Here is a 263,719-nt window from a genome sequence, read left to right on the forward strand (position 1 = left end):
CTTTGCTTGGGAACAGTGGGGCCTCCCTTGATCTGGGAGGAATCTGGAGCTTCTGACGCTGGTAGCTCCCTCATTTCCTGGCGCTGCAGAGTCGGCCCCCGCCCTCCCCTCCGCCCCCGTGCTGTGTTCTGGAGCTCTGTAGATGCGTTTGCTTCCCCAGCCACACCATGAGCTTCTGGAGGGTGGGGACTTTGGCCTCCTGAGTTCTAATCCCCCAGGCCTGCTATCGTTGGAATGTTTCCCCAAAAAAGCACAAGTTGGAAACTGAATTTCCAGTGGAACAGTGTTGGGTCGTGGGGCCTGATGAGAGGTGGTTAGGCCGTGAGGGCTCTGCCCTCATGAAAAAAAATTAGCTGGGCGTGGTGGCGGGTGCCTGTAATCCCAGTTACTCTGGAGGCTGAGGCAGGAGAATCGCTTGAAACCGGGAGGTGGAGGTTGCAGTGAGCCAAGATCGCGCCACTGCACTCCAGCCTGGGCAACAAGAGTGAAACTCCATCTCGAAAAAAATTAAAAAATTAAATAAAATAAATTTATTTCTGTTCTTTATTAATTACCCATCTCAGGTATTCTGTTACAGCAACACACCATTGACTCAGACAGAAAATTGGTATGGAGAACTGGGGCTGCTGCTGTCACAAACACCTGAATATGTGGAAGGGCTTTGGAACTGGGTGATGGGTTAAGCCTGGAAGAATTCGGAGGAGCAGGCTAGAAACCGCCAACATTGCCATAAAGGGAGCATTCGGAGGATTCTGGTGAGGGCTCAGAAGAGAACAGCTACAGGGAGAGTGGAAAACTTCTTAGAGATTGCTTAAGTGATAATGACCAGAATGCTGGCGGGAATGTGGACAGTAGAGTCTTCTGACAGGTCTCAGATGAAAATGAGAAACAAGGTATTAGATATTAGAGGAGGGGTCATCCTTGTTATTATATAAAGTGGCAACAAACTTGGCCCTATTGTGTCTATGCCTGATGATTTTATGAAAGGCAGAATTATTTTTCCTTTTTTTTTTTTTTGAGATAGGGTCTTGCTCCATTGCCCAGGCTGGAGTGCAGTGGTGTGATCATGGCTCACTGCATTCTCGACCTCCCTGGTTCAGGTGATCCTCCCACCTCAGCCTCCCGAGTAGCTGGGACTACAGGTACGCACCACCATGCCCAGCTAATTTTTGTATCGCTTTAGAGACTGGGGTCTCCCTATGTTGCCCAGGCTGGTCTCAAACGCCTGGGCTCAAACAATCCTCCCACCTAAGCCTCCCAAAGTGCTGTGATTATAAGAATGAGTCACCAAGCCCACCCGGAAGGCAGAATTGAAGAGCCTTGAACTGAAATCTCTAAGCAGCAAAGCATTGAAAGAGACATTTGGCTTCTTTTAACTGTGGACAGCAAAATTAGAGAAAAGAGAAAGGATTTTTTTTTTTTTTTTTTTTTGAGACAGAGTTTCGCTTTTGTTGCTCAGGCTGGAGTGCGATGGCGAGATCTCAGCTCATGGCAACCTCTGCCTCCCGGGTTCAAGCAATTCCCAGCCTCAGCCTCCCGAGTAGCTGGGATTACAGGCATGTGCCACCACGCCCGGCTAATTTTGTATTTTTAGTAGAGATGGGGTTTCTCCACGTTGGTCAGGCTGGTCTTGAACTCCTGACCTCAGGTGATCCGCCTGCCTCGGCCTCCCAAAGTGCTGTGATTACAGGCGTGAGCCACTGCACCCAGCCCGATTTTTTTTTTTTTTTTTTTGACAGGGTTTTGCTCTTGTCGCCCATGTTGGAGTGCAGTGGCATGATCTTGGCACACTGCAACCTCTGCCTCTTGAGTTCAAGCGATTCTCCTGCCTCAGCCTCCTGAGTAGCTGGGATTACAGGCATGTGCCACCACGCCAGGCTAATTTTTTGTATTTTTAGTATAGATGGTGTTTCTCCATGTTGGTCAGGCTGGTCTCGAACTCCCGACCTCAGGTGATCCACCTGCATCGGCCTCCCAAAGTGCTGGGATTACAGGCGTGAGCCACCCTGCCCAGCTGAAAAATGATTTAAAGATGAAATTATAATGAACAGGGAAGCCAAATGGGGAGCTTTGGAAAATTTGCAGCCTGGCCATATAAATTATGCATGAAAGGCATGTTTAGGAGAGCAAATCAAGGCTGTGGCCAAGCCGCCATTTTCGGGTTTTTTTTTTTTTTTTTGAGATGGGGTCTCACTCTGTCGCCCAGGCTGGAGTACAGTGGCATATTCTCGGGCCCTGCAACCTCCACCTCTTGGGTTCAAGCAATTCTCCTGCCTCAGCCTCCCGAGTAGCTGGGACTATAGGACCATGCCACCATGCCTGGCTAACTTTTTGTATTTTTAGTAGAGATGGGGTTTCACTATGTTAGCCAGGATGGTCTCCATCTCTTGACCTCGTGATCTGGTTGTCTCGGCCTCCCAGGCTGGCCCGGGTGCCGCTCGACTCACTGCTCTGGAAAGTACAACCTGTAAACCTTAGTGGCAACCATGTGCTGCTAATTCTGCAGGTGCAGATTGCAAGAGCAGCGGGGCCATGGCCTCCTCCACCAAGATTTCAAAGGATGTTACCTACAGCCTCGGGGCCCAGGCAGAGACTTTTTGTTGAGGTGGAGCCACTGCAGAGAACCCCTACCAGGGCAGTGCCTTGTGGAGATGGAGGACAGTGAGGCTGTCCCCAAGACAAGAACTGTAGGCTGGGCCCGGTGGCTCATGCCTGTAATCCCAACACTTTGGGCAGAAGAGGCAGGCCGATGGTGTGAGCTCACGAGTTTGAGACCAGCCTGGGCAGCATGGCAAAAGCTAGTCTCTACAAAAAAAATACAAAAAATTAGCTGGGCATGGTGGCAGGCACCTGTAATCCCAACTACTGAGGAGGCTGAGGTGGGAGAGGATTCCTTGAGCCTGGGAGGCAGAGGCTGCAGTGAGCCGTGCTCATGCCATTGCACTCTAGCCTAGGCAACGGGAGTGAAACCCTGCCTCAAAAAAAAAAAAAAAAAAGATTTAACGTTGTCTGCCTACTCAGCTTTGGATTTACTTAGGACCAGTTACTTCTTCTTTCTTTCCTGTTTTGCCCTTTTGGAATGGGAATGTCTAGCCTATGCCTGTATTTTGGAAGTAGATAACTTCTTTGATTTCACAGGCTTGTGGCTGGAGAGAATTGACCTCAGGATGAACGGTGCCTGCGTCTCACCCATCTCTGATTTAGGTGAGACTCTGAAGTCTCAACTTTTGAATTGGTGCTGGAGCAAGCTATGACTTTGGGGCTATTGGGATGGAATGTATTTTGAATGTGAGAAAGACATGAATTTGGAGCATGAATTCCAGGGATGAAATGCTAGGGTTTGAATACATTCCCCAAAACACATGTGTAGAAACTTGATCCCCAGTGCAGCAGTGTTAGGACATGGGGCCTAATGGGAAGTGTTCAGATCAACAGGCCTTTGCTCTCGGGAATAGTTTAATGCCATTTTTGAGTGAGTGGGTTTTTTATTGTGGGAGAGGGTTCATGATATAAGGGCGCGTTCAGTCCCCTTCTTTCTCTCTCTTTTTCTCTTCTTTGCACCTTTCATGAAGTGCAAAGTCTTACCAGATGCAGGCCCCTCTATTTTGGACTTTCAGCCTCCAGAGCAGTGAGAAATAAATTTCTGTTCTTTGTAAGTTACCCATATCAGGTATTCAGTTACATCAGCATATAACACACTAGTTCCCGTGGGGTGTTGCAAAAGTCACTTCTGGCTGGGTGTGGTGGCTTGTGCCTGTGATAGCATTTTGGGAGGCCAAGGCTGGGAGGATCACTTGAGTCCGAGAGTTTGAGACCATCCTGGGTAACATAGTGAGACAAGATCTTTACTAAAAATCAAAAAATTAGCTGGGAGTGATGATGTGCACCTGTAGTCTCAGCTACTCGGGAAGCTGAGGAGGGAGGATTGCTTGAGCCTGGGAGGTCGAGGTTGCCAGGAGCCATGATCACGCCACTGCACTCCAGCCTGGATGACAAAATGAGACCCCTTCTCAAAAATAAAAATAAAAAATAAAATGAAAAAGTTACTTCCTCTCTCGGGACCTCAGTCTCCACGTCTGTCAGATGGGAGCAATGTCTCCTGCCCTGGATGCCTCCTGAGGTTGTTCTGAGGGTCGAATAAGGCTGGCCCCAAAGGAACCATGACCAGCAGAGAGCTGACCTTGGAGGATAATGGCTGACACCACTGGAATTTCGTTTTGGGGCACTGATCCTGTGCTAGGCACCATCAGAAGTGACCAAGAGCAGAAAGCCCAGGCCATGCTGAGAGGGGGATGCAGCGGGGTGACATAAAATCCTGTTGCTGCGTCCCCAGCACCTGGGACAAAATGAGACTTGGGGGTATTGGAGATGACTCGAGGAACCTAGATGAACCTCAGGTGTCTGGGAGCTCCCAGACTGTCAGGAAGAATGACATTAACACCAAACTCTGCCCTGAGTTACCACTTTGTCCTCTAGGGACTGGGCACTGAAGCTTCCTGCAGCAGACAAAATTTGGGTCTGGATCTGAGCCAAAAGCCCCCTCATTTATAAATGGGGAAACATGACTTCACACTGATCCAAAAATAAAAAATAAAAAATAAAAATAAAAACAGGCTGGGCGCAGTGGCTCGTGCCTATAATCCCAGCACTTTGGGAGGCTGAGGCGGGTGGATCACCTGAGGTTGGGAGTTTGAGACCAGCCTAACCAACACGGAGAAACCCTGTCTCTACTAAAAATACAAAATCAGCCAGGCATGGTGGCGCATGCCTGTAATCCCAGCTACTCGGAGGCTGAGGCAGGAAAATCGCTTGAACCTGGGAGGCGGAGGTTGTGGTGAGCCGGGATTGCGTCATTGCACTCCAGCCTGGGCAACAAGAGTGAAACTCTTGTCTCAAAAAAAAAAAAAAAGGAAACTGAGGCCCTGAGAGGTCCAGGGGCTCTCAGGCAGCCAGAGGCAGCACCTGACCTGGCCTAGGCCCCCTTCCCCGGGAGCACAGATGCCAGGATGTGTGGATTGGCGCCCTTCTTGGGCTGCTGGGCCCCGTGGTCTGCTAATTAGTCACATCATTTTTGGCATCACACACAGCCTCGGGAACTGGAGAATGTCATTGTCAAAGTATTTTTGAATATTTGCCTTCTCAGCAAGAAGATGAGAAAGCTGTGAGGACACTCAGTCTTCCACGGGGTGGATACTAACAAAAATCACAAGCAGCTTGAGCTGGAAGGACCTGGGAGCCGGGAGAGATGCCGGAGGAGTCCCGCGCGCTGCCTGTCACAGCTGTGTGACTGCGAGACAGGGCTCTGGCCCCCTGGGCCTCAGTGTCCTCCCCTGGAAAATGGCTCATTCATTTCTCAGGTGTGCATGAAGTTGCTATGTGCCACGCACTGCTGTAGGCTCTGGGGAGCAAAACAGACAAAAATCTCTGCTCTCACAGGCTGCCATCCCCAGGGGGCCCATACCATAGAAATCAAATCAGATACACCAGGGGTGACACATAGAAGGGAGAGCCCAGGGGTGGGGCTGTCAGGGATGGCCTTGCTGAGAAGGTGACATGCGAGTGAGAATTTGAAGGGGGCAGGAGGGAGCCCAAGGGGTGTCAGGGGAAGAGCCATCCAGCACAGGGAGTGGCAGGCACAAAGGCCCTGCACTCGGGCAGGACTGGGTTGTTCCAGGAGCATCAGGGAGGCCAGGCGGGCTAGAGCAGGTGGTGACTCAGGGAGGCAACATGACAAGACTGGGTCACAAAAGGCCGCTGGAGGCCTGCTTGCTGCTTGTGGAGGGCCTTGTAAACTGCCGGAAAGCCTTTCTTTTCTTTCTATTTTTGTTGCTGTTGTTGTTGACAGGGTCTCCCTCTGTCTCCCAGGCTGGAGTGCAGTGGCTGGAGCTCGCTGTTACTTCAAACTCCTGGACTCAAGTGTGTGCCACCACGCTCTGCACCCAGGCTGGAGTGCAATGGCGCCACCTCTGCTCACTGCAACCTCTGCCTCCTGGGTTCAAGCGATTCTCCTGCCTCAGCCTCCTGAGTAGCTGGGATTAAAGCTGCCTGCCACCTGCACGGGTAATTTTTTTTGTATTTTTAGTAAAGGCAGGATTGCGCTATGTTGGCCAGGCTCATCTTGAGCCCCTGACCTCAGGTGATCCGCCCGCCTCCCAAAGTGCTGGGATTACAGGCGTGAGCTGCACCTGGCCTTAATTTTTAAATTTAATTTAAAATTTTTGTTGTTGTTGTTGTTGCAGAAATGGAGTCTCCCTATGTTGTCCAGACAGGTCTTGAACTCATAGCCTCAAGTGATTTGTCCGCCTCAGCCTCCCAAAGTACTGGACTTACAGGTGTGAGCCATGACACCCAGCCAAACCTATGGTTTTTTTTTGGTGGTGTTGTTTTTTTTTTTTTTTTTTTTTTTTTTTTGAGATGGAGTCTTGCTCTGTCGCCTGGACTGGAATTCAGTGGCGCAATATCTCGGCTCACTGCAACCTCCGCCTTTCAGGATCAAGCGATTCTCCTGTCTCTGCCTCCCGAGTAGCTGGGATTACAGGCGCATGCTGCCATGCCTGGCTAATTTTTTGTATCTTAGTAGAGACGGGGTTTTACCGTTGTTGCCCAGGCTGGTCTTCAACTCCTGAGCTCAGGCAATCCACCCGCCTCAGCCTCCCAAAGTGAGCCACTGCGCCCGACCAAGCCTATGTTTTTGTTCTGGGTGACGGTCTAGAGCAGGACCAGACGTGATATGGTTTCTGTATTAGCCGTATTCTTCTGTGCCCCATGCTTCAAAGATAGAAGCGAGGAGGCCAGGTGAGATGTGACTAGGCCTGCCCCATGGTGGGGACAGTGGGGGAACGAGAGAGGACTGGACTCCAGATGTGTCTGGAGGCAGAGTTGACATTGGGTGTGGAATTGTAAAAAATAATTTGTTGGCCGGGTGCAGTGGCTCACGCCTGTAATCCCACCACTTTGGGAGGCTGAGGCGGATGGATCACGGGGTCAGGAGATCGAGACCATCCTGGCTAACATGGTGAAACCCTGTCTCTACTAAAAATACAAAAAACAAGATTAGCCGGGTGTGGTGGCAGGCGCCTGTAGTCCCAGCTACTAGGGAGGCTGAGGCAGGAGAAATGCGTGAACCTGGGAGGCAGAGCTTGCAGTGAGCCGAGATTGCACCACTGCACTCCAGCCTGGGCGACAGAGCGAGACTCCATCTCAACAACAACAACAAAAATAACAATAATAATAATAATACATTTTTCTTTTTTTCTGTCCTCCCTGCCTCATCCCTGTAATTTATTTTATTTTACTTTATTATTTTTTTTTGAGACAGAGTTTCACTCTTGTTGCCCAGGCTGGAGTGCAATGGCATGATCTCGGCTCACCGCAACCTCTGCCTCCGGGGTTCAAGCAATTCTCTTGCCTCAGCCTCCCGAGTAGTTGGGATTACAGGCATGCGCCACCACGCCCGGCTAATTTTGTATTTTTAGTAGAGACAGGGTTTCTCCATGTTGAGGCTGGTCTCGAACTCCTGACCTCAGGTGATCCGCCCGCCTCGGCCTCCCAAAGTGCTGGGATTACGGGCGTGAGCCACTGTGCCCAGCCTATAATTTTTTTTTTTTTTTTAAGAGACAGGGTTGTCAGGCGCGGTGGCTCACGCCTGCAATCCCAGCACTTTGGGAGGCTGAGGCGGGTGGATCACGAGGTCAGGAGTTCAAGACCAGCCTGGTCAAGATGGTGAAACCCCAACTCTACTAAAAATACAATAATTAGTATTGTATTTTTACATACATTTTAGGGGTGAGGTGGCAGACCCCTGTAATCCCAACTACTCGGGAGGCTGAGGCAGGAGAATTGCTTGAACCCAGGGGGCGGAGGTTGCAGTGAGCCGAGATTGCACCACTGCACTCCAGCCTGGGTGACAGTGAGACTCCGTCTCAAAAAAAAAAAAAGAAAAAAGAGAGACAGGGTCTTGCTGTATTGCCCAGGCTGGAGTGCAGTGGCTATTCACAGGCACAATTCCGCTACTGATCAGCCTGGGAGTTTTGACCTGCTCCATTTCCGACCTGGGCTGGTTCACCCCTCCTTAAGCAACGTGGTGGTCCCCTGCTCCTGGGAAGTCACCATATTAATGCCAAAGTTAGTGCGGACACCCTCTCGGCATAGCGCACTACAGCCCAGAACTCCTGGGCTCAAGCGATCCTCTTGCCTCAGCCTCCCAAAGCTGCGTGAGCCATCATGCCTGGCCATTTAAATCATTTTCAAATGTACAATTCAGGGACATACAGTACATTCACGATGTTGCACAACCATCTCCACAGTGAAGTTCCAGCAGGAAACCCATGTCCATGAAGCAGGCACTCCCTTCTCCCCTCCGTGTGCTAGGCCAGTGCAGGGAGAGACATGATATGGGGCTGCCAGCAAGGCAGATGCTAGGGGAAGTTGAAGGAGATGGCTGGAGGAGAAGAGGGTCTTCGGCTATCCCCTGCGTCACTCCCTGGAGCTCCAAGATGTGTGCGCAGCAGAGGAGACTCTGAGACACATTCTCCTCTGGACCAGGCACTGCTGAACACTGGAGCAGTGCAAGCAGGACGGCAACACCAAGAGGTCCTGGGCGGGGTGGGGGTCTGGGGAGGGAGAGAGATACAAGAACCAAGAGTCCCAGGGCTGCAGCTGAGACAGGGCTGGTAATGAGGCACAGCCCCGGAAGGGGCAGGGGTGGGGACCTTCCATGGATGGGATGGTCAGAAGGCTCCTGGAGGAGGTGACATGTAGGTGGGGTAAGGCAGAGGAAGCCTGGGAAGATTGGGGGAAAGGTGTTCCCGGCCTAGAAACAGCCGAACGCCAGCAGGCCTCTCCGTGTCACACCCCTGCCTGCTAGGGCCATCCATCTCTCTGTCTGTCTGTTCCAGGGAGAGTTCCCCGGTTTGTCTTTTACTGAAAGATCCTGGAGGAGGGGAGGGCTAATTGTCGCTCTTATGCAAAGGCCCTGAGGCAGGTGCAGGGTGTGAAGGGGAGGGGAGACATGAGGCCAGGAGTCGAAGTGGAGGCTGGAGGCAGGGCCATGCCTCATGTGCCTGGGGCCAGCTGTGGAGTGTTTGGAATTTCATTCTTGGCCCACAGGAAATCCCAGTAGGGACCGGGGGGTGGGGGTAGGGGGTGGCGGGGGTTGTAAGCCAGGAAGGAAGTGACCCAGCCCTTGTTTCAAAGATGATCTCTGGCTGTCATGTGATTAGGGGATGACAGTTGGAAGGGTGTCGTGGTATCTAAGCTGGTAGAGGAAAGAGTACGGCCCAGGTATCCCACCTCCCAGGGCACCCTCGTGTCACTCTCGACTGGCCCAGTACTTGCAGTGTCCTGGGGAAAAGCCCCATGTGTCTCTCATCTGTGAACGAGAGGTGAATGGAGGCCCATCTAGCTGGGCCAGGCCTGACCATCCGCAGGACTGAATGCCAGCAAGCCTTTCCACGTCCCACCCCTGCCCACTAGGGCCATCCGTCTCTGTCTGTCTGTCCCAGGGAGAGTTCCCTGGTTTGTCTTTTACTGAAAGATCCTGGGGGAGGGGAGGGCTAGTTGTCACTCTTGTGGACAAGGGGTAGGTCCTCAGCCAGGAAACCTTTCTTTTTTTTTTTTGAGATGGAGTCTTGCTCTGTCCGCCAGGCTGGAGTACAGTGGCACGATCTAGGCTCATTGCAACCTCCCCCTCTCGGGTTCAAGCGATTCTCCTGCCTCAGCCTCCTGAGTAGCTGGGAAGACAGGCGCCCACCATCACGCCTGGCTAACTTTTGTATTTTTAGTAGAGATGGGGCTTTACCATGTTGGCCAGGCTGATCCCGAACTCCTGACCTCAAGTGATCCGCCCGACTCGGCCTCCCAAAATGCTAGGATTACAGGTGTGAGCCACTGTGCCCAGCCCAGGAAACCACTCTTGGAAGGCAGTTTCTAGACAGAGAAAAGAACACCCTTTTCTCTGAGGGTCTAAATGTTGGTGTAGCCGGTGTCTGTCTGCTGCGAGGCAGCTGGGAAGCCAGTGCTCTGCTCATTATCTATATCCCTGCCAATATATCTCCACTCTTACTGGGGTCTGGTTTAAATGTCCCAGCCTGACCCCAAGACAAAGTCAGCAGTGGTGACTGAAGCAGCCCTTGCTGCGTGGCAGGCTCTGTGCTGAGCACGGGATTCCAGACACACAAGAGTGAGACCCTATCTTGCAGAGCTTACAATTCGGGGTGGGGGCAGGGGGGAGGGAAACACAAGTAGTCCTAAGCATGGCTCATGACAGCTGTCATCAGTGCCAGGAGTGGGGACACCAGGGCCTGGGACAGGGGGCTGAGGCGGTCAGGAGGTTCAGAAGGGCTCCTGGAGGAGGGGGCCTGCAAGCTGAGCTGTGAAGGCCAAGGGGCATGATCTGGGTCGCGTGGCCTGGTGGGAGCCTCACCCCTGGGCAATCCTGGGAAGAGAGGTCCCAAAAGTGGGGAATCTTGAGGCCAGCTTAGGCAGGAGGCCCTCTCCTCTCCTGGGCAGAGACCTGCTTCAGCCTAGGTCTGAGCTCTGCCCGAGCTGGTCTTCCCACATGCCTGCGGCCCCTTGAAGGAGGCCTCACACTGGTCCCAGGCCTGCTGCTGCCGTCCGCCCATGCCTCACGGGAAGCTTCTTAGACAGAGTGAAAAGCATTCCTAAGGGAATGTAAAGAAAGGGTGGGGCGGCTGGGCAGGAAAGGGCCTGGCCCACACTTCCCCTCGATAATCTTATCGCGATGACAAGCTCCCAGCCTGGCCTCCATTTGTTCATCTGGACCGGGAGGGTGCCCTGGCTGCAAGGCTGGAGTTAGGATTGACATAATCGTAAAGTGTGGACGTGACCCACCAGGAGCATGGGGATGAGGACTCCTCGGGGTGGCCTTATGGGAACGGGGTGGGGCACCCACACTGGCCTTGGCACCCTAGCAAAGGTGTGGGTGTGGGTGTGGAAAGCCAGGCCTGAAGTCTCAAGGCCTGGCAGGGAGGCCATCTCCTCCAACACCCTGGCAAATGAAGGATGCAAAGGAAACGAAATCTACAGAAACGCGGAGACCCTGAATGATGTGTTCTTCTGTGTCTTCTTCCTCCTCATTCTTTCTGTTATCTAATTATCTCTATTTTCCAAACAGCTTCCTTGAGATATAATTCATAGTACATGCCATACAATTCACCCATTGGAAGTGTCCGATACAGCAGTTTTAGTATATCCAGAGTCATGCAACCATCACCACAATCAATGTTAGAACATCTCGCCGGGTGAAGTGGCTCACGGTTGTAATCCCATCGCTTTGGGAAGCTGAGGGAGGTGAATCACGAGGTCAAGAGATCGAGACCATCCTGACCAACATGGTGAAACCCTGTCTCTACAAAAAATTAGCTGGGCATGGTGGTGCGCACCTGTGTTCCCAGCTACTTGAGAGACTGAGGCAGGAGGATCGCCTGAACCCAGGAAGTGGAGGTTGCAGTGAGTCGAGATCGCACTCTGAGATCGCGCCACTGTACCCCAGCCTGGCGACAGAGTGAGACTCCGTCTCATACAAACAAAAAAACAAAAACCAACAACAAAAAGAACATCTCATTACCTCAGAAAGAAACCCTGTACCCATTTGCAGTCACTCCACATTCCTCTCTCCCTCAGCAACCAACAATCTGCTTTCTGCCTGTTGTGGACATTTCATAGAAATGGAATCATACACTATGTGGTCTTTTGTGACTAGCTTCTTCATTTAACCTGTTCAGGATTCATCCATGTTGTAGCATCCTTTTTATGGCTGACCCATATTCCAGTGTGGATAGACCACACTTTGTTTAAACATTCATCAGATGAGGGACATTAAGTATGAATAATACTGCTATGAACATTTGCCCACAAGTTTTTGTGTGGACATATGTTTTCAGTTGTTTTGGGTATATATCTCTGAGTGGGATTTCTGGGTCAAATGGCAACTCTATGTTTAACTTCCTGAGAAACTGCCAGACTATTTTCCAAAGCAGCTGCACCATTTTACATTCCCACCAGCAGTGGCTTCCAGCACTTGTTACTGTATCTTTTTGATGAGTGCTATCCTGGTGGGCAAGAAGTGGCATCTCTTTGTGGTTTTTTCATTTCCCTGACGGCTAACATTGAGCATCTTTGCATGAGTTTCTTGGCTTTTTTTTTTTTTTTTTTTGAGACAGGAGTCTCGCTCTGTTGTCCAGGCTGCAATGGGGGCGATATTGGCTCACTGCAACCTCTGCCTCCCAGGTTCAAGTGATGCTCCTGCCTCAGCCTCCAGGTAGCTGGGATTACAGGCACCCACGACCGCGCCTGGCTAATCTTTTTTTTTTTTTTTTTTTTTGAGACGGAGTCTCACTCTGTTGCCAGGCTAGAGTGCCGTGGCGTGATCTCCGCTCACTGCAACTTCCGACTACCTGGTTCAAGAGATTATCCTGCCTCAGCCACCCCATAGCTGGGATTACAGGAATGCACCACCATACCCAGCTAATGTTTGTATTTTTAGTAGAGATGGGGTTCACCATGTTGGCCAGGATGGCCTTGATCTTCTGACCTCGTGATCTGCCCGCTTTGGCCTCCCAAAGTGCTGGGATTACAGGTGTAAGCCACCGCATCCAGCCACAGCTAATCTTTTTTTTGTTTGTTTTTTTGAGACGGAGTTTTTGCTCTTGTCGCCCAGGCTGGAGTGAAATGGCGTAATCTCTGCTCACTGCAACCTCCGCCTCCTGTATTCATGTGATTCTCCTGCCTCAGCCTCCCGAGTAGCTGGGATTACAGGCGCCCGCCACCATCTGCAGCAAAATTTATATCTGTAGGAGAGACGGGGTTTCTCCATGTTGGTCAGGCTGGTCTCGAACTCCTGACCTCAGGTGATCCGCCTGCCTTGGCCTCCCAAAGTGCTGGGATTACAGGCGTGAGCCACCACGCCCAGCTATTTTTTTTGTATTTTTAATAGAGAAGGGGTTTCACCATGTTGGTCAGGCTGGTCTTGAACTGCTGACATCAGGTGATCCATCCTCCTCGGCCTCCCAAAGTGTTGGGATTACAGGCATGAGCCACTGCGCCCAGCCTTTTTTGTATTTTCAGTAGAGACGGGGTTTCATCATGTTAGCCAGGCTCATCTCCAACTCCTGACCTCAAGTGATCCCCCTCGCCTCAGCCTCCCAAAGTGCTGAAATTACAGGTGTGAGCCACCATGCCTGATCCTTCTTGGCCATTTGTATCTTTTCTTTGAAGAAATGTCTATTCAGACATTTTACCCCTTTAAAAATCAGGTTATTTATCTTTTTATTATTACTTCGAGATGGAGTCTCACTCTGTTGGCCAGGCTGGGGTGCATAGGTGCCATCAGAGCTCACTGCAGTTTCCAATGCTTGGCCTCAAGTGATCCTCCCACCTTAGCCTCCCAAAGTGCTGGGATTACAGGTTTGAGTCACCACATCCAACCTCCTGTTTTTTTTTTTTTTTGAGATGGAGTCTTGCTCTTGCTCCAGGCTGGAGTGCAATGGCACGACCTTGGCTCACTGCAACCTCCGCCTTCTGGGTTCAAGTTATTCTCCTGCCTCAGCCTCCCGAGTAGCTGGGATTACAGGTGCTTGCCACCACACCCAGCTAATTTTTTTGTACTTTTAGTAGAGACAGAGTTTCACCATGTTGGCCAGGATGGTCTCAATCTCTCGACCTCATGATCTGCCTGCCTTTGCCTCCCAAAGTGCTGGGATTACAGGCGTGAGCCACCACACTGGCCAGGTTTAATGTCTCTTATCAGACATATGATTTTCAAATATCCTGTCTCATTATGTGGATTGTCTTTGCAATTTTTAAATGGCATAATTTGCAGGACAAGTTTTAATTTTTTGTACTTAGTAGAGACGGGGTTTCACCATGTTGGTTAGGCTGGTCTCGAACTCCCGACCTCAGGTGATCCATCCGCTTCAGCCTCTCAAAGTGCTGGGATTACAGGCGTGAGCCACCATGCTCACCCAGACAAGTTTTAATTTTTATGAATTCCAATTTTTCTCTTGTTCCTTATCCTTTTGGCATCGTAATCAAGAAGACTTTGCCTACCTCATGGTCACAGAGATTTAGGTTTTCATCTGACAGTTTTATAGTTTTACAATTAGGTCTATGATTTACTTGCTTAGTTATTAACATATTAAGTAACAAGTTCTAGCGGTGGGTCTAATAACTTCTGTGATTTTGGAGATGAGTATACATGCTATTTTGAGGCTGGGCGCGGAGGCTCATGCCTGTAATCCCAGCCCTTTGGGAGGCCAAGGTGGGCGGATCACGACGTCAGGAGTTCGACACCAGTCTGGCCAACATGGTGAAACCCCATCTCTACGAAAAATACAAAAATTAGCTGGGCGTGGTGGTGCGTGCCTGTAATCCCAGCTACTCAGAGCCTGAGGGAGGAAAATAGTTGGAACCCGTGAGGTTGCACTGAGCTGAGATCATGCCACTGCACTCCAGCCTGGGCGACAGAACAAGACTCTGTCTCAAAAAATAAAATAAAATAAAAATAAAATAAATAAATAAATGCTATTTTGAGATATTTCCAGTGACTGCAATGTGTTGAGATGGAATATCACCTACATTCATAAGTGAAGAAAATGCTGGATTTTGGTTAAAGGTTGATTTTTTTTGAGACAGGGGTCTTGCTGGAGGCCTAAAGTACCTGGGATTATAAGTGAGTGCCGCCGCACCTGGTGTTAAAGGTTAATTTAAATAAAGATGGATTTACCAGCTCTGGTTCATGGTCTCCAGAATTCTATCCATGGATTCCAGGTTCAGAACTCTTAGGATGGCTAAAATTCCAGCCTGAAGTCTCAGTTTTCCAATAGTCCTTTGGGGGCTTGAAACCTCCCAGGAATGGCTTTAGGGTGTTTTCCTGACACTTCCCAGCCCTGGCCCATACCCTGCCCTCTGCCTGGCTCCATTCTTGGGAAAGGAATTCCTTGCCAAACAGAATTTTCTAACAAGCCCAAATCTAGTAATAATAATAATTAGCAGCAGGAAGAACTATAAACACTGGGGTAGGAAAGCCTGTACCTGTCTCTCCTTTTCCTGATCCCTTCCCTTCATTCCTGAACTGAAGGAGACGGAGCCCCTTTGGGCTTTGATGACTCCATCACTGGGGTATGTTCATTTGATGGTTGATTTTGCTGTACCAGGTACTTCCTTTCCCATTTTCTAATCATTTTATAACACATGCTGACTCTTTTCCCTTCCCTTCTCCTTTTCTGGGAAAATACAATGAATACAAAATTATAAACACTGTATGTTTAGCATCAGACCAAGCATTTTGCAGACACCCTTGCCCCTGGCCGTCCCAGAATCCCTGGGGCAACTCTGGCCTTGGTTAAGAGGCTCCATAGCTCCTGGCTTAGCTGTTCCCCGGCTCCTCCCCTCATATCATGCCTGATCCTAGGAAGATATTTCACTTCTGGGTGCCTCAGCTTTCTCATCTATAAGGGTGGGGGATGAGATGGTCATGGTCATAGTTTTTGTTTTTTTTTAGGGTGGGGGGACGAGATGGTCATAGGGTCATAGTTTTTGTTTTTGTTTTTGTTTTATACAGACGGGATCTCGCTATGTCACCGGGAGCCACGGCTCAAGCCTGTAATCCCAGCACTTTGGGAGTCTGAGGCGGGCGGATCACGAGGCCAGGAGTTCAAGACCAGCCTGGCCAATACGGTGAAACCCCGTCTCTACTAAAAATACAAAAATTAGCCGGGTGTAGTGGCGGGTGCCTGTAATCCTAGCTACTCGGGAGGCTGAGGCAGAGATTGCAGTGAGCCGAGATCGTGCCACTGGACTCCAGCCTGGGCGACAGAGTGAGACTCTGGCTAAAAAAAAATTAATGAAAGGAAAAAGGCAAGGAGGAATCCCAACGATGACAGGTTGAAAGCTGCAGAGGAGACTGATGGGGAGTGACCTGTGAGGTAGCAGGACCAGGTGAACTGGAATCCCCAGGTCCAGACAAGTGAGGGTTTCCAGGAGGAGGAGTGGTCGACTCAGCTGCTGCTGAGAAGCTCAGCGAGACCAAGAAGTGACCCCCGGATTGGGCAGCGGAGAGGTTGTAGGTTACCTTAGCAGCAGTTAAGGGGTGGGGACACAGCCCTGCTGGGTGGGGTGATGAGAGGCTGGGACGGGAAGGGGTGGAGGAGGTGAGTGTAAGGAAGTCTACAGAAATGTCTTAGGGGAGGGAGAAATGGCCAGAGGCAGGAGAGGGTTTGGGGGCAGGAGTCGGTCCAGAGTGAGGCTGATGGCACAGAAAAGCCTCGAGGGGAGGGCAGCGGGAGGGGGTCCTAGGCCTGAGGAGGACGTGAGTACCCGACAGGGAAGTTTGTCTGTTTGGGTACTGGGAGAGAAGAAAGATCCTGAAGGCTTTCGTTTTTCTCTGAAGAATGAGGTAAGGCCACGGGCTAGGAGCCCAGGCAGAAGGGGCTGTGGGAGGTGTAAGGAGAGGGGAGCAGGCATGAGGTCTCACTTTCAGAGTGGGAGTCTCACCGAAAAACATGATAGGGCTGCCGGCTTTGTGGATGCGTTAGAAGTGTGGGATCACAAATTCCCAATCCCAGGGCTGTGTGTGGAGCCCTCTCCCCAAGCGATGGGAAGGCGAGTGTCCTTAACGTTGGGGTTCCCTATGCTGGAAGGATGGACTCTATTACAGTCCATCGGGCCAGGAGGTAGGTACTGTTTTCTGTATTTTACGGTTGGTAAATCTGAGAGCTTCAGGCCAATACAGTATCCGTGTAGCATTAGGGTCAGACAAAATAGAACAGGGCCCGGCACATATTAAGTGTTAATATTCGTTGGAAAAAAAAAAAAAAAAAAAAAGAATGCTTGTGAAGTCCACTGCTGCGCCCCTACTGGTAGCCCGGCCTGGCCTCAGCCTTGGGGGCTGGTGGGTGGAGAGGGCGGCCTTGTGTGCTCTGCTATCCCTATTGCCTTAATGACCCAGTATCACCTTTGTGCCCTTGTAGGTTGATCCTTCTAGTCTCGTGGCAGAACTTTGTAGACACCAAGCGAGCGGGGCAGCGTGTTCTGGACCTCATTCCTCACACAGGGCTCACCTCCGGATGAGTCAGAGGCCTTAGCCAGTGGCCCAGCCCCGGAATGCCACCCCGGTTCTGTACCCTGCCCAGGCCAGCTGACAGGGTGTATCGGGGCACACACCTGCAGCATCCAGGGCACTCCAAGGAGAGGGACGTACTTTTGAGGAGAGTCTAAGAGCTGCGACCCTGAACTTGGTGGGGGAAGGGCTTCTATACCAGGAGGGCTCCCAGCCCTGTTTCTTAAAGGCCATTTAGGCAGAAGTGAACGTGGTCTCTTCAATAAAGTTAATAATGGTTCATGCTGCAGAAAATGTTCAAGACAAAACCCTGCTTATTTACTCAGGCTTTAAAACCATAAAACTCCCAAATTCTCCCTGTAGCTATTTATATCCAGAGCTAGTCCCCAAATTAAGCTCAGGTTTGAAGTAACTTAAAAGAAAAATAGCCATCCCAGCTTTAAAAAGATTTTCCGTATAGACCTTCACTGGTCTAATTACGAAGGGCGCGTAGTTTCAGGGTTGGCTGGGGGTAGGGCACCGGGACCTCCAAGGCAGTTACACTCCTCAGCCTCCTAACAGCTGTACGGCTGCCCGGTGGTCCCTCTCCAAGGCAGCGGCTCTCAGGCTAGCCTCAGCCGACCCCACCCGCCCGCACCCCGTGTTCTCCCTCGTGGGGGTGCCGGGGGGAGTAGGGAGGCGGGGCGGGCGGCAGAGCCGGAAAAGTGGCTGCCCTCGCCCCGAAGGAAGTTGACCCTCCTCCCGTGCCGAGAGCTTGGGATGAAAATAGCTTCTTCCTCTTTACCCTTCCTGGACCCCCGCCCCAGGACGACTGGGCCCCTTCATTCATCTTTCAGCGGCCACCCAGGCGGCTTGGGCGTCCCCACGCCGGGACTCTGTGCCCCGGGGGCCCACGGGGACCCTCCCTTGGGCCTCTGAAGCCGCGGGGCACCCCGCACCCAAGCCACCCCGGGGGCCCCGGCCTCCCCCACCCAATTAGCGGGCAGCACCGCAGACCCGAGCCCCCACGCGGCTCGCGCCAGGGGAGGCGGCCGCCTGGGAAGCCCGTCCCCCGCGCCGCGGCCCCCGCCCCCGCCAGCCCCGCGTCCCCTGGGAAAGGCGGGGGCGCAGCGAGTTTCCCCCAATTAGTTTCCTCTTTGTATGGAGTCTTAGCGCGCCCGTACTCCTCCGCGCAGCGGAAAGTAGTCCCGGCCGGGCGCTCCGCGGCTTCCCAGCGCCAGACACACTTTACTTTGAGAAGTCGACGGGACTCTCAGCGGGGTCCTTCGGAGGGGGGCCAGAGGCCGCGGGAGGCGTGCGCGGGCAGCAGGGGCAGGGGCCGCGGCCAAGGGTAGGGGGCGGGGAGGGCCGCGAACTCCTCGCCGCTGCCTGGAGAGATGGATCATGGGGCGTAGGGAGACGGCAAACCTCAAACCACGTACGGCGGGCGATACGCGTCAACCGAACCTCGCCAACGGAAGCCCGGAGCCGCCCCTCCCCGCTCCCCCGCCCCGCCGCCCCGGACGGACGGGCGCGCGGAGCCAACCCCGTTGCCGCTGGCTGTCCAAATCCCACCAGAGCCAATGGGAGCGCGAGGGGGGCGGAGCCATCTCGCGTCTGTTGGGCTGCGCGCCCCCCTCCCCCGGCGCCCCTGCAGGCCCCGCCCCTGCCTCCTCCCCTCTCCGCTCGCTGCTCCCGGAGTAGTTGGTGCCAGTGAAGTGAGGGCGGCGATGAGAGCGAAAGTTGCGCTCGGCTCGTCGCTGGGGGCTTGAAGCGGCTCCGCGCTCTGCCCGTTTGGGCCTCCCCCGACTCGGACTCGCGCCCGTGGGCTCCCGCCGCGCCCGCCCGGCCCCGCGCCGGCCCCGCGCCCCCTCCCCCGTCTCGGCGCCCCCTCCTCAGGAGCCGCGGGTCCCCGCCACTTTCGCACGGCCCCGGCCCCCGCCGATGCCGGCCATGGTGGAGAAGGGCCCCGAGGTCTCAGGGAAGCGGAGAGGGAGGAACAACGCGGCCGCCTCCGCCTCCGCCGCCGCCGCCGCCTCGGCCGCCTGCGCCTCGCCAGCCGCCGCTGCCGCCTCGGGCGCCGCCGCCTCCTCAGCCTCGGCCGCCGCCGCCTCAGCCGCCGCCGCCCCCAATAATGGCCAGAATAAAAGTTTGGCGGCGGCGGCGCCCAATGGCAACAGCAGCAGCAACTCCTGGGAGGAAGGCAGCTCGGGCTCGTCCAGCGACGAGGAGCACGGTAGGTGGCAGCCGCCCCCGCGGCCCCGGGCCCCGCGCCCCGCGCCGCGCTGACCGCCGTGTTCTGCTTCCCCCGCAGGTGGCGGTGGCATGAGGGTCGGACCCCAGTACCAGGCGGTGGTGCCCGACTTCGACCCCGGTGAGTAGCGGCCCCGGCCGGCCGGCGGCGGGGATGAGCAGGAGCCCCGGGTCCCCGGCGAGCCCGAGGGGGCGGGAGCCCGCCGACAACTTTCTTTTTGTGTGTGCGTTCGCCCTGCCGTCCGTGGGGAGAACAGCAGGGCGAGGACGAGGAGGCGCACACGCACACGAGTGTTCTGCAAACGTGCCTCTGCACCCGGGGGAGGCCAGGTCGCCCCCAGCAGGGCCGGCGCCGCTGCCCCCTTGCGCCTCCGAGGACTGCGGGTGGCGTCGGAGGTGGCCACACCTGGCCTGGGGGCGCTGGGGGTCCCTGCGTCCAGGTGAGCTGCGCCTCGGCCAGGGGGAAGGGTGGCAGTGCCGGAGAGTTAGCGTCCTGCGAGCGCCCCGGACTTAGGAGGTCCCCAGAGACCCCTTTCTCGGAACCCTTCCCAAAGGCTGCTCCCCACGCCTTTGCTCCTTCTCTCAGCCTCTGGGCTCTTGCTGGCTCCTGACTCCCCTCCCATCCAGAAGGCGAGTAGAAGAACGACCCCCCAAAACCAGTCAATAAAAGAAGTGTGTTTTCCAGAGGGCGCCTGCCTGGGGAAGAGAGTCTCGCGTGTGGCAGTTTGATTTTAGGACCTATTTGTAAATGTGTGTATTTCCTTTTTTTTGGAGGAAGAGATTGTGAAATTGAGAAGCATCAGAAGCTTTAGCCTAACAAATGCTTTTCACCTACAAGAAAGCCCTACACCCTACAATGGAACACTTAGTTCCCTGGCTGCTATTCTGTGTAGAAGCAAATTTAAAGTGGTACAAGAAAAAAAATCCAATCAGACAAAGGAATTCGTCAGATTTTAATGCATGAGATTCTAGCCAGTGTCTGTATGAGACTGTCTTTAAAGGTTGTTGGTATGGAAGATGTTTGAAAGAACGTAGGATTTATTTCAGAAATAAAATTCAAAAGAGCATCTTGTAAAGCTGGAGTTAACAATCGTCCCTGGTTGGAGGGCTTTAGAGCTGGGGTTCTCTATGTGGGTTATACCACTAGTTTATTTGAAAAGATAAACGCATACATGTTTTTTCCTTGGAAACAAGACTGCAGAAAATTGCAATGATCTAGTCCTTGAAAAAGGCGATTGCTCTCAAGCTGTTATTAAGGTACTAAACTGCACTTTGAAGTGAAAATACATAGAGGTCCTAGGTGAGCTCTTGGACACTCTGGAAATAAATGACTTCCTAAATTGGCCTTCTAAGTTTTGATTTGTTGACGTAAATCTGTTAAATTTATTTGTCTAATACTCGCGTTTGTGTTTCTTTTAAGTCCATGTTAGTGTTTTTGATAGTTTCCTCTTCTCCCCAATTCTTTTTTTTTTTTTTTTTTTTTTTGGTAGTCACTTCTCGTTTATGAGTGACAGGATAGAAGTAGGTGGCCAGGCTATTTCTCTTGTATGCTTGGCTCCTCCGTTCCTTGGTTGGCCACCAGGGGAAGCATACTGTTTTTTGGTTACAGTTGACCCTGTCTTCATTTTGTAGGTCAAGTCTATCTTTGCTTTAAAACACAGAACATAAAGCCTGTCACCAAATTTTCCTAATGTATTATTTTTAAAAATCGACTTCCACAAATCTTTGGGTAAGTTGGTAGGCTTTTTGATACATTTTTGTTAACATAAATTTTGAAAACTTTATGTAGATGTGTTGGATGTGACTAAGGAAAAGGGCATATTTGTCAACAACAGGAATTAGATTTCTGACATTCATCGAAATATTGACATCAGCTCTGCATTGTTAGTAATGAGTTTGACTTCTTTGGAGTTATACTTTTCTTTGAAACAGCAAATATAATATTTTGAACTGTCTTTGGGCTTTTTGTTGGAATAGATATGAGCATAAACTTGCTAGCGACCAGCTATTCTAAAATGGAAAACATTTATCAGATTGCAGTAGCTCACACCTGTAGTCACAACACTTGGGGAGGCCAAAGCTGGAGGATCTCTGGAGCTCAGGAGTTGGAGACCAGCCTGGGCAATGTAGTCAGACTCTGTCTCAACAAAAAATAAAAAAATTAGCTGGGCATGGTGGCGTGTGCCTGTAGTTTCAGCTACGTGGGGGTCTGAGGCTGGAGGATCTCTGGGAAGTCAAGGCTGCAGTGAGCAGTGATCTGGCCATTGCACTCCAGCCTGGGTGACAGAGTGAGACCCTGTCTCAGAAATAAAAAGGAAAACATCTAACTGTTTTGCTGCATAGTCTTGCTGCCAATTGGTTGAGTATTGATATTAAAATTTCCAAATTTCTTTTCTTTTTTTTTTTTTTTTTTTGAGACGGAGTCTTGCTCTGTGCCTCAGGCTGGAGTGCAGTGGTGTGATCTCAGCTCACTGCAAGCTCCGCCTCCCGGGTTCACGCCATTCTCCTGCCTCAGCCTCCAGAGTAGCAAGGACTACAGGCGCCCACCAACACTCCTGGCTAATTTTTTGTATTTTTAGTGGAGACGGGGTTTCACCGTGTTAGCCAGGATGGTCTTGATCTCCTGACCTCGTGATCCGCCCGTCTCGGCCTCTCATAGTACTGGGATTACAGGCATGTGCCACCGCGCCCGGCCCCAAATTTCTTCATTTTGTGTTTGTTTTAATCTGGAAAGGAATCTAACTGGTGTAAAGTAATTTCAAACCTTGTTTTGCCAACCTAAGCAGGGGGACACAGTTTTCTAGATATGGCAGAAAATTGAGACTTTACTATTTCGTAGTGGTTTTTTATGTGTCTTTTCATTTAACTCAAAAGCTTAAGGGGAAGGAAGACTTCCATTTTGGAATAGAAATGATACAACATTTTTTTTTTTTTTTTTTGATACGGAGTTTCACTCTTGTTGCCCACGCTGGAGTGCAATGGCGTGATCGGGGCTCACCGCAACCTCTGCCTCCTGGGTTCAAGCAATTCTCCTGCCTCACCCTCCTAAGTAGCTGGGATTACAGGCATGCGCCACCATGCCTGGCTAATTTTTTGTATTTATAGTAGAGACAGGGTTTCTCCATGTTGATCAGGTTGGTCTGGAACTCCTGAACGCAGGTGATCCACCCACTTCAGCCTTCCAAATTACTGGGATTACAGGGGTGAGCCACCGTGCCCAGCCAACATGTTTGTTTTATGGCAAAATTCTTTCTTAGCTGTTTAAGACTTAAGACAGGTTCTTTCCATGACTGCAATTTAAGAGTAGTGAATTGAGTAATAAATTAAGAATTGAGAGTTTGATCCTTACTAGTTTTTATTTCCTCCTCATACTTGTTTTTTTTCTTTTTTCTTTTATTTTTTGAGACCAAGTCTCACTCTGTCGCCCAGGCTGGAGTGCAGTGGCACGATCTTGGCTCACTGCAACCTCCACCTCCGAGGTTCAAGTGATTCTCCTGCCTCAGCCTCCAGAGTAGCTGGGATTACAGGTGCCCACCACCACGCCCAGCTAATTTTTGTGTTTTTATTAGAGATGCGGTTTCACCATGTTGGCTAGGCTGGTCTCGAACTCTTTGCTTCAGGTGATCTCCCCGCCTTGTCCTTCCAAAGTGCTGGGATTACAGGCGTGAACCACTGTGACCGCCCCTCCCCCCGCCTTTTTTTTTTTTTTTTTTGAGACGGAGTCTTGATCTGTTGCCCAGGCTGGAGTGCAATGGCACAATCTTGACTCACTGCAACCTCCATCTCCCAGGTTCAAGCGATTCTTCTGCCTCTGCCTCCCAAGTAGCTGGAACTACAGGTGCGTGCCAACATGCCTGGCTAATTTTTGTGTTTTTAGTAGAGACGGGGTTTCACCATATTGGCCAGGCTGGTCTTGAACTCCTGACCTCAGGTGATCTGCCCCCCTCAGCCTCCCAAAGTGCTGGGATTACAGGCGTGAGCCACCATGCCCTGTCCCTACCTCAGTTTTGAGTGTGTCTTTGTTCTTCTCTTTTACTAGAATTTGAACAGAGAGGTGGACGTGAAACTTAACAGGCAGCTTTTTTTCTTTTCTTTTTTTATTATAGTAAAATAAGTAACTATGGTAGAGATGCATGAATGGAGGAATTTGACTTTGATTTTTTTTTTTTGAGACAGAGTCTCGCTCTTTCACCCAGGCTGGAGTGCAGTGGCATGATCTCAGCTCACTGCAACCTCCACCTCCTGGGTTCAAGCGATCCTCCTGCTGCAGCCTCCCGAGTAGCTGGGATTACAGACGCATACCACCACGCCCGGCTAGTTTTTGTAGTTTTAGTAGAGATGAGGTTTCACCTTGTTGGCCAAGCTGGTCTCGAACTCCTGACCTCAGGTGATCCACCCACCTTGGCCTCCCAAAGTGCTGGGATTTCAGGCGTGAGCCACTGCCCCCGACCTTTTTTTTTTTTTTTTTTTTTTTGAATTGGAGTCTTTCTATGTTGCCCAGGCTGGAGTGCAGTGGCACAGTCAGCTCACACAGCCTCTGCCTCCCGGGTTCAAGCAGTTCTCCTGCCTCAGCCTCCTCAGTAGCTGGGATTACAGGCGTGTGCCTCTATGTCTGGCTAATTTTGGTATTTTTGCAATTTTTTTGTTTTTTTTTGGAGATGGAGTTTTTTTCTCTTGTTGCTCAGGCTGGGGTGCAGTGGCATGATCTCGATCTCGGCTCACTCCAACCTCCACCTCTCAGGCTCAAGCGATTCTCCTGCCTCAGCCTCCCGAGTAGCCGGGATTACAGGCATGGGCCACCACACCCGGCTAATTTTGTATTTTTAGTAGGGATGGGGTTTCTCCATGTTGGTCAGGCTAGTCGTGAACTCCCAACCTCAGGTGATTTGCCTGCCTTGGCCTCCCAAAGTGCTGGGATTACAGGCGTGAGCCACTGCGCAGCCCTAATTTTGGTATTTTTGGTAGAGATGGGTTTCACCATGTTGGCCAGGCTGGTCTCGAACTCCTGACCTCAGGTGATCCACTCACCTCGGCCTCCCAAAGTGTTGGGATTACAGGTGTGAGTCACTGTGCCTGGCCTGATTTTTTTGTCAGATTTTACTTATTTGCGGTATGCCAGTTTGACCCTATTTAGGTTTGAAAGCAAATGGTTGGAGCTAAGACTATCTGATATTTCCTATACAGTTCAAAGGAAGATTTAATTCTGTCATGCCTTACAAAGAGTGAATGAGGTGGATAGAGCACGTTAGTCTTAAAATCCTGATTCAGTTCTTTTTTTTTTTTTTTTTGAGACGGCGTCTTGCTCTGTTGTCCAGGCTGGAGTGCAGTGGCGTAATCCGGGCTCACTGCAAGCTCCGTGTCCTGGGTTCATGCCGTTCTCCTGCCTCAGCCTCCCGAGTAGCTGGGACTACAGGCGCCTGCCACCAAGCCCGGCTAATTTTTTTGTATTTTAAGTAGAGACGGGGTTCCACCATGTTAGCCAGGATGGTCTCAATCTCCTGACCTCATGATCCGCCCGCCTTGGCCTCCCAGAGTGCTGGGATTACAGGCGTGAGCCACCACGCCTGGCCCTGATTCAGTTCTTATAAAATAATTAATACCTAGATTAGATCGGTGTAGTGTGGCATTGCTTGGTAGTTAGAATACCATCTGTGTTTACACTGAAATAAAAAGTTTTACCAACTTTTAAAGAGTTAAAAAAAAAAAAGAATTAAAAACCTAAGTGCAGCCCTACACTTTTAACTTAGGCTTTGTTCTTACATGTGTTGTCCAGACTGCCTTTCCATGCTGTCTGCCGCAGATTACGCTGAGTTGTCATTGGTTTCTTTTAATATTCAGTAGTTACAGAATAATAGGGTAAGAGGGAGGATGCTTATCTATCCTACCTCTGGTTGGTTCTTTCCTACATAAGCAAAGCATCACTTATTTTGAAATGAATAATGTTTTTCTTTCCTTTTTTTTTCTTTTTTTTTTTTGAGATAGTGTCACACTCTGTCACCAGTATAGTGGTGTGATCATGGCGGCAGTGAACTTGAACCTCCTGGGCGCACACTATCCTCCCATCCATACTTTACCTCGAAAGTAGCTGGGACTACAGATGTCCACCACCATGCCTGACTAGTTTTTTTGTATTTTTTGTAGAGACAGAGTTTTGCCACGTAGTCCAGGCTGGTCTCGAACTCCTTGGCTCAAGCCATCTGCCTGCCTTGGCCTCCCAAAGTGCTGGGCTTACAGGTGTGAGCCACCGTGTTCAGCCATTATTATTACTATTTTTTAATTTTAATTTTTAATTTGTATTCTCTTTATACACGTCCTTGGTGCTTCAGAGGCGTACATTGTTAAATGATGAATATTTTTGAGATAGTGGCCCTTTAAAAAAGCAACCTTTATTTTGAATGTTTAATCCAATGTATTTAATCAGATCTGAAAATTTGTGGTTGTCATTGGCTTAACTGTCACTTCAGAGTTGACTTCTTTCACAAAACTGTGTTATGTTTTCATGTGGAATAGGTAATTTTACTGAACAGGGTGTCTTGATATGCCTTTCATTTGTTTTCACTGGTGATTCTATGTTCTGCTTTTTTTATGCTTTAGATCATTGTAAAAAAAATAGGTATATTAAAATTATGGTGAATGCTTTGTGGTTTTTTTTTTTTTTTTTTTGAAACAAGGTCTTGCTCTGTCACACAGGCTAGAGTGCAGTGGCCTGATGTTGGCTCACTTCAACCTCTGCCTTCCAGACTCAAGTGATCCTCCCCGCTCAGCCTCATCAGTGGCTGGGAATACATGTGCACATCACCACGCTTGAGCCCAGGCTGGTCTCCAACTCTTGTGCTCAAGCAGTCTTCCTGCCTTGGCCTCCCAATGTGCTGGGATCACAGGCATGTGCCTGGCAATGCTTTGTGATTTATTTGTTTATTTATTATTATTATTTTTTTGAGACGGAGTCTGGCTCTGTCACCCAGGCTGGAGTGCTGGAGTGCAGTGGCGCGATCTCAGCTCACTACAAGCTCCGCCTCCCGGGTTCACGCCACTCTCCTGCCTCAGCCTCTCGGAGTAGCTGGGATTACAGGCGCCCGCCACCACGCCCGGCTAATTTTTTATATTTTTAGTAGAGATAGGGTTTCACCGTGGTCTCGATCTCCTGACCTCGTGATCCGCCCACCTCGGCCTCCCAAAGTGCTGGGATTACAAGCGTGAGCCACCGCGCCCAGCCAGTGATTTATTTATTTATTTTAGTTTTATTTTTATTGTATTTTGAGACAGAGTTTTGCTCTTGTCACCCAGGCTGGAGAGCAATGGTGTGACCTTGGCTCACTGCGACCTCTGTCTTCCAGGTTCAAGTGCTTCTCCTGCCTCAGCCTCCCGAGTAGCTAGGACTACAGGTGTGTGCTACCATGCCCAGCTAATTTTTTTTTTTTTTTTTTGAAGACGGAGTCTCACTCTGTTCCCCAGGCTGGAGTGCAGTGGCGCGATCTCAGCTCACTGCAAGCTCCGCCTCCTGGGTTCACGCCATTCTCCTGCCTCAGCCTCCCGAGTAGCTGGGACTACAGGTGCCCGCCAACACGCCCAGCTAATTTTTTGTATTTTTAGTAGAGATGGGGTTTCACCATGTTAGCCAGGATGGTCTCGATCTCCTGACCTCATGATCTGCCCGTCTTGGCCTCCCAAAGTGCTGGGATTATAGGCGTGAGCCACCGCGCCTGGCCGCTAATTTTTGTATTCTTAGTAGAGATGGTATTTCGCTGGATGGGCATGGTGGCTCACACCTGTAATCCCAGCACTTTGGGAGGCCGAGGCAGGCGGATCACTTGAGGTCGGGAGTTCAAGACCAACCTGGCCAACATGATGAAACCCCTCTCTACTAAAAACACAAAAATTAGCTGGGCGTGGTGGTGCATGCCTGTAATCCCAGCTACTCAGAAGGCTGAGGCAGGAGAATTGCTTGAACCCAGGCTGCAAAGGTTGCAGTGAGCGTAGATGGCACCACTGCACTCCAGCCTAGGTGACAAAGTGAGACTCTGTCTCAAAAAAAAAAAAAAAAAGAGAGACGGGGTTTCGCTATGGTGGCCAGGCTGGTTTTGAACTCTTGACCTCAGGTGATTGACCCGCCTTGGCCTCCCAAAGTGCTGGGATTACAGGCTTGAGCCACCGCACCCGGCCAAACACTGATTTAATACTAGGCAATATTTGCTTCAGGTACAGCTAAAGCCTCATTCCCGCCTTCTTTCTTCATTAATTCACAGTTGGTTTATATTATTTCTGTGATAGTTTGCATCTTCTGAGAAGCAGATGACAAGACAGAATTAGATGTGCAAGAGGTTCATTAGGGTATGCTTGTGAAGGATAAAGAGAGGAAAGAGGTGTAGGTGGCAAGAGCCTTTACACTGGAAGCATGTGTGACACCTGTGAAAGAAGAGAGGGAAGGAATGATGATTAATGATTGATAGAGGAACCTCAAACTGCAGTGCAGCTTGCAGTTCAGAGAAAATCTCAGCCAGAGTAGATTGTTAGAAGAGTCTGTTGGGCAGGAATGGTCCTTCTTTGTGAACGTCTGCTGTGTTCAGTCATTGGCCGGGAGCAGCCTAGAGTAGCCTAGTCTTGGTATGGGTGCTGTAGTAGATTCCTGGCAGCTGGGGCTGTCAGTTAACTACACTCCTTGCAACATTTTCTTTCTTGAAAGGAAATCTGAGTGGCACACTCAAGGCTGTCAGAATTCCCATACGTGTTTTTGTACTTAAGTACATGTGTGTAATTCCAGCACTTTGGGAGGGTGAGGCGGGTGGATCACCTGAGGTCAGGAGTTCGAGACCAGCCTGGCCAACATGGCGAAACCCCGTCTCTACTAAAATTATAAAAATTAGCTGGGTGTGGTCGCGGGTACTTGTAATCCCAGCTACTTGGGAGGCTGAGGCGGGAGAATTGCTTGAGCCCGGGAGGCGGAGATTGCAGTGAGCCGAGTTCATGCCGCTGCACTCCAGACTGGAAGACAGAGCTAGACTCTGTCTCAAAAAAAAAAAAAAAAGTGATAATATGTTTTCTTGTTATTGTTAGTGTTTTTGTAAATGGAATAATCTATGCTATTCATGTACTTTTATGCTTTCCAAACAAGTACATTTCCACTAGCAAGGTAAACAACTTTGTTTTCACCTTGTCTTCGTCATGGTGTTAGTTAGGTTATTAATTTTTTTTTAAATGCTATCCTTTAATGGCTTATATTAGCATTTTTTTTCTTTTCTTTTCTTTTTTTTTTTTTTGGAGATGGAGTTTCGCTCTTGTTTTGTTCCCCAGGCTAGAAATGCAGTCACGCAGTCTCCTCTCACTGTAACCTCCGCCTCCCCGGTTCAAGTGATTGTCCTGCCTCAGCCTCCCGTGTAGCTAGGATTACAGGCATGTGCTACCATGCCTGGCTAATTTTCAAAAATATTTTTAGTAGAGAAGGGGTTTCACCATGCTGGCCAGGCTGGTTTTGAACTCCTGACCTCAAGTGATCTTCCGCATCGGCCTCCCAAAGTCCTAGGATTACAGACGTGATCCGCTGTGCCTGGCCTCTTCTTTCTTTTTTTGTAGACTTGATATCGTTCTGCCTCTTAGGCTGGAGTGCAATGGCATGATCACAGCACACTACAGCCTCAGCCTCCAGGGCTCAAGTGATCCTCCTGTCTCAGTTTCCTGAGAAGCTGGGACTACAGGCATGAGCCAGTATGCCTGACTGATTTTTAAACTTTTTGTAGAGATGGGGTTTTGCCAAGTTGCCCAGACTGGTCTCCAACTCCTGGGCTCAACCAGTCCTTCTGCTGTGTCCTCCCAAAGTGTTGAGATTACAGGCATGAGTCACTGTGCCTGTAATTAAGTTTTCCAATTATTGATGAGGTTAAGTGTCTTATGTTTTTAATTTTTAATTTTTTTAAGACCTTTTTTTCCCCCTTTTTTGAGATGAGTTCTCACTCTTGTCGCCCAGGCTGGAGTGCAGTGGCGTGATCATAGCGTACTGTAGCCTTGAACTTCTAGGACTCAAGTGATCTTCATACCTCAGTTTCTGGAGTAGTTTGGACTACAGTTGTTCACCACCACACCCAGCAAAGAATGTGACAAAAAGTACTAAGTGTGTTTTAGCTAAGTATTGATAAGAAAAGAGTGTCTTTTTATTTATTTTTTATTTGTTTATATGTACTTTTTGAGACAGGGTCTGGCTCTGTCATCCAGGCTGGAGTGCAGTTGTGTAATTTTGGCTCCCTGCATCCTCAGCCTCTCAGGCTCAAGTAATCTTCCCACCTTGGCCTCCGGAGTAGCTGGGTTTATAGGCTCCTGCCACTATGCCCAGCTAATATTTGTATTTTTTGTAGAGATGGGGTTTCAGGTTTTGTTGGTCTTAACCCTGGCCCAGGAGTGTCTGTAAATTTTTTTTTTCTTTTTTTTTGCCACTCAGTTTCCTCCTGTGAATGTATCTTTCTTTTGCTATTTTTCTTTTTTTCCCCCTTAGACAGGGTCTTGCTCTGTTGCCCAGGCTGGAGTGCGGTGGCTTAATCTCAGCTCACTGCAACCTTCATCTGCTGGGCACACGTGATCCTCCCACCTCAGCTTCCGAGGTAGCTGGGACTACAGGAGTGTGCCACCACGCCTGGCTAATTTTTGTGTTTTTTTGTAGAGACAGGGTTTCACCATGTTTCCTAGGCTGTTTTTCTGTTTTTCTATAGGGTGTTGGTTTTTATAGGGTTTGGTTTTTTGTATGGATTTGTGTGAGTTCTTTTTATTTATATATTTGGATATTCTTTGTTAGAATTGCACATATGTTTTTTGTTTTTTCTTTAATATTATGTGTGTTGCGGGGAGGAGGATTGAGTTTATTTGACTAGGAAGGGATCAAAATACATTCCTGACTGGAGACTGTACTCAGAGATTGGTCTTGGTGTATACCCCTGATTTCTAAGATGAATGTTACTGAGAATTGACAATTTTTTTTGTTGTTGTTGTGTTTCCACTAAGTTATTCATCTCATTTTGGCCTGCTATTAGCTAGTTGACCCAAATCACAGTGCTGGATGACTTGAAAAGCTCTGATTTAATTTTTGCCTAGTATGTAGTTATAGTAGCATATAGGTTAAAGGTTAAAGTTACAGCTTTGATCCTATAATGGTCAGTTAGTTTCCCACGCAAGGTTAAAATGCTGTAGACTAGAACTAACAGCTGTCTTAGGGATTTGCCACTCCTTATAAGGCAATGGGTAGTGTGTGGATAGGGAGGTACAACTTGTCATCACTAACAAAACCCTCGAAAGAATGATCTATCCAGGTTGCTTACTCTGTGCCAGGCTAGTTTTAACACACATCAAATCATTTGACCCTCACAACAGTCATATGATGTAAAGTTACTATCTCCATTTTCCAGATGAGGAAACAGAGGCATTGAGAGGCTTAGTCTTATGGTTGAACCTAATAACTTGCCGTGGTAATCCAGTCCGAGAGGCCCTCAGCTGTAAGAGGCACCATTATTTTATGTTTCAGTAAGAAAGGAAAGGATCAACAAGATAGACTGTTAATTTTAAGTATTATAAGAATTCTGATTTATAAGTATAATCAGAATTCAGTTTAGTGTATTTTAGAGAGGGTCAGCCAGAATCCTCTTTAAGAGAAAACACTTAGGCCGGGTGCAGTGGCTCACTCCTGTAATCCCAGCACTTTGGGAGGCTGAGGCAGGTGGATCTCCCGAGGTCAGGAATTCAAGATCAGCCTGGCCAAAATGGTGAAACCCTGTCTCTACTAAAAATACAAAAAATTAGCCAGGCTATAATCCCAGCATTTTGGGAGACTGAGGCGCGAGAATTGCCTGAACCTGGGAGGTGGAGGCTACAGTGAGCCGAGATCGTGCCACTGCACTCCAGCGGGGTGACAGAGCAATATTCCATCTCAAAAAAAAAAAAAAAAAAAAAAAAGGAAAAGAAAAAACACTTAGGAGCAAGGCTTTATTGGATCCATTGATTAGTTGTTTCCATGTGGCCCCAGGTGTTGGGGAATTTTATGTTTCGGGTTGCCAGAGCCAACTTGTAGTCCAGTTACATTCCTCTTCTTCCTGGCAGTGAGAACACAGGTGAAATGGGAGGTGGTTAGCTTGGTTGCCTGGGGACACATTGGACTGAGTTGCTTTATTCCTGCATGTATGTTGAAATAATCATCTTCACAACTTAGAATATAGTTGGAGTTTTTTTTAGAAGAGCCATTTCTTTTGATGGTGTGACTGAAGCCTATACATACAGTCATGTATTGCAAAACAAATGTCATTTTGGTCAAGGACAGTGGTCCCATAAGATTATAATGGAACTAAAAAATTCCTGTCACCTAGTAACTTCACCTTGTCTATAGTGCAACAGCGTGTAGCATTACTTAGGTGTTTGTGTGGTGTTGGTGTAAACAAACCTACTGCACTGCCAGTCTTACAAAATCTAGCACATGGAGTTATGTATAGCACATAGTACTTGGTAATGACAATAACTGTATTACTGGTTTGTGGATTTACTATACTATACTTTCTATGGTTATTTTAGAGTGTATTCCTACTTAGAAAAATTATCAGTTTGCTGTAAAACAGCCTCAGGCAGGTCCTTCAGGAGGTATTCCAGAAGGAAGGCATTGTTACTCTAGAATATGACACCTCCATGGGTCTTATTGCCTCTGAAGACCTTCCAGTGGGACAAGGAAGGTGTGGAGTTGGAAGATGGTGATATTGATGATCCTGACTGTAGGCTAGGCCAATGTGTGTGTCTTTGTGGTTTTTTTTTTGTTTTTGTTTTTGAAATGGAGTCTCGCTCTGTTGCACAGGATGGAGTCCAGTGGCATGATCTCTGCTCACTGCAACCTCTGCTTTCCTGCTTCCAGTGATTCTCCTGCCTCAGCCTCGTGAATAGCTGGGATTACAGGTGCGCGCCACCATGCCTGGCTAATTTTTGTATTTTTAGTAGAAATAGGGTTTCATCATATTGGGCAGGCTGGCCTTGAACTCCTGACCTCAAGTGATCTGCCTGCTTCGGCCTCCGAAAGTGCTGGCATTACAGGCATGAGCCACCGTGCCCGGCCTAATTTTTGTATTTTTAGTAGAGACGGGGTTTTGCCATGTTGGCCAGGCTGGTCTTGAACTCCTGACCTCAGGTGATTTGCCTGTCTTGGCCTCCCACAGTGCTGGGATTACAGGTGTGAGCCACTGCACCTGACTGTATTTACACCCATACTCTCCCTGAAGGTTGTAGTTCCTGCCCTGCTTTACTTTTACTGGCATAGAAGCTGCTGGGCTTGGTGTTCTGCTTTCAAACTTAGCGTGGATATAGGGAGTTCAGCGGGGAGGAAGAGAAGAGTAGGTGCTTAACTAGTTTTGATCTTACTCAGTACCAGAGAGTGTTCTGGGAGCTAGTGGTGTCATGTATGTCTGATTTCTTTGAGGGTGGTAGCATAGTTTTTTGAACCACCAAATCAGGTTTTAAGTTTTTTTTTTTTTTTTTTGGAGGGGAGACAGGGTCTCACCCTGTCCCCCAGGCTGGTGCAGTGGCGGGAACATGGCCCACTGCATGCAGCCTTGACTTCTTGGGCACCAGTGATCCTCCTGCCTCAGCCTCCCAGGTAGCTGGGATTACAGGTGTGAGGCACTGCACCTGGCTGTTAAGTATTATCTAGTATAAACTCGTCAGAGCTAAATAGGGGCTGAATTTTCTAAGAATATGTGCTTGGTTTGGGTCTTTTCTTGAATAGGCTTTTGTTTTTGTTTTTTTGATTTTTTTGGGTTTTGTGTGTTTTTTTTTTTTTTTTTTTTTGAGGCAAAGTCTCACTCTGTCGCCCAGGCTGGAGCGCAGTGGTGTGATCTTAGCTCACTGCAGCCTCTGCCTCCCGGGTTCAAGCGGTTCTCCTTCCTCAGCCTCCCAAGTAGCTGGGATTATAGGCATGCTCCACCACGCCTGGCTGATTTTGTATTTTTAGTAGAGACGGGGTTTTTCCATGTTGGTCAGGCTGGTCTCGAACTTCTAACCTTAGGTGATCCGCCTGCCTTGGCCTCCCAAAGTGCTGGGATTATAGGCGTGAGCCACCGCGCCCGGCTGAGTAGGCATTTTTTAATGGACATTTGATAAGGACCAAGTGCAACTGTATATCAAATGGAAATCTAGGGAAAAATTGTCTTTTAAATTGCAGTTAAAAGCTGATTATCCCTATTGTCTCTTGCTTTCCTTATAATGAATTTGTATAAATTAGAGATGCACATCTTGCATAGATGTGTTTTCTTTTTTTTATATAAAGTGGTGCAAGTCACATCACAAAATTGACTATTTTTTGGCCAGGTGTGGTGACTCATGCGTGTAATCCCAGTGCTTTGGGAAACTGAGGCAAGTGGGTCACCTGAGGTCGGGAGTTTGAGACCAGCCAGGCTAATATGGCGAAAACCTGTCTCTACTAAAAATAGAAAAAAGCTAGCCAGGCGTGGTTGCTCATGCCTGTAATCCCAGCACTTTGAGAGGCTGAGGTGGGCAGATCACGAGGTCAGGAGTTTGAGACCAGCCTGGCCAACGTGGTAAAACCATATTGGTAAAACCATATCTACTAAAAGTATAAAAATTAGCCGGGTGTGGTGGCACCTGCCTTTAATCCCAGCTACTCGGGAGGCTGAGGCAGGAGAATCGCTTGAACCCGGGAGGTGGAGGCTGCAGTGAGCCGAGATCATGCCACTGCACACTAGCCTGGGCAACAGAGCGAGACTCTGTCTCAACAAAAACCACAAAGTACAAAAAATTAGCCAGGTGTGGCGGTGCACGCCTCTAATCCCAGCTACTTGGGAGGCTGAGGCAGGAGAATTGGTTGAACCGGGGAGGCGGAGGTTGACATCAGCCGAGATCGCGCTACTGCACTCAAGCCCGAGCAAAACAGAGAGACTCCATCTCAAAAAAAAAACAACAACAAAATTAACCGTTTTACAATGAACAATTCAGTGGCATTCAGTGAACTCGCATTGTTGTGGAGCCACTACCCTTGTCTAGTTCCGAAACATTTTCATCACCCTAAAAAGAAAATCTCACGTGCGTTAGAATGAAGAATGAGTTACTTCTTATTCTCCATTCTCAGTACCAGGCAACCACTAACCTGCTTTTTGTTTCTGGATAACTTATTCTGGAACTTTCACATAAGTGGGTATGTGACCTTCATGTCTGGCTTCTATCACTTAGTGTAATGTTTTCAAGGTTCATTCATGTTGGAGCTTGAGTCAGTATTGGTACTTTCTGTGCTTCATTGCTTTTGTTTTGTTTTGTTGTTTTTTTTGTTTTGCCTTGTTTTTGTTTTTTGAGATGGAGTCTTGCTCTGTCGCCCAGGCTGAAGGGCAGTGGCGTGATCTCAACTCATTGCAACCTCTGCCTCCCTCGTTCAAGCGATTCTCCTGCCTCAGCCTCCCAAGTAGCTGGGATTATAGGTGCGCACCACCATGCCTGGCTGATTTTTGTATTTTTAGTAGAAATGGGGTTTCACCATTTTGGCCAGGCTGGTCTTGAGCTCCCGACCTCAGGTGATACACCTGTCTCGGCCTCCCAAAGTGCTGGTATTACAGGTGCCTGGCCTAATTTTTAAATTTTTTTTTTGTGGAGAGACGGGGTTTGTTTATGTTGGCCAGGCTGGTCTCTAACTCCTAACCTCAAGCACTCTTCCTGCCTCAGCCTCCCAAAATGCTGAGCTTATAGGCGTGAGCCACTACACCTGGCTCATTCATTTGTTGATGGACATTTAGCTTGTTGTTACCTTTTGATTATTGTGAACCGTGCTGTTATGTACATTCATGTACAGGTATTTATCTGTTTTCATCCTTTTAGGGGTATATATCTATTAGTGGAATTGCTGGGTTATGGAGTAATTCTGTGCTTCACTTTTTTTTTTTTTTTTTTTAATTTTTATTTTGAGACAGGCTCTTGCTCTGTTGCCCAGGCTGGGGTGACAGTGGTATGATCTCAGCTCACTGCAACCTCTGCCTCCCGGGTTCAAGCGATTCTCCTGCCTCAGCCTCCTGAGTAGCTGGGGTTACATGTGCATGCCACCACACCTGGCTAATTTTTGTATTTTTAGTAGAGATGGAGAAACATGTTGGCCAGGCTCGTCTTGAACTCCCGACCTCAGGTGATCCGCCTGCCTCGGCCTCTCAAAGTGCTGGGATTACAGATGTGAGCCACTGTGCCTGGTCTGTGCTTAACTTTTTGAGGAACCATTAAATTGTCTTTCACAGTAGCTTAACCATTTTATACTCCATGATTAACATATGAGGGTTTCAATATTCTACTTTTTATTTTCTGTTTTTTGAGATGGAGTCTCACTCTGTTGTCCAGGCTGGAGTGCATTGGTGCGATCTCGGCTCACTGCAGTTTCCGCCTTCCAGGTTCAAGTGATTCTCCTGCCTCAGCTTCCTGAGAAGATGGGATTGTAAGCATGTACCACCAAGCGTGGCTAATTTTTTTTTTGTATTTTTTAGTAGAGACAGGGTTTCACCGTGTTGGCCAGGCTGATCAGGCTGGTCCTGACCTCAGGTGATCTGCCCGTCTCGGCCTCCCAAAGTGCTGGGATTACAGGCGTGAAAATGCTACTGACGACAGTGCAGAGAGTCCTGAGATGCTTAGAGTAGTGGAGTTACTCGATCCTTCCCTGTGGTGGAGGGTTGGGAGTTGAAGAAACCAGGAAGTCCTATATGAAATGGTCCTTTAAGGCCGGGTGCAGTGGCTCACCCCTGTAATCCCAGCACTTTGGGAGGCCGAGGCAGGCAGATCACAAGGTCAAGAGATTGAGCCCACCCTGGACAACATGACAACATGGTGAAACCCTGTCTCTACTAAACATACAAAAATTAGCTGGGAGTAGTTCCAGCTACTCGGGAGGCTGAGGCAGGAGAATCACTTGAACCCTGGAGGTGGAGGTTGCGGTGAGCCAAGATTGCGCCATTGCGCTCCAGCCTGGGCAACAAGAGTGAAACTCCATCTCAAAAAAAAAAAAAAGAGAAATCGTCCTTTAAGTCAAGCCTTAAAACATAGGAATTACCTAGTTAATTTGAATATTAATATTATATGATATATAAGCTGTACATGTTATAAAAATTATTTTGAAAATTCTAATATTTAACATTTTAGTTTAGATTTTCCTTGTAGTTATCTAGAGCTGTGCTGTCCAATAGTGTAGCCACTAGCTACATATAACTATTGAAATTTAAATTAATTAAAATTAAATAAAATTAAAAATTCAGTCCTTCTGTTACACTAGGCACATTTTAGATATTCAGCCATCATATATAGCTAGTAGGTGCCATATTGGACAGCTCAGAATAGAGTATTTTTATCCTCCCAGCAAGTTCAGTTGGGTGGCAATGATCTAGACATTTTGATGAAATGAAATCTTCATTATTATTGCTATTATTATTATTATTTTTGTGTGTGTGTGACAGAGTCTCGCTCTGTCCCCCAGGCTGGAGTGCAGTGGCGCCATCTCAGCTCACTGCAAGCTCCCACCACCCGCGTTCACACCATTCTCCTGCCTTAGCCTCCTGAGTAGCTGGGACTGTAGGCGCCCACCACCATGCCCGGCTAATTTTTTAGTAGAGACGAGGTTTCACCGTATTAGCCAGGATGGTCTCAATCTCCTGACCTCATGATCCACCCGCCTCAGCCTCCCAAAGTGCAGGGATTACAGGCGTGAGCCACCGTGCCCAGCCCAAAAGCTTCATTATTATTAATTTTTATAATTCAGACGTTTTGCCTCTTTTATCAAGTGCATGAAATTTGAGATGGGTACAGCTGAGAAATGTATGATGGCTGTGTGCTGAATTCCTCTAGGGGTGTATTTGTTTAAATATTGCCAATAAGGTGTTCAAAATAAGGTTATTTGAAAGAGCAAGTTGAAATGGAAAGCTTAAGAGAGCTTAGTTTTTTGTTTGTTTGTTTGTTTTTTTGAGATGGAGTTTCGCTCTTGTTGCCCAGACTGGAGTGGAATGGTGTGATCTTGGCTCACTGCAGCCTCTGCCCCCACACCATTCAGGCAATTCTCCTGTCTCAGCCTCCTGAGTAGCTGTGATTACAGGTGCTCACCACCATGCCTGGCTAATTTTTTGTATTGTTAGTAGAGATAGGGTTTCACCATGTTGGCCAGGCTGGTCTCTCCTGACCTCTGGTGATCCGCCCACTTTGGCCTCCCAAAGTGTAGGGATTACAGGCATGAGCCACCATGCCCGGCCTCAGCCTATAGTTCTTTTAATGCCCTTGTCTACTAATTCTATCATCTGTGTCATTTCTGGGTCAGTTTCAGTTGCTTGATTCTTTTTTTCTTCCTCTTTTTGGGTTGTCTTTTCCACCTACTTTGCTTATGTGTTGATTTTTGGATGCCAGACATCATGAATTTTACTTTGTTGGAGGCTGGATATTTTTGTATTTCTATAAATATTCTTGAGTTTTGTTCTGGGATGTGGTTAAAATACTTAAAAATAGTTTGATGAAGTCTTGCTTTTAAGCTCTGTTAGGTGAGATCAAAACCATTTTAGTGTAGGGCTAAGTATTTCCCACTATTGAGTCAAAATCCTTTTGGGGATTCTGTGTGATAGCCCATGGACTATGTGGTTTTCCACTCTGGCTGTGAGGAACCGGCACTCTTCCTGTTCCCATGTGAGCCTCGTGGATTGTTCCATTTGATTCTTTTGGGTATTTTATATTTTTAGAGAAGGTGTCTTGCTCTGTCACTCAGGCTGGAGTGCAGTTTTGTGATCATAGCTCCTTGCAGCCTCAAACTCCTGGGCTCAAGCTATGCACCCCATATAGCTGGGGCTATACCATGCCTGGTTATTTTTATTGTTTTAGAGATAGGATCTCACTGTGTTGCCCAGGCTGGGCTTGAAGACTCCAGGGTTCAAGCGATCATCCCTCCTCAGCCTCCCCAGTAGCTGGGATTACAGGGTTTTGCCATCACATCTGGCTAAGGGGGTGTGGAACCAGGGACAAAGACCAAATACATATTTCATAATATACTACACAAGGTAAATCTGGTTCATGTCACTCTGCCTTGACTGGAAGCATAAGTATAGATTTTGCCATGTTGCCCAGGCTGGTCTTGAGCTCCTAGCCTCAAGCGGTCCCCTCTTCCCAAACCTTGGCCTCCCAAAGGTGCTAGGATTGCAGGCATGAGCCACTGCACTTCCTGAGTAGCTGGGATTACAGGTGCGCGCCACCACGCCCGGCTAATTTGTTTTGGATTTTTAGTAGAGACGGGGTTTTGGGCCAGGCTGATCTTGAACTCCTGCTCTTAAGCGATCTGCCCGCCTCAGCCTCCCAAAGTGCTGGGATTACAGGTGTGAGCCACCGCGCCCGGTCTGATTTTTGTATTTTTTGTAGGGATGGGGGTTTCCCCATGTTACCCAGGCTGCTCTTGAACTCCTGGCTTCAAGCAATCCACCTGCTTCGGCCTCCCAAAGTGGTGGGATTTCAGGAGTAAGCCACTGCACCCAGCCTTGTTCATTTCAATATTCCTGATGAAGTACTCCATCTGATCTCATTTGCTCTTAGAAATCTGCTTGCTGGTTACCCTGTGCAGTGGCTCACACTTGTAATCCCAGCACTTTGGGAGACTGAGGTAGGAGGATTGCTTAATGCCAGGAGCTAGAGATCAGCTTGGGTAACATAGCAAGACCTTGTCTCTACGTGCACCTGTAGTCCTGGCTACTTGGGAGGTTGAGATGGGAGGATTGCTTGAACCCATGAGTTTGAGGCTGCTATGAGGTATGATCACACCACTGCATTTTAGCCTGAGAGACAGGAGACAGTATCTCTTAGCAAAAAAAAAAAAAAAGAAAAAGAAAACAAATCTGACTACAGTATTGATGATTCTAGTCCAGAATTTTCCAAAGGAGTATAGGTGGTTTTTTTGGTTGTTGTTGTTGTTTGTTTTGTTTTTTGAGATGGTGCGAGTCTCGCTTTTTTTGTTTTGTTTTGTTTTTTTGAGATGGAGTCTTGCTCTGTCGCCCAGGCTGGAATGCAGTGGCACAATCTCGGCTCACTGCAACCTTCGCCTCCCGGGTTCAAGCAGTTCTTGTGCCTCAGCCTCCCGAGTAGCTGGGACTACAGGCGTGCGCCACCACGCCTGGCTAAGTTTTGTATTTTTGGTAGAGTTGGGGTTTCACCATGTTGGCCTGGCTGGTATCAAACTCGTGACCTCAGGTGGTCCGCCATTCTCAGCCTCCCAAAGTTTTGGAATTACAGGTGTGAGCCATCGCACCTGGCCTTTTTTTTTCTTTTTTAAACATACTTATTTATCCTTTTTTTTTTTTTTAAAGAGGTGGAGTATAACTATGTTGCCCAGGCTGATCTGGAACTCCTGGCCTCAAGCAGTCCTCCTACCTTGGCCTCACAAAGTGCAGGGATTACAGGAGTGAACCACCACGCCTGGCTGAGATAGGTTGTTTTTTGAATTAACTATTCTTTTTTTTTTTTTTTTTTTTTTTTTTGAGACAGAGTTTCGCTGTTGTTGCCCAGGCTGGAGTACAGTGGTGCAATGATCTAGGCTCACTGCAACCTCTGCCTCCCAGGTTTAAGGGATTCTCCTGCCTCAGCTTCCCAAGCAGCTGGGATTACAGGCATGTGCCACTACACCCGGCTGATTTTGTATTTTTGGTAGAGACGGGGTTTCTCCATGTTGGTCAGGCTGGTCTTGAATTCCCAACCTCAGGTGATCTACCGTCCTTGGCCTCCCAATGTGCTGGGATTATAGGCGTGAGCCACTGCACCCAGCCATGTTATTAAGATTTTTAAACATCTGGCTCTTTTTTTTTTTTTTTTTTTTGAGACGGAGTCTCGCTTTGTCACCTAGGCTGGAGTCCAGTGGCGCCATCTCGGCTCACTGCAAGCTCCGCTTCCTGGATTCACTCCATTCTCCTGCCTCAGCCCCCCGAGTAGCTGGGACTACTGGCACCCGCCACCATGCCCGGCTAATTTTTTGCATTTTTAGTAGAGACGGGGTTTCACCACGTTAGCCAGCATGGTCTCGATCTCTTGACCTCTTGATCCGCCCGCCTCGGCCTCCCAAAGTGCTGGGATTACAAGCGTGAGCCACTGCACCCAGCCCTTCTGGCTCTTTTTGAGTGTCAGATATTGATAACTCCCAGACTGAATTAAGATTTTATATGTCAGATGATTAACTATCATTTTGAGTTGTTGCTTAGTTCTCTGCTTGCTTGGCAACAGGTCAGTTTCCATGGTATTGCCATTTTTGTACCGCATTCTTAGTGGAGCTGAGAGGTTGGGGGTGAGGCTACAGGGCCTAACTCTATAAACTAGAATAGCTAAACTTTTATCCAGTTTGGTGTATAAAATTTTTTGATATACAGCTCAGGAAAAGCATATAAAAAACAAAAATAAAAATAATTTCTGAATAATTTTTTTTTTTTTTTTTTTGAGACGGAGTCTCGCTCTGTCGCCCAGGCTGGAGTGCAGTGGCGTGATCTCGGCTCACTGCAAGCTCCACCTCCCGGGTTCATACCATTCTCCTGCCTCAGCCTCCCGAGTAGCTGGGAGTACAGGCACGTGCCACCATGCCCAGCTAATTTTTTGTATTTTTAGTAGAGACGGGGTTTCACCATGTTGGCCAGGATGGTCTCGATCTCTTGACCTCGTGATGTGCCCGCCTTGGCCTCCCAAAGTGCTGGGATTACAGGCGTGAGCCATAGTGCCCGGTCCCCCCGCCCCCACCTTTTTTTGAGACAGAGTCTTATTCTCACCCAGCCTGGAGTGCAGTGTTAAAGATCCTGGCTCACTGCAACCTCTTCCTCCTGGGCTCAAGTGATTCTTCTGCTTCAGCCTCCCAAGTAGCTGGAACTACAGGCGTATGTCATCATGCCTGGCTAAATTTTTTTTTTTTTAATATTTTTTAGTAGAGACGGGGTTTCACCATGTTGTCCCAGCTGGTCTCGAACCCCTGGGCTCAAGCAATCCACCCATCTTGGCCTCCTGCAGTGCTGGGGTTATAGGCATGAGCCACCCTGGCCTGCATAATTCTTTTTTTTTTTTTTTGAGATGGAGTTTCGCTCTTGTCGCTCAGGCTGGAGTGCAATGGTGCGATCTTGGCTCACCGCAACCTCCACCTCCTGGATTCAAGCGATTCTCCTGCCTCAGCCTCCCAAGTAGCTGGGATTACAGGTGTGTGCCACCATGCCTGGCTAATTTTGTATTTTTAGTAGAGACAGGGTTTCTCCATGTTGGTCAGGCTGGTCTCCAACTCCCGACCTCAGATTATCTGCCCAATCTTGGCCTCCCAAAGTGCTGGTATTACAGGTGTGAGCCACCACGCCTGGCCATTAATTCTTTTTTAAGAAAGAGTTTCATTGCTATTAAACAAGTTTGAAAATCACAGTTTCTGCTTGAGTAGAAAAAACAAACTTGGGTTTCTACCACTACACTTTCACAACATGCTTTTGACTCCAGATTTGAGGGGGGATTTCTCCCCAACAGGAGGTAGGCCATCAGTTCTGCAGTGGGCAGCAGCTGGGCATCCTCTAATTGAATTCAGTTCTGACACTGTCTACACTACCCGCTTAGAGATGGATGGTGACACATCACACAGGTTGAGGACTCAGTCCTATCTTTGATAGTGAACGTAAACCTCCGTTTATTTTCTCTGTGGTTCTGACCAGCCAGCTGCAAATTTTAAGAGTTCCTGCAGGTACCTCCTTGAGTTCAATTACTTTGCTAGAGTAACTTACAGAACTCAGGGAAATGTGTTTATCCATTTATTACAAAAGATACATGTGTATATGTGTGTGTGTGTATATATGTGTGTGTGTATATATATATATTTAAATTTTATTTGAGTTAGGGTCTTTCCCCAGTTGCCAAGGCTGGAGTGCAGTGGTGCGATCACAGCTCACTGCAGCTTCAACTTCTTGGACTCAGGCTATCCTCCCATCTCAGCCTCCTGAGTAGGTGAAACTATACACACACAGCACCATGCCCAGCTAATTAAATTTTTTTTTGGTAGAGATGGGGTCTTGCTGTATTGCCCAGGCTGGTCTTGAACTCCTGGGCTCAAGCAGTCCTCTGGCCTTGGATTCCCAAAGTGCTGCAATTACAGGTGTGAGTCATCATGTTTGGCCTACAAAGGATGTTTGGAAGGATGCAAATAAACAGTCAGGTGAAGAGATACATGTAGGGCCAGGATTGAAATGGTCCCTAGCACTGGCACTTCTGTCTTCTTGGAGTTGGGATGGGCCACCCTCCCCTCACATGGCTGTGTTTCTCTTTACTCCTGCAAGCCCGCATGTGTTTGGCTCCCTGCAAGCCGTGTTCAGCTCCCTGCAAGCTCTCTGAACCCAATCCTTTTAGGTTTTTATGAAGGCCTCATTACATAGGGATGACTGATTAAATCTTTTGGCCATTGGTGATGAATTAAAAGTTCAGTCCCTCTCCCCTCCTTGGAGGTTGAGGTGGGAGTTGAAACCATTTCTCATCCTGAAGCTAACAAACGGTTGCCAGCTATTGGTCAACTCATTGGCATACAAAAAGACACATCACTTTGAAGATACCGAGGATTTTAGGAGTTGAAGGGCCAGGAAACAGGAAGGCCAAATATATATTTCACAATATCACAATATGTTATTAAGAGCAAATAGTGATAGAAAAGTGAAAGTGATGATAGCGGAAATGTAAAGTGTAGGTTCTATAAACAGTGCAGATGAGAACAAAGCTAACAGTTATCAGGCAGTCTAAATGCATGCAGTTTTTTACCTTAGACACATTCGTTCGTTGACTGTTTAATTGTAAAGAAAAATCAATTTAAGAACATGTATGAAATTGCATTTATACTCTGGAAAAATGAGATGAGATGTAAGTAGGTATTTTGTACTTTTTAGCGTTTCAAGAGCATAATTCCCCTTATGGTATGTCTGTTGCCTTGCTTTCACACATTCCACTTGTGTACATGTTTTTGGGAACTCATTATGTAAGAAAGTAATGGATTCCTTACACTTCTGTTAGGTAAAACCATAGTAATTGGCTGGGCATGGTGGCACGGGGTGGGAGGATCACTTGAGGACAAGAGTTTGAGCTTGCAGTACACTGATCTTTGCTGTGAATAGTCACTGCACTCCAGCCGGGGCAACGAAGACACTGTCTCTTTTTTTTCTTTCTTTCTTTTTTTGATGGAGTCTTGCTTTGTCGCCCAGGCTGGAGTGCAGTGGCGCAGACTTGGCTCACTGCAACCTCTACTTCCCAGGTTCAAGGGATTCTCCTGCCTCAGCCTCCCAAGTAGCTGGGACTACAGGTGCCTGCCACCACACCTGGCTAATTTTTGTATTTTTAGTAGAGACGGGGTTTCACCATATTGGCCAGACTGGTCTTGAACTCCTGACCTTGTGATCCGCCTGCCTCGGCTTCCCACAGTCCTGGGATTACAGGCGTGAGCCACCGTGCCCGGCCCAAGACTATCTCAAATAAAAAAGAACACAGTAATTTTTCTCTTTTATGGGATACTACACTTATATAAGTTTCTTTTTTTTTTTTGTGAGACAGAGTCTCGCTTTTCCCCTGTTGCCCAGGCTGGAGTGGAGTGGCATGATCTCAGTCACTGCAACCTCCGCTTCCTGGGTTCAAGTGATTCCCGTGCCTCAGCCTCCTGAGTAGCTGGGATTACAGGCGTGCCCCACCACGCCTGGCTAATTTTTGTATTTTTAGTAGAGATGGGGTCTCACCATGTTTTCCCAGGCTGTTCTCAAACTCCTGAGCTCAGGTGATCCCCCCTGCCTCGGCCTCCCAAAGTGTTGGGATTACAGTCCTGAGCCACTGTGCCTGTCTGGGATGTTTGCCATATTTGTTTCATCAGTATATATTTCTTTGCTTGGGTTGAGTACAGGGACTGATGCCTGTAATCCCAGCACTTAGGGAGGCCGAGGTGGGAGGATTACTGGAACCCAGGAAGTTGAGGCTGCAGACCAACCTAGGCAACAGAGTGAGACCATGTCTTCAGGGGGAAAAAAAAGCGCTGGGCATGGGCATATACCTATAGTCTCAGCTACTCTGGAGGATGAGGTGAGAGGATCGCTTGAGCCCAGGAATTTGAGGCTGCCATGAGCCGTGATCATGCCCATGCGAATGTACTCCAGCCTGGGCAAGAAAGTGGACCCTGTCTCAAAACTAAACTAAACAAATTTCTCTGGCTGAAGTTTAGTAAATTGCTTTTAAGTGACGTTTGTACATTTTAGAAAATAACTGTATATTAGACATCATTTATTGGGTACTTACCATTTTCCATGGTCATAAAATACCTAGTTTAGTGTGATAAATGCCAGGTGATAGAGGTATGCCTGGGGCATAAACCTAGGGGCTTGGTGGGATGGGGTGAGATGGTTGAAATTGTGTGTAGAAGGAAAGGCTTTCCAGAGTTTACTCTTAGGGTGGGTCTTGAAGGGCAAGTGAAGGAAAGACATTTCAGACTGAGGGAAGACACGTTTAGATGGAGTCCTGTGGATGGAGAGTGCTGGACTTGTTTGCGAAGTCAGGAGTAGTTTGATATGATCAGATGCTTAGGGAGGTGATTGGTAAAGTGGTGGAAGGTGAGATTGTGGAACAGGTAGGCATGGACCCTATCACAAGCGTCCTGGCTTGTGTATCTAGCTAAAGGATCTGTCTGTCTGTCTGTCTTTATATTTTTTGAGACGGAGTTTCGCTCTTGTTGCCCAGGCTGGAGTGCAATGATGCAATCTTGGTTCATTGCAACCTCCACCTCCCAGGTTCAAGTGATTCTCCTGCCTTAGCCTTCTAAGTAGCTGGGATTGCAGGCGTGCACCACACGCCCAGCTAACTTTTTATTTTTAGTAGAGTTGGGGTTTCACCATGTTGGTTAGGCTGGTCTTGAACTCCTAACCTCACGTGATTCACCTGCCTCAGCCTCCCAAAATGCTGAGATTACAGATGTGAGCCACCCCACCTGGCCCATGCCTCTATCTATCTATCTATCTATCTATCTATCTATCTATCTATCTATCTATCTATCTATCTCTATCCATCTATCTAATCTATCTAATCTTTTTTTTTTTTTTTGGAGTCAGGGTCTTGCTCTGTTGCCCAGGCTGGACTGTAGTGGCGTGATCTTGCCTCACTGCAGCCTCTGCCTCCCGGGTTCAAGCGATCTTCCTGCCTCAGCCTCCCTGGTAGCTGGGACTACAGATGTGCGCCACCATGCCTGGCAAGTTTTTATATTTTTGGTAGAGATGGGGTTTCACTAAGTTGGCCAGGCTGATCTCAAACTCCTGACCTCAGGTGATCTGCCCACCTCAGCCTCCCAAAGTGCTGGGATTACATGTGTGAGCCACTGTGCCTGGCCTGTTAAGTATTACCATAAACTCTTCTCCTGTCTGTCTTGTAAGTTATGTACACCTCATCTATGTTCTTGATGTAGCTTGTTACTTAGTCTGTTATAGTAATAATCTCTTTAATTATTAGCTTTTATGTCTTCTCCATTGTCCACTGACAGCCATAACTGCCTATATCTTTTTGTATACCTGTCTACAGACCAGCCATCCTAGGTTGAAGAATAGAATTACTTCTCATTGCTTCCACAGCTCCTGTCTTCCTTTAAATCATCATGTATAACACAAATTATACAGTAGCTTTCTTGTAAATCTCCTGCTTCTGTATTTTATATCTGTTAGGCTGGGTGCAGTGACTCACTTCTGTAATCCCAGCACTTTGGGAGGCCAAGGTGGGAGGATTGCTTAAGGCCAGGAGTTTGAGACCAGCCTGGGCAAAATAGGGAGACACCCTGTCACCACACACTTATACACCCCCCCCCCCCCCACACCCACCATAAAAAAAATTAGTCGCGGCGGGGCGCGGTGGCTCACGCCTGTAATCCCAGCACTTTGGGAGGCCAAGGCAGGCGGATCACATGAGGTCGGGAGTTCGATACCAGCCTGACCAACATGGAGAAACCCCATCTCTACTAAAAATACAAAACTATCTGGGCATGGTTGCACATGCCTGTAATCCCAGCTACCCTGGAGTCTGAGGCAGGAGAATCACTTGAACCCGGGAGGCAGAGGTTGTGGTGAGCCGAGATCGTGCCGTTGTACTTCAGCATCAACAAGAGCGAAACCGTCTCACAAAAAAAATTAGTCGGGCACAATGGTATGCATCTGTGGTCACAGCTATTTGGGAGACTGAGCTAGGAAGATTGCTTGAGCTCAGGAATTCAAGGCTCAGTGAGCTCTGATTGTGGTACTGGACTCCATCCCGGGCCGCAGAGACTCTGTTTCTAATAAATAAATAAAATGTAAATTAGCTGTTCCTCTGTGGCTTACAACCTTCCAGTGGCTCCCATTTCACTTAGAGTAAAAGTGAAAGCCCTCACAGTGGTCCCCTCCTTTTTTGCTGCTCCATTACTCTTTCTTTATCTCCTTCACTTCATTCAGATCATTGCTCAATAAGGCCTCTCCTAACCTACCTATCTGCAAGTATCTCTAGAATATGACTTAAAAACAATCTAAACACAGATGTCACAACTAAAAAAAATTAATACTTAGTCCTTAGTGTCATTAAATTTCTGGTCACCTATTGTTAAATAGTTGCTTTGTTTGAAGGTCACTGCAACCTGCGTTTCCTGAGCCCAAGCTATCCTCCTGTTTCAGCCTCCCGAGTAGCAGAGACTACAGGTGTGCACCACCACGCCCAGCTAGTTTTTTAGAATTTTTTGTAGAGACAGGATCTAACTGCGTTGCCTAGGCTGGTCTCGAACTCCTGGCCTCAAGTGATCCTCTCACCTTGGCCTCCCAGTATGCTGGGATTACAGGCACAAGCCACTACATCTAGACACGGATTTCTGATTTAAATAATTCTTTGTAAGAACACTTCTTAGGAGGCATTTGAATGGATAACTGTCTTAACTGTCTTGCACACCAGTCTTTTTTTTTTTTTTTTTTTTTTTTTTTGAGAAAAGGTCTTGCCCTGTCATCCAAGCTGGAGTGCACTGGTGCAATCACAGCTTACTGCAGCCTTGAACTCCTGGGCTCAAATGATCCTCCCACCTTGGCCTCCAAAGTGTTTGGATTACAGGCATGAGCCACTGAGCCCAGCCTCAGGTTGTCTTTCTCCTGCTTTACTATTTCATTTTTTTCACATTGCTTTTCGTCTTCTAGCGTACTGTAAATTTACATATATTTTAATGTCTGTACTAGAATATAAGCTCAACAAGGGTAGGGCTCTTTGTGTGTAGACATTGCTCAGTACATAGTTGGCACGAAATAAAATCACTTAAATGAATGAATGAGTGAAATACAAAGGCGGAATTTGACTGTAAAACAGTCTTGTTGGAGAAGGTATATGGGGAATAGGGGAAAGAGAGGGCCTCTTTTCGCCCTCCTACATTGATACAGATAGATCTCAGTTGGTCTCTGATCTTGTTTGTAGGGATTTTGTTGGATGAATGCAAGGTGGGATGGTCTTCAGATTGTACCAACTTAGCTGGCATTGCTAACCAACTGTTGGAATCTCTGAAAATAAAAGATCTTGAAATTCCTCCCCCTCTCCCCTCAAAGAGAAATACGAAGGCAGACAACTGGGTAAATTGTCCCACCCCTAACTGCCATCCACAGAAAAGTAACATTTTGTTTTATTTGATTAACTGTGCTTGACAACATTAGAAACAGTGGAAAATCATCTGGGACTTGGGCAGGTAGAAACTCCAGAGGTAGGACTGGAGGAGGGGCTGTGTAACCTCTCTTTCTTACTCTTAAGAATAACCTTTTTATCTACCCGAGATTTATTGGCTCCTTAAAATCATAACTAAAACCTGTAGCCTCTTTCAGCAGAAAGCAGTGCTTAGAGTAAGACTTCTACTACACTGCCAGCCCGAAGGCTTGAACAGAAGGCAAGTGGAAGCCCTAAAACTTTGGCTGTTCCTGGCACGATTCCAGTCCCACTCTCCCTACCCTCACCCACAGCTTCCCCATCACTGTCTGCCTGGGAACCGTGAGCATTGTTCTCATCTTGTGCTTCTTTCTGAGTTATCAGGCAGCCGGAAGGCCAGATTCCCTTGTCTTCCCTCTTTTCATGGACTCTGCATTTTCTTTTCTGATCCCATTTTTCACCTTGATCTTCTTGGAACTTTTCCCTGAGCCCTTTTAAACTCACGGTATATCAGCAAAATTCCCCTAATCTTCAGTTTCTTCTGTGATTTCCGCCCCCCGCCCCACACATTCTTATTCTGACTGAAAATAGGCCATCTCCTGATGACACTGCCTCCCTGCAGCCCTCTGAAAGAGTACTTGCCTGCCCCTCCATCCCTTTTGTGTTACTAGGCCTCACAGTAGCATGTCCTCTTGTTCTTTGTTGCCATTTCTTTACTTTTCTTCTCGCCTCCCTAAAAACACCTCTGAATGTGATGTCATGAGTTTGTACTATGCGCTCCTGATTTTTGCTGCTTAATCCAGTGTGCTGTGGAGGATTGAACCTCTTATGATGGAGTTCCCCTCTTTAACTCTAGTAATGCTTCTTGCCTTGAAGTCTGCTTTGTCTAATATCAGTATAGCTATGCCAGTTTTCTTTTAGTTCATGTTTGAATGGCATCTTTTTCTGTCTTTTTTATTTTCAACCTTTCTTTATTCTTGATGTCTTGGTTATGTCTGAACAGGTTTTCATCCACATCTTAAAAGCACGTCTTTGCTTTTAACTTGCATTTAGTTTCATTCACAGTTTCATTTAATGTATTTATTGATATATGTGTATTTAGATCTAACTCAGAGATTTCTATTTGACCCACCTGTTCTGTGTGGGTTTGTTTTGTTAGTCCTTTTGATCTTCCTTTGCATTGATTTAGTATTTATTGTTATTCTGCCCTCTTCCTTACCTTGGTAATTGTGTGCTATTTGGAAAAAATACTATTCTCTGAGTAGTTATCCTAGAGATAACAATTTACTTTATTTATTTATTTATTTATTTATTTATTTTGAGACGGAGTCTCGCTCTGTCGCCCAGGCTGGAGTGCAATGGCGCGATCTTGGCTCACTGCAAGCTCCGCCTCCCGGGTTCACGCCATTCTCCTGCCTCAGCCTCCCGAGTAGCTGGGATTATAGGCGCCCACCACCACGCCTGGCTAATTTTTTGTATTTTTAGTAGAGACAGGGTTTTACCATGTTGGCCAGGCTGGTCTTGAACTCCTGACCTCAGGTGATCTGCCCGCCTCAGCCTCCCAAAGTGCTGAGATTACAGGCGTGAGCCACAGCTCCCGGCCAACTTCCTTAATTTATTAATCTCATGTTGACTTGGCTTCTCAAGAAGGCTTAAGAATCCTAAAGGGAAGCTGGGTGCGGTGGCTCACGCCTGTAATCCCAGCAGTTTGGGAGGCCGAGGCAGGCGGATCATGAAGTCAGGAGATCGAGACCATCCTGGGCCACATGGTGAAACCCCTGTCTTTACTAGTTGTCAGGGATTACAAATGTGTGCCATGAAACCCAGCTAATTGTCATATTTTTAGTAGAGATGGGGGTTTTACCATGTTGGCCAGGCTGGTCTTGAACTCCTGACCTCAAGTGATCTGCCTGCCTTGGCTGCCCAAAATGCTGGGATTATAGGCGTGAGCCACCGTGCCAGGCGTCTTCTGGCTTTTTATTCATGTTTTGTTTCCACTTGAGTCTGGTTATTTTTGATTACATGCCATATATCCAACAGCAGACCACAGGCTCAAGAAACCTTAAAAATCCTAAAGGGAATAAACGTAAAAAAAAAATTCACACCTAGGGCTTCACAATAAAATATAATAGCTAAAACCCAAAGAGAGAATAATCAAAACAACGTGGGAAAAAAAAATTTTTTTTTTTTTGCACCTCTCGAGTAGCTGGGATTACAGGCTTGCACTACCATGCCCAGCTAATTTCTGTATTTTAAGTAGAGATGGGGTTTCGCCATGTTGATCAGACTGGTCTTGAACTCCTGACTGCAAGTGGTCCACCTGCCTCCACCTCCCAACCCTGTCTTTTTTTTTTTTTTTTTTTTTTTTGAGGTGGAATCTCGCTCTGTCGCCCAGGCTGGAGTGCAGTGGTGCAATCTCGGCTCACTGCAGGCTCCGCCTCCCGGGTTCATGCCATTCTCCTGCTTCAGCCTCCCGTGTAGCTGGGACTACGGGCACCTGCCACCACGCCCAGCTAATTTTTTTTGCATTTTTAGTAGAGACGGGGTTTCACCACGTTAGCCAGGATGGTCTCGATCTCCTGACCTTATGATCCGACCGTCTTGGCCTCTCAAAGTGCTGGGATTACAGGCGTGAGCCACCGCGCCTGGCCTAATCCTGTCGCTTAAAAAATAAAATAAGGCTGAGCTGGGCACGGTGACTCACACCTGTAATCCCAGCACTTCGGGAGGCTGAGGCGGGTGGATCATGAGGTGAGGAGATCGAGACCATCCTGGCTAACACGGTGAAGCCCCATCTCTACTAAAAAAAATACAAAAAATTAGCTGGGCATGGTGGCGGGCACCTGTAGTCCCAGCTACTTGGGAAGCTGAGGCAGGAGAATGACATGAACCTGGGAGGCGGAGCTTGCAGTGAGCTGAAATTGCGCCACTGCACTCCAGCCTGGGCGACAGAGGGAGACTCCGTCTCAAATAAATAAATAAATAATAAAATAAGGCTGTGCATGGTGGCTCACAGCTGTAATCCCAGCACCGTGGGAGGCCGAAGTGGGCGGATCACCTGACGTCAGGAGTTCAAGACCAGCCTGGCCAACATGGTGAAACCCTGCCTCTACAAAAAATATACAAAAATTAGCTGGGCGTGGTGCCACCCACCTGTAATCCCAGCTACTTGGGAGGATTAGGCAGAGAATCTCTTGAACCCAGGAGGCAGAGGTTACAGTGAGCCAAGATCATGCCAACTGCACTCCAGCCTGGGCATCAGTCTAAAATAAATAAATAAAATTCACACCTAGGACATCACAATAAAATAGATCGCTTGAGCCCAGGAGTTCGAGACCAGCCTGGGCAACCTGGTGAAACACTCTCTCTACAAAAAGTACAAAAATTAGCCAGGTGTGATGGTGCGTACCTGTAGTCACAGCTACTTTGGAGACTGAGGTAGGAGGAACACTTGAGCCTAGGAGTTCGAGGTTCCAGTGAGCTGAGATCTTACCCCTACACTCCAGCCTAGGTGATAGGACGAGACCCTGTCTCCTCCTCAGAAAAAAAAAAAAAGCATTACTTAATCTCTTAGCCTCTTAATGGCCCCCTCTGGAACAGGCAAATAAGGGGGAAACTGGGGGGGAAAGCCCAATACCTACACTTCCCTTTTGTTTTTTCTGGGAGTCTTCCCCTTTTTCCCCAGCTGGAATGCAGTGGCACAATCATGGCTCAACTGCAGCCTTAATCCCCTGCACTCAAGTAATCCTTAGCCTCCCAAGTAGCTGGGACTACAGGTGCATGCTACCATACACCTGGCTAATTAAAAAGAAAAATTATTTTTGTAGAGATAAGGTGTTACTGTGTTGCCCAGGCTGGTCTGGAACTCTTGACCTCAAGGGATCCTCTTGCCTGGGCCTCCCAAAGTGTTGGGATTACGGGTGTGAACCACTGTGCCTGGCCTGAAGTTCCCTTTCTGAAGGCAACAGTCTCTCTTCCATTCCAGGTCTATCTTGTTACTTTTTTTTTTTTTTTTTTTTTTTGAGGCGGAGTTTCACTCGTTCCCAGGATGGAGTGCAATGGCACGATCTTGGCTCACCGCAACCTCCATCTCCTGGATTCAAGCGATTCTCCTGCCTCAGCCTCCCGAGTAGCTGGGATTACAGGCATGCGCTACTATGCCCGGCTAATTTTGTATTTTCAGTAGAGACAGGGTTTCTCCATGTTGGTCAGGCTCGTCTTGAACTCCTGACCTCAGGTAATCTACCCGCCTCGGCCTCCCAAAGTGCTGGGATTACAGGCATGAGCAACCGTGCCTGGCTTTTTTTTTTTTTTTTTTTAATAGAGACAGTGTCTCACTATGTTGGCCAGGTTGGTCTTGAACTCCTGGCTTCAAGCAATCCTCTTGCCTCAGCCCCTCAAAGTGCTAGATTACAGGCATGAGCCACTGTGCCCAGTCATTACTTTTCTGATTCCTTCAAACAGATGTTAATATGTTGTTCGCTTTTTCTAGTTGTTCTGTAGTGGGAGAGGTCTGAATGACTTGGTTTCCTAGAAGTGAAGTAGGTAGTTTCTACCTTTCTGTTACGTAGTCTAGTATAATTTCTGTGTCTTTTCTTATTTCAGTATGCCTAATGATATTCTTCCCAGAGCCGCTGTGAATGACTGCATAGGTTGAACACAACAACACAGTGACCCTAATCCTTCCAATACCTTGGCTTCTTAGTTCCTTGACCTCTATTCCTGGGATCCTGTTCTCTGCCCTACCTCAGCCACCCATTCCTTTGAGTTACTGTTACCTGAAATTCATTCCCCTGTCATCTCTGTTTCAGACTTAGCACTCTACATCCTCCTGATCTTTCCAGCTGATGCCCTTCCAGCATCCCTGTGATCTTTGACTCCATCATGACTTCAGTTTATTAATTATACCACCTTTTCCCTTGATGTTTCTTACGCTTTTGTTCAGCTTAAATTCCAGTCATTAGAACACAACCTCTCCTCCTATTCCTTTGTCTTCTTGTTTCATTAGTTCTTTTGGCTATGCCACAACCTGTGTTTTACTCTCATTCCCCGGAAAATAGAGCATACAACAAAGCTTTTACTGTGCTAATACTTTACTTGAAGTTAGAATGAAGGGGAAAATAGAAAATGAGACAGGGAAGGAAGGAAAGCAAATACAGAGTGCTACGTTATCCAGCAGGCTACAGCATCATAAGAACCTTAGCTGGCTGCTCAGTCATGTTGGAAATCTCTGGAGAATCATGGCACCTCTTAGAATACTTCTGGGGACAGGTTTGAGGGAGGATGGCTGAGAGATTTATTTGTTGGTTCCCTCTCATATCCTGTCTCTTACTGGTCAGAGTTGCCTGAAGGATCTTAATTATTCTATACTTTTGGGTTTGTTACTTGGCTTCTCTATGCAGCTTCTGGAAAAGCAGCTGATCTGGGGTAACGGGTCTTCTGCCACAGCAGGCACAGTGAAGACCACCAAAGCCTACCTGTTACCACTGGGGAGGTAGAGACCACTAGTGGTAGGCTGAGTTCATATGATCCTCCCAGATTGCAGGATTTTGCTTGTGCTGCTGAGCCTGCTTCAGCTGGGAAGTAGAACAGCAGGCAGGACCGAGTGGATTTCGGAAAGTGTGTGTGAGCTGCATTTGTTATACCTTGTGTAATCCAACTTTTTGCCTATTCTTTGCTTGCTTTCCCATAGTTCAATGTGGCTGGAGAAACCATACTGATCACTCTGACTTCACAGTCATGATTACCAAGACCAAGAAGGCTTTTATTATAGGTTATAGTCTGTTTTCCTATTCCAATTACTCTCCTAGATAGTTTAAATGTCTTACTTTAATCCTCTAATTCTCCCTGCCTTATCCTCCCTTTATTTCATTGGGGAAAAAACCTGAATCAATTAGAAGAAAACTACCCACTCCCCTTACCAGATGTGCTACCTGTCTACATCTGTGCCTGATACTCTGCCTTCTGTAACTGCTAGCTAAGGCCAAACCCTGTGCATGTATACTAGGCTCCATGCTTTTCTACCTGTTTAAGGATAATCACTCCAGTAGTTCATCCTTTATTTGCATCATCAAATTTTTCATCTCTGTTGTATCATTCTTATCAGCGTATTAAACGGGCTATTACTTCTTGTTTAAAAACTTTTTTGCTGGGTGTGGTGGCTCACGCCCGTAATCCCAACACTTTGGGAGGCCAAGGCTGGCGGATCACCTGAGGTCAGGAGATTGAGACCAGCCTGGCCAACGTGGGGAAACCCCATCTCTACTAAAAATACAAAAATTAGCTGGGCGTGGTGGCGGGTGCCTGCAATCCCAGTTACTCAGGAGACTGAGGCAGGAGAATCGCTTGAACCCGGGAGGCAGAGGTTGCAGTGAGCTGAGATTGTGCCCGTGCACTCCAGCCTGGGCGACAGAGTGAGACTCTGTCTAAAAAAAAAAACACACACACACCAAAAAAACAAACTTATTTTGGTTATTCTGATTCTGTATATTCTTTCTTTTACACATTTCATTCAGGCTTTTGCCCCCACTGCTCCTCTAGAGTTGCTCTTGAGGTCATCAATTGCTCCATGTTGCTAAATCCAGCAATCTGTTTGCAGTCTTCACCTTATTTGAAATATCTAACCCAAGAGACATATGTGTCTGTGTGTGCGTGTATATATATATGTATATAATATGTATGAAGGGTTTATATATGCATAAATTTAAAAGGTGTGTGTGTGTGTGTGTGTGTGTGTGTGTGTGTGTGTGTGTGTGCGTAAAATTGACCGACATGACTGTGAAGGCCAGGAAGTCCCAAGATCTGCAGCTGGCAATCTGGAAACCCGAGATAGCTGACAGGGTAAGTTCCAGTTCAAGTCCGAAGGCACGAGAGCCAGGTGAGCCAATGTCTCAGCTCAAGCAGTGAGACCCAGAGGAGTTCCCTCTTAAACTCAGGCTTTTTGTTCTCTTCAGGCTTTCTGTGGGTTGTATGAGTCCCACCCACGTTAAGGAGGGCAGTCTGCTTTACTCAGTCCACGGATTCAAATGTTCATTTTATCTGAAAGCACTGTCACAGATAGACCCAGAATAATGTTTGACCAAACATCTGGGCACTCTATGCTGTAGTCCAGTTGATGCATAAAATTAACTATTACAGAACCTTTTCTTCACTTGACATTTAGAACAGGATGCCAATATAGTCCCTATAAGAGCTAGTCCCTGGCTTCAGCTCCACTACCCGCTCCCCCGCTTTTCTCTCTCTCTCTCTCTTTTCTTTTTTTGTTTTTTTTGGAGACTGAGTCTTGCTCTGTTGCCCAATGACTCACTGCAACTCCAAAAAAAAAAAAAAAAAAAAAAAAGCCTTACTAATAAAACTCTTAGCCTCTTAGTGGACCCCTCTGGAATGGGCCAATAAAGGGGGAAAGCCCAATACCTGAACTTCTCAATGGAAATCCTGGGTTCAAACAATTCTTGTGCTTCAGCCTCCCGAGAGGTGGGATTACAGGCACCCACCGCCATGCCCGGCCAATTTTTGTATTTTTAGTAGAGACGGTGTTCCACCAAGTTGGCCAGGCTAGTCTCGAACTCCTGACCTCAAGTGATCCACCCACCTCGGCCTCCCAAAGTGCTGGGATTACAGGCGTGAGGCACCACGCTCGGCCTCCCCTTTTCTCTACTGCAGTCAGAGGTGCCAACTTGCTCTTTTTTTTTTTTTTCTTTTTTGAGACAGGGTCTCGCTCTGTCACCCAGGCTGGAGTGCAGTGGCATGATCTCTGCTCACTGCAAACTCCACCTCCTGGGCCCAAGCGATCCTCCCACCTCAGCCCCTCCCCAAGTAGCTGGGACTACAGGCGTGCGCCACCACATGCCTGGCTCATTTTTGTATTCAACACGCTGTTTCCTGACCGTAGCTGTATAGGCTTCTGTGTTGGGGGCTTTGCACTCATTCATCTGCCTGAAGTGCCTCCTTGCTGCTGGGCACCTCCTCCCCATCCACATAGCCCACGGCCTTATTCTTGCCACGTGTACTGAAATGTGACATTCTCATGAGGGTTTTCCTCATCAGTCTGTCTCAGTTTTCAGCTGCATCCCCGGCACTTCCTGTTCCCCTTCCTTGTTTTTCTTTTTTCTCATTTACTCTTATCGTCATCTAACACACTTCCTTATTTATCTTGTTTATTGTCTGATTCCTTCAACTAGAAGGTAAACTGTGAGGTGAGAGGAGAGCTTTTTAAAATCTTGTTGCCTTAACACCCTCCCCCCGCCCCCCCACTGCTTGTACAATAGTGCCTGGTGCAAATTTGCCTCTCAGTAACAAGTTTTCTGTTTATTTAAAAATACGGACAGAATTTCGAAGCTTTGTGATAGAGATTAAAAAAATGGATAGGAGCTTTTCCCAGGAGGTATACAAAGTATAGGTGTCTGGCCTGGAACTCTCCACAAAGAATACCTTTATTGCTCTACAAATGCTATTTGTAGTCTAAACATGGATGAGCTGATATAATTCTGAAGGCACCTTGTAGCCTTCTCTCCTTCCTTCTAGTTCCACATGTGTGTGCGAGTCTGCATATGTGAGTGTAAGGGCAGCACTGTGTTAAAGAGATTTACAAACATCTTTTTAATCCTCATAACAATCCTACACCACACATGTCATCATCCCCTTTGTACAGACCATAAAACTGATATTTAGAGAGCTTAAACGACTTGCTTGAGGCCTCAAGTGGTAAGTGGCAGAACTCAGCTTGAAGTGACTTGACTATTATTACATTATATGTGACCTCCTAGATAAAGAGATGCCTCCTTATTTTGTGTCAGGCAGAAGTGGGGAGTCTTGGGCAGATTACTTAACCACTGCTATAGTTTGAATGTGGTTTGTCCTTAGCAAACCTCATGTTGAAATTTGATCTCCAGTGTTGGAGGTGGGCCCTAATGGAAGGTGTTTGTGCCATGGGGCTGGAACCCTCATAAATAGATTAATGCCCTCCTGGGTGAGGGGTGAGTGAGTTCTTGCTCCTTTAGTTCCTACAAGAGCTGGTTGTTAAAAAGAGCTGGCGCCTCTCTCTTGCTGCTTCTCTGGCCATGTGACCTCTTCACATGTTGGCTCCCCTTCACCTTCCGCCATGTGTGGAACCAGCCTGAGGCTTTCACCAGATGCCCCATCTTCCAGCCGGCAGAATCATGAGCCGAGTGAATTTCTTTTCTTTATCAGTTACCCAGTGTCATGTATTCCTTTATAGGAACACTAAAGGGACTAAGACAACCCCTTTAGGTCCTAATCATATACATACTTATAGATTCAAAGTATCTGCTTCGCATGTACTCCATTCAAAGCAACTGTTCAAAGGTAAGAATCCTATCAGGGATCAGTGCAGAAATACGACACATTACACATTTCTCAGCTTTCACCTTCCCAGAGCTTCCTCGGATTGGTCCTCCTGTTAGTTTCCTGGATCTGAGGTAATACCTCATCCAGAAGATAAGAAGGGTAGTGGTGACTGTCACCACGAAGGAGCTTTCCTTTTCTGGTTCAAGTTATTTCCCAGCTCCACTCACCTCCGTCCGGACTGTTTCATGAAGAATTCCAGAAGTCCCCTTCTCCCTCAAAGGAAAGTGCACCAAACCACTCAGATTTAATGCCTTAAAACAACTGCTGGTATTTGAGGATTTGTTCAGGTGGGCAGTTGTGGTTCTGGGCTAATGGGGGCCGGTGTCATCTGCTTGCTCCACTGTGATCTGGAACAGCTGGGCCTTTTTTCTTGGTTACTGTGTAGTCTCACGACCTCTCCTTTTCCAGTGAGGTCTGCAGTAGGACCTGATGGCTTATGCAGTGGTTCAGGGCAAACATTCCCAGAGGAAGGAAACAGAAACTGCCAGTTCTTTTTGAAGTGTAGGCCCAGAACTGGTATATCATCACTTCTATCACATTTCCCCGATGACTTTGTGTCTCTGACCATCCCAAACTCACTGTGAGAAGTGACTGCATGGGGTGTGGGAGTAGGTCCATTGGGAGTGGACTAGTCCAGACCTTTTTTTTTTTTTGAGACGGAGTCTTGCTGTGTCTCCTGGGCTGGAGTGCAGTGGCGCAATCTCGGCTCACGGCAAGCCTCGCCTCCCAGGTTCACGCCGTTCTCCTGCCTCAGCCTCCCGAGTAGCTGGGACTACAGGCACCCGCCACCATGCCCAGCTAATTTTTTTTTTTTTTTTTTAAGTAGAGACAGGGTTTCACCGTGTTAGCCAGGATGGTCTCGATCTCCTGACCTCATGATCCGCCTGCCTTGGCCTCCCAAAGTGCTGGGATTACAGGCATGAGCCATCGCGCCTGGCCCAGTCCAGACTATTTTTGAGAATAAAAAGGGGCCTGTTAAAAATTATGTCAGGTTGACAGACATAAACTGGAACTGTCCTCACCTAGTCTGAACATGTGGTTATCATTATCATCTCTACAACTTGGAGAAAACAACACATAGGTGTGACCTTGAATCTTGAATCTGTTTTCCTGCAATTCTCCTAATGTGAAAATGTGACTGCATTGAGTATGCTTGTGATGTTTTAAATTGAATATAGCTTCTAAGCAGAACCGATCAACTCTTCTGTTCTTTTCTTTACTTTTCTTTCTTTTTTTTCTTTTCTTTTTTTGAGACAGGGTCTCACTCTGTCGCCCAGGTTGGAGTGCGGTGGCGCGATCTCGTCTCACTGCAACCTCCGCCTCCAGGGTTCAAGCGATTCTCCTGCCTCAGCCTCCCAAGTAGCTGGGACTGCAGACTACAAGCGTGAGCCACCACGCCCAGCTAATTTTTTTGTATTTTTAGTAGAGACGGGGTTTCACCATGTTGGCCAGGCTGGTCTTGAACTCCTGACCTCAAGTAGTCTGCACGCCTTGGCCTCCCAAAGTGCTGGGTTTACAGGCGTGAGCCACCGCGCCGAGCCACCATCAGATTTTCTTGGTGGGCACTGAATGATGACAGAAAGAGTTTAATTTAACACTGGAGGGAAAAATTGGCTTTGAATTTCCTGAGAAATAATTTCGTTTGTTGGTTTTTTTTTTTTTTTTTGAGATGGAGTCTCGCTCTGTCGCCCAGGCTGGAGTGCAGTGGCATGATCTCGGCTCACTGCAAGCTGTGCATCCTGGGTTCACGCCATTCTCCTGCCTCAGCCTCTCCAAGTAGCTGGGACTACAGGCGCCCACCACCACGCCCGGCTCATTTTTTGTATTTTTAGTAGAGACGGGGTTTCAACGTGTTCTCGATGTCCTGACCTCGTGATCTGCCTGTCTCGGCCTCCCAAAGTGCTGGGATTACAAGCGTGAACCACCGCGCCCGGCCAGTTTGTTGGTTTCTAATAGAGAGCTTTCCTGAAGGATTTTTCGTTCTTTTTTCTTTTTTCCCCCCTGCAAGGGGAATTTTTCAAGACTGATTTTGACTGCATGCTATCCTTTCCTTTCCTTTCCTTTCCTTTCCTTTCCTTTCCTTTCCTTTCCTTTCCTTTCCTTTTCCTTTTTCTTTTCCTTTCCTTTCCTTTCCTTTCCTTTCTTCTCCCCTCCCCTCCCCTCACCTCCCCTCTCCTCTCTCCTCTCTCCTCTCTCCTCTCTCCTCTCCTCTTTCTTTTCTTTTCTTTTTTTTGAGACAGGATCTCACTCTGTTACCTAGACTGAGTGCAGTGAAGTGATTATAGCTCCCTGCAGCCTCAAACTCCTGGGCTCAAGCAGTTCTCCCACTTCAGCCTCCTGAGTAGCTGAGACTATTTGTGCCACTACATCTGGCTAATTTTAAAATTTTTTTTACAGATGGGGGTCTCACTGTGTTGCCCAGGCTGATCTTAGATTCCTGGACACAAGCCATCCTCCTGCCTCAGCATCCCAAAAGTGCTGGGATTACAGGCATAAGCCACTGTGCCTGGCCAGCTGTTTTCAACCTATATGCTGACCTGGATCTAATCCTCTCATAAGATAAAATTTCACTCTGTTGATTAATCAGATCATTTTAAAGGTCTCATCTAGCTCTAAGAGACTCTAATAATCCAATAGAAAGTGGTTACAAACACCGAAAGTACAACTGGGAAGATATAATAAAGGCTTTCACAGTTCATATGTGATCTGGGGTCAGATGGGATTCAGGAAACTCCATACTTTGTGTTTTTCTAATATTAAAAAATTTTTATATAGAGATGGGGTCTTGCCGTATTATATTGCCCAGGATACTCTTGAACTCCCAGGCTCAACTGATTGTCCCTCCTTGGCCTCTTAAAGTGCTAGGATTACAGGCTTGAGCCACCATGCTTGGCTACCCCATAATTTGAAGGAGAGTTAGTTGCAATTAAAAATAGAGGTTTTTTTTTCTTTTCTCTTTGAGACGGAGTTTTGCTCTGTCGCCCAGGCTAGACTACAATGGCATGATCTCAGCTTACAGCAACTTCTGCCTCCCGCATTGAAGCGATTCTCCTGTCTCAGCCTTCTTAGTAGCTGGAATTACAGGCGTTCGCCAACACGCCCGCTAACTTTGTATTTTTAGTAGAGACAGGGTTTCACCATGTTGGCCAGGCTGGTCTCGAACTCCTGACCTCAGGTGATCCACCCGCCTCAGCCTCCCCAAGTGCTGGGATTACAGGCATGAGCCACCGTACCCAGCCCTGGAGTTTGTTCTTAACAGAATATCAAATCTTGAGAAGCTGACTATAAAAGAAAATTCTAAAATTAAAAATTCTATTCTCTGTATAATACATAGAAGGTAGATTTTTGAGGTATGACATTTAAGATGTGAGGTGCCTCTAAAATGTACACATACATGCTTGTGTACTCCACGTAATTGTGCCTCAGGGAGGTAGGGTGAGGCTTTTTGTCTTTCCTGAAGCATGTTACTCTTGTTCAGTGCTTGGAAAAAGGATGTGGTTAGATGGAGTACTGGCTTGATACAATTCTCTGTCTTGCCCAGGGTTGAGGGTGGTGTCAATGAAAATTCTCAATTTGAATGCCATGTAATAGGCTCCTTATTAATCCTGACTACAGTATAAACAACAGGCTGGGCTTCATGGCTCACACCTGTAATCCCAGTGCTTTGGTTGGCCGAGGCAGGAGGGTCACTGGAGGCCAGGATTTCAAGGCTTCAGTGAGCTTTATGATTATGCCACTGCACTCCATCCTGGGTGACAGAGCAAAACCCTGTCTCAAAAACCAACCAACCAACCAACCCGCAAAACCAAAACAGATCTCTCCAAGCTTCGGCAGATTTGAGTAATTATGTGATCTCTTCTTGACTGAACAAGTCACTTGTCAGATGAATATCTGGTTCCCACTATCTAGGGACAGAAGGTTCCCACTAACATTGATTTCAGGTAATGCATAACAAATAAATACTAAGTTTTTTGACATCTTTCCACAACATGTTTATATTACATATGTGTGTGTGTGTGTGTGTATATATATATACACATACGTATATATATGTGTATATATATATATTTTTTGGGACAGAGTCTTGCTCTGTTGCTCAGGCTGGAGTGCAGTGGCGCGATCTCGACTCACGACAACCTCTACCTCCCAGGTTCAAGTGATTCTCCTGCCTCAGCCTCCTGAGTAGCTGGAATTAACAGGTACGTGCCACCATGCCTGGCTAATTTTTGTTTTTTTTGTTTTTTTTTTTTAAGTGCAGAAGGGGTTTCACCACGTTGGTCAGGCTGGTCTCAAACTCCTGACCTCAGGTGATCTGCCCACCTCGGCCTCCCAAAGTGATAGGATTACAGGTGTGAGCCACCGTGCCTGGCCTTTTTTTTAAGAGATGGAGTCTGGCTGTGTTGGCCTGGTTGGTCTTGAACTCCTGGCCTCAAGCAGTCCTCCTGCCTTGGCTTCCTAAAGTGCTAGGATTACAGGCATGAGCCATTGCACCCAGTCCAATGTTTCCTAGTTTTTCTTATGCAAACTTTTAAATTCTTCTCAGTATATATGTCTAAAATCTTCTGTTACAAAAAAATACTGAAGCTGCTGCGCACGGCGGCTCATGCCTATAATCCCAGCACTTTGGGCGGCCCAGGCGGGTGGATCACTTGAGGTCAGGAGTTTGAGACCAGCCTGGCCACCATGGTGAAAACCCATCTCTACTAAAAATACAAAAAGTAGCCGGGTGTCATGGCAGGTGCCTGTATTCCCAGTTACTCGGGAGGCTGAGGTGGGAGAACTGCTTGAACCCAGGAGGCGGAGGTTGCAGTGAGCTGAGATTGCTCCACTGCACTCCAGTCTGGGTGACAGAGTGAGACTTTGTCTCAAAAAAGAAATGGAAGCAATGTATATTTATTAAAATATGTATATACATATACAGAAATGAGCTAAAGGTAGCTATATTATTATTAAAATTGTATGCAATAATGATTGCATAGCATGTTGGTATGAATATGACCATAATTTGATGCAAGTTGACACATTTTTTTTCTAATATTCTGTATTACAACTAATCTGCATGGATTGTTTTTCTACATGTAATCTCTGCTTACTTGGTTTAACTTTTTGGTCGAGTCCTGGAAGTGGAATTGGTGAATAAAAATTTAGATATAAACTCCCAAATTGAGCCAGGTGTGGTGTCATGCACCTGTAGTCCTAGCTGCTAAGGTGGGAAGATCACTTATGCCCAGCAATTGCAGTGGGCTATGATTGAGCCATTGCACTCCAGCCTTGGTAACACAGTGAGAAACCCTCCCTCCCTCCCTCCCTTCTGACAGAGAGTCTCACTCTGTCGCCCAGGCTGGAGTGTAGTGTCGCCACTGCAACCTCCGCCTCCCAGGTTCACGCCATTCTCCCACCTCAGCCTCCTGAGTAGTTGGGACTACAGGCACCCGCCACCACGCCCGGCTAATTTTTTGTTTTTGTATTTTTAGTAGAGATGGGGTTTCACCGTGTTAGCCAGGATGGTCTCGATCTCCTGACCTCGTGATCTGCCCGCCTTGGCCTCCCAAAGTGCTGTGATTATAGGCGTGAGCAACCACACCCGGCAGTGAGAAACTGTTTCTAAAAAAAAATTTTTTTAACGTAGAAATCTTTTCCTTTTTTTGAGATGGAGTTTTGCTCTTGTCACCCAGGCCGGAGTGCAGTGGCGTGATCTTGGCGCACTGCAACCTCTGCCTCCTGGGTTCAAGTGATTCTCCTGCCTCAGCCTCCCGAATAGCTGGGATTACAGGTGCCCGCCACCACACCCCGCTAACTTTTTGTTTACTAGAGATAGGGTTTCACTATGTTGGCCAGGCTGGTCTTGAACTTCTGACCTCAGGCTATTTCTTCCCCCAGGGCCTCCCAAAGTGCTGAGAATACAGGTGTGAGCCACTGCGCCTGGCCATAGAAATCTTTTCATATGTTTGTAGATCATTCTTCTTTGAGTATTCTCTATTTTTTACCTTCACCCGTTTTACTGAGTTTCTTATTGATTTATAAGAATTTTTTGTGCTGAGTGCAGTGGCTCACACCTGTAATCCCAGCACTTTGTGGGGCCGAGGCAGGCGGATCACCTGAGGTCAGGAGTTCGAGACCAGCCTGGCCAACATGGTGAAACCCCGTCTCTACTACAAATACAAAAATTAGCTGAGCATGGTGGTGCACGCGTGTAATCCCAGCTATTTGGAAGACTGAGGCATGTGGATCACTTGAACCCGGGAGGTGGAGGTTGCAGTGAGCTGAGATCGCACCATTGCACTCCAGCCTGGGTGACAAGAGTGAAACTCTGTCTCAAAAAAACAAAACAAAACAAAACAAAAAAAACTCTTTGCATATTGAAAGAACTTACTAGCAAGCTTTTTGACATAGACTTTGTAAATTTTTTCTTTTGATGATTATATATATGGTTAGTTTGGCTGTGTACAAGTTTTTTTTTTTTTTCTTTTTTTTTTTTTGAGACGGAGTCTTACTCTGTCGCCCAGGCTGGAGTGCAGTGGCACAGTCTCGGCTCACGGCAACCTCCGCCTCCTGTGTTCAAGCGATTCTCCTGCCTCAGCCTCCCGAGTAGTTGGGATTACAGGCGCCCGCCACCGTGCCCAGCTAATTTTTGTATTTTTAGTAGAGACGGGGTTTACTATGTTGGTGAGGCTGGTCTCGAACCTCCTGACCTCAGTTGATCTACCTGCCTTGGCCTCCCAAAGTGCTGGGATTACAGACGTGAGCCACTGCACCTGGCCGCATATATATATATTTTATTTTTTTATTTAAAAAATGTTTCTGAGACAGTATCTCAGTATGTTGCTGAGGCTGGAGTTCAGTGGTGTGATCATGGCCCACCGCAGCCTTGACCTCCTGGGCTTAAGTGATCCTCCCATCTCAGCCTCCCAAGTAGCTAGGACCACATGCACCGTCGTGCTTGGCTAATGTTTAGTATTTTTTGTAGAGTCGAGATTTTTGCCATGTTGCCCAGGTAGTCTCGAACTTAGGAGTTCAAACGATTTGTCTGCCTTGGCCTCTTCAAGTGCTGAGATTACAGGCGTGAGTCACCTCACATGGCTGCAAAGCGATTTTTTTTGAGACACATTTACTTCTTTCGGTGATGTCAGTAATTTTACAATTAAAGAAAAAGTTATCTGAACAAAGGGAGAGTGCCCTTAAATTGCTAAGAGGGAGCATTGCTTTGTTTTTTTCTAGTTTCGTTGTGTCTTACAGTGTTCAAACACTGTACTGGAAGTAAATAATTAAGTTTAAAATAATTTTCTTCTCCAGTGTTTGATTATCCATTTCTTTTTGTTCCAATTTCTGTATCTGAAAAACAATATTGGCTTCAAAAACCAACAAAAAAAAATTTAACTTCCCCCAGATTGCAGATTTACCATGTAAATGTGTTTCCACCCTGTTTTCAAGCTAATGTGACAAATTTGCTACATTATAAAGAACAGAAACCTGTGTACAGATTTTGGGGATAGCACACATAAAATAGTCCAAGGACATTATCAACTCAGGTGCAGAAGTTCTTGCTGAAGTTTTATTAACAATTGTGTTTAAAAACACCAGATGGGAGCAGATGTAAAGAGGGAGATTCTAATGGAAGGTTAGTTGGGATTTGTAGGGAAGAGAGAGAAGGATTTTAATTGAAAAGATACTAGACCGTATTCTTACCTTTATAGCGTTGTCTTCTTTTCTTTCTTTTCTTTTTTTTGAGTCATATTTTCGTTCTTGTCACCCAGGCTAGAGTGCAGTGGTGCGATCTCGGCTCACTGCAACCTCAGCCTCCTGAGTAGCTGGAATTACAGGCCCCTGCCACCATGCCCAGCTCATTTTTGTATTTTCGGTAGAGATGGGGTTTTGCCATGTTGGCCAGGCTGGTCTCGAACTCCTGACTTCAAGTGAGCTGCTGGCCTTGGTCTTCTCAAAGGTTGGGATTACAGGTGTGAGCCACCTCGCCTGGCCTATAGTAGTGTTTTTTTTTCTTTTCTTTCTTTTTTTTTCTTGAGACGGAGTCTTGCTCTGTTGTCCAGGCTGGAGTGCAGTGGCGCAATCTTGGCTTACTGCAACCTCCACCTCCCTGGTTCAAGCAATTCTCCTGTCTCAGTGAATAGCTGAGATTACAGGTGCGAACCACCACGTCCGGGTAATGTTTGTATTTTTAGTAGAGACGGGGTTTCGCCATGCTGGCCAGGCTGATCTCTAACTCCTGACGTCAGGTGCTCCGCCTGCCTCAGCCTCTGAAAGTGCTGGGATTGCAGGCGTGAACCACTGTGCCCAGCCTAGTAGTATTTTCTATCCAAGTTTTGGATGTAATTCTCTTGGGATTTTTTTCCTGATTTGTACAGCTGCCACTGTACTGTTCATGACTGTATCCATGGGAACATAAGTAGGATGACATAAGTTTATAACTTGTTGCTAGGCAGATCTAGCTTGTAATGTATTAATATTAAGATTTTCCCATTAAAAAGCATTTGGATGGTTTTCTTTTGTGTGGTGAAGGTAACTAAACAGCGTAATTTGGAATTAAAACTGTGAAGTTGTATAAATTCCTTCTAGGAGAACCAACTACTCTTTGTTTTCTTTCTTTCTTTTTTTTTTTTGAGACAAGATCTCTTTTTGTCACCCAGGCTGGACTACAGTGACATGATCAGGTTTCACTGCAGCCTGGACCTCCTGGACACAAATGATCCTCCTACCTCAGCCTTCTCCTCCCCTTTACCAGCTCCTCCCCTTCCCTTCCCCAGCTCTCCCCTCCAGTAGCTGGGAATACAGGTATGCATCAGCATGTCTGGCTAATTAATTTATTTTTTAATTTTTATTTATTTATTTATTTATTTATTTATTTATTTATTTATTTATTTATTGAGATGGAGTCTCGCTCTGTTGTCCAGGCTGGAGTGCAATGGCGTGATCTTGGCTCTTTGTATCTTCCTCCTCCCGGGTTCAAGAGATTCTCCTGCCTCAGCCTCCCTAGTAGCTGGGATTACAGGCACCTGCCATTATGCCTGGCTGATTTTTGTAGTTTTGTGGAGATGCAGTTTCACCATGTTGGCCAGGCTGGTCTTGAACTCCCAGCCTCAGATGATCTGCCCGCCTCAGCCTCCCAAAGTGCTGGGGTTACAGGTGTGAGCCACTGTGCTCAGCCTATTCATTCATTCAATCATTCATTCATTCATTCATTCATTCATTCATGAGACGGAGTCTCGCTCTGTCGCCAGGCTGGAGTGCAATGGTGTGACCTCGGCTCACTGCAACCTCCGCCTCCTGGGTTCAAGTGATTCTCTGCCTCAGCCTCACGAGCAGCTGGGATTACAGGCATCTGCCACCACACCCGGCTAATTTTGTGTTTTTAGTAGAGATGGCGTTTCACCATGTTAGTCAGGCTGGTCTTGAATTCCCAACCTCAGGTGATCCGCCTGCCTCAGCCTCCCAGAGTGCTGGGATGACAGGCGTGAGCCGCCACACCCAGCCATATATATATGTATTTTTTATTTGAGTTTGCGTTTTGCCGTGTTGCCCAGGCTGGTCTTGAACTCCGGAATTTCAGATCGCCCACCTCGGCCTCCTAAAGTGCTGGGAGCCGCTGTGCCCAGCCTAGTCATGTTTTTAATTAATTGAATGTCTGAAATGGAAGATAATGAGTTAAAGTAATTGTGTCTTACGCCTGTCCTCTTCAGCTAAAACAGTCAGTGTTTAGATATGTATGAACGAGATGTGAACACTTGATCCATCCTAAAGTACATATCAGATTTCAAGATGATGACAGGTATCTTGGGTAGTTCTTCCGACTCTCAAAGACTTGGTGGACTAACCAAGAAAACCTCATGGAGATCGAGACACCTGTCTTGTATTTTGGTTGCAATTTTTAAAAACTAATTTTTAAAAAATGTAATATTAGTGTAAAATAACTAAATTTCAAAAAAGTTTAGAATGAGATGTAATTGAGGTCACATAGCTCTTTTCTGCAGAGGCTATCACACTTAACACCTTATCTGATTGTAATTTAAAGAATTTTTTGAGGCTGGACACGTTGGCTCACGCCTGTAATTCCAGCATTTTGGGAGACTGAGGTAGGAGGGACACTTGAGCCCAGCCTGGGCAACATAGTGAAACCCCGTCTTACAGAAAATTAAAAAATTAGCTGGCTGTCGTAGTGTGCACCTCTGGTTCCAGGTACTTTGGAGTCTGAAGTGGGAGGATCACTTGAGCCAGGGAGGTTGAGGCTGCAGTGAGCTGCCATTGCACTCCAGCCTGGGTGACAGAGCGAGATCCCTGTCTCAGAAGAAAAACAGAAAAGAGGCTGGGTGTGGTGGCTCACGCCTGTAATCCCAGCACTCTGGGAGGCTGAGGCAGGTGGATCACGAGGTCAGGAGATCGAGACCGTCCTGGCCAACATGTTGAAACCCCATCTCTACTAAAAATACAAAAAAATTTAGCTGGGCTTAGTGGCGCGTGCCTGTTGTCCCAGCTACTTGGAAGGCTGAGGCAAGAGAATTGCTTGAACCCGGAAGGTGGAGGTTGCAGTGACCCGAAATTGCACCACCGCACTCCAGCCTTGCGGCAGAGTGAGACTCGGCCTTAACAAAAAAGAAAACCAGAAAATAATTATGTAAGCAGTTATTCAAGAATAAATAATATTTATGCAGCTGGGCACAGTGGTTCACACCTGTAGTCCTAGCACTTTTGGAGGCTGAGGCGGGTGGATCACTTGAGCCCAGGAGTTCGGGACCAACCTGGGCAACATGGCAAAACCCCGTCTCTACAGAAAATACAAAAATTAGCCGGTTATGGTGGTGTTCTCCTTTAGTCCCAGCTATTCAGGAAGCTGAGGTGGGCGGATCATTTGTGCCCAGGAGGTTGAGGCTGCAGTGAGCCAAGATGTCGCCACTGCACTCCAGTCCCAACAACAGAGTGAGACCCTGTCTCAATAAAAAAATAATAATAATATTTATGCAGTTTTTTTGTGCCAGCCACTATGATAGGTGCTTTGTAGGACAATTTGGGGAAGTAATTGCTGTTAACTCCATTTTACTCATATAAGGAAAGTGACGCTTGCGCAAGGTTTCATATTTCTTGCCCACTAACATGTATGCTTTAAGAAAGCAGGGGCTATGTGTTACTTCTGTCTAGCCCCCTATCTAGCCCCCTCCTGTATCTAGCATAGTTTCTTTGGGGTTTGGGTAGTGTGTCAAATACAGTGGAAAGGCTGGTTTTACAAAGATGATTGTTGTATCTTCATTTATTACCTTTGAACTTGTAGCTTCGTAGGGAAATCATGGGAATTTGAGCAGCACTGAATCTGCATGTATTAAAAAAACTTGCATCATTTCTGGATTTCATGTGGTGAATATTTGATAGTACCTCTCTCGTGATTTGGTAAGGTCCATTATTTGGGGACAAGGGTGGTCAACATAGGGATTGATAGAGTTGTGACTCCATTCTGTTGTGGCATGTTTAGTTTTTACCTCTTTCCCTTTACTCCTCGTGCCCCAGCTGCGTCTGTGTCCATTGTGCTTTCAGTTTCTTACTCTAATTGAAAGAATACATAGGTAAAGAAGGAATCTGATAGAAGGAATAAACTTCTTTGTTTGATGGTATTAACAAGTGTCTGATCTTGATTAGTGTAAGTTGTATTCAGTGCCTCATGTTTCTTACCTTTGAATTGTAGAAAATAAAATTTTAGATCTGGTTAAGATTCTTGAGATTATTTGGCAGGAGGAAATTGAAGCGCAGTTCAGTTCCGTAGAATGTTGTTGAATGCATTTCTTCATTTGTTAAGAGTGATAATATTTGTCTCATAGGGTTGATACAAGGAGGAAGAGATACTCTTTATAAAAAAGTCTTAGGCTGATTTGGTGATAATACTAATAGTTAAACTTGTTCAGAAGTTAATCTGGGCTGGGCATGGTGGCTCACACCTGTAATTTCAGCACTTTGGGAGGCAGAGGTGGGAAGGATCGCTTGAGCCCAGAAATTCCAGACCAGCCTGGGCAACAAAGTGAGACCTCGTCTCTATAAAAAGTATAAAAATAAGCCGGGTGTGGTGGCACATGCCTATGATCCCAGGTACTTGGGATGCTGAGATGGAAGGATCACATGAGCCCAGGAAGTCGAGGCTGCAGTGAGCTATGATCATTGCCACTGCATTCCAGCCTAGGTGACAGAGTGAGACCCTGTCTATTAAAAAAAGTTAGTCTGTGTTAGCATAGTATCGGCAGAAAAGTATTCTGACACAGTATAGGAGGGATCAGGGTATGGGGGAATGGAGTCAGGAAGGCCATTTTAAAGATTTTACAGTGTCCTAAACTTGATAGTGAAGGCTAAGCATTAGAAATGGAAGAGATTGGCTGGGCGCAGTGGCTCACACCTGTAATCCCTGCACTTTGGGAGGCTGAGGCGGGCGGATCACGAGGTCAGGAGATCAAGACCATCCTGGCTAACACGGTGAAACCCTGTCTCTACTAAAAACACAAAAAATTAGCCGGGCATGGTGGCGGGTACCTGTAGTCCCAGCTACTTGGCAGGCTGAGGCAGGAGAATGGCGTGAACCCGGGAGGCGGAGCTTGCACAGTGAGCCCAGATCATGCCACTGCACTCCAGCCTGGGCGACAGAGCGAGACTCCGTCTCAAAAAAAAAGAGGAATGGAAGAGATTAGAAAAGATGTGAACAAACCTTATAGAGCTTCCAGGAAAGGAAGAAAGGTAAAAACATTGAGATTTGGAATGTTGAGTAATGGGATAGTATAAACAGTATAGCAGTATAGAGATGTCACTAATGTTTTAGAAACTGAAATAATAGATTAATGCATGGTAATTACCTTGCCAGAACTGAAAAGCGGTGGTAGTGATGCTGGAGGAAGCAGATTGCTGCTGCAGAACTGCAGCAAGGCCTAGGAGGTGGAGGCACCAGGTATCTTCAGAGGCCCGGGTGTGGTGTGGTTGGCCCTAAGCTGATGGGCTGACTGAAAGTCTCCAGGAATTCTTCCTGTCTCTAGATTATGCTTCATTCCAGCAGTCCGGGAACTAGACTTTCCCTAGCCTAGCACAAGACAAGTTTACTTTTGGTAGAGTTTGAACCAGAGCTGTACCCTAGACTTGAAATGGGGAGGACGGGTGGAAACTATCTGGATGTGGTGGGGGAGACGTATTTATGAAGTGAAAGTTTGTATATTGAATGGTCATTCCAGAATTCTTATAGTCTGGCTTATACTCTCCAGCAAATTAGAAGGTTCTTCTTTGGGAGAAAACTGGCCCAGATGCTAACAATTGAATGTTACCCTGTATTCCAGTTATTACCGCATAACAACTGTTGCTGTTACTATTGTCTTTAAACAACAACAATCGTTTTATTATCTCACACTTTCTGGTGATGAGGATTTAGGAAGACATCAGTTGGGCAGCTCTGGCTTGGGTTTCTCTGACTTAAGTTGTGGTCACATGGTGGCTGGAGCTGAACAGTAGGGTGCTGAAGTGGCCTTGGCTGGCCAGACAGCTTTCTTCCTGGTGTCTCAGCGTGGGCTGATTTGTGCTCCTCACAGCATTATGGCCTCTGACTGCTTACAAGAAAGTGCAGGCTTCCAAAGCAAGTATCGCAAGAAAACTGACTATTAACTGATTCACTTTTCATGACCCAGCCTCGGAAGTCACATAGGATGCTTTCCGATGTAGTCACAAGTCTAGTCAGCTTCAAGGGCAGGGAACATAGATTCCATCTCTTGATAGGAGTACAGAAGTGGAATTGCAGTTAGAGTGTAAGGGGTCCCTGTGGGATGACATGAGAAACATTCTGTGACCACCTTTGGAAAACACAATCTACCACATTTTCTCATTTGGTCACAATAATTCACATTCCTCCTTCTTGTCACTTGTGCTCACACCCTCTCCCATCACATTGCTCCCCCTTCCTGCTATGGCATTAACTTCAAGTTCAGCATCTTGTCACCTGAATCAAGCCCAGTTGTGGCCACCCAAAGCTCCTCAGGTGTGGTTCTAGAGCTGAACTCATGTGACGTCAAGAGAAGGAATCTGTTGCTTCCTCTGACTTAAAACGGCAGGACAAGCTTAGGATAATTGCTGTAGACACATCTGCCCAGAAAAGAGGAAACAGGAGGCACAGTAGTTTCTCATCCATTGCCATTCTGAAATTCAGCAGGGCACATGTTACCAATTCCTTGATTTGGTCTCAGTTCTGGTGCCTGGGAATGATTGTTTCAGGCTCTGGTTTCTGCTGAGAATTTTGTTTTGTCTTCTGAGTTACCCTTTTCCCTAAGAAATGGCTGATTTTTATAGCTGAGTAGTTTTCTTAGCCTTTGTGCTTTCGGTAGTTTTGGAGGAACAAAAAAACCTTCCCCTCATTTTGTACTGTTTTTGCCTCTTTCAGTCCAAACTGGTATAATTCCTTTGAAAATTTTGTGGGCTCTCTCTGTGTCAATTTGTAACCTACTACATTAGACAAGAACCACACTTAGCTTGTTTGTGGTAGGTCCTTCATTTCCTTGGGCTCCTTGTGTGTTACCAGCCTTAGTATTCTTAGAAGCCCTGTTGTTTGATGGAGAGGATCTTAATATCCTTAGAAGGCTCTTGGTCTGTTGGAAAGGACAGTGCAGAACCTTCTTAGATCTTTTTGAGGTGTTAAGAAAGTATTACAGTCACAGTCTGGATTTGTTCTTTACCACTGAGAATTTTGAGAATTGTTTCTTTTTTTTAAAATTCTGCCTGGAAATCTCCTTAGGTAGATCATGGAGTTTATTAGGTGCATTTCCTGTTTTCCACATTTCTAAAGGCCACATTTTCCACTACTTAGACAACAGGGGACCCTTTTCCTGTAATGTACAATAGTAGTTTTCTTAGTTTCTATTAAGCTTTTCCTGATAGTTTCCTTGTTGAGGCCGTTCAGGCTTTTGCTGATAGCCTCTTAAAGGCCTTGCAATTTCCACCTGCCACCCAGCCCCAAAGCCGGTAGCACAGTTCTGGGTTTTTGTTGCAGCATCTCACTTCCAGGTGCCAAAATCTGTTCCTTAGTCTTGCTGCCTGAAAAATGACCCCCAAAATTTAGTGACTTAAAATAATTCCGTGATTTCTGTAGGTCATTAATTTAGGAAGAGCTTGATTGGGCAGTTGTGGCTCAGGTTCTTGCTTTGGCTGCAGTCAGATGGTAGAGCTGAAGAGTAGTGCACAGGCAAGGCAGTGTGCACAGCTGGAGAGGGCCAAGCTGAGCCGCCTCCACAAGGTCTCTGTGTGAATTTGTTTGTGCTGCTTCTTCAGGGCACTCAGACTGCCCATATAGCTTTGTGTCCAAATGTATGTCCTGTGGGAGGATGAGCAGAATCTGTATTACCTTTTATGATGACTTAGTCTTGGAAGTTGCATCACATCATTTCTGCTCTAGTCAACAACTTGCCTGGGGTTCTAGGGGAGGAACACAGACCTCATATCTTAGTGTCAGTTGGCCACACTGTAAGAAGGTGATATGGGGTGGGAGATAACGTGATCAGCTCTAGAAAAATGTAATCCACCATAGCTCTTAGTGAAACAGTTAGGTCCCTGTCTGATCACCTTGCAGGGGAGTCTTGCCATTAATAAGCACCAGCTGTGTACGTGAAATTAAAACTTACTTTTTAGTACTTCCTTCTTAACTGTGACTTAACAGTCAAGGATTATCAGGCACATGAAGAAAAAGCCATAACAGTCTAACACAGACAGATAAAAAGAAACCAAGTGAAGAAATAGGAAATACAGGTTGCATAAGAAAAGCTCAAATTTGAAAAACAAAAAAGCTTGAAGAGCTAAGAGAAAATGCATGGCATAAAAGCAACAAGGTATAAAGTAGGGGTCCATTCAGAGAACAAGAAATAGGATTGCAGGACAAATTTTCAATAGGAAACCAAGGAAATCTTCCAGAAAGTAGTAGGCAAAGACAGACAAAAAGAGAAAGACAATGCCTGATTGGCTTCTTGACTGAAAAATATTTAGGTGGGAAGAGGAAGTGTGGAAATGTGAATAAGGACTGTATACTAATGATAATGAATTAATATTAATTTTTGCTTAAGTGTGATAATAGCACTGTGGTTATAGAGGAGAATGTCCTTAGTCTTAGAAGATGCATACTAAAGGAACTGTCATGATATTTGCATTTTTCAGATGGTTGTGTGCACACACGTGCGCTCACACACAGTGGGAGAGGGAGGGAGAAGGGAGAGCGGTTATGTACAAGAGAGACAACTAAAGCAATTATGATATAATGTTAGTAATTGATGATGATACAAAAACAAAACAGAAGGGAATACTTTAGAGTTAATGGATTGGTTCAGGAGCTCCAACATCTGAACTGTTAGATGTTCTAGAGAGAGAAAAGATAATTGAGAGGAAACAGTATTAAATCAACATATTAAAAATGTTCAGAACTGAAAATCACAAATCTCCACATTGAGCAGACCCACTGAGTGCCCAGCGCAGGGAATAAAAGAAAAAATAGATTGGTACATCCCACTGAGATTTCAGAACACTGAGAATAGAGAAGATCCCAAAATCCTCCAGTGGAAACAAGTCAAGTTATAGCAGTGGACTGAGAATCTGTATGACACTAGAATCTAGGTGACAGTGGAACAGTGTCCTCAGAATTCTAGGAGCATACCCATCTAGGATTTTTTTTTTCTTTTTTGAGATGGAGTCTCGCTCTTTCGCCGGGCTGGAATGCGGTGGTGTGATCTTGGCTCACTGCAACCTCTGCCTCCTGGGTTCAACCAGTTCTCCTGCCTCAGCCTCCCAAGTAGCTGGGGTTACAGGCGTGGACCACCATGCTTGGCTAATTTTTTGTATTTTTAGTAGAGACAGGGTTTCCCCACCATGCTGGCCAGGCTGGTCTTGAACTCCTGACCTCATGATCTGGCCACCCCAGCCTCCCAAAGTGCTGGGATTACAGGCGTGAGCCACTGCACCCGGCCCAATTTAGGATTCTGTGCCAAACTGTAGTATGAACATAAAGACATCTTTATTTTTATTTATTTATTTTATTTATTTTTGAGACGAAGTCTCCATCTGTCGCCCTGGCTGGGGCCCAGTGGCAAGATCTCCACTCACTGCAGCCTCCACCTCCCGGATTCAGGGAGTTATCCTGCCTCAGCCTCCTAAGTAGTTGGGACTACAGACGCGTGCTACCACACCTGGTTAATTTTTGTATTTTTAGTAGAGACGGGGTTTTGCCATGTTGACCAGGCTGATCTCAAACTTCTGACCTCAAGTGAGCCGCCTACCTTGTGCTCCCAAAGTGCTGAGATCACAGGCATGTGCCACCATGCTTGGCCTATTATTTTTAATTTGATGGTCATATTATTCCAGATTTGGCCAATGGGAGTTCCTTCAAGCTGACTCCTGTGTCCTTTTGACAAATATCTATAATCCTTTATTTATTTTTATTTTTTTGAGACAGAGTCCTGTTCTGTCACCCAAGCTGGAATGTAGTGGCGTGATCTCGCCTCACTGCAACCCCCGCCTCCCGGGTTCAGACAATTCTCCTGCCTCAGCCTCTGGAGTAGCTGAGATCACAGGCATGCGCCACCACACCTGGCTAATTTTTGTATTTTTAGTAGAGACGGGGTTTCACCATGTCGGCGAGGCTGGTCTTGAACTCTTGATCTCAGGTGATCTGCCTGCCTTGGCCTCCCGAAGTGCTGGGATTACAGGCATGAGCCATTGCACCCAGCCCTCTATAATCCTTTAAATGCTTGTTTATGGTATCTTAGAATATTTCAAATTTATCTTGTATGTTCTCTGCCTCGTCCTGGAGTCAACTGTTTGTCTAAGGAGGAGACATTCTCTTGAAGTGGAGAATAGTATTATAGAAACCAATATCTTGTCACTAGCTGTATTTATTGCTGCCAGGATATCGTTGTTTTCAGCCCTCTTAGTGGGCAGAACAAGTAGATCTATGTGTATTTATTTATTAGACATATTTATTGTCTATATCTCTGCCTACACATATATATATCCATGAATTTTACCACAAATGCCACCATTTTGATCCAGCATCATAGGATTCATTTTAGCCCTTTTCCTTTCCTTATTTGTAGCTCTCGTCTCTGACAGTGAGAATCTTGGTTCTCATCCTTAATATAGTTACTCATTTGCTTAATCTCCCTGAAAGCTTGGCCCAGACATGGAATCCAGCAAAGGATAAGGTAAAGGGAATTCTTAAAGAGAAATCTTGGGATAATAGCTGTGTAGGCATTCACCAGTTAGTCCAGATTGGTGAGTGAAGACAGGGCTCCAAAGGGGTGTTGTCAAGAAATAAACAACCAATAGATAGCCTGATGTGTTGAGACTTACACGTGTAGTAGAAGTTTGGAGGTGAATTAGTGATACATATACAGAAAACCAAACAAGCAAAAAAAAACAAAAAACAAAAAAAATAGAATTATTAATTCCAGGTAAAAAATCACACATAATCACACCACTGAACTCTGGCCTGGGTGACAGAGTGAGACCCTGTCTCTTAACAAACATAAATTAAAAATCAGGTAAAACAAATTGTACAAGAATGGACTTACAACAACAGAATGCAACATGATTCAGCTATGAATAGTATTTACTAGTCATAAACTACGAGAGTGCCATAACACTGAACTTAGGGAGCAATTTAGGGAATAAACTGAGAAAAAGTACACAGGGGCCTTAGGACCTAAGCAGCTAGTGTGATATCACTTGTGGATGTTTAGTGTACATTTTGGGTACCAGCCCCTTTTGAACACTCTGTCTTTGAGGGGAAATTGTCCACTCCACAGTAGAAGCTATTAATATGTTTTCCCATCTTCTCTTGTAGTTTGTCATAGATGTGTGACTTTTATTCCATGCACCAGGGCAAGACTAGGATTAGGAAGCAAGTGATGTGAAGTAGACAAGCATGGCTGCCAGGTTTCAGAGGCAGCGTTTTGTAGCGGTGGTGTCCACTATGCACTGTCAAGTGTCCTTGTGTTTAACACCTGCAGCAGTTAAGACCTTCACTGAAGCAGTTCTGGTGTTGTCCTAGTTGCATGGCTTGTAAATCTGGTTTGATGACCTTCCTGTAGAGTCATTTAGTTGCTTATATTAGCTAGAATGGGCTTTGTTTACTGTAAAAAAATGTGGTTGACGAAATTGGCATTAGGAATGATCCTCAAGAAAATGAATTGGTTATCTAACTTGGTTGTGTATGAAGGCAGTGAAGAAAGGTGAGAGCTTAAAGAATCATAGTGGCCATGGGCCGGGCGCGGTGGCTCACACCTGTAATCCCAGCACTTTGGGAGGCCGAGATGGGCGGATCACGAGGTCAGATGAGACCATCCTGTCTAACACGGTGAAACCCCGTCTCTACTAAAAATACAAAAAGTTAGCCAGGTGAGGTGGCGGGCGCCTGTAGTCCCAGCTACTCAGGAGGCTGAGGCAGGAGAATGGTGTGAACCTGGGAGGTGCAGCTTGCAGGGAGCTGAGATCGCACCACTGCACTCCAGCCTGGGCGACAGAGCGAGACTCCACCGCAAAAAAAAAAAAAAAAAAAAAAAAAAAAAAAAAAAAAGAATCGTAGTGGCCATGGGCATGGTGGCTGGTGCCCATAATCCTGGCACTTTGGGAGGCTGAGGTGGGAGAATCACTTGAGGTCAGGAATTAGAGGCCTGCAGTGAGTGCCACTGCACTTCAGCCTGAGGGACAGAGCACAGAGCAAGATCCTGCCTCAATAAATGGATGGATGGGTGGGTGGATGGGTGGATGAATGGGTGGGTGGGTGGATGGATGGATGGATGGATGGATGGAGGAATCATAGTGATCAGCAGTGCTTAATGACTGAGATTAGTCTATTCTGAAGTATGTTAAAGCTTGAAGGATCAGAGGAAGAGAGTAGGAAAAAAGCACACACATTCTACAAACCTCGCCACATCCACTCAGTTAAGAGACAGAACAGGATTCCCTTGGATGTTGGGAAAGGGAAGTCAGACGTGAAAGTTGTAGACAGGATTAAGCCACTTAATTTTTCTGTTAAATGGACTCTAGAGAGTAAGTTCATGCTTCTCATTTTACTGATGGAGAAGCAGTACCATATACTTGGTGAAATTTCTGTGTCTGCAAAACATTGGTTATTCTGCAATTGTTATATATAAAGGGATAAACATTTAAGTTATTGGTCTCTTCTCATTGGTATTGTGGGTGTTCTTTACCAACTGAGTTAGGAACTGACTTGAGATATTTTAAACTTACAGGACTTGATTTAGAGCCCTTACTCTTAGATGTTAAATATTTGGTTTGCTCTTTATTGAATAACTTAATTATCTTATTACTAATAATTCCTGTATTAGACAATGAGACTTAGACTCATAATAGAATACAGGTATCTTAATGAGAACGTTCTCATTTAAAACACTAACTCCTAATTCACTAGCAGCTAATGAAACTATCATTGTTGCACAGTACATTGTTGACTAGTTAGAAGAATTTGACAGTATGTTTGGTGCTGAGACCAGCTCGGTCGGGGAGACCCTAACCCAGCGGCGCTAGAGGAATTAAAGACACACACACACAAATACAGAGGTGTGAAGTGGGAAATCAGGGGTCTCACAGCCTTCAGAGCTGAGTATTGCTATTAATAAAGGGTGTAGAATTTGAAAATAGGCCATGCGTGGTGGCCCACGCCTGTAATCCCAGCACTTGAGGAGGCTGAGGAGGGCAGATCACGAGGTCAGGAGGTTGAGATGAGCCCGACCAACACAGTGAAACCCCGTCTCTACGAAAAGTACAAAAATTAGCTGGGCGTGGTGGCGGGTGCCTGTAATCCCAGCTGCTCAGGAGGCTGAGGCAGGAGAATTGCTTGAACCCGGAAGGCAGAGGTTGCAGTGAGCCGAGATTGCGCCACTGCACTCTAGCCTGGGCAACAGAGTGAGACTCCATCTCAAAAAAAAAAAGAAAAAGAAAAAAGAATTTGAAAATAGCTTAAGAGACTAGAGAAGAAGTGAACTGATTTATTTTATTTTTATGTATCTTATTTTTTGGCTTGTTGACCAGAAGTGAATTGATATGAATAAGCACACTTGCAAAATAAATGGGTTATTTATTTATTTATAGAGACGGGGTCTTGCTTTGTTTCCCAGGCTAGAGTACAGTGGCACCATCATAGCTCACTACTGCTGCTGGCAACTTCTGGGCTCAACGGGTCCTCCTGTCTTGACCTCCCAAAGTGCTGGGATTATAGGCATGAGGCATCATGCCTGGCCCCCTAATTATTTAGATAGCCCTGTAGACCTGATTTCTTGTGGCTGAAGGTCTCTCAAGTTGATTCTCAGTAGGCTTCATAAATAAAAGGGAACTTACACTGGAGGATCTTTATGCTGAATTGGCTTAGAATAAGTAGAAATTGCTAGGAATGTTTATTTTTGTTTATTTAATTTGCTAAATCTGCTTTAGATATGAGCCTTGTAACTGGGTTTCTTAAAAGTGTCCTTATGATTGAATCTATTCGTGGTGTTTGGATTGATTATTTTAAGTTCCTACTATGTACCAGAACGTTTGCTACTTGTTTTAACTTGCTGTTTAATCTCTTTGAAGAAGGAACTGTTTCCTCCATTTTTATAGAAGAGAAAATTGAAACTTAAAGAGATTAGAGAACTCTCCTTCAGTCTAGGCAGAGCTGGGATTCCATTTCAGGACTGTTATGCTACACCAAATAAGTGCTTGCTGCGTTAAAGAATGACTTAACAGTGAACACCTTAAGTCTTCATTGCCCAGTTACGTGAATGGAAGAAAGGCTGAGCAGTGAATTACAAACACTCTCTTCTCTAGTCTTCTGGCAGTGTTCCTTTACCTAATTCTGTGTCCTCAAACGCCCTGTTTTCTTTAGGTGATTATATTATTTGTTTCTTTTAAGCTTGCCTGTCTGCTTGTTCTTCCGAACAGTTCCCTTCAAATGTTACACCATCCACCGACATCTGTATTTCAGTATTTTATTGTGTCCTTTCATTGAGACTCTAATTTGGGTGAAAATTCTCCAAACTACATTTCTTTCTAGCATATTCTATTTTTGTCACCTAGAATCAGCCTCCCAGCTGACTTTTTCCCATAGATACGTAACAACCACCTGCTTTGACATTTTCTATCTTCCACTTAACAAAAATATTACTGTTGATAAATAATGAATACTTAGCATGTATAACTGTGCAAATAAAATGGGAGGAATGTGTATCTGGAAGATTTGAGGGGAGTGTGGATAAAAAACTGTTTGAAAATACCAGCTGTTGAATTTTATAGTGTTACTCTTTTTATTTTTTAGTTTTATTATTACTATTTTTTGAGATGGAGTTTCGCTCTGTCGCCAGGCTGGGGTGCAGTGACGTGATCTGGGCTCACTGCAACCTCTGTCTCCTGGGTTCAGGCGATTCTCCTGCCTCAGCCTCCCGAGTAGCTGGAACTACAGGCGCGCGCCAGCTAATTTTTGTATTTTTAGTAGAGACAGGGTTTCACCATGTTGGCAAGGATTATCTCAATCTCTTGACCTCATCATCTGCCTACCTCGGCCTCCCAAAGTGCTGGGATTACAGGCGTGAGCTACTGCACCCAGCCTATTATTATTTTTTAATTGAGACTTGTCTTACTTTCACCCAGGCTGGAGTGTAGTGGTGCAATCTTGCCTCACTGGAGCCTCCGCCTCCTGGGCTCAATCGATCCTCCCACCTCAGCCTCCTGAGTAGCTGGGACCACAGGCACTCGCCACCGTGCCCAGCTAATTTTTTCTATTTTTGGTAGAGACAGGGTTTTGCCACGTTGTCCAGGCTGGCCTCGGCTTCCCAAAGTGTTGGGATTACAGGCATGAGCCACCACGTGCAGCCTATAGTGTTATTCTTTAGTAGTTCCTAAAAGGCTTGTGTTAGATGTTTATAGCTGATAGTTGTGGTTTGAATCTGTGTCCCCAGCCAAATCTTGTGTCAAATTGTAATCCCCAGTGTTGGAGGTGGGGGCCCATGATTGGATCATGGGGGTGGATATCCCCCTTGGTGCTATTTTCATGAGAGTGAGCTCTCGGGAGATCGGGTCGTCTAAAAGTGTGTAGCACCTCCCTCTTGTCTCTCTTGCTCCTCCTCTGGCCATGTTATGTGTGCTTGCTTTCCCTTTGCCTTCCACCATGATTATAAGTTTACTGGGGCCTCCCTAGAAGCTGAGCAGATGCCAGCATCATGCTTCCTGTACAGCCTGCAGAACCTTGAGCTAATGAAACCTCTTCTCTTTATAAATTACCTAGTCTCATCTCAGGTATTTCCTTCTTTCTTTCTTTCTTTCTTTCTTTTTTTTTTGAGATGGAGTCTGGCTCTGTCGCCCAGGCCGGAGTGCAATGGCGCAATCTCCACTCACTGCAAGCTCCGCCTCCCGGGTTCACGCCATTCTCCTGCCTCAGCCTCCCGAGTAGCTGGGACTACAGGTGCCTGCCACCACGCCTGGCTAATTTTTTGTATTTTTAGTAGAGACAGGGTTTCACCGTGTTAGCCAGGATGGTCTCGAACTCCTGACCTCAGGTGATCTGCCCGCCTCAGCCTCCCAAAGTGTCGGGATTACAGGTGTGAGCCATTGCGCCTAGCCAGGTATTTTTTTATAGCAGTGTGAGAACAGACTAATACAATAGCCATCATGTAAAATACAGTTTCCATTTTGAGCCAGGCACTTGGGTAAAGATGAAGAGTAGGTAAAAGACAAGATGTAATTCTAATTTGAGCTTGTCATTTAGTATTTGAGTAATGCCGCATGATGGCCGTGGGTTTCCGATGACACACACCTTTTCGTGATGTGGGTGGCCTAGGGAGTAGTGTGTTTGTTGGAACCACAGTTCTCTGCAGAGGGTATATGATGAAGTCTGATCTTTGTAATTTAGAATTAATGAGGCCAGGCGCACTAGCTGACACCTGTAATACCAGCACTTTGAGAGGCGAAGATGGGGAGGATCACTTGAGCCTGAGTTTGAGACCAGCCTGGGCAAGATAGTGAGAACCTGTCTCTACAAGAAAATAAAGAAAAAAATTTTTAAAAAAAGAAAAAAAATAGAATTGGTATCTTGGCCACACCTCTTTCCCTGTGGTTGAGTTTTTGTTGTTTTTTTTTTTCCTGTTCTTTTCCTTTTTTTTTGAGACAAGATCTCTTCGTCACCTAGGCTGGAGTGCAGTGACATGATCAAGGCTTGCTGCAGTGTCAATCTCCTGGGCTTAAAGGATCCTCCTGTCTCAGTCTCCCAAGTAGCTGGGACTGGAGGTAGGTGACACTATGCCTGGCTCACTTTAAAAACATTTTTTGTAGAGATAAGGTCTTGCCATGTTGCCCAGGGTGGTCTCAAACTCCTGGCCTCAAGCCATCCTCCCTCCTCAGCCTCCCAAAGTGCTGGGATCTCTGGCATTCGCCACCGTGGCCAACTTTTTTTTTTTTTTTTTAAGCTAAATTTTGTTAAATATTTGGATAGGCAATACAGGCATATGGTACAAAATTAAAAGATGCAAAAGGGTTATGCACAAGAGAAGTACATTTCTTAGGCATTCCTGGCCTTCCATTTTCCCTTCCTGGAGGCAAACAGTTTTCTCATTTATTTTCTACAAGGATTCTGTTTAAATACTGGAGAATATCTGACCTGTTGTACTTTACTTTAGAATGGCAGGAAGCTGAATGACTCATGGGCATTTTTCCCTTTGTGAAGCCCATTGACATTCCTTCCTCTCAATACCTTAACTATGGCATGTTTTATAATTTGCTTTTGTTTTTGCTTTATCACAATATTTTCCTATGTTTTTTATAGTCTTAATTTTTTAAGCACTGCTTTAGGTATCTATTAATAGTTCAGAAAGTTGCGAAGATTACAAGCTCATGTTTGTGAAAGTGTCTGGCACATAATAGGTGATCAATAAATATTTCCTTCTAGCTTGTCTGTCCCCTATCTCCCACTGGTTGTATGTATGGAACAAAAAAATGAAGGAGAAGGCTGAGCATAGTGGCTCATACCTGTAATCCTAGCACTTTGGGAGGCTGAGGCGAGCGAATTGCCTGAGGTCAGGAGTTAAAAGACCAGCCTGGCCAACATGGTGAAACCCCGTCTCTACTAAAAATACAAAAATCAGCCGGGCGTGGTCACAGGCGTCTGTAATCCCAGCTACTCAGGAGGCTGAGGCAAGAGAATTCCTCGAACCTGGGAGGTGGAGGTCGCGGTCAGTCGAGATCGCGCCACTGCACTCCAGCCTGGGCAACAGAGTGAGACTTTGTCACACACACACACACACACACACACACACACACACACACACACACACACACACACGTGAAATAAACCGATGAACCAACTAATGCAGTGGATCCCAAAATTAAGATTAAGCTTGTATAAGTTGTAATGTTTCTTGATGTACCCATTTATTTGAGTGGAAACAGATTCTTTTCATTCTTTGAAATCACTTTGCTGAGATTTTTTTTTTTTTTTTTTTGGAGACAGAGTCTCGCTGTGTCGCCCAGACTGGAGTGCAGTGGTGTGATCTAGGCTCACTGCAACCTCCATCTCCCGGGTTCAAGCGATTCTCCTGCCTCAGCCTCCTGAGTAGCTAGGATTATAGGCATGTGCCACCACACTCAGCTAATTTTTGTATTTCAGTAGACGTAGGGTTTCACCATGTAGGCCAGGCTGGTCTCAAACTCCTGACCTCAAGCGATCCGCCTGCTCAGCCTCCCTAAGTATTGGGATTATAGGTGTGAGCCACGGTGTCCCACCAAGCTGAGACATTTTTAAGAAAGTTTCTGTTTTTTTGTTTATTTGTTTGTTTTGAGATGGAGTCTCACTCTGTCACCCAGGCTGGAGTGCAGTGGTGCCATCACTGCAACTTCTGCCTCCTGGGTTCAAGCAATTCTCCTGTTCCAGCCTCCTAAGTAACTGGGACTGCAGGCTTGCCACCATATACCTGGCTGATTTTTTGTATTTTTAGTAGAGATGGGGTTTTACCATGTTGGCCAGGCTGGTCTTGAACTTCTGACCTCAAGTGATCTACCCACCTCAGCCTCCCAAAGTGCTGGGATTACTCCCACAGCGCCTGCTCAGAAAAGTTTTCTTTTTTTTTCTTTTTTTTTTTGAGACCAGGTCTCACTCTGTCGCCCAGGGTGGAGTGCAGTGGCGCAATCTCAGCTCACTGCAACCTCCGCCTTCCAGGTTCAGGTGATTCTCTTGCCTCAGCCTCCCAAGCAGGTGGGATTTCAGGCACACACCATCATGCATGGCTAATTTTTGTATTTTTAGTAGAGAGGGGTTTCACCATGTTGGCCAGGATGGTCGCGAACTCCTGACCTCATGTGATCCACCCGCATCAGCCTCCCAAAGTGCTGGGATTATAAGCGTGAATCACCGCACCTGGCCAGAAACATCTTCTAAAGCCTAATCTTTTTTTTTTTCCTTATATAATTTAGGTTGACTATGTAAACCCAAAACACATACAGGGTAGAAACTCGTGAAAAATATTTTTGAGGATATCTTTGCAAAGTGTTGTGCCTCACAGTGCTGGATATGGATGTGTGCTTAGTGTCAGTGCATAGATTTAGGATTTCCCACCTGTATGTATGCTTTTGGTGAGTCCTTTTAGGCGATATGTCCTCATGTTCAAGGAGTAATGGCATACTGGTTCATTTAAAACCATGTTTTAATCCTAATTTAAGACCGATTTACTTCTTCTTGGAGCTAATTTCTTAACTTTTCTAATGATGTTTTTGTTGCTTAAGTTAAGACTAATATAACACAGAAGTCTTACTCATCCTTTTTGATATTAGAGATTTTGGTTTATTAATCTAGTGGAATTTTAAATATCATTTTACATGTTTACTCTCAAGATCTGATGATTGACTGACTGGATGCAGTGGATCACACCTGTAATCTCAGCACTTTGGGAGGCCAAGGTGGGCAGATCACTTGAGGTCAGGAGTTCGAGACCAGCCTGGCTAACATGGTGAAACCCTGTCTGTAGTAAAAATACAAAAATTAGCCGGACTTGGTGGTGCGTGCCTGTAGTCCCAGCTACTGGGGAGACAGAGGTGAGAGAATCACTTGAACCCCAGAGGCGGAGGTTGCAGTGAGCTTAGATCACTCCATTGCACTCCAGCCTGGGCGACAGAGTGAGACTCCATCTCCAAAAAAAAAAAAAAAAAAGAAGATTGAATTAAGGGCAAACTCGGAACAGGCCAGTTTCCCATTATATTGCCTCTCTGAAACAAGTGAAAGAGTTTTCTTCTTTATGAGGGGTGTTCTTTTTAATTTAATTTAATTTATTTTTATTTATTTATTTTGAGACGGAGTCTTGCTGTGTTGCCCAGGCTGGAGTGCAGTGGCATGATCTCGGCTCACTGTAACCTCTGCCTCCCAGGTTCAGGTGATTCTCCTGCCTCAGCCTCCCAAGTAGTTGGGATTACAGATGCCCACCACCACACCCAGCTAATTTTTGTATTTTTAGTGGAGACGGGGTTTCACCATATTGGTGAGGCTGGTCTCGACCTCCGAACCTCAGATGATCTACCCACCTCGGCTTCCCAAAGTGTTGGGGTTACAGGTGTGAGCCACTGTGCTGGGCCTTCTTTTTAAAAAAGGTTTTTCTCGCCAGGTGCGGTGGCTTTAATCCATATGTGTGAGACCAGGCACAGTGGCTCATGCCTGTAATCCCAGCACTTTGGGAGGCAGATCACCTGGGGCATGAGAAGTGCTTGAACTAGGGAGGTAAGAAGTTGCAGTGAGCCAAGATCACACCATTGCACTCCAGGCTGGGTGAGAGTGAGACTCTGAAAAAAATAATAAAAATGGTTTTCTTACTTTTATGACTTGAATTATGGAAAGTTTTTAGAATGTGACTCTTTTCTCAGGAACAGGATGGCTACCTACCTACCCCTCATCCTTTTCCTGTATGCTATGGATTATCAGACCCCTCACTTGGGTTCCTCTTACATCACCAAGGTGTGCTTGTCAATACCCAGAAACCAATACTGATACATTACTAAGTTCCACATTTTATTTAGATTCCACTAGTTTTCCCATTAATGTCCATTTCTGTTCTAGAATCCAATCCAGGGTACTGTATGCATTGCATTTAATTATGATGTCTCCCCAGTTTGCTGTTTTTCACATGACTAGACTAGGGTTATGAATTTGGGGAATTCATGTGATTGGAGTGGTGGGAGGTGTAGTGCATGCTACTCCATGATTTATTGCTGGTACTGTTAATCGTGGCCAGGGTTGTTTCTCTACTGTATACACTCACCACCTTCCATACTTATTTTTTTGGAAACAAGTTAGTAAGTCCAACCTACACTCAAGTCGGGGAGATTTAAGCTCCATCTCCTAGAGGGGAGTGGGGAATATTTACATAAATTATTTGAAATTCTCCCACGAGGAAGCTGCTTTTTCTAGGAAAGGTCTTTGCCCGTTATTCTACCGACTTACTGGACTTTTTATTTGACTTTTTAAAAAGAAGCTCTTCAGATAAAATCTCCATAAATACTTGGATAAATTACTGCAATTTTATATTTGCATATGAACAAGTGGAGTTTTGTTGATGCAGGGTTGCATTGGCCTTCACTATCAAAACAAATGTCTCGTCTGATCAGCATTTATAAATAGTGAGGTACTAGAATCATTAAGGCTCATAAAGTCTTCCGTGTTTATTTTGGCTATTCTGGTGGTGGGTAACAATATTAACAACAATAAAAATTCATCTTATTTTACTGGAGATTCCTGCAAAGTGGCAGAATACCAGGACAAGGAACCAATTCTGGCACACATATGTGTCAAACAAGAAAGCTCTGGGAATGTAATAATGTAATAAAGTGTGGTTGAGAGAGCTCTGGGCTGGAATAGGCATGGGGTCCTTGACACTATCACCTCTGCCAAGACACTTCATGTGTATGGTTTCCCCACCTTTTAAGTAAACTCTATTTATGAAGTTCTTTGTAGCTTTAATAGTTTCTACAGTTGCTTGAATTTGGGGTGACTTCTTGCAAGGGTAATGTGAAGTAGTGTCACATGGACAGTAACGGAGAGGTATCTGCTGCTGCCATTTATATAATAAATTTGAATTTGGAGGCAGAGAAAGGAGGCAGAAAGTTTGGTAAGGACGTTATTGCAACCTGAATAAGCCACTTAGAGCCTAGATCAGTGTTTGGGAATGTGGGAGAAGACAGCCATAGTCAAGAAGCGTGAAGTAGTTAATGTTGAGTTATTTTTAGGTGGTTTTTCTGTTCTACTCCAGACACTGACTTTCATAATAAGATAAATAATCTGGTGAGTCGCATGCTCATGGTGTGCTGAGGCATTTAGCCAAGCACCTTATGCATGTATTATCTCATTTAATTCTGTCACTATGAGGTAGAGATTATCTTTAACCACTGGTTCCAAATGAGAAAGCCCTGTTTGAAATAATTTTTCCAGTGTATTTAAATTTTGTAGGTACACACCTAGAATTTCAAACTGATGGTCTGAGTTCTGAGCCCATCTGTTTAATTCATCCTAGTGGGTTATCTTGTGGATATGCTGATTTTAGTAAAACAACTTTAAGAATGTGATATACATTATGAGTGATACTTGTGGTTTGAATGGATTTTTTAAAACAACATGAAAATTTGAAAATATTTTGCATAGATTTGCTTTTGGGTAAAACTTTTTTTTTTTTCATATCTTCTGTAATTAACTTCTTTCCCCCCTTTTTTGAGATGGGGTCTCATTCTGTCACCCAGGCTGGAGTGCAGCTTGATGTATGATCATGGCTTACTGTAGCCTTGGACTCGTGGGCTCCAGCAATCCTCCCACCTTAGCCTCCCAAGTAGCTGGAAGTACAGGAGTGCAACACCATGCCCTGTAGAGACGGAGTCTTGCTGTGTTGCCCAGGCTGATCTCTAACTCCTGGCTTCAAGTGGTTCTCCCTACTTGGCCTCCCACAGTTTGATTACAGATGTGAACCACTGTGCCCAGCCAAAATTAACTTTTTAATCTATTCTAAATCAAGAAGAAAATAGATGTGTCTTTTCTGGGACTAGTAATGAGAAATTGACAGCATCTGGTTTTTGGCTGTTGTTAAAGTGTGATTATTACTATACTGGTATGCTGATAAAGAGATTGCATGGTAATTTTCATCCTTTCATCTAAAAACATAATATTATAAGGATAGATATTTCCTTAGTAAGGGGTGACTTGTGTAGATTACTGTCTCATAAATTGGTTCAGATTAGTTTTTAAAAAGGGCAAAATTGTATATTAGTGATATTGCTCAGCTCTTTTTCAAAGGGATAAAGCACTGTAAAGAGAATGTGGGGGTAGAAGTCTAATAAAATCCTCACAAATCTGGATCAGTAACAGAAAAGTCAGTTATAGGCCAGGTGCCATGGCTCATGCTTGTAATCCCAGCACTGTGGGAAGCCGAGGCAGGTGGATTGCTTGAGCCCAGGAATTCGAGACCAGCCTGGGCAGCATGGTGAAACCCTGTCTGTACTAAAAATACAAAAAATTAGCTGGGCGTGATGGCGGGTACCTGTAGTCCTAGCTACTTGGGAGTCCAAAGTGGGAGGATTGCCTCAACCCAGGAGGCGCAGGTTGCAGTGAGTCGAGATTGTGCGCTGCACTCCAGCCTGGGCAACAGGGTGAGAACTCATCTCAAAAAAGAAAGAAAGAAAAGTCACTTATAATTATGTGGGCTTTAAAAAACCTGACTGATAGTGCTCTGTTTTTAGTTTCACCAAAAGATAGGTAGTAATTCCATCCTCTTTCATGAAACTACAGTATGTCTATTCTCAGCGTTTCAAAACCTTGTAAGACTCAGAGGGAAGAAATAGTTTCTCATTAAGAAAAATTTAGTCAACAGTATAATTATTAAGTGCTTCAGGAAAAGCAATGGAGGAAAGTATTTCCTAGAGTATTAGGTCTCTCATTAGAGGTGAGCAGAGGGAGTTCCTTCAGCGCAGGACGGGCGTTTCTGCAGGTGAAGTGGGATGAGACAACCGGCTATAGCAAGATGTTAGCATATGTAGTTTATGGAAACATAATTTGAATTGGACATGAGTTTTTGTTTGTTTTTGAGGCAGAGTCTTGCTCTGTTGCCCAGGCTCTATTGCAATGGCACGATCATGGCTCACTGCAGCCTTGAACTCCTGGACTCAAGGAGTTCACCCACCTCAGCAACCCAAGTAGCTGGAACTACAGGTGTGAGCCACAATGCCTTGCTAATTTTTTTTTTTTTTTATTTTTTGTAGTGACAGGGTCTCACTTTGTTGCCCAGGCTGGTCTCAAATTCCTGACCTCAAGCAATCCTCCAGCCTTGGCCTCTCAAAGTGCTGGGATTATAGGCATGAGCACTGTGCCCTGCCTGTGAGTTGTTATAGACTGGGTGATTTTGTAGTAGGCAGCAGTTTGTTGTCATTTGCATGTTGTACTTCATGTATGGTTTTCCCAAGTCATTAAATGTACATACTTCTGCAACTTTTTATTTTTTATTTTTTCTGGTGAAAAGATATACATATATTTAGAATTAGCCAGCTGGACTCAGTTTAGATGACCCCAGTTTTGTTGGCAACATCCAAAGCATCATAATCGGGAGCTAGTTGAACGTATGCCTCCTTCTCTCCATCAGGCCGAATCAGGGTGTTGACCGGGCCACATCAATGTCATAGAGCTTCTTCATAGCCTGTTTGATCTGGTGCCTGTTGGCTTTAACATCTACAATGAACACAAGTGTCTTGTTGTCCTCTCTCTTCATGGCAGACTCAGTGGTCAGCGGCAACTTGATGATAATATGGTGGTCAAGCTTGTTTCTCCTGGGGGCGCTCTTCTGAGGATATTTGGGCTGCCCCTGGAGTCGCAGTGTTTTGGGCCACTGGAAGGTGGGTGATGTGTGGATCTTTTTTTTTTCCGGCTGTGGACGCCTTTCAACACTGCTTTCTTGGCCTTCACAGCCTTTGCTTTGGCTTCGGCTTGAGGAGGTGCAGGAGCTTCCTTCTTTGCTTTCGGTGCCATCTTGTGAAAAGGGCTCTGCAGCTTTTAATGTGTACAGTTTCCATGATATGATTGTACCAGATTATAAGATTATGTTGGACATTTGAGTTCTTTCCAATTTATTGCTGTTTTCAGCAGCACTTGACGAATAACTTTGTAGATAAGTTTTTGCAAAGCTTTATGAATATTTTCTTTTGGGATAAATTGCTAGAGGCTCGGGTAAACATTGCCAAACTACCCTTCAGAAAGCCTGAACTTATTTACAGTACACTTATGGTATGGTTTGGCTCTGTGTCCCCACGCAAATCTCATCTTGTAGCTCCTATAACTCCCACATATTGTAGGAGGGACCTGGTGGTAGATAATTGAATCATGAGGCCAGATGTTTCCTGTGCTTTTCTCTTGCTAGCAAATGAGTCTCATGAGATATCTAATAGTTTTAAAAAGGGGAGTTTCCCTGCACAAGTGCTCCTCTCTGCCTGCTGCCATCCACGTAAGACTGAGTTGCTCCTCCTTGCCGTCCGCCATGACTGTGAGGCTTCCCCAGCCGCATGGAACTGTTAAATCCAGTTAAACCTCTTTGTTTTGTAAATTGCCCAGTCTCTGGTATGTCTTTATCAGCATTGTGAAAACAGACTAATGCAACTTCTCTCAACATTTCTACTGGACAGGTTTTCTGTGTTCCCTTCTAACATCCTGTTTTGCCAAACTTTTGCAAAGAATTTCGTATTGTCTTTTTTCCTAATTCAACCTTTTATAAGGAACTCTTACAACATTGGTGTAAAGGTATGTCCTTAGCTGGTGGTACAGTAGTTAGAAGTTTTCTCTGGGTCATGGTGATATTGGGAGTAATTGTGTTATAGGATAATCTGGGCTCTCTGTATTTCATAAGATTGTGGTGCCTCACCATCAGTCAGACTATAGCTTCAGGGCTTTTTTTTCTCTTGGATTGCTTGGTGGTGAAATATCAATACAGCCTTGCCCATTCTGATTAGTGTGTTACATTACTGATAGGGCAGTGTTAAGAGAAATAGGAGAAACCTGAGCCTAAAACATTTCACTGTGAAATTAATTGGTCTCTGAAGTGTTTTGTCTTTGTTTAGGTTTGAGGATTGTATGTGGCGAAATTACATTGGTGGTAAATGATAAGCTTGTTATATTGATAACATGGAAGAAAAGTGTTTCTGGTTTCTCTTAGAGAAAATCGATTCCCAGTCCAAGGCACCTGTGAGTCCAAGAGAATGAGAGAAGATAAGATGTTATTAGTTAGAAACTGACGATACAATTCCAGTTTCTAGTGCAGAGTTGACTTCAGTAGCATTTGATTAGCATCTAACTTCCTTCTTGGGGGAATCAGAAAAGGGACATAGATTAGGCATTAGCTGAACTCAGATTACTGGAAAGTGATTGAGTCAGTTCTATTTTTTATTTTTATTTTTTGAGACAGTCTCACTCCGTCACCCAGGCTGGAGTGCAGTGGTGCAGTCTTGGCTCATGTCAACCTCCACCTCCTGGGTTCAAGTGATTCTCATCCCTCAGCCTCTCTCGTAGCTGGGATTGCAGGTGTGAGCCACCACGCCCAGCTGGGTTTGGTTTTTTTTGCATTTTTAGTAGAGCCGGGTTTTCACCATGTTGGCCAGGCTGTTCTTGAACTCTTGACCTCAAATGGTCTACCCGCCTGAGCCTCCCAAAGTGCTGAGATTACAGGTATGAGCCACCATGCCTGGCTTTGAGCCAGTTCTAAGGGAAATTATTCATTTATTTTTGTCAGCTTGTAATATTGCAAATCATAGTATTTTTGAAATAACCTTCCCATGGGAATAGAGTTTATGCCCTTAAAGGGTAGAGTGCTGTTATAAAGAGAGATACAAGAAGAGAGGGAGTGGGTGGCATTCCAGAGATCAGGTCTACATGAGTTGCTGCCCAGCCTTCTTGGTTCTCAAACTTGTCAGTCTGGATTGCTGTGTTTAAGGAAAGGGAATAGAACAATATACTCCCTTTCTAAAATTTTTCATTAATTGGCTACCTAACCTATGTTATGCATATTAATTTACTTAACATTTATGAAGTACTTATAATATGCTAGACACTGAAGATACTACGGTCTGAAAGATGGCAAATAATAGAGGAGAAAGAAAATCATAATTGCTATTATTTATGAAGTATTAAGTACAGGCAGTTCTTAAGCATTCGACTTAGTATTTTTCAACTTTAAGATGGTACAAAAGTGATACACACTCAGTAGAAACTGTATTTTGAATTTTGATCTTTTCCTCGGCTAGCAATATGTGGTGTAATACCCTTACATGAGATATTCAACCCTTTTTTTTTTTTTTTTTTTTGGAGACAGAGTTTTGCTCTTGTTGCCCGGGCTGGAATGCAGTGGCGCAATCTCACTGCAACCTCTGCCTCCCGGGTTCAAGCGATTCTCCTGCCTCAGCCTCCCGAGTAGCTGGGATTACAGGCATGCACCACCATGCCTGACTAATTCTGTGTTTTTAGTAGAGATAGAGTTTCTCCATGTTGGTCAGGCTGGTCTCAAACTCCTGACCTCTGGTGATCCACCCACCTCGGCCTCCCAAAGTACTGGGATTACAGGTATGAGCCACCACACCTGGCCTCAACACTTTTTTTTTTTTTTTTTTTAAATAAAATAGGCTTTGTTAGATGGCCTTGCCCAACTACAGGCTAATGTAAGTGTTCTGAGCATGTTTAAGGTAGGCTAGGCTATGATGCCCATTAGGTTAGGTGTAGTAAGTGCATTTTTGGATTACAGTATTTTCAATTTGTGATGCATTTATCAGGACTAACACTGTTGTAAGCTGAGGAGTATCTGTATGTACCAGGTACTTAATATTAAGGTGGCCTTTCTAATTCTCATAGAAACCCATGCAAGGTAGGCATTATCCTGTCCATTTTTCTTTAGGGTTAGTGAAGCTAAGTAGCTTGTTCATCATCACTCAATAACAAAGTGGTTAAAATGGGATACAAGTCCACCATGGGATTGAGTCCCAGATGTGAGTTCAGATGCTGACCAGTGTTAGGATCTAAGTGCAAGTCACTTAACTCCTCTTTTCAGATGTGGACTACAACAGTTCTTATCTCATAGGGCTTTTTTGGTGTGTGTTATGTGACAGATACGTGAAGTGGTCAGCCCAGTTACTGGCACATAGTAATAGTTAATAATTATGTTAGATCATACTGGCTCAAAAGCCATTAATAGTAGTTACTGCTGGTAGTTGAGTCTTACAAAGCAATTGTTTTCTCCACATGTCTTTATGCAAATCATTAATGACAAGAGCCTAAACTGTGATAGAGGAGGTGTCCCCAGTGTTATGAGAGTATTGAAGAGGAATGGACTGCTAACCTGGACTAGGAGAGTAAGCAGACTTACAAAGATGGTGATCCTTGAGGGGTCTTGAAGCATTATTAGGAGTTAGCTGGTGGGAAAAGATAAAGAGAAGGAAGTGGGTTAGAGGAAAGTCATGGCAAAGCAAAAAGGCCCAGAAATGTAATGACTGTGTGAGGGATAGAGTCCTGAGGGTGAGACATAGGTTAGAAAGATAAGCAGGCCAGATTATGAAGGGTCTTGCATGCCATGGGTTTTTTCCCTAAAGACAACGGGGGAAGCAGCAGAAGGATTTTTTATTTTGGAATAATTTTAGATTTACAGGAAAGTTGTAAAGATAGTACAAAGAGTTTCCATATACCCTACACCCAGTTTCCCCATTATTAACATCTTACTTTAGTATGGTACATTTGTTACAATTAGTGATTGATTGATTTGTAATTATTACCTGAAGTTCATAATTTATTCTTATGTTCTTAGTTTTTACCTAATACCCCTTTTCTGTTCCAGAATCCCATCGAAGATACCACATTACATTTAGTTGCCTTGTTGCTTTAGGTTCCTCTTGGCTGTGACAGTTTCTCAAGATTTTTCTTGTTTTTGATGATGTTTTAGTTTTAAGAAGTACTAATCAGAAATTTTGCAGGATGTTTCTCAATTGGGATTTGTCTGGCATTTTTCTCATTATTATACTAAGGTTATGAGTTTGGGGTAGGAAGACCACAGACGTAGAGTGCCATTTCATCCCATCCAAGGGTACATACCATCAACATGACTGATGACTGCTCATGTTGACCTGTGTTGCCTGGCGGAGTACTTTACAGTGGAAACGTCTGAGTTTGTCAGAAGTTTCAGCTGTAAAGTACTCTTCCATCTCCTGCTCCGCCCCTTTCCATACAACCCCCTTTTTTGGAAAGAGGTTACTATGCACAGCCCACATTGAAGGGGAAGGGAGTTATGATCCATATCTCAGGAAAGACTTTTAACATGGAAAGTGATTTGATCAGAATTATGCTCCAGGGCCAGGCACGGTGGCTCATGCCCATAATTCCAGCACTTTGGGAGGGGAGGCAGGAGGATCGGTTGAGCCCAGGAGTTTTGAGGCTGCGGTGAGCTATGATCACATCACTGCACTCCATCCTGGACAAACAGGGCAAGACCTTGTTTCTTAAAAAAATAAAGAATGGGCTGGGCGTGGTGGCTCACACCTGTAATCCCAGCACTTTGGGAGGCCAAGGCAGGTGGATCAAGTGAGGTCAGGAGTTCGAGACCAGCCTGGCCAACATGGTGAAACCCCATCTCTACTAAAAATATGAAAACTAGCTGGGCATGGTGGTGGGTGCCTGTAATCCCAGCTGCTCGGGAGGCTGAAGGAGGAGAATTGCTTGAACCCAGGAGATGGAGGTTGCAGTGAGCTGACACGGTGCCACTGTGCTCCAGCCTTGGCAACAGAGTGAGACTCTGTCTCAATAATAATAATAATGATAATAATAAAAAATAATGAATTGTGCTTCAGAAAGATTGCTCTAGCTAGTGGAGAAACTGAATTTGGGGAGACCGAATTTAGCCTGCAACCTTTAAGACAGGACAAGATGAGAAACCATGAAGTTGGAAACTGAAGGTTAGTGGCAGCAGGGTTGGAGAGCGATGGATTTGAGAAAAGTCGAAGAGATTAGTGGATGGGGCTCAGTGGGTTTTGCAGTGTGTGTGTGCTCGAGTGCTAGTAGCAGATGCGGGGACTCCAAGATGATTTGCAGCCATATTGCTGGGAGTTGGTGGCTATACAAGTGATAGTGTTAATTTTTTTAGGTAAACAAGAAGAAACAGCTTGTTGTTGATAGTGGGAAGGGTGAATGAGAGGGCGATAAGCTGTGTCAAGATGCTTTTTGAGTTGTTCTTGGCTTATATGTGTATTCTGTCTTGAGATACAGATTTAGAAGTCATTACCATAATAAATGTAGTTTGAGAAATTTGCAGTGTTAGATGTTATGGCATAGGAAGAGTAATTAATACCAGATGAAAAAGAGGAACCCAGGGAACACTGATGTTTAAAAAAGTGGTAGAGAAAACGTGGGGAAAGGTCAACTTTTGTTAAAATCTCTTATTATTATTCATGTGGCTGTTTAATTCCTCTACATCACATCCTCTCTTCTGTTCACCCTGGAGGTGTAAAACACTATACCAAAGGACAGAACACACTATACACGTTTAGAACATTTCTTCTGAGGATAGTTACTGCTGTGGTAATGCAGTTACTGTTGTGGTGATGCTAATGAGAATAAATCTTGCTAAAATTAAGAATCAAGACAGCTGAAGACCTGTGGAAAGCAATTGACCGAACAGTACTACTTCAGGTCAGGTAAGCAGTGGCAGTACAAGAATGAAGAATGGATTCTTTGTTACCAAGGAATTAACAGTCTAGTTGGGTATTTACTGGGTAATACAATACAAAGTAAGCAGTGATAATTGGCTATGTGTATGTCAGTTGTGGCATGATAGTTTCTACCTCGGCTATCTGCTGAAGCCCTTTCTGTCTGTCTTCTCTCCCTGTCCAGCTTTGTTCTTGCCTGCCTTTTTATTTTTTACAGTCCCTCTCCTTTTTTGCAGGGGGGCGGGGCGGTGCTAGTGGGAGTATACATACCCCTCGTTAACCACCTGTGATGTAAGTTAGGATTTTTTTTTTTAATGTTTCTGTTTTTTAAAAACAAGTGAATAGAGCATTTATTATCATGGAGGAAAAAATCCTCAAAGAAAAAATCTGTTTAGCTTTTAAGTTCTTTGTGAAATCGCTAATCTTTGAGGCGAAAAATTTTTTCCTGTAAATTTAGGAGAACATGAGATTTGAGTTTTTAAGGACTTTATAGCGTGCCTATGTTTATTGTAGATTTTAATTCCAGAGAGCTGGTGATTGGAAATCATGGACTTATTTGTTCCAATTTAAACTTTCAGCATTTAAAAAGGAAGAGATAAGAGAGAACCAGACAGGAGGTATATAGTTTGTAGAAAGATACAGATATTTAATGTAATCCCAGCACTTTGAGAGGCTGAAGCGGGCAGATCACCTGAAGTCGGGAGTTTGAGACCAGCCTGACCAACATGGAGAAACCCTGTCTCTACTAAAAATACAAAATTAGCCAGGTGTGGTGGCGCATTCCTGTAATCCTATCTACTTGGGATGCTGAGGCAGGAGAATTGCTTGAACCCAGGAGGCGGAGGTTGCAGTGAGCTGAGATCGCGCCACTGCACTCCAGCCTAGGCAACAAGAGTGAAACTCGGTCTCAAAAAAAAAAAAAAAAAGAGAAAAGAAAAGATACAGGTATTTAAATACCAAAGTTGCTTCTGACTTCCTCATTTTATAGAGAGTGAACTGTTGTCAGTTGAGAATTCTTAAGTCATTTAACTTAAATGCTAAAATACTTAATGTGGATATCATGGGGAGGAAAAATGTTCTTTATATACTTTGGTTTTTGATCATAATTTATGGTGTCTTTAAAATCTAGGCATTGTAGCATAATGGTTAACACCACCGACTCTGTCTTCTGCTGTTTTCATACCTCTTCCTTAAGCTTCGACTCAGCTTCACTGCTCATAGGTGTGATGTTGGGCAGCTTACTTCATCTCTCTGTGCTTTAATTTTCTCATCTATAAAATGGATAGTCATAAGATTGAAATGAACTAAGGCACGTCAAAGTACACAGTGCCTAGCACATAGTAAGCATTTATAACTGTTACAGCAATAGTAATCATATGTACTCTTGCCATTCCCTTTGATTTCTATCTTTTTGATTACCCAACGTCAGAAGCCAAAAATTTTGGAGTCATAAAACGTTTTTTGGTCCCTAACATAATTAAGTTAAATTTACTCATGCTTAGCATCTCAGGATATATTGAAAGTATGGGTGGCCAGTCCATACATTTAAGAATAAGAATTATAAGAATTTAGAGACAGAGCCTTGCTTTGTACCCCAGGCTGGAGTGCAGTGGCGTGACCTCAGCTCACTGCAACCTCTGCCTCCTGGGTTCAAGCAATTCTCCGGCCTCAGCCTCCTGAGTAGCTGGGATTACAGGTGTGTGCCACCATGCCCGACTAATTTTTATATTTTTAGTAGAGACGGGGTTTCACCATGTTGGACAGGCTGGTCTCAAACTCTTGACAGCAAGTGATCTGCCTGCCTTAGCCTCTCCCAAAGTGCCGGGGTTACAGGCATGAGCCACTTCACCCGGCCAGAATTTACCTTTTTAAAAAGCTTTATTTATTATCTTTTTGAGTCCTACTGATGAGTAATTTGGAGTTTCATGTGGTCTCTTTATATAGGTATTAGAGTATGACAATGACATCTATAATGGGATAGAATTTAAATTTTAAAGCAAACCAAACAGCTGTCCTATTTATGAGTGCTAACTTAAAGATGGTTTGATAACATGAAGGTAACGGTACTATGAATGTGAATGTAATGACCCTATATACACACAATAAATATACACAATATATATACAGTTCTCTGTTTATACTTTTCAGCTTCAGTTTTCTTGTTCTGAATTTAAGCAAGAAGGTAGCATTTAATTCATAGCTTATTGTGCTACTCCTGTTTTCATACCTCTTCCTTAAGCTTCTGGTAAAATTAAAACATTTCAAGTAGAGTTTAGGATTGTAGAAAACAAGGCATGTTGTTAAAACCTGTAATTGTGAGCGTGTCTTAAAATGACAAGATTATTTTATATATATATATTTATTTATTTATTTTACTTATTTATTGATTGATTTTGAGATGGAGTCTTGCTCTTGTCGCCCAGGCTGGAGTGCAGCGGTGTTGTCTCAGTTCACTGCAACCTCTGCCTCCCGGGTTCAAGCAATTCTAGTGCCTCAGCCTCCCAAGTAGCTGGGATTACAGGCACCTGCCACCATGCCTGGCTAATTTTTGTATTTTTAGTAGAGATGGGGTTTCACCATGTTGGTCAGGCTGGTCTTGAACTCCTGACCTCAGGTGATCCACCCATCTTGGCCTTCCAAAGTGCTGCGATTGCAGGTGTGAGCCACCGCACCCGGCCCTATCTTATAATTATTGATAGCAAGAAAAGCATATTCACCATTTATTTCAGTTCTGATTGTTTTCGCTTCCCCTTCTGTGTTGATCCATTTGGCCGTTCTCTTTCTTGTGTTCATCTTTCTGTTCTGACTCAGGTCATTGAGGATATGGTTGGACCCTGAATGGTAGAAACACAACTCCCTCTTCCCCTCGACTCCACAGACTTAACGTGATTTTTTAGGGTATAGGGGAGGGGGTTATGAGAATGTGGGAACCCAAGCAGGTGTTCTAATGGCCGTGGAGTAACCTGTCTTCTCCTTCCAGTTAGTTTCTGTGTTTTGTTTGTTTTAAAGAGACAGGGTCTCTCCCTCTGTCGCCCAGGCTGGAGTGCAGCAGGGTGATCATAGCTCACTACAGCCTTGAACTCTTGGGCTCAAGCAATCCTCTAGCCTCACCCTCTGAAGTAGCTGGGACTACAGGTGCTTACCACCATATCTGGCTAACTTTTAAAAACTTTCAGAGATAAGGTCTCACTGTGTTGCCCAGGCTGGCCTTGAACTTCTGGCCTCAGCTGGTCCTTCCACCTCAGCCTCCTGAGTAGCCTTGCTTTTTAAATAACAGCTTTACTACAATAAAATTAACAAAACACGCAGTTCACTTATTTAAAATATGCAAAACTCAGTGGTTTTCGGTATATTCAGAGTTGTGTAACTATCACCACAAATCAAATTTAAAACATTTTATCATCCCATGAAGAAATGCTTTACCTGTTAGCAGTGGCACCCTGTTATTTCAAATGCCCTACAGCCTCTGGCAATCACTAATCATCTTTCTGTCTGGACGGTTCATGTAAATAAAATCATACAATAGGCTGTGGATTTTTGTGCATGTGACTGGCTGCTTTCACTTAGCATAGTGTTTCAAGTTTCATACTGAGCGTGTGTTAGTGTTTTATTCCTTTTCATGGCAGTATAAAGTTCTGTCATATAGACATACTGCATTTTTTTATTCAATCATCAGTTGATGGGCATTTGGGTTGTTTCTACCTTTTAGCTGTTGAGTAATGCTGCTATGGAAATTTATATACAAATTATTATGTGGATATATGTTTTTATTTCTTTGGGCTGTATACCTAGGAGTGGATTTTCTGGGTTATATGATAATTTTTTTTCTTTTTTGAGATGGAGTCTGCTCTGTTGCCCAGGCTGGAATGCAGTGGTGCGATCTCGGCTCACTGCAAGCTCCACCTCCTGTTACACCATTCTCCTGCCTTAGCCTCCCGAGTAGCTGGAACTACAGGTGCCCGCCACCACACCCGGCTAATTTTTTTTTGTATTTTTAGTAGAGACGGGGTTTCACCATGTTAGCCAGGATGGTCTCCATCTCCTGACCTCATGATCCACCCGCCTCGGCTTCCCAAAGTGCTGGGATTACAGGTGTGAGCCACCACGCCCGGCCTCTGGGTTATATGATAATCTTTTGAGGAATGGCACCATTTTATATTCCCAACATTTTAGCCAAATAATCTGACTAAAAACAGGCAAAAGAGCTGAATAGACATTTCTCCAGGGAAGATACTCAGATGGCCAATAAACTTATCCAATATGCTCAACCTCTTTATTCAGGGAAATGCAAATCAAAACCACAGTGAGAGACTACTTCACACCTGCTGGCTAGAATAAAAAAGTCAGATAATAACAAGTGTTGGTGAGGATGTGTAGAAATTGGAACCCTCATACCCTGCTGGTGGGAATGTAAATGTAAATTGCTGTTCTGCTCCCAAACAGTTGACAAGTAAAATATGGCATTATAGAGTGAGAAATAACTCAGAGTTTCAGAGTAGAACTGAAAATATACTAGAAGAGTATTTTCCTTAGTGTTGGATTAGATGATTTTAAATTTGAACACAGACATTGTATCAGGTAACATCAAATCATACAGTGAAGGGTTTCTCACAATGTACACAAAATAGTATTTGTCTGCTTAACACTGGGATTTGCAAAGAACAGTGAAATATTACAGTGTTACAAAGCAAGATCTTCCTCTCTTTAAATGCCCGTTAACCTGATTTTAAGAATATCTTTATTGTACACATCTTATTCTTTAAATGTACCCCATAACTAATAGTACCAATTTTATGTTTTCAACATTTAAGTTATGATATTATACATTTCCTTTAACTTGCTTTTTCTATTCAAACTGGTTGATAGCTGTAGATCTGATTTTGTTTTCTATATTTAATTCCCTTGAAGTCACATACCACGGTTTATCCAATCCCTGATTTTTTTTTTTTTTTTTTTTTTTAAAGACAGAGTCTCCCTCTGTGGCCCAGGCTGGAGTGCACTGCCAGGATCTCGGCTCACTGCAAGCTCCGTCTCCTGGGTTCACGTCATTCTCCTGCCTCAGCCTCCTGAGTAGCTGGGACTACAGGCGCCCACTACCATGCCCGGCTAATTTTTGTATTTTTAGTAGAGACGGGGTTTCACCGTGTTAGCCAGGATGGTCTCGATCTCCTGACCTTGTGATCTGCCCGCCTTGGCCTCCCAAAGTGCTGGGATTACAGGCGTGAGCCATGGCTCACGTGAGACAGAGTTTCACTCTTTTTGCCCAGGCTAGAGTGCAATGGCACGATCTCGGCTCACCGCAACCTCCGCCTCCCGGGTTCAAGTGATTCTTCTGCCTCAGCCTCCCAAGTAGCTGGGATTACAGGCATGTGCCACCATGCCTGGCTAATGTTGTGTTTTTAGTAGAGACAGGGTTTCTCCATGTTGCTCAGGCTGGTCTCGAACTCCCAACTTCAGGTGATCCGCCCGCCGCCGCCTCGCCAAGTGCTGGGATTACAGGGGTGAGCCACCGCGCCCAGCCCCTGTTGATGTATTTTAAAGATTTTCCTCTATTTTTGTCCTCTATTTTTGTCCTATAGACAATTCTGTAGTAACTATCTATGTCATTATGTAGATAGGGTTCTTCAGATAAACAGAACTAGTAGAATATGTATGGGTGTATCTGTGTACATATATTCAGAGATTTATTTTAAGGAATTGGTTTATGTAGTTGTAGGGGCCTGACGAGTCTGAAATCTGTGCTGGCCTATAGGAAGGAGTTAGGGCCTTAGTCTCAACTTCTGGAAAAATCTCAATTTCTGCTCTTATGACCTTTAGGTGAACTGGATAAGGCCCACCCACATTATGGAGGGTAATCAAGAGATTATAGATGTTAACCATATCTACTAAATACTTTTCACAGTAACACCTAGATTAATGTTTGATTAAATAACTGGCTACTAGAGTCTAGCCAAGTTGACACAGAAAACTAAGCAACACACTGTCCTTCCATGTGCACCAGAGACTTTCAGACTTTAAAAAATCTCCACCAATAGTTTATACACATACTTAATGAAACCATATGCTGATGTTTTCTGTTCTTATTCTTTTTTTAAAATGCTGATTAGGAACCCAAAATTCAATGTGAGTAGATCTGACCAGCAATTTGAAAAACATTGCATACATATGTAGTCTAGAAATGGAATTGCTGGCTTGCAAGGTATCCACACATCCACTTTACTATACATTGCCAGTTTTTTTCTCTGAAGTAGTTGAACCACTGTACAGCCCTACTAGCCGTGTGAATAAACCTTTTTTCTTACCCCCTTGATGGCAACTGGTAATTGCAGTTTCCTTGTAGACCTAATTATTCCAGATAGGTCTGGGCTTATTTTTTAAGGTCTTTAAAACTTGATAAAAAGCGACTTTAGGCCGGGCACGGTGGCTCATGCCTGTAATCCCAGCACTTTGGGAGGCCGAGGCAGGCGGATCACGAGACCATCCTGGCTAACACGGTGAAACCCTGTCTCTACTAAAAATACAAAAAATTAGCAGGGCATGGTGGCAGGCGCCTGTAGTCCCAGCTACAGGCTGGGGCAGGAGAATGACATGAACCCGGGAGGCGGAGCTTGCAGTGAGCCAAGATCTGCACTCTAGCCTGGGCGACAGAGCAAGACTCCACCTCAAAAAAAAAAAAAAAAAAAAAAAAAGTCAGCTTTAAACAAAGAGACCTGCCTGTGTTGGCACCTTCAGCAAATATTAGTATCTACCCAGAAATTAATGACATTTCTTTATTTTCATTGTATTTATATTTTTTGATTTACATATAGCAAAACTGAATAATTTTTGGTGCACATTTTTGTGAGTGTTAAGACATGTATACAATACTCCTCCCTTACCCATGAAAGGTATGTTTCAAGACCTCTGGTGGATGCCTGAAACTGGGTAGTACTGAACCCTATATATGTACTATGGTTCTTCCTATGCATACATACCTATGATAAAGATTAATTTATAAGTTAGACACACTGAGAGATCAACAACAAAAAATAATAAAATGAAGAATTATAACAATACGCCAACATCGCCAGTACTTTGGGGTGGTTAGTAAGTAAAATACAGGGGACTTGAACACAAATGCTGCGATGCTGTGACAGTCCAGCTGATAGCTAAGATGACCCAAGTGACTAATGGGCACATAGCACCTACGGAGGGGATGTGGTGCACAAATGGATGATTCAGGAACTATTTCTGGAATTTTCATTTGAATGTTTTCAGACCGCAGTTGATCATGGGTAACTGAAATCACAGAAAGCAAATGCCAGTGCGGGGCACCACTGGAGTTTCATATACCACCACCACAATTAGGATACCAAAGAGTTCCACCTCCTCCAAAAGGTACCTCAGACTTTCTTAAGCTTCCTCACACTTCTAGCCCCTGGAAACCTTGGATCTATTCATTATCCCTGTACTTTTGCCTTTTTCAGAGTGTCGTATGAATGAACTTGTACTGGCTTCTTTCACTCACTGTAATGCTTTGGAAGTAGGTCTAGGTTGTTGCATATATTAGTAGTTCACTATTTTTATTGCTGTGTACTGTTCCAGTATATGGATGTACTACAGTTGGTTTATCCATTTACGCATTGAAAACATCTGAATATTTCACAGTTTTTGATGATTGTGAATAACACTGCCTATGTGTGCAGGTGTTTTTTGGGTTTTTTTTGTTTTTTTGAGGTGGAGTCTCGCTCTGTCACCCAGGCTGGAGTGCAGTGGCGCGATCTTGGCTCACTGCAAGCTCCGCCTCCTGGGTTCAAGCCATTCTCCTGCCTCAGCCTCCTGAGTAGCTGGGTCTGCAGGCACACACCACCACACCTGGCTAATTTTTGTATTTTTGTGGAGATGGAGTTTCACAGTATTGGTCAGGCTGGTCTCGAACCCCTGACCTCAGGTGATGCTGAGCCTCCCAAAGTGCTGGGATTACAGGCGTGAGTCACTGCTCCCAGCCTGTGTGCAGGTTTTATTGTGAACATATGCTAATTCTGTAGGGTATATGGCTGAACAGTGGGGTTGCTAGATCAGTCCTTTGGTAAATATAATTATGTCTTTGTAAAAAAACTGCAAAACTTTCCCAGAATGGCTTTATAATTTTGCATTTACACCAGCAGTGTATGAGAATTTCAGTTGTTCCCATTCTTGTCAGCACTTTGTAGTGTTGATGCCTTTTATTTTAGACAGCCTAACAGGTAAATAATGGTTTCTCATCATGGCTTTAGTTTACATTTTCCTAATGGCTAATGATGTAGAGCATCTTTTCATCTAATATACCACCTTTATATCTACTTTGGCGAAGTGACTGTTCAAATCTTTTGGCCATTTTTAAAAAATTGTGTTATTTTCCTTATTGTTGACTTTGAAAGTTCTTTATGTATTCTGGATAGAAGTCCTTTGTTGCATATGCGATATGCAAATATTTTCTTACAGTCCGTAGTGTATCTCAACAGTGCCTTTTGCAGAGCAAAAGTTTTAAAATTTTATTTTTAGTATACTATTAAAAAATGTTTGGTGGATTGTGATTTTGGTACTGTATCTAAGATCTCCTTTCCCAATCCAAGGTCAAAAAGGTTTCCATGTGTTTTTCTTTAGAAATTCTATAATTTTTCAGTTTTACATTTAGTTCTGTCATCTGTTTTGAGATAATTTTGAGGTATGGATCCAAATTTTTTAAAAAAAATGTTTGTTTTGTTTTTGCATGTGAATATTCATTTGTTCCTGCATCATTTGTTGAAAAGATTATTATTTTTGGCTTGATTTTGCCTTCGTGCCTTTATGGAAAATCATTTGATCCTGTATATGTGGTTCTGTTTTTGGACTCTATTCCATTTATTTCTCTTTTTCTTTTCTTTTTTTTTTTTTTGAGACAGAATCTCGCTCTGTCACCCAGGCTGGAGTGCAGTGGTGCAATCTCGGCTCACTGCAAGCTCCGCCTCTCACGTTCACGCCATTCTCCTGCCTCAGTCTCCCGAGTAGCTGGGACTACAGGCGCCTGCCACCACGCCTGGCTAATTTTTTGTGTTTTTAGTATAGACGGTGTTTCATCATGTTAGCCAGGATGGTCTTGATCCCCTGACTTCATGATCCTCCTGCCTCGGCCTCCCAAAGTGCTGGGATTACAGGCGTGAGCCACTGCACCTGGCCTTTTCTCTGTCTTTATGCCAATACCATACATTCTTGATTACTGATTTTTTATAATTAGTCTTGATTTAGATAGTGTAAGTCTTCCAACTTTGCTCTTTTTCAAAATTGGATTGGCTGTCTCATTTACTTTGCCTTTCTTTATGAATTGTAGAATATTTATCAATTACGGCAAAAGAAGGTGCTACAATTTTGGTTGGAGTTGCATTGAATCTTTAGAGCAGTTTGGGAAGAATGCCTTCTTAATAATAAGTCTATATCTATGATCTATTTCTTCATTTTCTTAGATCATCTTTAGTTTCTCTCAGCAGTGTTTTGTAGTTTTCAGTGTACACATCTTACTTTATCCCTGAGTTATTTCATATTTGATGCTAATGATCTTTAATTTTGATTTTTGATTTTTTTTATTGATGGTATATAGAAATAGAATTGACTATTTACTATTAATATTATTTCCTACAACCTTACTAAACTTGTTTATTCTGGTACCATTTTGTAGATTCTACAAAATGTAGATTTTCTACACAGATAAGCGTGCAGTTTTGATTGTACCTTTCCACTGTGGATGCCTTTATTTTTGTTTTACTTTAGACTTTTATTGGAAATACAGCAGGACTTATTTGTCTTTGTATTCCCTTTGGGGTCCCTCCCCACACATACCTTTGATGACTTTCGTTTTAGATTCTTTGTAGCGTTAGCATTGTTCTGAAGTCAGAACTATGTATGTATCTATAAAAAAGGTATACTTGGGCTGGGCGCGGTGGCTCACACCTGTAATCCCAGCACTTTGGGAGGCCAAGGCAGGCAGATCATGAGGTCAGGAGTTCGAGACCAGCCTGGCCAATATGATGAAACCCCGTCTCTACTAAAAATAAAAAATTAGCTGGGTGTGGTGGTGCACACCTGTAGTCCCAGCTACTCGAGAGGCTGAGGCAGGAGAATTGCTTGAACCTGGGTGGCAGAGGTTGCAGGGAGCCCAGATCACACCACTGCACTCCAGCCTGGGTGACTGAGTGAGACTCTGTCTCAAAAAAGAAGGTAAACTCAAAGGCGGTCACTCCATCTTTTTTGTCATATTTCTTTCTCATCTACATCCTCTTCCCATCTGCAACAGAAATTCAACTTTTAATTTTACCTAATTCATACTTTTCACACTTTGGGTCCTTTTCACTATTCTGTTACGGTTCTTTAAAGTAACTGCCTCTCAGATTTTACTAAAAATGTAAAATTTCCTCTTTATGAAACCTAGAACACATTGGTAGACAAAATAAAAGATGGGAGATCTGGTGGTATCATAAAAGAAGAAATTCGTCAACCAGACCGTGGGTTTCCTAGATTTTTGTTTATAGTAGGTTGTATGTTATATTTAGTTGCATTTTTCACCCTAGAGTTTAGGTTCCATAACTTTCATCATATTTTCAGAGTAATTTATTTAAAGGAAAAAAAGTGGCCAAAATTAACCTTTAGAATGAATAAGTCTGGGCCTAACCAGTGTGAAGGTATGGTCCCTGAACCTCCTGTTTCTCGAGTCTTTGCCTTCTGAAGATATGTGTATTGTAATAGATGACAGCCGCTTGCGGTTAATTCAGTAATACATGTCAGCTCCACCCCTGGCACTTTTAAACCTTTTGGCCTACTATTTTGCAAAACAGATTTTTAAGAATTAGTATGCATTTTAGAAGTTTCCTTTCAGGTTAAACTTTTTAAATAGTTATTCTTTAATAATGCTGTTAAAAGAATTTTGGGATTTCTATTGCCAGGTCACAAAAGGTTAGGCAGAGAAGGGTAATGGTGCTGCAAGCACACATGAAGAATTAACATTTTAAAAGAACCTTTGAGCACCTTGGCACGTGTGGATTTCTTCTTGGATGTCTCATGCCTAAAAGCAGAGCAGCATACTGTAAAATCAGTAAAAGTAGGAAAGGACTTGCAAGTAGAAATGTTTCAGCAGACTCTCGCCTCCCCCATCTCCATCCTCACTCTGATGTTAAGTGTGGGGCCCATTGGGCCAGATGCAGGTGAAAAGGTGGGTGATGTCATTAAAAGATATTGTTACTTATAGCTTATTATATGTGTTAAATTTTAATAAGAATTTTCTTTTTTCTTTCTCCCAAGCCAAACTGGCAAGACGCAGTCAAGAACGGGACAATCTTGGCATGTTGGTCTGGTCACCCAATCAAAATCTGTCAGAAGCAAAGTGTAAGTCTTGGAGCACTTTATTTTCCACCTTTCTTGTTTAATGTAAGGTTTTAAAGGTACCTTTGAAGGTAAAAGCTTCTATATGTATTAAATTTCTCTTCTATTTTAAGATAAATAATTTAAAGAGTTTTAAAGTGTATATTTCTTTTTTTAAAATTTTTTATTTTTTGAGATTGATTCTGGCTCTGTTGCCCAGGCTGGAGTGCAGCAGCACGATCTGGGCTCACTGCAATCTCTGCTTCCTGGGTTCATGTGATTCTCCAGCCCCAGCCTCCTGAATAGCTGGGATTACAGGCGCCCATTACCACACCCAGCTAATTTTTGTATTTTTAGTAGAGATGGGGTTTTGCCATGTTGGCCAGGCTGGTCTCAAACTCCTGACTTCAGGTGATCCGCCTGCCATGGCCTCCCAAAATGTTGGGATTACAGGTGTGAGCCACTGCACCCTGTGATCTATTCCATTTTTGAACATGTTCTTTCTTACAGAGCACTAAAAATCTGCCTCCCTGTAATTTGTAAAAGCTTTGTTCTCCTGAACTTTGCTAAATAAGTTTGCTTCCATATGTGTCCTTTAAATGTTCAGTCATCGTATCTCCTTTACTGTCTGAGTCCAAGCTAGTTGCTTCAGGTGCCTTTTCAGATGGTTTTTTTGGGGGTCTCTTTTCATCTCCTGTTGTCCTTCTAAGTGTGTTCCAGTTGGTCACAATGTCCATCTTAAATTGTACTCAGAAGTGAATATGAAGAATACTGAGCATTTTTTGAACCTTTATGCCAGCACAGTACTAAAATGTTTTTCGTACTCCTATATCATTCAGTGTTCACAGTAACCCAGGAGGAAGATTTTTTCTCTGTTTTACAGATGGCATCCCATAGTTAAAAGAGTCAGAGGGTTGTAAAAGTAGCACAGATAGTGAGTGGCGGAACCCCAAGTAGTTCACTCCTGGGTCATAATCTCACTTATTTCTCAGGCTGTGTTCATTTAGCCTGTTAGCCACTATCTTTCTGTTATTACAGTTTAAAGTTGTATTAGTCACTTTTCCTATTGTATTGCTTATTGGAGTCTTTGGAGTCAGAATTTAATTTTAATATTATCTTATTTTTCATAGACCTAGAAGAAAAGGGCAGAATATGGAAAGTTAATTGATTTTTAAACAATGGTATTGCCTATAAAATAAATTTACAGTTTTATTGTAAGCCCTGATTACAATCGTTTTAAGTTTAAAGTTGGTTAAAACTTTAAACTTTAAAAAAACTAACCTGTCCACTGAGGCTCCCAGTGGACAGTGAGCTCGGCTTATGGCTGAGACACACTTGAGCCAGGCCAGAGGCATAGGAGGACCAAATTTGACAGATATCAATACACGATTCTTACTGAGGCCTTTGAAACGGACCCTTGTCCTGGAATTACTGTCAGAAAAGAACCGGCCAGAAAAACAGACTCCCGAGCCACGAGTCCAGGTTTGGTTTCAGAATTGGAGAGGTGGAGCACGGAAAAGAAGCCAGAGCAGCGCCAGCATGGAGGCCGCCTGGGCGCAGGTCCCCCGGATCCCAGACCCTGGTCAGCCTGGGGTGCTGGCCCCTACTGTTCTGCCAGCGGGGCTTCCCCGGGGGTCCCAAGCAATGTGGGCAACTTCTCTTGGGAATCGGAGGATGCTTTGGGCCAAGCTCTCCTCTGGGGGCACGCTGATGTTCCGTGCACGAATGTGGCCCCCGCTGACCTGGAGATGGCAGCCAGTGCGCCCGGCCACGCTTAGGGAGATGTCCCTTGATCTCCGCCCTCAGGCCCAGTGCTGCTTCCGGGTCCCTCTTGCCACCAGCCCTTCCCACAGCTGGAAGCTGGCAGTGCTGGGCCTCAAGTTCATCCCGGGGCACCCGACCTGCTCACCGTACACCAGTCCCTAGCTCTGCGGGGGCTGGGGCTGCACCCTCCTGCTGTGGAGCAGCAGCCGAGGTGGGGCTGGCAGCTGGGGGAGGCGCCTGGGTGCTCCGCGACCTGGGAGCAGCCCTCTCCGCCCCAGCCCCCGCAGCTCTGACCGTATCCTGCCTCTCTGCCTCTTTCCTGGCCATAGTCACAGCCACAGCCATCGCAGGGCCCGGCTGAGCACTAGGAGCAGGTTCCTTGTCTTCCTCCAGAATCGAACTCGCACGGGAGGCCCCAGCACCCCTGCCCCCAACCCGCTGCGGAGTCTGAACCTCAAGCGGCTGCACAGCAAACCCGTGGAAATGACCTGTCAGTGTCAGGCAGTGGAAGACAGATGAACTAAGCAAGGGCTCATCGGTAGTGTTCACGTTATGAAAATTGAAGAGGAATATCAAGATTTATTTACTTTGTCACGGAAAGGCTTCCAGACATACCTTTCAGGGAAATCGAGTTGTTAGGGTGGAAGGGCCTTGGGGTGCATGAGACCTAGGGGTTTTCCTTAGATGGCATAAAAAAGGATTGACTTTATAGAATTCATCTGTCTTTCCATTTATTAACCGAGTAAACACGGAGCACTGAGAGTGAACAAAGTCCACTAGAGAGAAGGCAGGATGAGGACGGCTTTGTAGAAATGCGTTATTTTCTATCAGGAAAGAGCAATGATTTCTACTCTGGGAAAAAAACGAAACAAACACTTACCTAAAAGTAATATTTACATATTGTTGAAAGTTCATAGATAAAAGTATAAAGAATAAAAAAAATTCACCTATTATTCCATCACCCAGAGGTGATAATCGTTAAACATTTTGGGGTATTTCTTCCAATTTTTTGTATGTATTTATATAAGTGAGATGATAGATTATCTGTGTGTGTGTATGTGTGTATTGTCTTCCTGAGCATCGGACCTAAGCAGTTTCCACATTGTTAAAACTGCTTATAAAGGTTTTAAATAACTAGGTGTAATGCTTTATCACATGGATATATCAGTATGTTTAACAACTACTCTATTGAAAATTTAGGTGTCTCAGTTTTGGAAGAATATGGAAGTCTTGGTTGTCCAGCATTTATTCTGACATTAAGTAGAAATAAGTGATTTAGGACATATTTCTAGCAGATACTAAAAAACTGTGTATAGGATGTCTGGAGATCCCTGGCTTTTCTTGTGTGTGTGTGTGTGTGTTTTTTTTCCTCTTCTTTTCAAAGTGGCTGTTCAGAGTTCTGCCTCTTAGGGTTACTGAAAGCTTATAAAGTTATGTTGTAATTATAAAAATAAATGCTATTTTAGAAAATTCAAATAGTACATAATGCATATATAATATATAATATAATATATATTATATTATATATATAATATAATATATATTATATTATATATATAATAATATATATAATATATATATAATAATATATAATTGTTTTCCACAAAATGTGAACTGTTATCAGTCTGCTCATAAGTACATCTGGGACTTTGTTTCATCTCAGTATATCTACAGTTATCTAATTCTTTTTTACTGTAACTAGTATGGATGTATCATAATTTAGCCTTTTTTTAAACAGAATTACCTGTATTACCTATTGATGAATATTTATAATCTTAGTTCTTTTTTTAAACTCTGTTTTTTAAAAAACCTGATCCGTAGAATAACTCTAGTTTAACATTAATGAATTGTACATTTCTTTTTTTTTTTTTTTTTTGAGACAGAGGTTTATTCTTATTGCCTAGGCTGGAGTGCAGTTGTGCAGTCTTGGCTCACTGCAACCTCCACCTCCTGGGCTCAAGAGAGTCTCCTGCCTCAGCTTCCCAAGTAGCTGGGACTACACACGCAGGCCCCTGCACCTGGCCTTGAATTGTACATTTCAGAATAGCTAGAAGAGGGCTGAGTGCGGTGTCTCACCCCTGTAATCCCAACAGTTTGAGAAGCCGAGGCGAGCTGATCACTTGAGCTCAAGAGTTTGAGACCAGTCTGGGCAACGTGGTGAAACCCCATGTCTCTCAAAAAGTCCAAAAGTTAGCTGGGTGCGTGGCATGTGCCTGTAGTCCCAGCACTTGGAGGCAGAGATGAGGATGCTTGAGCTCAGGAGTTCAAGACCAGCCTGGGCAACATAGACCTCCCCTCTATTAAAAAAAAAAACGGGTGGGGGGAGCTAGAAGAGAATAATTTTGAATGTTCCTAATATAGAGAAAATGTAAATATTTAGGATTATGGATATCCCAGTTACCCTGATTTGATTATATGAATGTATCAAATTATGACATGTACCCTGGAAATATGTACATCTGATATGTATCAGTAAAATAAAATACATACATTTTAAGAGAGGATCTTGGCTCTGTTGTCCATGCTGGAGCGCAGTGGCACAGTCATAGCTCACTGCAGCCTTGAACTCCTGGGCTCAAGCTATCATTTTAAAAAAAGCAATAGTGAAGATTTTTGCCCCTTAATACATTTCTTATTTTCTTGTTTAAAATAGATTTTATATTTTAGAGACATTTTAGCTTCACAGCTAAATTGAGCAGAAAGTACAGAGTACCCATTTATCTTCTGCCCCCACACACCCACACCCTCCCCCAGTGTGAACATCCTGCGCTGGAGTCCACCAAAGGGATACGTTTGTTACAATCAGCCAGTCTACAGTGACACATTTTTATCACCCAAAATTCATAGTTTACATTAAGCTTCACTCTTGTGTTGTATGTTCTGTGGATTCCGACAAATGTATAATGACCTGTCCACCAATGTAGTTATCGTCGTTTCACTGGTTTAAGAAACCTCTGTGCTCCACCTGTTCATCTCCCTTTCTGCCTCCTAAACCCTGGCAACTGTTGATCGTTTTACTGTGTCTGTAGAATGCCTTCCAGCTGGAATCATATAGTATGTAGCCTTTTCAAATTGGCTTCTTTCACTTAGCAATATGCATTTAAGGTTCCACTGTCTCTTTTCATGGCTGGATAGTTCATTTCTTTTTAGTGCTGAATAATATACCGTTGTCTAGCTATGCCACAGTTTATCTGGTGTATTGTCATGCTAGGAACCCCTCTCCCACCCCCACATTACAAACAGACTGATGTCTTCTGTCTTCTTCTCCTTTTTTACATCATTGTTTCAACTGAAATTATTGGATTATATTTTTTCCTTCACTTACATTAAACTCATACGTACTTTGTGCCTGGACTTCATTCTTTTCAGTGTACCTGGCTCTATATTCTTTTAGGTGAATCTTAGATTTGTGGTAACAAGTTCTGTCCAGAAGTATCTCAGTTCAGATTATACGGAATTCGTGTTTATCTACTGAGTTTTCATTTACATTTTATATTGAACAGCTTTGTGTCTGGGAATGTACCAGGAGTGAAAGGTTCAGGAATCTCATACTGTAATGGAGAGACAGAAAAAATGAACATGTGAGAAATAATTTATGTGTAGTTTTCCTAGGCACCTCTTCCTTTTTAGAGGTAGAGTCACTGGGGTCTACAGAAGTAAAGTCAAGTGTTTACGGTCCCATGGCCAGTTATTGTAGTAGCCAAGTTTTAGCTAGATCTCTTGTCTCCAGACTATATTTACCACACCTGTCTGCCTTTGTAGGCTGCTTCATTTAATAAACTGTAATTCAATGCTTAAAACATTAATACTATACTAGTTTTTTTGGGCTGTGTCTAAGTAAAACCCATTTAATGAGAGATATAACTTATGGGATATGCCTAGAAAATGTGGCCTGTAGAGAGACATTTCATGTTGAGGAAGTGTAAATAATTCCCAATAACATAGATTAGAACAATGAGTTTAAATATTAAATGATCATGGAAAATTACTTGATGAAACCATGGCTTGAGATTTCAGCAACAAAGGAGTGAATGAAGTACAATCTGCCATCATGTGTAATCTGGAGGGTGGCAGACTGAGAAACTGAAAAATGTTCACTTATTGGAGAAGAGTACAGTTGACTCATATGATTTTTACATCAAGCATCTCCCATGTACCACTGAGTCAGTATTCTGATGTTCCCGTTGGGACTCAGCAGAAGGTGCTAGCTTTCCTAGGTAGAAACAAAGAGTTGAAGATGGTTGACATTTGATTGAAATGTGGAAGAATGAGTAGGAGTTTGCTGGCTGGACCAGGGGCATAAGTGCACACTAGACAGAAGAAATGATAGCATTTCCTTTTTTTTTTTTTTGAGATGGAGGTCTCGCTCTGTTGCCCATGCCGGAGTACAGTGGCGCGATCTTGGCTCACTGCAACCTCTGCCTCCTGGGTTCAAGCAGTTCTCCTGCTTCAGCCCTGCGAGTAGCTGGGATTACATGCGTGTGCCACCACACCTGGCTAATTGTGTGTTTTTAGTAGAGACAGGGTTTTACCATGTTGGCCAGGCTGGTCTTGAACTCCTGACCTCAGGTGATCCTCCTGCCTTGGTCTCCCAAAGTGTTGGAATTATAGGCGTGAGCCACTGCGCCCGGCCAGCATTTTCATTTTTAAAGGTGTGAAGATGTGGAGAGGAAATCCAGCACTTAATTTTGGAGATTTGCCTGACTGTGACAAGTGTTGTCCCTGGGGCAGAGAGAAATGAAACTAGAAAGGCAGGCCAGCTTCTTAAAGGTTTGGAGGATCCCTTGATGGAGTTTTAGCTAGAACTGATATGATTTACACTGAAAAGCTCTTGACAGTCCTGTGGTTTAGAGAAGAGTAGAGAAGAGGTTTATTGGTGGTAGTAAGGTGTCGATGCAATTCTAAGTCAGAGAAGTTGATTGCCTAACCGGGTCAGTGCTGTTAAAAGGCGGCATGATGGAAATTCAGGAAGTCAAGTCAGGAGTAGCTTAACTTGCCCCAAAGAGATGGAGACCATAGGATTGTGGGCTTAGTGACTGGTTCAGGCAGCCTTTAACATGCCTGTAAAGACTATTAAATGCCGTTAAGTATAGGTGCACTGTTCCATCATTTACTCCACACGTTTCTGTTGAACCCCTATGAGGCACTCCGTTGCTGTGATACGGTATCATCTCTCCTCAGTCCCCACTGTGATATTGTGCAGCCACCCTTTGCACGGATTCCACACCCTACCTCTGCACATCCTCTTTATACCATTCCAGGCTGCCCGCCTTTGGGGACTCCATCCTCATTCCAGTTGATCTGCACCCTAAATGCCCACCTTGCTCAGCCCTACCCACCGGCTTTAGGATACCACCTCTTGCCTTCATGCAGACACCACTGCACTGCGCAGGGTGCTTTTGACAGTCCCGTCTTGTCACTGTGCTTACGTGTAGACCTACCTCAAGTTTGGACTTCGTTTGTTTAGAGAAGCAGCTGAACGTTAACAAAGTGGGCATATTAGAGTTTAAAATATATGTAGAGTTTAGGCCAGATTGTAGGCCCAGTCTGGTTCCTTTTACTGACTTAGGAAAAACAAAGTTTACCCAGGCACGTGTGGTCAAATATAATGCAAAACTGTGGCCCAAGGGTCTTAATGAAAAGGATAGATTAATCTGAGGATTTTTTTGTTGTTGCTTGATTATTATTATTATTTTTTAAGGTAGGGCTTGAAAAGAAGGGGAGTGGAACTAGAGGGGAAGCTCGGGTATAGCCTTGTCTGTTGTTTATAGTCTGCTTTTTAAAAATATATAATCAACTAAATTGCTCATGCTGAATGATGTTGATAGTTCCCAGAAGGAGCAAATTTCTCAGATGGGCTGCTGTTGCCTTGGGTGTAGAATTTAGCAAGGTGACTTTTGGCTATTGGATATCCATAGAAACAGATGGTCTTGCTCATTTATGCATTATGCATTTTATAAGTTATATATAGCAAGTGTTTGTGCAGTTATTTAAGTGTTTGCATTTTGGGTTTTTTATTTCATAAAAATGAGGAAAAACTGGTCCAGTGGTAAGAATCATGGATCTCTGTGTTAAAATAGACAAAAATGGAAATCGTTAGCTGTGCCAAAAACAAGCTGGCTGATTTTTTTGAGACAGTCTCGCACTGATGCCTGGGCTAGAGTGCAGTGGCGCAATCTCAGCTCACTGCAACCTCTGCCTCCCAGGTCCAAGCGATTCTCCTGCCTCAGCCTCCCTAGTAGCTGGGATTACAGGCACCCGCCACCATGCCCAGCTAATTTTTTGTATTTTTAGTAGACACGGGGTTTCAACATGTTGGCCAGGCTGGTCTCAAACTCCTGACCCTGGGATTTGCCTGCCTCGGCCTCCCAAAGTGCTGGGATTACAGGCGTGAGTCACCGCGCCCGGCCTGATTTTTTTTTTAAGCTAGCTATTAACTATATAAGGAAAAAAATTGCATGTAACATGGTGGAGGTAGATAATTTAAAGTTGTGTCAAAAGACAAGTTTAAGTTAGGGATTTAAAAGTAAGTTTTAGCTTTTTTGGAATAAGAGCCGTACCTCTGACATACGCACAATTCATTTCTACTTTAGGATGTTTGACTTACTATATTGTATATGAACGTTTAGAGTAATATGAATAATGTGTAATATATCATATATAATTCTAAACTTTCATGTAGATACATAGTAAATGTCAGGTGTCTCTATTCAGAGCATCCCAGTAGCTTTTCAATTCATTGTAAGTTAAAGTCAAAAGAACCTGACACAGCCTGGGCAGCATGGCAAAACTCCATCTCTACAAAAAAATTAACCAGTCATGATGGTGCACACCTGTAGTCCCAGACTGTTGAGAGGCTGAGATGGGAGGATCACTTGAGCCCAGGAGGTCCAGGCTACAGTGAGCTGTGATTGCCCCACTGCACTCCAGCCTGGGCAACAGCAGGACCCTGTCTTAAAAAAAAAAAAAAAAGAAAATAATAATAACACAAAAAAAGAACTTGATGTCCACATGGCTCACCCCCCAGTTCATTCTGGTTATTGCTTAAGTGTCACTATATCAGAGAAGCCTTCTTTGACCACACAAACCACTCACTGTCTTAACTCACTTTCTTTCATTCTGCTTATCATCACCGGACATCGTATTATCTACTTTATGTCTCTCGTCTCTCTCCACTGTAGTGTAAAACTGAGTGGAGGAACTTGGTATGTGTGTTCAGTTCTCTGTCAGTCCCCTCTTGGCATGTGGTGGGTGTATAATAAATAAGTTGTTGAATGAATGAGAAGGTGGTGGGAGTGCAGGATTCCTCTGGATAGAGATTTGCAAATACAGGCTTTTCTGCCATTTGCTCTGTAAGTTGGGTTGTCTGGAATCTTCTAACATTTCCTTCTTTGTCCCTTACCTTGTGGCTATCATTTGTTTACTCAGTAACTTGCACAACTGCTTGTGTACCAAGCGCTAGCAGGCACTGGCGAAATACACGAACAGTCCGACAAGTCCCTGCCCAAGTGTAGCTTACAGTCTACAGGAAGCTGCACTGGTAAATAAGTTCATTGAGCGCCGTGAAGGAGAAGTGTGCTTAAACAAATACCACATATTCTCACTTACAAGTGGGAGCTAAACATTGGGTGCACGTGGCCATAAAGATGGGACCAATAAACAAGACACTAGGGACTACCTAGGATGGGGAGAGAGGTGGGGACAAGGGCTTAAAAAGAACCTGTGCTGAGTGAGTCATGGATTCATTTGTACCCCAGACCTCAGCATCATGCAGTGTATCTTTGTAACAAACCTGCACACGTGCCCCCGATTCTAAAATAAAAAGTTGAGGGAAAAAAACAAAACAAAACAACTTATTCTTTGATTTGGGTGTGAGCAGCAGTAGCGATAGGGTAAGCCTATATTGGCCTAGTTTTCAGCTTTTTAAAAATATATGGCTAGAAGAGGTTGAAACTTGTGATTAAAATGAGTCTTTTGAGTGTGTGAAAAGTATTTTCATCACTTTAATTTTTTTAAGTGCTCTAGAACTAGCTAAAATGGGCAAAACGTACTAGAATAAACATAGCTGAATGAGTTGAATTTACAAACTAGTGGAAGCCTTCTATTAAACAGTAATTTACCTTGTAATCATAATCTGTATCTTTATACAGAAAAACGTTTCATTGTGTTCAGTTTTAGTTTATCCTTTCTGTTGACAGTGGACATCCATTATCAGTTCTTGACTATTACACATATTACTGCTGGAAGCATTCTTGGACATATTTCTTGATGCCCATCTAGAATATATATGCTAAGTTCTGAGAGATCAGTGCCAAATTATTTTCAAAGTGGTCAAACTGGTTTACACTGCTACCAGCAAAATGCAGAATTTATTTGCTCCACATCCTCTCCAATAATTGCTGTTGTTGGACTTATACGTGTTAGACCAGTCTAGTGTGAGTATAACACTGTTTCATATACCAAGGAATTTTGCTGTTTTAGTTAGGTCTGTTAATGGCATTGGTGTTATGAAACAAATATTCCCACATTTTAAAAAGAGGTGTATATTGATATATGTAGGGATGAAATGAAATAATTGGGATTTACTTTACAATTCTTCAGCACATGTAAAGCACATTTTGGGATCAGTTCACCAAATTGTTCTGTGGATGCAAAGTATTGTTTCCGTGTTTAATTTACTGTCCTGTGGTTATGTAGGACAGTATACCTACCCTTAGAAAACACTTGCTGAATGTTTAAGAGTACTGGGTCATAATATATGAAAGCTGCTCTCAAGTAGTTCAGGAAAAAGTTACACACACACACACACACACACACATGCTTATTTTTATTATTAAAAATAGCCTCTAACTTACCCCACCATGTGGACATAACCACTATTAAAGTTTGCTTCCGGATCTTTTCGGTATGCTTATATGCACTCTGATTTTAAGCACAAATGGTTACATCTTCTATGTAGTGGTTTTCAACTTTAATTTTCCTGCAATTAAAAATTAAACCGAGTTTTGATCCTGAATAATATCACATCTTGTAGCATACTTTATTCAACTACATCTCTCCTTCCTTCCTTCCTTCCTTCTTTTTCTTTCTTTCTTTTTTTTTTTTTTTGAGACAGTCTTGCTCTGTCACACGGGCTGGAGTGCAGTGGCACGGTCTCAGCCCATTGCAACCTCCGCCTCCCAGGTTCAAGCAATTCTCGTGCCTCAGCCTCCCGAGTAGCTGGAATTACAGGCATGTACCACCACACCTGGCTAATTTTCGTATTTTTAGTAGAGTTGGGTTTTCACCATGTTGGCCAGGCTGGTCTTGAATTCCTGACCTCAAGTGATTGACCTGCCTCAGCCTCTCAAAGTGTTGAGATTACAGGCCTGAGCTTCTGCTCCCAGCCCACATCCCATTCTTGAACATTTAGGTGTTCTTCTTTTTTCCTCCTGTAAATAACACAAGTACACAGGAATTTATAATGTCCTCTCCCCAGTTGAAAAGAAAGCCCTCCTTAATTCTGCAGATCAGGTTTCTCAATTATGTGCATTCATAGTTCTTTTTCTCGGTCACTTATGACAATTGGAATTCATTTGTATGACTATTTCTCTCTCTCCAGTCAGACATGCGAGTTCCATAAGGGCAGAGATTGTCTATTTTAATCACAGCTATCAAAGCAGCACCAGGCACACAGTAGGCCTGAAAGATTTGTTAAATCAGTGGAGAATAATTTCAACATAAACAGTATATTTTATAAAAGATCACTTTGTTGCAACTTACTTTGAAAGCTCTTAAATAACTTGTTTGTATAGCAGTGCTTATGGAAGGCTACTCTAGTGGATGAAGAATAGAAAACCCTCCACATTGCAAACAGTGGGACTTAACAGTGGGAGGGCCTGCCCCTCCCAACTCCCTCTCACAGGCAGGAGAGCCTGCCCTCTCATACTCTCTCACAATGGGGTTTAGCTGCCTTTTCAGAGCTAAAGAAGCCACCCAGCCTTCCTATAACACAGACTCTCTTTCATCTTTAATGGACAGAATCAAGATTATTGCTGCCAGAGATAGAAAGTTGGGGAAAAGTCCTCGAGGGGTCCCCTTCTTTGTTTGGAGCAATTTGAAGCAGGTAGCTTGTATTTCTGTTTATCTGCTTCCTGTTTCGTCTTTTATCTTTTATCCATCACCTTAAGCATTTATGCTTTTTTTTTTTTAATCTTAAGAAATGGGGGTTCACTGTGTTGCCCAAGCTGGTCTCAAACTCCTGGGCTCAAGTAATCCTCCCGTCTTGGCTTATCAAAGTGCTGGGATTACAGGCTATAAGTGTGAGCCACTGCATCTGGCCAATCTTTTGTTTTTTGTATGAGGGTAGCTGGAGCACTTTTAATTTTCTAAGGTTAAAAACTTACCTTTGCTTCACTTAAGGAAACCATGTGAGAGATCTTGAAAAATGCACTTTTCTTTTTCATCGCTGCCCTACCAGCAACTACTGGTGTACTCTGCCAAGATAAGCTTCAGACAAGTCACTTCTCTGGGGATTGGGGTTGGAGACTGACTTATTCTGTAAAGTGGGATTTTAACAAACTCCCACTAAGAAACAGCTTTAAAAAATTTATTTCTTTGAGACGGAGTCTTGCTCTGTTGCCCAGGCTGGAGTGCAGTGGCACAATCTCAGCTCACTGCAACCTCCGCCTCCCGGGTTCACGCCATTCTCCTGCCTCAGGCTCCCCAGTAGCTGGGACTATAGGCGCCCGCCACCACGCCCGGCTAATTTTTTTGTTTTTTTGTTTTTGTATTTTTAGTAGAGATGGGGTTTCACCGTGTTAGCCAGGATGGTCTCAATCTCCTGATCTGGTGATCCGCCCGCCTTGGCCTCCCAAAGTGCTAGGATTACAGGCGTGAGCCATTGCGCCCGGCCAAGAAATAGCATTTTTATAAAGAAAGTACATTTTGTTACCTACTTGGAAGGACGGATTGATGAAATCCTCAGGCAGAGTCTCTGGCTTGGCTTCCTGTGCTGTTTTCCACCCCAGAGAGGGAGCGTTCAGATGTTTACTGTAGTAATGTCTGTGCCCACCAGGTGGCACAATTGCTTTACTTAAATGATTTAAGCTCATTTTGATTCTCAGCGAGGTGTGATAACTCATTTCTTATTTTAATAATAAAAGATGCCACGATATTTGTTACTGTATTTTTAAAGAGAATTTTTGCATGTTCAGTTGAGTGATGAGAGAGAAATTGGTGTCATGTTTCCTCTGTGGTACCTAATCCTACAGCAAGAGTTTCAAAAATAATTTTTTAAAAAAGCTCTAAGAAGGCTATAAGCCTTGTCATCAGCCCACCGTATGGTGCCAGCCTATTGCTTTGCATAGAATATCCAAGATCACACAGTGTTCTGAATATCTGCAGTATCTAGGGGAGGGAAGGGTGAGTTAAGGTTACTGTGGCAATTTTCATCTGCATTTCTCCCTTCTTTTGCACTTGAGACTTACTGAGGGTACTAGGGCATTTCGTTCATTGAATTAAAATGAATATAGAAACAATTGAAGTTTAGCATCCATCTGTTTCTTACCCCTGCTTTCTGTCACTTCATCAACCACAGTTCTATTAACTTCATTCAAGCTAGATACAGTATGTTGATTAGCCTTGGTTCCCTGTACCAAGGAGGCTGTTCTAATCTGAAGAGCCCTTCTGCCTGTATCTTCTCTCCTTAAGAGATAGAACTGTGTTGGCTGGTCCGAAGGTAGTGAGTTATCTCAACTGATTGTTCACAATTGCAGATGGAACTCCTTGTTCTTCTCTCTTCCTGCTTCTCACTACTGGACCCAGCTGGTCTTTTTTAAAAGAAGGAAGGGAGGGAAGGAGGGAGGAATTGTGCATAGAGGTTGTTTGTTTGTTTGTTTTTGTTTTTGTTTTAGATGGAGTCTTGCTCTGTTGCCCAGGCTAGAGTGCAGTGGTGCGATCTCGGCTCACTGCAACCTCTGCCTCCCTGGTTCAAGCAATTCTCCTGCCTCAGCCTCCCGAGCAGCTGAGATTACAGGCATGAGCCACCATGCCCTGCTACTTTTTTTTTTTTTTTTTTTTTAGTAGAGACGGGGTTTCACCATGTTGGCCAGGCTGGTTTCGAACTCGTGACCTTGTGATCCACCCACCTCAGCCTCCCAGAGTGCTGGGATTATAGGTGTGAGCCACTGCGCCCAGTGCATAGAGGTCTTAAACCTTATACCTTATCTGATATTTACCAGCTGTGTGACCCTAGCCAGACTACTTCTGTGAGCCTCAGTTTCTTTGTGAATGAGAGTGATAATGGAACTATCAGAGAAGATTAAAAAAAAAAGATTTTAAAGAGCTTAAAACAATGGCTCATAAATAATAAATTCTCAAATGTTAGCTGTTGTTTCTGCTTGTCAGTATAGATGCTGAACCTTTAGGAAGCATTCCTTCATTGATCATTATTATCATCTGATGACTTGGCATTCCCATACTGTCCTACATCTGTGTTGTTATTTCGTGTGTTTGTTCTCTTCTGTTGCCTGTGTGTTGTCTCAAGCTACTGTGGGAAATCGGTTCATTTTTGCTTATTTCGGCTTGCTATTTAATACAGTGCTTTGTGCATGGTAAGTTTAATTCAGTACATGCTTGATTAGGCTTTTGGAATTTTATAAATTTTCTTGAAGAATGAGGATTTCACATTCTGTCTTTAAGTGATATTATGAGGAAGCCCATAACTCATTCACCTATGCTCTCCATAATGGTAAAATGCAGTGGATGGATTCTTCTGCTTCTGACCAACAGAGAGGAATGTCGGCCAGGTTGCACAGGCAGGCCTGCTTTGCGCACCCTGTACACTGGGGAAGGGTGATGGGTGCAAATGCCTGGGCCCATAGAAACGTGCTGGCATTTTCTTGAGCAGCGTGGACTTTGCTCATTGTCCTGATCAGCGTTTACTTCATGAGTCCCTGCCCTCAGTGGCTCCTCACTTCCAGATTGGTGAATTTTTAATCGATAAGGGACAGAATTAAGATTGTTGTTGCCAGAGTTGGAAAAGTCCCCACGGATCCCTCTTTTCTTTAAGAGCAGTTTTTTGTAGGTAGCTTGTATTTCTCCTGCTCCTCTTCCTTCCTGTTTCATCTTTTATTCACTGACTTTTAAGCATCTGCTTATCTTTTTTTTTTTTTTTTTATAAGGGTAGCTGGGAACACATTTTATTTTCTTGGGTTGAAAGCTTTTTTTTGCTTCAGTTAAGGAAACCACGTGGGAGGTTTTGAAAAGTGCACTTTTCATTTTCATTGCTGTCCTACCAGCAGCTACTGGTATAACTCTGTAAAGGAACAGGGTAGGTGGTGGGAAGGGAATAGCATCAGGGATTCTGAAAAGTATGGTAGATATCCATGTCCCTTGATTAAAGAAAACAAAAGCTGAGGATTATGTAGAGCAGGAATACAGTAAGAGACAAGGTCTGTCAACAGCATTGCTTGTGCAGATGGCTATATTCTGAGTAAACTCTAGTCCAGAACATTCTGTGAGGAGAGGAGGAGGAGTACCTACTGTGGTGTCATTTTCCCAGTTAGGTGATAACCTGGCTTTATTGGTGAGAACTAATTCTTGGGAAGGTCAGGGCGTTGCTAAAGATAACATAGTCATACAGTGCTGACTGTGTGCCATGCACTGCTAGACAAACTCATTTTATTTTGAGACAGAGCCAGAATTTGACCCGGGTCTTTGTTACCCTGTACATAACCTGTGCTGCCTTTTATCTTGTGGGACAGAAAACCTCAATTATTGACATTGTACATAATACAGCACCCCAGGCATTCATTCAGCAAATGTCTGTCTGATTTTTGTTGGACATTGGGAACAATGAAAAGAATGAAAAAGTGTATATTTGCTAGTAGGTATTAGATGGTAATTCCTTTTACAGGTTAGGGGGCTCCTGGTACATTAACTTATTTCATCACAACCTTCCGAGCACCCAGTAGACACACCATGTGTCTTCATTTAAGTAGTTACTACAGTAGAGTGCCTTCTTCCTTTACTTTAGATTTGAGTCATCAGGGTGATCTTCCAAGAATTTTTTTTTTTTTTTTTTTTGGACAGGGTCTTGCTCTGTTGCCCAGGCTGGAATGCAGTGGCATGATCTTGGCTCACTGCAACCTCTGCCTCCAGGATTCAAGCGATTGTCCTGCCTCAGCCTTCCAAGTAGCTGGGATTACAGACACGCACCACCATGCCCAGCTGATTTTTGTATTTTTAGTAGAGATGGGGTTTCACCATGTTGGCCGGGCTGGTCTCGAACTCCTGACCTCAAGTGATCCTCTTGCCTCAGCCTCCCAAAGTGCTGGGATTACTGGCATGAGCCACCACACCCGGCCATCCAAGAAAATCCAAAAGTTACATGACTTTAAAGGTCACCTTAATAAGAATACCTTATTGTTTACAATATGGCAGATGTGTCCTATATAACCTCAGCTGCAGCATTCGGGATCTACTGTTACTGTCTTGTTGTTCCTGTCACCAGCTGATTCTTAAGATATAAAGCAAAAGAGGAGTTGAAAATGGAGTAGCATTCAACAAATGCTTGTGTGTGTCTTAAAATTGGTAGCTAAATCTGGTTGCAGACAGTGGGCACTGGCATTACAGGCCTTGTTACTGATGTAGCAGGAGGGACTCTGAGCAGATAACATATGCCCAAGAACCACGGGCAGGACTAGCCCCTGTGCTGGGCCACTCCAGGGACTCCTGCATCACTTTTTCAGCCTGTGCATGTGTTTGCTCAAAGATCGTGCTACTGGTGATCATACATACATTCCTTACTCAGTTAAGGTAGATAATAGTGTGCTCTGAGACTTGAGATTTACAGCAGAAGCTTAAGGTTCATTTGTTGTTCATTCACCAAGTATTTATTAAAGGAAGGAACCCTTCAAGCCAGTTTTAAACAAGCAGACCTTCTCCAGAGTTGACCCTCAATTTACCGCAGATTGTTTTCACCTTCTGTCCTTACATATTCCTGAGTGCATCTCATGACCTGGTTTTTAATCAGCTGGCCTGCCGTCTGTTTCTAGGTCTGGTATGCTGCCATTTGCATCTCATCTCCTCCAGTATGAACCCCCACATTACCTGTGTCTCTCTGCAGGGTTCTGGCCAGGTATACAGAACCACCTGTTCGAGCAGCCTCATCTGACATTTTTTAGAATCTGAGAGCACTTTTATTTGGCATAATCTAATGTATTGTGAAGTAAAAAGCAAGGGACACACTTTGGAGTAATTCCCTGCCCTGCCTTTTTGTTTTTGAGATGAAGTCTTGCTTTGTCACCAAGGCTGGAGTGCAGTGGCACGATCTTGGCCCACTGCAACCTCAGCCTCCCAAGTAGCTGGAACTACAGGCATGCGCCACCACGCCCAGCTAATTTTTGTATTTTTAGTAGAGATGGGGTTTCACCATGTTGGCCAGGATGATCTTGATCTCTTGACTTGGTGATCCACCTGCTTCAGCCTCCGGAAATGCTGGGATTACAGGCGAGCCACCGTGCCTGGCCTCTGCCCTGCTTTTTAAAATCACCAGTTATACTTTTGTGACAAGCTATGGTCATTTCATTTGTCATTTGCTGACTTTCAAGTAAATTGAAATTTTACTGTAATCTGAGTGAAGTAACCAGTTTGTAACTATATTAAATATTAAATCGGAAATTAGTGGCTTAGTATTAGAATTAATATTGAGCTGCAGTATATAATTAGTTATTGTTTGAATTAGGTTGACTTTTTCTTTTGTCAATGGAATATTTTTCCCCAATTTTTAGAATACATGCTTCTATAAGAGTTGGAATTCTTTTTCAAAATTGATTTCTGTTTCCTAAATTGGTTGACAGTTCTCCCAGAGCTGGGAGCATGCTTTTGGTATAATCGCATAGCAAACTAAGTTGTAGAAGCTCAGACTTTTATTAGGACTCCTCTGTTTACTCTTTGTGTCATAGTGGGAAAGTGGATCACTCTGAGCCTGTTTTCTCTAAGTTTGGCCATTGTACCTAGAGAGTAAGATTTAGGAGCCAAGAGGGAATAGGGGCTAGTCAGGATTTTACTGCCTACTTCATACAGTTCTATGCTCCTTGATTTTTTTTTTTTTAGCTTGTGTTGTTGTTATTTTTTTAATTCATAAAGGAAAATCATGCATGAACATATGGCAGTGCTATTGACTAGTGCATTATTTTTTCTTGTACACTTGGGAAGAAAGACTAGAATATCCTCAGGGTGGAAATTGATTCATGTTTGGAGGTGGCAGCTTCTCCTAGAGGTTGAGTCAATTCATTTTCCTTGGTATTTTCCATGATTCTTGAAAGCTAGCCACCTTATATTGGAGTAGTACATATTTGAAAGCAAATACCAAGCACTGGGTCACGTAATCTATCTCTTAAGAATTTTTTAAAACATAAAGAATAGTTTGTTCATTATTCAACCTGAGCTGAAACTAAAAATGACGCCCAATTTCATATTTCTTTTTACTGCTAGACATGTTGTTTAAAGTAGTACTTGTTTGTTGTAGAAAGTTTTAAGTAGAACTAAAGATTTTGTCTTCCTTTTCCTTTTTTCTTTTTTTGAGACAGAGTCTTGCTCTGTCACCAGGCTGGAGTGCAGTGGTGCAATGTTGGTTCACTGCAACGTCTGCCTCCCAGGTTCAAGCGATTCTCCTGCCTCAGCCTCCCAAGTAGCTGGGATTACAGGCATGTGCCACCACACCTGGCTAATTTTTGTATTTTTAGTAGAGGTGGGGTTTCGCCATGTTGGTCAGGTTGCTCTCGAACTCCTGACCTCAAAGTTATTCGCCTGCCCTAGCCTCCCAAAGTGCTGGGATTACAGGCATGAGCTGCAGCATCCAGCCCTGACTAATTATTTTTAAAAATTATTTGTAGAGACAGGATTTCACTATGTTATCCAGGCTAATCTAGAACTCTTGGCCTCAAGGGATCCTCCCGCCTCAGCTTTCCGAAGTGTTAGGATTACAGGCATGAGCCTTTGTTTTTCTCTTTTAAAGAAGACTCATAATCTCATCACCAGGTGATAACTGCTGTTAATATTTGAGAATATTCATTCAGACGTTTCTCTGCAGGATCAATAACTATTATAATGGTTCTGTTTTGTTACTGTGTGTATTTTTAGTCTTGTACGTGACAAGTGTATTAGTCCGTTTTTATGCTGTTGGTAAAGACATACCCGAGACTGGGAAGAAAAAGAGGTTTAATGGACTTACAGTTTCACATGGCTGGGAAGGCCTTACAATCATGGTGGAAGGCGAGGAGGAGCGAGGAGCAAGTCATATTTTACATGGATGGCGGCAGGCAAAGAGAGCTTGTGCAGGGAAACTCCCCTTTTTAAAACCATCAGATCTTGTGAGACTTACTATCAGGAGAATAGCACAGGAAAGCCCATTCTCCATGATTCAATTACCTCCAATTGGGTCCCTCCTACAACACTTGGGAATTGTGGGAGATACAAATCAAAATGAGATTTGGGTGGGACACAGCCAAACCATATCAGCAGGCCTGAAATATACACGTATATCAATTCTAGCAGACCATAGGGTGTACTCTGTCCCTCAGTTTGTTTACTGGCATCTCTTCTTGTTTTTCAGTGGATGAATACATTGCCATTGCCAAAGAAAAGCATGGGTACAACATGGAACAGGTAATATCATGGTTTTCTTTCTTTTGCTGTTAAAAATGAGTATTTGTAACTAAATAATTATATTTTTTTCTTCTTTGTATTGAGTAGCAGTGTTTCTTCATTAGCAACTTTTTGGTAATTACTAGTAGTGTTACACAAACTCTGGTCTTCTTTTTCTTGTTCAAGATGGATATTAGAGGACCCTTTGATTTGAAAGGCATATCTGTCATCTGCAGATCTACAGCCTTTAGGACACTGATTACTTAGTGATTACTAAGGAGCTGGATGCTTGAGCATAATGCTTTCTCATTTGAATATGTGATTTGTTTGTCATTCTTTTGGTTGTATCATGATGTTTTTTGACGCGTGTTTTCACATTCTTACCTAAAGTGTTTTAATATTCACCATTTTGAATCATTTTCAGTTTGAGATGGAGTCTCACTCTGGTGACCAGGCTGGAGTGCAGTGGCGCATCTCAGCTCATTGCAACCTCTGCCTCCGGGGTTCAAGTAGTTCTCGTAATTCTCGTGCCTCGGCCTCTCAAGTAGCTGAGATTACAGGTGCACACCACCACGCCTGGCTAATTTTTGTATTTTTAGTAGAGAAGGGGCCTCCCAAAGTGTTGGGATTACAGGCGTGAGCCACTGCGCCTGGCCAAGATTTTCTTTTAAATATTGTTTGGAATGTACTAATAAGAAATCCACAAGATTTATTTTTCTGCAAAAGTGTGGTGATACCTTATTTCAGCTTTAATGATTTATTTTAAACACATGAAGTTGGATTAATGCTTTCCATGGCATTAATCTAGATCTTACAACCTGGAAGTTACTGACATTTCTTATTTTTCTGAATGATGGAAGTTACCAAGAGTTTAGATTATGTGAAATTGTACCCTTTCTTTTGGACTTGGCCTTACATTTAATTACTCTATCCTGGTCATTGAAGCTACTTTTAATTATTAAATGATTGCAAAATATACCTGTATGAATTCTTAAGGATGGTAGTCTTGATCATTTCTCCTTTAAAAATGATCATTAGCATGAAAATTTCCTATATTATAATTCCAGCATAAAAATTACCATTAGCAAAGTGTTGCTGGATTATCTCATCTTACCTCTTTTGTTGCTTATTCTATTTCTACTTTTTTTCTTTCTAAGCTGAGAAGACCTTTATATATCATATATATAACATATAAATATATATAATTTTTAAAATAAAAGAATAACAATTGTTCTTTCATAAATTACTTTTTTCATTTATATATTAAGGCAGTAAAGTGTGATACTTGAAGAGCACAGATCCTAGAACCATGCTGGTTCTGTGACCAGAGGCAGGGAAAGGCAGTGCCTCAGAGAAGACCTTCAGTTTATACTCAGGCTGATCCTCAGCATGGAGGCAAGCCTACAACCAAAAGAAAACAAAACTGTAGTAAAAACATAGCAAATCCTGAGGAAGAGTGTGATTATGAGTTTACCACATTATTAGATTCAGATGTCCAGGTTTTAACAGAAAAATCACAGAGCATACAAAGAAATGGTAAAGTATGCCCATTCAGTAGAAAAAAATTAATCAACAGAAACTGTCCCTGGGAAAAGACCTTAGTGGCAGATCTACTAGGCAAAGATTTTAAAACAACTATCTTAAAGATGTTTTTAAAGAACTAATGGAAGATACAGAAAAAGTCAAGAAAATGATGTATGAACAAATGGAAATAACAGTAAGGAAATGGAAAACCTGAAAGGAAACCAAAATGAAATTCTAGACCCTAAACACTTGAAATGAAAAATTCACTAGACGTGCTCAAAGGCAGATTTGAAGAGTCTCAACAAAGAACATGAAGAAAGGACAGTGGAAATGATTTGAGTCTGAGCAGCAGGATGAGAAAAGATTGAAGAGTGAACAGAGCCTAAGGTACCCTAGGGACACAGTCGGGTGGACTAACATATGCAAGTGGAAGTTGCATAAGGAGGAAGAGAAAGAGATAGGGACAGAGAGATTATTTGAAGAAATAATGGCCAAAAATTTCACAAATTTGATGAAAGATGTGACTATAAACAAACATCCAAGAAACTCAGTGAACTCCAAGTAAAATAAACTCAAAGAGACTCACCAGAGCACATAATGAAACTTTGAAAAGACAGAGAATCTTGATAGCAGCAAGAGAGAACTAACCTATTACATATAAGGGATCCTGAATAAGCTTATTAGGGTATTTCTTGTCAAAACCTTTGGAAGCCAGAGGCAGTGGTCTGATATATTCAAAGCAGCAAGAGAAGAAAACTGTCAACTAAGAATTCTATATCTGAGAAAATTCTTTCAAAAGTAAAGGGGAGAAATGAAGATATTGTCAGTTAAAAGCTGCTGGAGAGTCTCTCTGAAGAGACCACAGTGGAGCTGAACTTGCCAACTGGTAATCCCATGGTCTATAAATTGGACAAGAACTTGAAGCCCATCAAGCCCATGAATAAAAAAAGTTCCTGGGGATGAAGAGACCGTTCATAAAGCCATGGAAGCTGTGGCTGCCCAGGGCAAGGCCAAGAAGTGAAGGCCAGCAGGCTAACTGCTCTCTCAGGGAGCACTCTCCCTGCCCAACCCATTCCTCTTCACCTCCCTGCTGCACATGCCACACTGACCACATCTGCAGGCATCTTACGTTGGAGCTGCAGATGGGAACTCATGGCTCCCATTTTCATTGTAATCATTTTTGTCTCCTGCACCCACTCCCTTCATATAATCTAGTCAGATAGCACCTCTGGTGCAGGGAGAAAGCTCGTCTTATCCAAGAGAGTTGAGAGGTAGTGACTAGGGCTTTTGCCAGGGCTTGTTTACTAAGGACCTTTGCGGGAGGAACCATGCTGTCATGACCAAAGAGGAGAAGCAAAGAGAGCCTGCTTGACCCCAGGACCCAATCCTGTACTCTTCTCTAGTCATGCCACTGTCAGGAGAGCTCTGGTCATTCCAGTGGAATATGACTGTAACCTGCACGGCGATGTGAAAAAACAACGATTTCCTCCCTGATCCCAGGGGAGGTGGCTCTAGAAGGTTGAGAGCAATCCTGTATTAAGTTCATGTGTTGGATTTACTTTTACAAAAAATTGTATGTATAAATAATACAAAACAAAAACCCTTCTGGGATTTTTTATTTTATTTTTTTGAGACAGAGTCTCACTCTGTCACCCAGGCTGGAGGGCAGTGGTGCGATCTCAGCTCACTACAACCTCCGCCTCTCGGGTTCAAACGATTCTCCTGCCTCAGCCTCCTGAGTAGCTGGGATTACAGGTGCCCGCCACCATGCCCGGCTAATTTTTGTATTTTTAGTAGAGACAGGGTTTCACCATGTTGGTCAGGCTGGTCTCGAACTCCTGACCTCGTGATCCACTCGCGTCGGCCTCCCGAAGTGCTGGGATTACAGGCGTGAGCCACCGCGCCCAGCCCCCTTCTAGGATTTTTAGTGGCAGTTCAAATAGTCCCACATGTGGTCATCAGAAATAAGCCATTCCATCCTGGACAACATGGCAAAATCCTGTCTCTACAAAAAATTAAAATCAGCCAGGCATGGTGGTGTGTGCCTGTGGTCCCAGCTACTTGGGAGGATGAGATGGGAAGATTTGTTGAGCCCAGGAGGTTGAAACCAGCCTGGGCAATATAGTGACACCTCATCTCTACAAAAAAAGTTTAAAAATTAGCCAAACATGGTAGTGTGTGCCTGTAGTCTCAATTACTCTGGAGGTTGAGGTGGGAGGATCGCTTGAGCCTAGAAGGCAGAGGTTGCATTGAGCCAAGATCATGTCATTGCACTCTAGATCACAACTCTGTATCAACAACAACAACAACAACAACAACAACAAAAAAAAAAAAAGGAAAAGAAGCCATTCCTCACACCAATATGGGATAAGCTCCTTGACCTCTAAGGGATAGGATTGCATCCTGCTGTGGGTTTTCGAATCTCTCCCCTACCTTGTTTTGTGGCAGTGAAATGCCTCTTGATCATGTCCAAGTATGTCTTTCACTGGCTGATTTCCGAATCACGTTCTAATTGCTTGGCCCTGCCATGTGGACCCAGTATTCATTTTGAGCATAACTGTACTAAATCTTTCTTTCTAGATCAGTGTAATAAAGGTGTAATGTGCAACTTAAAATAAATAAAAGCTTGCGTCTTTTTGTTTGTTTTGTTTTGAGTCAAGGTCTTGCTCTGTCACCCATGCTGGAGTGCAGTGGTGTGATCATAGCTCACTGCAGCCTCAAACCCCTGGGCTCAGTCAAGCAGTCCTCCTGCCTCAGCCCCCCAAGTAGCTGCAATTACAGGCGTGCACCACCATGCCTGGCTAACTTGTTGTTGTTTGTTTGTTTTTCGTAGATTCATGGTCTTGCTAATTTCCCCAGGCTGGTCTCCATGTTCTGAGCTCAAGTGATCCTCTCACCTCGGCCTCCCAGAGTGCTGGGGTTACAGGTGTGAGCCACAACGCCCAGCCTCAGAAAATAGCTATAGAATATATACACAAGGAAATAGAAAGGAATTTAAATCTTTCACTATAAATAATCAACAAAACATAAAAAGGAGGCTGGATGTGGTGGCTCACACCTATAATCCCAGCACTTCAGGCAGATCACTTGAGCTCAGGAGTTGGAGACCAACCTGGGCAACATGGCGAAACCCAGTCTCTACAAAAAAAAAATTAGCTGCGCATGGTGGCACGCACCTGTAGTCCCAGCTGCTCAGGAGGCTGAGGCAGGAAAATTGATTGAGCCTGGAAGGGAGAAGGTTGCAGTGAGCCAAGATCATGACATTGCTCCTCCAGCCTGGGCAAGGAGAGTGAAACCCTGTCTCAAAAAAAAAAAAAAAAAAAAAAAACACCTAAAAAACCAGTAATTCAGGAAATGAAGGACATAAAAAACTTTAAGGAATGTACAAAACAAATAGCCAAATGACTGAAGTCCCTCCTTATCAGTGATTACTTTAAATATAAATGGGTTAAACTTTCCAAAGGACAGAGATTGGCAGAATGGGTAAAAAATACAGGATCCCAGTATATACAAGAGATTTACATTAGTTCCAAAAACACAATTTTAAAGTGAAAGGGTGGAAAATGGTATCCCATGCAAGTAGTAACCAAAAGAAAGCAGGAGTGATTATAATAATATCAGTCAAAATAGACTTTAAATTTAAACAGGTTGTAAGAGACAAGGACATTCACTGTTGGTGGGAATGTAAAATGGTACACCTGGTGGGGAAAACAGGATGGCAGCTCCTTAAAAAATTAAAAATAGAATTACCGTATTATCCACTAATTCTACTTGTGGCCAAAGCGGGTAGATCACTTGAGCCCAGGAGTTTAAGACCAGCCTGGGCAACATGGCAAAACCCTGTCTCTACAGAAAGTACAAGAAATTAGCCGGATGTGGTGGCATGTGCCTGTATCCCAGCTACTTGGGAGACTGAGGTGATCAAGGAGGATTGCTTGAGCCTGGGAGGTGGAGGTTGCAGTGAGTGCCACTGCACTCCAGCCTGGATGACAGATCGAGACCCTGTCTCAAATAATAATAATAATAATAATTTTTTTAAAATTTATTTTAGAAGAATTATTTATAGTTTCTCTGTGACCACTTCCCTGATGATACATATGTTGCCATATTTAACAAATACCACCTTCCCTTGTTGCTGTACCTAACAAGTTATCACCATCCTGAATTGTATACTTATCATTTCCAAGAAAAATATTTTTATTGTATGTGTAATTTCCAATTAAAACATATTGCATATTGTTTGAAAATTAAATAATTTATTTAAATTGCTTCACTCTTTCTTGATACTTATACCTATATTAAAAGACATTATACCTATAATAAAAATTACATCACCTGAAAAAAAAGTATGTGTATATTACCACAGTGACAAAGAATAGAAAAAGGGGCCTCTGACAGTGTCTGCCACTTAGCACTGTAGATGAGTTAGTTTGTCTAAATATGAAGTAGTTTTTACTTTTCTTTTGCTGGTCTCATTTCCATTTTCATTGTTTTTTGTTTGATCTAAAATTTTACTGATATCATTTTTGTAGGCTCTTGGGATGCTCTTCTGGCATAAACATAATATCGAAAAGTCATTGGCTGATTTGCCCAACTTTACCCCTTTCCCGGATGAGTGGACTGTGGAAGATAAAGTCTTATTTGAGCAAGCCTTTAGTTTTCATGGGAAAACTTTTCATAGAATCCAACAAATGGTAAGTAGATGAGACCACTGAGTTCTATTTTTTTTCTCCTATCTAACTCTCTTTTGCAGCATACTTGAGATAGGGATATCATACTCAAACATAAATATTCCCATTTTTGATAAAGTTCCCCTTTAGATTCAGCTTAGTACATGCTGCTCTGTGGATGGGAGTTTTCCAGTTACAGGAGTAAAGCACTTCTAGCACTTCCCATCCTGTCGTCTGTGACTGGACCCTCCCCACCCACCCCAGTCCCTCTTGTTGGGACTCCCAAAAGATTAGACCCATACGAAGGACTTTTTTTTTTAGACGGAGTCTCGCTCTATCACCAGGCTGGAGTGCAGTGGCATGATCTTGGCTCACTGCAACCTCCGCCTCCCGGGTTCAAGCGATTCTCCTGCCTCAGCCTCCTGAGTAGCTGGGACTACAGGCACGTGCCACCACGGCCGGCTAATTTTTTGTATCTTTTTTTTTTTTTTTTTGAGATGGAGTCTCACTGTATCGCCCAGGCTGGAGTGCAGTGGCACGATCTCGGCTCACTGCAAGCTCCGCCTCCCGGGTTCACGCCATTCTCCTGCCTCAGCCTCCTGAGTAGCTGGGACTATAGGCGCCCGCTACCACGCCCGGCTAATTTTTTGTATTTTTAGTAGAGACGGGATTTCACCATGTTGGCCAGGATGGTCTCGATCTCTTGACCTCATGATCCACCCGCCTCGGCCTCTCAAAGTGCTGGGATTACAGGCGTGAGCCACCGCATCCGGCCTAATTTTTTGTATCTTTAGTAGAGACGGGGTTTCACCATATTAGCCAGGATGGTCTCCATCTCCTGACCTCGTGATCCGCCTGCCTTAGCCGCCCAAAGTTCTGGGATTACAGGCGTGAGCCACCACGCCCGGCACGAAGGATCTTTGATGTTTGTCTGAGGTGGTGCATCAAGGGGCTCTGTCTGCCTGGGGACAGCTGGCTTATCATTTAGATTCTGGAAAGCTCTTTGGTAGACCCCTACTTAAAAGCTTACTGGCATTTCCATTAAGTGTTAAAATGAATTTTAAAAAAATAAACTAAGTTTTATTTAAGAACATTTGGTGTGTGAAAACACTTGATTCATCTGGAACTGATTTTACCATCTTTTATTGACTAAGTTTCACTTACAAACTTCAGTAATTTAAAATACCTATTGATCAGAATTCACTTATCAATTTTTTATCAGAAAAAAGGGCTATGGCTTCAGACATAGAAGAGTGATCCTTATTAAAGGTATCTAAACATTTTTTTTTTTTTTTGAGACGGAATCTCGCTCTGTCGCCCAGGCTGGAGTGCAGTGGCGTGATCTCGGCTCACTGCAAGCTCCGCCTCCTGTGTTCACGCCATTCTCCTGCCTCAGCCTCCCAAGTAGCTGGGATTACAGGCGCCCACCAACACGCCCGGCTAATTTTTTGTATTTTTAGTAGAGACGAGGTTTCACAGTGTTAGCCAGGATGGTCTCGATCTCTGGACCTCGTGATCCACCCGTCTCGGCCTCCCAAAGTGCTGGGATTACAGGCGTGAGCCGCTGCGCCCGGCCTTAAACATTTGATTTTTAAAGATTACTTTTTTATTTAAGTAAACCAACTCATTTTTTATGTTTAGCTTCCTGATAAATCTATAGCAAGTCTGGTGAAATTTTACTATTCTTGGAAGAAGACGAGGACTAAAACTAGTGTGATGGATCGCCATGCCCGGAAACAAAAACGGGAGCGGGAGGAGAGGTGAGCACATGGCTGGGGTGTTGTCTAACCACTTAGGGGACTATCTAAGAGCCCCAGATACACAAAGGCAAGGCAGAATGACTGGTTTTCCCTCCGCGCCTTCCTGGTGGAACCACATGTTCATGAGATGTATTAGAGCGTGTCACATTATTCAGGTGTTTTTTCTCACCACTCTTTCCCTGCAGTCAGTGAACTTCCATTTTGAGTCAGTTAACTTTGACCCATTTTTTTTCCTTCCCATTTAGAAGGGGTGGCTCCTTTTAATAAAAAAGAATCTTTTATTTTGTAGTTTGAGGTTTAACGTGGTATATCTTTACAAGATTCATTTGGTGTGTTTTTATGTTTGCCATGTGGAAACAAAAATACAATACAACTTAGAGTTGCTGCTTCTTTTTTTGACCATCTGTTTTTTGTGTGTGAATGAGAAAGAGAAACATTTTATAATCTCTTAGTAAGGATATTAGTTTTAAGGATAGCTCAGTATGGAGAATACTTCTTAACCATCACTTCCTCAGTCTTGTATGTAGCATAGAGAAGTAGAAATGGCCAGGTACTCACACTCAGAAATGGGCTCTGGTCTCAGCTCTGAAGATTCCACTTACATGCCACAGGCTACACTGGGATGTTTAAGGTCTTTAATTTATTTTTTTAAATGTGTAAAATTGTACATACTCACAGGCAGGTGACTTCAACATGCGTGTTCCCCAAGTTTCTGTTTTCCTTAACTCTAAAATGAAGATGTTTGAAGTCCAGAAGGCAGCATGCAGACCTAGTGGTTTCCTTGTTAGGGTGGTGAGATATATAGGTGGGTTTTAAAAAATCCTATTTTCCACATTTCCTGTAATATTTTTATCAATTAATAATAAAAAAATAAAATGAAGGAGGATGAAATATATGGTCCCCGGTGTCCCATCTCAGGATGGAATTTTATCATTTCAAATGAAAGAGTAACATGTGAGAACACATTGAAAGTTGAGTATCACTTTTGGAGAATTCAAACCTCTTGTCCCAAGTATAAATTGAGAGGGATGTTAAGAACATCTCCAAAGCTCTTTTAATTGTAAGAGCCTATAAAATTATCGACCATGATACATCTGCATATTTTTGCCTCTGACTTATATACTAGTAGGTTTATTTATGGATGAGTACTCTTATTAACTTTTAATGAAGCTTTTTCATTTCCCTAGTTTACTGTCTACATAGTAAGTCTGTTACTATAAGCAGATGCAGTTTACTAAGCAGCAGTCAAAATTAAATAATACAGAGTGGGACTGGATATCCTTGAGTGTGAAATAAGAATACCTGCCAACACTTCCATTCTTACTCCCTGGAGGCTTTTTTTTGCATTAGTCCCGATGGGACCAGGAAGTGCTTTGCCTCCACCTCCCATGTGCACCTCAACCACTTTTGGGATGCGGGGATGGAGATGCTGCAGCAGCACCTGATAAATTGTTGGCTTTCTAACAGGACTTGCCTGTGAAAGTCATGGCAGGGACTGGGACAAAATTCCCTTAGCCGAAGGCTCTTTCTTGTTGTGGACACTCTTTCCTCAGCTAGAGCTTCCTGCTACCTTGGTGGAGGATGGGGAGGAGGTGGCGCATAGTGGGCATGGTCCCCTGGGATGGATTCCAGAGGCAGTGCGAGGTGGGCAAACTGGGGCAGGCTACTTGACTTCTGTAGACTTAGTTTTCTCATTTTTTACAGTTGCATTCCTACCTACATCGGGGCTTTTCTTGTTTCTTTGTTTTAAATTAAATGAAATACTACATTCAGGATATTACAAAAAGCATTTAAAGTGCTATACCAATGTAAGTTTTCTTTTTAAAATTAAACATAATTTTAAAACATCAGTTGTCCAGGACACCAGAAAAGCCTCAGACTTTGTGTGGCCTTGGGTAGAAAGACGGTACTTGGAAAAGGATTTTTTTACTGTTAGCAGGTTTATTCCCAATGCAGTGGAAATTTATTCTCCCATAATTTTTCAGTTTTGTTTAGTAATCATATCCTAGTCCTCAATAGATAATTATGAGAAAATAACATGTAAATGCATTTTCATTTTGATATTTTCAGTTTACAAATATAGAGCAATAGTGTTTTAGATCTGGATTGGGAAGTTAGGAATCTATTTTAGTAGTTTCTTATCACTTAGACTGAAAGAACTATGGAGTTGGTATTCTGTTTGAATTACAAAGATGTTTTTATCTCAGCAGCCTGAAAACATACTAATTTTATATTAAATCAATTTATTATTTATATTTGGTAAAATTAGTACAGAATTTTCAGTTAAATCAATTTATCGTTTGTATTCGGAAAATTAGTACAAAATAATCATTCAGTAACTTGTTCTTGTCTTCCAGCGAGGATGAACTGGAAGAGACAAATGGAAACAATCCCATTGACATTGAGGTTGATCAAAACAAGGAAAGCAAAAAGGAGGTATTTTTTCCCCCTAGTATTGTTTAGGCGAATAAATTTTATTACTAGTTTCATAAATAAAACATTCATCTTGCTTGTTCTATTTAATATATTAAGTGCTATGTGGAAAGCAGCATGATATGACTTTTTTTTCAACAATACTGTCTTTGCTTTATAGATTGTATAATTTTGTTTGCCAATAGATATGAATAAAGGAAGGCTTAAAGGAGAGAAAATAGCACTAATGAGTAATGATGTTCCCTAGAACAGCAGTCCTCACTGACTTTCTTCGTAAGCCATTAGCTCAGTAGGTTAGCAAGTGGTCTAGTGAATTCCAGGCAGCCTTAGGGTCTGCATTCACACTATAGATGCCCCAGCGTCTGCCCATCCTAGGCACCCATGCCGTGCTTGGGGTGACTGCAGGGAGCTGGCAGGGACTCGGCACAGCCCTCCTGTTACTCAGAAGCAGCAATTTGGTCACACCAGGGGGAGCCAGGACCATCCTCTCTCACGTGGTGACTGTTTCATCTTATCATTTTAAAAAATCATTATACAAGAGATTGTAGTTTCTGGATTCAGGGGGCTCGTGAACCTCTACAATTGCATGTAACTTTTACATAGGTTCATAGAGGTATTTTTCCAAAGACACAGTCTATAGTTTCAAAAAAATTTCTCAGAGAGTTCTCTCTCTCTGCTCCAAATTATAAGAACAGTTATTATTTTAAGCCTATAAAAACAGAAGGGTCTACATTTATCTAAACTTTAAAATGACATCAGTAATATATGTTTCTTATAGACAAGGTAGGAAATACAGCTAACTGAAAGAAGAAAATTAAAGTGATTTATAATATTATCCATAATCACTGTCAACCATTTGGTGACTTTTTCCTGAGAACTCTTTCTGTAAAATGTATATGCCTGTATATTCATAATTCTGAATCTAGTCACTTTTTAAAAATAATATAATGGGAGCTTTGTAATTTTTAGAACCTTTTAAATTTACTCTACCTTGATTTTTTTTTCTCTTTTTCTTTTTTGAGACAGGGTCTCCTGTGTCACCCAGGTTGGAATGCAGTGGCACCATGACTCACTGCAGCCGCCAACTCCTGGGCTCAAGCAGTCCTTCCACTATGGCCTTGCAAAGTGCTGGGATAACAGGCATGAGCCACCTCCAGCCCTTGATTTTATTTTTTTTTATTTTGTTTTTGAGACAGAGTCTCACTCTGTTGCCCAGGCTGGAGTGCAGTAGTATGACCTTGGCTCACTGCAACCTCTGCCTCCCGGATTCAAGTGATTCTCCTGCCTCAGCCTACCGAGTAGCTGGGATTACAGGCACATGCCACCAGGCCCTGCTAAATTTTTTTTTTGTATTTTTAGTAGAGATGGGGTTTCATCATGTTGGCCAGGCTGGACCTTGAATTTTTTTTTATGTCAAATATATTTGTATATGTAGCTATATATTATTCTGTCACATGAATGTTTCATAATTGAGTTACCTTATCCTATGTGGATTTCCCAGTTGTTTATTCCTCCTGTTTTTTGCTTTTATAAACAATGCTGGATTGATTCTCACGTAACTCACTATTTGTGCTCATAGGTTTTTTTCATTAGAACCGATTGCTGGAAGTTGTATTGTTGAGTCAACGTGTTCTAGATACATTGTTAAGGCTTTTTTTTTTTTTGGTTGTATATCACCAAATTGGAAATTGGTCGTTTTTTTCTGCATAATTTATATGAATGCCCAAATAAGATCCTGAGGGTTAGCTAAATTAGATTGTTTGGGAAATCAAATTGTAGTTGTAGTTTTTATTAAGCTTTGTGTTGATGTATTGCTATTTACTAGGTTTTTCAGTGGCACATTTTAAATGAGAGAAAACACTTGATTTCATACAATTTTTATAATTCTTATTTATATAGTGTTATTTCTGATTCAGAAAGAAAATGGCTAAATCATTGTTTTTCTTTTTTTTTGGAGATGGAGTCTTGCTCTGTTGCCCAGGCTGGAGTGCGGTGGTCCGATCTCAGCTCACTGCACCCTCCGCCTCCCAGGTTCAAGCAATTCTCTGCTTCAGCCTCCCAAGTAGCTGGGATTACAGGGGCCCGCAACCATGCCTGGCTAATTTTGTATTTTTACTAGAGACGGAGTTTCACCATCTTGGCCAGGCTGGTTTTGAACTCCTGACCTCAAGTGATCCACCCACCTCGGCCTCCTAAAGTGCTGAGATTACAGCCGTGAGCCACCATACCTGGCCCATAGTTTCTTTTTTTTTTTTTTTTTTTTTTTGAGGCGGAGCCTCACTCTGTCGCCCAGGCTGGAGTGCAGTGGTGCAATCTCGGCTCACTGCAAGCTGCGCCTCCCAGGTTCATGCCATTCTCCTGCCTCAGCCTCCCGCCATTCTCCTGCTTCAGCCTCCCGAGTAGCTGGGGCTACAGGCTCCCGCCACCGCACCTGGCTAATTTTTTGTAGTTTTGGTAGAGATGGGGTTTCACTGTGTTAGCCAGGGTGGTCTCAATCTCTTGACTTCGTGATCCGCCCGCCTCAGCCTCCCAAAGTGCTGGGATTACAGGCGTGAGCCACCATGCCCAGCCACCTGGCCCGTAGTTTTTTTAAGTATTAAAATGATACTAGAACAGACGTAGTCAGTTGGTGATCTTTATTAAACACCGTAGTCCCATACACAGCAGTTTATTGCCTACTAATATTTTTGTATTACCCACTTGTTGAAGAAATTATCACTACCATTATAGTTTTGCAGTGTCTTTAGCTCAGTCTTTTAAAATATGAAGCAGAAAGTCATATTTTCAGCTTTATCAGTGAATGCTAATGCACTAACAAGATGGAATTATGAGCAATTACAAAAACTTCTTGTTCTTAAAATGGTTACCAGTAAGTTATATTCTTTAACTTGACAAGATTTTACTGTGTTTCATTTCTGAAGGTTTTGGTTTTACAGAAATTAATAGCCATCATGCATTTTAAAATGATAAGGTATATTATTTTAGAGTAAGTTATATAAGTTGCCGTAAAAATTGTGTTATCCAAAAATGTGTATAAAAAGCTGTAATTTCATGTAGCTAAATACAGATGTGTGTGTGGCCACAAAACTCATTAGCAGAGAATACAGATTTTTTTCTTTCTATATTACTAGAGGAAGCTGAGAATTCTTATTTTCATTGACTTGAAATGATAGAGTAAGGAAGTATTTGTACAAGAAGGAATGGAACACAGTTTCATTGTGTTTAGTCGAAACTCAGTAGCCCAAATTCTGTCTGTGAACTGCCTGTTAGAATTTATAGATCTCATTTGGTTCTGATAGGGCATGGTATTTGTCTTAGATTGTTTTGGTGCCATGTTAAGGAAATAAATATGTTTATTACTGATCATTTGACTTTTTTTTAAGTTTCATTCATCACCTGTGTATATCATGCAGGTTCCCCCTACTGAGACAGTTCCTCAGGTCAAAAAAGAAAAACATAGCACACAAGCTAAAAATAGAGCAAAAAGGAAACCTCCAAAAGGAATGTTTCTTTCTCAAGAAGATGTGGAGGCTGTTTCTGCCAATGCCACTGCTGCTACCACGGTGCTGAGACAACTAGACATGGAATTGGTTTCAGTCAAACGACAGGTACTCATAAGCCTGGTCTTGGATGTAAAAGAATTAATTAGCACTTTAGAGGTGTTTCTGTTATTCATATATGTGAATGTTCTCTTTCCGCAAATCTCAAAGGAGCATTTTGTTTCGAAGGAATTGGACAGATCTTGAGTACCAGCCCATTGTTTTTCTTTTTAATGAACGTATAAATTGAAGTGTATGGATATAGTGTGATCTGAAAGTATTTCTGAAGTATATAGCAAAGCAGATGAATATCATATTTATATTATATATGTGTCTGTATCTCCATGATTTCTCACAATATGAACATACCCCAGTAACCTGCATCTGGATCAAAAAACGGAATGTTGCCCCCAGGCCCATGCATTTTCCCTCCTGGTCACTATTCCATGGAATGTTGCATTCCCTCAGCAACTCCACCCCTCTTTTATTACCTGACTCCTCCTTGTAGGTGGCCACTATTCTGATTTTTTTTTTTTTTTTTGAGACGGTGTCTTGCTCTGTCGCCCAGGCTGGAGTGCAGTGGCACGATCCCGGCTCACTGCAAGCTCTGCCTCCCTGGTTCACGCCATTCTCCTGCCTCAGCCTCCCAAGTAGCTGGGACTACAGGCACCTGCCACCACGCCCGGCTAATTGTTTTTTGTATGTTTAGTAGAGACGGGGTTTTACCATGTTAGCCAGGATGGTCTCGATCTCCTGATCCCATGATCCGCCCGCCTCGGCCTCCCAAAGTGCTGGGATTACAGGCGTGAGCCACCGCGCCCGGCCCTGATTTTTTTAAAATTTTATTTTGTTTTTGAGACAGTGTCTTGTCCTGTTGCCCAGGCTGGAGTGCAGCGGTGCGATCTTGGCTCACTGTAACCTTTGCTTCCGGGGCTCAAATGATCCTCCCATCTCAGCCTCCCAAGTAGTTGGGAGTACAGGCGCTTGTCATCTCACCTGGCTAATTTTTTGTGTTTTTGGTAGAGACGGGGTTTTGCCATGTTCCCCAGGCTGGTCTTGAACTCCTGAGCTCAAGTGATCTGCCCACCTCAGCCTTCCAAAGTGTACTGAGATTACAGGTGTGAGCTACCACACTCGGCCCTGTTCTGATTTTTAAAACCATAAGTTGTTTTTGTCCATTTTTGAATTTTATATAAATGAAAGTCATGTGGTACTGTTTATTTTATGTCTGGCTTTCTTTCATCCTGAGAGCTAAACAGTTTTTCAAAGTGGTCCTGTCATTTTATGTGCGTTTTGTTTGCACATCAGCGTTTCCCAGCTGTAGCACTGTCCTCATGATGGGCCGTTCTGTGCACTGTAAGATGTTTAGCAGCATCCCTGGTCTTGACCCAGTAAATGCTAGTAGCACCCTCCCCCTACCAGTTGTGACAACAGAAATATCCCTAGGCATCACCAGATTACCTCACAGGGGCAAAATTGTCCCCATTTGAGAACCACTGCTCTACATCATTGCCATATTTTGGTAGTCTTAAATTGTAGCCCTTCTGATGGGTTATAATGATGCCTCATTGTACTTTTTATTTGGCAGTTCCCTGATGACTAATGAGGTTGCTCACCTTTTCTTCCATTTGTTGGTCATTTGGATATCCTCTTTTGTGACATGTCTACTCAAGTCTCATCTGTTTTTTTTCTGTCAGGTTGCGTATTTTCTTATTGGTTTATAGGTGTTCTTTAGGCTCTGAGTTGTTTTCTACAACTTGTATTTTAAATGCTGTAAATATGTTTTGCATTCTGTGACTCTCAATGGTATCTTTTGATGAACAGTAATTCTTCATTTTAAGGTAGTTTAGTTTCTTAGTCTTCTGAGGTTAGTGTTTTTGAGTTCTGTTCACCTTTCTCAAGGTCATGACGATATTCTCTCATGTTAGTCTTAGAAGTGTTGTTTTACGTTTTACATTTTGATCTAGAAATGTTTTTCTGTATTTGTTGTTACATGTCGGATTAATAGTCACTGTTTTGTTTTCATATGAGTATCAATTTGGTCAAGTATTTATTGAAGAAACTGTCCTTTATCCTTTGCAACGCAGCAGGACCTTTGTTTTACATCCAGTGTCTGTATGCATATGGGTCTGGTTTGAGGTTCTCTGTTCCTTTAATCTCTTTGTCCATCCTTCACCAATACATACTGTCCTAACTTTATGTATTTCATTAATTTAGTTATCTGGTGTAATATAAGTTCTCCAAGATTGTCTTGGTTATCCCTGGCTTTTTACTTTCCATATAAAATTTAGAATTACTTTATCAATTTTCAGAAAAATAATTCTATTAGAATTTTGATTGGGATTATATTGCATCTATAGATAAAAATGGAGAATTAACGTCTTTATTGAGTTTTCTGATCAGTGAACCTGATATACCCCTCTACTTCTATAGGTTTGTAATTTCTCTCAATGTTGTATTGTTTTCTGGGTAAGAACTTAACGCATCTTTTGTTAGTCATTCCATGATATTTGGTACTTTTTTGGTGCTCTTGTAAAGGATATTGTTTTTTAAATTACTTTTTATAATTATTTTTGCCTGCTGTGTAGCTTATTATTTTAATCTGATTGCATAGTACATTTAAACTGAAAATTCACCCTAGTAGTTGGGTCCTGTCCTTTCATTCTCTCTCTGGAATTCAGTTTCCAGAAATCCATCAGCAAGTTGTTGACTGACTGACTATTTTTGGTTTTTGCTGCTTTTGATTTATCTTGATGGTTCCCTTGGAAGGTTAAACAGTAGACCAACTGTCATCTCATAGACGTGAAGAGCAGGGTGTGCTGCCGTCTTTCTTGTGGTTTAGGGAGGCAGCCCAGACCAGGACCCAAGCACACTCTGTGTGCTCAGAGGAGCGGCTTCTTGTTGTGGCTGCTGGCACAGCTGCACTCTAATCTTAGGAGAATCACTTAATCTTTCTAGGCCTCTTTTCAAATGAGATTAATCCTGGCCTGCCTGATCTCACAGAATATGTCCCGGCTACTGTGTGAGAGAGCATTTGAAGTTCTATTTGCACTGGAAGAACTGTCTCGGGCTGTGAGCTCTTGTTGACATTGTCATCTTCCTTTACAAGGATGCTCCTTTCTCCCTCTGCTGAGTGAGCTCCTGGTGGTTGCAGTTTAATATATTGAGAAAAGAAAAAGAGGCCTTCCTCTTGCACCGAGGTGTTATTGACTCCATAGGGTGAGAGAGAAAAGATTCTTTAGTTTTCAGAGCAGGGTCAAGAGCAAGAATTTTTAAAATTTGAAGGTCGCTCACAATTATGAAGAGGGAGGACTCAGCCTCACTCAGAGAGGAGGTGGGTGATTTCCTTTCCACAGCCTTTTAGCGCCACAGTGCAGCAGTGTGTTCATTGCCAAATGTGCTTCTAGACTCAAAATGGGCAGTCAGTCCACTTGGGCCACTTGTTCTGGAGGCCGCCATGTTTGGTATATCAAGGATATATTCTGAAAATAACAGCAAACTCGACTAACAACAGCCTAAACAATTTAGGGTTTATTTTTCTCAAATAGCAAGAAGTGCCAACATCAGTGGCTACTGGTGTTAGTTCATGTGTTCAGTGATGCTCTCAGGGACCCAGGTACTTTTCAGGTCTTCTACTGTGCCATTCTCAGCTGTTGGCTTTTCATCTTGCTTGTTGCCTCATGTTGGAAGCTACTGGAGCCATTTTGCAACCCTCACATCTGCATTCAGGGCAGTATGAAGAGGAGGTGGGGGTGGAGGTAACCTGTCTGTCCCTTTTAGCGGGACAAGCAAAAGCCTTACCGGAAGCTCCTTAGCTGAATTCTGTGTGCCCGTGCGTTGCGTACTGCTCTTCCTCCTTCCCAAGACATCATCAACCTCTACCAGCGAGAAGGGGGCTGGGCATGTCTCTTAAATTAGCCAGTGAACAGTGCTGGTTGCATCAGGTCTTTCTCTGAGTGGAGAATAAAGTGATCTGACGTTAAAAGAGGAATCACTGTGCCCACAGTAAAGTAGAAAACAGAAAGTTCTGTATGACTGAGGGTTGGGTGGGAAGGTGGTGTCTAGGTAGGGCGTCAGGACAAGTGGATGGCTTTTCTTTTTCATCTTGTTTTTTCTTTAAGTGTGATTACCTTTGCATCCTATTTCTTACCTATTTCATTGCCACTCACTTTCCAGTTAGCATGATGGTGGCAGTAATCTCTGTTTTTTTCCTGCTTAATAAACACTAGATGTTTGGCGGGCGGAAGGGGGCGTATTTTGTTTTTTGGAGACAGGATCTTTCTCTGTTGTCCATCCTGGGACTGTAGTGATACAGTCATGGATCACAGTAGCCTCAAAGGCCTGGGCTCAAACAGTTGCCCACCTCAGCCCCCTAAGTAGGTAGGACTACAGGTGAGCACCACCACACCTGGCTAATTTTAAAATTTTTTTGGTAGAGACAGGGTCTTGCTGTGTCGCCCAGGCTGGTCTTGAACTCCTGGGCTCAAATGATCCTTCCTGCCTTGGCCTCCCAAAGGGCTGTGATTACAGGTGTGAGCCACTGCACTAGCCTAATTTTTTTTTGGCAGGGTCTGGCACTGTCACCCAGGCTGAAGTGCAGTGGTGCGATCTCGGCTCACTGCAACCCCTGCCTCCCAGGCTCAAGCTATCCTCCCACCTCAGCCTCCCAAGTAGTTGGGACTACACAGCCTAGATATTTCTTCTTCTTCTTCTTCTTTTTTTTAAATTATACTTTAAGTTCTAGGGTACATGTGCACAACGTGCAGGTTTATTACATATGTATGCATGTGCCATGTTGGTGTGCTGCACCCACTTCGTCTTTTACATTAGGTATATCTCCTAATGCTATCCCTCCCCACTTCCCCCACCCCACGACAGGCCCCGGTGTGTGATGTTTCCCCATCCTGTGTCCAAGTGTTCTCATTGTTCAATTCCCACCTATGAGTGAGAACATGCGGTGTTTGGTTTTCTGTCCTTGCGATAGTTTGCTCAGAATGATGGTTTCCAGCTTCATCCATGTCCTTACAAAGGACATAAACTCATCCTTTTTTATGGCTGCATAGTATTCCATGGTATATATTGCAGCCTAGATATTTCTGATATGGAAAATGCATCAGGAAGAGGTGTATAGGCTACTGAGCATTTAGAGCTAGCTTTTAGTTCAGAATTTTAGATGTTTTACATTTACTCTCTCTGCTTCTTTTATAACGTTACTTAATCACAGTGTAATATATACCCAGTTTTGTACTATCTATGAACAACCAGCTAGAGTGACAAGAGTGGTCTGTTTCACTGGAATGCGAAGAGGACATGTAATATTCTAAACCTTGACTTTTTCCTGCCAAAAGTTGCTATGTTGCATTTTTAGCCAAAAAGGAATCCAGTGAACATAATCTGAGTACTTTGCAATTTTCCTGGGTTTTCGGTAACTGAAAGACCACTGAGCAAGATCCTAAGAGATTGTACTGTCTAGCATGGCAGCCAGCAGCCCCATGTGTGGTTGTTTAAATTTAGATTAATTACAAGTGAAAAAAATTTAAAAATTTTCAGGTACCATCTTCTACTCATGAATGTCTTTTACATTTTACTTGAGAAAATCAAGCTCCTCTTCCGTTGGCTTTCTTAGTTGCTTGTGTGATTATTCAAAGATGAAAAATGCTGGAGTTCAGAGTTCCCTGGTGCTTGACACGGATATGCCCTCTACTTGGAGTAGAGAGAAAATAGCATACTTCCGTGACCTGTCTCATTCAAGGGTCCATGGGAAAATTAAGGAGCAGCCATAGCCTGGGAGGTTGGTATTGTTTGTGGTCTTTCTTTCGACTGGGTAAGGACAGTGAAAGATTACCTTGAGCCAAGGCAGTAATGTGGAAAATGATAATTTGTAGGAAAGTGAAGACGTGACAGTTAATCAAAGTTAGACTTCTGGAAATCTCACTGACATTGTGTTTTCCCCGCCCCCCCATCATTAAAGAAATCTGTGCTTGTGCACTTCCGCCCTGTGTAGAAGCGGTGGACAACACAGTGATCTTGGGGCGCTGTGAGGCTGCACCCGCAGTTCTGTTGTAAAGACTGGGCCTTTTTGGTCCTTACTGTGGCTGCTCTGTTACTTCAGTTCAATCCTATGTGGTAGTAAGCCCAGGGATTTCTTCTGTCTTTTATGTAAGACTCCAGGTAGGTGTTTTGCTGCTCAGGTATCACCTGTTAGGAAGCTGTGGATCCAGGACTGTGTACGTGAGAGCCCTCCATCCCCTCCTCCTTGGGTTGTACCTTATCTGTTGCTCTGAACAAGCAAATAATAAACCTAGTTAGATGCTTCAGAGGATACCATAGGGATCTCAGAATTCAGCTACAACAGATGTTAATAACGTCTTTACTCTTGGGTTTTTGTTTCTTTAGGTTTTTAAGTTCTGTTTTCATACCTTTATATAGTTTTTCTTTTTAAAATGAAAATTATTTTTTCCTTCCTAGATCCAGAATATTAAACAGACGAACAGTGCTCTCAAAGAAAAACTTGATGGTGGAATAGAACCATATCGACTTCCAGAGGTAGGATTATGTTAACATCATCTCAGAAGTCATATTCCAGTTTTACATGTTTAAGAATTTAATATCGGTGTGATACATCCCCAGTATACATCTCTTGGAAGAGTATATGGACATAATTTTATGAACCCAGTTGATGTTAAAATTCCGATAAGAGAAAATGAAAGGTTCGTTAAGCTCATAAGGACATACTCATCTCTAAATGTAATGTGCTAAAATGACTCATTTGGATATCCAGGTCATTCAGAAATGTAATGCACGTTGGACTACAGAAGAGCAGCTTCTCGCCGTACAAGGTAGGGGGAAGTTCTTCTAAAGAGTTTAGGAGGCCGGCTGTGGTGGCTTACACCTGTAATCCCAACATTTTGGAAGGTTGACGCATTTGCTTGAGCCCAGGAGCTCAAGGCTGCATTGATCCATGATCACACCACTGCATTCCAGCCTGGACGACAGAGGGAGACCCTGACTTTAAAAAAAAATTTTTTTTTTTTTAAATGGAATAAAAAGAGCTTAGGAGCATTGGTAGATTTTAGGGAAAAGTTACGTCCTGCCCTACTCCCAGCACCTAGATTCTTGGACAATTATGTCCTAGTGGATATCATTTTAGCCAAATTACTGTATTCCTTTGGGCTTTTTTCTTCTCCTTTCCCACTTCTCACAAGTTGTAAAAACTTAACCGGGAACCCTGAGTCTTCTAAAGGTGTATTTCATTTTACTAGTTACTCATCAAGCTCTGACTAGTCAGGAAGTACAAAACTCCAAAAGAAGCAGACAGAGTGTTCGGCTTTAAAGGTTAGGGGTGCTCTGGACCTGCGATACCAAAAGATGAATGCAGAATGTCCCCAACCCTAGGGCAGTTGCTGGGTGACTTCAGCTGTTATGTGACATGTAATGGGAAGACAGATATCAAAATGACAGGGTCGGTCATCTCCAGAATGTGTCTAGAATTGACTGGTACTTTTTCCTACTCTAATAATACACGAAATTATTGCCTGCTGTTAAAAGCCTGTATGTTTTCTTATCTGGATAAAGAGGTGTCACTTGTGGTTTTAAAAAAATGTTTTTCTCTTGTATTTTAAAAAATGCTTTCTTACATCCTTAGCCATCAGGAAATACGGCCGAGATTTTCAGGCAATCTCAGACGTGATTGGGAACAAATCAGTGGTACAAGTGAAAAACTTTTTTGTAAATTATCGACGCCGCTTCAACATAGATGAAGTTTTACAAGAATGGGAGGCAGAACATGGTAAAGAAGAGACCAATGGGCCCAGTAACCAGAAGCCTGTGAAGTCCCCAGATAATTCCATTAAGATGCCCGAAGAGGAAGACGAGGTAAATCTGAAACAAAACAGTCACTTCTCTTGTCAGGTTCACGCTTGATTCTCCAGTTTCTAAAGTGATGAATTTTTTCAGCTATAGAGATTTTTAGGTATCAGCTGTATTAGTAACTTCACTCTTACCTGTAAATAGCCAGAATGTGTATGCATTGACTCCAGTTCTTGGTGCCTGTATATTATTCACATGTTAATTTCTGGGCAAATCCTGAATTCCATCCTGATTTCCTCCAGCTACAAAATACTCTGCATTATCAGTTTTTCCTTAAATACAGTAAAATCTTGAGTGACAAAGACAGGGGAGTGGGGGCATAAACAAAAAGTAAAAATGCAGTGAAAGCTGTCCTGTCTGTGAGGGATGTCGATGAAGCTCCGTCATCTGCAATGTGCGGTCACATCATCATGACGCAGCACAGCGAGCCAGCCAGGAGCTCCTGAGGCCTCTCCCTGCTGTCCAGATCTTTCAGCCTTTGATGCTCTTTGGGGCTGATTGGCTTAAGTATTGATGGGGACAATTCTGTGGCTGGCTGGAACTTCTGTGATGGTGGCTAATTTCTGGAATGATAGCCCTGGTCTCATCTGTCACCTCCCTGCTTCCTGTGTCAGGGGCACCTGCCATTTCCCCATCTAGCCTGGCCTGCCTTGCTGTTACATTTGTCCCTCTATTCCCAGAGCAGATGAGCCTGGGGCTGGGCATAAGAAAGTGTTACTTGCCAATCACTTTGCATCTGAATTTGTTCACAGGCATGGTAATTTAAGAATTAATTTAGCTTTATAAGGAAAGTCCCTTTCACATCAAAGCCTTTTCAAACCATACTGGAATGTTTTGAGATTACCTATTTTGTATTGCGTGTGCTACCATTTTGCTCCAAGGGCCTGGCTCTGGAAACAGCCCAGAAGGCCCCTCCTGACCTGAGCATGGAAGTACCTCGTGAGGTATTGGCATCCCCTGGGAGCGTGGTGCCGCCACTCCATGCAGGGCCTCTTTGCTGACTGGAGAAAGGACCTCAAGGCACAGCCATCTGTAAGAACATCATTGAAACATATTAAATTTGTTAGAATTAGATTCTTTAGAGCCTTTTGCCAGAAAATCTTTATAATAAGTGTACCACGTCTATAATATTGCCAAGGTCAGTACCCCTGAATCACCCGCATGCATAGCTCTGCCTGAAAAGAGCATGTGAATTAAATGATGGTGTTTTTATCTTTCAGCAGTGATTTTTTTCTTTATTCTTCTTTCTTTTTATTTCAGTGATTTTTGTACCAGCACTAATTGCCCCTGTTAGCACTCAGTTTAGGAAGCATTGAAAAGCTGGAGACTGCTGGGGAAGAACCATTAGCATTTGCAGGAATGAAAGCTTGCTTCTAGCTTGCTTCTTGTGTGTGTGTTTTCCGGCTTCAGTCCCAGGATGACTGGAAGCAGAAACAGTTGGGAACGCTGGCTCTATTCCCTCTTCACATTTGATCAAAGCCAGTGTTGGCTGGGCTGGCATAACAAATCTCATAGTAAATTTAGGACCAAGAGTCCCTACCAACAGGATGTCAGTTGTTGTGCGTATGTTTTTTTCTTCATTCTCTTATTCTTGGATCATTGGTTGACTGACTTAAGTGAGTCAAGTATTTTTTTTTTAACCTTGTTATTAGCCCAGAAGGTTCTTCCGTAATGATCCACTTACCGTGTGGATTGCATTGTCAAAGCACCGTCTTTCTTTTCACAGTCTAGTTATGGCTCCTCCAAGCAGCAGATCATAGTTTTTCCTTGGTGATTGATCTTCCATGTCTCTATTTACCCAGCCTTCTCTGCAAAACAAAATGAAGAATGGTATTATCTAACTCGTGTTTAGTTTCATAGTCCTTATATCCCTTTACAAACTTTTTCACTCCGCTAGTCATTTAAAATGTACCCCCTCATACCTTTCTTTTCTTTTTTTTTGAGACAAAGTCTCCCTCTGTCACCCAGGCTGGAGTGCAGTGGCTCAATCTCGGCTCACTGCAACCTCCGTCTCCCAGGTTCAAGTGCTTCTCCTGCCTCAGCCCTCAGCCTCCCTAGTAGCTGGGATTATGGGTGTGCACCACCATGCTTGGCTAATTTTTGTATTTTTAGTAGAGATGGGGTTTCGCCATGTTGACCAGGCTGGTTTCAAAACTGCTGATCTCAAGTGATCCGCTCGCCTCTGCCTCCCAAAGTGCTGGGATTATAGGCGTGAGCCACCGCGCCCGGCCTATTTCTTGAGTTTCTTTCTTTTTCTGCTTCTTGTAGTGCCACCCCTGCCCCGCCACCTAGTTTTATGTTCTCCATATGTTAGTTTGCAGAAGGAAATTAATCTAGTGACCAGCTGCTTCTCTGTGTCCAAGGGCCTAAGGGAACTTGTTAGAATGCTGGCTTACTTGTCTGTCTGGTGAGTCCACAGAACTTGGGGTGTGTGTAATTTCACCTTTTTATTTGTCCTGTAGAGTCCAACAGCTGAGAAAGATGTCTGCTAGTGTCTTGCCTGTCCCTTCTGCCCTCAGGTTTTATGTATTATGCAGAAGCCACAGGGAGAACATGAGAATTCCTAGAAGTTCTAGTAACAGAATGGTCTGTCAGTTATAGATTATTTCCTTCAGGGCTTAGAGGCAGGTAGGTAGCCCAAGGCATTTTGAGCTTTTGAAATTCATAGTTATTTGACGTGGACAAGGGTGGGTTGGGAACAGTGTCATATCCAATCTTACACTGAAGAAAGGGTGCCATGGGTTGGACAGAAAGATGTCACTTAAAATTATGAAATGATTAAGTCTGTTACCAGTGAGGAGAAATCTCCTCCTGTATCTAAGAACGGTTCTTGTACATGGTATGGTTTTTAGCTGAAGGAACAATCACTTTGCGATTTTGGATGCATGGCCCAGTTGCTTCTCCAGCATTGAGATGCCATGAACATGGCAGAGAGCAGTAAGATGCTATGCAGCCTTTAGGTTTGGGTCTGGGAGTCCTTTTTAAAAAATGGGAGAGGGGAGTTAGGAAATGCCTCATAGCTTTTAAAGAAGATCCTGGGATCGTATGGGCTCCTGTATCCCAGCTAGAACCAGTGACTGGGTGCTGAACGGGCTGGGTGCCACAGCATGCCCTCAAGCCAGTGAGAGGAGTTAGTGCTGCCACTGTGCTTATATGCCCTTTTCAGGTTTTTTTGTTCATTTGTGTTTTTGAGACGGAGTCTTGTTCTGTTGCCCAGAGCAAGTGGAGTGCAGTGGTACGATCTTAGCTCACTGCAGCTTCCATCTCCCGAGCTCTTGATTCTCGTGCCTCAGCCTCCCAAGTAGCTGGGACTACAGGTGTGCGCCACCACGCACGGCCAATATTTCTTTTCAGTAGAAAGGTTTTGCCTTTTTGGCCAGGCTGGTCTCGAATTCCTGACGTCAAGTGATCCACCTGCCTCAGCCTCCCAAAGTGCTGGGATTACAGGCGTGAGCCACTGTGCCGGGCCGTTTTCAGGCACTTAAATTTAATCCTGGTGAAGTAGGTATTATCACTATGTGTCTTCTGCACATGAACAAACTGAAGCTCAAAAAGACTGATAACTTGTTTGCACATATTGGGGTTTGAGGCCAAGACATCTGGCTGGAGAGGCCACACGCTTGCCCTGCCCTTAAGAACACGGTGGGCTGGGCGTGGGGGCCCACGCATGTAATCCCAGCACTTTGGGAGGCCGAGGCAGGCAGATCACGAGGTCAGGAGTTCGAGACCAGCCCGGCCAACATGGTGAAACCCCGTCTCTACTGAAAGTACAAAAATTAGCTGGGCGTGGAGGCAGGTGCCTGTAGTTGCGGCTACTTGAGAGGCTGAGGCAGAAGAATCGCTTCACCCAGGAGGCGGAGGTTGCAGTGAGCCGAGATAGCGCCACTGCACTCCAGCCTGGGAGACAGAGTGAGACCTGTCTCCCCTCCAAAAAAAAAAAAAAAAACGAACTCGATGTTTGCTCTGCAGGTTTGCTGGCTACCTTCTCTTTTCAGTATACTGGAAATAGCAGCTTGTGTTGTGTACCTACTCTTTGATCCTTTTTTTTTTTTTTTTTTTTCTCTTGGCCTCAGGCTCCTGTTCTGGATGTCAGATATGCATCTGCCTCCTGAGAAACTGGTGGCTTTGAACACTTGGTGTGGACTACTGTGTTATCCGGGATATCAGGTATTACGAGACATCACCTAGCCATCTGCATCACATCTCTCTGGACAAGCAGCTATTACCAAAAAAGGCATATACTTCCAGTCCTGTGCTCCATCTGCCTTAATTCTTTGCTCGTTCCTCCATGTTGGCGCCACTTCCCAGAGAGCTCCACTGCATCTCACACTCTGCCCACGTGCTGGGGAAATCTCATGGCCTGCACATCTCTTGTGACTCTGGGAACCGCCTCTCCCGCCGGAGCCCCCGAGCCCCACCAATGGCAGCTCTTCCCAGTCAGCAGCTTCAGAGCAGGCAGTCTCCTCGGAAGGCCCGACTCTGTTCCTGCATGGCCTGCAATTTCTACTTTGTGCATAGAGTAATTTTCAGAGTAACCGCGACCCTGTTGGCCTTCTAGAAAGTTTCTCTTGTTCTTTTCTGAGACAACCACCTAAGTGATAATACGCTTTTTTGGAAACTAATATATATTGCCAGACTGCATCATAACCTTTATCATGCCAAGCATCCTGATGCAACTCACATTTCCCTAAACATGGGGTATAGTTATGATTTATAAATTGAGTTGGCTTAAATCTCCCTCTTCTCCCTTCCCAAGTGTTACAAAGCTCATTTACTGCAACTGTCATTGGACACTGTAGCTTAAAGGGAACGTGGACCTCAATGCTTTCTGCCTTCAACTTTTCAGCATTGTGACCCCAGGGTGGTTGCCACCCCATCTTTTCCTGACCCCCCCCCCCCCCCCCCCCCCCCACCTCCAAGAGGTTCGGCCCACATCACTGTACCTGGTGCTTGTAAATTTGGAATTGGTGCCTTCTCCTTTTGGCAACCATGGTTATCAATCCTTTTTCTGTTTTAGTGTCTTATTTCTTCTTTCAAGTTATTTGCTAGCCAAAGATGACATCACTGAGATTAGGAGACAGGGGAGAGCTTGCTGCAGATTCTGACAGTGCAGATTTTAAATGTCAGGATATTAGAATAGCTGGCGCTGGTTTATGAAAGCTGCGCGTTGTTCTGCGTTCTCTCGGTGTGCCTGGCCTTTTATGTGGCACTCTGTATGTCAGTTTGTGTCCTTCATGTGCTGATGTGATTACACAAACACCATCCACTCTCTCTTCATATCAGAGTACAGGACAGAGAAGTGATCAATGTATTGGTCTAGTGAGACTGAGATGAAAAGAAATAACCTACAAAGTGGTCTGTAATGCCTTTTGGTTGGACTGGGAACAAGTAAAAATTTCTAATAAACATTTTGAGACTTCTAGAATCACTTTTGTTATCTTACCAGACCATGGGCCTGCTGAGGGTTGAGGAGCAGACAGCCTGCATTCTAACATACCCTGTTCCCACCCCACGGCCATTCAGACTGCACTCAATACGCTGAAGTCGCTTTTGTTGTTGTTGTTGTTTGCATCATTTGGATTTTTTTTCTGCTTTCAATACCAAAAAAAATGCAGATGCTTTAAGGCATAAACAGAATTCTTAAGAATTTAAAATATGCAATTAAAATTTGATATGTTTTAACTCCCAAGCACCTTGTTTTTTGTTGTTGTTGTTGTTGTTGTTGAAGTCAGCTGATTTTCTCTTTAGAAAGAGGGTCAGCTAGAAACCTAGGTTTTTTGGAATTGTAAATTTTTTTTTAGTATAGTCTGGAGAAAGGTCATTCAAAAGGGAAGTACAATGGGACTTGCTGCCCTTCATCATCTCGTTCCCGTGCCAGGTGTGTGTTGGTCACGTAAAAGCCTGGGAAGCATCAGAGGAGTCCCGGATTGCTGCTGCTACCTGGAGACAGGGTTAGCAAAATAACACTAGTGATGAGGGAGAGGCTTCTTTTCACCATAAGCCTGCTGTGTACATCGAGGGCGGCAGGAGAAGCATGGGAAGGAGTCAGCCTAAGTTTGCACTTGCATAAAGGGGACACTAAGGTATGAGCTGAAGCTTTAGGTTCTCCGTGCTTCCCTCAAGACCTCCTTCTTGCTAACAGAAGCAGTAGGCAATTGCTGCAGTGCGTTTCTCACCCTGCCAATAGGTCTGTCTGTGTATCTCTGTTAAGGAAAATAGCCTGGTCCCTCCTGGCAGTGCTTGGAAGCTTGATGCTAATTTTTATATAGCGTGGCAAGCCGACCAGCAGTGCCAGGCCTTGATCTGTATTCTGCACTATCCCTTTACTTGGTTCCTGGCACTGAATGGTCTCCAGCCCTGAAGAATCACGTGTGATCACAGCAGCTGACCTGGGCTTTCTCCCCGAGAGGAAGGGGCATGTCATTTTTATTTGACAGAGGGAAAATGGGAGCTGTCCTTGACTGCCTTTGTTGTGCTTTCCCGTGTAAGATAGCACTGTGTTTTAAACTGTTGCATTACACTGTCTTTGCAATGATGTAAATGTAAGAAATCACTTAGCTTTAAAAGCACAGTGGTTTGATCTTATTTATATGAAGACTTTTTAACATATCAAGAATTAGGTGCATTGGCAGGTAGGGTTTGGGGTGTGATAACTGCTTCAGATGGAATGTTCACTTAAGCTTTGTCTTCTTAAAAATTATCAATGTGAATGTCATAATTATATATATTTTTGTGGAAAATTTTCTCCTAAGTATAAGTTATTGTGCAAAATATAGTGTCATTGATGCAAATAATAGTTTAACTTTTAGTTTAGAAATCCTAAAAGATATAAATTGTATTGCATATGCATTAAAAGTTTGTTTTATTTAATTTTATGTAGATGGGTCAAGTGTTAGGTAAAAATTTTTTTCACTTATCCATTTAAACACCTTGTTACTTGAATATTGTGTTGACTGGTCTGCAACAGTGATCCATTCTGTAATATAGCTCTTTTAACTGGGAAGGAACCACACCCCAGTTGTGCTGATTGCATTAGTGTTGGCACACAGTCGGGTGCTAGTGTAACACAAATGCTGCGTTGTCTGGGTGTACAGTGTTTGTGGAGACGCCACTTCCTCAAAATGGCTTTTGATCGTTTTTAACCTATAAGACGTTTTGATGCTCACAAACCTCTATTCAACACACAAAACAAACATGAAAAGGTAGTTGGTTGGGTTGTAACAGCTTAACTGTGGTGGACTCATGAAGCAGTGGCTTTCTGTTCATCTAAAGTTTCCTCAGATACCACAGACCGCTGTTAAGTGTGCTCATTGTCACTTTAAATTTCAACGATACCCTATTTTTGTCATTCTAAACATCAGACGTACTATTGGTATAATTGCACACCAAAAATAAGCCAAACAGTGCATTACGCTAACTGGATCCCTGCTTTTATGTGAGCTAAGGAAAGATGGAGCCAACTCCAACGAGGGCCTCTTTTTCTCTCTTGTCTAGCCTGTTTCTAAACCGAATGATCCAGGATTCAAGCTTCTATTGTCAAGTGAAACTTTCCTCAGATGGACTCCAGGTAGCTAGGTCACCTAAACCTAGTGGTCCTGTGCGATGCTCTCTCTGCCAGTCCCTGAATCTCTGCAGCTTCTCTTACCTGTCTTACCTGTAGTAAAGCACAATTGCAGTGGCGTCGCATTCAGAAGAAGGGAAGGTCAGCAGAGGCTATGCATGTTGTGTGATGATGAGTGTTTACAGCCACCTTCTCCTAAAACGAAATTTATACCGGGGTGGATAGTATTCCATTAGGTAGACTTATCGACTTTGCTAAGTGCTTTTTAGACAGCTTAAAAAATTTTCAAGATTTTAAAAGATGTATAAGGTTAAGTTTGCAAATATAATGGAAATGCTGTATATCTTTTGAAGTGATGAAATCCACGTTGGAATTTTAAAGAAAATATGTTGTAATAATGCTGTTGTAAGTAATATTTTAATGTCTCTTTGCCTGTTTTCTATTTCAGCACATTCATTGTGGTGAATGTTCATAGCATTATAACTGCTTAGCCATTGAATGATAACATTTGTTAGTGGAAATTGGAAAATTTATTTGTGAAATTCTGCAGAATTCATTTTTCTATTTCCAATATTTGCTGAGGTTAAATAAAAATTTTCAAGCCATTGATGTAATAAAATATGAAATGAAAGCATTTTCTGCACCTCCACGCTCCATCAAAGCAGTACCCTTCCCTGTAACAAAGTGGGGTTCTTTCTTTGCTTTTGAGTGAGGCTTGGGGTTTCCAAATGTCGAATTTCTTCCAAATCAGACCCTGTGGAAACACCGCCAGGGATGCCTTTTGTTTTTAGCCTTTTGCTCTACCTGAACTGACATTCTTTTTTATATATGATAATTTTATAGTTGGAATCAAGTTGAAGCACATGAATTCATAAAGTTTGTGATAGTTGTGGGTTTAAATGCAAGGGTTCAGTAAGAGGCATTTTTCCCCCCATGGGTGGATTTTCTTTTTTCAGCCTGACCAGGCTTTTGGCCTGATCCCTGGAGGCAGGATGGTGGCAGTACAGAGGCAAGATCACTGCCTCTGTGGCCTCTGCTCAGCCAAGAGTGCATGCACACCAGTGCCGGTAGTTTCCTGAGTAGCGTGAAGAAGCTGGCGGTGGCTGTGGTCTCATGGTCTTCCCTTTATTAGCTGGGATGTAGAATTTGATTAGATAACTACTGTAGATTTAGGCTAGAAGTCCAGTGCACTATCCATTGTGCCACTGAGCTTGCTCACTAGAAAACTTCTATAGAAACCCAATTTCTAGGTCCAGGCAGATGGGGCCCCTGTGTGTGACTGCACAGTGTAGGAGGGTTGTAGAAGGGTGACCGGGTCCAGCCCTCCCAGCGTGGACAGTCTAGCGGAGGACACTGCACATATTCTCCCGGTGACAGCAGTCAGCACCACAGCGAGTGGAGCCACGGCTACAGGCAGGTCTGGGAGGGAGGCCGCAGCTGCCTTGCATCTGATTTAGAGAGTGCCTGTCCCGGAGCTGAGCCTGTGGAAAGGGGAGAGGGTCTGCTTGGGTGAAGGTGGCACCTAGGGGCCGAGGCCAAGAGTGTTGGGACCTCCGCTGTGATTTGTGAAGGTGGCTTGTGGTCTAGAACAAGAGGAAATGAGTGCCAAGGACAGAGAGGAGGAAGGTTGAGGCCAAGGTGGCCCCCTGCCAAGATGCTGCTGGACATCTGCTAGGATGAGCACTGAAGGTGGAACCATTTGGACTTGGCCTTTAGTGACTTAAAAGAACCCCGGGCGATGGCTGAGGCTGGGAAGAGGGAGCTATGGAGGGTTGAGGGAGAGCCCCTCTCAAAGACTGGCCTAACCTAAGCGCGTGCAAGGGCACAGGATAGGAAGGGATAGCAGGCAGGCTGTGAGTCCCGAGTCGGACACATGGAGGCCCTGGCTCCAGCTCCCTTTTCTCAGACTGAGGGGGAAAAAAACACCTGTATACAGGTGTAGATGAGGCGCCTCTGTGCCTCACTTCCCATCATCTTGGCCCTCCCCACAACCCCGGCTTCAGACAGGTGTGACTGCAGCACCCTGAGGTAGGTGACCTAGGGGAGCTCAGGAACAGCAGCCTGGAAGTAGCAGGGAGTTCCATCCCCAGGGGCAGCTCTGGGTAATCTGGGTAAGGCAGCCATAGACAGCAGCTCCCCCTCAGCGGCCCCCTGCAGAGACCAGCTCAGAAATGGTCTAGGACTGATTCTCCTTCCCTGCCTCACTTTTTCTGGCCCCCTACTTCTGTTGCCTGGGATTGGTTTCTAAAGCAAACCATTTACCCACAAAGCCTCATCTCAGGCTCTGCTTTTGGGGGGAATCTAGGCCAAGACAGCACCAAAGTGAGAATTACAAGGCTCGGGAGAGGCCTGGTGAGGTCCCTGCCAGGCCTGTCCCAGCCTTTCAGCTTATGGGAGGGAGAGATCTTGAGAGCACTTGGTGCTGACACTGCTGGAAAGGCCATGGTACCCACGCCCAACGGGGAGCAGCTGCACTGCTTGGAGGCAGGTGCTGGCTCTCAGAAGCTCCCTTCCCTGCAGCTCCCAAGCACCTAAGCACATGCTAGGTGCTGACTCTTGGAGCTGACGGGTATTTGAGGCTCTATGCAAATTGCTTGCCTTCTCGACAGATCAGAGGCCGTGCCTGGGGCATCATCTGGGCCCAGACTAGCTCATGGATGACCCTGACTTCTTCTTTGTTTTGGGGTCTTTTTTTTTTTTTTTTGAGATTGAATCTTGCTCTGTTGCCCAGGCTGGAGTGCAGTGGCATGATCTCCTCTCTGCAGCAGCCACCTCCCGGGTTCAAGCAACTCTCCTGCCCCAGCCTCCTGAGTAGCTGGGATTACAGGTGCACACCACCATGCCCAGCTAATTTTTGTATTTTTAGTAGAGATGGGGTTTCACTGGGTTGGCCAGGCTGGTCTCGAACTCCTGACCTCATGTGATCCACCCACCTTGGCTTCCTGAAGTGTTGGGATTACAGGTGTGAGCCACCACACCCAGCCGATCCTTTGGTTCTGGGCTGAATGGAACCCACCCCCCAAGGGAGCCCCCCAAGTACACTTTCCTGTTGTCCCAGAAGCAGGAGCACAGTCACAGGCCTTGAAGCATCCACTTGCCTGCCTGCTCTGCCAGCTCACCCTCCCTTCACCGTTTCCCAACTGCCTGGGTGCTCCGTCAGCACCTGAGGACTCCACAGCGCTCACACCTAAAGCCCTGTTCCCAGAGCTCAGCTGCCCCTGGACCACTCCACCCCCATGCCCATCCGTGCCTCCAAATTACACAAAGTCTGAGACTAAAACCCTTTTCCCCTGCACCTGTTTCTGCATCTTCTGTGGTGTGTGACACTGCTGTGTATCTGGTCGCCAAGTTAGAAGCACTTTGATCGATCACTACTGCCAGGGACAGCACAAGTCCTTCTTCCCACCCGAGGGGGTGCCGCGGCCTCCTAACTAACCTGCTCCTAATCCCCACCATTCCTCTTGCCTTTTCCCTCCCACGCCCCACCTAATCAGGGACCTCTCCTGTGGAAAGCGGAAAGCATTGCATCTGTCTCCCAGAAAATGCACAGCCCTTCATTCTGCCCTAACCTGACTTCAGGGGTGCGGCCAGGCACCTTCCCTTCAGCTCGGCCTGCCCCGGGCCCAGTCATGCGTCCCCGTCCGTCTCTGGTCCTGACGAACCCCTCTTTCTCCACCTTCTGCAGGGGGACTGATTCTTGGGGCCTCTACAACTTAAGCCTTATTCTGTGCTGACCTCTTTGTGCTAACTGTAATGAAGTGATTTTAAATTCTTATTTTAGAAATAGGTAACTAGCGTTCCTGGTATAAAAGGCCTACGTGAAATGTGAGTTTCTCATCCCTGTCCTCTGATCACCCAGTTCTCTCCATAGGCAGCCATTGCTGCCAGTTCCTTGCATATCCCTCAAGGGATGATCACACGTTTGCGGGCATGCATGTGTGCACACACAAATGACATACTCTACATACTAGCTTTGCCCACCTGACACACTGATAGTCTTCTTAGCCTTCCTGCATCAGCACATATGTCTAAAGTCACTGTGGGCCGGGCGCAGTGGCTCACGCCTGTAATCTCAACACTGGGAGGCCAAGGCAGGTGGATTACCTGAGGTCAGGAGTTTGAGACCAGCCTGGCCAACATGGTAAAACCCCATCTCTACTAAACATACAAAAAAAAATCGCTGGGCATGGTGGTGCACACCTGTAATCCCAGCCACTCGAGAGGCTGAGGCAGGAGAATCACTTGAACCCAGGATGTGGAGGTTGCAGTGAGCCGAGATCGCGCCACTGCACTCCAGCCTGAGTAACAGAGTGAGACTGTGCCTCAAAAAATAAAATAAAAAATAAAGCTGCTTCATTCCTTTGTATTGGCTTCATAGTATTCCATTTATGGCAGAAATGATTTATGGAAACCATCGTCAATTGACAGGCACAGAAGTATCCTTTGTAACATCAGCAGAATGGAAATCACATCACTTCACCTATGTGCCAGTGTAGTTGCAGGATAAATAGAATCTCTGGATGAAAAGATCTGGTTCATTTTTCCATTTGATACGTACTGCTCACTGGCCTTCCAGAGCAGTTGCATCAGTTTCTCCTTCTGTCTGCGTGAACAAGGCCGCTTGTTGCCCCACGCCCTTGCTAACGCTGTGATAATTGCACATTTTGATCTGAGGTGTTTGATAAGTTGTCGGGCTCACTAGATTGAGCTCCTTGAGGTCAGCACTGTTGTGCTCTAGTTCCCCACAGCTGGGAATAATAGGCACATAGATGTGTAGTAACGGAATAGAGAAATCGGGTGCATTGCGGAGGAAAAATAAACGCCTGCTGGCCCCGTGCTTACAGATCAGAGGCCCTGCCATGGCTTATGAGTGACTCCCAGGGAGTGGGATTCCTAGCTGCCAATTCCTGGGTGTCCAGAGAGGAATTAGCTGAGGCTTAGGGTTTTCTGGGCCTTTTTCTTGTTTATTGAGCTGTCTGCTACTTAGGTATTTATTGCCAAAGGACTAGGGGAAGAAACATTCAAATCTGAAGGCCTGGTGATTGTAGATTTTTTTTCTTTTTTTTTGAAACAGGGTCTTGCTCTGTCGCCCAGGCTGGAGTGCAGTGGTGGGATCTTGGCGCATTAGAACCTGCACCTCCCAAGTTCAAGTGATTCTCATGCCTCAGCCTCCCAAGTAGCTGGGACTACAGGCATGCATGCACCACCACGCCCAGTTAATTTTTTTTGTTTTTGTTTTTGTTTTTGTTTTGAGACAGAGTCTCACTTTGTTGCCCAGGCTGGAGTGCAGTGGTGTCATCTTGGGTCACTGCAACCTCCACCTCCCAGGTTCAAGTGATTCTCCTGCCTCAGCCTCCCGAGTAGCTGGGACTATAGGCGAGTGCCGCCACACCTGGCTAATTTTGTATTTTTAGTACAGACGGGGTTTCTCCATGCTGCCCAGGCTAGTCTTGAACTCCTGACCTCAAGTGATCCACCCACCTCAGCCTCCCAAAGTGTTGGGATTATAGGCGTAAGCCACTGCACCTGGCTGTAGATTTTAAATGAGATTGAATTCCGGATTCTAAGTCCTCCCCCTCCCTCCATTCCTTGGTGCCCTTCTTACCGTCCACGCTCCTTAATGGGGAGTTGGCTGGCTGATACATGTGAGGAGATTGGCCAAGTTCTGGCCTGGACAAGCTGAAGACACCTTCCTGCCAAGATGGGGCAGGTAGTGCTTCTCACAACTACACTGGAAGCAGGAAGGGATGGTCCCACCTGTGCAGTCATGGGGAAGGCATCTGGGAGGAAGGGACAGTTGAATAAGGACAGCAGCTCGCCCGGGCAAGGGTGAGTGGCAGCACAGGAGGAACTGGCCCCTTGCAGTCAAGTCGGCTGTTTCCTTGTTGTCAATGGAGGGTATTAGAATTTTGTGTGGTTCAGGCCAGGTGCGGTGGCTCACGCCTGTAATCCCAGCACTTTGGGAGGCTGAGGCGGGTGGATCATGAGGTCAGGAGATCGAGACCATCCTGGCTAACACGGTGAAACCCCATCTGTAGTGGCGGGCGCCTGTAGTCCCAGCTACTCGGGAGGCTGAGGCAGGAGAATGGCGTGCCAAGTAGCTACTACTACGAAGTAGCTGGGTTTACAGGCGCGCCCCTGCACTCCAGTCTGGGCGACAGTAGGACCCTGTCTCAAAAAACTAAATAAATATATAAATAATGTTAAGCATGTCTTTTGCTATATAGCAAATTATTTGTGTTTTTTAGTAATAATTGCTAGATTTATTGGTGACTGCTTTGCCCCTAAGGACCAAGCATGCATTTCATAATTTAATCTTTATGTTAACCTCACAAGTAGGGACTGTCATTATCTCTGTTCTATCGAAGAGGAAGCCAAGACTTAGAGAAACGTGTCTTGCCCACATCATGCAACTAGCAAGTGCCAGAGCTGGGCCAGAAGCACCCAAAACCGTAGCCCACCTTACAGCCTCTGTCACTCTCTCGGATGCTGACTGAAGCCCTCACTCCACTGTGAAATCTTCTTGATCTCGTTCACGCCCTTAACTTCTCTAGGCCTGTCTCCTCACATGCGGAGAAAGGATAATGGGCATTTCTTTTTTCTTTTTCATTATTTCTGCCTCCAGAGATAGCAATTTTTTTTTTTTTTTTTTTTTTTTTGAGACAGAGTCTCTCTCTCTTGCCAGGCTGGCGTGCAATGGCGTGATCTCGGCTCACTGCAACCTCTGCCTCCCGAGTTCAAGCGATTCTCCTGCCTCAGCCTCCCGAGTAGCTGGGACCACTGACACGCGCCACCACACCCAGCTAATTTTTGTAATTTTAGTAGAGAGAGGGTTTCACCATGTTGGCCAGGATGGTCTCGATCTCTTGACCTCGTGATCCGCCCGCCTTGGCCTCCCAAAATACTGGGATTACAGGTGTGAGCCACGACGCCCTGCCTGTGTGTATTCATTTATAAACTTACTTACAGGCACTGTTCATAACCAGTTTGTTCAACGTCGGTCACACTAACACGCCGTTTTCCTCCTGCACCCACGATTCTAAACCCAGGCCATTGCTGTCCTGAGGCTGGGATGACTATGTGCTGTCACGCTCCCACTTCTCAGAGTGCGGAACTGAGGCCAGAGAGTCAAAGTGACTTGCCCAGGGTCATTCAGCTCCTACACGGAGGCGTGGGCTGGGGACCCAGGTGGGCTGGCTTTGAAACAGAACTCCTCCACTGAGCTTGGCTTCCAGGGTCACTGGTAAGTGGAGGGGAGGTGGACCCCTTCAGCTGGGCTACAGCCCGTAGCTGAGCCTGTCCTGAACCTCCCCATGGCCAGCTACAGCGAGTGCAGCCCCTTGGGTCTTGGATCACAGACCCTGAGGACCACTGCAGGGATGTCCTCTTGATGGGACTGGCTGTGGGGTGCCCACTGGCGAACATCCCTTATAAGCCTGGATTTCGTCTCATCGCAGGGGTACAGTAGATGTGCTTCAGCTTTCCTGCTTCTAGCAGAGCACCTTTCCCAAATCCTGGGTGGTTCCCAGGGCTGACCCAAACTGGAAGCCAGCCCTCTGCAGCTATGCCCTGGTCATTACCCCTCCGTCTCCTCCACCTTTCCACCCACAGCCCCAGGCTGTCCAAAGTGGACCCGTTGGCACTTGAGCTTTTTCAGGCCCTTGTTGACATGCTGCGTAGCCATTGAGATCGACCCCACCGGCCTCTTCCTTCCTGGAGTGTGAGTCCGGGCTCCTCTGCAGCCCTGGGCCACTGAGTCAAAGACCTCATGGGTGCCCACGGAGTACTGGCCATCAGTGCCATGAGGCCAGGGCCTGCAGCACTGGGTTGAAGATCTCGTGGGTGCCCACAGAGTGGTGGCCCACTCAGGCCGGGCGCGGTGGCTCAAGCCTGTAATCCCAGCACTTTGGGAGGCCGAGGCGGGCGGATCACAAGGTCAGGAGATCGAGACCATCCTGGCTAACACGGTGAAACCCCGTCTCTACTAAAAATACAAAAATTAGCCGGGCGTAGTGGCGGGCGCCTGTAGTCCCAGCTACTCGGGAGGCTGAGGCAGGAGAATGGCGTGAACCCGGGAGGCGGAGCTTGCAGTGAGCCGAGATTGCATCACTGCACTCCAGCCTGGGCGACAGAGACAGACTCCGTCTCAAAAAAAAAAAAAAAAAAAAAAAAAAAAAAGAGTGGTGGCCCACTCAGCACCGTGAGGCCAGGGCCTGCAGCAGTTCTGTGTACCACTGCACAGCCTCCACAGCAGGATTCTGCCCTTGCCCGGCCCTGATTGCAGGGGCAGCTCTAATGACCGCTGCACCCCGATCACCTTTCTCAGAAAGACTGTTACAGTCCTGGTCCCCAGGAATCATGCCGCCAAGTGTCCTTGCCTAGTGTCATCCCTTTACCCAGCAACTCTGGGCTGGGTCATGGACTTGTTTTGATCAATGGAACCTTCACAGGCTTGACATGAGCTTTAGGGCCTGCCTGCTCTTGTTTCTGAAAACTCTGTTACCCTGTAAAGAAGCTTGGGACAGCCTGCTGGAGACAGGTGGTCAGGCTGACAGCCACCACAAACCACCAAACCTGTGTGTGAAGCCATCTGAAGCCAGAAGGCCCTGATGGAGCACCCAGGAGACCATACGAGTGACCCAGGCAAGCCCCGTTCCAACTGTTCACCCACAAGATGCGAGCAAGTAAAATGGCCTGTGTTTTCAGCCAAGTTCTGGAGCAATTTGCCACGGCAATAGGTAACTGAGATGGTTGGAGAGGAGTGGGACTCAGGGAATTTGTGGCAAATTTCAGGCTGCAGAAAGGGCTGGGCTCCCAGACTTCAGAGTCCTTGGGTGTGTGCAGGCACAGCCCGCAGCAGCAGGCCACAGATGCCTTCGTGGAGGATGCCAGAGCCTGCCTGGTGAGCACACGGGTGAGTGTGAGCTCCTACCTCAGAGGCTGGGATGCCACCTCCTCTGGCTCTCTGGGGCTGAAGGCACAGGGCTCCCAGTGCAACACCTTCCTGTAGAGAACCTGGCAGCTCCTTGGAGCCTCTCCTATGAGATCCTGAGCCAAGCCTCAGGACCCCTGCACGGAGTGGACTGAACACATTTAGTGGGGGGTGTACGTGGCTGCCAGGCCTTTCTTGGTAGCTGTCCTCTCCACGGCCCTCCAGGCTGCTGAGCCTCGGTCCTCTTGGTTGAATGCCTTGTTCGTGAAGGAGATTCAGAATTGAAATGTGTTCCCCGCTCCCCACCCCTCATTCCTCTGGCCACATCCTCCTGGCCTTCCTGCCCCAGCCTACATTGAGCTGCAGCACCTTCCAGCTCTGTGAAGCTGAATCTTGCCTGGCTAGGAATCAGGGGCTTGGATTCTGTCCCTGAATCACTGTGCCGTGAGAGAAGCCCCTCCCGCCCCTGGTGTTCTGTTTCTCCATTTGAGTGGGGCCGGCAAGAGCCAGGTACGTGCCCTATCCCTTTGGATGCCCTGGTGAGGAGGTGGCCACTCAGCTGCCTCCCCAGCCAAATGGCTGGTAGATCCACAGCTGCCTCCCACATCAGTTGAACTGGGATGGGGTGCGGGGCAGATGGGGCTGGGGGAGGTTCCCAGCCTTTCTGGGAGTAGCCAGTAGGGCACGTGTCCCTGCAGGCCTGTCCCAGCAAAGTGCCCGGAGCTGCATGCTCTGCACAGCCCTTAGGCCTTCCTGGGACCCAGCAGGGTGGGGCGGGGATGCCTTAGGGGCAGCCAGCCTGAGGCAGGTTCCAAACCCTGCTCTGCAGTGTGAGTCCTTCCAGTTGTTGAGTCCCTTCTTGGTGAAAGGAAATCGTGCCTTTGAGGCATTTGTCAGCAAAAGCATTTCTTGAGCCCCTGCAATGTAGCTTTGGGCAGGTGATGAGCAAGACAGACAGGGTTCCAGCCCTGAAGGGCCCTGAATTCCAGTCGGGAGACAGAGAAATGGAAACATCCACACAGGGAAGGTAGCAGCAGGTTTCCTGTGATTGGATTAGTTGGCTGAACTGTGCCACCATTCAAGCCTGGGGTGCTGGGATGGGCCAGGAGGTAACCGCGGGCCTCACCCCACCCTAGCCCAGAGACTCCCTCTCTGTGTAGAGTCCAGGAAGGCTTTGTCGGTGATTGATCTGACTTCCAGAGATGCCGAGCCCACCCTGCGAGGGGTCGTGATTCATCCATGAGCCAAGTTTTACCACTCAATGGTGGTCCAAGGCTTTCAACAGTGGGAAGGTAGGCCCTGGATGTGCCACATGAAGGCAGAGGCTGGCAGGGGCACTGTGACCTGCACCTTTCCACCTCCCCACCCCAAAGCCGGATCGTGGTCTCTGAATGCCATTTCCCACGGAAAGGAACCATGTTCTTTGGAGAAGTGACTGGATTTCGCTATGGGAGGAAGGAAGTATACAAGGGGAGCCTGGGAATCTGGTGCCAGAGATCAAAGAAGCACCCAAAATGATGGGGTCACGTCCGAAGGACTTGGGAGCCAAACTAAAGGACCTCCTACTGGCCTAACATGCCATTTAAAAAAAGGACATTGATCAAAACAGCAAAGATAAGAATACAAAAATTAATAATGATAGGGTTTTTTTTTAATTTTTTTTTCTTTTGAGATGGAGTCTCACTCTATCGCCAGGCTGGAGTGCAGTGGTGTGATCTCAGCTCACTGCAACCTCTGCCTCCCGGGTTCATGCCATTCTCCTGCCTCAGCCTCCTGAGTAGCTGGGACTACAGGCGCCCGCCACCACACCTGGCTAATTTTTGTATTTTTAGTAGAGATGGGTTTCACCATGTTGGCCAGAATGGTCTCGATCTCTTGACCTCGTGATCCACCCGCCTTGGTCTCCCAAAGTGCTGGGATTATAGGCGTGAACCACCCGCACCCAGAATAAAGTTTCATTTGAGACAGGGTCTCACTGTGGCCCAGGCTGGAGTGCAGTGGTGCGATCATGGTTCACTACAGCCTCGACCTCCCGGCTCAAGTGATCCTCCCACTTCAGTTCCCCTGCTAACCCCCCTACGAGTAGCTGGAAGTACAGGCACATGCCACCATGACTGGCTAATTTTTAAATTTTTTGTGTGTGAGACAGGGTCTTGCTTTGTTGCCCAGGTTGGAGTGCAGTGGTGTAATCACGGTTCTCTGCAGCCTCAACCTCCTGGGCTCAAGCAGTCCTCCCACCTCTGCCTCCCAAGTAGCTGAGACTTACAGGCACAAATCACACCTGGCTAATTTTTTTTCTTTTAATTTTTTTTTGTAGAGACAGGATTTTGCCATGTTGTCCAGGCTGGTCTTGAACTCCTGAGCTCAAGAGTGCAGTGGCACAATCTCTGCTCACTGCGACCTCCATCTCCTGGGTTCAAGTGATTCTCCCACTGGAGCCTCCCAAGTAGCTGGGATTACAGGCATGAGCCACCGCGCCTGGCCAGCCCAGCTAAATTTTCAACTTCTTTTTGTAGAGACAGAGTCCTGCTACGTTGCCGGGGCTAGTCTGAAACTCCTGGCCTCAAGTCGTCCTCCCACCTTGGCCTCCCAAAGTGCTGGCAGTACAGGTATGAGTCACTGTGCCTGGCCCAAGAACTTAAGTACTTTTTTCAGTGCATGTCTGCTGTTGCTAAATTCTTTCCTTTAAAAAAAAAATCTGGCTGGGGGCAGTGGCTCACGTCTGTAATCCCAGCACTTTGGGAGGCTAGAGCAGGTGGATCACCTGAGACCAGGAGTTCCAGACCAGCCTGGCCAACATGGTGAAACCCCATCTCTACTAAAAATATAAAAATTAGCCAGACATGGTGGCAGGTGCCTGTAATCCCAGCTACTCAGGAAACTGAGGCAGAGGAATTGCTTGAACCCGGGAGGCGGAGGTTGCAGTGAGCAGAGATTGCACCATTGCACTCCAGCGTAGGCAACAGAGCAAGACTCCATCTCAAAAAAAAAAAAAACTAAAGTCATCATTATTTTGCATTTATATTTGATAGATGTAAAATACAAATTTTCTGTTTGTAAAATATTAGGGTTTTATTTTTGTCTTCTGGCACATTAAGGATGTAATTCCATTGTCTTCTAGCTTCCATAGTTTTAAGCAAAAGTCAACACACAACCATTTTACTTCTCTGAAAATAACATTACTTTTTTTTTTTTTTTTTTTTCTGAGACAGAGTCTCGCTCTGTCGCCCAGGCTGGAGTGCTGTGGTGCAATCTCGGCTCACTGCAAACTCTACCTCCTGAGTTCAAGCAATTCTCCTGCCTCAGCCTCCTAAGTAGCTGGGATTACAGGCATGCGCCACCACACCCAGCTAAGTTTTGTATTTTTAGTAGAGGTGGGGTTTCACCATGTTGGTCAGGCTGGTCTCAAACTCCTGACCTCGTGATCCACCTGCCTTGGCCTCCCAAAGTGCTGGGATTACAGGTGTGAGCCACCGCACCTGGCCAACATTCCTTTTTTCTCTGGCTGTTTTAAATTTTTTTTCTTTGTCTAGGGCTTTCATCTAGTTGATGATGATTGCCTGGATGTGGCTTTGCATTTGTTCTGCTTCATTATGCTCCTGGGGGGTTCACTGAGCTGCTCAACTCTGTGAGTTGGTGCCTTTCATTTATTATTATTATATTTTAGAGAGATAGGGTCTTGCTTCATCACCCAGACTGGAGGGCAGTGGCACAATCAGGGCTCACTGCAGCCTCGATCTCCTGGGCTCAAGTGATCCTCCCATCTCAGCCTCCCAAGTAGCTGGGACTAGAGGCACGTGCCACCATGCTCAGCAAATTTTAAATTTTTTGTAGAGACAGTGTTTCACCATGTTGCTCAGGCTGGTGTTGAACTCCTGGGCTCAAGAGATCCACCTGCCTTGACCTCCCAAAGTTCTGGGATTACAGGCATCAGTCACTGCATCCAGCTGAGTTGATATATTTATTTATTTATTTTGAGATGGAATCTCACTCTGTTGCCCAGGCTGGAGTGCAATGGCATGATCTTGGCTCACTGCATCCTCCGCCCACTGGGTTCAAGCAATTCTCCTGCCTCAGCCTCCTGTGTACCTGGGATTATAGGCACCCGCCAGCATGCCTGGCTAATTTTTTTTTTTTTTTTTGTAGAGACAGGTTTTCACCAGGTTGGCCAGGCTGGTCTTGAACTCCTGACCTTAGGGGATCTACCTGCCTTGGCCTCCCAAAGTGCTGGGATTACAGGTATGAGCCACTGTGCCCGGCAAGTTGACATATTTAATCAGGCTTCAAAAATACTTGGTCATTGTTGCTTTAACTACTGCTATGTCCCTTTCTGTCTTTCGTCACCTTCAGGAGCTGCAGGTCTACATTTCACATATGTCTCTGAAGCTCAATTTTTGTTTTCCCCGCAGTATTTTTCTCTGTGTGCTTCAGACTGGATATCTTATACTGACCTGTCTTTGAGTTCCCTAATTCTACCATCTCTATGTCCTGGCTGCTATCAAACCCATGCAATTAGTTCTAAATGTCAGATGTTTTATATTGCAGTACTAGAATGGCCTTTTATTTATTTATTTTTATTTTTTTCAAGATGGAGTTTCACTCTTGTTGCCCAGGCTGGAGTGCAGTGACTTGATCTCAGCTCACTGTGCACCCTCCATTTCCCAGTTTCAAGTGATTCTCCTGCCTCAGCCTCCTGAGTAGTTGGGATTACAGGTGCCCGTCACCAGGTCTGGCTAATTTTTGTATTTTTAGTAGAGGTGGGGCTTCACTATATTGGGCAGGCTGGTCTCGAACTCCTGGCCTTGTGATCTGCCCACCTTGGCCTCCCAAAGTGCTGGGATTACAGGCAGGAGCCACCACTCCCGTCCTAGAATGGCTTTTTATAGACTCTAAGTCTCCACTGAAATATTTTTATCTTGTCATATATCTTGCCCATTGTTTTCTCTATTTTCTTTAATATACAGAGCTGGAAGAAAAACTGGCAGAAACTCTGACATGAGAGAATCGCAGAAGGGATGAGACCCAAAATCGGCATATAAACTTTGCTAAATCTCTGGCTGACCACAAAACTATACATGAGCTGGCAGTGAGCAGAGATGACGCCACTGCACTCCAGCCTGGGCGACAGAGCGAGACTCCGTCTCAAAAAGAAAAAAAAAAAAAGAAAGAAAGAAATGCCAAAGCAAATTTGGGGTAAGTGGAAATGACCCTAGATGGCATCTCAGTTCTACAGATAGAAATGGATAGCAACAGAAGGGTACATATGTGGGTAGACATATTAATAAAAAACCAGATGGGGGGCTGGTGGCAACCCAGCACTTTGTGAGGCCAAGGCAGGAGAATTTCTTGAGCCTGGGAGTTTGAAGCTGCAGTGAGCTATGATCGCACCACTGCCCTCCAGCCTGGGTGACAGTGAGATTCCGTCTCAAAAAAAAAAAAAAAGTTACTATTTATTTATTTGTTATCATTTTTTTTTTCTTTTTTTTTTTTTTTTATTTGACACGGAGTCTCGCTCTGCTCTGTTGCCCAGGCTGGAGTGCAGTGGCGTGATCTCCGCTCACTGCAATCTCCGCCTCCCGGGTTCACGCCATTCTCCTGCCTCAGCCTCCCAAGTAGCTGGGACTACAGGCGCCCGCCACTGCACCCGGCTAATTTTTTATATTTTTAGTAGAGACGGGGTTTCACCGTGTTAGCCAGGATGGTCTCGATCTCCTGACCTCGTGATCCACTGGGAGGACCTCGTGATCCACGCCTCGGCCTCCCAAAGTGCTGGGATTACAGGCGTAAGCCACCGCGCCTGGCCTTGTTATAATTATTTTTCTTTAAGAAATAATGTTTCAGTCTGTTGCCCAGGCTGGAGTGCAGTGACGCAATCATAGCTGACTGCAACCTCAAATTCCTGGGCTTAAACGATCATCCTGCCTCAGCCTCCAATAGCTGGGGCTACAGGTGCATGTCATCACGCCCAGCTAATTCTTTGTTTTTTTTTGTTTTTTTTTTTTGAGACGGAGTCTCGCTCTGTCGCCCAGGCTGGAGTGCAGTGGTGCAATCTTGGCTCACTGCAAGCTCTGCCTCCCAGGTTTACACCATTCTCCTGCCTCAGCCTCCCAAGTAGCTGGGACTACAGGCGCCCGCCACCACACCCGGCTAATTTTTTTTTTTTTTTTTTAATTTTAGTAGAGACGGAGTTTCACCATGTTAGCCAGGATGGTCTTGATCTCCTGACCTCGTGATCCACCCGCCTTGGCCTCCCAAAGTGCTGGGATTACAGGCATGAGCCACTGCGCCCAGCCACACCCAGCTAATTCTTTTATTTAAAAAAAAATTTTTTTTTGAGATGGAGTCTCAATCTATCACCCAGGCTGGAATGCAATGGTGCAATCTCAGTTCACTGCAGCCTCTACCTCCCGGGTTCAAGTGATTCTCCTGCCTTAGCCTCCTGAGTAGCTGGGACTACAGGCACCCACCACCATGTCTGGCTAATTTTTGTATTTTTAGTAGAGATGAGGCTGGGCGTGGTGGCTCACGCCTGCAATCCCATCACTTTGGGAGGCCAAGGCAGGTGGATTACTTGAGGTCAGGAGTTCGAGGCCAGCCTGGCCAACATGGTGAAACTACTAAAAATACAAAAAAATTAGCTGAGCATGGTGGCAGGCGCCTGTAATCCCAGCTACTCGGGAGGCTGAGGCGGGAGAATTGCTTGAACCCAGGAGGCAGAAGTTACAGTGAGCTGAGATTATACCACTGCACTCCAGCCTGGGCAACAGAGTGAGACTGTCTCAAAAAATAAATAGGCCGGGCGTGGTGGCTCACGCCTGTAACCCCAGCACTGTGGGAGGCCGAGGCGGGTGGATCACTTGAGGTCAGGAGTTTGAGAGCAGCCTGGCCAACATGGTGAAACCCCGTCTCTACTAATAATACAAAAATTAGCCAGGTGTGGTGGTGCACGTCTGTAAGCCCAGCTACTTGGGAGGCTGAGACAGGAGAATCGCTTGAACTTGGAGGTTGCAGTGAGCTGAGATTGCACCACTGCACTCCAGCCTGGTCGACAGAGAGAGACTCTGTCTTAGAAATAAATAAATAAATAAATAGTGGAGATGGGGTTTTACCATGTTGGCCAGGCTAGTCATAATAATAATAATAAAATAATAATTATTATAATTATAATTATTATATAATTATTATTATAATTATAATAATTATTATTATTTTGAGACGGAGTCTCAATCTGTTGCCCAGGCTGGAGTGCAGTGGTGCAATCTCAGCTCACCGCAACCTCCACCTCCCGGGTTCAAGCAATTGATTCTCCTGCCTCAGTCTGCCAAGTAACTGGGACTACAGGCACCCACCACAACGCCCGGATAATTTTTTGTATTTTTATAGAGATAGGGTTTCACCATGTTAGACAGGATGGTCGCGATCTCCTGACCTCATGATCGCCCGCCTCGGCCTCTCAAAGTGCTGGGATTACAGGGGAAAGCCACTGTGCCCGGCCAATTCTTTTATTTTTAGTAGAGACAGGGTCTCACCTGTTGCCCAGCCTGGTATCAAATTCCTGGGCTCAAGCAGTCCTCCCACCTCGGCCTCCCAAAGAGCTGGCATTACAGGCGTGAGCTGCTGTGCCCAGCCCTGACTTTACTATTTAAAGCGAAAATAAGAATGCTTTATTTTGTATGTATAATAAGTAGATGTGGTAGATGACTGCAGCAGCCCTGGCGATGGCGCAGGTGGAAATATTCTACTGCTCTATTTTACTTGAAGTAATTCAATTCTAATTCTGAGAAGACTGGGATTAGTTAAAATGCACATTTTCACCTCCAGTGCCATCACTAAAAAACAATAATGCAAACACATATAGCCAGAAATCCAATAGGAAATTGTGGAATACTAAAAAATATTGTATTAACACAAAAGAAGGCAGGAAAGGAGCAATAGACAAACCAAAAGAGATGAGACAAAATCAATATTAACATGGCGGACCCCACTCTACCTTAACTCCAGCCGAAATCCCACGTGGGTGAAACAAACCCTCCGATTATCAAGATGGTCAGACCAGGCAGGGTGGAGGCGACGGTGTCTGGGAAGCAGGGGAAGCAGGCTGAGCCAGGGCTTGGAGGGAAGGAGCAGGGGTGGTCCCAGTGCCCATCTCCGCATGGCCAGGGCCATCCAGGCCACTCTGAGTCCCTGCAGGAAGAGCCGGGCAGGGACTCATGGTCCAGGGAGCCTGCTTCTGGGCTGGGGGAGGAGGTCTGCTCTGGAGGGCCCGGCACGGGTGGGGCAGGTCCTGAGGTGGGGGTTCCGCCTCTGAGCCGGATGTCAGCAGGAGATACTTGTCCCCCCCACCATTTCCTGGGCTGACTCTCGGGGTTGTCTCTATGGCCGGGTGATATGAGGCCTACACAGCGAACACAGGCCCCAGGCAGCTGCCTGCTGGCTGTGTACGTGGAGATTCCTCGGGTACACGAACTAGCAGGAGTGACTGTGGAGGCAGCCAGGACGTGTGTGCGTGTGTGTGTGTCTATGTGTATGTGTATATGTGTGTATATGTATGTGTGTATTTATGTGTGTGTATGTGTATGTGTACATGTATGTATATGTGTGTTTATGTGTGTATATACATGTGTGTGTGTGTGTGTATGTGTGTTTATGTGTGTATATATGTGTGTATGTGTACATGTGTGTATATGTGCGTCCCTGGGCGCGTGGACGCGCCCTCCCCTCCCCTCCCTTCTCCTCCATCCTGTCTGCCTCCTCCATGCCTAGCCGGGGGCTGGTGCGCAGGGAGTCCCACGCCTGCTGGCTGAAGGGTAGGGTTGTGCTTCCGCCCATGGGCAGCTTTGCCAGCGCGAGGAGTTTCTCACCTGCAGCGGCCCCCGCGCATGAACGCTGACGCATGTGACACCACGGTTTGTGCTCAATGGATGCCTGATGCCCTGGAGAGGGAATGACTTCTTGGGGACAGCAAATTAGCCTGTGAGTCAGCTTCTTGAGGGGGCATGTGGGGTTCTCCTGCTCCCAAATCTGCACCTTCTGGTGATGTGCACGGCGCAGCCCTAGCCCCAGACCATCTGCCTGTGCCCGTTCCCAGGTGCCTGCTGTCTCGGGCCTCTTGACTGTAGCCCTGGGGCCGCTGCTCACACTTGCGAAGACAATGGAAGGCCAATCCCCACCCCCACCCCTGCTCTTCTGGCCATGCTAGGAATGGTCATAAGGTGTGATATTTTGAAAACATGAGCTGTATGTCCAGGAGTGTGGCCCGGCCCGCTACACTGGCTGTCTGGCGCCCTGGCTGCTGTATTTTGGTGACTGAGCCTTTTTAGCTTGCAGAGCATGTCACTTCCAAGATGTTTTGGACTGAAAAACCAGCATGCAGAGGCCTATTCTTATCAGCTATCCAGGGACACCAGCTGTGCCTGGGGGGCCTGGTTGGGGGTCCCAGACTCTGTCCCCTCTGTGACCTAGGACTGACACACTCATGACCTGCCTCACCCATTCACATGGCCCAGCTCTCGTCCACCTTTCTTTTTTTTTTCTGTTTTTGAGACAAGGTCTCAATCGGTTGCCCAGGCTGCAGTGCAGTGGTGAAATCACTGTAGCCTCAACCTCCTGGGCTCAAGTGGTCCTCCCACCTCAGCCTCCTGAGTAGCTGGGGACCACAGGCATGTGCCACCAGGACTAATTTTTTTTGTTGTGTTTTTTGAGACAGAGTCTCGCTCTGTTGCCCAGGCTGGAGTGCAGTGGTGCGATCTCGGCTCACTGCAACCTCCACCTCCTGGGTTCAAGAGATTCTCCTTCCTCATCCTCCTGAGTAGCTGGGACTACAGGTGCTTACCACCACACCAAGCTAATTTTTGTATTTTTAGTAGAGATGGGGTTTCACCATGTTGGTCAGGCTGGTCTTGAACTCCTGACCTTGTGATCCGCCCGCCTCGGCCTCCCAAAGTGCTGGGATTACAGGCGTGAGCCACCGCGCCCGGCACAGGGACTAATTTTTTTTTTTTTTTTTTTTTTTTGAGACAGAGTCTTGCTCTGTCACCCAGGCTGGAGTGCAGTGGCACAATCTTGGCTCACTACAAGCTCTGCCTCTTGGGTTCACGCCATTCTCCTGCCTCAGCCTCCCGAGTAGCTGGGACTACAGGCGCCCACCATCACACCCTGCTAATTTTTTTAGTAGAGATGGGGTTTCACCGTGTTAGCCAGGATGGTCTCGATCTCCTGACCTCGTGATCTGCCCGCCTCGGCCTCCCAAAGTGCTGGGATTACAGGCGTGAGCCACCGCGCCCAGCCCACAAGGACTAATTTTTTTATCTTTTGTAGAGAGAGGGTCTTGCTATGTTGCCCAGGCTGCTCAAGTGATCTGCCCATCTCAGCCTCCCAAAGTGGTGGGATTACAGACAGGTTCAAGCCACTGTGCCTGGCCTTATCTACCTTTCAACTCCCTTCACACTGCTGTCCCTGCCCCAGAAACATTGGCCACAGGGGCTAGTCCTCTGTTGACCCCCTCAGCCAGGCTCCAGGTCCAGCCACCCACTGTCTGCAGCACACACCTTCCCATCACCCTGGGAGGGCTGCACGGCACCCACGGTGTGAGAGAGAAGGCTGCGCCTGAGAGGTGCGGTAGTGAGCCTGACACAGCCTGTGTGTGGCCTGGGGACCACTTGTTCTGGATCTGAAGTCCACTGGGGCTCTGGGACCTCGGTGGGCCCTTGAGTCCGTGTGGCTTGACCCTTGGTTGTTTGGGGCCTGCTTCCCAGCTGCCAGCAGAACTGGGGCTCCCGTCCTCACTCCTCCTGCAGCTCAGCTCCAGAGCTCCAGGGGCCTGGGCCCTCTGCTCAGCTCATCCTCTGCTCCCAATAGGCAACCCCCCCACCCTTGAGAGGGGGTTGCCCTATGCCTGTCCCTCTGGGGTCTGCTTGCCTATTCCTGTCCCAGCACCTGCCGGCTGGTCAGGTGGAGTGGCTTCAGGGGCAAGGCCCCCGCTATTTTTAGCACTTTCGGCTCCTGTAAACACCTCTCCCAGCCTCTCTGGCCCTGGAAGCCTCTCCTCCCCAGCACAGCCGGGACTGCGGCTGTCACACGCCCCTGCAAGGCCTGGAGGAGGGTTCCTGAAACTTCGTGCAGCACCCGCCCTCTCCTGCAGCAGAGATTGGCGCTGCGTTCCCAGCCCCTTCAGCTGCTTCTCCCCAGAGCCTGGTGCTTGGGTCCAGCCGTGCGGTGTGGACCAGGCCATGCTTGGGGACGACAATCGAGGCAAGTCCTACCTGCAGGAATCGGTGTGCTGAGAAGCAGGGCTTTGCACACAAGCTATATGTGTTGCCACACAGCCACCACTGCCATCCTAGGGGAGCAGCAGGCCACTGCCAGGCATCCCACACCTCCCTGCGTGACAGCAGCCTGGCCAGCTTTGAGCAGCCCTGAGCCTGTGCGGGGACAGCTCTTGGTATTCCTGTTTTGCATTACCTTTTCACTGTTTATTGAGACAGCCCAGGCAGCATCTTGGGGGCTAATCCCGGGGGCTGAGTCGCTGGAGAGGGGTCAAGGGGAGTGGCCTGTGGCTGCCATCAGTGCCTGTCCCTGTGGCCTCGGTCCCCGCGGCCTCGGTCCCTGCAGCCTCGGTGGCGCCTGCATGGAGGGGGCCCCCTAATCATGGTGCCTCGGCTTTGGAATGTTCTGGGAGCTAGTCAGAACAGACATGGCTGCCGCAGCTGACCCTCCCGCCTGGCGAACTCTTTCTGGCTAATTGTTCTGTTTGTTTGCCCAGAGCAGGTGGGGGCAGGGCCTCTTCCATCCATTATCGGCTCACATGGTGCCAGGGAGGCACCGTGTGCGCACAGGCTCAGCATTTTGGTTTTGCTTGAATTAGCAAGAAGCAGCAGGGAGTGGGGTTTGAGATATCTGAATATTTGTGGCTGTGCAAACCCAGAATCAACAAATAATAATCAGCAAATCAAGAAAAATTACATCAACAATCAACAAATAATAATACACCAGGAATCCACTGGTTATGAGCGCAGCTCAGCACAGCGACGTTTCTCAGCTCATTGATGTCCCTTCCTCGGTGCGTGCTGAGTCCTTCCTGTGTGCCGAGCCCGGTGCGGGGTGCTGGGGCCCAGTCCCCTGGGTTCACAGCCCAGGCTGTGACAGAGGTAGGTTCTAAAGACTCCCGAGCTGGTGTGCAGTCTCTTCTTACACCCTTGTCCAGATGGCCGCAGGGCCCATCGTGCGCCCTAAAGAGCAGAGTCAGGGCCAGGAGCTGGGCACAGGCGGTTTTTCTGGGAGATGTTCCCGGGGGGTCTCCTGGGGGGAGGCTGGCTGGGGCCACTGCAGGTTGGGGAATGGAGCTGGTCACCTCTGTGGGAACCCAGGGCTCAGTCCCCTCAGAGACCATATGAAATCATGTGTCATGCGCCTGAGGACAGCCGGCAGATGGTGGGGGGCTGGGTGTTTATCCAGGGACTCTTGACCCAGGGTTGAGGGTTGCCTTGGGGGTGACAACACTCCAGCACTTTCCACTGCAAAGGGTCCTTGCTGGCTGCAGAGAAACCAGGGAGCTTGGGGGTCAGTTCCACCCCTGGGCTGGTGTGGGCCTGACACAGGACCTGGCCCTGTCGGCACTGTCTGTCATGGCTGCGCAGAAATTGGGGTGCAGGACAGGGAGGCGGAGAGCAGTCAGACCTGGGCTCAGGGCCAGCCCCGCGAGTTCTTCAAACCCCATGGCATCTGGAAAAGGAGGCAACAGGGATCGGGCCTCAGTGGCTGATGTGACAGGTCTGCGGGCATAAGAGGCCCAGGGAGTAAAGGCAGCACAACCCTTCCAGCACCCAGAACGGCATGGCGGGGCCTGCAGACACAACCTTTCCAGCACCCGGAGCAGTGTGGTGGGGCCTGCAGAGAGCCTCCTGTGTGGCCTGTGCAGAGTGCAGCACCCGCCAGCAAAGCCTGCACGATGGGGACAGAGCCCCCTCTGGACAGGGGAAGAGAAATCAAGGCTGGGGATGGTCAGGGGGTGGGGCCTGAGGCCCCTGGAGCAAGTTACAGGGTTGTAACAGGAAGCCAAGAAAGTTTGCACTGTGCTACGTGAGTGCTTGCTAGAGCGAGCTCATGTCCTGGAACTGCGCCCTGGTGCTGCAGGAGGCGGGAGGCAGAGGGCACAGTTTTGTTTGTTTGTTTGTTTGTTTGTTTGTTTGTTTTTCGAGATGGAGTCTTGCTCTGTTGCCCAGTCTGGAGTGCAGTGGCACAATCTCGGCTCATTGCAACCTCTGCTTCCCAGGCTCAAGCCATTCTCCTGCCTCAGCCTCCCGAGTAGCTGGGATTACAGGCGCCTGCCACCATGCCTGGCTAATTTTTGTAATTTTTAGTAGAGACGACATTTCGCCATGTTGTCCAGGCTGGTCTTGAACTCCTGACCCCAGGTGATCCGGAGAGCACAGTTTTGCCTGTGGTTGCTGGAGGCCCCCGAGGGTGGCTCAGATGCCAGCACTGGCCCAGAGCTGTGTGGCCCTGGGCAAGTTACTTCTCCTCGCTGGGCCTCAGGGTTCCCATCTCTAAAACAGAGATGATGGGCCCTGCCCTGTGGGGCTGTAGTGAGGATTCAGCAAAATCACCATGGGGTGTGTGTCCCACAGGCAGGAGTGAGCATGGGGTGGGGGCAGCCTGTCCAGGGAAGCCAATAACAACCATCATCATAAGGCACCGCACCGCTGTGCTTCCCTTAGGACCCTCTTGCAGGGCTCCTGTGTCCTTCCACATCCCCTTCCCCCTTCCCTGCGAGAGCCTGAATCCTGGGAAGGGCCGCCTGGGCAGGCCTAGGCCCTCCTTGCACAGAGGTGGGAACTGGGGTGGGAGGGAGCTGGGGTGCCCCTAAGGGGCCAGCGGGTGGGAGGCGGGGATGAACACACATCCAGGGCAGGGGGAGCAATCCCTCTTAATCCAGGGCCAACACACTGAACATGCATGGTTTTTTCCCCCAATTTAAAATGAAAATAACTTTATTGAGACCCGCGGACAAAACTTCTGTCCTCGTAATACTGATTTCCTAAGCTTATTTCTCAGCACTGGCTGCTGGGTCACAGTTCTCCTGGGGTGTGACTGAGCATCTGGTGGGCCCTGAGCTGTTCTGGGCCCGGGCTGCAACGTGGCTGTGGGCTGCTTGGCCTGTGCGGGCTAGACGCCAAGGCAGCCTGGGAGGCCCGCTGGAGTGGGAGGCCCTGATTCCTTCCCCAAAAACCTCGGGCTCTTGGCAGAGTCGTTTCCTCCCTGATTCGACCAGGGTTGAGTGCCATGGCCTCAGCACCAGAGGGACTCTTGCACTGGACTAGGTCCACGGGGACCCTCCCTGCCCCCGCCCTGCCCTGGGTCCCCATCTGCTCCACTGCAGGGCACCCCTTCCCTTCCTCCTAGTCTTTCCCAGATGCCTGATGACTGCCTCACCTCCTCACTTCCTAGGAACAGTCCACCTGCTGCGTGAGGACTCTGGCCCCGCACGCCAGGGGAATGACTTTGTCTGAGGTCACCTGGAACCTCCCATTCAACAAATGCAGCTCGGGCCCTACCAGCCCCCATGGCCCTGAGGAGGGAATTAAAATGGGGCACCCCCGTCCTCAGGATGCTTTGCTCCATGTGCCAGAAGGCAGCCGTGACATACTGATTAGTTAGAACACAGGTCTTTACTATACCCAGGCTAAGATGTCTGCCCTGTGCAGTGTCCCACCTGTGTAACCTTACAAGGCTGCCCCTTGTGCAGTGCACCACCTGTGTAACCTTACAAGGCTGCCCTTTGCAGTCCTCCTCCTGCTCTTCCTCGTAAGTGTTGAAGCAGTTGCTCATTAACGGTGCAATTATCAGTGCATGTTTGTCACTTGAGATGTGCAAAGATCCCTACGCTGTGCCCACCCAGTGCCCTGCCTGACACCAAGTAGGACACCAATAACTATAGAATGAGCGACGTTGAAATGTAAATGAGACTTTTTTTTTTTTTTTTTTGAGACAAGGTCTTGCTGTGTCACCCAGGCTGGAGTGCAGTGGCGTGATCACTGCAACCTTGACGTCCTGTTCTCAAGAGATCCTCCTGCCTCAGCCTCCCGAGTAGCTGAAACTAGGCACACGCCACCACACCTGGCTAATTTTCATATTATTTGTAGAGACGGGGTTTTGCCATGTTACCCAGGCTGGTCTTGAACTCCTGGACTCAAGTGTTCACTCGCTTCAGCCTCCAGAAGTGCTGGGATTACGGGTGTGAGCCACTGTACCCAGCACTCGAATAAGACTCTTGTTAAGAGTTGTTTGGAACCAACCCCACCAGGGTGAATGAAAGACATAATATCTATCTATGCCTCAGAATGTGCAGGAAAGAGAACACTGAATTGATTCCGCCAGCCCAGACTTTCTTCCCTTCTCTCTGTTGTCCGTCATAACAACCTCACCCCACAGGACATCTCCACTCTCACCGCAAGACAGCAATGGCCACAAAGGGACCCACTTGGAGGACCTTGGCAGGACACTCCCCAGACATGCTGGCTGAGTCCTACTCCAAACTCCAGCTTTTGGAGGTGATGAGCTCACTGTCGTCCAGCGGGGCCAAGTTCCCCATCCTAAGTATAGATGAAGTTGCATTCTTGGAATATATATAAATCCTTATTTTGGGATGGGCCTATTGGTGTCAGCGTCTGACGTCTGTGTGATTTTTTTTTGACCTGCGTATCAGCAGGATGGTGACACACCAGGAAGGTCGTAAACTGGTCCTTGTCACTGTGAACAACACTGGCCTAAGAGAGGAAGAAAATGCATTTGGAAAGCCCAGCACTTGGAAATCCATCTGGTGGCGGGGAGCATGGAAAGGAGCTGGTGGCCCCGAAGAGTCACTCAAGGACACAACGGAGCCAAACACCCTTTTTCATTTATTTGGATAGGTGGAATTTAGTTTTAATTATTTAAGAGAATACTTCATGAGATATTTTCAAAGAGAAATGGGATCTTAATAATCTGGGGCTCATTACAGTCCTCGGCCATGAAATCTTTATACATCTCTGCTGGAGGTGCAGAGCAGCAGCCGGGCCTGGAGGACTGTGAACTTGGAGCGTGAGTGAGCAGAAGGTGGTGGCTGTGCTGTGTTAGAGGGTTCATTTCCTTGCCTGGGGCCCTGAGTTCAAGGGTGAAGTTCCCAGGTGAAGTCACGGGAAGGAGCGATTCCAACAATGGCCATTGACAATGAGGAGAACTGAGGCAGGCTGGACACAGTCACCAGACTGCGAGAGCCGGCCTGAGGAGACTTGGAAGCTGTCCTCCGCCAACCTGGCTGAATTTCACTCTTACTAAAGTTAACCCCACTCGAAGACTGGGGAATTCCAGCACCTCAGGGGAGAGGCTGAGTTATTTTTGCAACCCCAAATTAAATGATGCATGGTTGCTGGCTGTGCATGCCACGGGGCTTGATTTCCATTCCCCTGATTCACTCTTCCCTCCTCCAAGGTGCTCAGGCTCATGGAAACTGAGGGAAGCTCAGGGGCCTGAGGACCCACCAGGCCCTGGCCAGGACACTGCATCCTGCTGGAAAGGAATGCCCCGTGAGGGGCTCACGGTGGATTTTTAATCCCTGTTCAGGTTCCCCGACCTCACCCGAAAGGCCCCCACCCTTGAGCTCCCGCGGCAGCCCTGCATCTCTCTGGGGTCTTCCCAGGATGTGCTACAGAAGCCCCAAGCTGCACACGACCCAGCTCCTCACAGGCCTTTCTCCCAGACCCACTCTCCTTAGGCCCCCTGCCCTGGGTGTCTGGGCCAGCCAGACCCCTTGCAGCCTCAGCAACCCCCAACAGCCAGCTGATCATCAAATCCTATCAATGACAGATCCTGAGCCCACCTCAGACCAACCCCGATGACCCACTTGCCAGTTGGAGTCCTGGCCTCTACTCAGACCCTTGACATCACTGTCCTCCGGTCTGACTGGTGGCCACAGTGGCCACCCACTCTGCCTGTGCCTGCCTTGGTCCACACTACCAGGAGTTCCCTTCCTGAAGAGGATCCAGGGATCCCATCACACATCTCAGCAGCCTTTGCCTGGACCCCTCCAGATAGGATTCAGACCTGCCCCTGACCTCCCTACTGGCCCTCTGTGTCCTGAGCACAGGGCACCCTGGTATCTCTCTGCCACAGCCCATCTTGGCTCTGCTGCCTAAAGACCCCTCCTCTCCTCCCGAGCATGGAGGGCCCTGGGTGATCTTAAGAGGCAGCGGAAGCATTGCCTCCTTTCAGAGCCTTAGCAACTTGATGGACGTTATGGAATAAATGAATGAGTTCTTCTCCAAAAGAGGGAGCAGGGGTTCTGTGTTCCTTCTGTCCACCATCATCACGGACTCAGAGCACATCTGAGATGGGGGGACACCGCAATCCTTTGCTCCTCTTCATTGATTACAGGGAAACTGAGGCAGAGGTGGAGCCAGCCCCTAGCCTCCTGACTCCCAGGACAGGCCAGAGTCTACGAGACCACAGTCTCCCGAAGGGGACCCCCAAACTGCAAGACCGGACCCTGAGCTCCCCATGGCTGGAGCAAATGCCTCCGTATGTCCTCCCCCTGGAAATTCCTCCCTGAGGGACCCTCCAGGGAGAAGGATGTGACACTAACTCAGGACTCTCGAGGGTTCTTGGGGCACCTTTGAGAAGAGTCCAAGGCACTAAAATAGACTGGGTTCCCAGGAGTAAACAACCAAACGGCTTAGTTAGACTCCTACTTGGAAAGTATGCCTACCTGTATCCCTATGCTGCTTAGACACCCCACCTAAGCAGAACCCCGCTAGGCACTGGGGCCCGGGTTCCCTGCATCTCACCCACTGTGTCGGCTAAGACCATTTCAGCTGCAAGTATGAAACCTGACACAAATGGCTTGCGTGATAAGGAAAGTAGTGGCCTTTTCCAAGGAAGGACTCTTGGCTCTAGGCTCACCAGTTTGGCCCCTTGGTGGCATCTGCCTCCCTGCCTCCCTCCCTCCCTCCCTCCTTCCTTCCTTTCTTCCTTTCCTCCCTCCCTCCTTCCTTATTTCTTCTTTCTTCTTCCTTCCTTTCTTTCTTCCGGCAGTCTTTCTCTGTTGCCCAGGCTGGAATGCAGTGGTGCAATCTGAGCTCACTGCAACCTCCACCTCCCGGGTTCAAGCAATTCTCCCGTCTCAGCCTCCTGAGTAGGTGGGATTACAAGGGTGAGACACCATGCCCGGCTGATTTTTGTATTTTTAGTAGAGACGGAGTTTTGCCATGTTGGCCAGGCTGGTCTCGAACTCCTGAACTCAAGTGATCCACCCGCCCCAGCCTCCCAAAGTGCTGGGATTACAGGCGTGAGCCACCACATCTGGCTGGCTCTTGGTGGCATCTTGAAGGCCATTTTCTCACCCTTTATCTCTGCCAAGCTCAGTAGATAGGATTCTGTGTGTCTTCTTTTGACCCAACCAGCAGCAGCAGCAGGGAAGGCATCTTTGCCTCTGTCTTTTCTTTCTTTCTTTTTTTTTTTAGATGGAGTCTTGCTCTGTCTACCAGGCTGGAGTGCAGTGGCGAGATCTTGGCTCACTGCAAGCTCTGCCTCCTGGGTTCACGCCATTCTCCTGCCTCAGCCTCCCGAGTAGCTGGGACTACAGGCACACACCACCACGTCCAGATAATTTTTTGTATTTTTAGTAGAGACGGGGTTTCACTGTGTTAGCCAGGATGGTCTCGATCTCCTGACCTCGTGATCCGCCCGCCTCGGCCTCCCAAAGTGCTGGGATTACAGGCGTGAACCACAGCACCCGGCCTTGCCTCTGTCTTCTTATCAGCCAAGAAGCCTTTCCCAGCATTCCTCAATACCACCCCTCACATCTCATTGGCTAGGATTGGGTCACATGCCCCAGGCTAAGCCAATCATTGTCTAGGAGAATCATTGGCTTAGCCAATCAGAGCCTATGCCTGAAGCACACAGGGCAATGCCTAGACCACAGGACAAAATTGGGCTTTGTCAGCAAGGAAGGAGGGGTGGCTGTTAGGTGGCCTGTGAGGCTGTCACCCATGTCCCCTCGCTTGTTCTGACAAAGGTTTTCATAAAAGAGCCACTTCTAGCCTGTCGTGGTGGGACCCTCAGATGTCCCTGTGCCCTCCAGCATCTGGGCAACCTGAGGTTCTGGTAGGAGGAGAAGGCTACTTTGTAGAAGTCTGGAGGGCCTGGAAGAAGATATCTCTGCCCAGACAGTCCATTTAGTGTAGCTCGGGCCACCCCTTGCCATCCCGTGTCTAGCAGGTGGCCTGGTGAGTGTGGACTCGTCAGGAGCCGGGCCTCTCTTCCTGCTATCGTCCTCAGTCCAGCCGTGAGCTCAGCCACCACCTCACCAGTGCACACATCGGCCAGACAGCCACCAGCATTGCTTGCCTTGGGTGCCATGGGGGCTTGGCCTGAACTCTTCACCAAGAGCGGCTCACGAAGGAGCTCACTTCATCCTCACACCAGCCCCAGGCGTTGCTGCCATCCAGAGCTGGGGAAAGGGCAGGACAGAGGTTGAAGGAAGTCACCCAGAGTCCCACAGCTGGAACGTGGGGGAGCTGGGATTCTAACCCAGGGCTCACACTGTCGCCCACACCCGTCCAGGTGAAAGTTTGTTTTAAAAATTACATATAATTCACATGCCATGAAATCCACTATTTTTAAGTGTACAATTTAGTGGTTATTTACAAGGTTGTACAACCACCATCATAATCAATTTTAGAACAAGTTCATCACCCCAAAACGAAACCATGCACTTCTTAGCAGTCACCCCTTCCTCCCCGCAGCCAGCCCCTGTAAACCACGAATCTACTTTTTGTCTCCAGGGACTTTCCTACTCTGGACATTTCACATAATGTGATTTTATGGCATGTGGTCCTGGGTGCATGGAAAATCTTCCTTGACTTCACATAATGTTTCATCCTTGCTGTGGCCTATGTCAGTGCATTATTCTTTTTTTTTGTTTTTTGTTTTTTTTGAGATGGAGTCTTGCTTTGTCGCCCAGGCTGGAGTGCAGTGGCGCAATCTTGGCTCACTGCAAGCTCCACCTCCCGGGTTCATGCCATTCTCCTGCCTCAGCCTCCCGAGTAGCTGGGACTACAGGTGCCTGCCACCACGCCCGGCTGATTTTTTGTATTTTTAGTAGAGATGGGGTTTCACCGTGTTAGTTAGGATGGTCTCAATCTCCTGACCTTGTGATCCGCCTGCCTCGGCCTCCCAAAGTGCTGGGATTACAGGCGTGAGCCACCGTGCCTGGCCTCTTTATTCTTGTTATTGCCAAATAATATCCCCCTGTGTGAGAAGTCCACATTGTGTTTATTTGGTCATCAGTGGATGGACATTTGGATTGCTTCTACGCCCTGGCTCTTGTGAGTAACCCTGAAGTAAACATGTGTGTACATGTTTTGTTTTGTTTTGAGACAGAGTCTTGCTCTGTTGCCCAGGCTGGAGTGCAGTGGTGCAATCTCAGCTCACTGCAACCTCTGTCTCCCAGGTTCAAACGATTCTCCTGCCTCAGCCTCCCAAGTAGCTGGGACTACAGGCACCCGCCACCACTCCCAGCTAATTTTTGTATTTTTAGTAGAGATGGAGTTTCAGCATGTTGGCCAGGATGGTCTCCATCTCCTGACCTCGTGATCTGCCCACTTCAGCCTCCCAAAGTGCTGGGATTACAGGCGTGAGCCACCGCGCCCGACCGTGTGTACATGTTTTCGTGTGGACAGGTGTTTGCATTCTTCTAGGGCAGGTACCCGGGAGTAGGATCTCTGGGTGGAAGTCATTTTCACAAAATGAAAGCGCACCTTTATTTAAGAGGCTATTGAGTGGCATCAGAGTGTCCTGAGCACTGGAGAGGGAGGTGGGAGTTGGAACTCTGATCTGGGCTGTACTGTGTGGTGACTATAGGACCTTGGTCAAAGGCCTTCTCTGAGTTGGTCACGATGACAAGGGGACAGGAGTGGACAGGCCCAGCCCTTAGTGGATACTCGCATCCCCCAGCCCCTGGGGAAGGAGCTAAGGTTTTTCTGACACCTGTGCTGGGAGAGTTGATGATACCCATCTAGAGGGCAGAGAAGGAACAGGACGTGGGCCTGAGCCCTGGCTCCCTGCCAGAGCCTTTTGCTGCTCAGAGCCAGGAAGACAGCATTTTCCTGCTGTAATCGCCACCAATTTTCATTTGCACTTGAATGTCTACCCCGGTTTACTCTATTGTATCTCCTTAGACTTGAAAGTAAACCTTAGCTCATTCTAATGAAAGCCATGCAAAGCTTAGCCAGAAATTTAATCATATTTACTAAGAAGCTAATAAATATTTACTACAAAATTCATTGCTCTGTAAAATTGAAGATGACACTTTCTGCATGCTTTTTCAGCTGTGAGGCCAGGCTGGGGAAGAGGGGGAGACAGTCTGGGAAGGAGAGAGGAAGGATCCGACTTGTTTCCTTGTTAGAGCTAAACTGTGGTCTTCCCTCCAATGTTTTCTGCAATGGGAACCCATCACCTGCCATGACTTTGATCTGAGCTTGATCGTTTTATTCAGAAGGAAAGCTTTCCTACAAGCAATTCATTTCCGTTGCATTTCCAAATCAGATCTATTTGATTATGCATGGGAAGCTTACAACATTTTCCACTGAGACGGTTTTTGAGTTAACTGAAAACTTAGCTGTTTCATAATTTCTGAATTGTAGATTTTTGGCTCCCCTTCTTGGTCTCATAACTCCATCGATGGGTCTTTTTAAATCTGAAATTTGCCATAGGCTGAGTCCTCAAAGAAAGATATATACCCTTGACATTTGAAAGAAATTAATGGAAAATCACTAAATCCCTTCAAATGCTACATCGAAATGTAGTTACAACTCTTTCCTCAGGCCCAGTGAGGATTGAATCATAGCAAAATCTACATGTTTAATATTGAAATTTTATCCAGGAGACCCCCCCCCCAAAAAAAAATGCCTTGCAAGGGGCAGCTCAGCATTTCCCAGACCTGCTGGGAGCGCTCTCTGGCTCTAATTTGGAGCTGTGGCAACTGGAAGATGAACCCGCGACCCTGGCTTTTCCCAAACTGCAAGTCTAAGGCTCCAGAGAAGTCAGAGCCCCAAGGGCTAAAGCATGAGCCATGGTTGGGGGTTCTCTGGGAACTCACCAACAGCTGCTTCCCGTTTGCCTCCAGAATCTTCAGGAGCTCAGAGCCTCTCAGTGTGTGTGTCACACCTGCTCACGTGCCGTTGGCTGAAGCAAGTGACGTGGCTGGGCCCAAACGGAAGGAGTGGGGAGCAGATCCTCTCCGTAGAAGGAACAAAGTCAGATGCCAAGGGGCATGGGCGCAGAGATAGGAGGACGGTGCACCACCCTGCAGTCCGCACTGAGCCCTGCCAGCACCACATTCATGGGCTGCTGCACCCATTCCCTAGCCATGGTGAGTGCAGGCTGTTGACAGCACGCCCACCTCCTTTTCAGAGCACGGCCTTGGCCGACAGGAGCCACACATCCTGGCTGTGCTCTTCCTCACTGCCTGGGAGTCACAGCCGATGGCTGGCTGGGCCCCCTTTCTTCAAGGTGGGGCAATGCAGTGGTGTGGGCTGTGGTCCAGAGAGCACCTGACTTGAGCCTACACCCTTGCTCGGCTCTTTCCCCTTCCCCGTGCCACTGTCTTCCCTCCCTCCCAGGCATTTATTGAAGAGCCTTCCCTCAATAAGCCACGCGCCCTGAATCCCTGCTCCAGCTCCACTTCCCGGGACCTCCAGGGCCAAGGCGGTGCTTTCCAAGGGTGGTCCATGGTGTTTCCTGCCCAGCACGCTTTTCGACACTGCGGTCTGACACTCCTTCTGAGATAGGGGAGGTCTGTGTCCCCTCCCCTTGAGTCTGGGCAGGCGGGTGACTTGCTTGTAGCCAGTAGGGTATGGCAGAAGTGACACTATGTGACGTCCAATGGTGGTCGTCAGTGTGGCACAGGAACACCTGCTCTCAAAGCTGCCAGACTGCCTGCCTGCTGCGAGGAGGCCAGGGGCACCCCTGTGGGCACACGCCTGGCCAGCCCCACACTAGTCAACTCCAGCCGTTGTCCGATGGCAACTGCAGGACAGACTCCAGCTAAACCTTGCCTGAGTTCCTGACCCCCAGAAATCTGGAGAGAATAAAAAAAAGATCGTTGTTATTTAAGCCACTAGGTTTTGTTTGTTTGTTTGTTTTGTGTTTTTTTTTTTTTTTTTTTTGAGACGGGGTTTCGCTCTTGTTGCCCAGGCTGGAGTGCAATGGCACGATCTTGGCTCACTGCAACCTCCACCTCCCCGGTTCAAGTGATTCTCCTGCCTCAGCCTCCCGAGTAGCTGGGATTACAGGCATGTGCCACCATGCCCGGCTAATTTTGCATTTTTAGTAGAGATGGGGTTTCTCCATGTTGGTCAGGCTGGTCTCAAACTCCTGACCTCAGGTGATCCACCTGTCTCGGCCTCCCAAAGTGCTGGGATTACAGGCGTGAGCCACCGCTCCTGGCTGAATGGTCTTTTTTCTCTGTTGGAAATCCTGGAAGCCTGCCCATTTCCAGAGGGACTGAGGTGTCTCTGGGTCTCCTCTCAGACTTCTGCATCTCCAACCTGCTGGAGCAGGTCCACACCCTGGACTGTGTGTCTCTGAAAGAGGAGCTGGAGTTTCAAGGACTAGGAGAGTGGGGAGGGGCCAGGAAACACGTGGCCCTGCATTCAGAGCTCTCAGGAGTTGGGATTCTGTGTAGAGATGTTGGTGTTTATTCCCAGCCCTCAGGGGCTGCCCACTCTTCAGTCTTTGGGGGGAGGCTGAGGATGATGGGCAGGTTGGGGGAGGAAGGGGGAAGCATGAGCAGGGTCGGGGACTGGTGGGGAAGGAATAGAGTGGTAGGGAATGGCAGGCATGGGGGGAATTGCAAGGGGGTTGTAGGGAGAATAAGGGAGGATGGTGGGGGAACTGGTTGGGGGAGTGGGGGTAGAATAGGAGGATGGGGAGGGATGGGGGAAATGCTGGGGGGGAATGGTGGCAGGTATAAGGGATGGGAGGGGTGGGTAGAGTCAGGGAATGGCTTGGAGGAAATTCCAGCACTTTTGAAATTTTCCCAACTTCAATGCATCTAAATGATGCTACTGGATTTTGCCTCGTTATGAAAAGCATTAGAAGTTGTATGTTTAGGGCTGGGCGTGGTGGCCTGTAATCCCAGCACTTTGGGAGGCCGAGGTGGGCGTATTACAATGGCAGGAGATCAAGACCATCCTGGCTAACACAGTGAAACCCCATCTCTACTAAAAATAAAAAAATTAGCTGGGTGTGGTGGTGGGCACCTGTAGTCCCAGCTACTCGGGAGGCTGAGGCAGGAGAATGGCGTGAACCCGGGAGGCAGAGCTTGCAGTGAGCCAAGATTGTGCCACTGCATTGCATTCCAGCCTGGGCAACAGAGCGAGACTCTGTCTCAAAAAAAAAAAAAAGTTGTATGTTTAGGCTGATTTTTTTTTTATTATTATTATTCCTGACCAAATGTCAGAAATTCTATTGCATTTTTAGGGTTTCAGGTCCTTTGACTACTCACTGGCAGCTGGACACTCATTCAAGGGCAAAAACCCCACAACCCACAGTTCTGAAAACAATGTCAGCGAATTCATGGCTGCCCCTCTTCAGAGTCCACGCAGAGGGTTATGAAGCCTGGGTGGAGTGAAGTTAAAGAGGTGGGGAGGAAAGGGGGCCACCGGCTCACATGTGTGGGGCTCACAGGAGGGCAGTGGCAATGAAAGACCCCCAGCCCGGCTGGGCAGCTTTGCAGGGTTTACAGTTTAACAGGCTCAGAAAAGACCCTGTTCTTCAAATGTACAGTGGACGGAGTGAACGAACGAATTTTTTTTTTTTTTTTTTTTTTGAGACGGAGTCTCGCTCTGTCGCCCAGGCTGGAGTGCAGTGGCGCTCTCTTGGCTCACTGCAAGCTCCGCCTCCCGGGTTCACGCCTTTCTCCTGCCTCAGCCTCCCTAGTAGCTGGGACTACAGGCGCCCGCCACCACGCCCGGCTAATTTTTTGTATTTTTAGTGGAGATGGGGTTTCGCCGTGTTAGCTGGGATGGTCTCGATCTCCTGCCCTCGTGATCCGCCGGCCGTGGCCTCCCAAAGTGCTGGGATTACAGGCGTGAGCCACCGTGCCCGCCCACGAACGAATATTTCAAAAATACACAGCAGACATTACTCTTGATGGGTCCCAGAGCAAGCTCGATTCTTATTCATCCTTAAGAATGGTGAAAAAAAAAAATGGAATGCAGGCTGTGGACAAACTGGAGAATTTTTCTTTAATCCTATCCTTTTTGTTTTTTGTTAATTTTTTTTGAGACGGAGGCTCACTCTGTTGCCCAGGCTGGAGTGCAGTGGCATGATCTCAGCTCACTGCAAGCTCTGCCTCCCAGGTTCAAGCGATTCTCCTGCCTCAGCCTCCCAAGTAGCTGGGACTACGGGTGCCTGCCACCATGCCTGGCTAATTTTTGTAGGGACAGGGTTTCATCATGTTGATCAGGCTGGTCTCAAACTCCTGACTTCAAGTGATCTGTCCTCCTCAGCCTTCCAAAGTGCTGGGATTACAGGCATGAGCCACCTGGCCCGGCCTCTTTAACCCTATCCTAACTTTTGTTTTCTTTTGGGAATCAGATGTCACATTTACCCAAATGAGTGCTAGGAAGAGGCATCCAAGTTCCACTTCCTAATTACCCTGGGAACTTGAGACAGCACACGCCTATTCAAATCATTTCCCCAGGGAGGACCAAGGCAGGGGGAGGCCCGGGGATGAATGTCATCCTTTCTGGGGGTGACCTGGAAGTGGCTGCTCAGAGAACTTCTGTTCTGGGGTGTTGGCTGCACAGTTCCGGCATTTGTAGTTGCAGAATGAGGTGCCCTAGTAGAAGAGCAAAATCCCCAAACCAAAGTTAGAGCATCCGATTTTGGTTCCTTAACCATCTGCAGGGAAATTTTGTAGTTTGCCACATACTCAAAAAGAAACAGCAAGGGAGGAAAGGCGATTTCCCATGACCAAGCCGTCGGGGACAGCCACTCCAGGCTTCCTCCTGAGTGCTCAAGGGCCCAACCTGGCAGGGCCTTACCCTCCTCCAGCAGCTTCCTGGGGTGGCCTCACGTGAGCCTGGTGACTGACTCTTAAACAGACTGGTGCCTACATGATACCCCAAAAGAGGGGATGTGTGTCACCCCAGAGGTATAGGAATGAGTTCAAGACACCTGGGCCAGGGGCCACAGGGTCGGCAGAGAGCCCAGGCGGATGCTCACTCCAGTTCTTGGTCCCTTTAATCATGGCCTAAGGCTCCCTATGCTTTTGGAAGGAGACCTTAGCTTCCGGAAGGATAGCTGGTGTTCAGCAAACTCTTGTTAAACTGATGAAGCAGAGTTATTTCCATAGCTTGCTAATTCCAAAGAGAGTAATTATTTACTTAAAGAAGCTCTTAGGCCGGGCGCGGTGGCTCACGCCTGTAATCCCAGCACTTTGGGAGGCCGAGGAGGGCGTATCATAAGGTCAGGAGATCGAAACCATCCTGGCTAACACAGTGAAACCCCGTCTCTACTAAAAATAAGAAAATTAGGCTGGTGTGGTGGTGGGCGCTTGTATTCCCAGCTACTTGGGAGACTGAGGCAGGAGAACAGCGTGAACCCGGGAGGCAGAGCTTGCAGTGAGCCGAGATAGCGCCACTGCATAGCAGCTCTTAGACTGTCATTTCAATGGTGAATGCCCCCTGTGACATGAGTTGATTTGGGTACCTTTAGAAAATAGTGGAGGAAGCTGGGTGCAGTGGCTCCCGCCTGTAATCCTAGCACTCTGGGAGGCCGAGGTGGGCAGATTGGTTAAGCCCAGAAGTTCGAGACCAGCCTGGGCAACATGGTAAAACCCCATCTCTACAAAAAAAATACAAAAATTAGCCAGGTGTGGTGGCACACGGCCACCTGTAGTCTCAGCTACTCAATAGGCTGAGATGGGAGGATCGGCTGAGCTTAGGAGGTCGAGACTGCAGTGGGTCACGATCGTGCCACTATACTCCAGTCTGAGTGACAATGAGGCCCCATCAAAAAAAAAAAAAAAAAAAAGAGGCCGGGCGCGGTGGCTCATTCCTGTAATCCCAGCACTTTGGGAGGCCAAGGCGGGTGATCACGAGGTCAGGAGTTCAAGACCAGCCTGGCCAAGATGGTGAATCCCTGTCTTTACTAAAAATACAAAAAATTAGCCGGGCGTGGTGGCAGGCGCCTGTAATCCCAGCTACTCAGGAGGCTGAGGCAAAGAATTGCTTGAACCTGGGAGGCAGAGGTTGCAGTGAGCCAAGATTGCGCCACTGCACTCCAGCCTTGGTGACAGAGTGAGACTCTGTCAAGGAAAGAAAGAAAGAAGAAAGGAAGGAAGGAAGAAAGAAAGAGAAAGGAAGGGAAGGGAAAAGAAAGAAAAGAAAAGAAAAAAAAAGAAAAGAGGGAAATTGAAAGTTGGTAGTTATGGAAAATCACCTACATTGCAATCATGCACGGGATTTAACGTCTTAAAACAACTAATTAACCACAGAGGTGCAATGAGACCCCGAATTTGTGAATCCACTGATTTTTTTAAATTCTTGCTACCCAAGACAGAGAACACAGGGGATCTCTGTGTTATGGGGCTCATCAGACCCCTTTATTTAGCCTTCAGATGGGAAGCCCCACCCCACCCTGCCCTGGAAGAGCCGCCTTCTTGGGGAATTGCTTTCATGGACCCAGCTCCAGGGAAGATGGGTGGCCTGGATTCCTTCATTGCTACTCACCCAACTCAGCCCTCCAGGATCTCTCAAGGCCTTACGGCACCCCCGAGTTTGGAAATTCTACTTGTAATTGGGTTTATTAATTAGAGTTCATGCTTCAGGTGAATAAGACACAAATACAATTGGGCTGCCCCACACATAACCTGGGTAAGAAGAACAAAGTCAGAGTTGGTCATTGAAACAACTCCCAGAGACAAACAGCAGCAGGGGTTGAGAGTGGATTCTTTTTTGGGGTAGGGGCAGGAGACAGGGTCTTGCTCTGTCACCCAGGCTGGAATTCAGTGGTGCAGTCATGCTCACTACAGCTTCAATCTCCCAGGCTCAAGCGATCCTCCCACCTCGGCCTCCTGAGTAGCTGAGATCACAGGCACACGTCACCATGGCTGGCTAATTTTTAAATTTTTTATAGAGAGGGGGTCTCATTTTGTTGTCCAAGCTGGTCTCAAACTCTTGGGCTCAAGTGATCCTCCTGCTTTGGCCTCCCAAATTGCTGGAGTTACAGGCAAAAGCCGCCTCTCCTACACAAACACACACACACACACACACACACACACATTTTATATATATATAATGTATATATATAGAGAGAGCGCCAGGTTTTTGATTGGCCTGGACTGGGTGGAGGTCTGGCCTTGAGTTTCTTTCATGTTCACACTTGGTGAGGCCAGGGGGTGGCCAAAGACCCTCAGTCTTTTTCTTTTTCTTTTCTTTTTTTTCTTTTTTTTTTTGAGACAGGGTCTCAGTGTGTCACCCAGGCTGGAGTGCAGTGGTGCAGCCTTGGCTCACTGTAGCTATGACCATCTGGGCTCAAGTGATCCTCCCACCTTGGCTTCCCAAGTAGCTGGGACTACAGGCAGACACCACCATGTCCAGCTATTTATTTATTTTTGATATTTTGTAAAGACAGTCTCATTATATTGCCCAGGCTAATCTCGAACTCTTGGACTCAAGCGCTCCTCCTGCCTCGGCCTCCCAAAGTGCTGGGATTATAGGCATGAGCCATGGCCCTCGGCCAGACTCCAATCTTCAGCCCTGCAAATGCACTTCAAATTCACATATTAAATAAAGGAATCTTGCTTATTATGGCAATGAGAATTCAAGACAGGTTCCTCCAACTCTTCCAGACAGGTGGCCCTACCATAAACTTCTCCAGTGTGGACATGCCAGAGCCAGCCTCAGCTCTGAGCCCAGCCCGGGCCACAGTCCTGTGTGGGCAGTTACTTATTATGAAGCATGACACAGTGAAACTGGAGGCGTATGGATGGGACAGATGAGACTTGGGGTGGATGGCCCACTTACTCATTCACTCATTCATTCATTCACTTAGTTGAATGTTCTGAGGGCTGTCCAGGGCTTCCTACCATGGAGAGTGAGCATGGTCTCCACCCTCTCCAGGCTGTGGGCAGCCCTGGGGAGAGGGAACCAGCCAGGAGGACCAAAGCCTCTGGTAGAGAACTGGGTGGTGAGAGGAGACCTGGCATTCCCTGCTCAGGACAGTTCAGGAGCGCAAGTGAGTTGACCCATGATCATTTTTATTGACTGATTGATTGATTTAGAGACAGAGTCTCGCTCTGTCGCCTAGGCTGGAGTGTAGTGGTGCAATCTGGGCTCACTGCAACCTCTGCCTCCTGGGTCCAAGCGATTTTCCTGCCTCAGCTTCCCAAATAGCTGGGACTACAGGTGTGCATCAACATGCCTGGCTAACGTTTGTATTTTTAGTAGAGACTGGGTTTCACCATGTTGGCCAGGCTGGTCTCAAACTCCTGACCTCAAGTGATCTGCCCGCCTCGCCCTCCCAAATTGCTGGGACTACAGGCGTGAGCCACCGTGCCTGGCCCCCAGTGTTATTTTAATTATGTGGGGGTAGATATCATTTTTACCCATGGCAATTGATCATGGAGCCCAGAGTTAAGCCGCCTTTCACATACTGAGGAAAGACGGGCTGATCCTTCCACAGTATTACAGTGACAGCTTCCAAAAGACCGCCCTGTGCCTTTCTCCTGGATTATCGTGGCACCCCCCAGGACACGTTGGCCTCGTGGTCCTCACCAGCACTGGCTGTCTTCTCGAAGCTCCCTTGGGGTAGGGCAGGCCAACTTATTTCCGCTGTACAAAAGGGGAAACCCTGGGCCAGGAGGTACAGAAGTGCCTTCCTAAGAGCATACGGTTAGTCATGAGTTGAGTTCTGCTTTTTCGATTTCTGGTGGAGAATTCTCTTGCTCTAGTGATTCCTCATGGGTTCATTTTTCCTAGGGAGCTCATCACCATTATTTTTTGGAGGGCCTCTTGGCAAGAAGAGCTGGGGGCTTGTCCTCTGGTGTCCTCCATGCTCCAGGCACGAAGCCACTGTGCCAGGCCAGGGGCCCATTTAGGGGTGGATATCATGGGTTTATCATGAATTTGCCTGAAGTTCAACAGATATTTATTGGCTGGAAGAAAGTGGAGATTAACTAGAAGGTTACTTTTGATAGAATACAAGCTGTCAATCAAACTTTACAGTGGCCGCCCCCTCTCAGAGTAAAACCAAAGTCCTGTCAGGACCCAAAAAGCCATGGATGGCCGGCTCCCCACACCCCTACCCCACCCTCGTGTCTATCCTCCGCGCCTCTCTCCCCGCGCACAGGCTGCAGGCACACTGGCCTCGAGGAGGGCTCACCAATTTCAGGGCCTCTGGCCAGGCTGTTCCCTCCGCCTGGGCGCTCTCCCTACTGGTCCTGCGGGTCTGCCCCCTTCTCTCAGGTCTACATTCACAGGGTACCTCCTCCACTGCCCTCCCTGGCCTCTTGGAAATGCACTCTTTGTCCAGAATCACCCCTCTTGGCTCTGACTGGAAGGAAGAGGGGAGAAGGCACACAGATACCTGGGGAGGAGTGTTCTGGGCAGAGGGAACAGCAGGTGCCAGGGCTGTGAGGAGCGACTCAGCATGGGTCCACTAAGACTTCCTGGAGGCCAGCGTGATGGAGCAGGTGATCGAGGGGAAGCACAGGGCCTGAGGTGACCATCACGGTCCCCATGGCTCTTCCGGGGACTCCACCACTGTGAGCAGCTCAGCCAAAGCTGCCCTTCGGGAACAGCAGTGACGTGGCCAGAGCCACCTTGGCACACAGACCATGCTCCGTGAGTGCCACGTGCCGTTTTCTCTCCACTGGTTCTGAAGTGGAGTTTTTAAAAAAGGACTAGAGATGTTTCTATGGCATTTGGAGTTGACATTGAACAAACCTAATATGTATCCATTTAAAAACTAGATCAGCACTTTGAGAGGCCGACGCAGGCGGATCACTGGGGTCAGGAGCTCGAGACCAGCCTGGCCAGCATGGTGAAACCCCGTCTCTACTAAAAATACAAAAATTAGCCAGGCGCCGTGGCAGGCATCTGTAATCCCAGCTACTTGGGAGGCTGAGGCAGGAGAATCACTTGAACCCACGAGGTGGAGGTTGCAGTAAGCCAAGATCACACCACTGCACTCCAGCCTGGGTGACAGAGGGAGACTCCGTCTAAACAACAACAACATCAAGCCAGGCACAGTGGCTCACACCTGTAATTCTAGCATTTTGGGAGGCAGAGGCAGGCAGATCATTTGAAGCCAGGAGTTCGAGATCACCCTGACCACCATGGCAAAATCCCCCATCTCTACTAAAAAAAAAAAAAAAATAGGTGTGGTGGCGCACATGGGAGGTGGAGGTTGCAGTGAGCCAAGATCGTGCCACTGCACTCCAGCCTGGGCAACAGAGTGAGACCCTGTCTCAAATAAACAAACCAGATCAATAGGGCCTGCCTATTGGGCACCCACCATCACTTCTGTGGCAGCCACCAGATGAAGGGCGATGCCCCATCGCCCCCTTGCTCTGCCTCAGGGGCGGAGGCACCTAATGGTTTCCAGTGTTTGGTGTTATTCCTCTTGAAGAGTCCCAGATGTGGGGTCACTGGGTTGAGAGGGATTCGCCTCTGTTTTGAGCACTCAGGACGCTTGTGTTATCAGTTGCTGTCCACAGCTGCGTGCCGATTTTCACTCCCCCAGCTCCCACTTGCTGGAACCGAGAGTCAACTGTGGTCTGTTCATGACACGAGATAATGTCCCATGGTGGTTCAAATTTGCCTGATGTTCAACAGATGTTTATTGGCTGGAAGAAAGTGAAGATCAAATATGAGGTAGTTTTGATAGAATACAAGCTGTCAATCAAACTTTACAGTGGGTGCCCTATCTCAGACCAAAGTCCTGTCAGGACCCAAAAGGCCATGGATGTCCGGCTCCCCATGCCCCCACCCCACCCTCGTGTCTATCCTTCACGCCTCTCTCCCTGCGCATGGGCTGCAGGCACATTGGCCTCACGGAGTGCTCACCGACTACGGGGCCTCTGGCCGGGCCGTTCCCTCTGCCTGGGCGCTCTCCCCGCTGGTCCTGTGGATCTGCCTCCTTCTCTCGGGTCTACATTCACAGGGCACCTCCTCTGCCGCCTTCCCTGGCCTCTCCCTCCAAGCCTCCGCTCTCCCTCCCCTGCCACTACTTTCTCTGTAGCTCTCATAGATTCACTTGTGGTGATCTGTTCTATCTCCACCCACGAGAAAGTAAGCTCCGAAAGGCCAGGCGTGCAGTTGGTTTTGTGCTGGTGGACAGCTGGGGGGTGGGGCATGCCCAGCAAGCAGCTCTGGACTGAATAAGCATGGGGAAGGTGGGAGGGGTCGCTTCCGTCCCGCAGCCTGTGACCCTGCAGACTTGTCCTCAGCCTCAGGGGATGAGGGAGGGTACCGCATCTGCCTCTGTTCATGGTGGGATGCATAGTGCAATGTTGACAAATTAGATAATTTCTGTACTTTTCAAACATTTCGTTTCATTAATCCGAGACTTAATTTGGACCCAATAATTTCGCCCCTCCTAATTTCCAATGTGCAGGGAGGACCAGGGCTCACTTCTTTGGCTGTTGCCACATGCGATGAGTTGGGCCCTCCAAGGACCCGCCAACCACTGGCTTTGCTGGCTGAGTGGAGCGGGCTGCTGAGGGCTGGGGCTGAGTTGCTCCAGATTAGGTTGGGGTTGGGGGCCACAGAGGGGCTATTCTGAGCCTGCAGTTCGGGGACAGTGATGAGACAGAGCGGTGCGGCCTCTGAATGGGATTTTAAGGAAGGCATGAGGTGTTCACAGTGGGCTTCGTGAGTTTTGCTTCATCCCAATCCTCTTCCCAGTCTCCTATGATGCCTTCAGCAGAAGATGCTTTTTATTTATTTTTTATTTTTTATTTTTTATTTTTATTTTTTATTGATCATTCTTAGGTGTTTCTTGCAGAGGGGGATTTGGCAGGGTCACAGGACAATAGTGGAGGGAAGGTCAGCAGATAAACAAGTGAACAAAGTTCTCTGGTTTTCCTAGGCAGAGGACCTTGCGGCCTTCCGCAGTGTTTGTGTCCCTGGGTACTTGAGATTAGGGAGTGGTGATGACTCTTAAGGAGCATGCTGCCTTCAAGCATCTGGTTAACAAAGCACATCTTGCACCGCCCTTAATCCATTCAACCCTGAGTGGATACAGCACATGTTTCAGAGAGCACAGGGTTGGGGGTAAGGTCACAGATCAACAGGATCCCAAGGCAGAAGAATTTTTCTTAGTACAGAACAAAATGAAGTCTCCCATGTCTACCTCTTTCCACACAGACACGGCAACCCTCCGATTTCCCAATCTTTTCCCCACCTTTCTCCCCTTTCTATTCCACAAAACTGCCATTGTCTTCATGGCCCGTTCTCAATGAGCTGTTGGGTACACCTCCCAGACGGGGTGGTGGCCGGGCAGAGGGGCTCCTCACTTCCCAGTAGGGGCGGCCGGGCAGAGGCGCCCCTCACCTCCCGGACGGGGTGGCTGGCCGGGCGGGGGGCTGACCCCCCCCACCTCCCTCCTGGACGGGTTGGCTGGCCGGGCGGGGGGCTGACCCCCCCACCTCCCTCCCGGACAGGGCGGCTGGCCAGGCGGGAGGGCTGACCCCCCCACCTCCCACCCAGACGGGGCGGCTGGCCGGGCGGGGGGCTGACCCCCCCACCTCCCTCCCGGACGGGGCGGCTGGCCGGGCAGAGGGGCTCCTCACTTCCCAGTAGGGGCGGCCGGGCAGAGGCGCCCCTCACCTCCCGGACGGGGCGGCTGGCCAGGCGGGGGGCTAACCCCCCCAACCCCCTCCCAGATGGGGCAGCTGGCCGGGCAGGGGGCTGACACCCCCACCTCCCTCCCGGACGGGGCGGCTGGCCGGGTGGGGGGCTGACCCCCCCACCTCCCTCCCGGACGGGGCGGCTGGCCGGGCAGAGGGGCTCCTCACTTCCCAGTAGGGGTGGCTGGGCAGAGGCGCCCCTCACCTCCCGGACGGGGGCGGCTGGCCAGGCGGGGGGGTAACCCCCCCCACCTCCCTCCCGGACGGGGCGGCTGGCCGGGCAGGGGGCTGACCCCCCCACCTCCCTCCCGGACGGGGCGGCTGGCCGGGCGGGGGGCTGACCCCCCCACCTCCCTCCCGGACGGGGCGGCTGGCCAGGCGGGAGGGCTGACCCCCCCACCTCCCACCCAGACGGGGCGGCTGGCCGGGCGGGGGGCTGACCCCCCCACCTCCCTCCCGGACGGGGCGGCTGGCCGGGCAGAGGGGCTCCTCACTTCCCAGTAGGGGCGGCCGGGCAGAGGCGCCCCTCACCTCCCGGACGGGGCGGCTGGCCAGGCGGGGGGCTAACCCCCCCACCCCCCTCCCAGATGGGGCAGCTGGCCGGGCAGGGGGCTGACACCCCCACCTCCCTCCCGGACGGGGCGGCTGGCCGGGTGGGGGGCTGACCCCCCCACCTCCCTCCCGGACAGGGCGGCTGGCCAGGCGGGAGGGCTGACTCCCCCACCTCCCACCCAGACGGGGCGGCTGGCCGGGCAGGGGGCTGACCCCCCACCTCCCTCCCGGACGGGGCGGCTGGCCGGGCAGAGGGGCTCCTCACTTCCCAGTAGGGGCGGCCGGGCAGAGGCGCCCCTCACTTCCCCGACGGGGCGGCTGGCCGGGCGGGGGGCTGACCCCCCCACCTCCCTCCCGGACGGGGCGGCTGGCCGGGCAGAGGGGCTCCTCACTTCCCAGTAGGGGCGGCCGGGCAGAGGCGCCCCTCACCTCCCCGACGGGGCGGCTGGCCGGGCGGGGGGCTGACCCCCCCACCTCCCTCCCGGACGGGGCAGCTGGCCGGGCAGAGGGGCTCCTCACTTCCCAGTAGGGGCGGCCGGGCAGAGGCGCCCCTCACCTCCCGGACGGGGCGGCTGGCCAGGTGGGGGGCTAACCCCCCCACCCCCCTCCCAGATGGGGCAGCTGGCCGGGCAGGGGGCTGACACCCCCACCTCCCTCCCGGACGGGGCGGCTGGCCGGGTGGGGGGCTGACCCCCCCACCTCCCTCCCGGACGGGGCGGCTGGCCGGGCAGAGTGGCTCCTCACTTCCCAGTAGGGGCGGCCGGGCAGAGGCGCCCCTCACCTCCCGAACGGGGGCGGCTGGCCAGGCGGGGGGTAACCCCCCCACCTCCCTCCCGGACGGGGCGGCTGGCCGGGCAGGGGGCTGACCCCCCCACCTCCCTCCCGAACGGGGCGGCTGGCCGGGCGGGGGGCTGACCCCCCCACCTCCCTCCCGGACGGAGCGGCTGGCCGGGCAGAGGGACTCCTCACTTCCCAGTAGGGGTGGCCAGGCAGAGGTGCCCCTCACCTCCCGGACGGGGTGGCTGGCCGGGTGGGGGGCTGACCCCCCCACCTCCCTCCCGGATGAGGTGGCTGCCGGGCGGAGACGCTCCTCACTTCCCAGACGGGGTGGCTGCTGGGCGGAGGGGCTCCTCACTTCTCAGACGGGGTGGCTGCCGGGCGGAGGGGCTGCTCACTTCTCAGACGGGGCGGTTGCCAGGCAGAGGGTCTCCTCACTTCTCAGACGGGGCGGCCGGGCAGAGACGCTCCTCACATCCCGGACGGGGCGGCAGGGCAGAGGTGCTCCCCACATCTCAGACGATGGGCGGCCGGGCAGAGACGTTCCTCACTTCCTAGATGGGATGGCGGCCGGGAAGAGACGCTCCTCACTTTCCAGACTGGGAAGCCAGGCAGAGGGGCTCCTCACATCCCAGACAATGGGCGGCCAGGCGGAGACGCTCCTCGCTTCCCAGAATGGGGGGCGGCCGGGCAGAGGCTGCAATCTCGGCTCTTTGGGAGGCCAAGGCAGGCGGCTGGGAGGTGGTTGTAGCGAGCCGAGATCACGCCACTGCACTCCAGCATGGGCGCCATTGAGCACCGAGTTAACGAGACTCCGTCTGCAATCCCGGCACCTCGGGAGGCCGAGGCTGGCAGATCACTCGCGGTTAGGAGCTGGAGACCAGCCCGGCCGACACAGCGAAACCCCGTCTCCACCAAAAAAATACGAAAACCAGTCAGGCGTGGCGGCGCGCGCCTGCAATCGCAGGCACTGGGCAGGCTGAGGCAGGAGAATCAGGCAGGGAGGTTGCAGTGAGCTGAGATGGCAGCAGTACCGTCCAGCTTTGGCTCGGCATCAGAGGGAGACCGTGGAAAGAGAGGGAGAGGGAGAGGCAGAGGGAGAGGCAGAGGGAGAGGGAGAGGGAGACGGAGAGGGAGAGGGAGAGGGAGAGGGAGAGGGAGAGGGAGAGGGAGAGGGAGAGGGAGACCGTGGGGAGAGGGAGAGGGAGAGGGAGAGGGAGAGGGAGAGGGAGAGGGAGAGGGAGAGGGAGAGGGAGAGGGAGAGGGAGAGCAAGATGCTTTTTCTTAGGAGTATGATGGAGTTGGATCTATTTTGAGAAGGCATTAAAGGTCGAGGTGGGCCAGGTGCGGTGGCTCACGCCTGTAATCCCAGCACTTTGGCAGGCCGAGGTGAGTGGATCACCTGAGGCGAGGAGTTTGAGACCAGCCTGACCAACATGGTCAATCCCCGTCTCTACTAAAAAAATACAAAAATTAGCCAGGCGTGGTGGCGGGCACCTGTAATCCCAGCTACTCAAGAGGCTGAGGCAGGAGAATGGCCTGAACCTGGGAGGCTGAGGTTGCAGTGAGCTGAGATCATGCCATTTGCACTCCAGTCTGGGCAACAGAGCGAGACTCCGTCCCAAAAATAAAGGAAAGAAAGAAAGGAAGGAAGGAAGGAAAGAAGGAAGGAAGGAAGGTCGGTCGAGATGGGCGTGAGGCTCCAGGCAAAGCTGCCTGTAGGATGCCAGCCACGTCCAAGATTCATGTTCTCCCAAAAGATTTCGGGAAAATGCCAGAGATGTGTGTGTGTGTGCGTGTGTGTGCATACAAATCCCAGAATGGGTTCCCTAAAATGAGGATGGCTGGGGGCAGTGGCTCACGCCTGTAATCCCAGCACTTTGGGAGGCTGAGAAATGAGGATCATTTGAGCCCAGGAATTCCAGACCAGCCTGGGCAACGTAGAGGGACCCTGTCTCTACAAAAAAATAAAAGTAGTTGGGCATATGGTGACACACATGGTGACACACACTTGTGTTTTCAGCTATTCAGGAGGGTGAAGAGGGAGGACTGCCTGAGCCTGGGAGGTCAAGTCTACCGTGAGCTATGATTGCACCACTGCACTCCAACCTGGGTGACAGAGTGAGACCCTGTCCCAGAAAAAAAAAAAAAGGGTATCTTCATCTCCCTGAGTGGTCCACGGAGAAAATCAGAACTGGTTTTCTTCTAATTGATTGTTATTATTATTATTTTTGAGACAGAGTCTGGCTCTGTCACCCAGGCTGGAGTGTGGTGGCACAATCTTGGCCCACTGCAACCTCCGCCTCCCATGTTCAAGCGATTCTCCTGCCGCAGCCTCCCAAGTAGCTGGATTACAGGCGCGGGCCACCACGCCCAGCTAATTTTTTGTATTTTTAGTAGAGATGAGGTTTCACCATGTTGGTCAGGCTGGTTTTGAACTCCTGACCTCAAGTGATCTGCCCGCCTGGGCCTCGCAAAGTGCTAGGATTACAGGCATGAGCTACAGTGCCCGGCCTCTGATTAATTATTTTTATTTTGATTTTTTTGTAGAGACGAGATCTCATCGTGTTGCCCAGGCTGGTCTCAAACTCCTGGCCTCAAGCGATCCTCCTGCCTCAGCCTCCCAAAGTGCTGGGATTACAGGTGTGAGCCAGCTCGCCCGCTAGAACTGTTTTTCTGTGGCCGGGGACCCCAGCCTCTCACCTTCCCTGTCATCACTGCCCTCTCCTCCCCTCTCGAATATCCCGCGTGAGGGGTTTGCACACCCACGCCCATCTCGACCTTCCTTCCTTCTTTCCTTCCTTCCCTCCTTTCTTTCCTTCCTTCCTTCCCTCCTTTCTTTCTTTCCTTTATTTTTGAGACGGAGTCTCACTCTGTTGCCCAGGCTGGAGTGCGATGGCGTGATCTCGGCTCACTACAACCTCAGCCTCCCAGGTTCAGGCCATTCTCCTGCCTCAGCCTCTTGAGTAGCTGGGATTACAGGTGCCCGCCACCATGCCTGGCTTGCTCTGCCTCCCCACCCCCATTTCCTCTGCATTTGTTTACAAGCATCCCTGGCCAGAGAAGGGCACCAGCAGCTTGCTTCTTTGCTGGCGACCTCTGCTGTCAGCCAGGGTCTACTTCAAGGACAAGATGGGCTTCCCAGCCCAGCTGCCCCAGTGTGCACTCACGACAGAGCGGGGTGCTTTGGCGCCACGACCACCCCAGCTCCCTGAACCCCCTTCGACATCTTCAGCAGCTCTTTCAGTCTAAAATGGTGTTTTCAAACTTCAGGTCATGAATCAAAAGTAAGCTTAAAGGGTAATGGCCACCATTAAAAAATAAACAGAATGGAAAATATCGGAGGGCGCTGCAGGTTTGAGATGATCTGTTGTTACGTGTGTGTACACACACAGGTTATGAACAACTGGGTTACCATGTAAAATGTATTCAAAGGTTCAGAAGCCACTTGTTGGAACAATTAGTAAAACTGTGATTCTACCGTGCATCAGGGTCCGCCCCCCAAGGCTGGGCACAGTGGCTCACACCTGTAATCCCAGCACTTTGGGAGGTTGAGGTGGGCGGATCACCTGAGGTCAGGAGTTCAAGACCAGCCTGGCTAACATGGTGAAACCCTGTTTCTTTTTTTTTTTGGGGAGGGAGTCTCGCTCTTTCACCCAGGCCGGACTCTTTTGCCCAGGCTGGACTGCAGTGGCGCTATCTCTATCTCTGCTCACTGCAAGCTCCGCCTCCCGGGTTCACGCCATTCTCCTCCCTCAGCCTCCCGAGTAGCTAGGACCACAGGTGCCTGCCACCGCACCCGGCTAATTTTTTGTATTTTTAGAAGAGACGGGGTTTCACTGTGTTAGCCAGGATGGTCTCGATCTCCTGACCTCGTGATCTGCCCGCCTCGGCCTCCCAAAGTGCTGGGATGACAGGTGTGAGCCACCGCACCTGGCCGTGAAACCCCGTTTCTACTAAAGATACAAAAAATTAGCCAAGCGTGGTGGTGTGTGCCTGTAATTCCAGCTACTCAGGAGGCTGAAGCAGGAGAATGGCTTGAACCTGGGAGGTGCAGGTTCCAGTGAGCTGAGATCGTGCCATTGCATGCCAGCTTGGACAACAAGAGTGAAACTCCATCTCAAAATAAAATAAAACAAAACAAATCAAAACCAAGGCCCCCACCCCCCACCCCCAGGCCACGTGTAGCATGTTTGAGTGAGAGAAGTTGCCAGCGCCCTTCAGCCCAAGTTGACCCACAGAGGCCAGTGGTTTTTGTGTGGGAAGGCGCCACCTGAGGCACAGACCATCACATTCAGGGAGAGTTATAAGAAAACCCCTTTCCTAGCCCCAAAGCCCCCGGCACTCTGCCACGAATACCTTTTCCTTCTCACTGAAAGACAAACAGGATGGCCCTCTGAGCTGTTGCATGTCTGTGAGTCACTTGAGTATCTGCATGCACTTCTCCAAAAATGCAGCAAGCAGAACATGTAATGCTACATCAACTCCTGTGAGAAATGCGTCCAAAGATGGTGTCGGTTTGTTGTTGGACGTTGCCATAGGGAACAGAGATCTGCCTTTGAAGTACAGCGAGGAGAGAGCTCTCCTTCCTGCCCATCACTGCTGCCCTGTGGCTCTAACTGCAGGGGCGAGAACACCCACCCCCAACCCCCAAAGCAGTTGCCCTGCTTGGGGCAAACTTCTTTGTCCTGTCCCCTTTCAATTCCCCACAGCAGAGGATCTTCAGAACTGCTCAATTGGAGAAGAAAAAGGAGGAGGAGGGGAGGGAGAGAAAGGGAGGGAATAAGTCTCACCAGCAGAGGGCTCAGCCTGGTTGTGCCTGACTTCATTCTGAATGTTGCTTTCTAATGCTAGGCTGGAGCATGAAACGAGCCGCAGAAAACCCTCTCATGGGTCTTTGGACCTTCTGCCTTGCTTCTTCTTTTCTTTTCTTTAATTATTTATTTATTTTTATTTTTTTTGAGACAGGGTCTCGCTCTGTTGCCCAGACTGGAGTCCAGTGGTGCCATCATGGCTCACAGCAGCTTCAACCTCATGGACTCAAGCGATCCTCCCGCCTCAGCCTCCCAAAGTGCTGGGACCACAGGCATGAGCCACCATCCTACTTTTTTTTTTTTTTTTCCCAGACAGAGTCTCGCTGGATAAGTCGCCCAGATAGGAGTGCAATGGCACAATCTCAGCTCACTGCAACCTCCGCCTCCTGGGTTCAAGTGATTCTCTTGCCTCAACCTCCCGGGTAGCTGGGATTACAGGCACACTCCACCACACCCGGCTGATTTTTGTATTTTTAGTAGAGACGTGGTTTCACCACGTTGGCCAGGCTGGTCTCGAACTCCTGACCTCAGGTGACTTGCCTGCCCGCGGCCTCCCAAAGTGCTGCAATTGCAGGTGTGAGCCACCATGCCCGGTCCATGTCCTGCTTCTTTTAAAACAACCAAAAATAGTCCAGCCTAGGAAAGGGAGTCTTCCCTGATTTTGGCAAAGTTAAACCAGGCCATAGGTAACACACAGCATAAGGCAGGCGTTGGGAGTGGGCCCCAGTCGACAGGGTGCCAGGACTGTGGGCTAAGCAGGGCTGGGGACATGGGAGGCCTCAGTGCCTGGGCTATGGGAAGTGGTTGGGACCCTGAGCCTGAGGTCAGTAACATCCCAACTCCCGACAGGCAAGAAAGGGCACCTGAGGCTCCCAAGGGGAGTCCACCATGGGGGTGGGGGAGACCGCTGGAGTCCAGAGGTCCCTGTGAGGGACGGCCAAGGCGAGCCTGTCACCTCTAAAGAGCTGTGCCTGTGGTGCAGACGGGGGTGCCACTGTGGCCTGGTGAGTGTGGCTGTAGAACAAGCATCTGTTGGGCTAATGGAGCCAGAGACATGGTCCAATGTCTCTGATGTCCAGAGAGACCTCCAGCAGCCAGGTCGGACTATCTGGGGTTCTGGAACGTTCCATGGGTGAAGCTGTAGGAGGAGATGCTGGACTTCCTGCCTCCACTCACATGAGTCACTGGAGCAATACAAGAAGGCAGAGTGGCCTTGGCTACTCACACTGGTCTCAGCTCTGGGGTAGGGCTCTTTATAAGCCTTCTTGAGAAGTGAAAAATGCAAAGTCCTTTCTGTCTCCTCACCACTGACTTGCAAACTCCAGCGAAGGCCTCACCCCTCAGCTGGCCCAGAGCCTCCCAGAAGCCCTCCCTTCGCTTCCCACCTCGCCAGGCCCAGCCAGGCTGGGTGCCGCCTTGGTGGGCCTAGGTGAATCACTGATACACCACTGATGCCTTTGGGGCACAAGTCAGAGGCCTCGGGAGAAATGCGCAGGCCCCAGCGGCCTGGTGGAGGGTGCAGGGGGCGCAGGGGCAGCCAGGACCGCCGAGGACGCTGGAGGCACGTGGCAAACTGGCTACCCTGTCCACCCGTGAGCAAGACACCACTCCGGGGGCGTGGGAGGGTCCAAGGGAGGGAAAAAGGAAAGTGCCACGAAACTAATGTGGAGCCCTGCCCTCTGCATGCGAAAGGGGCCCCACGGCCTGAGTCACCCTCAGCCCCACCTGCGTGTGCGCGAGGGTGCGTGGCCTGGTACGCGTGCGCACGGTGTTGGTGAGCGTGTGTGTGCGTGTCCGCGTGAGGGGAATGTGACCGTCGTGTATGCGTCCGCGACAGTGCGGGGGGCCGCATATCGGACCCGTGCGTGTGCGTAGGGGTCGCGTGTGGCCATGGGCACACGGGCGTGCACGCACGGGGGCTGCGTATGCTGGTGTGGGGGGTGCGGGCGAGGTGGCCGCGGGGAGGAGCGGCGCCAGCACTTCTCGGCCCCCACGCGGCCTGCGTGGCTTTTTGACCCGGAAAGGCGGGGACGCGGGGACGCGCGGCGGCGGGGGCGCGGCGGGGGCGGCGCAGAGCGAGGAGGCCCGCGGGGCGCGCGGCGGGGACAGGAGGGAGGCGGGGGGCGCCCGGGGCCGTCCCCGCCCTGCGCCGCGGCGCCGCCGTTGCTAAGGCCGGGCGGGCGGCCGCCGGGCGCCAGGGCCCTTAGCAACGGGTCGCGGGCGCGCGCGGGGGCCGGCGGGCGCGTGGGGCCGGCGGCGCTCGCGGGCTCCTGCCGCTCCCACGCGCGCGGGCGGCGGGGGCGGGGCGGCGGGCGCGCCGGGGATTTCCAGCGCGCGAGAGGAAGTGCCTGCGCGGGGCTGCGTGAGGGAGCGAGGGAGCGAGGGAGCGCGGCGCGGCCGCCGCGTGCGCGAGCCGGGGTTGCAGCCCAGCCGGGACTTTCCAGCCGGCGGCAGCCGCGGCGGCCGCCGGCTCTTCCCCGCCCCCCGCCATGGGGCAGCCCGGGGAGCAGAACGCTGCGGACCGCGGCGGAGGACGCGCCCGGCGCCCCTGAGGCGGCCGAACGGCGACGGACCGCGAGGTAAGGGGCCGCGGCGGGCGGGCGGGCCTCCGGCGCGCGGCCGGGCGCCTCCATCCCCGTCGCCTCCATCCCGCGCCCTGGGCGGCGGGGCCCGGGGGCCTCGGGGCTGCCCGGCGCGGGCCCGGCGCGGCGCAGGCCCGGCCCGTCCCGGCGGCGACGGCGGGGCGCGGCTTCAGCCTGGCCCCGCGCCCCAGCCGGGCTGCCTCCCGCCTCCGGACGCCTCAACTTCGGCAAACTTTGTCTGGGAGGCCGGGCTGGGGGCCCGAGGGGGCCGGGGCGCCCGCAGCTTTTCAGGAAACGGGGCGCGCAGGCCTCGCCACGGCCGTGACCCCCGCTGGCGTTGAGGACCCGGCACCCCGCGGGGCCGCGGGTTTCACGCGGGGGGACGGGCGGCTCAGGGGCTGCGTGGCCGAGCGCGCTGCCCGGGCCGGCCGGGGGGGCCCGGGCGTTATTGGAAAGTTGGTCCTGAGTCATTCCGCCTCAGAGGCGCCTCCGACCGCTTGGCGGGCGGCGCGGGGGTCCGGGTATGGGCAGAGGGCGCGAATCCCCCTCGCGCGGCCGCCGAGGGCCGGCGACTCCCGGGGCACCGGGCGGCTCCTGGCCGCGGGCTCTGCGTCTTCCCCGCGGGCGCCAGGCGGCTCTCGGCGGGCTGGCCGGTTCCACGCCGCCAGCCAGCCCCGTGTGGGGACTTCGGTCTAGTATTTGGACCCGAGGAGATAATTCTGTGTGGAAAATTCTCTCCCTTCGGTTGGAAACAGTAACAAACTGGAAACGGATGAGGTGTTATGGACGTGCTTGGAAATGCAAGAAACCTTCAGATTACGAGCCGTTGACGGGACCAGTTGTATTTCACATTTTTCGAATTAAGCTCAGAATCAGTTTTCAGAATGACATGTGATGCGTGGTGTGTGTGCCTGTGTGTGTGTATGGATATAATTCATTCATTTTTGTGGCGTCAGAAAGGTTATGTCGAGCGTTGTAGCGGCTTCTTAATTTACATTCACAGCATACAACTGAAGAGGAGCCATTATTTATTTTTTTTCCCAGCATTTGCTGCGACTACACACTGCCGGAGCGTTTGGAAATGTTGTTTGCTGTTACCCTGTATGTGTCTATAAAATTCTTACTGTAGGGAATGGCCAAGTGGACCATCAGTTCGTCCTGAGATCTTCTCATGTCTCTCACGTCTTTGAAAATGGCCTGTGAACAGACTGCATCATATGTAGGATGTCTGGCAAAATAGTGTACAGCGTTTTCTCAAATGAGAGGAAATGTGTACCTTTTCGCCGCGTTGTGACAGTGTAAATGTTAAGAATTAGTCTAAAGATGAAAATTCTTTGGCCAAAACAAGATAAGCCTTATCGATATGAAAACTGGAAAACATCACATGGGACTGGAAATCCTGTGAGTGGGTACTCATGACGGAAACCCTGACAGACCTTGGATTCCAGCATCGCTGGTGAAAATCAGACCTTATCATGGATAAGGGTTAAGATGTAAGGTGTCTCACCCAGACGTCATCTGTTCCAGCTGTCAATGCAGAAGCCAGGAAAGGAGAGAGAGCTGGCCAGGGAGAATTCCAGCTTTTTTTTTGTTTTGTTTTTTTTTTTGACATTCATGTGAATTTCTCTGCGAGGGGAAAGAAGACCAATTATTTTCCTTGGATGCTGTCCCTTCTTTTGGAATTAATAAGATGGCTTCACTCAGTGAGAGGCTGTAAAGACATTTCACTGGAAACAGGCAGTAACAGTGGCCAGTTGTTTCTGTTAATACCATCAAAATATCCCTACTCTTGTTTGTGCCTTGAAGAAAGTCCTTCATTTAACTGAGACATCTGAGCCTGCGTTGCGGATTCTCATTCTCTAAATACTCCTGCAAGAATCCCTTTAATTTTAAACTGTGCAACTCAAGAAGGACCTTTCTAGGGTATTGTCAGGATACGTATGCTAATGATATTGTCAGGTTAGATGAGAATGATTGATCACTCCCTTAAAATCCTTTTTTATGATGTTAAAGCTGTACTTTAAGAAAGATAAAACTGCCACTGTGGCGTTGCAAGTCTGAGCTAGCTCAAGCAAACAAAGGAAATTGCGTTAAATTTGCCCAGCTCTATTTTCTCATCTTCATATAGCAAGACTCTCCAAACAGCAAGTGATCTAACCTATCAAGTATTATTATGCAATAGCTGAATTTCCTTGCAATGGTCAGTTTAAAGAACTGTTAACTTAGCAGAGGCGACATCTCATGGCCAAGGCCCTCAGGGTCCACTCCATGGAATCAGGACCCCTTGCTGCTGCTTTGCGAGTGTTCATGGAGGAAGAAAAATCACTTGGTGTTCTTTTTTTGCATGGAGGAGCCATAATAACTGACTTCAGATACAGAGAAAGTGGGAAGAGTGAGAAAGAAGGAGGTGAGGCCAGAGGATTTGGAAGGCTACCAGAGAGAGGCAGCCGAGGCCTGATTGTGGAAATGATGCTTAGACTTGCTTTCAGCAGGAGTGATGAAGCCAGAATGAGGGAGGCCCAGACACCTGGGAGAGGTACAGGGGATAGGTGCCATGTGGTGTGCACCACCGCAGCAGGCTTTGGGTCCCAAAGACGCGAATGGAAATAGAAGAAAATGCAGTTTTAAATAGAAAAGAAAAAAAAAAAACCGAGAAAATGTTATGTGTGCTTGTGTAAAATTTATTATTCATAATTAAAATACAAAATGGCTTTCTCATTTGAGAAAGCCTTTATTGACTAAGTTCTGCACAACACTATTCCAGGAAAGGGGGTGGGGAGACAGACCACCCTAGGGAGAAGGCAGAGTTTTTTACTATTAAGCATAATACCTTTTTTTTTTTTTTCTTTCGGTGAAGCTTATTGTCGGCCTGTACAGATGACTTGGAGTAGGCTGGCAGGTAGTGGGATATCATAAATGTTGATGCCTGTTGGTTTCTATCAACTTTAGGAATCAGGTTCGAATCGATGCTGCATTCTGTATTCCTCGAGATAAGTGGATTGTTAATTGGGACTTGGGAGTCTTTTTCTCATTTAATTAATATTCAGTTAATGTGCCCTGAGTTCTCATAATGTTCTGGTTACCGTGCTGGGAAGAGTGAGACACAGCACCCGTCTACTAGGGTGTGATTTGCAGGGATATAGGCCATCTTGGCCCCTGTGCACAGTGAGGGGACATGCCAGAAACCAACAGATACTTGACTGAGACAGACCAGGACAGGAGCTTGTGGCAGGAAGGATAAGGAAAAATGCAAATCTACTATCCTGCCCTCAGGGTGCTAACCATTCGGCGGAGAATACTTTCTCCCACCGGGAAGAAACCAGTAAGTAAAGATGTAGGATGAAATGAATTAGTGGATTGTGTAGAATTCTGGAAGCGTGGTGGGAATCCACCATAAGGGAAAGAGAAAGCTCTTGGTTGGCTGAGGTAGTTGGGTAAGTCTTCTGGGAAGCGGCGTTGAGTTGAGAGCCAGTGTCAGGAAAGCTCTGGTATAGTGGGGCCATCTGGTCCTTCTTACAGGGCCCCTCCCACTTTGTTTTGGTAAGATGGGATCTGACGGCTTGCCATCCTGTCACTCCTTGCCAGTAGATGCAGTGCTGGCCATGCAGCTGGTCATTGGGTTTCCAGTTGGGAAGTTGCATGTGCTGGCCTTTGGCTCTTGCCAGGGCCTTTTGTGACTGGGAGCTCATGTGGGTCATGCATACTGTACTGTGAAGGGCATGGTCTGTGGAGGGGAACAGAGCAGCAGGCCCTAACCTGGGTGGCACCACTTTGCTTGTCCCTACCATTTCTCACTGCAGGTTGAAAGTCTCAAAAGTGGCAGGGGAAGGGGTGTAAATGTTAAAAAGCACCTTCCTAGCCTGGCATGCGCACCTGTGGTCCCAGTTACTCCAGAGGATGAAGTGGGAGGATCATTCTAGTCTGGGTAACACAGTGAGATCCCTGGCTCTAAAATAAATTTATTTATTTATTTTATTTTATTCGAAACGGGCTCACTCTGTTGCCCACGCTGGAGTACAGTGGCCCGATCTCGGCTTGCTGCAACCTCCGCCTCCTGGGTTCAAATGAGTCTCCTACCTCAGCCTCCCAAGTAGCTGGGATTACAGGCGCCTGCCACCATGCTTGGCTAATTTTTTTTTTTTTTTTTTTTTTGAGACAGAGTCTCACTCTGTCACCCAGACTGAAGTGCAGTGGCGCAATCTCAGCTCACTGCAACCTCCACCTCCTGGATTCAGGTGATTGTCCTGCCTCAGCCTCCTGAGTAGCTGGGGACCACAGGTGTGTGCCAACATACCTAGCTAATTTTTGTATTTTTAGTAGAGATGGGGTTTCACCATCTTGGCCAGGCTGGTCTCAAACTCCAGACGTCAAGTGATCCACCTGCCTCGGCCTCCCAAAGTGCTGGGATTACAGGTGTGAGCCACTGTGCCCAGCCTTCCCAGCTGATTTTTGTATTTTTTAGTAGAGACAGGGTTTCGCCATGTTGGCCAGGCTGGTCTTGAACTCCTGACTTCAGGTGATCCACCCACCTCAGCCTCCCAAAGTGCTGGGAGTACAGGTGTGTAGTCCCACCACACTCGGCCTATTTGTTTTTTTTGAGATGGAGTCTTGCTCTGTTGCCCAGGCTGGAGTGCAGTGGTGCAATCTTGGCTCACTGCAGCCTCTGCCTCCTGGGCTCAAGCAATTCTCCTGCCTTAGCCTCCTAAGTAGCTGGGACTACAGGTGCTTGCCCCCATTCCCGGCTAATTTTGTATTTTTAGTAGAGAGCGGGTTTCACCCTGTTGGCCAAGCTGGTCTCAAACTCCTGACCTCAAGTGATCCACCCATCTCAGCCTCCCAAAGTGCTGGGATTACAGGCGTGAGCCACCGCACCCTGTCTTGGCTCTAAAATTTAAAAAAAGTCCTTTCCCCAACCTACTCCTCTGTCATCCATGTTTAAATGACCTAAGTCTCCTTAATTCTCAAGAACTGAAAAATTGGGGGCCCTACATTTCATTTCACAATTTACTTTTTTACTAGGATTTGTTCCATGCTGATTTCGAGCATTAAAAAAAAAAAAAAAATTAAATGGAGGCTATTTGGTGGTAACTTCTCATGAGGCCATTCTACCAAGAAAGATATGGCGACCTGCTGCTTCGACATTCTGATTTCCTTTCCAGCTGAAACACTGATTCTGTGGCAGAACCCAAAAGCGTATTTATTGGAAACTTGATTTCTTTAAGTGGAAAGAAAAGCTAAATTGATTAACCAAGTGGGGTAATATAATCTGTAAGGCAACAGTAGCATCAAAGTGGTGAAATGTGAATCTCCAGGAGTCATGAAAATTGTAATGAAGGTTTTCTGAGATTAATTTTGTGTTCTGGAAGGTTAATGCCCGTTAGGAGGCCTGCGTACACAAGGTAATGAGGTGCTCGTTAGGCCTTCCCTCCTTCCCCCAAGGGCCAGGCACATGGTAAGCTCTGGGTCAGTGTTTGTGTCCAGATTCTGCAAGCCGGGGAGACAGGAGGGATGTGCCAGATGCCCACAGTGGTTCCATGTGTTTGGAATGTGTGTCGGCACTTGGGTGTGCCTTGTAGTTGCCTCCTTTAACGGTGTGTTCCTGGAGGTCAGGCTTCCATCCTCCCGTTCTGATAATGCTTAGCTCCAGGATTTGTTGCATTGGGGGGGTTCTTTGGTGGAAAATTTCATTTGACAATGTAATTTTCTTGGATGCTTTTAATGACTTAAAAGCTGGAAGAACAGGAAAACTAGTTCTCTTGAGCTCTTTCATGTCCAGTAATTCCCAGAAATGATAACTTTATGCTGGAAATTAAACCTGCTATTTGAAACCTTATTACAGGGTGAATTAAGAGTTTAGGTTTCAGAGGCTTTTCTGTGTGGCTTTCCCCTTAGTGGGAGGGGGTTTGGTATGCCCATTAAGTTTTATCTTAAAATTTAATGTGAATTTTACATTGTACTCAGTAATGTGGCTGATTGTTTTAATATAAACTTACCTCGTTCCCTAAATCTTTCAAAACTGTTGATTCTCCAAAAGATGTATTGTGTTTCTGGAATCCCACTGTGTATCCCTGGAGCTGTCCACCCCACAGCTGGAGAAGTGTGGCATGGTGGAGGGTACCAAATTTGAGGATCTGAATTCCAGTCTGCCCTCTGTATTTAGTGGTAGAATGACCTTGGGCAGGCTGCTTGGCCCCGCTGAATTGATTTCCCTATCTATAAAATGGGGCTACTAGCACCAGGGACATCACTTGCTTATTATGAGTAAGATGGATGGGAAAGCATTGTGCAAATGTTAATTTTCATAGTATTAGGGGATTGAGATGTAATAGAGTAAGAATGTTAAGATCTTAGAATGTAAATATCAGATCTTGTTAGTTAGGGACCACAGAAGTTTTCTAGTTGAGGTCTCTTATTTTATGTGGGAGGCGGCTGAGGCTCTCAGTGTTTAGGTAAGTAACTCTCCCAAGGCAAATAATGACAAAGCAAGGGCTCTTCACGCAGGATAGGTTTTTCCCTGCATTTTTCCTGTTCCCAACGTTTGCTCCTGGGAAGATGCTTGGCTTTTTTTTTTCTTTTTTCTTTTTTTTTTTTTTGAGGTGGAGTTTTGCTCTTGCCCAGGCTGGAGTGCAGTGGCACGATCTCGACTCACTGTAACCTCCGCCCCCTGGGTTCAAGCTATTCTCCTGCCTCAGCCTCCTGAGTAGCTGGGATTACAGGCACCCGCCACCTCGCCTGGCTAATTTTTGTATTTTTAGTAGAAACAGGGTTTCACCATGTTGGCCAGGCTGGTCTTGAACTCCTGACTTCAGGTGATCTGCCCGCCTCGGCCTCCCAAAGTGCTGGGATTACAGGCGTGAGGTACTGGGCCCCTCTGATGCTTGGCTTCTGATTCCAGCTAGGGTCAATTGAGAATTATTGAATCACCCACACTTTTTTTGAGAACTTTCTAAGTGCTAGGGGCTGTGCTCGTTGCTAAAGCTAAAAAGTCAGATAGGATGCCGTCTGATCTGTCTTCAAGGAGCTTCCATGTGATGAATGAGCCAGAAGAATAATTTCATTATGGCACCATGTGGTGGGTGCCACAACAGTGGAACAGAGGCTCTGGTGCATTGTGGAGGCGCTGTGCAGTTTCGACCTGGGTTAGGAGGAGGCGTTTCCCAAGGAGGTAACTCCTAGGGAAGCTAGCAGCAGGAGTGGGGAAGCCTGGGCTGGCAGGGAGTCGCCTGGCAGAGGGCCTGTGAGTCGGAAGGGGTTCTCCTGTGGCTGTCCTTCAGGGGAGAGGGTACAGGAAAAGGCACCCGGCCACATCTGGGTGCTGCCTTTGTGACAGCCTAACTTCTGAGGCAGGAATTCTCCCCATTTTGCAGATGAGGAAAAGGAAGAGCAACAGGCCTGTTGGACCCCAGAGTTCATGGTTTCACCACAGCTGAGTTACAGTGCAGTTTTAGATTTTCTTCAGATTCTAAACTTCTTAGTTTTGCTTTCAGAGTAGACTTAGTTTTGCTGCTGTAGAGTGCTTTTTAAAAAAATTGTGTATTTTTCATGCAGCCTTTCCCTTCCATCCAACATCTGTTTTGCCTGTATGGCTGATATTCTAGGCCGCACTCCGTTCCATCTCTGGCATAAGTTCCTTTCTTACAGCAGCCTCCTCGGATTCACTCTCCTTTAACACATTTGGTTGGGAGGTTCTTTACGCAGTGGCTCAGATGCTTCTTACTGCTTGCTGAGTAACAGTCCCTAACCTGATTTGCTAATGTGTTTTCTTTCCCCTTTCTCTCTTAATTTACATTTAAACTGGTAGTCTAGTAATAATGATAGTATTTAGTCATTGTGTCTTACAGGGTTTTACAAACATTAGCTTGTTAGTGATGAACAAGTCCCCAAGGCCTGGTCACTCTGCAGAGAGCATAATGGTTACAGCCTAGTACCTATGCATCTTGAATTTAATTATAGCTGCAGATTGCCTGTGGAAATATGAGTTAAAGGCATGGAAGCCCTCACCACTGTTAGCAGGGAAATGATGTTTGGCTATTTTGGAGAATACTTTAGCTCTTCTGTGAGAACCACTGTCAAGGTTTTGAACATGCAACCAGGAGGGGTCAGTGGTGGCTGAGCAGAGATGTAGGGGCTTGTTTCATGGCCATTTGTACCTGCTCCAGGAAGGGCTGTGAATAACGGAATGCAGCCAGACACTGAGGCCACTAGGTCAGGTCCTTGGGATGACAGAGGGTAGATTTCTTTGTTCTTAGACCTAAGTTGGCCCTTGTAGGGTGGAGGTGGTGGCATGAGAGCCTTCCCTGCCTTCTCCAGGTTGAAGGATATTTCTGTGCATCTGGGATAGGTCTCTAGGGTTAAGACGTCAAGCTTCTCAAGGGTTGGCTCACTTCATTCTTTCTATTTCTGCAGTCTGGTCTATGATGTACACAGTAAAAAGGAGATCAGTTTATGTATGGAAGGAATTAGACCTGCTTTGAATTCTGGTCTGTCCTTCAGCTAACTATGCTGTTAAATTACTCTTCCTTTCTAAGCCTCAGTTTTCTCATCTGTGCAAAGGTAACTGTAGAGTTCACAGTCACGTGGAAAAGCCTCTGAAACCTAAATTCTCCCTCTGGAGATGGATGGTGGTGATGGTCGCACAACATTATGAATGTATTTAATACCACTGGACTATACACTTAAAATGATTACAATGATAAATTTTATGTGTAATTTACCATAATAAAAAAGTACTTGTGAGACTTAAAAGTGAGCCTGGGCTGGATGCGGAGGTTCATGCTTGTAATCCCAGCACATTGGGAAGCCGAGGTGGGTGGATCACCTGAGGTCATGAGTTCGAGACCAGCCTGAACAACATAGTGAAAACCCATCTCACCTAAAAATACAAAATTAGCCGGGCGTGGTGGCACATGCCTGTAATTCCAGCTACCTGGGATATTGAAGCAGGATAATTGCTTGAACCCGGGAGGCAGAGGTTGCAGTGAGCCAGGATCGTGCCATTGCACTCCACCCTGGGCAACAAGAGTAAAACTGTCTAAAAAAAACGAGCCTGTGCCAGGTGCAGTGGCTCATACCTATAGTCCAGCACTTTGAGAGGATGAGGCAGGGGGATCGCTTGAATCCAGGAGTTCTCAACCAACCTGGGCAACATAGTGTTATAAGACCTTGTCTCTACAAAAAATTTAAAAATTAGCTGGGTCTGGTGGCGTGCTCCTGTAGTCCCATCTAACTACTCAGGAGGCTGATGCGGGAGGAGTGCTTGAGCCCAGGAGGTCGAGGCTACAGTGAGGTGTTATTGTGTCACCATACTTCCGCACTTTAACCTGGGTGACTCAGTGAGATCCTGTCTCAAAACAAGAACAAGAAAAATCAGAGCATGTGAGAGAATATAAGAACCTAATATTTCAGAAGTGATCATTTCTCTTCCCCTTTCCTTTCCTGAGTGGTTTTATAAAGGGAATGACTTATTAGCAATGTGGATGACAGGCTGTCTTGGAAGTATGGCCTGTCCCTGGAAGAAATACCGGTGGGAGTAGAAGGACATTATTGGACTGCAAATAAATTATTTATAAAAAGGGTAAAATGTCTAGAAACTGAAATCACAGTATATTTGCACAAAAGGAACATCTATAGATATCTCCCTTTTTTAAAAGCAGTTTTAACATATGAATTTTTATATATTTAAATTCGTATTTTAGCACTTTTTTTTTCTGTTATTTAGCAATAATAATATTCTTCAATTTGAGCTGGGCGTGGTGGCTCACACCTGTAATCCCAACACTTTGGGTGGCTGAGGTGGGCGGATCACTTGAGGTCAGGAGTTCGAGACCAGCCTGGCCAACATGGTAAAACCCCATCTCTACTAAACCAAAAAAAAAAAAAAAAAATTAGCTGGGTGTGGTGGCACGTGCCTGTAGTCCCAGCAACCTGGGAGGCTGAGGCAGGAGAATCGCTTGAATTTGGGAGGTGGAGGTTGCAGTGAGCCGAGATGGCGCTACTGCACTGCAGCCTGGGTGACAGTGAGACTGTCTCAAACAACAACAACAACAACAAAACTTCGATTTATTCAGGTCTCTGTTCACATTTTACTTCTTCAAAGGGGTCTTCTGAACACCCTAATTAAACAGCCCATGCTGTTGCTCTGGTCACTTGCCTTGCTTTTTTTTTTTTTTTCCATAGCAGAAAATGGTTGTCCTTTCCTTTTTCTTTTTTCTTTTTTTGAGATGGAGTCTCCCAGTCACCCAGGCTGGAGTGCAGTGGTGTGATCTTGGCTCACTGCAACCTCTGCGTCCCAGGTTCAAGCCATTCTCATGCCTCAGCCTCCCGAGTAGCTGGGATTACAGGTATGCACCACCCCACCTGGCTAATTTTTGTATTTTTTAAGTAGAGACAGGGTTTCACCATTGTTGGCCAGGCTGGTCTCGAACTCCTGCACTCAAGGGATCTGCCCGCCTCAGCCTCCCAAAGTGCTGGGATTACAGGTGTGAGCCCCCACGCCCGGCCTGCAGAGAATGTATTTCTATTACCTTAACCTGTGTACTAGGAGTGTGCCTGGCATATGGTAGGTTCTCAAGTATTTGCATAAGTGAACCAATATATTATAGCCCAATATTTTATTGAGGCAAAATTCACATAACATACAATTAAGCATTTTAAGTGTGCAGCTCAGCCGTATTTAGTGTATTCACAATGTTCTGCAACCACCAGCTCTCTCTAGTTTAAAAATCAGGCCAGGCATGGTAGCCCGCACCTGTAATTTCAGCATTTTGGGAGGCTGGGGTGGGAGGATCACTTGAGTCCAGTAGTTTGAGACCAGCCTGGGCAACAGAGGAAGACTCCATCTCAACAAAAATAAAGAATTAGCTTGGCTGGGTGTGGTGTCTCACGCCTGTAATCCCAGCACTTTGGGAGGCTGAGGCGGGCGGATCATGAGGTTAAGAGATCAAGACCATCCTGGCCAACATGGTGAAACCCCGTCTCTACTAAAAATAGAAAAATTAGCTGGGCGTGGTGGTGCATGCCTCTAGTCCCAGCTACTCAGGAGGCTGAGGCAGGAGAATCACTTGAACCCAGGAGGCAAAAGTTGCAGTGAGCTGAGATCACGCCACTGCACTCCAGTCTGGGAGACAGAGCAAGACTCCATCTCAAAACAAAACAAAACACAAAAAAACTGGGCACAGTGGCTTGAGCCTGTATGTAGTCCCACCTACTCCAGAGGCTGAGGCAGGAGGATCGCTTGAGCCCAGGAATTCGAGGCTGCAGTGACCTATGATCACACCACTGCACTCCAGCCTGAAGGACAGATGGAGAACCTATCTCTTAAAAAAGAAAAACCACTTTTCATCCCCCTTTACCCATTAAGTAATCACTCCCATTCCCCAATCCTCCCATCCCTTGATAACCTCTAATCTGCTTTTGGTCTCTGTGGATTTGCCTATTTTAGATATAGCATCTAGGAATCATATAACTTGTCTTTTGTGTCTGGCTGCTTTCACTTAGCATGATGTTTTTGAGGTACATCCAAATTGTAGCATGTGCCAGTATTTGTTCCTTTTTATTGCTGAATCATAATCCATTGTATGTACATATATGCCACAATCTGTCTATTCATTTGTTCATGGGCATTTGGATTATTTTCACTGACTATTAAGAATAATGCTGCTATAAACATTTGTGTACAAGTTTCTGTGTAGGTATGTTTTTATTTCACTTGGGCATATACCTAGGAGTGGAATTGCTGGTCATATGGTAATATCGTGTTTAACTTATTCCCACCAGTAGTGTTCCAATTTCAGGACATCTTTGCTAAATTTATTTTGTTTTGTTTTGTTTCTTTTTCATGTCATATGGGTAATGTGCCGACGTCATAACAAGGTTTCAGAGTGGCACCTCTCACACCTTCATTTGAATACCCAATCACACTTATGAACTACAAAAGGATATATATGTGTGTGTGTGTGTGTGTGTGTGGTATGTGTATATGTATGTATATATTTTTGTTTAAAGCTATTCTAGTTAAAGTGGTATCTCATTGTGGTTTGGGTTTGTATTTTCTTGATGAGCAAAGATATTGAACGTCTTTTCATGTGGCTCTTGGCCATTTGTGTATTTTTGGAGGGAAGACAATGTTTGTTGAGTTCTTTATATATTCTGAATGTTAAACTTTTTTTTTTCTTCTTTTTTTTGAGACCGAGTCTCCTTCTGTTGCCCAGGCTGGAGTGCAGTGGTGCAGTGGCATGATCTTGGCTCACTGCAATCTCCGCCTCCTGGGTTCCAGCAATTTTCATGCCTCAGTCTCCTGAGTAACTGGGACTACAGGCACACGCCACCATGCCTGGCTAATTTTTGTATTTTTAGTAGAGATGGGGTTTTGCCATGTTGCCCAGGCTGGTCTAGAACCCCTGGCCTCAAGTGATCCACCCACCTCAGCCTCCCAAAGTGTTGGGATTATAGGTGTGAGCCACTGCACTCAGCCTCTTCTGAGTTTTATTGTTTTAGTTTTTACCTTTAGGTTTTTGATCCATTTCAGTTAATTTTTGTATATGGAATGAGATACGAGTCCCAATTCATTCTTTTGTATGTTCTTATTTAGTTTTCCCAGCACCATTTATTGAAAACACTATTCTTTCCCTATTGAATCGTCTTGGCACCCTTGTTAAAGATAAATTGGCCATAGATGTTTGCATTTATTTCTGGACTCTCAGTTCTATTCTGTTGCTCTGTAAGTCTGTTACATCAGTACCACACTATATTAGTCTGTTCTCATGCTGCTAATAAAGACATACCTGAGACAGGGTAATTTATAAAGAAAAAGAGGTTTAATGGACTCATTGTTTCACATGGCTGGGGAGGCCTCACAATCATGGTGAAAGGCAAAGAAGGAGGAAAGGTATGTCTTACATGGCAGCAGGCAAGAGAGTCTGTGCAGGGGAACTGTGCTTTATAAAACCATCAGATCTTGTGAGACTTACTATCACGAGAACAGCACCCCCACGATTCAGTTACCTCCCCCTGGGTTCCTTCCCATAACACGTGGGGATTATAGGAGCTACAATTCAATATGAGATTTGGATGGGGACACAGCCAAACCATATCACACACTGTTTTGATTACTGAAGCTTTGTAGTAAGTTTTGAAGTAGTAAGTTTGGGAAGTATGAGTCTCTCAACTTTTTCATTTTCTATATTGTTTTGACTATTTGGGGCCAGTTGCAACTTTATATGAATTTGAATATCACCTTTTTCATTTCTGCAAAAAAGGTCATTGGAATTTTAATAGGGAGGGGATTGATTCTGTAGATTGCTTTGGGGGGTTGCAGTCTTAACAGTATTGTCTTCCAATCCATGAACGTGGGATGTCTTTTCTTTTTTTTTTTGAGAGGGAGTCTCACTCTGTTCCCCAGGCTGGAGTGCAGTGGCACAGTCTCGGCTCACTGCAAGCTCTGCCTCCCGGTTTCACGCCATTCTCCTGCCTCAGCCTCCCGAGTAGCTGGGACTACAGGCACCTGCCACCATGCCTGGCTAATTTTTTGTATTTTTCGTAGAGACAGGGTTTCACTGTGTTAGCCAGGATGGTTTCAATCTCCTGACCTCGTGATCCACCCACCTCGGCCTCCCAAAGTGCTGGGATTACAGGTATGAGCCACCGTGCCCAGCTGAATGAACTTGGGATGTCTTTTCATTCAATTATGTCTCCTTTAATTTCTTTAAGCAATATTTTGTAGTGCTAGTGTACAAATCATTCATCTCTTTGGATAAATTTATTTCTGGGTGCTTTATTTTTGTGGGTTCTATTGTAAATGAAATTATTTTCTTACCTTTCTTTTTGTATTGCTCATTGCTGGTATATAGAAACAACTGATTTTTGTATGTTGGTCTTATGCCCTACAACCTTGTTGAATTTATTACCTCTAGTAGTTATTTTGTGGGTTCTGTGGGATTTCTTTATACAGAATCATGTCACCTGCATATATAATTTACCTCTTCTTTCTAATTTGAATGCCTTTTATTTCTTTTTCTTGCCTAATTGCTCTGGCTAAGACATTTAGTAAAATTTTGAATAGGAGTGATGAAAGTGAGCATCCTCATATTGTTCCTGATCTTAGGGGAAGCTTTTCACCATTGATTATGAAGTTAGCTGTGTTTTCTTTCTTTCTTTTTTTTTTGTTTTTTTTTTTTTGTTTTTGACGCAGGGTCTTGCTGTGTCACCCAAGCTGGAGTGCAGTAGTGCAATCATGGCTGACTTCAACCTCTGCCTCCCAGGCTCAAGCGATCCTCTCACCTCAGCCTCCTGAGTAGGTGGGATCAAAGGCACATGCCACAATGCCCTGCTATTTTTTTTTATTTTTTATTTTTGGTAGAGATGGGTTTCACCATGTGGCCCAGGCTAGTCCCAAACTCCTGAGCAGTCAGCCCACCTTGGCCTCCCAAAGTGCTGGGATTACAGGTGCGAGCCACTGTGCCCGGCCTTTTTTTTTTTTTTAATCAGACCAGGTCTCACTCTTTTGCCCAGGCTGGAGTACAGTGATGTGATCATAGCTCACTGCAGTCTTGAACTCCCAGGCTGAAGCAATGCTCCTTCTTTAGCCTCCCCGGTAGCTGGGACTACTATAGGTGCAAGCCGCCACACCCTGCTAATTTTTTAATTTTTGTGGAGACAGGGTCTTGCTGTGTTGCCCAGGTTGGTCTCAAATTCCTCACCTTGAGCAGTTCTCCTGCCTTAGCCTCCCAGGTAGCTGGGATTACAGGTGTGCACCAATATGCCCAGTTAATTGATTTTTTTTTTTTTTTTTTTTTTTTTTAGTGATGGGGTCTTGCTGTGTTGCCTAGGCTGATCTCAAACTCCTGGCCTCAAGCAGACCTCCTGCCTCAGACTCCCAAAATGCTGGGATTACAGGTGTGAACCACTGTGCCTGGCCACTGACTTTTTTTTTTTTTAATGGAAGGTTGTCGAGTTTTGTCAAATGCTTTTTGTGCATCTTCTGAGATGATCATATTTTTTTCGTTGTTCTATTAATGTAGTGTATTATATTGATTTTGTTTTGTATGTTGAATCACCCCTTGCATTCCTGGGATAAATCTCACTTTGTCATGGTATATAATCCTTTTAATGTGTTGTTAGATTGTGTTTGCTACTATTTTGTTGAAGATTTTTGCGTCTATGTTCATTAGGAATATTAGTCTGTAGTTTTCTTTTTTTTTCATTTTTGAGACAAAGTCTTCCTTTGTCACCCAGGCTGGAGTGCAGTGGTGTGATCTCGGGTCACTGCAACCTCAGCCTCCCCAGTAGCTGGGATTACAGGCATGCACCATCATGCCCGGCTAATTTTTGTATTTTTAGTAGCGACAGGATTTTGCCATGTTGGCCAGGCTGGTCTCGAACACGTGGTCTCATGTGATCCACCTGCCTTGGCCTCCCAAAATGCTGGGATTTACAGGCATGAGCCACTGCACCCTGCCTGTAGTTTTCTTTCCTTGTGATATTTTTGACTTTGGTATCTGGGAACCAATCTTTTTTTGAGACAGGGTCTTACTCTGTTGCCCAGGTTGGAGTGTAGTGGTACGATCTTGGCTCACTGCAGCCTTGGCCTCCTGTGCTCAAGTGGTCCTCCCACCCAGCTGCCTGAGTAGCTGGTACTACAGGCACATGCCACCACACCCAGCAAGTTTTGTTCATTTTTTTTGTACAGACGAGGTCTCACTATGTTGCCCAGGCTGGTCTTCGACTCCAGGCCTCAAGTGATCCTCTTGCCTCAGCCTCCCAAAGTGCTGGGATTACAGGTGTGAGCCACTGCTCCCAGCCCCCAGTTGTATTTTGACTGTGCATCATGTTTCTTCAGAATTTTGAAACCTGCCCTCTCCTAATTAAGAAAATTCTAGGAGGGTTTCCAAGCAGACAACCCTAACATCTCTGGCTGGGATGATGATGATTGTACCATGTACTTCCCCTCTTCTCAACACAGACACATTCATGTTGTAGTGCCAGCTGTAAGCATAGGAGGTGCACTTAATGGCTTACAGCTGGGGAAAATCATGGCTGACAGCACACCACCAGTGCAGGATCAGGGAAGGGAACTCTATTCCTGATGCCAGGACAGGAAAGAGATGTGCTTCTTTAATTTCATGAAAAAGCCACAGGTTGTTCCGGATAATGGTTGCTGAATAAGAAACCACCCTAAACATCAGTGATTTAAAATAGTAATCTACTATTACATCTCATGGTTCTGTGGGCTGATCAAGCAGGGCTCAGCTGGGTGATTCTTCTGCTCCATGTGGCCTTGATGGAGGTAATTTATTGGTATTCATCTGTTGGCTGGTCCAGTCATGAGGGTCCAAGATGGCCGTACACACATGCTTGGATGGTTGGAAGGCCAGGCTCAGGGGATCCTCCCTCTCCTTGTGCTCTCAGGTCCTCTGCAGATGGCCTTTCTCCTAAGGCGGTTGTGCTTCTTACATGACAACTCAGAACTCTTAGAGTGAGTGTTCTAGGAGAGGAATTGGAAGCTGCCAGTCTCTCTCTCTCTTTCTTCTTCTTTTTCTTTTGAGATAGAGTCTCACTCTTTTGCCCAGGCTGAGTACAGTGGTACCATCATAGCTCACTGCAGCCTCAAACGCCTGGGCAGAAGTGATCCTCCCAGCCCAGCCTCCCAAGCAGCTGGGACTACAGGTGCATGCCACCTTGCATGGCTAATTTCTTAGTTTTTAACTTTTTGTAGAGACAAGGTCTTACTACGTTGCCCAGGCTGGTCTTGAACTCCTGGGTTCAAACGATCCTCCCACCTTGGCCTCCCAAAGTGTTGGGATTACAGGCGTGAGCTACTGTGCCCAGTCTGGAGCTGCCAGTATCTTAAGCCTGGGCTTGGATATCAGTGTAGCATTATTCCTGCCATGTTCTAAAAAGACACAGAGTCCTCCTATATTTGAGGAGAGGGGACATGGACCCTAACTCTTGATGAAAGGAGGGTCGAAGAATTTGTGACTGTCTTTGATCTGGTATACGCATGGTGGCTAGATTCCATAGTGCTCTCAGTAATATATGTTAGATACCCATTTGAAAACTGTTGTGGATTAAAATGGAAATGCCAACTGTTGTGTGTTACTCATTTTCAGTGAGAAAGTACATTCTGTGTTCTGAATCAATAATTTCTAAAAAACTTTTGGAGTATACCTATTCATAAAATAATTACCTCTATAAAATGTATGTCTTATCAGCAGCCATCCTTGATCATGCGTTTGTCAAGTTTTTCAAGTACAGCTTTGGGTCCATACATTTTTTCTTCCTATTACTAGTTCATTTTAAAAATTTGTTGAAACCTTCCCTTTTATTTTAAATAATATTGTGGGGTTTTAATATTTCTCTCTGTTCTTAAAAAAAGCTTCATTGAGAAAATATAAGTAAGCCTATGTATCCTAAATTTCCTTTCCTTTACTCTAGATCATTCTAGTAAATCCCCTAGAGACAGTTCTGGCTGTTTATGTATAAAAGTGTGGTATAATTTGACAATGTGTGCAGAGGTATGTATGGATGTGCTCTCACATAGAAACCCTGCCTTCCCAGCCTGTCTCAGCTGATTGTTGCAACACTGAGCCGAGCAAACATGATGAGGTCACAGAGAAGTGAGGGAGTGGTTTTAAATAATGAAACAGGAAATCTCTGTCTTTGGCTCCAGTTGTGCCCCAGTGTTTTGGGATTAATGAGGGAAGAGCTATGTCTGCCTGTGTTCCATGAGTGCCCCTTGCTTGTACCTCTATGGAGAACCCCAACAACCCTGGCTGGAAAGCCACCTACTCCTGTGTTTCCCAAGCATAACCTCCCTTTGTTCCCAAGTAAGTCTTTCCTAGACACCTGACCTTCTGTGCAACATAGGCATGAATGAGGAGAGTGAGCTACTGTGGTGTTATGATATATATATATACACACACATATATACATGATATGTATGCATGATATGTATATATGTATATGTGTGTGTGTGTGTGTATGCATAGTTTTCATCCATTGTTTCTGACTCATAAGTCCCATAGCCCTTGTTACAGTCTTTTGTTGTAATGTTGGATGTCTTGCCTCCTTTCAGCTGCCCAAGGCAGGACTCTAATCTGACTGTGAGTCAGAAGACCCTTATTCCAGAGAGGGCCCTGCCTCATTCCCTAGAGGAAGGAATGCTGCACAGAGAGGCCAAGATAAGTCCGAACAGACAGGCCTTGCTGGGTTTAGATCATGGTTTTTTGTCCAGAAACATTTCTAGATGATTGTAAGTCATGCCTGTGTAATGAAGCCACCATAAAAACTCAAGGACAGGCCGGGCATGGTTGCTCATGCCTGTAATCCCAGCACTTTGGGAGGCTGAGGCGGGCGGATCACCTGAGGTCAGGAGTTTGAGACCAGCCTGGTCAACATGGTGAAACCCCATCTCTACTAAAAATACAAAAATTAGCTGGGTGTGGTGTCGGATGCCTGTAATCCCAGCTGCTTGGGAGGCTGAGGCAGGAGAATTGCTTGAACCCGGGAGGTGGAGGTTGCAGTGAGCCGAGTTGCACCATTGCATTCCCACCTGGGCGACACAGCGAGACTGTCTCAAAAACAAACAAACAAACACTCAAGGACAGCGTTCAAGAGCTTCCAAATGGCGGAACACGTGGAGGTTTCTGAGGATGGCCCGAGGGAGGGCATGGAGGCTCCTGCCTGGCCTCATACCTCGCCCTTTGCGTCCCTTCATCTGTGTCTTCTGCAGTATCCTCTATGATATACCGGTAACTGTAAGTACATATTTCCCTGAGTCCTGTGAGCCACTCTGGCAAATTAATCGAATCCAAAGAGGGCTTGTGGGAACCCCAACTTGAAGCTGGTGGGTCAGAAGTTCTAGAGGCCTGGACTTGCGACTAGTGTCTGAAGTGGGGATGGGGGGTGGACAGCCTTGGCGACTGAACCCCCAACAGCTTTGTTCACAGAATTCTTCTGCGTTGGCGATTGTTGTCAGGTTGTGAGAGCAGGAGAAAAACACAGGTTGAGAGAGTTTTTCCCCAAACAGCCCCTGGTCGATGCCCCGGAATAACTGGCTGCTGCATGGAATTGCAGAGGCCTGAGTGCCTCTGCTTCTACCGTGATTCCTGAGGCCAAGACCTCTGGTCTGCATGGTCTGAGGTCTCTTACGAAGGTAAAATGTTATGTATATATTTTGAATAAGGGTACCTGTTCCTCATTCTGTTCTTTTGAATTCCAGAAGTGTGCTGGCCTGTGAGATAGCATAAGGGAAAGAATCATTGCTCTCGTGAGCCTTTGGGCTTGCTTCCTTAGGCACTACGTACTTTCTCATTCCCCATTGCCTTCAGGATTCTTTCTGTCAGAATGTAGTGGCTGTGGCCTGGGGGTGACCAGCATAGGGGCCAAAGAAGGGTAATGAGACTTGAGGCCTGCGGAGGGTAGTAGGCAAGGCGGGAGGGCAAGGGCCGGGGGGCAGCATCATTCACACAGTTGAAAACGTGCCCTTGGCCTGTCTCCTCTCTGTGTTCTGCATCTTAGAAAATAGATACTGCCTTGTGTTAAGATGAATCAATATAGTTACCCCTTTTTATATTGTCTTAAGCTTCTTAGGAACTGCTTTGTATTTTAGTCACTCAGGCTTGGAGTGAAACATGTAATGTATAGTTCAACCTGAAAAAACTGGTCTGAGAGGCGTCTTCATAGAGTCCCCAATTCTATATATGATGAGGTCTCATCAAGCTTTGACATTCTGCTCTTTTACGTGTAACACTACTAATGTAAATGTTTCTGGATTGTATAGAATGGTGGGAAGCGTAGAGATTATCTGTTGGTAAGCCAGAGGCAGGAGGAAGAGGAGGAGGAGGAGGAGATAGTGGCGTCCCTCCTGCAGAAACCCCGCAGTGGAAGGACAAGATTGCAGGAGGAGTTAGAGACCAGTGGTCTAGTCCCCATCTGTCTTTGTGACCTTAGGCAAATCGTTGAATCTGTTTGAAAACCTTGTCTCCTTGCATGGCATATGGAGATTATAGTTGCTGTGAAAATAAAATAATCAGCTTTTAAAAATCACCATAAAAATGAAAAATGGTATTTAAGGTTGAAGGTACTTGTATTTCTTTTTCTTTTTCTTTTTTTTTTTTTTTGAGATGTAGTTTTGCTCTTGTCACCCAGGCTGGAGGTGCAGTGGCGCGATCTTGGCTCACCGCAGCCTCCGCCACCCAGGTTCAAGCGATTCTCCCGCCTCAGCTTCCCGAGTAGCTGGGATTACAGGTTTGCACCACCACGCCTGGCTAAGTTTGTATTTTTAGTAGAGACGGGGTTTCACCATGTTGGTCAGGCTGGTCTCCAACTCCTGACCTCAGGTGATCCACCTGCCTCGGCCTCTCAGAGTGCTGGGATTACAGGTGTGAGCCACCACGCCCGGCCTAGGCACTCGTATTTCTTAGTCGGGAAAGAGAGGACAGGATATGTCCACCACACATTCACCAGTTCAGCATGTATTAACTACTGTGTGCCTGACTAAGCTTAGGTACTCAGTGTATTTTCATGTAAAGAAAAACAACGTTTAAAACATTTAAGTGAGCACTGACCAAATCTAGCTTAGTTCAGAAAACCTTTTTTTTTTTTTTTTTTTTGAGACTGGGTCTTGCTCTGTTGCCCAGGTTGGAGCGCAGTGGTGCGATCACAGCTCACTGTAGCCTCGACCTCTCAGTCTCAAGTGATCCTCACTTTCTAAGTTCCCAACATTTTTTGGGCCAGGTACGGTAGCTCACACCTGCAATCCCAGCACTTTGGGAGGCAAAGGTGAGCAGATTGCTTGAGTTCAGGAGTTTGAGACCAGCCTGGGCTTTGTGGAGACCTCATCTCTATAAAACAAATATAAAAACTAGCCAGGTGTGGTGGCGTGTGCCTTTAGTTCCAGCTCCTCAGGAGGCTGAGGTAGGAGGACAGCGTGAATCTGGGAGGCAGAGGTTGTGGTGAGCTGAGATCGCACCACTGCACTCCAGTCTGGGCGACAGAGCGAGACCCTGTCTCAAAAACAAAATTTTTTTTGTAGAGATGGGGCCTCTCTATGTTGCCCAGGCTGGTCTCAAATTCCTAGGTTCAGGTGATCCTCCTGATTCGGCCTCCCAAATGGCCGGGATTATAGGCATGACCACTGTACCCGGCCTCAGCAGACCTTTGTAAAGCACTTCATGGGTGCCAGTCCTGCTGTTACAGTGCTAGGTAAGTGCATAAAAATGCTCCATGAGGCATTCTGTGTTCTCAGGAAATTCAGACTGCCAATTTCAGTCTGGAACATGACACTTTATGAAGGAGGCAATAGAACAAAAAAAGGACAAATTACAGGATTAGTAATTATCAAAAGCTAATACCGAGGTCAGAATAGGACTCTTGTTCAGTTTACGTGAGGAATTTAACCAAATGAGCTTCTGCAGAGAACCAGCATTAGGGTGGTGACCAGGCTGGGGTACATACATGTCGTATCAGAAGTGACCTGAGACTGGGTGTGAGAAGCAGTGGTTGATTTGGACTACTGAAAGCAGAATTAAGAGTCTGGTGGCATTGGGGGGAGATTAGTGCTGTGGAAGTCCTGCTCAGAGTCTTTCTCATGATGGGTACATTTGGGAGGAGCTTAGCAGACATCAGAGGACCTGCAGAAAGTTGACACAGAGGGAGGAACCAGCTGCACTACCACTCATGTTCTTTTCCATCTTAGCATCTCGTGAGCATAATTCAGAATACACAGTTTAAGTATGTGCAGATTCCATTCAGTTCATGAATTCATTCCCACAGTGTAGCCTAGCCCAAGTGTTAGCACTTCTTTACTTGTTTTTGTTGTTTGTTTTTTTGAGACGGAGTTTCACTCTGTCACCCAGGCTGGAGTGCAGTGATGCGATCTCTGCTCACTGCAACCTCTGTCTCCCAGATTCAGGCAGTTCTTCTGCCCCAGCCTCCCATGTAGCTGGGACTACAGGCACATGCCACCATGCCTGGCTAATTTTTGTATTTTTAGTAGAGATGGGGTTTCACCATGTTGGTCAGGCTGGTCTCGAACTCGTGCCCTCAAGGGACCTGCGTGCCTTGGCATCTCAAGTGCTGGAATTACAGGCTGAGCCACTGCTCTTGGCCAAGCACTTCTTTTCTCATAGTCTTCTGCTAAGTATTTCCTTCTGTCAGCTGCCAGGCAGCAATAGTTTTCACATTTGTTTGTGGTTGTCCTCTAGAACTTGGCCTTTAGTGTGGTATGTGTAGGATTTTGTTGATTCCAAGGGAGGGTGAAAAATGCTGTGATCCCCAGAACCTGGGATGGCTGGGGTATGTTGTCTCTGAGGAATTTAATAACATTTTGTGGTCATTGCTGGAATCTTCCTAGACTCCTTTGATGGAAAGTAGGGACTCCAAGGGGAACTCCTGACTGGGCTTGCAGGCTGCCTTCTCAGAGCCCTACTTTATTAGTGATTTATTTCTCTTAATGGGCTACTAGAAATGACCACAAAAACTGAGGCCCCCACCCATACAATTTCTATCAGTTAAGACCCTGGAAATTCAGATTTAGAGGGAATTTTTAAAGAACTCCTGGGAGTGCTGATGCCCTGCTGGACTGGGAGCCTCTGGTCCAGTGGAAGCAGCACATTCCCTCCAGGAGCCCCAGTACTTTAGGAATGCAGGTTCCCAGGCCCTGCCTCAGACCTGCCGACTCACAGTCAGCTCTCAGAGAGGCTGTTAGGTGATCGTTGCGTTTATTTAAGTGTGAGAAGCACCGTGCAGGCTTTGGGTGAGAGAGTCGGGGTTCATACCTTGCCGCTCTTCTTTCCCAGCTGTATGAACTTGACCAAGTTATTTGGCCCTCTGAACCAGGACAGTAGCACATAAAGTGAGTGCGATGGTGCAGGCCCCAGTTCCTCAGCCACAGTGCTGAAACCCCAGAGCCTCTGAAAATGGAATGTTTTTTCATAGATTTGGTGCCACTTGGCCTGAACTTATGTGAGGCTATTTATAATCTCTATTCCACTTAATATGAATATTTCATTATTTTACCACAGATGGTTAATTAACATGTTTCCTGTTCTTTTCCTTTTTTTTTTTTTTTTTTTTTTGAGAAGACTCTTGCTCTGTTGCCCAGGCTAGAATCAGTGGTGTGATCAAAGCTCTCTGCAGCCTTGAACTTCTGATCTCAAGAGATCTTCCACCTCAGCCTCTCAAGTAGCGAGGACTACAGGCTTGTGCCGCCACACCCAGCTGATTTTTTAATTTAAATTTTGTAAAGAAAGGGTTCTTCTCACTTTGTTACCTAGGCTAGTCTCAGACTCCTAGACTCAAGTGATCCTCCCACCTCGGCCTCCCAAAGTGCTGGGATTACAGTCATGAGCCACCACACCCGGTGAATTAATGTGTTTTCTTATGGGTACTGCCTCAGACTTCCCTGGAGTGTTATATAATATATAAAATATGCGTACAACATTTCCTTTCTAAAATTCAAAAAATTCTGAACTCTGAAACACATCTGGCTTCGGTTTTGGATAAGGATTGTGGTGCTATAGATACCCAGCTTATAGGTGGGTCAGTATATGCCATGTTAGTGTGTTGGTATGTGTAGAAAACTCTTGGCAGTTAGCAGGCACCCAACAAATGCAGCTATTTTTGTTTGTTTGTTTTGAGACAGTGTCTCACTCTGTCACCCAGGCTGAGGTGCAGTAGTACAATCACAGCTCACTGCAGCCTCGATTTCCTGGGTTCAAGTGATCCGCCCATGTCAGCTTCCCAAGTAGCTGGGACCACGAGTATGAGCCACCACACCTGCTTAATTAAAAAAATTTTTTAAATTAATTTTAATTTTTAAAAAATTAATTTTTTACTTTTTTAATTTTTTAATTAAAAAAATTTTTTTTGGCCTGGTGCGGTGGCTCACATCTGGGTGGTAATCCCAGCGCTTTGGGAGGCTGAGGCGGGCAGATCACAAGGTCAGGAGATGGAGACCATCCTGGCTAACACGGTGAAACCCCGTCTACTAAAAATACAAAAAATTAGCCGGGCGTGGTGGCGGGCACCTGTAGTCCCAGCTACTCAGGAGGCTGAGGCAAGAGAATGGCGTGAACCTGGGAGGCGGAGCTTGCAGTGAGCCGAGATCGTGCCACTGCACTCCAGCCTGGGCGACAGAGCGAGACTCCATCTCAAAAAAAAAATATATTTTTTTTGAGACAGAGTCTCAGTATGTTGCCCATTCTGGTCTTAAACTCCTAGTGGTCCTCCTACCTTGGCCTCCCAAAGTGCTGGGATTGCAGGCATGAGCCATTGCACCTGGACTCATTTTTTTTTTTTTTTTTGGGATGGAGTCTCTCTCTGTCGCCCAGGCTGGAGTGCAGTGGCGCAATCTTGGCTCACTGCAACCTCCGCCTCCCGGGTTCACGCCATTCTCCTGCCTCAGCCTCCCGAGTAGTTGGGACTGCAGGCGCCCGCCACCATGCCCGGCTAATTTTTTGTATTTTTTAGTAGAGACGGGGTTTCACTATGTTAGCCAGGATGGTGTCTATCTCCTGACCTCGTGATCTGCCCGCCTCGGCCTCCCAAAGTGCTGGGATTACAGGCGTGAGCCACCACGCCCAGCCAACTGTTTAAAGACATTTCAAGCCAAGAGCAGAAGTTGTGTTAGAAGGTGGCTGTATTAGTCCATTTTCACGCTGCTATGAAAAAATACCTGAGGCTGGGCACGGTGGCTCACGCCTGTAATCCCAGCACTTTGGGAGGTCGAGGTGGGTGGATCATGAGGTCAGGAGTTCGAGACCAGCCTGGCCAAGATGGTGAAACTCCATCTCTACTAAAAATACAAAAAAATTAGCCGGGTGTGTGGCGGGCGCCTGTAATCCCAGCTACTCAGGAGACTGAGGCAGGAGAATTGCTTGAACTTGGGAGGTGGAAGTTTCAGTGAGCCGAGATCGTGCCACTGCGCTCTAGCCTGGGCAACCGAGCAAGACTCTGTCTCAAAAAAAAGAAATACCCGAGACTGAGTAATTTATTAATATAAAGAAAAGAGGTTTAATTGACTCACAGTTCAGCATGGCTGGGGAGGCCTCAGGAAACTTACAATCATGGTGGAAGGGGAAGCAAACACATCCTTCACGTGGTGGCAGCAAGGAGAAGTGCAGAGCAAAGGGGGAAAAGCCCCTTGTAAAACCATCAGATCTCGTGAGAACTCACTGTCACAAGAACAGGATGGTGGAAACTGCCCCCATGATTCAATTACCTCCCCCCAGGTCCCTCCCATGACACATGGGGATTATGGGAACTACAATTCAAAATGAGATTTGGGTAGAGACACAGCCCTATCAGTGGCTTACGCTCCTGGCTTGGCCTCCTGGCAGGCTTTTTATAGAGGGAGTGGGATCCTTGCTGGTTATGAAGGACCTGTGTTCCTTAGAGTTACAGTCTTGGAATGTCAGCCCTCAGCTTCTTGTTTTTTTTTCACCCAGATGGTGCACATAAGGAGGCAGCGTGAGGTGGGGTGGTGGCTAAGGGCGTGAGTGCTGGTGGCAGGCTGCCTGGTCTGAGTGACCCTGGGTCTTGGGCAGTTACCTTCCGTGTGTCTCAGTTCTTTTACCTAGAAATAAGGATAATGGTACCTACCCCCTGGAAGTGTGAGATGGAAAGCATTTAGCATAGGTAAGCTCAATAAAATTTAGCAGTTTTAGTTATCTAGGACCATAATGGAGGTTAAGTTGGCCAGAAGTAGAATTTTTTTTTTTTTTTTTTTAAGAGACAGGGTCTCGCTCTGTTGCTTTGGCTGGACTCAAGCTCCTGGGCTCAACTGATCCTCCTGCTTCAGCCTCCTGAGTAGCTGGGTGTGCACCCTGCACCCAGCCAGAAGTGGAATATCTTGTTGGGGCTGGGCTCAGAGCTGGAGCTGGTGGCCGGCTCTGCTTGCTTACAGAATTCTGTACGGTTTCTGATTTCTCTCAGCCTCTGTCCTTCACTTGCAAGCATCTGATGACTGCTGCATGTACCATAAAAACATGCAAATATATAATTCTTGGCTTTGAGGAGGTGACCCTATGAAATTGACTTAAAAAAAGTTGGGCCAGATATAGTGGCTGGCGCCTGTAATCCCAGCACTTTGAGAGGCTCAGGCTGGAGGGTTGCTTGAGCCCAGGAGTTTGAGACCCTGTCTGAGAGAGAATTAGCTGGGCATGTTAGTGTGCGCCTGTGGTCCCAGCTACTCAGGAGGCGGGGCGAGAGGGATCCTTCCAGGCTGAGACGTGAGGGTTCTTTGAGCCCAGGAGGTCCATACTGCAGTGAGCCATGATTGGGCCACTGCATTCTAGCCTCAGTGACAGAGTGAGACTGTTTAAAAAAAAACAACAACAAAACTTCAGAGGAGTCATATGATTGACTTGTGTGTGTCTACGCAGACTCCCTTTTCTCTGTAGAGACTTACAATCTTCAGTTCTCTGGAGCGTTCTTCAGATTCCCTTGCTCCATGACTGACCTTGGCTAGGAAAATAATTGGGCCGTTTTTGGTGCACAGCAGATGAAAATTATCAGTATGTGCCTAGCTTTCCACTGTGAGGCCGCCGTAGCAACAGAGGACAGTGGATGTGTGACTTGTACCCTTTCAGAGGGCCAAGAACGCAATATCCTAAAGCAGCCTTTTCTTTTTTTATTTTTTGAGTCAGGGTCTCACTCTGTTGCCCAGGCTGGAATGTAATGGCATGATCTCAGCTCACAGGAGCATCAACCTCCTGGGCTCAAGTGATCCTCCCACCTCAGCCTCCCAAGTAGCTGGAACTACAGGTGCAAGCCACCACACTGGATAATTTTTGTATTTTTTGTAGAGACAGGGTTTTGCTGTATTGCCCAGGCTGGTCTTGAACTCCTGGCCTCAAGTAATCATCCTGCCCCAGCATCCCAAAGTGCTGGGACTACAGGCATGAGACATCACACCTAACCCTGTTCTTGATACCTGGTTTTTGTGGTCCTTTTTATCTAAAATTCATATGAATTTTGAGTTCTGCTGTATGATATGTAATATATATGTTCTAATATTACAAACTTCTAAAAATCTTTCTGTGCACCAAAATTGATCCTCCAGGACAGAAAAAATGCCAGTGGTTCTTGTCTATACCACCATATTTTGAGGAACACAAGGAAAGATTTTGACCTTCCCTGGACGTAGAATAATTTGTATTGTGATTGACACATCTTTAATGCCTTAATTACTTGCCTTCAGTTTTCTTTCCTTTTGGCCCTTAAGGGAGTATTTGTTCTCCATGCATATTTGGTGCCCTTTGGTTTAGATAATTTAGATAATTAGCAACTAGTTTTGGTCTCGTTATCAGACATCTTACTCTGGACACCCCATCACCAGTCCCATCATGGGGGAGTTTGGAGGCCAGGAGATTCACTGGATGCTTCTTTTCTAGTGTATGCTCTTCTTAGATGGGAAGGAAAAAGGTAAAACCTCAAAAACTCTGTGGTAAACTGATGTGGGAATCTGATACTGAAAATGTCCCAAGTGATTTAAAGTGTGTAAGAATTATTCACTTTTCTGTGGAGAGCGATGTGCATAAAGACAGTGACAAGTGGAAGAAAATATCCAGATGAGACCCTCACTGCCCTCGGTGAGTGGATTGCAGGATGCTGGGAGCCCCCTTGCGTAGAGACTCACTGCTGGACTCCAAGCCCTCCGTGGCTTCTGCTGTGGCTGAGTCATTGCTGCCCAAGACTACTGTTGGGTTCTCCTCCCTGCTGGTGAGCAGTGAGGCACCAGGGAGCCCCTGCCTGCAGCCACCTCGGTGATTCCGCGCAGTTTTACATGGGGAAAGAATGCTCTACCTGGCTACGTTTTCCTGTGTCCTATTGAAATGAAGAGGTTAGTCATGCATTCCCTCAGCTAGAGCGTGAGGCAGTCCTTCCGAAGATTGTCCAAATTAGACCCAGACTCTTCAAAGGAAATGTCAGCATGTTTTGATGTCATGGTTCAAAACCTCACTGGGATGGTTTGTGTGAGTACATACCTGTTTTACTTTTAGTTTCACTAGAGGATGTCATTTGGACTAGTTGTTTTTAAGTGAACATTTCAAACTTAACTACATTTGATTCCTGTTTCCTTGGTTGTAGTTATATGGAAAGACCACTGGGTCTGGGACAGTGGTTCTCATCCAGAGATGGAGTTGGTGGGGTGGGGGTGGGGTGCAGTTTCATACCCTAGGGGGCATTTTGCAGTGTCTGGAAACCTTCAGAAGTGGGGTGGGGGATGCCACTGGCATTGGTAAGTAGAGCCAGGGATGCTGTGAACACCCTGCAGTGCTCAGCATATCCCTACAGCAAAGAGTTTTCGGGTTCAAAATGTTAGTCGTGCCAAGGTTGCGAAACCATGGCTTGGAAGTTGTTCATTCACCATACTCTTCTTGATTTCTAGTGAATGTATGACTGTTAAGATTTTATGTTTTCATAAGGTGAGGTACTTTCTACAGAAATTCAGTCTCTTTAGTCATTAAACAGCAGAGGGCACTTGGAGGCTAGAGTGCCCAGAAGTCCATCAAGCCAGTCTGGATAAACCCTTCCCAACATGCCATAATTTACATCAAAACTTTGCTTAGCAGAATGGGAATTTTTGAGTAGATACCATTAGAAAAATAAAATAATTTTCCAGCTGTGGTTCCCAAGTTCCCCAAACTTATGTCTTTAGTCCAAGTTGCCCCTTGAGCTTCAGCTTTGGACCTGCATATTTATTTAACAGCTATTGAGTCCTTGGTATGTGCCGGGCACCCTCCTGTGTACCAGGGCATGGCAGGAAATGATATGGGCAGCTCCCTGTAGTCATGAGGCCTGTGTTCTAAGGCAGACCTTGAAGACAGGGAAGTCCATGTGCTGATTCCAGAAGAATAGAGGGGGCCTGGCAGGGCTGGGGGGAGGTCAAGAGTGGAGTGCTTCATACAGCTGGTCTCAGAGGGGCTCATTGTCCCAGACCTGCAGGACAAGGAGGCGTTTTGTCCACAAACCTTGAGAGTGAGTGAATGGGGCATGACTGGGGCCACTGGGTGTTATTGCTTGAATGACACCTAACCTGTCTCTAGTGAAGCTCTTGATTCCTCCCTACCCCCATCCAGATGCTAGAAGACTGGGGAGCATTTCTTGGTCCCTCTTCTCTCACAATCTGTCGTTGGTGCTCACTTCTGCACCCTGTTTTCCCACGTCCCTGGTCCCCAGCCCAGGCAAGACTTCTGCCGATGCCGGTGGCCCCAACTTGTCTATCCGCTTCACCCCAGTTTTCTCCAGGCCTTTCTCCATGCTGCTGTCAGAGAGATCTAAACATAGGTGGCCTCCTGCCCTTCCCTGAAAACCCTTTATGGCCTCTGACTGCATTCAGTGCACCCTGCATTCCTCCTGACAAGGTCTTGCGTCTCCCTGCTGCTCCAGCTTCAGCCCCAGGAGCCTGCCTGCCCAGGAGGCCATGATTGTTCCCCCTGGACGCTGCCTGTCCTGCCTGCTGCCTTGTCCTCCTTTCTCCAGGGGCCTGGGGCCTCAGTCTCGCCATGCCTGCACCTGGAGTCCTGTTGCCTGTGTCCTACAGTTTCCTCCTCAGCCATCCCCACAGGGCTGTGTCCCTTTCTACTAGCCATGTTTATTTTCTTGTGGAGATGGGGTCTTGCTATGCTGCCCAGGCCGGTCTTGGTCTCCTGGCCTCAAGCAGTCCTCTTGCTTTGGCCATCTTTAGATGATAAATCACTCACCTGTGCTGCCTTTCACTTGGAGGATGGGTGGATGATTCACAGGGACCCGCCCTCCTTCCCGCAGAGTTGGGGTTTTTGTGTAGGGGATTTTTCTGTCAGTTATTTTTTCCTCACCTTTCAGAGTATTAAAAGAACTAAACCATTAGTGGTGAGGCATGAGGGCAGCGACCACAGCTCCAGGGGAGCTCTCTTATCCCTACAGTTGGCAAATGTTCCACCCTGTTTTCATGGCACACAGAAAGGTAGGCGCTTAGTGATGTTGTTAGTAAGCTTTTGAAGTAGAGCATCGTGAGTTAGTTGGCCTTTTTACGAAAAAGGAAATGGAAAACTAGCACCATGGTCTTGGCATAATTACTCCAACATGCAAATCAGCACTGGAAGGAAGTTGAGGCAGCATACCTCTATGCTCCACTAGTCCTTAAGACACGTCTGAAAGAAATGACATTTTATTTTGTTAGAGGTGAAGGAATGCATGGATGGAATGCATGGTCCAGGTGTTTATAACTGTGCATTTATTTGGCGGTTGTTTTGGATGGACAGGAAGTGGGAGGGGAGGGCACAGAGAGTCACTTTGGCCACGTCCCTGGTTTGCCACAGGCTGATACTGGAGCCATTCCTAAGTTTCACAATGGAGATGGATGTGAAAGAAGAACACACTAGGCCAGGTGCGGTGGCTCACACCTGTAATCCCAGCACTTTGGGAGGCTGAGACAGGCGAATCACCTGAGGTCAGGAGTTTGAGACTAGCCTGGCCAACATGGTGAAACCCCACCTTTACTACAAATACAAAAATTAGCCGGGTGTGGTGGCACATGCCTGTAATCTTAGCTACTCAGGAGGCTGAGGCAGGAGAATTGCTTGAACCCAGGAGGCAGAGGTTGAAGTGAGCCGAGATTGTGCCACTGCACTCCAGCCTGGGCAACAGAGCGAGACTCCATCTCAAAAAAAAAAAAAAAAAAAAAAAAAAGAAGAAGAACCATACTAGTCAGGTGCTAGAGGGCTTCCAAGGCAGCCTCCAAGGGAAGGAAATGTCTGAGAAGTTATTTAAGAGGATTTGTTGGAACAGAAAAACTTCCAAATTGGTCTAGAAGGTGGACCCTAGCTGTAGACGCATTTTACAGGACATAATGTAAATATTAAAGGCACATTTTCAGTATTTGGGGAAAATATGTCCTCTGAGTCGAATGACCAATGGCTGTTTCTAGAAAAATTTTAGTTGTAGTTTTAATTTGATTGTCTTGAGCATGGTGATAGATTGACTTTTTTTTTTTTTTTAAGACAGTCTTATGCTGTTGCCCAGGCTGCAGTGCAGTGGCACGATCTCAGCTCACTGCAGCCTCCACCTCTTGGGTTCAAGTGATTCTGCTGCCTCAGCCTCCCGAGCAGCTGGGATTACAGGTGCGCGCCGTCACACCCAGCTAATATTTATTTATTTATTTATTTTGAGATGGCGTCTCGCTCTGTCACCCAGGCTGGAGTGCAGTGGCGCGATCCCGGCTTACTGCAGCTTCTGCCTCCCAGGTTCGAGAGATTCTCCTGCCTCAGCCTCCCAAGTAGCTGGGACTACAGGTGCGTGCCACTACGTGCAGCTAATTTTTTGTATTTTTAGTAAAGACTGGGTTTCACTGTGTTAGCCAGGATGGTCTTAATCTCCTGACCTCGTGATCTGCCTGCCTTGGCCTCTCAAAGTGCTGGGATTACAGGCATGAGCCACTGTGCCTGGCCACACCCGGCTAATTTTTGTATTTTTAGTAGAGACGGGGTTTCACCAGTTGGCCAGGCTGGTCTCAAACTCCTCACCTCAGGTAATCTGCCTGCTTCAGCCTCCCAAAGTGCTGAGATTACAGGCGTGAGCCACCGCACCTGGCCTAGATTGACTTTCTTAAAGCTCTGTGTCTCCTGGAAATGGAATGTATCCCAAATGAGGATTATTTTTAAGCTTTATAATAAAATCTGTCACAGCATAGACTTTTTTTTTTTTTTTTTTGAGACGGAGTCTTGCTCTGTTGCCCAGGCTGGAGTGCAGTGGCACAATCTCGGCTCACTGCAAGCTCCGCCTCCCAGGTTCACGCTATTCTCCTGTCTCAGTCTCCTGAGTAGCTGGGACCACAGGCGCTCGCCACCACACCCGGCTAATTTTTTGTATTTTTAGTAGAGATGGGGTTTCACCATGTTAGCCAGGATGGTCTCGATCTCCTGACCTTGTGATCTGCCTGCCTCGGCCTCCCAAAGTGCTGGGATTACAGGCATGAGCCACCGCACTTGGCCCACAGCATAGATTTTTAAAGACCATGTAGGCAAGAACAGATCTTTAAAGGGAAACCTCAGTTTGGCTTTTGAAAGTTCATCTGATTGAAGTTAAACTGATGAAACGTACTCCATCCATGCATTACCAAAAACGGTGGAGCATGGCATGGCAGTAGTGGTATCTAAAACAGATTGGCAAACTATAGGTCTAAGAATAGTTTTTATGTGTTTAAAGGATTGTAAAAATAAGCAAAGAAGAATATGTGACCCATGAAACATAAAATAGTTACTGTCTGGCTCTTTATGGGAAAAAAGTTTGCCAACTCTTGGCTTAAAGGGTCAAGAATGCTTTACCAAAAAACAAACAACCCCCTCCTCCCCACAACTGTAATGTTTGAGCAGGAGTTTTACAAGATAAAGAATTTTGGTCTTGAGGGGATTTGGGTGAGGATGGGGCGGTGCAGTGGGAGAGAGAGTATAGATACTGTTCATCACACCCAGTGCAATCGGCTCTGGTGGGAACGTAGGGTGACCTCAGTGTGTGGTGAGGACAGTGATCATGGCCCCTTTTACAAGTTGAAGCTTAGTTCTGGAGTGGTGGACCATCAGAAGCTTTTAAGTAGGAGAATGTCAATGTCATAAATTAGAGTTAATTGTGAGAAATTGAAATAAGTATTCCATTTTTTTCTGAGATGTGCTCTCCTGAACTTATAAAGTAGTTCTTCAGAAGTGTTTGCAGTGTTCACAAGACACTGGCTCTGTGTTATTTGACATGCAGATGGGCCCAGAATTCCTGACTTAAGGCTAAAGATTTATCTTGAGCTTATCATGATGTGGTCTTATCATGATTGTTTGGATCAGCAGCTGACATCTGTGAAGTCTCAGTGATCCTATAAATTGAGGAACCTGAGAGAATCAAGAGAAAGACAACAATTCTTGCTGATGTCAGTAACTGTATTTCACCTGTTAAACTTCTGCATGGAGGAGGTCAGTGTTGTCTGCTGTGTCAGCATCAGCCTACCTGGGTGTGGACGTATTCTTTGGGAGATGAAACGTAGAAAAGGTACCCCTAGTCCATTAGACATTCTGGATTCCCAGAAATAAGACATATCTGAGGGCAGAACCTTTACAGTCACTTACATCAAGAAGGAATTCTTCAGGAGAAAGCTCGGTAAAGGTATCTTAACTTTGTATGTATACCCAGAGAAAACACATAAAGATAAAAATAAAATAATTTTCCTCATTGTCCCCACACCATTAGCATCTTGGTGTATAGTCTTTGCATCTTTTTTCAGTATGTATGCACTTAGATCATCTTGTAGGACGCCAGTCCCATGCATTATACACTTTGTATCTCACAGTGGAGTGGAGGACAGCCTGATCCTTAAGGGGATGCCGAATTGCTGCATCCCCATGATTTTTGCTGCTTTGATTCTTCTCATGAGCCCCGTTCCTGCTGTCTGTATTAGCGTCCTTCTGAGCAAACAATGGGTACCTTTTTTTTTTTTTTCTTAAGAGAGAGTCTTGCTATGTTGCCTCAGGCGGGAGTGCAGTGGCTATTCACAGGTGCTGTCGTACTGCCCTGGATGATAGTACACTGCAGCCATGAAGTCCTGGGCTTAAGCCGTCTCCGCCTTAGCCTCCTGAGTAGCTGGGACATTAGGCCAGCGCCGCCATGCCTGGCTCTTGACCATTCCCACAAGCCACACCTACAAGGAGCTCAAGGAGCTGTTTGCACTGTTGGCGGGGTTTTTTTTTTTTTTTGGTTTTTGTTTGTTTTTGTGCAGAGGTCAGATCTCTTGTCTCAGTGCAAAGGTGATGAAGGCCTTCATTACAGTCTCTCAGTTTGACTCTCAGTTTGATCGGAAGTTGCTAAGATGGGCTGACATTGTGAGGAGGATACTGCTACAGCAGTAGTGTGTGTGTTTGTGTGTGTGTGTGTGTGTGTGTGTGTGTTTGTACAGTGTCTCACTCTGCCACCCAGGCTGGAGTGCAGTGGTGCAGTCATAACCTACTGTAACCTTGAACTCCTGGGCTCAAGTGATCCTCCTGCCTCAGCCTCCCGAGTAGCTAGGACTGTAGGCTTGTGCCACCATGCCTGGCTTTTTTTTTTTTTTTTTTTTGTACAGACAGGGTCTTGCTGTGTTGCTAAGGCTGGTCTCAAATTCCTGGACTCAAGTGGTCTTCCTGCTTCAGCCTCCCAAAACACTGGTATTACAGGAGAGAGCCAGAGCACCTGGCCTGAAACGATATATTACTGTTAATTGCAGTCATCCTACAGTGCTATAGAACACTAAACTGTGTTCCTGTCTAGCTCTCTCCCCATTTTTCCCATCCTCCTACCCTTCCTAACCTCTAGTATCCTGTGTTTACTTTTGACTTCTGTGAGATCAACTTTTTTTAGCTTCCACATGTATTAGTGAGAACATGTGGTGTTTAACTTCCTGTTTTTGGCTTATCTCACTTAATATAGTGTCCTCCAGTTCTATCCATGTTGCTGTGAACGACAGGATTTCATTCATTTTTATGGCTAAATAGTAGTCCATTTTGTATAGATACCACATTTTCTTCATCTGTTGTTGGACACCTAGATTGATTCCCTGTTTGGCTATTGTGAATAGTGCTACGGTAAATATGGGGTATAGATGTCTCTTTGATGTCATGATTTCCTTTCCTTTGGATAAATTCCCAGTAGTGGGATTGCTGGATCATATGGTAGTTCTATTTGTAGCTTTTGAGGAACTTCCATACTGCTCTCCATAGTGGCTGTACTAGTTTACATTCCTACCAACAGTGTGTAAGAGTTGCCCTTTCTCAGGCCGGGCGCGGTGGCTCACGCCTGTAATCCCAGCACTTTGGGAGGCCGAGGTGGGCGGATCACGAGGTCAGGAGATCGAGACCATCTTGGCTAACATGGTGAAACCCTGTCTCTACTAAAAATACAAAAAATTAGCCGGGCACGGTGGCGGGCGCCTGTAATCCCAGCTACTCAGGAGGCTGAGGCAGGAGAATGGCGTGAACCCAGGAGGCGGAGCTTGCAGTGAGCCGAGATAGCGCCACTGCAGTCTGGCCTGGGCGAAAGAGCGAGACTCCGTCTCAAAAAAAAAAAAAAAAAGTTGCCTTTTCTCTGCACCCTGGACAGTATTTGTTATTATTTATTTATTTAGTTAGTTAGTTTTGAGGTGGAGTCTCGCTCTGTCGCCAGGTTGGAGTGCAATGGCACAATCTCGGCTCACCACAATCTCCGCCTCCCAGGTTCAAGCGATTTTCCTGCCTCAGCCTCCAGAGTAGCTGGGATTATAGGCATGTGCCACCACGCCTGGCTAATTTTGTATTTTTAGTAGAGACGGGGTTTCTCCATGTTGATCAGGCTGGTCTCGAACTCCTGACCTCAGATAATCCGCCCGCCTCGGCCTCCCAAAGTGCTGGGATTACAGGTTTGAGCCACTGTGCCCGGCCTGTATTTTTGATAATAGCCATTCTAACTGGGGTGAGATGATACCTCATTGTGGTTTTGTTTTGCATTTCCTTGATGATTAGTGATACTGAGCATTTTTTATGTATTTGGCCATTTGTATGTCTTTTGAGAAATGTCTGTTCAGATAATCCCCCTGCCCCGGCTTTTTTCTTTCCTTTTTTTTTTTTTTTTTTTTTTTTTTGAGACGGAGTCTCACTCTGTCACCCAGGCTGGAGTGCAGTGGTGTGATCTTGGCTCACTCTAACCTCCGCCTCCAAGGTTCAAGTGATTCTTCTGCCTCAGCCTCTTGAGTAGCTGGGACTACAGGCGCACACCACCACGCCCTGCTAATTTTTGTATTTTTAATGGAGATGGGAGTTTGCCATGTTGGCCAGGCTGGTCTTGAACTCCTGACCTCAGTTGATCCACCCTCCTCGGCCTCCCAAAGTGCCAGGATTACAGGCGTGAGCCACCCACCTGGCCAATTTGCCCATTTTTTAATTGGATTTTTTTTTTGCTGTTGAGATGTGTGAGTTCCTTGTATATCAATCCCCTGTTGGATGAATAGTTCGCGAATACTTTCTCCCATTCTGTAGGTTGGCTTTTCATTCTATTGTTTCCTTTGTTTTGCTGAAGCTTTTTAGCTTGATATAATCCCATTCATTTATGTTTGCTTTTGTTGTCTGTGCTTTTCAGTTACTCATCAAATCTTTTCCCAGACCAATGTCATGAAGCATTTCCCCTATGTTTTCTAGTAGTTTTATCATTTGGGTCTTATATTTAGGTCTTTGATTCATTTTTAGTTCATTTTTGTATAGGATGAGAAGTGGAGGTCTAGTTTCTATTTTCATTCTTCTGCATATGGATATTTAATTTTCACAGCACCATTTGTTGAAGAGACTGTCCTTTCCTCAATGAATGTTTTTGGCACCTTTGTCAAAAATCAGTTGGCTGTAGATATGCAGGTTAATTCCTGGGTTTTCTATTCTTTTCCATTGGTCTGTGTATCTATTTTTATAGACACATACCAGTTGTTTTATAGACTAGTACCATGTCGTTTTGCTTACTACAGCTTTGTAGTACATTTTAAGGTTTGGTAGTGTGATACCTCCAGCTCTGTTCTTCTTGCTCAGCATTGCTTTGGCTATTTGGGGTCTTTTGCAGTTTCATACAAATTTTAGGATATTTTTTTATTTCTGTGAACAATATCATTGGTATTTTGATAGAGATTGGTCTTTTAATTATCTTGATTTCTTTTTTTTCCCCCCGAGACAGGGTCTCACTTCGTTATCTAGGCTGGAGTGCAGTGGCATGATCACAGCTCAATGCAGCCTTGACCTCCTGGACTTAGGTGATCCTCCCACCTCAGCCTCCTGAATAGCTGGGACTGCAGGCACATGCCACCACATCTGGCTAATTTTTTGTACTTTTTTTTGTAGAGACAGGGTTTTGCCATGTTGCCCAGGCTGGTCTCGAGCTCCTGAGCTCAAGTGGGCCACCCACCTCAGCCTCCCAAAGTGCTGGGATTACAGGCATACACCGCTGCACCTGGCCTCTTTTCAATTTCTTGATGGTGTTCTTTGATGTACAAAAGTTTTTAACTTTAAATGAAGTCCAGTTTATCTACTTTTTCTTTGGCTTATTGTGCTTTTGGTGTCCTTTTCTTTTCTTTCTTTTTTTGAGACAGAATCTCGCACTGTTGGCCAGGCTGTAGTGCAGTGGCACAATCGTGGCTCACTGTAGCCTCGACCTCTAGAGCTCAAGGGAGCCTACTGCCTTAGCCTTCTGAGTAGCTAGGGCTACAGGCGGTACCATTATGCCTGGTTAATTTTTTAAATTATTTTTTGTAGAGACAGAGTTTTACTATGTTGCCCGGGCTGGTCTCAAACTGCTGGGCTCAAGCAGTTCTCCTGCTTCAGCCTCCTAAAGTGTTGGGATTACAGATGTGAGCCACTGTTCCTGGCTTGGAGTCATTTCTAAGAAACCATTGCCTAATCCAAGGTCGTGAAGATTTACATCTGTCTTCTAAGAATTATATAGTTTTAGTTCTTCTCTGCTGTGATCATGTGTGTATGTGTTGGTTTTTTATTTTTATTTTTTTGAGACTGGGTCTTGCTATATTGCCAGGCTGGAGTGCAGTGGTTATCCATAGCCATGATCATAGTGTACTGCAGCCTTGAACACTTGGGCTCAAGTGATCTTTCTGCCTTAGCTTCCCAGGTAGTTAGGACTACAGTGCATACCACTATGCCTGGTTTATTGTGTGATCTATTTTGAGTTAATTTTTGTGGTGTGAGATAGGGGTCCAGTTTCATTCTTTTACATGTATATATTTACATTTTGTAGTTCATTTGTTGAAGGGACTATTTGTATTAGTCTGTTCTCATACTGCTATAAAGAAATTCCCCAGACTGGGTAGTTTTTAAAGGAAAGAGGTTTAATTGATTCACAGTTCTACATGTCTGGGGAGGCCTCAGGAAACTTACAATCAAGGCAGACGGGGAAGCAGGCATGTCTTACATGGCAGCAGGCAAGAAGGAGCGTGTGTGAGTGCAGGAAAAACTACCATTTATAAAACCATCAGATCTGGTGATAATTCACTCACTGTCATGAGAACAGCCTGGGGAAACCACCACTATAATCCAGTCACTTCCTTCCCTTGACACATGGGGATTACAATTCGAGATGAGATTTGGGTGGACACAGAGCCAAACCGTATTACTATTCTTTCTCCATTGATTGGTCTTGGTGCCCTTATCAAAAATGTATTTTCCATAAAAAAACACCAATTGACCATAAATATAAGGGCTTATTTCTGGACTCTAAATTCTATTCTTTTTTTTTTAAGAAACAGGGTCTCACTCTGTTGCCCAGGCAGGAGTGTAGTGATGCCATCTCAGTTCTCTTCACCCTCCGCCTCCTGGGCTCAGGTGATCCTCTCACCTCAGCCCCCCAAGCAGCTGGGACTACGAGCACATGCCACCACCCTCGGCTAATTTTTGTATTTTTTGTAGAGATGGGGTTTTACCATGTTGGCCAGGCTGGTCTTGAACTCCTGAGCTCAAGCAATCCACCCTTCTCAGCCTCCCAAAGTGCTACGATTACAAGCATTAGCTACCATACACTGATTGTACAGGCCACAGGCTAGCCCCACACACCAGATTTTGAAGATTAAGTGTGGTTTAAAAAAATGCAAAATATCCTGTTAATAATTTTTGATAATATTACATGTTGAAATGATAAAGTTTAATATTGTGTTAAATAATACACAGTAAATTTTACTGACTTCTTTTTACTCTTTAATTGTAGCTGCTAGGAGATTTAAAATTATTTTTGTGATTCTCATATTCCTGTTGGACCAGAGGTATTTTTTAATAGCATGACATTCTGTTACATGGTTGATTATATAATGATCATATGATTGTGGCAGTTTCTTGATTCGATTCTCTGTTGTTGGACACTTAGGTTGTTTCCAGTCTTCTCTGTTTTCCATGGTGCTGTGATGACTGACACTGTGGATGGGTAGTCATGCACTCCTGTGCCCGCTGCCAGGAAAGAGCTCATAAGGAGGACCTGGGAAGCATTTGCTGCACTTCTGAATCTAGCGCATGCAGACTCTTGTGTTAGTTGTTGAATGAGTTAATGAATACTTTATTTATTTATTTATTTTTTGAGACAGGGTCTTGCTCTGTTGTCCAGGTTGGGATGCAGTAGTGCAATCACGGCTCACTATAGCCTCGACCTCCTGGACTCAAGCAATTCTTCCACTGCAGCCTTCTGAGTAGCTGGGCCCACAGGCACACACCACCATGCCTGGCTAATATTTTAATTTTTTGTAGAGACAAGGTCTGCTTGTGTTGTCCAAGCTGGTCTCAAACTCCTGGGCTCAAGCCATCCTCCCACCTCAGCCTCTCAAAGTGCTGAGATTACAGGTGTGAGCCACTGTGCCTGGCTGAATACTTTCATTTTAACCAAAAATAAGGTTTTAAAATAAGGCTGTAAACAACTGTTGATTGAGTCCCTCACAATGAGTCAGGTAGTTTCAAGGTCTGCGAACACAGTGGTGAATGAGGCCAAATTTGGGCCCTCTTGAAGGTCCAGGAGGGATAACTTGGGGGAGAGGGATAGTTAACAAACCAATACATATGTCAGTTAATGCTAAATAGTTGTGTTAGGAAGGAAAACCAGACAGACTGTGGCTAGAGTCATGTGATGAGAGAACTAACCTAGGAGAGTCTCAGGGAAGGCCTTTCTGAGCAGGTAGCATTTAAGTAGGCACTGAAATAATCAAGAGGGAGGGAGCTGTGTGAAGATCTGGGAGAAGGGCATTTTAGGTGGGAGGATCAGGGTGTACAAAGGCCTTGAAGTGGGAATATGCTTGGCATATCTGAGGAACAGCAGGGAGGACCCTGTGGGTCGAGCTTTGGTGAGAAGTGGTTGGATTTGGAATGTATCTTGAAGACGAAGCTGACTGTCTTTGCTGATGGATTGGATGTGTGGCATGTGAGGAAGGGGGTCCTTTATGATCTAAGGAATTGGATGGTGCCATTTCCTGAGCCAGGCATTGCCAGAGGCAGATCAGAGAGGAACGGGTACCAAGGGCTCAGTGTTGGACCTGTTAGGTTTGAGATGCCTTTTTGATGCTCAAGTGGAGATGTTGAGTTGGTTATTGGATATACAGGTCTGGGGGAATTACAGGGGAAGGGGTGCTGGAGATATATTTGAGAATTATGAAAAGCTGTTTGAGCATCAAGCAGGATGGGTGAGACTTGACCACTGGATTTTGCAACTTGAAGGTCTTTGGGGACTTGGACAAGACTGGTGTCAGGAGGCATGACAAGTGGAAGTTTTCAGGGGAGAATGGGATGTGTGTGTTAACAGCTTCTTGAAAGAGTTTTCTCTAAAGTAGAATGATGGGGGAGTGGGGGTGCTGGGGACACATTAGCACTTACTGTGCTCTGGAAGGCAGAGTGTTCAGGAGGGAGGTTGACAGAGGAGGGACTGGGATCCAGTGCCAGAGTAGAGGGTGGACCTTGCTCATGGGATCTGGAGGGAGGGCAGAGTAGACAGGCAGGCCTTCCTTTCAGCAGTGGGAGGAGGAGAAAATACCAGCTTGCCCCTTTCCAAAAGCTGAGAGTAAGGGTGACAAGGGGGAAAGGGGTATTATAGGTATGCTATGGAGTTAAAGGTAAAGTTTGCATGAATTTCGAATACAAAATGTAATACTTCATATCCATTGAGTTGCTTCAAAGTGCTTATCCTCAGGGTTCTCTCTCCTGTGCCTTTGGGGGTACTTTGGTGAAAAAGTTTGAGAAGCCACTTCATTATTGTAGTCTGTTGTTACGTTGTTAAATCTCACCCAAGTGAGTATTTAACCTTAAAGAGTTTGAGATTCACTTGCCTATTTTGTTATCCATAATAGAGCTTTTGCAGCTGCTCCAAATATCCCTCCATTTGTGCATCTTAATAGTTGTTTGGCAATCACCTCATTCTGCACTGGGAAGGCTGGAGAGGGGTGGGGAGCTGCGGGTGTCTGGAGGTAGTGTGGAGAGCTCGAGATTGCCACCCTTTCAGAGATGAGGTGGTGGAGGGAGGCAGGGCCTACTAGGCTTCTGAAGCAACACTCGCCAGGGACATTTTAGTGACCTTTTCCCCGTGTTCTCAAAACACTTTACAAATACACCATTTGTCTTTAATTCTGGCAGGGTGGTTTGGGTGAGCTGGGGGTAGTGCTGTTAGCCAACCTTTTACAATATTTAACAATCAGTAGAGATTAAAAGTTGTTTGGCTTCTTTCCCATTGATCACATAACCTGCTTTTTCTTTTTGTACAATTTTAGTATGATTAACCCTCCCACCCCCATTAAAGTTCTTCAGCCTTCTTAGTAGAAAGCTCTGTGAAGTTTGATTCACCCCCGGAAGTTACTTCATGGAGTGGAAGCATTTGAGAAATCAGATCTTGGCTTTCTTCTTGTGGACAGATCAGGTGGCTGAGGCCTGGAGGGAGCTTGATTTGAGATGAGTAGTTTGTATGCCTGACTAGGTCAAGTAGCCACTTGCTTCCCTTCACACTTAATCAAATCCTAACTCTCTAACTGAAACTTTGTACCCTTTGACCAGTACCTCTCCTTTCCCCATTCCCCCGCCCCCAGCCTCCATAACCACTGTTCTACTCTACGCTTCTTCACCTTCTACTTTCTTAGATTCCACATATAAATAAGACCATGTGGTATCTGTCACATATTTCACTTAGCATAATGCCCTGCAGGCTCTTCTGTGGCCATGGATGATAATCATGTATATTTCAAAATTGCTAAAGAGTAGATCTTAAATGTTTTCATCACAAGAAAAGGAACTTGGTGAGGTGATGGATAGATTAACTAGTTTGATTTAATCATTTCACAATGTATACATAGATCAAAACATCCCATTGTATCTTATAAATAAATACAATTATTTTTGTCAATTAAATTTTTTAAAAATTACAGGAGGCTAAGGTGAGGTTACAGTGAGCTGTGATCATGCCACTGCACTCCAGCCTGGGTGACGGAGCAAGACTGTCTCTTAAAAAAAAAAAAAGTAAAGTTAAAAATTAATTAATTGTTAAAAATCCCAACTCTTCCATCACCCCAGCCCTGCATCCTTCTCCCTTCCCCCAAGACCCCCTCCCCTGCCACTTTGCTCTGATTCCTAGAGTGGTGTGTCCCTGTCCTGCCACTCTTGCTGTGCCTGTGGCTGTCCCTGTTCCTTGGGTAGCTTCCCTGTTACTCCTCAGGGGCTTCCCTGGCCACCCTCTGCTCGGGCCCTTCCTGAGTGTTACATCAGCACCTTTCTTGCCCGCACCCACCAGCCACAGCTTGTGTTTGCCGTGTGAGCCGGAGCACTTGTTTGTCACCTCGCGGTCTTCCCCTCCATGAGGGCAGGGCCGGCAGTCTTGCTTTCATTCTTGCTTTCATGCAGTCTACCCAGCTGTGGGCGAGGTGTGTGCACATCGCTCAGCATGTTTGTAGAATGAACACATGTATAAACTAGACTTGAGTGCAGATTATTGTTCTCTCCTGGCCATTAAAGGTGCTTCTTCCTGCTGCCCATTTACATCTCGGGTGTTACCATCTCTGGCCAGTGCCTGCCCTGTTGTTGTCATCTAACAGTCATGGGACCACACCTTTGTGACTCTCAGGGCCAGAGGTGTTCGGGAATGTGGAATTTTTGAGATTTTTAGAACAGAAATAGTGAAAGTACCATATAGTATAGGACATCCTAGGCAGCCCATATAATCAAGCACATTAAGATTTTTGCAGCAAAAAGTATATGAATATTCACACTAAGTGGGACAGTGAGACTATGAATAGCTTCACATCAGATCAGGGCATACTGCCAAGTGAGTTATGAACATGCTTTCAGTTTTCAGAGAGCTTTTTGGATTTTCGAATTGCAGAGAAGGGATTATGGACCTGTCTTAGTGAGCATCTGCTTGTCACGCATTATGCAGCGTGCTGAAATACAAAGGAAGAAAACATCACACCTGCCCTCCCGTGTAGGGGGTGGGTGGTGGTCACCACATGCGGGTGGTGAGCCCATGCTGGGAGGGCACTCCCGGCAGGTCCTGTTGTTCTCCCTGTCATCTCCCCCTTTCCTTTGAGAGCGTCCTCTACAGGTGCGGTTTCAGGTGAGCCACATGGGGGGCTGGCAGAAGGGGCACTGCATTGTGACGCAGGGTCAAGTGTGTCCCTCTCAGAGTGTAGGAGGTAACCGTTCTGGATCGCCTGGATCCTGCCCTTGGGTCTGGCTGCCTGGGTCCAAGGAGGAAAGGGTCGACTCCAGGTGATGCTGCAGACCAGGAGCGCTGCCCTCACTTCCTAACCTTCTGCACTTGGGTGCTGGGGCCCCCTCTCTGCAGTCACACACTCTGCCCTCTTAGCTGGGCCTAGAGCTTTAAACATTAACTGGATTCAACATGTTTTTCTGACTTTTTAAATATAATGAGTATAGTTTTATTTTAATGTTTTTCAGATGCATTTTGATGTAGGTAGGTAGCTTTACATTTTAAAAATTTATTTGCTTTCTGAAATGGGACCAGCATATATATATATATATATATATATATATTTTTTTTTTTTTTTTTTTTTTTTTTTGGGACAGGTTCTTGCTCTGTCACCCAGGCCAGAGCACAGTGGTGCAATCACAGCATACTGCAGTGCAGCCTCAATCTCCTGGGCTCAAGCGATCCCCCACCTCAGCCTCTTGAGTAGCTGGGGTTATAGGCACCCACCACCACAATTGGCTAAATTAAAAAAATTTTTTTTGTAGAGACGGGGTCTCAATATGTTGACTAGGCTGGTCTTGAACTCCTGGGTTCAAGCAGATCCTCCTGGCTCAGCCTCCCAAAGTGCTGAGATTACAGGCATGAACCACCACACCCTCCTGGTACCTGCATTTTGAAAATGTTTCATTGCCAAGCCTGCAGGGAAGTCTGCCTTTTTTTATTAGAAAATGAAGAGCTAATTTTGAAATATGCCTACTAAATATGCGTATCTCAAGCACTTTAAAAGGATGTAGGGTGAAATAGTCTGTTCCTGAAGCAAATATCACTGTGTGTTCATTCCATTATTTCTGTAGCTTTTCTGTGGCTTTTGATAAGTTGTGTAGAATGTATTAAGTCTCATCTGAAAATGTATATAAAAGATTGTTCTTTTAATTTAAAATGATTTGTCCAAGGTACTTGACTTAATGATTCAAGATTTAATGAGCCGTGACACTTTTAGTAACACCGTCTCAATCTCTCAGATTTTATAAAAGATATTAAAGTTTTCAGAAAGTTGAGAATGGTCTTTTGTAATGTATTTTAAGATAGTTAAGAATAGAGTTTATATAATTAAGATTAGGATTTGTATTGCAAAAACTCCCTTCAAGACGCATTTTGGGCCTTTATGAGCGAGTAATCATGACAGGACAGAGTGGCTTCACCCACAGTTTTGTGGTTAATATTTGCAAGTCGTTTATTTAACAAGGTTGAAAAGAGGCTTCCTGGTGTCTTTTATAATTATCCTTTTCTGGGGACCAACTTATAAAGTAAAAAATACCTGGTGGCATTATCTTTGCTTCAGATGTATTATGTTTATGGAATTGGAAATGTTTGATTTCTTAGTGTGTGTGTATCAGTGGATTACGTAGTTTAAAATGTTTGCATCTGTATTGCATGCATAAACATGTCCGTTTCCAAGTGTGGCCTTTAAATACTCAGGGTTTTGTGGCCGGGTGCGGTGGCTCACGCCTGTAATCCCAGCACTTTGGGAGCCCGAGGCAGGCAGATCATGAGGTCGGGAGTTCGAGACCAGCCTGGCCAATATGGTGAAACCCAGTCTCTACTAAAAAATATAAAAATTAGCCGGGTGTGGTGGCGTGTGCCTGTAATCCTAGCTATTCGAGAAGCTGAGACAAAAGAATTGCTTGAACCCTGGAGGTGGAGGTTGCAGTGAGCCAAGATTGTGCCACTGCACTCCAGCCTGGATGACAGAGTGAGACTCCATCTCAAATAAAATAAAATACAATAAAATAAAAGACTGAGGGTTTTTTAAAAGGTCATAATAGAAAAATTTTATGTGTTTTAATTGTTTAAATGTTTTCTTCGGGATTAAAAAAACCTGAATGTAATCTGGGAAAATGTTAAATGGATGCAACACTATAAGATTTTCCACAGAAATATGTTATTCACCGTGAAGCACAATGGGAAGGCTCCATTAGCCCTTTAGATGGTATCATAACTTTGGAAAAACCATTTCACCATGCGAGTATTTACAAAAACTGAAGCTGTCCCTGTCAGGTTTTGACAGAGCTTAGCTATATAGGTAGTAAGTGACGCAGTGCCAAAACCAGTCTTAAATTACCTATGTTGTCAATATGCAGATTTTCTCTATTTAGTATTTAAGCTATGAATTTACCAATCTGAGTAACTTGAAATGCAGTATCATAAAAAGAATCAGATCTACCAAACTGAAAATGTGTGCGTATCTAAAGTAGTTTCTTTTCTTGATTTTGGTTAAGTTAACAGGAGTATCTTCACATCTGTAATTTCTGGTAACTTAATGAGAACACACTGAACTTTTGGGTCACAATAAATTTTCCCATTATGTAAAATATTTTACACACCGGTTGACTCATTGTGAATTGTGAGTCGACATGATTCTCTTCCTGCGGAAAACAGAAACACATGCTGGCCGGGCGCTGTGGCTTATGCCTGTAATCCCAGCACTTTGGGAGGCGAAGGCGGGTGGATCACCTGAGGTCAGGAGTTCGAGACCAGCCTGACCAACATGGAGAAACCCTGTCTCTACTAAAAATACAAAATTAGCCGGGCATGGTGGCGCATGCCTGTAATTCCAGCTACTGGGGAGGCTGAGGCAGGAGAATTGCTTGAACCCGGGAGGCAGAGGTTGCGGTGAGCCGAGATCACGCCATTGCACTCCAGCCTAGGCAACAAGAGTGAAACTCCATCTCAAAAAAAAAAAAAGAAACACATGTTATTGTAATGATGATTTGAGCCAATTACAGGATTGTGCTTATGTTACCACATTGACTAGGTGCTTTCTGTGAGTTGGGTTGTTGAAGAGTTTGAGGTAGACAGATGGCAGTGGGTGGGAATGAGCTGGGAGCTTTTGTTAGGTTTAGGGAATGTGGTCTTTCCACCATCATTTAGTTGTTTATTTTATGCATAGGCTTATTTTCGTTCTTGTGAGCATTATGTTGAGTTAATGTGTTTTCTTTGACCTCAAACCTTCTGAAATGTTTCTGGGTCTTAAAGATTCAGGTATTATTTATTTCATAGTAGACAGAATCAAGTAAATGAATACTTTCTTGGGGGAGAGTGTTGATAAGTTCCATAGCGACACCTCTCCCTCATGATTAAAAGTGCTACATTTGCACAAATATGTGATTTATATTTTACATTAAAATTAAGATCAACTTTTTTCTTGAGAAGTTGTTGAACTTTTAGATTTGGGAGAGGGGGAGTTCTCACAGGAATTATGAATTGTTTTGACTAGTGAGAAGCTTATTTAACATTTTTGGAAGGAGTACCCCAAAAGTAATGCATCTTTTGGCATAGTGGAAACTTGCAGTAACGTTTTCTTGTTGTTTTTTAATTGAATGGGTGACCTGCATCTCATTAGGTGGTGTCTGTTGGATGTTTGGCCTTTGGCTTGATTGTGTCCGCTTTTAAAAAATAACTTTATTGAAATCGTCACATTCCATACAATTACCTATTTAAAGTGTCCATGTCTGTGATTTTTAGTATATTCACAGAGTTGTGCAGCCATTGCCTACTTTGGACATTCTATGGAAATGCGGTTGACAGGATGTGTTTTCTGTGTGCAGCCTCTGTCACTAAGCACCATATTTTCATTCATGTTGTGCATGTATGCATCGGTTGTTCCTTGTTAATGTCGAATATTATTCCATTGTGTGGATGTTCCACATTTTATGTATTTGTTAGTCCATTGATAGACGTTTGGGTTGTTTCTACTTTTTGGCTGTTGTGTGATAGCGCTGCTGTGAACATTCATGTACAGGTTTTTGTGTGGACCTGTCATTTCTCTTGGGAATATACCTAGGTTGTTTGTATCTGCTTTTGTTGCTTCTTTTACCTACAGTTCAGATTCCCATTTATGTTTGTACAGACACTTTGCTACTTGTAACTGGGGCTTGTTTGACCTTTGTTGCTGACCTAGCGACTTCTTGTGTCATGTTTAAAACCCCTGAGACCCTCTGTTGCCTAGAGAAACAGGCAGAATTGCAGTCTCTTTCCTTCCTAAGACCAGATCACATCTGGTGGTCATGAAATGGTCTTATCCTGTATAGATTTTTGGTAAATAAGTATGTATCTAAGCCAAATAAATTTTGTGTGTATTTTATATTATTTTTCTTCTCTCTGCTTCCTCTTGGGGACATCCTTTGTTCTGTGGCCCCAGTGGCACCTAGAGTGAATATGAATGATTTGTCTATGTTTTCCCTTCAGGCGGAATGCCGCTTACTTGGACTTTTTCTTGTTAATTTTGGTGACTGAGTTGCCTGTTTTTGAAGTGAAAAATACCTTCAGATAGTAGGGTTGCCCTTTAGCATTTTAAGTGTCTAAATGAGACCTATTGGGATGTTTCCATAATTTGCATCAAATTCATGTAAATGCGCATTAATGATATTAGCTAGTCTGCCTGAGCTAAATTACTAATTTCATTACTACTATTTAATAAAGGGGCAGGATTTGCCATGGTCATTCTAGTTAATGGTAAGAGCCCTGTAGGTCTCTCATCATATATCTAAGCTGAATTAAGGTTGAAAATATTACTGAGTGCCTTGTGGCTCTATTTGGTAACAGTCATGCCTTACATTTTGAGACAGCTTATACTTTTACACACCAGGTGACTCATGTGAATTGTGAGTAGACACGATTCTCTTCCTGCAGAAAGAGAATGCATTCAGTCAGTTGAAAATCAACATCGTGTGGTTTGTAGGATAGGTCTTACTCCTTTCTTAGACAAGGAATCTGGGATCCAGAAGGAGTGAGCGGTTGGTTAGGAGGAGTCAGTGCCAGAAGGAGGCAGCATGCGCTTTCTGCTCTGCCCACGCTGTGAGGACACCGGGCCGTGCCTTCGCCAGGAGGAGTTCATGCCAAGTCCAAAGCGTCAGGCCGCTCAGAGCCAAGCAGCTTTGCTGGAGCACCCACTGGTACACTTGGAAAGTGATTTCTCCTGTTAAAGCCTCGCTGCCACCTCAACTGTAAACTGGAGACAGTAGGAAGCCACCTTCACAGGCTTGCGGGGACCTGGCACCCGTGCACCAAACCTTACTGCCCTTAGTCAGATGGTCGAATTGAGAGGCAGTTGGAAGGGTCCTGTGGTGTGCTCCTTCTGGGACCTTCTGCCACCCCCGCTGGAGGCAGGTTGCGCCCCTGCCCATCTCTTCCCACCAGTGCACACTCCCTTCAGCCCTGGGCCAGCTGTGGGGCCCTCCTCTGTAGGCGCTGGCTGTTCCAGGAGGCACAAGAGTGTTGGTGTGGGACCTTCCCACTGCTCGAGATCCCCCAGGGAGAGCCCACTCAGGCTACGCATGGGCTTCTGGCCGTGTGGGTCAGCGTCACAGGACGGACAGATCAGTGGGGGAAGAGTCATCCTGCAGCGCTGCCACCACTGGAGGCTGGTGAGAGTGGCGCTGCCACAGAGAACAAGCCTTGATTCCTGACTTGAAAGGCAGAGTTCTTCTGGAACTTCTGCGGGGAGTGCCCAGAGTGGCACCTAAATACGTCTAGAAGCGCTTGATGAAAGTTCCTCTGAGGCTTTTAAACTGCTCGAGTGAGTCTCTCTGAAGCACGGTGATGGCAAAAGGAAACCACCTCACGCTACCTCTTGGTGCCTTCTCTTCTCTCCTCATCTCCCGTAGGCCGTAGGTGTTCCCTGTCAGGAATTTACGCGGAGACATGTCTGCTGTGGCCGAATGTGTTCATTCATTCATATCTCACAGTAAGAGGGAGAGATGGGGGAGGAAGACTGCTGTATTTCCTTAAAAGTTTTTCTGTAACTCGAATCCCTCCCACCCCCGTGAGGTAACACCGTCTTTTCCAGTTGGTGTCAGTGAACTCTGTTTTGGGTACCTACAAAAGCAGAAGGGGAGGTTAGGATGTGGCTGGAGGAGGCTGGTTCCTGGGTGTAAATCCTGGCTCTTCTGCTTGAACTGACTGTGCCTCAGCATCCTCGTCTGTCTGGTGGAGCCGCCTCACAGAGGAACAAGTGAGTTGTGCGTGTGGAGCAGGTGGCTGACATGTGGTGAGTCCTCCAGGAATGTGGCAGCAGAAGGAACACGTTGAGCACCGCAGATACAACCCTGACCACCACTGCAGGGCTTCTGTGCGGGGGCAGCTGCAGAGCCGCCACTTCAGGACAGCATGGGAGCTGCTGGAGGTCGGGGGAGCTCAGGGAAAGGGCCTTGCTGCCAGGGGTGGGAAGGGAGTCAGTGAAGACGTCCTGGAGGAGAAGATTCCAGAGCCTGAGATGTGAAGTAGGTTAGGTAGCCAGAGACAAGGCAAAGAAGGGCCATTTTCATCAGAGAACAGCATAACATTGGCAGAGGTCTGACATGTCATTTCCTGTTACTAGAATTGGGGAGTGACCAGTAGATTCTTTAATTTGTTTATTCATTCGTGCAGTCCTTCACCTCACACCTGTTCAGGGTCCGTCCGGCTGGGCTCTGGACATAGGGTGGAAGAAAACCATCTGAGCAGAGGCCGCGTGGACTGTCACCTCTGTCAGGGGTGCCAGGGCTGCCAGAGGACAGCTGTTACTTATGGGTGGCGGCGTGGTGAGGTCGCACAACACAGAGCTGCCCTGCTGTGTCCATGCCCTGGTGCCTCCCTGTTGTCACCATGTGCCTTGGGCAAATGGAGGCCTCAGGTCCCAGACATAGGCTCTGTCAGTGGTGGTGGCGGTGGTTGTACCTGCTCCGGGCTGCTGTGAGGGAGGGATGGGCTCCGGCCACAGGCATGCAAGGTCCCCTTGCAGAGGACCTCCCGCACCTGCTGAGGAATGTGTACAGCCATCTGGAGGGTGTTCTCCCCCTGGCCCTCCCTGTAGTCCAGCTGAGTCCACGTCCTTCTGCCCCTTTTCAATGTTCCTTTCTCACAGAACCTTGTCCTGGAGGTGCACTCGGGCCCAGGTTCTTCCTCCTGTGGGGTGCCAAGCCCTCCTCCACCACGCATGATGGTGTGTTTTCCGTTACTCTTCCTCCTAGAGCACCGGTGCCCGCCCTGACGGCGGTTCCCCACAGTGAGATTGAGTATCCTTTATCTGAAATGCTTGGGACTAGAAGTGTTTCAGATTCTGATCTTTTTGGATTTTGGCATATTTGAATATGCATAATTGGATATCTTGGGGATGAGACTTAAGTGTAAACACAAAATTCTTTTCATGTACACCTTATACACATAGCCTGAAGGTAGTTTTATGCAATATTCTTAAATATTTTGTGCATGAAACAGAGTTTTGACTGTGACCCGTCACGTGAGGTCAGTTGGGGAATTTTCCTCTTGTGGTGGTATGTTGGTACTCAGAAAGTTTCGGATTTTGGAGCAGTTTGGAGTTTTGGATTAGGGATGCTCCATTTGAATATCCTTTTTATATACAGCACATGGTCAGTGCTCACTAAACTTAGTATTGCATGAATGAATGAAAACCAAAGGTCATTTACTAAGCTTGCTACTATTTCAGAAGCCTCTTTTTCTGAATTTGGTTCTACGGTCAGTGGTTTAGTATTTCAAGAGCTCTGACCACATAATGGTTGTTACCACACTGTGAAGGTGGCTGGGTGTTCAGTGATTGCTGCCCACAGAGGACCTGGAAGTGCTTGCTGTACTTGGTTTTCTGGAATGGAAATCATGGCTCATTCCCAGGAGCCCCTCAGCAGGGGCTTTGAGTCTGGTGCTAAGCAGCAGATGTGCAGATTCCCGCAGGGCGTACCTGAGCCCGGAGAGGGGGCGTCGTAGCGCACAGCGCACTCGTTTCCGCATTCCCACCCCGCATGGCCGGTTGTCACAGCCATCCTCCAGTAAAAACCACAAACCAGTCAACCTCTAGGAGACAGGTAGGAAATCTAGAAAAAGCCTCAGGTGTTCACAGCATTTTTTAAAGATTCTTTAAAAATCTTTGTGATTGGAAAGACTGCTTCCTGTGCCAGAGAGTCTCTCTCCAGCGCTTTTGCTTCTGAGGTTGGTAGCTTTCAGAAAGACTGCAATGCAGCGGTTACCAAAGTCCTTGTTAATATGGAAACAACTCGTGGTGAAGCCTTTTGCTCCCCTTCACAACTGCTGACTGTTGCCTGCAGTCGGAAGGAGGAGATAATGAAGGTAATACTCCTCCGGACCTGGCAGTTTAGTGATTAGAACGTACGCGATTCTGTGAATGCTGTGGCTGGCACAGCATGTCCTGCAGCAGCTCTGTCAACTTACTGATGCAGTGGGCTTCCTGGGAACGTGAAGCTGAAGATGTCTTTGCAGTTTGTGCACGATAATTTTGTTTTCATCTCTCTGTTCAGATGGTGGATTATAAGAAGGTAAGGGACTTTACAGATCATGCATATATGTATTTTAAATGTTTATGAATATCCCTAATCAAAGTAAAGAATTATGATTGAATAGACCTGTTTTGAACCTAAGAAATAAAACTTTATTTCTTGTTAATGACAGTTTTGACGTTTGAAGAGTTATCTTATTTAGTCTTGACAAATGCCCTATATAAGTGAATTATTGAAGATGTTCTTTGAAGAGATCTGCTTTTTCTTTGATTTGCTAAACGTAGTTGGTTTCAGAGATGTAGATACGCATAGAATATATTCGTTTCTTTAACTTAAGCAATGACAGTTACATTAATCTGGATGGAACTTTTCGTCTTAAAAAATCTCAGCCACTGGCTGTAGATGATGAATTCTAATCTCCTTAGTTCTTATTTTGCCTTTAGAAGAGCATTTTCAGTTGTGTGGAGCTCTGTGTTTATCCGTGGGGTGAGCTGGGTGCTACCTCCAGCTGCTACTCTTCGTTTATCTTAGAGGGAGGCCAAGAGTCAGAGCGGAGATTTATTTTGCAATGAATTAGTGGCCCCAAACGGTATTAAATGCATTATGGGTGGTAATTTATATGTCCAATGCCAAGAAATATAATGTTGGGGTTACCATGGCAACTGCTTGCATTCTGAAAAGCTTGTGAATGGGTTCTGAACCTTCTGGCATTGGAAGTGAGCTTTTCCAGCTGAGGGCCTGCATTCGTGATTAGTGTAAATAAATTCAGCTTTCCATATGAAGCACATCTTTTCTCTTTGTTTACCAGAGTAGTCCATTGAGCTCAGTTCTTTCTCTGGTGATGTCTGCCTTGGTCTCTTGGTTCCTGGCAACAGAAAATGTTTGAGACATAGTTTTCAACTTCAGGCTGAGGAACTAGCCTGTGTGTGTGTGATGACCTGCCACCTCAGTCCATGCACTATGTAGAAGGGGCTGGCTCATCTGTACCTCCTGAGGGCTGGCAATGCATGATGTCTCCAAAAGCACAGTTGCAGCTGCATGTGCTGGTGGGCTCCTGGCACAGCTTTCTATCCATCTGAAGGGTTTGTTTCCAGTAACACTTGCTAGGGCTCTTCCTGGGAGGCAGCCCTGCCTGTTTCCAGGGTGTCATGGGGATTGGTTTTGCGGAGGGAGGCCCAAGTTAGAAAGACCCATGTTTAAAATGTCAAGCTTGTGAAAATGATAAATGAGGGCCTATTGTCTTCATTGCCGAAGATCTGTTTGCTGTTTGTTAGAAATATATGTAGCATAGGCCGGGGATGGTGGCTCACACCTGTAATCCCAGCACTTTGGGAGACGGAGGCAGGAGGATCGCTTGAGCCCAGGAATCTAAGACCAGCCTGGGCAAAATAGCGAGACCTCATGTCTACAGAAAGATAAAATAAAATAAATAAATAAATAAAACTAGTTTCCCTTGTGCATTTAAAACAATGTTGACATCTTGATGGCCAGAGACTGAAATGTCTGTGTGTGATTTCAGGGGCCTGAGGTCGGAAGGTTGGAGCCTGGTGGTTGCTGCTGAGGCGGCAGCTCCTAGAGGGCCTGGCCAGACACTGGGAGAATGTTTTCATGCTCTGTAGAATTCATTCTCTTTGTTAATAAACATTGAGATTATAGAATTTAAATGTTGAGCTTGAGGATAGACTGGCCTTCAGGCACACAGCGGGCATGCTGCTGTGGCTCACCTGTAGGCCTCAGTTAAGAATCTTTGTCTAATCCAATCCCTTTATTTTACAGATGAGGAAAATGAGGCCCAAAGAAGTGATGCCACTTGGTTAAGGTCCCAGAGCAGGTCAGAATCAGATCTAGGATCAGAAACCTGGCTCCTGGCTCCTGGCTCCCTACTCTTCTAAGGATCGCTGTCCTGACAGAAGAGGTTTGCTCTCAGTTAATTGTTGATGTTGTTGTTGTTGTTGTTGTTTTGCTTTCCTTTTGTCAGAAAGAGGCCTGTAATAACAACAGGCATCTAATTTAGACTCTGTAATTTAGAATTTTAAAAATTCTTGTCTTCCCTTCTTCTGGTTATTTATAGAATTTCTACTCAGTGTGCTGGAGTCGCCCATAGGAGGGGCAAAGGGCATGACCTCTGCCCTTAACGCTGTGTGCTGTGATGAGAGATGGGTGCATAGCCGAGCCTGCGAACTGGAATGTTGGGATAAATTCTGGCTTGACATCTCCATTTCTGCCAGGCTGTGGTATTCTGTGTTCTTACGGAGAAGCTGCAGTGCCCAGCAGTTACCCAGGGGTGAATCTGAATCACCACCTGTTAAATCAAGGTCATGATACTGTATTTACTAAGGCAGGACAACATAGTAATTTAGGCTCAACTTACAAGTTGCAACTTATTACAAGTAATAAGAGGTTTGGCTTACAAGGTTTGAAATACAAATTGATTTTTTTAGCCAGATTCCATTGAACCCTGGTTTTTAATTTTCCAATCTTGAAAGAAGACTGAGATTTTACTATATAACTCACTTAGGGTGACATTGTGTTTTCCTAAGTATTCTCAGTGATTTCTCCCATTCTCCCTATTCTTTTCACATGGGACTTTGACAGAGAGCTGCACCTGGGCTGGGTGTGTGGCCTCCCTCACCCAGCAGTATGGCGCAATGGTGCTATGTGACTGCTGAGTTAGGTCCTTAAAAGGGTGCAGTTTTTGCCTGGATGTTCTTTTTGGGGTACTTGTTTGTCATCCCTATGGTGAGGAAATCCATGTCGCCCACACAGGAGGACCACACAGTGAGCAGGGCATTGACATAACAAGGTGACTTCTGTTTTCTGAGTAAGTTCCACCACAGTGGTGAAACTGTGTCCCCAAGCTCAGCAGGCGGAGGTAAAACATTTTTCAAAGAAAAGGGTAAGATAGGCTCTTGGTTTACCACATGGTGAAGAGAGGCCTCTGGCTCTTCCAAACTGTTGCAGATAGAGCGTGGAGTGCTGGGACTTCGGTCAGGCCAGGTCCTGCTGCCTCACTGTCCAGCTCTCCCGAGTGCTCCTGGTCTGCCTTGCTCTCTGCCCAGCGCTGCCTGCTGCCCGCTGCCCTTACGTGGAGTGACCTTCTGTCTCCCAGCCCCAGCCATGGGTCCCGTTGCCCAGAATACAAGAGCCTTTCTTGGCTTAGAACTTTAATTCAAAACCCTCAGTTCTTAGAGGGTTTGTTTTCCCTTTTTTTTTGGCCTGGGATTTTGAGAATATCTAATAGTGCTGGGCAGTTTTATCATTCATCATGGGTAGTTTGGTTTATTACAACTTGCAGCTTCATATCTTGTAAAACAAATTCATTTCTTGCTTTCAGATTTGCTTATCTAAAAGTTTTGTTCATAATAGTAACTTAGCACAAGGCTTCTAATATATGAGTTGATGAAAAGCACCTCCTGTATCACCTTTAATAAGGATAATTTTGAAGTGTAATTTAATGCCTGGAAGCCAGTTGGTACTGAGGTTTAATTTTGTACTTGGGAAAGAAGTGTGAGAAGAAAAGTATCCTTTTTTCCTTAAATTTATTTTTCTTTAGTTGACATATAAAATTGTATATATATTTATCATGTACAACATGATATTTTGAAGTATATATATTATGGAATGGTTAAGTCTAGCAAATTAGCAAGTGTAAAGATAAACTCACAGTTATCTTTTTTTGTGGTGAGAACACTTTACATTTTTTCTTTCTTTTAAACATAAAATCTTTCAGAAAAGACATCTACTTTCTCAGCATTTTTCAAGAAGAAAAGTATCTTTTTAACAAATACATTTTCTAAGCCCTGGTCTGCAACCCACTCCATTCAGTTAATATTTATCAAGCACTGGCCAGGCGCGGTGGCTCACACCTGTAATCCCAGCACTTCGGGAGGCCGAGGCAGGTGGATCACCTGAGGTCAGGAGTTCGAGACCAGCCTGGTCAACATGGTAAAACCCCGTCTCTACTAAAAATACAAATATGAGCCGGGCATGGTGGCAGGCACCTGTAATCCCAGCTACTTGGGAGGCTGAGGCAGAATTGCTTGAACCCAGGAGGTGGAGGTTGCAGTGAGCCAAGATTATGTCATTGCATTCCAGCCTGGGCAATAAGAGTGAAACTCTGTCCTCCCACCAAAAAATATATATATTTATCAAGCACTACCTACACACACACCCACTCTCTCTTATACACACACAAACACACTAATAGACATAGCAGTAATATATATTAAGCATGAATACAGCAAGAAGTTTGGTACCCTAGAATTAGAATGGGTTTTTTTTCGTATATAATCTACAAAATGAGATGTTGAATTGATGTTTAATACTAAGCTACTTCTTAAGCATTTGATTTTTCTTACTGCATTTACCTATGTTTATAATTTTAAAATCTGAGAATTATAGAAAATACGTAATTTCTACTTATCTTTCAGATTATAGCTTAAATGTCCTCTCCTGGGGTGGGGGAGGTCCCCATATCCACATAAATGGGTGTGACCTCCATGTGCACTGTGCACTTCCCTTTGGTACTTTTCGTCTCACACACATGCACACCCTGCACAGACACACACACTCTTATTGCTGGTGTTGTGTCTTCTTGCCTGTGGACTGTCAGCTCTGTGAAGGGGAGGCTTCTGTCTTTCTTGTCCCTCTCCCTTCTGCGGCACTCAGTACATGTTGGGTGAATGAATGAATACTGGACACAGACGCTTTCTTTGAAGGTGGTTGGATGATCTACCCTTTCCTTATAGGACTTTTTCAGATGTTTTCAAATTCAACCAAGAAATCTTTTTTTTCTATTACTAAGTTACTGCTTTTCCAAATTATTGAATACTTCTATTTTCTCCTGCCTTTAAGGAGTAGGAAACAACTAAGAACAGATGATGTCTCGTGTTCCGAATGGATCCTTCCTTCCTTTGCTTTTCCCTCAAGTTCTTTCTCATGCAAGCGAACACCCATATTGTGAGGGGTAGCAAATTTAAATGAGTCCTTTGCATTCGAGTATAGAGATGACTGAGGAGAATGAGGTAGTTTGGAAAAACTAGAAAAACCTGCCTCAGTGCTTTTGATATTTTAATTTATAGGCAATTCTTTTAAGTTTCATTTTTCTCAAGACAAATGCCAGACTGTGGAAAGGGTGCCGTCATTTAAAAATATTTGGGCGTGTGGCCGGGTGCGGTGGCTCACGCTTGTAATCCCAGCTCTTTGAGAGGTCGAGGCGGGTGGATCACGAGGTCAGGAATTTGAGACCGGCCTGGCCAACACTGTGAAACCCCATTTCTACTAAAAATACAAAAATTAGCTGGGTGTGGTGGCACCTGTAATCCCAGCTACTCAGGAGGCTGAGGCAGGAGAATGGCTTGAACCCGGGAGGCGGAGGTTGCAGTGAGCCAAGATTGCGCCACTGCACTCCAGCCTGGGCAACAAAGCTAGACTTTGTCTTGGGGGGAAAAAAAAAGAATATTTGGGCGTACATACTGCCCAAAGCGATTTACAGACTCTCTGCTATTCCTAGCAGATTACCAAGGACCTTCTTCACAGAACTGGAAAAACACGGCTTTAAAATTCATA

General features: G+C 46.4%; 2 protein-coding genes, 1 non-coding gene and 1 pseudogene across 8 annotated transcripts in view; 2 read left to right on the plus strand and 2 right to left on the minus strand.

The window, feature by feature from the left end:
• The first annotated feature begins 18,733 nt into the window (after window positions 1-18,733).
• Window positions 18,734-155,769, plus strand: RCOR1 (REST corepressor 1). Its single transcript, XM_055361605.2, has 12 exons — window positions 18,734-19,292; window positions 19,371-19,430; window positions 106,328-106,411; window positions 125,751-125,803; window positions 131,839-132,000; window positions 133,618-133,736; window positions 136,094-136,172; window positions 139,583-139,777; window positions 146,177-146,254; window positions 146,490-146,547; window positions 147,354-147,583; window positions 151,651-155,769. Exons 1-12 carry the CDS (start codon window positions 19,001-19,003, stop codon window positions 151,687-151,689), a joined length of 1,449 nt encoding a protein of 482 aa, XP_055217580.1. The 5' UTR covers window positions 18,734-19,000; the 3' UTR covers window positions 151,690-155,769.
• On the minus strand, window positions 88,874-89,339 carry LOC134757156 (large ribosomal subunit protein uL23-like; annotated as a pseudogene).
• Window positions 155,770-206,439: 50,670 nt separating the features above from the next.
• Window positions 206,440-263,719, plus strand: part of TRAF3 (TNF receptor associated factor 3) — a 134,128-nt gene continuing 76,848 nt past the window's right edge. Inside the window, exons 1-2 of one of the 6 annotated variants that reach the window (XM_055361606.2) lie at window positions 206,443-206,687; window positions 259,928-260,066. The gene's annotated coding sequence lies outside the window, so the exon portion shown is untranslated. Of the gene's footprint in view, window positions 206,688-237,819; window positions 237,965-256,089; window positions 258,191-259,927; window positions 260,067-263,719 lie in introns of those variants that run through there. The other 5 variants (XM_055361611.2, XM_055361610.2, XM_055361609.2 and 2 more) reach the window with 5 other exon arrangements.
• Window positions 218,528-218,628, minus strand: LOC115930723 (small nucleolar RNA U13). The gene has a single exon (XR_004067335.1). It is a non-coding gene; the product is annotated as a small nucleolar RNA U13 (small nucleolar RNA).

This window comes from Gorilla gorilla, chromosome 15, assembly GCF_029281585.2.
Source record: "Gorilla gorilla gorilla isolate KB3781 chromosome 15, NHGRI_mGorGor1-v2.1_pri, whole genome shotgun sequence".
Lineage (NCBI taxonomy): Eukaryota > Metazoa > Chordata > Mammalia > Primates > Hominidae > Gorilla > Gorilla gorilla.

Excerpts from the sequence above, each read along its gene's own strand:
- RCOR1 (XM_055361605.2), top strand. The coding sequence starts at position 19,001 with ATGCCGGCCATGGTGGAGAAGGGCCCCGAGGTCTCAGGGAAGCGGAGA. Across the intron at positions 133,737-136,093 it reads AAACGGGAGCGGGAGGAGAG|CGAGGATGAACTGGAAGAGA; the intron begins GTGAGCACATGG and ends CTTGTCTTCCAG. Across the intron at positions 146,548-147,353 it reads GCAGCTTCTCGCCGTACAAG|CCATCAGGAAATACGGCCGA; the intron begins GTAGGGGGAAGT and ends TTACATCCTTAG.